The 233,833-nt window shown below is 32.3% G+C and overlaps 1 protein-coding gene across 1 annotated transcript; it reads right to left on the reverse strand.

Annotated features, from left to right (window-relative positions):
• Positions 1 to 109,318: 109,318 nt before the first annotated feature.
• Positions 109,319 to 220,851, reverse strand: LOC129235110 (PDZ and LIM domain protein Zasp-like). Its single transcript, XM_054868798.1, has 15 exons — positions 220,713 to 220,851; positions 175,962 to 176,082; positions 165,346 to 165,428; positions 156,211 to 156,409; positions 145,904 to 145,989; positions 145,671 to 145,788; positions 143,123 to 143,408; positions 139,830 to 139,961; positions 133,261 to 133,504; positions 127,359 to 127,655; positions 123,479 to 123,764; positions 120,750 to 120,936; positions 118,185 to 118,305; positions 115,981 to 116,096; positions 109,319 to 111,044 (listed from the first exon to the last, which is right to left on the reverse strand). The coding sequence occupies exons 2-15, from the start codon at positions 176,066 to 176,068 to the stop codon at positions 110,964 to 110,966; spliced, it is 2,343 nt and encodes a 780-aa protein (XP_054724773.1). The 5' UTR covers positions 176,069 to 176,082; positions 220,713 to 220,851; the 3' UTR covers positions 109,319 to 110,963.
• Positions 220,852 to 233,833: the final 12,982 nt, after the last annotated feature.

The following is a 233,833-nucleotide window of genomic DNA, read 5'->3' on the forward strand; positions in this document are numbered from 1 at the left end:
TATTTACTTTTGGTGTGGTTGATGGGACAACAAAATCTGTATTCACGAATATTCCATGATTACTTCTGAAACCAGGAACTTGACTAACAACATGCTCACGATCCTGGCGCCTTTTCAACAAGAAGTTTGGGTTGTTGTCAAAGGGGTTGTTATTAGGTGACACCGTGATGACCGATGGTTTAGTTGTGATGTTTTCTCTTCTGCTGTCTTTTTTAAATAGATCCTCAGAGTATATCTGTGAAGTTGTTGTTTTCTCTGTTATGGGTAATAAAGTACATGCTTTATCAGTAGATTGTAAAGTACTTTTAACAACTTCAGTCAATGGTTTCAGCTTAGCGGCAGCTGCTGTTGTTTTGGGAAAACTAATGGTGGAAAGCAATGATTTTTCTGTGGTTGGTTGTGAATTTTGTTTTTGCTCAAGAGTAGGAATGGTAAAATGATGTAAACTAGAGTATGAATTAGCGCTGTAAAACCAGTTTAGAGCGGAGTTTTCACGAAACTGTCGTCCACTTTCACTTACTACATGTTCTTTATCCTTCGAGATTTCAACTTTGAACTCGGAGTAAGTTGAGTAATCTCTTTGAGGTTCCAATGTAGGAGACAAAAGTGGGGTAGGTTCTGTGAAAGGTGGAGGAAGCCATCCATCTTCAAAAGGTGGGAGATACCGCAGAATGTCATAAATAGGTGACACCCGTTCCATTTCAAAGCGGTTGATAACATCTTCCTCGTCCAGTTCGCGTTTATTTCTTACTTTTCTGGATATCAAAATATCTTCCAGTTTTGAAGAGGCATTTTCAACCGAGTTGCTATTCTGAATGCAGCAGAAGGAAAGCAAGATGACCACCAAGTTCTGAAAGGTAAAAAATACATTTTAGTACAAGTTAAGAAATTTATTAAAACACACGCACGCAGCAATACTCTCCAATAGCTTTTAACAGGTTCACTTCAAAAATTAATGCACAATTAATGTTCTGCGTTGTTTAAGATTTGCTAAATTTACAAATTATTGCAAAACATTAAAAATTTTAATAAGGTTGGAAAATTCTTATAGTACTTCGCTGTATAGAAAAAATGAAATTAAAATCGTATCATAAAGCTGTAATTAAAACCAGATATATATATTCGTAAAATGGTTCGTGTCTGGGTTGTCCTCCGTCGATTAAAAATAAGGGGCTGCTGACGAACTGGTTTATCCAGTAAAGTGTTGTTGATGGATATTCAGAAATATTCAGAAAATGTGGTTCAAACTGGTAACCTACTTTTATTAAGTTTATTAAAAAGAAATTCATAAGTGGAAATGAAAAAAGAAAATGATGAGGACTCAACGTTTTTAAGACAAAGGACATAAATTGGATCTAAAAATCTTGATACAGAAGTGTAGAAGCACTTGGTGTTGCTTAAACAAAAGTAATCTAACTTATAATTTTGATGCAGTCAGTTACCGGGATGTCAGTCAGTTACCGAGCCGTTCTATTTACTGTAATTTTTTACTGTAGCAATATTTTCCAATTTGAATGCCATAGGCCGAAAGTTTATTCATTGATCTTGGATCCTGATCTGAATTTAATAAAAAAATCCTTTTACTTTTAGAAAAATCCCTTAATGAATTAGTATTACTTTTCACACAGGTTGCATTCATGTCAGTCAATTACCATGTTTTTACCAAATTTTCTAAAATCACCAACGTCTGTTTTGGAAATTCATTTATACCATGAAATTCAGCTTAAAAAGTACAATAAGCGAGGCGAAGATATATTTTTAAAAACTAATAGTTTATGGTTTATGTTTGAAAATACTTATTCTTTTGCTCTGTGAATGTCAGTCAGTTACTCGTGGAATTGCCTTTATAACTTCATATTTGATTGGCAAATGTACCAAATCACAATTAGTTAAGCTTACCCGCTTTAAGCTCCCTGGTAGGGCAAAGCGGGTTTTTTTCAAATGTTTGTAGTTTGATAATAAATAAATATTGGGTTCGAAAAAATACAAAAATCCATTTTTATTTGGAGGTTAAAGAATCCTACTAGAAAATAAAACCGAAATTGTTGCGATAAAAATCTAAATACTACAATTTTTGAGCGTTCTTCGGAAACTTACCCGCTTTGAGCCACCCTCTCCTATATATATATATATATATATATATATATATATATATATATATATATATATATATATATATATATATATATATATATATATATATATATATATATATATATATTCAAAAAATAGTATTTTCTACAGCAAACTTTTTTTTTTTTAAATTGCCGAATAAAAATTAAAGTTAACTGTTAGAAAAAGGTATGCTCAAAATGAAATCAAATTTCATTATTTTATCTTTATCAGTTCTTGACCATTAAGAGTTTAAATGCAAAAAATCGGAAAAACTTGCATCATGGAGAAATACGCGCTTAAAGTTTTAAAGTTGAGTATAATATTAGTTAAATGCATGCAACAAAAACAATTATATCTTTCGTTCTAATTAAGATAGAAACAAGATTCAAACGTATTTTTAAGCAGAAAGAAGCGGAAAAGTTTTTTAAATGATGAAAAAACTTTGCAAAACTGGACGATTTTTGTGTTCCAGACCCTCTTAAAATGATTTTTAATTTTTGCGCTTGATTCTGCTTTTGCGACTAACAGAACTCTAGTTGCCAATTTTACATAAGAGACGAGAAAGCATCAGAAAAAAACAGAAGAAAGTTTTGTGATAGCTAAAAAATACTAGTTTCAAATGTAAGTTACTTTTCAGAAAATGATGCTTAAACGAGTTCAGGTGATGATAATGGTGATTCAGATACCTTTATTTCACAACAATCGTGCAGTTAAATTGCACACTGCCGATAAAGACACGACATAATTTTGCTTAAGAAAGTGGGTCAAAGTAGAGGTGGGATTTATGACATTTCAATACACATTTGGATTTGAACGGAGATACTTTGTCCACGGCAAAAATCTATATAAATAAACAGAGAATATATGTGTGTCTGTATATATGTTTCCTACACAAATCCACAGTTTACATCAGATCTAGACCAAATTTGGCAGGAAGGTACTTGGGCATCCAAAAAGGAACAAGGGATATATATATATATATATATATATATATAATAAAAGTATCTTTAATTTTTTTGAAATTTTTCTTCAAATATTTCCTATTTTTATTGAATTAATATTGTTTAAATCGCCAATTAAAAATTAAAGCTGATATATTTCTGCATAATTTTTTGATAAAAGTTTGAAAATTGGAGAATATTTTGAGTTTTAGCGAATCAAAACAACCTCATTTTCTTTTAAAACAAATTGCATTTAAAATAGAATTAAAAAAAAATGTTTATCGGAGGTTGGCCCAAAACTGGCAGATTTTTGAAGAACGCTCGAAAATTGTAGTTTTTGGATTTTTATCACAAAAATTTCAGTTTTCTTTCCTAGCAGGTTTCTTGAACTTCAAATTTAAATGATTTTTATATTATTTCAAGCCCAATATTTATTTATTATCAAATTTTACAAATATTTGAAAAACCCGCTATGCCCTACCAGGGAGCCCAAGGCGGGTAAATTAAACTAATTGCGATTTGGTACATTTGCTATATGAAGTTATAAATGATTAAAATAATTGACTAGCTACCTGCCATTATAAAAAAGTATACATAAAAAAGCTGTACTTATCCAATTTAAATTTAGCACATTTGTTATGGAACATAAGAAAAAAAAATGATTAAATTAATGGACAAATAAATTGCCATCCTAAAAAAATAACTTTTAAAAGTTATACTTATCCTATTGAAATAGAAAATATAAGTCAGCACACGAGTCAAGAAATTATAAATAAATATATGATTAAATCCTACACCCGCTTTGCCCGAAAGCACGTTTTTTTAATTCAATAATAATAACCTTAAATTAAAAACTGAAACAAACGAAATGACTATAGTAGGTTGTAGGTGGATGGTTTCAGAATAACGTAATATTATTGACAATCAAAAATATAAGCAGTTGTTCGACTAATCGCAAGTTACAAAACTTCATTTTTTTAAGAAATGTATCATTTCTTTTTTTAAATTTTAGCATGGTTACGCCATGCCGCTTCACTACTGCTTCGGTGGGACTGATTAAAACTCGAGGGTGTTCATGTAAACATGACTTACGTATGCATCGCTGCTTACACACCATGGGGGGGGGGACTACGAAAGCCTACCCGCTTTGGGCCACCCTCGCCTATGCTATGAAGATGTTGAATCTGTACAAAAAAATTCTAAACTCTGAACTGTTTAGTAAGTTTTTTTTTCCTTCAAAATATGTCCCGGATCCCCTTAAGAGTCTTGCTTAAACTAATTACGAACATTACCTTCGTTAGCAAATAGAAGATGGCAACAGACAAAAACATTTTAATCATTGCTTTTTTCGATCGTTTGCTAAAAATAAAATCATGTGAAAGGCTTTCTTGAGGCCGTCGTAAACGTAAACATTTTATTGTAGATCATATTTCTCATTGTTGATTACAACTAGCGCAACCGATAAAAAAATCAAGATCCCTAGGATCGATTGCTGCCATAACTTAATCAAATTAATTTCTGTAAAAATTCACTTTTTTTAACAAATTTCATCTAAATTGTAGCATTACATATTCAGAAAAAGCAGTTACAGTAACCAAAAACAACGTTTGATAAGACAGAAAGAGAGACATTTTACAAAAGTGATCAAAATGCGCACCTTAAAATGTGAAAACCTTTCGAAATTCAAAATTTTTCACGAATACAATACTTTTTTCAATATGCGTTAGATATAAAAAGGAAAGAAAAATATGCTATACGTTTAAATAAAAATATTTACATTTCGACAAATTCAATCCTTTTAAATGTACTTCTGTTAGACCTTTGTTACAGTCTTTGAAATAACAAATAAATATATCCAGCTAAAACATTTCATGCGAAAGAAAGCAAAAAACGTGAACGACCTACTAAAGTCTTGTGAAACAACTTATACAAATTATTTGAGTTAAGAGATAATTAAATTTGTTCCGTAAATATTTTTGAAATCAAAAATTTCGAAAATAAGTTTGCTTAATCTCTTCGTTTCTCTCCTATCAATTTTCAGGAAACTGCCCATTCAAAACAAATATTATTTTTGGAAGGTACTTGTTGTGAGACCCTATCCCTAAGTTATAAATCTCAATTTGAAAAATATCTCACTTTTCACAGTAAAAAACTTATTCGAATTTTATATTCAGCCTATTTTAACATGTTGATATATTTCTGACAAACTTATTTCACGTAGCACATTTTTTTAGATTTTTACTTAAAGTTTCTAGGGCTATTTTCGAGCAATCACAAACTTGAATACAAGAGTCGAAAGAAAGAAATGAAATCGTTCTATTCAAAAAGAAATCCTGATATAAGTACTAAACTATTTCTTTTTGAAAAAGCTGCAGATATTATAAATTTGTTTTTGACTAATTTATGAAACTTTAAATTTGACTTAACTATATAAATTAAAAATTATGATGTTATAAAACCAATACTTTACCTATTTTCAATGTAAATTTTCTCATTTAAAAACATGTACAACATTGAAAAAGGTAAATACTAGATGGTTTAGTTATTCTGACAGCATTCAGAAAATAAACTCTTACGACATTTTATTTTGCGAGGTAACTTGTTGAAGGTTACAAATGTGTTTTTATTTTTTAAGAAATGTTTTTAGAGAAGTTATTTTTTCCCATGCTCAGCGGCGTAGCTACTGATTCTGCCGCCCAGGGCAGTTCCTCAATTCCGCCCTTTTGTTGAGAAAAAGTTTACTTTAAACGGTCAAAAGTATTTTAAATAAAACTGAAATGAAATTTAAAACGAAAGGAAACTTATTTTCATCTTCTTCTCATAAATTAAAAACAAATCATGGCTTCATTGAAAATTTCAAAATGCAAGCGAAAAATCTCAGTTTTAGACAATTTTTAGTCATGCAAATTTCTAGTAAATTAGGAAAGGAGGATTTGAGTTTCCTCCGCATTTTATTTTCAAAGTCGAAGTCAGTTTCAATCCTTCTTTTGTGGCGAGGGTCGGCGGATCCTCAAGGGAATTTTCTGAAATTGATGTGTTAAAAGCGCTGTTTTTGGCACGAAGACAGGGGCTTCTTCCCAAAGTATTTTCAAAATTAAAATCAATTTTAGTCTATCCTTGGTGACGCAAAGAGAAAGGGGAAAGTTCACGGGCTCTCTTTGGAAATTTTTCGAGTCCGAAGTTTCAAATACACAACTGTAGGGTATTTTTCGGGGTGTTAAGGAGTGGCCAAATCCCATCAAAAAATGGATGGTCAGATAGCTCCTTCTTGGAGATTTTTTTAAATGACATACTATACACGCTACTTTCGGCAGAAAGCATAACTTGCTTTCTGCCTATTCTTGCTTCAAAATAAGTTATTATTATTATTTTTTTTTTTGCATCAAATGTGTCTTTGAAATAGCTCCGCCCGTGGCTGAGCACCCCCTCCACCCTACCCTAGCTACGTCACTACCCATGCCTTATTTTAGTATTATTGTTTCTTAGTAGAATTATTACTTAAATCTGTTTTGTCCCATCCTTTTTTTTCCCCGCTGGCCACACTGTTAAGACTGCATGGGAAAACCAGAAAAATGAAAGACAATTACAAACCCAAACTAACTGGAATCATTACAACATGCTTTGTTTTTTATTGTTAACTATGGGGCTCTGCCTCCTGCTCGCTGACGCTCACTAACCGAAGAAGATTCCTTCGCAATTTAATTTGATTCGGAAAGATTAAAATAATAAAAAAAATAAAAAGAAATAGATTAAAAACGCATTAGGGCGATTCTCGAAAAAATATCCCGTGCGTAACGCTAAGTTTTTTTAGTAAAGTAACTATTAATTAAATATTTAATTAACTGTTATGCTTTGATAGTTTATTAAAGATTGTATTATTTCCCAACACCATTATTTTTTGAATGCTTTGGTTAGCTGGAAAAAATAAAAAACTTTGCGTTATGCACGGGGCATTTTTTCGAGAATCGCCCATTATGAGCTCTCTTTTTAACAAAAAGCACCCCTTCCCCAGGTTTCAAAATAATTTGTAGCAACTTGCGATAAGGGCTAGAAGGCTCTTGAGCATTGCAAAACTGCAGTTGTGTACGTTTGAAAAGTCGCTTTCATATTCGTGGGCTCTAGTAATATATTTTGCTCTTTAGCTCGGGGCTTGAATTGAATCGAGCCTAAAATTTTGCGTTAAAACCGAAACCCCTTAAATTTGTGAATGAGGAAAAGAAAAACAAACGAATCGAAAAGACATAACTATGGCAACACCAAAGAAAACATCAATAATTTGAATGGAAATGAGATTTTTTGAACTTGATTAAAACTGCTTGTAACCTTTTTTTCTTTGGAGATAGAAGCTAAGTTTTTCGACCATAGGTCGAGTTAGGTCTGGAGTTAAAAAAGCCGCTCTTTCCAGTGGTGTTAAAAAGAAAACTGTGGGACAGTTCAATTTACTTTTTACTGGTAGATTTAATGAAGAGAGTAGTACCTAAATTTAAGATACATAAAAAAGTTTTAGATAAAAACGCAAATAACTTCCGCCGTAATTAATTTACTGCATTGAAACAAAGTGCATATAACGCGGAAAATTCTACCCTTTCCAACAACATATAATATTAATATGTGCAAGTAATTTTTCACAACTATAATAGGCAATAATAGGCAATTTACTCGAAATTTGAGATTAAAAATTAATTCCAAAAAAAAAAAAAAAAACTAAATCCCAAATGCAAACCACCGGAGCTCGAAATAAATTTGTTCAAAATTTCAAGGCTGTAGGTGCTATGGGGTCTCCTGGACGCAGGCCCGCCACAGACTTCCTTTCAAAATTTTTTTGACCTTACTTTTTTTTTAATATAAAGAGATACGAGCTTTCTTCTTTTTTTCTTCTTTTTTAGAATCCAATTTATTTATTTAAAGATGCATAGTTGGTTTCAGATACTTGATTTAAAAGTTATAAGGCAGAAAAATCAAAGAATTAGCCACCTAAACTGAATAGGAGATAGACTAAGTTTGGAAATCAATGTCGGTACACGAAAAAGTAGGTTCGTTTAGTTCTTGATGATCTTTACACTAAACAATAAAAAGGAAATAGAGGTTTCTAATTGGCTTATGTAATGCTGATGTTTAAAATAGTGTATTTTTTCAATAACCTGATAAAACGCAATCAAGTTGAAAAAACAATAGTTGGCACTGTAGATAAGAACGTATGCGTTGGAGTTATAAATGCATCCATTGGGTTTATCTTTTGACACGGTGAAGATAATAACGACACGTTGAAGATTGTAATCGACATGTTCGTGACAAAATTGAACTCTTCAGAGATAATAAATAAAGGATATACAAAATGGCTACGCATAAACTACCCATAGCAAGCTTTAGAGATAACACTGCCAGCATGAAAGAAGATTAAGCAGGCGTTAAGGATTTCCCCAAATTAAGCCTTGTTTTTATTTTGTGTTCAGAAATTTTGGTGAAAAATAATTTTTCTTTTTTTTTTTTTTTTTTTTTTGGTTGTGTACCGTTGTGCTGATTTATTAAATACTAGTGGTCCCCACATGGCTTTGCCCGTAGTAGAAAATTAAAAGATCTTTTGGTTCGCCTGTATATTTACAAATAATGTACGGTGAATTTCTCGCCAATTGGCTTGCTCATGTTACGGTTCCTCGTTATGATAACTTGGTAATTTACTCGTCCATCTTGTGATAATTTTGTTTGGGAAAATGTTCTTAAAATTGGAATAGAAAAATAACAAAATAGAATTTTCGAAAAATCGCTTCGAGGTGCACACCTCTATGCTACAAACTAACTTTGCGACAAATTTCATGAAAATCGGCCGAACGGTCTAGGAGCTATGCGCGTCACAGAAATTCAGACTTTTAGCTTTATTATTAGTAAAGATCACATTTTAATGCCAGTGAATATGATTTAGTCGAATGTAACTTTAAGTAGGGGAAAGTGAAATGGTAAAATATTAACTGTTTCCAGCGCCACATATCTAATAATACTTTAAGTATGTAGCAACACATCTGGTCTATTCCAGTCAACAAAAATTTACCTCTGAAAATCAAACAATATGATAATAAAAGCAATTTTCAAAAATTGATATTCGTATTGTAATATTTTGTTGTAAGTTAAAAAAATATTTTTCGCATTATTAAATGATAAAGTTCTTGCTATTATTGTTTAAAATGTTAATTGAGAACAACTAATTTTCAGTGCAGCATTTATTTGTTTAATATTAAGCGCATTTGCATTGTAAATGCATTGTACAATCGGGCAAGTCCAATCCAGGGAAAAGTGAAATAGTTTCTTTCATTTACTTCTTTAGTCTTTTATCAAATAACTTACGTATTCATTTGGTAACTAGATCATTTACGCTCCTTCATTTGATAGTTCCCTTATTTAATCATGTATTCACTTATTTTCTTATTCATTCACTATTTTATTCACTCATTTTTTTTTTTTCGTTTGTTCTTTTATTTTATTTTCGGTTAGTGATTCATTATTTTATTTACTCACGTATTTGATCAAAAATATCTCTAATGATCGAATAGAAAATATTTTAGTAGAAACATATTTTTATTTTCACTTTGCCTCATGGAATTCCACCTTCTTTTGAAGGGACAAACTTACTGCCAAAAATAAAAAATAATATTTCAATGCAAGTTTATAATAAAATACATTGTTTTTTCTTTGTGAACCACAATTTTCAGATCAAATTTCCAATTTGTTCATTTTGAAAATAGTAAGTTATCTTAGCTAGTTCACTTTGCCCAACATTCCCCTACTTTAGACAAGAATTTACAAAGAGGAAATTTAGCCCCTTATACAAGGATACACAAGAGGGTATTCTATAAAAACGGAAGTTGATTATTTAAGTCACACACCCTCTAATATTTTTCCTTTTAGGTCAAAGCAATTGTAAAATAAGCTTCATATAATTTGAATAACGGCAACCCGTGCCGACTTGCGCCTGAAAGTGTAAACCAGCCCTGTTTACTAGGCCGAATAATTTTTTTTTTAGGAATTCGAAATTTCATTTTGATAAAACGTTGCCCCTGTAGCCCTACATGAACCACAAAAATATTTATCCAAATCAAAATATATTTAGGTGTCTGTCAGAAGGCCTAAAAAAATTATGATTTTCTTCAAAAAACGGATTTTTTCGATTTATCTTTTAAAAAATACATATACATTTCAATAAAATAGCTAGTTAAAAAATCTTTTGCGAACACATTTTCAAATCAAACTTCGCAAATGAATAAATAAATAATGGATTTAAAATGAAAAATTCATCTTAAACTTGAAAAAATCCATATTTTGAGTACTATGTGGAAGAGTTGAATATTGCAAGATAGCAAAAATTGCTATTTAGCGCTAATCACCCGGGTTTACAGTTTATATTTTCTTCTTAAATTACATCTCACATTTTTATATAAATGTATAGAAATTTTTTTTTAAAGAAAATTACAAATTTTAAGCCTGCTGCTGGATACTTAAATGTTTTTTAATTAGGATAAATATTTTTGTGCTACACGTGGGGCTATAAGGACAATGATCTATCAACATGAAATTCCAAAATTCCAAAAAAGAAAAAAAATGATTCGGCGTAGTACACACACTTTCAGGCTCAAGTCGGCACGGGTTGCCGTTATTCAAATTATATGAAACTGTTTTTCACAACTGTTTTGACCCAAAAGGAAAAATATAAGAGGGTGTGCGACTTCGACTTTTGATTTTTTGGGACACCCTAATTTACTACTTTCTGAGGGTGACATCAAATGCAAATGAAACTGATGGGATTTGCAAAACATGGTTATTAGTCGAAGTGAAATTGTGTTACCAATAAATATTACACCGACAGTAAAGATTTGTGAGTGTTCTTTTCATATTTAAATTGCTTCAATGTACTATTTAATGTATAATAACTATTTAGTACCGAACAGTTAAAATTATCATGATGCTTTTTGATAGTGATAAAACGACAGAAAATGCTGTTTCAAATGGTTTAATTTCTGAATTAATTGATTTATAAAAACTCTGACATACTTATATGGTTTATAAAAGTGCTAACAACTCAAAATGTAGCACTGTTGAAAAAGATCATAGCAAAGATTGATGAAAGTTATCAGGACAATTAAGGAGTTTCTTTAGGATTCATCAGCACATTATTGAATAGATTGACTTTGATAGATTGACTTCTGATTGGTGGGAGTTCCATTTGTTAGAATAGGGGTTGCTTTGCGTTGTACTGAAATAAGAAATTTTCCATTTTCAAACCAAACAAAAATGAGCTCATTAGAAGCCATGCATCAAATTACGAGAGCCTCACTATGACGCGTTTTTTAAATTTTAAAGTAAGTAGGCAAACTAAAAGATATTTCTTTGTCCGGTAAGGAACAATGCGTTTTTTCAAGAATTAGGTTCTGGTTAGGGTACTTTAAGCGTTGCAGTGATTTTCAAATGTAATCCACACACTCAAGAAAATTAAATCAACTTTAACAGGAGGGCAGTGATCGAAAATGTAATAGAATCAACTAATGACAAATATAGATAAAAATCACAAAACGCGGTTTTATTTTGAAGAAATCCTGCTGAAGCAGAGAACAATTTTGAGGTTTTTTTTATAAAATAGATTAAATATGGTTGTATTGTTAATTATTATGGTCAGCATAAAATTTAAAAAATGAAAACTTTAGAAAAACATCGTGCGAAACCGCTGCCTCTGCAAACTTTAATTCATATTACTAACAGAAAACAAGCTTTTTTACGAGTTTTAATTGATCTATTTAAGCAGTTTATTGATATAAAAAACTTGTAAATAGAAACAAAGTCACGGAGAAAATATTTTTAAAGTTCAACCCTAGAAGACCACATTCACCCAGCTAGACATTTTTCGTGATCGAATAAAACCATAGTGCTAAAAAATAGTTTTCACTTTTACTCTATGGTTTGATCACCAAAAGTTCGTAGTTTTTTAGTTACGTAAAAAATGGCCCTTTCTAGTCCCGTTTTAGCAAGATGTTTATTGCAAATGGCAATGGGTGAATTTTATTGTAGTTTCTAATGAAATAATAAAAGGTACACTTTCGCATTGGACACTTTTGTATGGCTCTGTGGTTAAATAGTCATCGGGATGTAAAATGCAACAACTGTTAAGCTAGGAACGAACAACTAAGGTAAGTGCACCTCTAGTAGATACTGCACCAGAAAGCGATTAACGTCTTCGAAAAGTAAAGATAATAGAAATTTTCCTCTAGTCCTAGGTAGCACCTAAAAATTACCCTCTTTTATGTTTAGGGGACCGTCGAGCTTGGGAAAATGTCATATTTATCATTTATCTTATTAGACGTTAACCGCTTCTGTTGTGTATCCACTACAGATGCACTTATCTTAAAAAGCGTCAGCGTCTTCTATTTCCTATTTAGTTCGTTAGAACACTTTGGAGTTTAAAAATACCTTACGGCGCACCTAGTACAGTAAAACCTGTCTACGCCGATACTGTTGGGACCTAAAATATTGTTATAGACAGGTTATCGTTATAGACAGTTTGATCACTAATGCTGACATATTGCTGGGACCAAGGAAAATATCGTTTTAGACAGGCTTATTGTTATAGACAGTATTGTTATATACACAGGTTTCACTGTAGTACGGTTTTCTTTTTGCATTGACAATATTCAAAGCGTCATTCATTAAAACTGTGGCAAAATGCAAATGTAGTTAAATCTCTCCAATTACTTCTAACATAAGATAATTGAGTAGTTAAGAAAACGTGTCTCTCATGCATGTAAGCACTCTGAAATTATTCAAAACGAAACTCTTAATAGGGGGCGTAGTTTAGCAAATTACAGTCATCATAAATTTATCTAATATATTCAGCATAAAGGCAAAAAAAAAGTTCCCGTTGTAAAAGTAATTCTCCTGGACTATTATGAGACAACGAAAAATATTTTACTCTATTTATATCAAAAGTAATATTTCAAGTAGTATCTTTCTTTCAGGATTTGTTGTTTTACATTTTTCGATACATTTCTAACATTTCAACACTATGTCTCAAAGAATAGCAAAAAGAGAAAATCTTATGTGTGGATATGAATATATTAAAATACTGACTCACAGAATCAAAAATATGCTATTTAAAGTCTTGTATGAGTTATTCAAAATTCAAAGAAAAAAAATCAGCATATTTGATGAAATATTTAAATTGATATCTAATAAGTTGTGTATTAGCTTTTAAATAAAAAGAAATAACAAAAATTTTAATACCCGGAACTTTGTGTCTTGAACAAGTTGTCTTCTGTAAAATCAGTAAATTTCAGAAGTTTGCATTTAGTTTCTTCGCTTTTGTTACATAAGGGTTAGAATGTTCTTTGAGTAGCATTGTTCTTTTCCGGTTTTTATTTTCACTTTCTAAATTTGTTTTTTCTCAGTTGTTTGAGCATGTTGTTTAACTTTGTTTTGCAAAATATTGCACAAAAAATAAGTACAATTTAAGCTCAATGAACCAAAATGATTTGTAAAATTAGGTATTACGTGCATTCTGTTTTTCTCCCCTTTTCATAGTATAGAATGAGTGATATTTAATTATTCATCGTACTAAAATTAAACCTTCGTATTGAATGTTTCAGCCCTTATTTTTTAAAAATACTCTTTCACATAAAATTTGTCATTTTTTAAACCCTTTCTGGTCGAAATACTAATAATTAAGTAATTTATTGAATTTTAAAAGACTTTAATATGTCTAAAGACAGAAAAAGGAGATTCTTAGCTTTTTCTCGCATATGTTGAGAAAACTTGACATTTTAAAACATACAACGCTTAAAACATCACCGTCGTTTTAAATATCTAAAAAAATATCGAAAAGTCGATCTATTTGGAAGCAAAAGTTCCATCACATCTAAAACTAGAATTTTTACGCTCAGTTAAATGCAAATATTTCTCTGGTGCAATTATTTCGAGCTCTGTGGGGTAAAAAAAATACATAAAATCACAAAACACACTTTTTTTATTCTTACATAAATACTGCTTCAAGATGCACTGCTTCAGCAAATTTACACATGGTACGCTACGTTTCATGCTGCTACGCCTCACAGTTTTCCCATGAAGAGCACCACCATTAAATACTCAAAAAAATGCTACTTTATTACATGTACAGATATTTGGTTTAAAGATTATTTCTAGACTTGTTATCTTCTTATACTTGAAAACGCGGGTGTATATTCGCAGGAAGAATTAGCAATAATTATCTCTTATTAATTGCAAAACAATATGTTGAGTAGATTAACACAAATTGAAGCAATTATTTTTGAAGTAGTAATTTGATGCATTTTATCCTTCATATGAGCTTTACTGTCTTTCATCATTTATTTATTCATTTCGTTTTTATAACTTTAACTATTGAATTAATTTTCAATTTAGCATGGAAACTACGAGATTATTTTCGTGGTTCTACTTATTAATACCTACATTTTGTTTTTGAATTTTACATGATAATGTCGGGGGGTAATGTGGGGCAAAGTGAAATAATAAAAATTTACTTTGCATTTAGCGCCACCTACCTCATAGTATTTTAACTATATAGTAACACACCTAGTATATTTTAGTCAGGAATAAATTACATCTGAAGATCAAAACATACAATAATTCAAACAAATTTCAAAAAATAATACTCGAGTTGTAATATTTTGTTGAAAGTCAAAAAATATTTTCGTTTTTTTTTTTTTTTTTCAAATGATACAATTCTTGTTATTAACATTTTAAATATTAATTGAGACCTACTAGTTCGGTATATTATTTATTTAAATAACATTAAGTTTGTTTCTACTTTAAATGTTTTGTACGACTGGTCGAGTGCATGTGGGGCAAAGTGGATGAGGCAAAGTGAAATAATTCATTTCGTTTACTCATTCAATCCTTTCTTATGTCACTTACGTATTAATTGATTGATTAATTAATTCATATTCCTAATTCAATTAAAAAAAATATTGATTAATTCACTTATTTTCTTTTTTATTCACTTTTGTGTTCGCTTATTTATTTTCTCTCATATAGTAAGTAATTAATTTATTTTATCATTAGTTTGTTGTTTCATTATATGTTTATTTTATCATTCATCCTTTCATTTACTCATTATTTGATGAAAAATATTTTTTTACATTCAAGTAAAAAAAAAAAATCATTAGAAAAATATTTCATTTTTCACTTTGTCCCATGAAAAGAGAAAAGGGTAAAATTTCCACTTTTTCTTTTCTTGAAGCCACAAATTTACTGCCATGTACAAAAAGTAATGATTCGATGCAAGGTTTCTTACAAAATATATTATTCTTTCTTTATGCACTGTAATTTTCGAAAAAAATTTCCAATTTGTTCAGTTTGAAAAAGTTAAGTCATTTTAACTATTTCACTTTGTCCCACGTGCCTCTATTCAGAATGTCTTACAAGGAAAAATCCTGCTGAAACGTTTTATTAACAACTAGTGGTACCCCGCACGACTTTGCCCGTAATAGAAAATTAAAAGGTCTTTTGGTTCGCCTGTACATTTACAAATAATGTATGGTGAATTTTCTTGCCAATTGGCTTGTGCCCATGTTACGGTTCCATGTTATGATAATTTTGTAATTTACTCGTCCGTCTTATGATAATTTTGTTCTTAAAATTGGAATATAAAAAGAACCACATCGAATTTTTGAAAAATCGCTTCGAGGTGCACACCCCTATGATACAAACTAACTTTGTGCCAAATTTCATGAAAATCGGCTGAACGGTCTAAGCGCTATGCGCGTCACAGAGATCCTGACAGACAAAGAGACTTTCAGCTTTATTATTAGTAAAGATAAAGATGTCCAACGAAATAAATGTCGGATTTGGGTCTTCATTCACAAAATCACTTCAACAGCATTCGATACTTGTTTTGATATTTTTATTATTGTTATTTTATTTTTATTTGCCCAAATAACTTCATACATTCCGCCTCTTCAAACATAATAAATATAAAACTCTCCCTTTCATTTTGAAACATGTTGATCATGAATGATTTGCATTTACAGGATAAAAGAATTTTTGTAACTGCGGGGGCTGTCGTCGAAACGCATTGTTGAGCGGAGTGACAAAACATGGGATCACAAGAAAATCGCGGTTCCCACTGATGTGCCAACCGATGTAGGTCAGAAGACTTGAATCCGTTGATGAAAAGAATGATCGTTGGATGATTTAGGAGAGATTTTATCTTCCTCAAAGAGAAACACAATATCTGATTCGACATTGTCCCTTTCTTAAGTAAGTATGATGATATTACGCTTTTTGTCAACAAATATGCGTTCCAAACTAGAAAATGTCTTATTGAGGACGGCCTGTGCGAGGCGTTATAATTCGAAATTGGGTATCGTTTTAAAGCCATATAACATTTACTTATTCTTATTTCTTGATAGTTTTAGAGGAGTGAAGTAGGGGAGATATATATTTTTTTAAATTTAGACAGTTTGAAAATAAAATATTGTTAGCCATTTAAAGTAAGCGTTCCAAACTGTCCCAAGTTACAACATCCTATTGCACTTTGGGACACATCCTGTTGTGCCATGGGGTACTTTTCAACATTCAAGAAACAGCTATATACTTGAAGAAATTTTCCACCAAAAAAAAAAATGTTTTTCATGATAATGAATTAAATTATGAATAATGAATATTGAATCATAAATAATTATTATCTAATATTAAATATGTTTAATAGACTACATGATTAGAACATTTTTGCATGTTCCTAAACATATCTTAGTTTTTAAGAACCATGTATATGTAGCACCTTGGGACATGTCTTAGGTACAATATGTTTGACTGTCCCAAGGCAATCACCACGTTGTTTAAGAAAAACCAAAATGGTGGTCAATCTAGATGAATAAAAATTATTATCTCATAACCAAAATATTTAAAGTACTTTTCATTTATAATAAAATAAAATTCAGTTGATTAATTTCACAAATACAAAGACTGAAAATGGAATAAAAATGAAGAAAATATTTTTTTTGGAGTAATGATTTCTTTTTTCTCTCACAAAATCATCAATCTAACACTTTTGATGCTGATTGTTACTATGACACTTGAAGGTTACTAATAGAGACTACAAAAAAAAAAAAAAAAAAAGGCTGCTAAAAATGGATTCTAAGAAATTAGCAGTGTCCCAAGGTACAACACTTTCCCCTATACCAAAATCATTAAAACCACAAAAGTGATCTACTCCATTAAAAGAAAAAGAAAAGAAAGGAAAAAGAGAAAAAGAAATACAAAATTAATTTTCGGGTTGTGAAACAAAAATGGCAGATTTTTTTTTTTTTTTTACTGTATTGTATTTTTTTTTAAACACTTGCACAACTAATATGTCTGACATTTTGTATTTATAAAATTCGCACCTGTTTTCTGCACGTGTTTCAAGCTGAAATGATTGATTGGTGCCACATTTCCACGGTTTGGACAACAGTTTTCACAACTTCACTGAGGAAACCAATGGCACCTAACTAATATGAGGCAGTGAGAAGCAAAGGGATGTAAGTGGAGTTCTTAAAATTTCCAGTAAAACGCGTTTAAATTTCAGGTCCTTAGAGGGCTTTCAATAAACTTTTTTCTAAATCCTGCTGTATAGCAGCACTACCAGAGAATTAGAACTATCTCTTGTCCTCAAATAGAGAAGAGTTCCTCTTACCATTTGTACTGATTATCTCCAAATTTTTCATTTTGGCACTCACAACCCTGTCCTTTTCACTGCCTCATATTTAGTTAATTTTCTACGTAAGGCATTTTTAATTTTCATGATATGGTATCTAGATTGAAAATGTTCATCATTGTAAGATTTAAAAAAAAACTTTCTTTTAGGTTTCGAACATCAGTGAAATACATAATAAATAAATAAATATTAAACAAAACATAAAAATATTTTATCCTCTCCTTTGTTCTAAGCTGTTTTATAGTAAAAGCTTATTTGGTAGTTAATTTGTTCGCAGTATTTAACTGACTCAAATTGAACACTATTATTAAAACTATACAATCACCCGTCAAAGCATAATGGGTAAAAATTGCTTCGACATAAAACGAACCAAATTGCCTGTTTGGTGATATTGTGATAAACGAAATCTTAACCCTAACTCTAAAACTCCATTAGATAGCGTTCATTGTTGACCACTTTCGTTTCTTCATTCTCCTAAAAAATGACAGTTTTACCAATAAAACGGTCAAGTTAGAGGTATAGAAGTGTATTATATATATATATATATATATATATATATATATATATATATATATATATATATATATATATATATATATATATATATATATATATATATATATATATATATATATATATATATTAGAACCAAGTTACCAAGGTTAGGCGTTAACAAATTATTTCTTAATTCTCATTGCATATTGTCAAGAGTAAGCTGCTTATAGATTTGGCTCTAACCTCATTGTTTTCCCAACTTTATCCTATATATATCTATGTTGTGTCTCTACTTAGCAACCTTAACCTTGGTTCGGCGAAAAATCTCCTAGTCATCGAGGTATCGTAAATTTCACGCCATTTTTTCCCGCCCGATTTCGAATGGCTATTTCAGAATTGCCAGAGGTCATCAATTCTGGCGACTTCAGTATTTCAAGTTTCATACTAAATAAACCGAATGTTTATAATTAATGGCATTAGTTCTTAAACTAAAGAATTCGGGTGGTTTTGTGTATTTTTTACATTTAACTGACAACCAAGACAAATTTATTTCAGTGCATTGTTATGTCAAGAAAAATATTGACACATTTATGCTAAACAAAAAACACAATTTTATGAAATTTATCCCAACATGGGGCAGATAAGAGGTATCGAAACATGTTCTTTTAAATCCATGACGGAAAGCAAAGAATCCAAGAACATTACATAGCTCGGCTTCATGTTTAATCTAGATAAATCCAGTGTGGAAAAAAAACCCCATCAAATGTTTTATTAACATACATTTAATCGTCTGGTTTCGGGATATTCTATTAAAAAAAGCCTGATTTACACCCACTTTCACCCACTTGAGTCTGTTTTGTTATAGAACTTTATGAAGTGATTGATAGCATACGAAGATAAAAGAAAATGAGCACCTTGATTTAAAGATTTAAGTCAAAGAAGTAAGAGAGAGAGATGACGTAGCTACCTGTGCATTTAAGTAACATAATAAGTAGTTACAAGGATTTAAAAGGAAAAATAACTTAGAAAATGTGTTATTATGTCTTTTTCTTCACATTTGTAGTAGAAAAATCGTTTTCTTTGATTTACCTGAACATAAAATATTTTTTAAATGAACTTCTTTCACAACCAATTAATTGGTAAACATTTTACAAAGATAATGCGTTCTAATTTCTGCAAGTTACATACATAAAAAAGATTTATGTACAGGTGCTTCAGCACAAGGTGAGATGCAGCTGTATTATATTTTTTAATGCAATGTTTAAAGGGCAACAATTTTCAACTCTTCATTTTTTTAAGTGTTGCGTGTTAATATTTTAGTTAATATACACTGTAAAAATTTCCGAAACGTTTCTGAGTATTTCCATGTAACGTTTTGGGATTTTAGTGGTTTTTATACTTTTCCTAGAAAAATCAAGAATCATTTTCAAAACGTTTACTGATCTGCTACAAGTCGCACGAATGCAGACTGTTGGGAAACATATTTTAAACTTAGGGGTAGGTTGCCGTCAATGCAACACATAACAGTTTTCGATTTGTTTAGAAAGGAAATCCAACTAAAACTTCACGTTAATTATGGAAACAATTTCCCAATATATTTCTCTTTCAAAAATAATATTCACTTTCATGGTAAATACACACAATAAAGAATGAATACTAAAAACAAATATTTTGGCATGGGGTCCATTCATGGCTACCGGTTGCTATGGGTGGACCATCGAGTTTCTATCGATGGACCATATTCTCAAATTAAAAAATCAATGCGTAACTTACAAATATTTATAACAGGTGATCAATAAACACTATAAATAACAATAAGTTATAGAAAAATAGATTTATTTTGTAAAATGTTTTATTTTCGGATAAGAGGAACATAAAAAAATCCCAGCACTCACACAACGCACAGCTGTTGTCATCACACCCTCGTTCACCACTTGATATTTTCCCAACCTGTGCAACACTGTTCTTAGCTAATATCTTTTCAATCTCTTTTGAACTGTTGAAAATTTTTTAAAATCAATTTTGAAAATTTTCGTTTGGCGCAAGGCTGTACTTGTTCTCTAAACTGTCAGAGAACATTTTTGACCATTTTATTACTGAAACCAGAAGATTGTCTCAAACTACCAGAAACTATAGTATTAACAGACTTTTTATCCTAGTTAAATCTGTGGGACATGTTATTTTTCTCAGCCTCTTGAAAGGCCGATTCCCCCAAACTTTCGGAAGTAATTCCAAAAACTTCTTCTCTAGTTTCAATCATTTTCCTATTTTGGAGGGCTTATCTCCTAAATTTTTAATAAGTGAAAGGTAACAACAAACCGGTTTTTATCTTCCATGCGACTGTTTAAAGTTGCTTTAAGGACTCTATACTGTCGACAGACTTCGTTAAGGTCCATACTACCATTTCTGTAAGCTACTGTAAAACGTTACATGCTCTCACTTGTCCACTGACCATTAATCCACTAGTTTTTGCATCTTTTTGAAACAAAAGAAGTATTTGAAAATGTATTATTATGTTTCAAATTTTTAATCAATTTTATTTAAAAAAATGCCTTGAAATTGTAATAAAGTATAAGAGTTTTCATGAATTACTGAGAATAGTTTTTTTCATTGTCATATTTAATTTTAAACAATTGAGTAATTTTCAAAGGTAATTGAGCTGAAGTTACAGCAATATTTGGAGATTTTCCATGAATGAAACACTTTGTCGGGAGTTTCATTTATGGAAACACCTAGTGGTCCAATGATAGCAACTGCATCATTTTGAAAATTCTAATAGATGTTACAGCTGTGACGAATCATGATGAAAAATTAAGTATGGGGAATAGTACTTGAAAAGGCACTCTTGTTGTCAATGTTCACGTTTAGATGATCAAAGATATTCAAAGCATGTTATAACTAAATGAAAATCTTACTAATTAGTAAGATAATGGTAAAAATCTTTTGTGACCGATTAACAATATGATGAAATAATTTCTGCTGCTTGACGACTCTGCAGTAGACTGTTTTCAGGCAAAGGAAGGTACTAAAACTGGTTACGAGTCTGCACGAACTCTGGTACGGGAAGTATCTTCGCGGTCTAGTCATGGAACCGGTTCATTGACGGCAACCGTCCAATACTACTAATTTAAAGATTAACTGAGTGTATTTACAGTGGCTCCCAAAAGTCTTCGTACACCTACGACTTTCAACGAAACAGGCTCCAATCCATTGGTTAGAATTAATATTTCGGAATGGGTATTTAATTATAAGATCTAGGATCAATTTTTAACAAAACTGCATGAAAAGTTTTTAAAAAATATTAAAACTTATTTTTTTAAAAATCAAAAACCAAAAAGTGCCGGAAACTTCGTACACTTTATAAAATGTCTATATATTATTGAATAATCTAACTTTGGATTAAGTTATTAATTAGTAGAATATCATACAGTATTCATAACACCTTTTAAACGTCTGGGAATATATTTCATTCTTTTTCTTTTTTTTTTTTTTTTTTTTTTTTTTTTTTGCGTAATTTCTGAGTAAGTGCTCAACCACACTTCGAGTCTTACTGTTTCTAGCTCTATTTTCGTTTTAAAGCCCTATTTTCGTAATTTAGCCTCCAGATATCTCTAAATACGTTACATTAAGTTAAAATCTGAAGATTGAAGGGGTATTTTCTAAACTTTAGGACATTTTCGAGGCACTAGACGCAAACCTTGAAAACAGTGTGCTTCTTATCGTTATCTTGATAAAAAACAAAGTTGTTTCTAATAACCAAATTTTCGGCTAAGAGTTCAAAATTAGGTCTTAAAATATTTAAAGGAACAGCATGATTCATTATTCAATGAAAAAATTACAAACTACCAAGTCCTGATGCTGATATGCATCCTCACACTAGAACACCTCCACCAGCCTGATTAACTGATCCAAATAAGTTCTTTTGTTTAAGTTCCTAATTTTTTCTTCTACTTACAGTTATACAACATTTTAACCAAAAATGTTGAATTAATTTTTTATCTGTAAGTAAGACGTGATTCTAAAACGTTTTTTGCTTATTTCTCATTGATTTTTGCGACGAAAAGCGTAAGCTTTCTGTTTTTCGCACGAGCAAGAAAATTTCAGCGGGAAGAGTTTCTGTTTTAATCCAGCTAATCAGAGAACTTGGCGAACAATTTTAGGTGAAAATTAAATGTAAAATGTTTCATTTAACTCAGCAGAAACTTTTACAGCACTCAAATGTGTATTTTTCATAATTTTTTTTAACTTTAAATCTCCGATCACGTTTTGTCAACTTTTCCGGCTAACCTTTTCTCTCTTTGTTTTCGGTCCGATTCCTTCCTTTAAAGCATTTTATCAAGCACTTTACTATACAAAACAAATAAATTAACTAATTTAGAGACATTTCAAACCAATTTACCACTACTGTGGGAAATAAAATTCAAATTTTGAATGGTGTGTTTGCGGGTTTTTTTACGAATACCAGCCATTTTACAGTAATAAGCACAATATTAATCAATAAATAAACAAAAAAATTAAAGCCAAATGACTTATAAGGGTCAGCACAATGCAAAAATATTAATAAAACGGTATATGATAATTTTAATCATGAATTTATTCCAAAATATTTGAGTGTGCGATGACTTTTGTGGCGTGTTATTTCTCAGTCTCTTCGTTTTTCTTACTCATTTCAAAAAGAAGATCCGTCAATATTTTGAAAAAAACCAATGGATTGTATTTAGAATGACATAGGAATGATGTGAAAAAATATCGGACTTCATATTCGAATTCAGTTTCGAGTTATTTTGGTTTTTCCTAAAAAATTTCAAAGTGTACGAACACTTTTGGGAGCCACTGTATAGAGTGTATCGGCTTCGATCTGATTAAGCTCCCATAGCAGAAAATAAGTTTATGGACTGCGCAGCTTTGCAAGAATTGCAGGGGAATAAAAATGCTTGATACTTGCTGGCCATTCCGTCTTAGCTTGGGCCATGTTTGCAATACTGCTTTTAGAACTTTCTGGAAAAATCAGGAAGGTGCCAAGCTATTATATTATGCCTACCTAAGTTATTCTGAAGTTCCAGAGACATTACTGGCTTTTAAACGGGGATTTTTCTGTTTTTTTTTCATAAGGTTCCAGGATAATTTCAGGAAGGTTACTGAATCTTAGCGGAAAATGTACCTGGTTTTTGCAAGATATATTACTGGCAGAAATTGGGCTTATCAGTTACCGATTATTTTCCAGGAACGTTTCTGAATATTTTTTACAATGTAAAAACGTGAAACTTATATAATACTGAACCATTAATTAAGAAAACAAAAAACATTATTAGAAATGAACCCGTTAATTTATATATTTTTCTCTTTCCGGTCTGTCTAATATTTGCAGTTAAAATTGTTCTCTAAGTTCATTTTTGTAAAATTATTACAACAAGCAGTCTGCTCAGAGAACAAAAAATGCTGAACAAGGATTATTTTTGCTTTAAAATAGCTCAACGATTTCTATTACTAACACTACTAAGTACTATTAAGTAACTAAAAAGGAATCATTTGCGCACATGTAAAGTGAGAGCATGATAATATGAAAGACCAATGCTATAAGTTCAAGTCTTTCGAAAAGTAGAACATTTTTTTTAATTTAATGTTTAAAGTGTAATAAAGTAAGTTATTTTTGCTGCACTTGCTAATATGCTGTTTTGTACGATGGCTTGTTAGCTAAATGATTGCAGCTAAATGTCAATGAATTAGCAACTTACGATTGGGGAAATAAGTAAAATAATAAGTTAAGATAAGGGAAAATTAACTGTATAATGCAGTGGTGCTCAATCTAAGGCACACAAAGCTGATTCATGTGGGAATTTTTTTTTTTTTTTTGGTTGAATATAAAGTTGAAAAATATGTTTTGGATACTTCCGAAACTACTGATCATCTTCATTCGGTGTAAAGAACGATTGTTGCAAATTTAAAACCAAAGGGTTTGAAAGTGAAGCAGTAAGTTTCCTCCCTAAGTCTAAGGCAGAACTACATGCGATATACCGATATACCGATCCCATTCAGAGACTGCAGTTTCGTTCTTCTTTGAACTCAACAGTCTGGATTAGTGAATAACCAAGTTGATGCCGATGTCATCTCATTGAAGCTGAGAGTGCTAACAAACTGGTAGATCTGTGTCCAGCTTGGTTATTCCCTATTCCAGACTGATGAGTCCAAACAAGGACAAAACCGCAGTCTCTGGATGGGAAAACGGAGTTTTCGGAACATTGCATGTGGTTGGATATTGTTTGTAAAAGCTATATGGAAACTTTGAATTAAAAAAATAAGCAGGAATGATATCAACTATTCTTGGATTACATGTTTCTTTAGATTTTCGTACATTTTCATGGCATTTAGAATTTGTTAAAAATATTTTTTTCAATTTTCTTCTTGTTCTGGTCCACGATATATATCTTAATATGCGGTTCGGCCTTCAAGTAAAAAACGGTTGGCCACCACTGGTTTAATGTATTAACAACAATTAAGAGCAGTGTCTTCTGAAATAGGACTGATTTTGAGGTAAAAGAGTCGGAGTCAGTAATCGAAGGGTTAAAACTCCTAGAGCTGGAGTCGATTAACTTTCGTTGGAATATTTTGTGGCAAAAGAGTCGGAGCCGCAGGCTCTAAAATTCCCGGACTCAGAGTCAGAGCCGGAGTTGGTCATTTTCCATCCGTTTCCACATCCCTGGTGAAAATCAGGGCAGAGGAGCCAGAGTCGGTTTGATTTTTGGGGTAAAGGAGTCTCTCGGAGTCGGTCTTAAGTCGAAGGTTCAAAATTCCAAAGTCGGAATTGGTCATTTTCCCGCAAAGTCCGAATCTCTTTCAGTGCTGTTAAATTTGGAATAAGACCGATTTTTGAGTAAAAGAGTCAGAGTCCTGAAATTTTAGAGAGTTAGTTGAATTCTCTAAAATTTCAGGAGTTGGAGCTGATTATTTTTCTTCTGACTCCCCAGCCTTGGTAAAAACTACCTAATCGTGAGCAATCAACTCAATGACAAGGTAAAAAAAAAAGAAGTTCTTAAAGTTTTAACATTCAACAGACAGCCGCTCTATTTTCTTTCAAGGTACAATCTTTAAAGAACAATGCATTACTCAATTTTGACTTTATGACCTCTATTATATTTTATCTTTTTGTATCGTGATGAACACAGTTTCTACGTCAAATCTGGCATCATTGTCTTAAAGGTTTTGTCTAAAGGAATGAAGTAAAACTGAACTTCTAAATATTTCTGTCCAAATCAGAATTAATGTAATAATAGTGCTCAAATGCTTCTGGGGCAAAAAAAAGAACATTATATATATATATATATATATATATATATATATATATATATATATATATATATATATATATATATATATATATACTTTTTTAACTAATAAAATTTTATTTTCACTAAAGAAAAAATGCCTTTTTATTTTACAGCTATAATATTTTGTTAACGTGCAAGCTTGAAAATTAATGAATAACTGACATAATTATCATTAAATTTCAAACAAGAAACTTTAATAATTAATTTGTTTTGAGCAAACAGAATAGCATTACCAATTAAGCTGACACAAATTCTGAAACCAAAGAACCCTTTTTATTTTCAAAAAAAAAAAAGAAAAAACAATACTAATAATACAAAGCAGTAAGCTACTTATTTAAAACTATTCGTACCCGCACGGCTTTGCCCGTAATAGAAAAAATAAAAGTCTTTTTGGTTCGCCTAATTAATTTGGTTAAAATTTTGGTTCGCCTGTATATTTACAAATAATGTGTGGTGAATTTTCTCGCCAATTGACTTGTACCCACGTTGCGGTTCCACGTTATGATAATTTCGTAACTCGCCAATTGGCTTGTGCCCATATTACTGTTCCACGTTATGATAATTTCGTAAATTACACGTCCACGTTATGATAATTTCGTAAATTACACGTCCATGTTATGATAATTTTGTTCTTAAAATTGGAATAGAAAAAGAACCACATCAAATTTTTGAAAAATCGCTTCGAGGTGCACATCCACAAGCTACAAACTAACTTTGTGCCAAATTTCATGAAAATCGCCTGAACGTCTAGGCGCTGTGCATTTCACAGAGATCCTGACACGCAGAGAGAGAGAGAGATCCGGACAGAAAAACTTTCAGTTTTATTATTAGTAAAGATTAGCAATAGAATATTTATTCTCGAAGAAGGATATTCAACATTACATTACAGGGAAAAAATAGGGGGAAATACAACGGATGATTAAATTTTGCTGAGTAATTTGTTTAACGACCTGATATTTATTCGAATTGTGTGTTCAAATAACTGCGCTGAGATATAATCTGCTAGAATGAATAGTTGCTTGTTGTATTTGTGATTTAACGGCGATGAAGTATATTCTATTCATACCGTCTTGGATGCATAATTGCATTTGAGGACTCATTGAATGGAACACACTACTCTTATGCCAAATGAAATACAAGATTACATTTGTTCATGGAAAAGATGGTTTTGTAAATAACTTTGAGGAAACGTGATTGAAAGTTGGTAAAAGGATTAATAAAATTACATTAAAAAAACCTGTAAGAATGGCCTAATACATCTTATGAAAGTCCTTCGTAAAGGAGGAATAGAGACATGAAAGAAAATATTACCGAGCCATATCATCCAGTTAAAGTCAAAAAGAAAATAATAAACTCAGGAAGAACTAATATAATTGTAAAAATACAGCTTAAAAAAAGTAAAAAATAAAATATTCAACAGATATTGAAAGTAAAAAATGAAAACAAGGTATTGAAAGGGAGAACTGTCTGTCTGTTGGCAGGTTGGATCTCCCCTCCCCCCTGTCCTCTTATTAACTGTGAGGGAATATTCGTATTAGATTCGAAAAAAAAAGTCCGTTTGTGTGTGTTTAGAAAATCTCAATCAAGGTAGTTCCAGAACAACGACAGTACGCATGCTGTCGTTTCATCGTACATGGACCATTTAATTACTTTGGGTACTGTTCACTGGTAAATCTCGTTTTTTCCAGTCTGGAAATGAAGGCCGTCGACGGATACGACGTCAATCCCAAGAACAGTAGGAAATAGCCCATTTTGTCGGGCGTCGCATCTTTTCTGATAGGCATTATGGTTTGGGGTGGCATAATGGTCACAGGACGCCAATGGTACACATTGAAGGCAGTTTGACTGCGAACCGCTACGTTACACAAGCTGTGGATCCTTTTTTTCTACCTTGTTTTAGACCACACACAGAACGGTACTGCAGCAAGACAATGCCAGCCTGTATGTCTCTAGGCAAATTCGTAACAGAGTGACTGGATTTAACGTCCTTCCCTGACTATAGATGTGAATCCTTTTGAGCATCTGAGCGATCTGTTTGGAAGTGACACGAACCGAGGACCACTGGCACCAACCATTGATGATCTGTGCACTGCGGTGGATGTGGCTTGACTAAGGTTTCCTGAAGAAATCAATGAACTCATTCAAAAAATACCTCGCCAGATTGAGTCTTGTGTAACTGCCTGAGGTAGGCATATTAGGTAATCAATAAATTGGATGATTTTTTAGCCATTTTTGCCTGTTTTTTAATTATTTACATATCCATCTAAACAATATCGATCGACAGCAATTATCCTAACACTACGCATACTTTATTGATGCTGCTGTCAATTTCATTTTTAAGGCGTGTATACGAGTATATGGATAAGTAGAACCATTAGGTATCAGTAAAATTGAAAAAAATTGAATTTTTAACTTTTGCTGAAAGTTTTTGTTTGAAAGACATAAATGTATCTAATTGAATGAAAATTAGAAATGGTAGTTTAATGACATTAAAATCAAGTCCTCTCAATCCCCGAAAATCGTGAAAAAACTTACATTTGTAGAGTTCTCCATGAAGATTTTTATATTAAAGCAATCATTAATAGTTTTCTTCCAGGGAATATAAAAAATAACTGAGAAAAGAAAAAAAAAAAAAAAAACGAGCACGCAGGAGTGGAGTTTTAGCTACGTTTAGCTTTTAGATATTTTATACTTAAATACCTTTTAAACTACCACAAAAATCATTTTTTCCAATGTTACAAAAACTAATGTTGAGCACTTTTTTTTTTCGCTAGGAAAAGAAAATGCTACGAAGAAACTTATATATCCTTAAAGAATTTTATTTTAATTCCTGATCGATTTAGATTAAGAGGACTTGTAAGTAATTTCTAAAGCAATTAAGAAACCTAACGAAATGTGAAGAAATTTTGATGAATAACCTTCAGGCGTAATTGCTCGTCAAAGCACTTAGGTGAAAGACAATTATTATGCGCTCTATTAACACTAACAGTACGTAAAATGGAAAATAATTGAGTTAATAATGACAAAGTTTGACTGTTCCTTGCATTAAAACATTAATTACTCTTTGTTCGTATTTAAGACTGAAGATTTTATGTCTTGTGGCTATGGCTCAAACTAAGAGATTTTGTGGAGGGCAAATTCTGGGAAAAGATTTTTTTTTTTTTTTTGAAGTCATAGCTTCGCAAAAAGCGTGTGGCACGAACATTCCCCTAGATAGACGAGCCGACGCATTAGCTTCAGATCAGCCATTTTGGATCGGAGCACGTGTTTCAGTGGTTGTCTTTTCTGGCAAGTTATCGCACTGGTGATTTTTCACTGTGACCAATTATTAGTGGCAAGTGAATTGTTTGTTAAAAAATTTAGGGTTTTGTCGAATTGGCAATAAATAATACTTTATTTCATAACAAATTCACATGCCGCTAATAATTACTAGCAGTGAAAACACGATAACATACCAGAAAAGACAACCTCTCAAACATGCGCTCCGATCCAAAATGGCTGATCTTAAGTTGATGCGTTGGCTCATCTTGTAGTGGTCTTACTTCCAAGGAAGTTGTCTACCAGCCGAAAAAATTTTTTGCATTCGTATGCTCGAAGTCATCAATTCATATTTTTAATGCATTCTTAGCCAGGAGGAACGTTTAGTTTTATTTGTACATGCATGGAAGTTTTATACTCAATGTACGACACCATAATGACACAACAAGAATGTTGTTACCCAGAATTCGTAAATAATTGAAAAGATATTAAAATTTGAACTCTTCCTGAGTCGCCTAATGTAATCTTGATCTTTATATACATTAGTTGAGCTGAACTGCATCGAATATAAAAGAAGTTGGATAGACCGACCAGAAAATAAGGACTTCCGACAAAAGACAAGCAGCTAAGAATAAAAGAAATACACCCTGTTTTTCAAAAGTTTATATTATTAAAATTGAGTGCGAATATGTTCCAAGCAGGACTTTGACCCGAAACCCAGAGTGGGGGGGGGGGGGCGTTATTTTAGTTGGAAACGAAAACCGGAACTGAAAGTTTAAATTTTTTTAGCTCATTTCGGTTTGATATATATCCAGTCATTTTGTTGCTGTAATTAACTTATCAGTATTTTCTGATTTAATGTCAACCGTATAATTATTATCTATATATACATTGCTACATTTATGACAGAATTATATTTTTAGTGCAAAGAGGAATATTACTTAAAATAAAATTTTTCATTCAAAACTGAACCGAAGATTAAAAACCTATTTTTGGCAGAAAGAAAACGGGGACTGACCGATAGATTTTTTTAATTGAACCGGAACAAAAATAATTAGGGCTTGAAGCCTTGGTTCTAAGGCTCTGAGAGCGTTCGCTCCTGCACCATGAAATGTTCTGCATTCGAAACGAATGCTTTAACTTTGAAAAACATAAATCGTCATTATTTTACAAAACAAAACGATTTCAGTTTGAATGCTATAATTTTCTGAAAAAAACTGACAAAAATGTTGTGATACAAAAGTTTAATTTAAGAGGAGCAAAGAAAAACAAAAGCAAGGTTTTTAAATGTACCTGCTGTGAGTTACCGCTGCTCATTGGCTCAAAAGCCTTAAATGTGTCTTAATTATTGGAAGATTTTTGTGCATCTATCTTCCGAGTTTGCGCTAAGTCTTCTTTAATCTGCCATTGGACAAAAAAAAAAGAGATCTTAATTAATGTCTAATCGCTGATAGGACGTGGTATAATCCACCTCATTATTTATTTGAAGGGATTTATTCTTTTTCAAGGTTCTTCTTTTTTTGTCTATCTTGCTGCTGCTGCGTGTGTGTCTAGTGCCAGATCTTCGGTTTTTCCAAGCCGGGACAGAAAGCTGGGACACCAAGAGTTGCCTCCCGGCTAAAGAGCCCCGGCTTCCTCCCTCCTAGATTACACTGGGTGTGTGCCCCTGTTTTATCTTAAAATATCGCTCAAGGTGCATCATACATCATTTTTCGGAATTTCTTTTACCAATCCTAAATTAAACATTAACTGACGTAATTTTCTTGATTTAAGCTAAGAATCAGTGATTGGCATAATTTACTTTTTGATGGCACAGTCCTTGTGACGTTAATGATAATATTTGGCAGGATTCTTAAACTATCAGTTTAGTTAACTAAATTAATTAAAATGGGATAGGTTAAGGCAGGGCTTTTTAAACTGTGGTCCGCGGACCCCTTGGGGGTCCGCTAAGCCTCAACAGAGGTTCCACCACAAACTTCGTGAAGAATTTTTTTAAACACGTTAACTGATATTCAATTAATGCTATTCTATTTTAAAACCAGAAATTTCCCCTTCGAAGTATAGAACTGTCCTTTGAACACCTTTGAACACTACTTCTTGACATCTCAAGAAATAGTGCTTTGGGATCATAAAGCTACCACACTGCAAATTCAAAGTACCCAGTAGACCCATTAGGTACCCTTTTTTTAACCTGGACGATTTGAAAAGTTATTGAACATTAATGTATTTGTAAAGAAAAAATGCATTTTTGGGCTCAAATTGCAAACTTTGACCGCCTTGCGGAGCATGAAAATTTTATCTGACCAACTTGAAATTTCACATGTAATTGTTTAGTGCTACTGAACAACTTTTCTCATCCTAGACGATTTGAAATTCCGAAGAAAAGTTTTTTTTTTTTTGATCCACCCTACTGTCCATTGCCTGCGGCAATCGACAGTCTCCCTACGATACTGCTGTAAAATTAGCACCATAATCTACTGGTATAATCAAAGGGGTGGTCTATTGGTGTTGAAAAAATGGCCAAAAAACTGTGTTACAAAGAGTTCTAAAAGAGAACACATGTTCCAGTGTTCAAAAAAGTTCACAAATGCATTCCCAAAAGTGTAAAAATGTATGCTGAACCAAATGCGTGTTTTGAAAAGTATTCTCAGAAATATTTTGAAAGTTGTTCCAAAAGGTGCTTTTAAGTGTTCTAAAAGAGTGAACAAGGGTCCAAGTTCAAAAAATGTTCAAAACGTGTTTAAAAAGTGTCCAAGGATTACCCTGCAAAATTAAATACCGAAATTGTCTTAATTCTAAACCTGATATTCGACTACAGTAGTCAAAAATTAAATCCAATACAGGAAAATTTTGCCAGCAAACCAACCTCACTCTTCCCATTAATTCGATGTGTCATTTTAAATTTCCGTTGTTTTGTTACCAATTGATTTCTGTCTGATCAATTTGATTTTTCACTTCATAATTTGTAAATAAAATTAGGCCTAGTAACCACAAACGAAGTCACGCTTTGAGAGGGGAGGAGTTTGTGAAATTCTTTTAGTTTGTGATAAGGGAAAGGAGGGGGTGACAAGAAAAGAGACATCACACATCTTATTATAAAAAAATGCTTATAAAAAAGAACGTGACATGTAAGAGGAGGAGGGGGTAAGGTGAACTATGTCCCTTTGTGACATGGCGGGGGGGGGGGGAGAGTTAATCATGTGGAAAAAAAGTGTGACATCATTTAGGGGCGCCTCCCAAAAGTTCTTTGGGGAGGGGTCCGAACTAAATATTGGTTTTACCAAAAGGGGTCCGTTGGTTACAAAGTTTGGGAAGTCCTGGGTTAAGGGAACGAGAACTCAAATTAACTACGTCTCAAATAACTAATGGTGCCTCCTACTTTTCACTGAAAAGTATTACCCTCCCCCCTCCCCGTTTTTTATTTCAGTTTCAACCTAACCTTTTGCTTTATTTAAGGGTAAATCGAATTAAGAAAATCGTGTCAAGTGCGTTGCGAAAAATCCTCTTATATATAACAGCCAATGATTGAGTAACGCTCCTGACGTCATCAACAATGAAACTTGCACCACGGAATGACAATTTGATATAATGTTTTGGCAATGTTTAACGTACAAGGAAAGGCTTTATCATGAAAAGGCTAAACTGGATCCGGTAACTCAACTGTTTTACTGGCGAGGCTGTAATTTTAGAAGAATGAAAAAACGAAAAAGTGGTCAAAAATGTTTGCTATCTGCTGGAGTTTTAAATTAATCCACAGGAGTTAGGGTTAAAATTTCAACTAACAAAATATCACCAAACAGTCAATTGCTTCGTTAAAATGTAGAAGTAAGTTTCACCCGTCATACCTTGACGGACGATTTTCTAGTAAAGTAAATATGAAGAATATTATAGAGACAACAGTTAATGTTTCTAAGATCAAGCATAAAAAACAAATTTATATTCTTACGGGGAAAAAAGCTGATTTTTGATCATAAAAATTGTCAAACCAGGCTACTTTTAAGATAAATAAATACCTTTGTGCTGAAAAATTAAGTAAGAAATAACAACGTCTAAAAGACGTTATTGTTTCTAAACATTACAGGCTACTTTTGTTCTAGGTTAACAACTTGCCCTAAATAAAGAAAGAAGAGTGAAAAAAAAATGCCAATATAAATGGGCACATCGTAGAATTACATTATGGCTAGCTGTTTCAAGACATTGACTCAAATGAATTCAATCGGAAAAATTAGAAAGAAGAGTAAAAGGGAAACAGAAAAACAGTCTGCGTTTGAAGTTATATAAGAGTTTCTTAATTTAGTAAATAACATGTTAAAGAACGTACTAGTACTTTACTCTGTTAATTAGTTAGGATAAGTTACAGAAGTTCTCAAATATTTTGTGACGATATGTTTTTCTTACCTAACTTCTTGTGTAAGCTAAATTTTTTATTGATTTAAACTAGAAATTTTTAACTTCGATCATCCTGTACTGCCCTCAGCTTATAGAATGTACAAAGTAACTTTTATTTAAAAAAAAATACCAAACGTAAATCCTAAAAATTGAAATTAGTAGTTTAGATACAATATAACGAAGTTCAATTTTTAAACGCATGTTAATCATATAGGTGATGTTGTAACTTCAGCTAAAGCTCTGCTTTGTCCGGACTAAAGCAAGGGAATTTCTTGGATAAAAGCACTCACAAATTAACTTTTAGGTTTCAATTTTGTTATGTTTTTCATATCAGATAAATGCAAATAACTACCTAATTTCGATAATTTTGGACGTAAATGTAAACTGGTATAACGTAGTTGTGCTCTTGTGATGCTTTCGAAGGAAGTCTTTAGCTTACTCGAACAAGAATGCTGTTTAAAGCAAAAAAATGCCCTCTGTATATGGGTTCAAAATATTCAATTTCTAAGCAAGGAGATTGAAATACGTCGTCTGGATGTAACTGCATTGTCTGCAAGAGTGCGTGAAAAACGTCGTCTGGATGTAGCTGCATTGTCTGTAAGAGCGCCTGAAAAACGTTTTCTTCCGGGGAAAAAATAAGAAGAACTGATTAAACTCACTTTGTAGCAGCGAAATGTATTATAACCATATGTTGGAGGAAAGCAACTCAAAGTAATAAATCCAATTTTTTTTTTTTTTTTTTTAAAGCAATGGCTCACTTTGCACTCTTAGTGAAAAAGACACCTGGATAGATCAGTACTATAGGACTCGACCGACGCTTTGGTCGAGTTTCGATGCATCTATCCAATGTATCGGCGCCGATGGTTCAACAATTTAGCCATTGGCGTCGGCATCCTTATTGTTTTCATAAAAAAAATGTTTACTTAAATTTTAGTATGAATTTCTATTTTTAGACACCCCTGAAAGAGTTTTTAAAACTGCTTTCAGGCATCAAACAAGTTAATTATTGCGTTATTTCTTGCGGCTGAATGTTACGTATGTATCTCTCATAAGTAATAACTCAAAAATGGTAAGCTGTAGAAAGTTAAATTTTCGCATGTGGGGTGTGCGTACGTTCCAGTCGTGCACTTCCCTTTTTGTTTTCGATCGGGTGTTCTATAAAGCCAATTTACTCATTTTTTGCGGTTATTAATTAGTGTAGACCGGGGCACATTTACGAGGAATTTTTTCAATGAATTTTTTTATTTTTATGTTTGAACCTAGGAAATTTTATTCTTTGTGGTTACATGAAGCAATTTATGAAGTTAAAATTTGTGTATTCCGTTGTTGCTCAGCTTGTGATTTTAACCATAAAAAAGGTGTTTTTTTGAGTTCAAGTCGGTTGCGCAAAACTTGCCCCGAAGTTAATCCCTAACAATATTATCAATTTATTTCCGCTAGATTTTTTTTTTTTTTTTTCCATCGGCCAACAGCATTGGCCATCTGCCATCGGCAATCGGCCATTTGGAGAAAAACAATCGACCATCGGCCATCGGCCAATAATCGGCACCGGCCCGTCGGCCAAAAAATGCCATCGGTCGAGCCCTACAATACTATCAGTGTCCAACAGTAAAGCACGGAGCCTTCCATGACGATAGCAACGTCTTCTTCTTACAAAACGATGGAATTATGTTTCGAAATGTCTATTAAAACCTGATAAAAGATCACAAAAAACGTTATTCTCGCAAAATTGCTATGTGGCTGCATGTTTCACTAGGAAAATGGTGACAAGAATTCCATATTGGTTTGCAACTAAAAAAACCCCAAATAAGCGGCTTGACCAGGTGAGCTACCTGACCTCAATTCAACTGAAGACCTTTGGAAGACATCGAAAGAAAAGTCGGGACACGGAAGCATGCAGAACTCCTTCGAGATCTTCAATTAGAATGAGGAAAAGTCTCTAACTACACCTATAATTATAGAGCCTTACGAATTCCACGTCCAGACGTTATGCAGAAGCACTCAAAGCAAAAAACTATACAACTATGGCATTCAATATTGATGCATGATGCTACATTAAGATAATTAATTGCAATAAAAGTTAAAAAATATTTTTGATTTCAAATTTTCAAATTTACATTTAGTATTTTTTGAATTAATAATTTCACGAATACTATTATTAGTTGTGCATCTTGTAGGATGACAAATCCTAAAACTTATTAATTTTTATCAATAAGGAACCAATTTTATAGAAAAAGATTTGAGAGAAACGTACATCATTTAAAAACTTTAGGCAGCTGCTGTATATTTTCGTTAATCATTTCTATCCACCTTAATGTCATCTGGATGTGTGATTAGACTACTTAGAACTAGTTAAAATGAGGAATTAGAATTTAAAAACCCTTTGTCTGCTTGTTTTTGTGAGAAAAGGAAGGTTTTGTGCATAATTGTTAAGTACGTTTCTAATTTTATGCCATTTTTTGTAACTAGACTACTTTAAAAAGAATTAATTATTTTATCAAAAAAAGAAATCATTTTTACAACCCTCTAACCCCCTAATTTTGCGGGAAAAGAAATTAATTACACATTCTTGACGAACAACATTAATTGAGCGGTTTTTTTTTTGGAATCTTTGGTTCTTCTAAAAATTAGTTATATTAGCGATTTTAAATAGCTTTTTAAGACTTTCTAATAAAAAAGAAAATGTTTAAACTGTCATTTTCGTTTTCATAATTATATAAACGAAGCTAATAGAATTAATAATTTTGTTCAATGGAGTTATATAGAATCAATATATACTTTTTTGTGTTAAAAATAGTTTACAAAAACTGAGTTTTGAATATATGCTGTAAAAATTATCAGTTTTGTTTTATATTGTTGATATTATGTCGGCATGTTTTAAAGCATTGGAAATACTCCTGTAATTTGCTTAGAAATTTGATTTATACATTTGTTTGTAATTAGCCTTTGTATTCCTGTCCTGAACTTTGTAATTGAATACCTATCAGTAATACAATGTTGTCGTTAGCCCTTGATGTTATGTTTAATTTATTTAAGACTTTACTCAACAACACGTAGGGGAATATGGGCAAAGTGATGTGGGGAAATAATTGCTTTGCCATCTATCTGGTTATTTTTCAATTATGTAGTCGCATGTATCCTATTCTAGTCCGAAAGAATTTATGTCTGAAGATCAAAGCGTATGATAATACAAGGAACTTTAAAAAATTGGTACTCACATTGTAATACTGTATTCTAAATCAAAAATCATTTATGTTACGATAAAATGATAATAATATAAATGATTTTTTTATCTTAATATATAAAAATCTTCCGTGGGGATGTTTGTCACCATAAGGCTTTTAAACGGCTGGACCGATTTTGATCAAATTTTTTGTGTGTATTTAAGTTGTGGCGAGCTTGGTTTCGAAGCGCGATGGATCGAATCGGAAACGTTTTTGTTAGCTAATTAATTAATTTAAATATTGGATGGTTATATCTCCCAAGTGATTATTATTTATTTTATCCTATTGTTGAGCGAGAACTGAAATAAATATTTAACCCGTTGCCAAAGGACAATAAGAAAGCCAGCTCTGCTTTTTGTAATGTAATTTTATAATGTAATATGTCGATTGAGAATAGATAAAACGTAGAGAGAGAGAGTGAATCCTTCATTTCTCTCTCTCTCTCTCTCTTCAAAGCAACGATTTTAGGTCCCATGTTATATTTTAAAGTAAAATAATGGAAGGTTCACGCAAAACGTGTTTTGTTGTCGTAGTTAAACCATGTGACCGGATCGGTGCTTTAGGTTTTCCTAATCAAATGATCAGAAAGTACCGTAACTAGCAACATTTGAACATTTGTTTATCGGCTGAAATCCATCTGAGTTTTGGCACCAATGTCAAGAATACTTTAAGGATTATCTAACTAATCAGCACATAATTAAATGAAAAGATGATGTAATTTAAAGAAGAAACAAATTTTATTTCCGTCCAGATGAATTAAAACAGGTCTTTGGTGGAAAGAATAAATTAGGCAATCTATGAAGTTTTAAAAGTTTTTGTTCAAAAGACCGGACTGCTAATCGGTAGGAGCTGGTTTCGCTCACTGATCGGCTGGATTACAGTAACGTGAAGGCTTAGCGACTTTGGCTATAAACAATAGAGTTGTGTGTTCATCTGTTTACATTTTAAAGCTACTGTTAATGTAATTTATTGTATTTTTTGTTTGTTTGGCGGGTATAACTTTTATTTGTATTTTTTATGTATTCATTGTATTTTTTAAGTATTCTTTTTTTTTTTGTATTTAATGATTCCGTATTTTTTATGTATTAATTATTTTTATTTAGCGAGAATTCATCTTGACGAGGAAAAAAAGGCGCCAAAAACAGGTATTTTGCTCGGCGAGAAAAAAAGTCGCCAAATTTCCGATTTGGGGGGTATATCAAAGTAGTTCCGTTTGACGAAATATTTCAAATTGCAAATAATTGTTTTTCGTTTTTAAAGAGTTTTTAGTCATTTTAGTTGAAGAATGTGTTTGTTTTACATCGGGAGGGATGAGTGATTTTCGCCTTATTCAGAGAACTGTTTTTACCTTTACCATTTTTTTAAACGATATCCTTTCGATTGTTTTAGTCTTTTTCATATGGGGGATGTTGCAGCGGAATTTCCCTTTTGTTCTAGATGGGTAGTTAGTTTTTTACACTTAATATCTGAGGACGCTGTTTATCCTTTGAGTATGGCTGAAGGATCAAACCATCAAGTACGGGAGAAAAGATAGTTAATAAAACAACTGCTCAGTGGGCATTAGATAAATCAAGTTGTAATAAATATACGCACTCTGACACCAAGAAGCTTAAAACATTTTCTTTTTACTTATTTTCTTCAACAAAAACAACACTTGACAAACTTTGACTTGGTTCAAACACTTGATAGTTTATTGAAATTTTTTAACTTTTCAATTTACAAAAATTGAACAGAACAAATTCTCTTGGGTCTTCTAGTTTAAAATAAAGTATTCCAATGTGAGTACCAATTTTTAAAAATTGCTTGTATTATCATACGTTTTGATCTTCAGAGATAAATTATTTCTGAGCAAAATAGGCTACATGCGACTACATAATTAATATTCAGTGCAGCATTTATTGAGTTAATATTAAGCTTATTTTCGCTTTATATGTTTTGTTTATTCAAGTGCATGCTGGGAAAAGTGAAATGATTTATTTCGTGTGCTTATTAAATCACTTATTTATTTATTTATTTATTTATTCGTTTGCATTCCTTCGCTTAATAATTCATTTTTATTCCTTCCCAGATACAACCATTTTAAGAGGGGGCATGCTGAAGAATGCCCTCCTTTTCCCACCCCGATAGACGAACCGACGGTTTTGGGTCCGAAAAATTTCTGAAACTGCTTCGGTGTCAATAAAAAGCACTAAATCGGGCAGGAATAACGCACCTAATAGGGCATAAACGTTACAAATTAATTTCACAAGCAATGGAAAGAAAAGGTATTTCCAATATTTACTTCCAAAAATAATCAATGAATTGAAAAGATTGCTGAAATTGTTTACTTTTTTATTCACAAATTTTTTGAACACAATGTGGACGGATACTATATTGTCGACGATTTTAGAGAGTGAATAATTAACTTACTTATTTAGTCATTCACTTATTTTCTTGATCATTTACAATGCTACCGATTCCCTCTTTTTTTTTTCTTCATGCATAAATGAATTAATTTACTTATTTTTTCTTCATCAGAAAAATATTTTATTTTTCACTTTGCGACATACGAAAAAACAGTAAAATATTTCCACTTTTGTTTGAAGGTGCAAATTTACTGTACAAAAAATAAAGTGTCGATGTAAGTTCAAAACAAATTTACAATTTTTCAATTTTGAAAAAACGTAAGATATCTTTATTATTACATTTTGTGCCACTTTCCTTTACTTCTCGCTGGAGATAAAATTCAAATAAGTAATAACAAAATCTTGTGAATTCAATTTATTCGTCGACTTAACTTCATTGCTTCGTTAAACTTTGCAGCTACTTCATCAAGTTTTAAAATGAGGAACGTCCATATTTCAAAAGTTGTTATTTAACGAAATAAATAATTCATAAAGTGTTCGGTTCCTCGGCAGTGATTTTCGATTTCTGATTCAAAAATAAGCATTAAGCAGTATTGTATTTGCGATTTTTAAGATAATGATCAAATATCCGATATGCTCATTTATTATCTGGATTTCCCTAGTTTTTTACAGTGACGATCAATTTTGTCACATTAATATGGATATTCATAGAGATACTGTATTTTAGAGTGGATTAAATCCAAGAAAGTTCAATTTAGATGTAAAAATCATTTCATAGTACTTTGTCTAGCTGTCAAGTACTAATGTAGGTCGTAAAAAAACTTTTTTTTTCATTACCTACGCTCTACAAAGTTAACACTTGGCTCCAAACTAAGTTAGCTTCTGAATTAAGTTATTAAGACTTTTTTTCATTACATAACTGATTTCATTCAGTTATAATCAATTACCTGTCAGTAGTGTTAAGAATGTGTATTGATATTCTGCTTGTTTAAAATATTAATACTATTTAAAATTTGAGTATGAATAATTTTTCTACTGAACTCAAAAAATCAATGCATTTTAGCATAATCATTTTTTTTCTTTTTGATATTTCTTAAAGTGGTGAGATTCAAGTAGGGTAAAGTAGTCATATTTCAACAACGTGCCTAATTTCGTCCCCCTGAATTTTTCTAGTCTGACACCAGGTGTCACCACCGGTGATATATTTTCTGGTTGAGGTCAAGAACTCTATTTGTTTATGGAACTTTTATGAGTCCAGTCAGTTGCATTGTTGTTTGGAGCCACATATTATGGCTTTCGAAAACTAGAATTGCCGTAATACTATTTTGAAGAGCTCCTTTTAATTTATTAGAATGTGTTTTTTAGTTGTATTTGATACATTTGTTTACGTTATTCTGTAAACTGAATAAGTTGAGCATTTTGCTATGTTAGATTCAATTCACGTAAAGCAGGAAGTCGTCATGTTGGCAAATATGATGTTCCAATTTCCGTTCCCTACCAAGATTGAAGTAAAAGATATTGATACAGAATATCTTATATGCCAAAATAGATTTTATGTAGACAAACATGGATAAATATGTGTACGTATGGGATTGCCCTTAGCGCCTTGGGACTAACACAAAATGTGCTTCGGGGTGAAGAAAAAAAAAAAAAAAAAGCTTGTGACTCTTTGAAAAATCAATACTACATTTCTTTTCCTCAGTGCCAGACTGACGTAAGTCCAAAAATTTCGAATTTCAATTTATTGAAGCATTGTATGTAGAAGCCTCGAGCTATGTAAAGGTAATTCTTTAAAAAAGTCTGTCAATCTTGTACCACAGTTAAAAGTGCGCGTTTCCCACCCTTTGCATGCGCTAGAAACAAGTGTTTCCTTTCTCCTGTAAAATGACCACAATGTGACTTAACGTCCTTCTGGTCTGAGATACAGATTTGTTAATAAAACACTTTTAAAACATGCACAATTTCTGACGTTTTTCACAAATCCCCTTAATCCGATGAATAAATTGAGGCTTGAGCTTTTGTCAGATGTCTTTTCGTCCATAAGCTCATTTCTTTTGCATTGAAAACAGCGTTCCTTGTAACTCCGAAACACGTGTCTGCAGTAATCTGCAATCTGTGCTAGTCGATGTTATCATTTGTTATATAACCACTGGGCCATTCTCACAAAAAGGTGACTTTTACAGTCCCTTAGTAATAAATAATAAAAACTTTAGTATATTCCTTAATATTTTTTTCATGTGTTTTAGTTAAGTTTTGAACTAATTAATTTTATGCATGACAATTAAATAAATTTAATATTTCAGTTTTATTTTTTAATAAATGTTGCTTTAAAATCCCCTCCGTGGACGTCCCTAAGTCTGTGAGACAAAGCAATTTGTAATTGGTCTCAAACTGTTTAAATTGGTTTTAAATATGTTTGATTGTATTAACTAGCTAAGAGTTCTAAGATGTTTTTAAAATATTTTTTTTAAAAAAATAAATTGTATTTATAAAGAAAATGACTCATAAACTTTGTCCTTAAGATTGAAGTCTCCCTCCGTGGACACTTAAAATAACTTAATAAATACATAATAGAGGGCAGCAAAAGTCAAGTCCATATAAGGTAAATGGTAGGATACTTAGCCATTTTGTTTTCTTGTGATCAACTTTAGTTCTCTTGTACACGTGTTGGATTGTTGTGTCTAAATCTGGTTTGGCAAAGTTCTTAGTGTATTCTCCGTGGTCATCATACAAAAGGTAAAATAAAACTGTTTTGTATTTGAAACATCATTTTTAGATAGCAAAAGTAGTATATTTGATAAAAAGAAGCATTCCATTTTTTTTAACTTTAAAATCAAAACTCTGAAAAATTCTAAAGCTTACTTTTGTCTCCTCCATGGATTTCCCCTCCGTGGACGTGGCATGTCCACGGAGGAGATGACGTGGTCCACGGAAGAGACAAAGCCTTAGAAAAAATCATAATAAATTTCAGTTTGCCAAACAAAATATAGGGCAATTTTATTTTGCATTTTTTATAGAAAAGAAATTAAATTCGACTCTTAAAAAAGTTTATTTTGTCAGTTTTTCTGTTAAATGATTTCTGTAATGTTTTTATATGTATACATACACACACACACACACACACACACACACACACACACACACACATATATATATATATATATATATATATATATATATATATATATTATATATATATACAGTAGGCTCTCTGTTTAACGACTTTCAAGGGACCACAAAAAATCGTCTTTAAGTAGAAAGCGTCCTTAAATAGAATGCTTTTAACACTATAGTGGACCATATGGGACCGTGAAAAGCCGTCGTTAAAAAGGGAAAGTCGTTAAATAGAGAGTCGTTAAACAGAGAGCCAACTGTATATATATATATATATATATATATATATATATATATATATTCTTTTAATAGTAGAAACCAAATACATTTCTTTTAATAGTAGAAATGGCAAAACCAAAAAGTAAAAAGAAGTCAGACGTTCAAATCTCAAATCCAAAAGAGGAGGGAACAAAAGAAACTTAGCATGAGACGTGCTAGACAGAAATTAAAAAAAAATCCTCTTATGTTTGAAGAAAGTAAGAAAAAAGACAGAGAACGTTACTACCAAAGAAAGGCTAGTGGAAAAATTAAATGTGTTCAAGAAATGAATGAACGTGAAAAAAGAAAAATAAGAAAACTTTGGAAAGAAAAAGCAAGGAAATATCGTAAACAAAGAAAGTTGGAAGGAACTGAAGAATTAATTATAGATACACCTCCAAGCACCTCTTCTCAATTGGATAATAGTAACAGTGCCAAGGAAAACAAGAATTCTGGAATTTTGAGAGGAAAAAAAAAACAATAAGAAAAAACCGTTATAAATTAAAGAAGAAGATAGAGGAATTAGAAGAGAAAAACAAAAAATTAAATACTAGACTTGAAAAATAGAAAAAAAGATTCAGCAGATCTCAGAAAAGTGAAGAAAATAAAAATGAATCACCACTAGAAAAAGTTAGAAGAGAATTGAATAGTAAAGATAGAAAAAGCAAATCCAATGTGTATAGAAAATTATTGTTTGCTGAAGCTATTGGCAGACAAATACAAACTAACATTAAAAGACAAAAATCTCACAAAGTGAAAAAGACAATGCTACAAGTTTTGTCTGGTAAAATTATGAAAAAGTATCGACTACTCAATAAGGTAAAAAAAATAACCTCAATCAAAATGCTTAGCAATTATGGTAATAAAACTACAAAACTGTGTCAAAAAGAGATTTCACAGAAGAAACACAGCTAAATGTTCAGAAATTTCTAGAATCTGACAAGTCGCAAGTCGCTTGTGCCCAGGGAAAAAAGAAACAATTACAAGAAGAAAAGAAAAAAAAGCGTTATTTAAATGATACTATGTATAATTTGCATAAAATGTTTATGAACGAATGCCCACAACATCAAACTCTTAGTTATCAAACTTTTTGTCGTCTCCGACCTTTTTGGATCTTATTTCCGAAAGTTTCCGATCGGGAGACATGTTTATACAAAGTTCGCGAAAACATAAAGCTTTTAATAGTAAAACTACATAGTCTTGTTATTATAAATGAAAAAAATATATCTCAAGGTCTTAAAGCAACATGTTGTGATCCTTAGAGAGAACTTTAGCCTAAATCGTAAATGTGATGCCTGCAAATTAAAAGAAATTTAAATAAATGACTTTAAAGATGAACCTGTGCTACTTCCAAAATGGGTTAACAAAAAAGTTACGGTACAGATGTGATATACACCCCCCCCCCCCCCCCATTTGGCGACATCCGATTTTTTGCACAAAATTGAAATATTTTTCTCGCCAATGAGGCGATAAATTTTTAAGCATGGCATCCCTGGTGAAACTAACCTGCGGTTGGCAACGCGAAGGCAAACTTGTTCGAACTTGTTTACTTGGGTTCTTTACTTGGTTTTACGCAGGAGAGATACGTGTTGTTTTGTGCAATATACCTTACAGGAATGCTTATTTTGTGTTAGTTTAGATTCAGTAGTTGTGTTTTGAAGTAAAAACATTAGAAAATGCCAGTTTATTCAAACTTGAAGGTTAATTAAAAGTTAACTCCAACGTGGTGTGTATCTGTAACGCGCCATTGTCAGATGATGTTTTGTTTTGGACTGAGTGTGAGGATTTATACCATAAAAAGGTAAGTTCTTTATTTTAGAATTCACATAAAAATTCTCACTTCGGAAATTCTTTGTTTTTTACAAATCCTTGAGGGGTTCTTGTAGCTTTTAACTTTATTTTTACTGTATGTTAATTAATTTTACAAAAATAGTTCGGTTATTTTGTTCTAAAAGTTAATTCTTATCGATGCCACGAATTATTTAGACATTAACGTGCCTCCTTTAGGTACTGAATTTTATGTTAACAATTGAAAGTTCTTTCGGTTGTACTCTTAAAAATGCTGAATTTTATTAATAAATCTGCACAATAATGGTGCATATTTCACACTTAAAACTGTGTCATTATTGTACACTGAACGGAAGGAGCCACCCTTGGGTGTACTGTACATACACATGAATATGCATAATATACATAAATATACATAATTGTGACCATACTCCGACTGTAATGTATATTAACAGTCGGAGGGATAACGGACCGAGCGGAGCGAGGTCCTGGCGAGCCAGAGGTCTCATAGTACTTTCGTAATGAGACCGAGGCAGGGCCGGCGAGCCGAGGTCTCATTACGAAAGTACTATGAGACCGAGGGCTCGTATCCCGGAGAAATGATGAAAAAACAATTAATGCATTAATTTCGACTTGTAATTAATACAATAATTTATTTCATTGTAATTTAATATGTTTACAAAAAACCCCGGCCCTGTACATTTTTGAAGCATATATTCGTGATGTTTTTTGTTGTGCTTTTATGTTGTTTTTATATATATTGTGTTCTGAAGTGCTTTGATCATGTTTTTTTATCTGATTTTTTCCTGTTGGCGCTAAAAAAGCATCGCTAAGAACGATGTATGACATATGTCGTCATACATCGTTTTCTTGGCGACGCTTTCTTGGCGCCAACAGGAAAAAGTCGCCAAGGGTGGGGTATATCACATCAGTTCCAAAGTTACTATGAAGATTAAAGGAGAAACAAAAATTTGCCATAGAACCATGAAAGTGGATATTGAGAGTACAAAAAAAGAATTAGTGAAATTACTTTTTTCTGATATCATCAAATTTTTTGATCATACATCTAACATTGTACACCAATATCAAATGATTTCAGATATAAAAAAAAATTTGAAAAGGAATGAAATCCTAATGCATATTGATTTTTCCAAAAATTACATATGTAAGTTTCACAGAGAAATTCAATCAACCCACTTTGGTGGTTCAAAGCCACAGGTAACTATACATACTTGTGTTGTATATTGTCATAAAGATATTAAAGAAAGTTCTATTTCATATGGAACAATCAGTGCATGTAATAAGCATGATGCATCAGCTGTTACTGCTCATTTACTTTCACTCAAAGATAATTTAAAGTCTCTTATACCTGATTTTAAAAAAATTCATTTTCTCAGTGATGGTCCCAGTGCTCAGTACAAAAACAAAACAATGTTTCAGTTAATAGGTGGATATTTATCCTCTCAGTTTATTGTGGAAGAAATTCACTGACACTATAGTGAAAGCTCTCACGGAAAAGGTGCTCCAGATGGAGTTGAAGCAGCAATAAAGGGAACAGCTGACAATTTAGTTGCCCAGAAAACAGATATCCCAGACTGTGAAACTTTAGTTTCGGTACTTCAAAAAAACTGTAAGAATGTAATAATAAAAAATATTGAAGAAAGTTTTATAAGTGATGTAGATAAACAAATTCCAAAGCATATTTCACCGTTTCCAGGAACAATGAAAATTCATGAACTTGTATTTAAAAAAGACCAAATAAATACGGAAGCAAGATACCTCACCTGTCTAAGTTGGGGTGATCAATGTAAACATTACCATTTGGGATTAATTCATCGAGAAAGGATAAGAAGCAAACCAAAAATCAATGAATATGTTGTTGTACAGCAGGGATGCACAACCTATAACCTGCGGGCCAGAAGCGCCCCCCCCCGCGAAGCTTGTTAAATTGACCTTTGGCAAGTTCTTCAAAAAAAAAAAAGAATTTTTTTTTTGAATTAAAAAAAAATCTTTTGATTTATTAGGTTTTTTTTGCTCATCAATGAAACTAAGAACATACTTTCGATATTTTCTTTTCCAACTAAATTAGGTTGCCCTTTATTGATTTTGTTACAAATGCTAGAATGTTGATTTTTTTTCAATAAAATAGGATATTCATAAACAGCGAGGTCCTGAGTCTTTATTTCAAAAGCCTCCACATTTTAATTTGTTAATTTTAAGTAACAGTCACATAATAGTTCATATAGCTTTAAAACGTATGTTTACTTTAATAACAACCTTTATTGACACTTTCTTACATAAAAAATTTCCTCCGTTGACTATTGTATCCCCTCCGTGGACGAGGTGGGATTTAAAATATTTGAAATATTTTTAAAAATAAAATAGAAACTTAATCACTACTATAGGGACATAATTTATAAACAAACAAAAACATTTATGCAATTGTTATTATTTTTTTACTTAGTTTTGTTAAAAGAATTTTTTTGATCTATTTGTACCTTTTCTGTGAGAATGACCCTTCGGTTTCTTAGAACGTGTGGAAAGGCGGACGAAAATAGATAACGAAAATAGGACAAATAAAAATTTTCAATTCTGGTAAAACAGTATTTTTTAAAACCTTTTTTTTTAACAGGAAAACAAATTGTGTTTCGTGTATTTAAGCTGAGTTGGTGATGTTACATTTTTTTTTTTTTTTTTGGATTAATTGATCGTTACATATGCGCTACGCGGACACTAAAAAGCTTAGGTGGGACGAAATATGGCTACTTTGCCCCAATATTTTTTTAAATTAAATTAGCCAGGATAGTACCTTTTTTCTGTCATCCTTAAACAAACGAGCAATTTTGGGTTAAAAAAATTAAAATTCCAACCCTTTTTATGCCAATGTATGTCTGTTTTTATGACGAAAAAAAAACAAGTAGGGATGGTTAACCTTAATTACCGCTTTAATTTATTTAGTAAGCTTTCATCAATGAGATCTGGTAATGACATGCAAAAAACAGTGTCATAATATTTATGAACTTGGTAATGAGAACCAGAAGCAAGGAAGTGACCGACGACTGCACAGTTTAGCGAAAATCAGACGCTTAATCATGAATTTAGGAAATAAAAGAGTTTTGAACTCACATAAACGCATTACCGTGTTATTAGAACACCACGGCAATAGCTACCACGATAAAAATATTTTTAATGGCAAACGTACCTAGGACTAAATCATAGCAATTTGAAACTAATACTATTATATATGTTTTATATAGTCCCAAAGCTCTTTATAAATGATTCCACACATTTAAATTTATTAAATTCTTTTCTAAAATTATAACTTGGTAGTGACACGTAATAAACACTCTGAATGTAATTGATAAGTAAGATTAATAAAATGATGTACTTTTTGCTGAAATCAAAGCTGATCCGTCCACTTATTAGATCCTGTATCGATTTAGATCGCTGATAGGTAGATATAAACGTAAAAGCGTCATTTAGTCAGAAGTCATGGCAAAGGACAATTACCTCTAGGAACGAATTTTGATGGAAAATAAGGAACATAATTTCTTTTGGTTTTTCATATGCACAGATAAAGTATAGAAATAAAACGAATAAAAGTCAATTGCCGAGTTCGTTTTAAAGCTGTTCAATACTTACTACAAACAAATATTTTAGCAATGAAGTTTGCAGTTTGGGACAAGCCATGGTAATGACTTCAAGAACTTTTTATTTTTTTCACGCCAAAATTTTATTTGCTTTCACACATCACTGCATTGTGCAAAAATAGTGCATAGTGTAGTGAATTAAGGTAATTAGTGGTAAAAATTTTAGACACCGGTGATCTGCTTCGTTTGCAATTTTTAACCAAAAATTGAAAAGTCTAAATTTATCTAGGTAGAATATTTTCATATCATCATTGACTCGATCATTTACTATCTTAAAGCATGCTTGGTATTCGAACAGAAAAATTATCTTGATTCTTTGGTATTAATAATATATACTGATACAGATATTTAAATATTTTAGAGCGCACAATACGATTGCCCATCATAGTATCATCTGTCCATTATAATGTTACCATGTACCAGCATCGATTGTTTAAAATTATTCATGATAAAAACCAAAAACAAATTTATCGTCAATTCGTTTGGCGATCACTGCATCAAATTCAGATGGAACTTTTTAATCAAAATGGTTGTAATGTTGGAAAGCAGCGTTTTAAGAGGTTATAAGTAAATGTAGAATGAATAAAATACATAAATAACTAAGAAAAAACTGTACCTCCTAAAGAAATCTACATTGTTTAATTCAGATGAATGAAGCACTACAATTTGAATTCAATGCTTTTTCAAACATTTTTAAAGCCGTAAATAGTTGATTGCATTCATTTTTTACAACAGTAACAAATTACCTTATTCATTTAGCCTATATAAACAGTCGGATAAAGTAAAATATTTACGTTTCAGTAAGCATTTGTATCAAAAGGGATTGCGGGACTTTTTTTTCCTAATGCAATTTCAAAGCATTTAGACCATTAGTAACAAAGAGCTTCGTAGAATGAATCTGCTAATGAAGCCGTTATTTTAAGCTCGTATAGATCATTTGTGGTTTTTTTATTAACTCGCCTTTTGATTTCTAACTGTAAAAGATCATGCAAACACATACACCCCCCCCCACACACACATGTTAAGAATGTGTCTATGTGTACTTCCATTCTATCTTTCTTTGAAATCTGATGCAAGCATTTTGGCTGTAGTTCGTTTAGTCATTTGAGAGAAACTGTTTGAATCGCCATTTTTAAAAACTTTTTTCAACCTTACAGCTACCACATTCAAATTCCTTTCGTGCACTACTTAAATGCTTTATTCTGAAAAATATAACAAGAAGCAAATCCATTGGTTAAATAAATATGTATAGAGGGCTACTTAAATTACTCGGTATTAGGCGGGTTCTTGAGCTTAAGAATTTCTAAAATAAAAAAATGTGGAATTAGTTTTTATTTTACACTTACGTTTAATAAATTTCACAGAATCAGATTAGTGGAATGGTATACTAGGTAAATGGTTATTTTTTCTTCTGAAACAAAACAAGTTATTTTCTTATTTACTTTAAATGAGAACAAGCCTGCTATTTACTATGGGTTTTAATAATTTCAAAAAAATGTTCAGTGCCAACAATCAATTTAGTAGCAACCCTCCTGAAACTCATTGTAAAAATAAACATTTACAAAGGCTATTAACTGTTTTCCTTTTTTAATTGATAGTACATCCGGCGCCTAATTTGCGTAGGAGTTCACTTGAGCTTAGCTCCCGCAATTCTCTTCAATGTTTTCTGCATTTTCACTCATTAAAGGAACCCAGTTACGTTAATAGAGTCGTAAAGTTATACAATAACGTAGGTAAGAAATCAGTTTCTTTTTTCATACTGCATCCTTTTCAGTCTTCAGTGTAGCACATTGTGATTGCACTAAAGTGCACTAATACGCCAAAACTACCATCTAAAAGTAATGAATAGCCCATTAGTATATGTTCTAAAATTTTGAAGAAGTTGTTTTATGCATTCGTAGATTTAGAACATGCCATAATGTCAAGAGTAAAAAAAAAAAAAAAATATATATATATATATATATATATATATATATATATATATATATATATATATATGTACCGGTTTCATTACTGGGCTTCGAAGATATTTTCTCAGACACGAAATCAGTTTTAGTGTCTTCTTTTGTCTCAAAACAGTCCAATGTAGAATCGCCAAGGAGCTTAAATCAATACATTATATTGTTAAACGTCCAAATGAGATTTCTACTATTCACTTACTATTGATTGACATTTACATTTTGTGTTTACATGCTTTGAATATTACTGAACAACTAAATGGAAACATTGACTTGAGGGAGTGCAATTTCAAGTACAATTTCAAGTTTCATCATGAACCGTCACAACAGTGACAACTTTGAGAACATTCAAAATGACGCAGTTGCTATCAATAAATCGCTAGGAGGTTTTATGATTGAACCAGCTAACAAAGTGTTTCATTTATTGAATCTTACAAATATTATTAAAGTTTCAGTTCAAATATCTTTAGTTATTGATCAATCTTTTTAAATAAGTAGGATAATGATGAAAAAATATTTTTTTAATTAGTTTTGGAAATTTCCCTCAGTTATTATTTTTTAAACTTAAAAACTTGTGTAGTAGGTTCAGTGTTTGTTAAAATAAATTTTTATACAGTTTCAAGTACGTTTGCTATTCAAGAAAAATACAAAAATAAGTGCAAAATGAAGTCAGTGAATAACTGAAAGCATGCAATTTAATGTAGCGAAATCCTTGTTGTCAAGTAAAATCTTTGTGGATCAAAATTTTTGAACTGATGAAACAGGATTCCCATTTGTTCAAAAGAGGTCCGAATAAATTTAGCTAAGAAGAGTAAGTCACATGTTAGAAAATATCAAGTGGTAAGTGAGTTGTGGTGAAAACAGCTGTGTTTTGAGAGTCCTAAGGGTTTTTTATGTTTCCCCTGTGGCAAAAAAAATTAAAAAAAAAAAAAAAAACAATTTTCTCTTTTTGAATAACTTACTGTCATTTGCAGTGTTTGTTCATCTTCTGTAATACTTATTTATATTTTACGGTTTGATTTTCTTATTTGAGAATGTGGTCCATCGATGGAAACTGAATGGTGCATCCATAGTAACTGGTTCCCATGAATGGACCACATGCTAAAATATTTTTTTTAATTTTTATTCTTTATTGAATACAGTTAACACAAAAGCGAATATTTTTATTAACGGAGAAATATATTAAGTAATTATTCCTACACTGTAAAAACGATTCAGAAACGTTCCTGGAAAATAATAGGCAAATTCATGCCCAATTTCCGCAAGTAACATATCTTGCAAAACCCAGGAACGTTTTTTGCTAAAACACAGTAACCTTCCTTAAATTATCCTGGAAGCCTCCTGAAATATCTTCTAAATTTCGAAATCTTCCCTTTTATAGGCAGAATCCCTTTTATAGCCAGTCGTGTCTCTGGAAATTTAAATTAAAGTTAGGAAGGTAAAATATAACAGCTTAGCACCTTCCTGAACTATCAAGGAAGTTCCAAAAGCAGTATTGCAAACGTGGTCAAAGCTAAGCCAGAATTGCAAGTAATTTACTCGCCTGCAGTTATTGCATAACTACGTATTCCATGTACTTATTCGCTCCCTTTGGGAGCTTAATCAGTACGGACGGGCCGTAATCGAGTTGGAGACGATACACTTTATAAATACGCTCAGTTGAAAATTGAACTGGGAGCTAAAAATATTTTTCACAACAGTGAAAATTTGCTTAACTTGTAGCAATTCAGGAAACCTTTTGACAGTGATACTTGATTTTTCCAGGAAGTGGATGAAAACCATTGAATTCCCGAAACGTAACACGGAAATCTCAGTAACGTTTCGGATTTTTTTTTTACAGTGTATCGTAAATATAAAGTTTGAGTCTGAACTACTTTCTAAAAAGGTCCCTATTCACTTTAAATGATAACTTTATGTTTGGTATGTATGTATGCATATATATGTGAAGAAGAACATAAATCTTAAAACTTACCATACTGACAAACATAGCTCAAGTCAGATAATGCTAATAACAGTCCGTTTTCTTTCAAAAACTTAAACATTCCAAAAAACTTTAAATGGCTGAATTCCGTCCATGAGTTAGCACATTGAAACACAATATCCAATCACGCGTGCAATATGTTCGGTCTTCCGCTAAATTCCCACTCCTACTGAATAAACGCTCATCGGTGAATTAAAGCTTCGTTTTACTTTCGTTCGCAGTGTCCTGTTTTGAAAACCGGGGAAAGGGGGAGGGGGAGGACAGATGTTGCTGTCTAACGGGTTCACGAAGAAGAGAAAGTGGTCATGCTCCCTGATGACCCGTATTTCTGTTGGAAACTTATTTGATCTTGAGAGATAATAGGCGTTTGAAGTTTGAGAATCGTAATTTAGGACGGAGATGAAAAGAAGAAGATGAGATTGGATTTGGTGATGGTTTAATCGATTGAAATGACAATCGGAAAATTGAATAAAAGACAAGAATCATAATGAAGTAATGAATAAGTAATAACACATTATGTTATGAAGTACATATTTGTGCCCGAGGGGTAAAAGGTTCTTTTTTTTTCGATTTCGGGATTTACGCACTATCTTACATAAATTTTACTTAATTCAGCACCAAAGTTTGAAGCTTCATGATTTTGATAAAAGTAATGTTCTTTATACGCCCATAAGAAACAATCCAAAAAAGCAAAGATAAAATAAACCAAAAGAAAGCCTTTACAAAAGCTTTAAACTCTTCTCCTGGCTTACTTCCTTTTACATACTAAAGGAAGTATCGTAATCGCGAAAATTTTGTCACTCCAATTTCGGCCTACTGATTTCCATTTTGCTCACACCAGAATGAATGTTCAGTGTTTTACGCCCATGCATGTACATAAGAACGTATGAACAGCCGAAATGTTAATTTTGATGACCCCCGAATTAATTATCACGAGTTTTCTCGTGGCGTCTGTATGTGCATAAATATGTATGTGCGTATGCACGGCACGTGTATTTGATATGTATTTATGTATCTTGCATAGCTCAAATTTGGAGAATTCATTCTTTACGACGGAAAGACGTTTATGATTACGATTTTTACGGGCAGATCTATATCTTACGAAGTGATGATAAATAATTAATTAATATTTGAGGATTAATTCATTCTTCTTTGGAAAAATAATTTGTATATTACAGTAACCTTTACTAATAGTAAAGCTGAAAGTCTGGATGTCTGGATCTCCGTGCACCTACACCGTTTTGCCGATTTTGATGAAATTTGACACAAAATTAATTTGTAGCATAGTTTGCATCACTGTTTGCATCACTAGTTTGTATCACTGCATCTCGAAGCGATTTCTCAAAAACTGGATTTTTTTTCTTCTTCTATTCCAATTTTAAACCCATTTCTCACATCAATTTGAGAAAATGTGGGAGAGATAATATTCACATTTTTAAGTTTTACGTCATTCGAAAGTTTAGAATTTTCTGCTTAAGATGATGTTTGTTTAAAACTTCTGCGATCACTAGCAGAGCTGCACGAATCGTTTAGAGAAAACCAACATCCAAGGCTTATCTTAAGCAAACCAAGCGGTTCTAAAAGATGAATTCAAGAATAAAATCAAAAATAATACATACTAAATGGAAATTATTTTCGAAGCGGAAATTGACTTTTGTATTTTACAATGAGAATATCTTATTCTTTCTTTTATTGTTTCGTTACTTACATTTTTTTTTTCAAGCGTACTTATTTTGGCAAACAATCCTTTTATTTTACTGAAAAGGAGTTAAAACATATTGTTGACATTAAATTGACCTATTTCAACTGTTACGAAAGGCCCTCTGCTTATTTTATCTTAGTTTTTATGAAATTAGGTTCAAAAAATTATAAAAATACAGTAGAACCTCGGTTTTCAATATTTCGTCAGACTAGTGATAAAATTGCCTAAGCGAAAAACGTAAAATCGGGAGCAAATCTCAGCATATTGTTAAAAATTGACAAATTAGGATACCAATGGACTAGTGATTTTAATATTAACTTATAATATTTACTACCTATAAAGGGTGTCCCGTCTTAACCTGCAAGACCTTTATTTTTGCAACTGCTAGTCCTAGATGCATACTTCTAATTGCAAAAATGTTTAAAATCAGCTGAAGAGTTAAGAAATTGAAACCTTGAAGTAAAAATTAAAATGAGTTAAAAAATACAAAATTTAATTTTTATACGGGCCTCAGGTCTCTTAACTTATATTTAGGGGAAAAAAAACTCAATTGAAAAATAATTCCAACACAAAAATTTTGAAATTAGTACGACCAATATTCACTGAGATATAAAACGCAGCGTTTTGTGACTTACACCACTTTACACTCTCCGTCAATAACATCTTTTGGGGGAAAATATAGCGGTTAACAAGTGTTTAAAACTATATGTGTACCAAGAGTGTAGTTTTTCGAATTGTTCGAGGTTTTGCAGTGTGTTTTTGCGTATCAAGGCATTTGCATTTGTTATACCATTCATTTGCATTATATATACCGTAAAGTGGGGCTACTTGGACCCGAAATTTCATAATTTTGCGAATTTTACACTAAATTTTTGGTTAAACCCATAATGTGAACTTATGACCATGTTTTGACCACTTTTCAGACGTTCTGCTATCACTTTAAGCCTTTTTTAAACAACAATTTTGACTCTTTATATTTTTTTTCCTATTTTTAAAAATTGCGTTCAAGTTGCCTTACTTGGGCTACTTGAACCCAGGATTACTTGATCCCACCCAGCATATCCATTACAAAAAGCTGTAAAACAGGTGGTGGTATCAAGAAGGACCAATGATTTTAAAAGAAAACTCAAAACGAGCATTCTAGTGAGCAAACTATTTATATAAATTAATATAAAATCAACGTATAAATAAAAACATATTTTTAGGCAAACATAATTTCTCAAAGAGAAATATAATCTAACTACAGCTAAAACCAATTGAAATGCTCATTATTTAAACATTAGAAAAAAAAATAAAACTCCTCAATTTAATAGTTTGGGAGGATTTATTTTCTCTGATATTATTTAATACCTGCACTTCCTCGCTACTAAATACTACAGGATGCCCAGGCTTGTTTTGTGAACGATTTTTTAACTTCGTTTTTTTGAGTTAAAATACTTAAGTCAAAATGGGCTGATGCCACTCTCTAGAGCATTTCTCCGGAACTGGTTGAAACTTGACAAAATTGTAACGTTTCCTCTTAATAATTCACATTATTTCCTACTTCATGGGGTTCTCTTTTACTTTCGGACTCTTTTCATCCCCAGATCTGTAAAAAAACGGGTATAAATAATAACTATCCTCTTTATTTGAAAGTTTTACAAACCTTACTTAACATAATTTAGTGATGAAGTGTGGTCTGGGGCTTCTTGGCAATCAGCGCACTTTCACTAACTTATATTAGTTGCTGTATTAATTAGATAGCTATAACTTAGAAACACTTATTTTATCAAGAAATATAATGCAAACATAAAACAATATTTACCTTAATGATATCAGATGTTTCAATTAACTTACAGGTGAAAGTTTGCAGACACTAAAAACAACTGTTTAGAAAACTTTCAATCATTACCTCAATCAGAAAAAGGCGGAAATAGCAGAAACCTTATTTCATGCACCGGCCTCTTCCTAGTACTGCTACCTGTCATGGAGAAGGTTTTTTCAGTATATACATTGAATTTTATAGGACCAGGACATATTTAAAAACGTTTTTTCTCATGGGTTCAAGTAGCCCCTGGAGGCTCAAGTAGCCCAATTTACGGTATCTTTTTTTTTTTTTTTTTACTTTGACCATTTTTTTTTTTTCTGAAAGGGCGATAAGTTCCAATCTCGTCTTCTGTATGGTCCCTTAAAACTTTGAACTGAAATATCTCTTAGAGTTTTTGTTGCATAAATGTCAGGCTTTTTGTAACAGCAACAGTTTTCACTGGAAATAATTTCTCTAACTATAAGTTAGATGATCTAGGGCCCGTATAAAAGTTAAATTTTGTATTTTTGACTCATTTTTATTTTTGCATCAAACTTTCAATATATTAGCTCCGCATCTGATTTTGGACATTTTTGCAATTGGAAGTATACACCTAAGACTAACGGTTGCGAAAATAGAGTTCTTGCTGGTTAAAACGGAACACCCTGTACATTTGTTTTCGATTTCACATTCTTTGTTAACTTTTTTTTTTTTTTTCAAATTTGCTTCTTACTCGGCAATTGCAACAAAAATTGTTTCATAGTTTTTATGCATTGACAGTAAAGACATGAAGACGAAGCAGAAAAAAAATCAAGAACGGCTTCAGACATTTATGAAGCAAATTTATCTTGATAAAAAGGTCCAAAGGAAAGTTTGCGAGCAATTTGGAGGTAATATAATTTCTATCTATTTTAATATAACGTAAAAAGCAGATAACGTAAAGCCAGAAATTTTTGACATTAACGTCATGTCAATTCCGCACCAGCAGAAAAGGACGTCGGAAACGGGATAACGTATGAAACGGATAATGTAATATCGAGGCTTCACTATTACAACCTTATTTCTATGGTGTTTTAATTTTGGAAAAATGTCTTATTTTGCGTTTTAAACCAAGGGAAGGAAAACTTCCTTACTAATTTAAAATATTTCTAAGGCTTTTGCAGGTTTCTGTTAAGGTACATTGTAAATTTTCAAATCTGCCAAAAATGTGAAATGATCTTAAAAAAAATAAAAATACTTAACGCATAGTAGACGTTAAATGTAAATATACAGGCCAATAAAATGACCTTTTAAAGATTCTACTACGGGTAAAGCCGTGCGGTTACCGCTAGTTATTTATAAGGTAAAGGCACCAAATAATTCCACGTAGACTAATAAGGCCAAACCCTACCCCCCCTTTTTTCTGTAGAATAGAAAAAAAAAATCGTTTAGGTCCTAATTTTATCGTCATTAGAAAGCCTAATGATGATAAAGCATTGTCCCACAAGCAGTTTATTAACTTCCATTGTTTGTTTTTCAATTAATCACATTTTAGAGCTCTGTAAATTTTATTATATTTTAAAAAATAAAAAATAATATTCATTTCTAAGAAAGAAGACTTACTAGTAGTTTAATCGCAAATTCCAGTACTTACCATGAAAATGACTGCTATACGGGAAACATTTCTAGATTAACTGACAGCTCTTCCTTCTCCCCGTTTTTTGATTTGCAAAGATGACTGACAGATGGAAAAGCTGGATTTTTTAAAATTTTTTGAAATGGAAGTTTTTTTTTTGCTATAAAATAGATATCTTAGAACAGATTCGAAGAAAATTGCATTTATTTCAAAGGTAGAAATACAATTTGTTTGAATAAAGGAAATGATGTCGGAAATGAAAAAATGCTCTATTTTGAATTGGAAATGTCGAAAGCTTTCTTTTATTTGCAATTGTTATTGACTGATTTTTGATTTAACCCCATTTGAAGAACTTTAATAGAGGTGAAGACTAAATGATGAACGAGTATGTAGAGTCTGTTGGCGTAAAAGGAAACATGGGGTGAATGAAATTAAACTCGGTTAACACACTTGTGGTACATTTTTTAAAATAAATGCTTGTTGCGGGAAGAGAACAGATAGAAGACATTGTGAGAGTTTCGCGTGTTTCCAAACAGTTGTATGCGGTCATCATTGTTTGAAGATCACACTTTGGAAAAAGGTTTTCTATTTAAAGTTATGTGCTCTTACATTTTCCTCTTCAGCAACCTGCTGAAAATAGGCAGCGAATGCCAAGTAACTGGCTTCCACAAAGTTCTACTTGTAATGTGGATGGTTGTTTTAACACTTTTATTAAAGAATTTCATTTTCTCAGATATTCCTCGGTGTACAATTTAGGTGTTTCAACTTTCTCCAATGGTGTATTCTGTGGTAAATGGAAACATCCACTTTGTATTCCTCCTACTTTTTGGGAGATTAAATAATGATGTAAATGGTACTTTTGTATGTTTTTAACAAAAATGCAAAGTAAAATCCAATTTTTTGCCTAGTGTTTCCTTCTTAATTGATTTCAGAATTCGTTCGGAAGGTACAGTGTGTTACCTACGGGCAGCAGACTGGGAGTATTATTTTTGCAGAACTTTTTAACATCAAAATGGATTGAGTAGAGTACGATTACCTTCCTACATCAACCAAATGAAGAAACAAAAGGGGTGTTTAGATTTACCTCTAGTGTCTGGGTTAATAGGAAACACTCTCGGGTGAAGGAAAACATGATTTCTTTGCTTAGAAAGTCATAACGTCGAATTTTTCATACCCAATTACTCTCAGAAAGTGTAGTCTTGGATACTAAAAGCCCACAATTTTTTGTTACGATTCACGCAAAACAGAGGGGAAATATCTAGAGTTACAACACTCAAATTCTGTTTCCCATCATCCCAATTGAACTTAAGTTCAACAGTTTCAAGATACAAAAATACAGGTTGTCCAAAAAATCCGTGAAACATTTTTTAAGTTCGTGTAAAATCGACAAATTTTCGTATGAATTGCGGTTTACACAAGAAAACTTCACAGGCTCACAAATTTATTATAACATCGTATTAAAAAAAAAGAAAATATGCGTCACGGGACGCTCGGCAGAAGTGGATTAATTCTTTCATCGGATTAATTTGTTATCATTATTTAATCCTATGAAAGTAACAATTGGCTTATGGTAGCTATAATAAGCAACGAAATTTTTGCATTGTATGTTATCTAAAAATGTTGCAAAGACTGCATCAAGTACAGTTCCGTGACATGTAGTGGCTTCTTCTGACTTATTATTCATTTGTAATTGTATTTTGGATTGTAGAAACGATACTAAATTTTTAGCTCGATCAGAAGCAAAAATTACATTAAAATCTTCGGTGAAAACTAAAGGAAATGTATAATAATCTTCATTAAACTAAAGCAGAACCTTCTTGTGCCTAATTTAAAAGTTGTTTATGAATAAATTGAATAATTCTTGAAATACTTTTGTTTGGAGATACATACAGTATATGTTTAGCAATAATAATTTATTGCTTTGCTTCATTGAGACATTCCACTATACACTATACACTCTAAATGAAAAATATTTTTTATTCTTTTCCCTGTGTCTTCTTTAGCGTTCAGTATTTGAAGAGCGTGTTTGGGTTGATTGTATGTTTCGTTGCGAGTGCTGTTGCGTCTGTTGCTGATGTTGATGCACATCTGCACAACTACTTCTATTCGAATAGCCCTAAAATAATGATTTGTAAATAAATATTGAGCGTTTGAATACGTAAGAGAGAGAGGAAGGTGCTTGCTGGTTAGTTTATTATTATTTTTTTTTAAATGGAACCGACTTTAAAATTGCTCTAAATGAAAAATAATTTTATTCCTTGATCACCATTCAGACTACTTTTAAACGTAAGTTTTGATATCGGTGCAAAAACAATATTAAAATCTCCGGTTAAAACTAAAAGAATTGCATAATAATCTTCATTAACTGAAGCAGAACCTTCTTGTGCATAAGTTTAAAAGTTGTTTATGAATAAATTGAATAATTCTTGAAATACTTTTGTTTGGAGATACATATATGTTGGCAATAATACGTTATTGCTTTGCTTCATTGAAACATTCCACTATACACATTTCAACAATATCGTTTTGTGTAGCCGTATTAAAGCTTCTAGCATTATTAATATGTAATCTAGATCTATGTGGTGTATTACTCAGCACTGTGATTGCATCAATGTCTTCCATTTGTTGTTGTTGCTGTATTCGTTCAAGTAATAATTTTCTATATTTTTCTTTGGCGTTCAGCATGAGATTGTAGTTGGCGTTTATTTATTTAAGCATCATGCTGTTCTTGCTGATGCAGATGAACGGCATTCATTTTATCAGCGTTTTTCTTTTTTTCTGTGTCTTCTTTGGCGTTAAGTATTTGAAGAACGCGATTGGGTTGATTGTATATTTCGTTACGAGTGTTGTTGCGTCTGTTGCTGATGTTGATGCGCATCTGCAACTACTTCTATTTAAATAGCCCAAAAATAATGATTTGTAAATAAATATTGAGCGTTTGAATACGAAAGAGAGAGAAAAAGGTGCTTGCTGGTTAGATTTTTATTAAAAATTTTTTTTTTTTTTTAAATAGAACCGACTTCAAAATTGCTGTAACTGAAAAATAATTTTAATTTTTGATCACCATTCAGACTACTTTCAAACGTAAGTTTTGATATCGGCATAAAAAACAATAGATTAAATGACGCGTCTTTTACAAATATTTCGTTTATCAGAAAAAACCCTCAAACTTACAAAACATTTAAGATTTTAGTCTGTGATGAACAAATTAAATGTTTAGTTATTATTTTTGTTTCCTCGGCCGTCCCCAACCCCTGCGTTGAGGAGTCTGCAGGGATGAAGTTCGTTTTAAATATGTACCCCTTATCACAGTTCAAAACCCTAAATGAAGCGAGCTATTTTTAGTATAACTAATCAAAAAATGTTTTTGTTTTTGAAAATATATTTAAAGATGCTGTTTAAATACTGTTTTCAATATATATTGTTTACAATGTTATTGGTACTATATCGTATTATTAAACTCTCACCTTTCGTTAGCAGATTGCGTTATGTTGCGACAATCATCCATCTTCTATTAGTTTTAATCATTTTTTCTACTATCACTTAACGCTTAAAGTTGACCCAAAGAGTAAAGAAACACAATTTCCCCGAACATGTGCGCTTCTGTCGTATGCGCGAACGAAAGGAATGCCAGACGAGAGTTGCACCGTTACGCGCGTTACGGTCACAAATCGGTTTACCCTCCCATACGAAGTTATCACTTCAAAAAAAAAAAAAAAAAAAAAAAAAGAAAGAAAGAAAGAAAGAAAGAAAAAGAACTAAAAAGAAATTTTTTTTTTTTTAAATAAAAAAAAATTGACTTCAAAAATCAAAGAGGAACTAAAAAGTAAACAATAATGGGTCATACTTACATACGATTTCCTACCCAAACATATAAATAAAATTTCTTTTTCAATTCCATTACAAAAATCAACTAAACTATACACCCAATTATAAAATAAACAAGAATTTTAATTACTATGCGATGAATTATTTTATTTCCTAAGTAATTATATACGGTCTCTTAGTTTTTAATACTCTTTTAATATATTTATTAAAGAATATAAATTTCATCGTCGGAAGGATTGGGGATTTTTGTCTTCACTTCCCCTTGAATTGAATACTAAATATGTTTCAAAACTGAAATATTAAAAAAAACTTTTATGACTAAATTAAGTTATTTATTAGAAAAAAATTTTTATATTGAATTAATTAATTCAACTATTTTCGTAACAAAATACATTAAATTTACTAATTTGCTACATGAGTAATAAATACATTAGTGAGACTATAATTACAATTAACAGGCGGCACCGTGAAAATCAAACATTCCGATGCGTGAGCATTAAATATTGTTCAAGACAAGATTTCTCCGTCGAAAGAATTCACCGTTTACGCCAAAACCACGTGACCATTGACGTATCGCGCAGCTGACGAAAGCTGGTCTACGTAGCCACAAGGTATGAAATTAAGAGTTTCTTAGATTTTTTCGAGACCCCTCATCAGATCCAGACAAAATTAGCATGGGACCATCCGGAAAGCATACCCTTCCAAACAAAAAAATTAATTTTTCAAATCGGTCCAGTATTCTTGGAGTAATAAGAAAACATACATAAAAAGCCGCAGACGAAATCATAACCTCCTTCTTGACGTCAGTTAAAAAGAACAAGAAAAACTTACAAATTGTGTTTAAAAGTGGCACTCTACTCTCTAAAACAAACGTAAAGTGAGGTGTTTAATCATTTTATTAAAGACTAGACATGAGGTGTTTAATCATTTTATTAAAGACAATCGTCCGTCAAGCTATGACGGGGGAAAATTGCTTCTACATTTGAACGAAGCAATTGCCTGTTTAAAGATATTTTGGTACTTGAAATTTTAACCCTAACTTCAATGAATTAACCCTAAATTTCAATAGATGGCGTTCATTGTTGACCCCTTTTTCTTTTCTTCATTCCCTTGAAGTGACACAGGCTTACCAGTTAAACAGTTAAGTTACCGAATCCAGTTCAACCTTGTCACAATAAAGCTTTTCCCTGCATTCAAAACATTACCAAAACATATTGTCAAATTATCATGCCGTAGTGCGTCGTTAAACCTACTTCGGTAATTCCCATTTTCAGATCTTCAAATGGCTAGCAATACTACACAATGAGGTCGTTTCTAAAAATTTAAAAGTATTTTTTTTTTCTGAAAGAGCATGCTTAAAAATATAGGATCTAACAATTTTTTAAATAATTTGTTCAAGTTTAATATTTTTAAAAAATTACTTAAATCGGCGCGCTTTCATTGTTTTCGTTTCTGTCGTGTGACATCACAAATGATGAAATGCAATTCAGTGTTGCCATTCACGAGAAAAAATATTTAAATCGCATCTTTACTCACGTGTATTGGCAACGATATGGTTGATAGCAAGCATAGAGCGCAATATTTAATTCGCTTCTTGATTATCATAACGTGGAAACGTGGTAGAAAGATGTGCCAAATTGCATCATTTGTGTCGTCATCAAGACCACTCCTTGTTTTCAAAATCGGACATTTAAAAAAAATAATTAAAAATAACTGTTGGGAAAATGAAAGTATTTTCTAGGTCCATGTTATTTTGTATACTCATTCTATCAATTTCAGTGACTAAAAGTAGTACTTTTAACAGAAGGAAAAAAACCCATTTGGAACAAATGAGCACTAAAAATTTCGTGAACCGGTTAGGTATTGTGCCGCAAACTGCAAATTCATACGACAATTAGTTGCTTTCTATGAAGTTTTAAAATATATCATGCACTTTTCAGACGCCCTGTTTATATGTAATTAAGCATATGTTTAGATTGGGTGTTAATTTAATAATATTTTGTAAAAAATAATAATATTGAGAAGTTAACATGTATTTAAAATAAAAACTAGCATAGGATAGTAATGTTTTATACGCAAAAAAAGTTTCATTGTTATGAAAATTCTTTTAAATTAAAAAGTGCAGACAATGGACGAAAAGATGCGAGCGAAGAAAACAATGTGTTTGTGTAGCTAAAATTTAGACGTAATTTTTGCTACATGGTAACAAAATGATATTTTTTGTGAATCCTAAAAGAGTAAAACTTAATTAGGAAACTAATTTCTTAAACCATTTATCTGTGTTCAGTTATTTTAACTTGTTTTTAAAGAACATAGGGCTCTAATATTGAAATACTGAGCTGTTAATTGTTAGACGCGTAAATGCCAGCGCCTTAAGCATATTGAGATTAGATTTGAAACAATTTTCCTCTCAAGTAATGAACCATTTTCATAATATCTTTCTACATATTCCCTCTCAGATTCTACTAATTATTCTTGCAGGGAAATGGCTCTCCAGAGCAGTGTAATTTCTTCTCTTCTTGAGCCTTTTATTAACATATTTTAATTGTAATATTTCATTTACTCAAAACGTATTAACTCTGTACCTCGGAGATAGAATAACGTAAAGCTTAATCTGTTTTTTTTTTCAGGTTATTACTGCATTTCATTATAATCCTATTCCGCATTGAGCCATAACATCGTAATTACATATTTAAAATAACTACTTCATTAATATTTATGATTGTCAAAAAAAAAAAAAAAAAAAAAAAAAAAAACACGAGTCCCAACCTTTGTATTTACAAGAAAAACGTTTTGAAGCTCTCGTGAAAAATAGTGATATTGAGGTTTAACATTTGTCTTGGTATTAGGTACATAGTTATCCGCTCACAACAAAAACACTCTTATTAGACTCAACTAGAGATGTAAAATGTCCGGACATTTTGAAGTGGTGGGGAAAAAAACGGTTTTTTACTGGTTTTCTTCGGGAAAAATTAGAAAAAATGGAAAAATTGATTTTCTGTTTCTTGGAACATATAAAGGGTTAAGGAATAAAAAATATATGCAATCCACACATCTTCTTCTTCTGCCTGACAGAAATACACACAAAGGAAAGTTTAATTAGAAAAAAAAAACTTTTTGCTTTATAACCGAGAGTTTTCTTGGTCAAACACCAGAAATAAGCCAAACCGTCGTTCAACCAATAATATTGGGTAAGGTGTGTCTAATCATTACAGTTACATTTTCTAATTTAGATTGCTTTTGAAACTTGAAATAATAATTGTAATTTTTGACTTTCAAACTTAATATTGTTTAAAAGAAAAATAAGTATGTTTTCCTCTCTTTCCTTACAATATAACTTTACTGTCTGAAAATGAAAGCTATTGAGTTTTTATTTTTTCCAATCCAGTCTAAGTCCTAATGAAAACTAAATTGGTTTTTCCTTTTCTTTTCAACAGAAACCCCAAACCAAAACTGCATAATGGTTTCTAAAGCTGAACCAAAACTTAAACTGTAGTTTCAGTTTATTCATGCGGTGCTAAGCTGTATTTTTGAACAAAACTGAGTTATTATAACGAAGTTTTTCTCTATTTCGTATTTTAATTAATGAATGAAATGCTTTAGGGTCATTTTATCAAGAACTATTTTTTTTTTTTTGAAAAAAAAAAAAAAAACATCTGAATCAAATAGCCAAACTTTAAACACAAAATCTCAGCTTGAGCTCAACTGTAGATTCCGCTTTTGTGTCTAGCACGGCAGTAAACAGGGAGCGGCAAAAAAAAAAAAAAAAAAAATAAATAAATAAAAAAACTCAGACAAAGATTGCATCGTCAAATGGAAGTAAAGTAATTTCATTTGAATGAGTGTCTTATTTATTTTTGTCTCTCACTTTATTAGAAAATAATTTACAATATATCTCCTAGTTTATGTACTGTTTTACGGTTTTCTTACAATTTTAAGCAAAAAACCTATTATTTTAAAGTTGTTCGATGTCCGGAAAGCGTACAAAAACGAACAGTGAACGCAGTTAATCTTCACCAGGTCAGTTAATCGGCAGTTAACAGTTAATCGTCAGGTCATCCAAAAGTGAGTTCAATAAAATTCTTGGGTTTTCACGAGAGAAGTCGTTCGTAAGATGGGAATTTGAGCCTGATAACTGCGACTAAGGGCAAAAACAGCTCAAACAAAAGTTTTACGAGTTCCAAAAAGTTTAGACATTCGTATGACTCCAAAGATTCCAGAAATATTTGAGACAGCCCGCAAATCCTCGCTGGAAGATTTATTGTTCAATTCTCTCATAACCCCCAGAACAATAGGATTTGGTCTGTAGACACTCCAAACCTCTTAGAAAACGTTAAACATCGCCAAAATCCAAAGTCAGGCTTTGCCTGTGATAGAATCAGCGCAAGCGACAGAAAATCTCTGTTTTTGTGTGAATGAGGGCCACAAAAGGAATTAAAAAAGTGTATCAGAAGGACATTTTAAAAGCTTTTGTAGACATACTAAGAGCACTTCAGCACAGCAATGTAGACTGGACATTTCAATTTGACTCCACACCAGTTCATACGGCCATAAAGACAAGAGTGGTGCAAGGCGGGTTTTTGACATGATATCGTCTTTAGAGTGGACGCTCTACTCGCTAGAACTCAATCCCATTTGTTACACTGTGTTGCCTGTTTTAGAATCAAAGGTCTACCTTGAACTTCCCAAAAGTTTGGACTCTCTATACCAATTTCTTAAAAGGGAATAGGATTACTAACGGCCTTTGAATGAAAAGCGGAATGAAATTGAATGAAATTTCTATAAGCAGTTGCACCTCTGTATTACTTCAAAAGGCAACCAGTTTGAAATCAATTAATTTATTGATTGCTAAAAGTCTTTTCATATTATTATTTTTTGTGTTTTGCTAATTTGTTTATTTATAATAAAGTTACTTGGAAAATCGCTTGCCCGGGGCCGCACCCTGCACATTTGGTTCGCACAGTCAGCAGAATCATAGTCCTGTGATTAAAGTTATGATTGTTTGTTTTTTGAAGAAAGAAAATAAATTCTTCATATTGTTTTTTTTTTTTTTTTTTTTTTGCAAAAGTATTAAATATTTTTTGATCTATATGCAAATTATGTTATCATACACCAACTTGTATTATCAAAGTTAGACAGTATTTTAACACACAAGGAGGGGGTGGGGAGGAAGAAATTGCATTAGAATTTAAGTATGAGAAATTTCCAAATTCTTCTTGCTGACAATTTCAATTAAAACTTCCTGAAAAGTTGAAAAAATTCATTTTTTCAGTTCTTTCGAAGTGGAAATAAACCTCTTAGGAAAAAAATGTTTTTTTCCCGAAATTTTCCGTTTTTTTTCAACTGTTTTCATCTCTAGACTCAACTCAATTTTTCTTTCTATTAACAAAATAAGGCTTCATGCTTCAAGGCATTGATTAATATTTCATGTTTGCTATAATTAGTTTGCTTTCTAATTAGTAAAAATTCAGTGTTCCTTATTTTATTACATTTTCTTATTAGTCAAGGTATTTACTAAATAATTCCTTGAGGATGTTCTCAAATTTAATTTCCTATTTATATAATACTAGTTTTTTTCAGTTTTAGTTAAGTTTATCATTGTTTGTTATGGGATTCAATGTAGTTTGATAACGAATTGCTTTTTAAAATTATGTACCATATCCGCTTAGCTTTTCATACATAGTTGGTCAATCTTTAACTGATGTATTCCTATGTTAATTAAACATATACCTACGTATTTCTACTGTTTGTACAATATTTTAAGTGCTGTAAAATATTTTATTACTTCGAAATTTAAATATACTACTGTAATCAATTTTCCAAAACTGTCAAAGGTACATTTGAAAGTGAATTACAATAAAAATGTTGTAACAAGAGTTACATTTGTATCCATGTAAACTAATGTTGAAACAAATTTTTATACAGTGGAATCCGCTTAATTGGCCACCGGTTAATCAGACCAGCTGCTAATTCGAACCAATTCGTAAAGAACCAAAACAAATCCCCCTGCTCAAGCCTAATATTATTCGCTTTTGGGACCTAAAATCCCTTTAATTGGACAAAGGATCATGAGATAAAACTGGAAAATAATTAAAAATCTCCCACTTGAAGCGAGTTTCGTGTGGATCAATGAACTAAATTGTTACTGCAATAAAAATAAATAATGGTTCCTTGAAAGTTTCAATTAGCGATATTTACTGGGAAAAAATACTTAACGAAATTCCCATTGCATGGCGGCACTGTTTTGGCAGAGATCAAAATTTCAGTGAATTTTCAAATTTCTTCAGTTTATAGTTAGCACGCTCAATAACACTGTGTGACAAAATTTGACTTTTTTTTCGATAACATTGAGTTGGGCCGTGGTAGTCCGATCGGTAGAGTGTCGGATTCGGGGCCGGAGGGTCCCGAGTTCGAACCTCGATGGTCGAAGATCCACCGTCTTCATTAAAGGGGACTGGGCGACGTTAAATATGCTCGTGGTCTCAATGTCCTCCAAGTGAAACGATACCTCTGGGGGTGATAGCACCAGGTAGCTACTAGCTCCTGGTTTAGTTCTAAATTCTCATTAACTGTTCGATCCGATGATGGTGCTGTCATCTATCGGTATAAAAAATAATGGAGGCAAGGCACTTAGTATGCAGTCCTCGATATAAATACAGTTATAGTCAGTTGTGACTCGGAATCGATATAAACATTGAGTTGAATACCTGTTTCATGTTAATTTGAACCTGCTGAACATAAATTCCTGTAACACGAACCATTTTAAAAATACGACAAATTTAATATCCATAAATGGCTAAAAACTGATATTTTTTAAATTAATTCTAAACATATTTATTTACTTATACTCTGAATTTTAATGCAAATATAGTATTAATATACACTTATACATACATTGATTCGAGAAATAGCCCAGGTTTTAGCATAGAGTAGAAAAGTAAGTCGCGTGTGATTAAAGAAAATGCTGAAAAATTAACTTTTCCTCTTATGATTAATATGCTTCTCTTAAATTAAAAACCAATAGTAGTCTCTCAATTTTTGCATCCCATTTTCATTGGTAACGTTCTTCTTTACGTTTAATATCTAGATAACAGTGCTCACCTTGCTCATCACTCGCCATTGCAAGATTAGGATGGGAAAAAATCGAAGTGAGAATGCAAATGTATCTTCAAGCACTTTCTGCGCAGCATTTGTTTCATTTTTTTACAAGTTTTTCATTTAAAACGGCATTTTTTGTTTTGTGAACTTAATTGCGACTTAAAACCCCTGAATTTCCTCCTTTAGAGACAACCAAGTCGCTAATTCTTTTTGGGTATGATTTTCATCGAGGTCATTGTTCTTGATGAGCTTTCTTATTTGTGGGAAGGGCCGGATTTAGGGGAGGGCAGACGGGGTTACTGCCTCGGGGCCTCCACAACAAAGGTGCCCCCACAATAAAATTTTTACAAAATATCCTAACTTTCACGGGTTGAAAATATCGGATATATACATATATATCAAAATATTCGGATAAATATCAAAGTATCGGATATTTTCAAAAATATAAAATGATCTTTTCGAACCCTGATTAGGGGCCTCCATTCCTTCGTTGCCCCGGGGCCTCCACACTTCCAAATCCGGCCCTGTTTGTGGGTTGACAAAAATGCCTTAATTTTAATTTAACATGACTCGATTTGGGAAAAATACTTTTGAAATATAGAAATCCTTTCCCATTTTTGTCCGTAGCTTTGACAAAAATATTATATGTAAGGGCATTAATCTGTAAGAATTATTTTCTTACGGAATAAGAGGAAAATCAAAAACTAAGTGTTGCTAGTTCAGAAAATTACAGCAATTTTAATTAAAATAAAATATTATAGTAAACAATAACTTTTGCAGATGATATTTTTTACATTATAAATTTATTTTTAGGTTGTTCTATACTTCCAATTATTGAAATAAGTATGTCATTAAATTATTTTTTATCACATTATAAGCAAGGGGTGGGAAAGCGTTATAGAGGCTATAACATTTTAGGCATTGGGGCTAGATGTTTCTCGGAACAACTAGCCCCAAGGAACTGAATGCTCCTATTTATCTGTATCAGCAGTAGAGTAAACAAAAAACACAATATTATAGGTACATATTCATCACCGTAAAATAAAGAGAACGGAGAATGTCGACTCTCACCGGTGATTCACCGAAAATATTTGGTCGTTCTCTTATAGACAGATAAAAAAATGAAATTTTTGAAGATCTAAATATGAATCAAAATATCTTTCTTACTTTAATGTGAAAATATGAAATTTGTAAAATTTGTTGTTCCAGAGCTTGACCACCTTGCGGTGATTTGTGAAAATAGCTAAAGAGGTAAAACAGTTCAATGTTGCTCAGAGAAGGCAGATGTTTCATTAAACAGATCATACCCTACGCAAATGGATCTGACAAGGCTTTACCTGCTTAGCCGTCATTAGCCAGAGACTGTAGCTTCTCTTTTGTGAGTTTAGCCTGGTCAAATTTGTGAAGGACTTTCATTATTGAAGGTGTAAATTAAAAACGCAAGTAGCCTTCCTTTTCGTAATATAGAGAAAGCTAGTTGCAACAGTCGCTGAAAATGGTAATTAGAATATCATGCATGTAAAATAAACTCCCGATTGCCCGCGGAATAGGGTGCCATGGTTACTGCGTAGAAGCGGAATGCCAGGATATTTGTTGATATTGCACACTAGGTAAAAAAAAACAATACTAGAACATACAAGTGTAAAAGAAAATCAAGAGCACTGACATACATTCAAACTCTCGTCACAAGTACCCATGCTAGAGGCAAATGATTAAACTAGTTAACACTAAAAGTGACAACTGTACTATGTAGAAAATGTACGTTAATACGAAAAAAGGAATCGCTCATTACTACAAACGAACACAGAAAATCCTGCAAACAGATCAACCAAATCAAATCAACTTAGGTTACGCCAAAAACGTTTCAAGCAGGAGAATTTAACTGGCTCGGTCACCCGTTTACAAGCATGTTGAGTGTAGATGTAAAAACCGAGTTTCAATTAGTCAGGTTTTGGTGACCGAGGAGAGTTTGATGTCTTTGGGGAAAAAGGGGAAGAAAGAAAATGGAATTTCTAAAAATAGATCTTGCTCGTGTTAAGTTAAAATGAATATTTTTTAAATTCAGTAATTTATAAACACAAAAATAAATAAATAAATAAATCAACAAACAAATCCACAATTATAATATCTGCTTGCGAGTAATCAGGTGTTTGATGCTATCATTTGCACTAACCTCTTTTATGGATCGTCTGCGAAGTATCATATTACATAGTCAAAGATGGTTTTCTGCTATGATTGCAGACTAAACTAGTTATCATAGCTTATTAGTTACAGAAACTGTTAAATATTTTATTTAATTTTACTACATTCTTCTATTCTTACTACAGTTTACTATGTTAATATAATATAATGTTACTGTACTTATTAACTGTGCCATAATATATGTATTTGTACTTAAAAGGTAATCATTAAACCTTTAAATAAAAGATATCAATGCTAAAATGTAAAAAAAGTTTAGTTTGTTTTAAGTTTAAAAAATATATATTTGATTATTTGGACAATATTGCTTATTAGTGTTTAAATAAACACTTGTTTTTAATCAACGTTTATTTTTTTATCACAAATTATACCTAAAACAAATTACTCGTCTCGAAACGATGTTCATCTTGAAATCATCATTGTTAAACATCGTCGTGTTAATATCGGAACAACTTGCCCCTCCCACGGAACAACTAGCTCCAAGAAGGGGCAAGTTGTTCCTTCTTGACTTTCGATACTATAAAATTGAGTATTAAAAAAAAAAAAAAAACTTACAAAATACTACACGAAAAACAATTGTTACATCATAGGGGCATATATTACTATATTTTAATCTCGGAATAATAATTCTAGAACTACATTTTCATAATACATTTTGAGCTTGTTTAAAAAACGGAACTTCTAGCCCCCTCTCCCCTATGCATCTAGGACTAACGATTGCGGAATAGAGGTCTTGCCGTTTAAACGGAAACACCATGCGTACCAAAAATTAAGAAATTATAATTGTAAAAATCATTTTAAATAAATCATTGTTCTGATTTAAAGATGTCTGGCCACTTAGTCAGAAATATAATGCAAAAAGAAAAAAAACATTTTCATAAAGCCATGTAACTTTGTGTGCGGAATAGAATCTCATTTCCTCATTCTTATGGCACAATAATACGAAATTTCTGAAATTTATGATATTGCATAGAATATAACAATGCAGTAGGACAGCTTTAAGCAACTACGAAGCTAGCTTTAAAATAGGGGGTTTCTAAAGTAGTGGAGGATACAATTAGCTTTGTACAGTGCTGCCAATGATAAAATAAAGTGTATTGAACTCATTTTTTAAGCTAATCTGTAGAGTGCAGCAATGGATCTTCTAATTTGTTTATTTTGTCCCCAAATCAAATATATTTAAAACATAAGTTAAACCACATAATTCAGTGTTACTCTAAACGACTGCATACAAAGTAGTACATTTAAACCTTCTGATGGTTCTGTCCTCTGGTCAATACTAATTTTACTTTTTTTTTTAAAGATTTTGTTTGGAAACAGTCATCCATTTCATAGTCCTGCAACGATTCTTCAAAAAAAAAAAAAAAAAAATTTTTGGCCAAATACTTTTTAGAAATAATTTATTCAAAAGTTTATTCTCCAAATATTTTTTTTATAAAATAATGTTTAAAAACTGAAACAATATAATTAAATTGAATAAATTTTATTTTTGATGTACGTATTTCCTTCTAATTGTAACCACTGAGCTCTAGCGATGATATTCTTGCTTCTATTGGAACTCTATGCGGTATCTTCTGAATATGTTCTTGTACGAGGTACCACCTGTACAGATTTTTTTTCCAAAATTGGGGTTTTTTTTAAAAATCTTTAAAGTATTTTTTTCTGAAGAATATGGTGAAAAACATAGGATTTAACATTTTTAAAAAATAATTTGGCAAAGTTTAACATTAAAAAAAATATATTAATCGGTGAGCAGATTCAATTTAATTTTTACGCTTCTACGCATCTCATCACAAATGATAAAATGTCATTCACTGATGCCATTAGCGCTGAGCGCAATATTTTGGCATTAGATAAAGATTAAAATATAAAAGCTCAATGATAGTAATGAATTTTCTGTTTGCTTCGGAAAAGTCTTAATTCAAAATTCCCATTATGATTGCTGTATTTACTGTTTTTTTGGCAATTTTTTTTAAACAATGCATAAACATTCAGCGCTCCAATGGACTATAGTAGCGGCTATAGTAGCACACCAAAGTGCATCCTTGTGACGTCATAAAGACCACGCCTTATTTGCAAAATCGGAAGTTTAAAAAGGGGGGGGGGGATCAATAAAAATTAATGTTGAAAATGTTTTTTCCGGCTCCATTTTTTTTATTAATTATTTATTTAAGTATTTATTTTTTGCTTATTCTATCAATTTCATTGACTAAAAGTAATACTTTTGACTGAAGAAAACATACCCATTGGCATGGGAAATAACAAAGCTTTCAAAAGATAATTACTATGGGAGAACATTTTTCCTTATTTTCGGCAATGTATACTTTATCCTGGAAAACATATTTGTTCGAGAAAATAAAAAGCTCCCCGGGTCATTTGGTTTTATTCGTCTTTTTAGTTTTATATTTTTAGGAAGAAATACCTTATCCTTTACGAAAAAAAAAATTACGTATTTGCAGTCTTGTTATAATTTCGAAAAATAACTATATGTACATATTTTATCTCACAATCCATATTTGTATATTGTCATAACATTCGTCAGTATTAAAGTCACTTAATTTTCTACATTTACAGAACACTGTAATATTCTGCTTTTTAAATCGGATATTGTTCGAGACTTATGGATAAAAGAAACCGTGATAAAATGACTATTCCTGAGAGTACGCTGGCATAACTTACACTGTGGAGATTCTATACAAAGAAAAGAATACAATCCTTTCAAAGTTATTCGCAGAAATAATCCGTTTAAGCTTAAAAGCTATGCTAACTTTTAGTTATTTGAAACCCATTTGTTAATAGTTATGTTATAAAATATTTTCATACTGAGACGTGTTTTTATTCCTTTTGAAACCGACTGGACTTTTATATTTTCTTTTCAGAAGTTATTTTCGTACTTGCAATATCAAAAAGGAAGAAAAAAAAGGGAACAATGGATTACGTTCATTAACGCATAATGAGAGCACCACTTCCACAATACTATATTTATATTATGATGTAGTATTATCAACATTACAATTACACTCGTAAAGATATACAGTAAAACCTGTGTAAGCTGACCACTTGCGGTGCACTACTTCAGTGGTCAACTTAAACAGGTAGTCAACTTATAGAGGTTGATTCATATAATATAGAATAATTCTGTGCGTGAAAATAGCGGTTAACTTAGACAGGTGGTTAACTTACAAGGGTGGTCAACTTTACAGGTTTTACTGTATTTACAAAAATAAAGCCGCCAGTTTTGCAGTTTTCAAGATGTTGATGCAATTTGAACCTTTTTGACGTTATGTGATGTTTATATACGTATAAATCATGGACACCTGCTCATTGTCAACATAAATTTACTTTACTGTAAAACATTGCACGATGGCACATTATAGTAGTTAAAAATAATGCCTCAAAACGTGTACGAAGATGACTTTCCGAACTTTAATATTATAGTTTTAAAAATGAATTCAACGCATATTGAAATAAAACATTTCCTGCGAAGATTTTGAAATTCTGATTCGCTACTTTTTTGTGCGACGGAAGTGACGACAGGTCGCACATGGGCTCTTCTCGCTTTCGTGACACGTGAGCTCCGCTTTTCTCTCCCTAAAATCAGTTTTTGGTCGGCGTTGCCATGACAGCAAGCCATATTGTACGGGACCCATCAACGTGACGAGAAGCTAGATATCTGACGTCTCTGACGTCCGCAGAGTTGGAAGTCGCATTTCATTGGACTCCACGAGACTCGCGCGCTCTCTCTATTGGGTAAGTACTGACATGAGCTTTACTCGCGTTCGCAATGTATGAATGCTGCGCCCTTTTCGGAAAACGTACGTCTGTCCGCTTTACGTGGCGAACGTGATGTGCGGACGATGTTTGAATTACGCTTTGGGCAATCCCCAAGTGCAGCTGTTGATTATCAAAAAACACCCGTTAAACGTGTGTGTACAACCAACGCATTTCGAGTATTGTTTAGTGTTCTCTTTGTTTATTAATCTATCTTCTTCATTAAAACATACATTGTAAAAACGATTCAGGGACCGTGGTAGCCCGATAGGTAGAGTTTCGGATTAGTGGCTGGAGGATCCTGAGTTCGAACCTCGGTGGTCGAAGATCCACCGTCGTAATTAAAGGGGACTGGGCGACGTTAAATATGCTCGTGGTCTCAATGTCCTCCAAGTGAAACGATACCTCTGGGGGTGCTAGCACCAGGTAGCTATTAGCTCCTGGTCTAGTTCTAAATTCTCATTAACTGTTCGATCCGGTGATGGTGCTGCCATCTATCGATATAAAAAATAATGGAGGCAAGGCACTTAGTATGCAGTCCTCGACATAAATACAGTTGTAGTCAGTTGTGACTCGGAATCGAAAAACGATTCAGAAACGTTCCTAGAAAATTAATTGGCAGCTGATGTGCTCAATTGTTGCCAGCAACATATCTTGCAAAAACTAGGAACGTTTTCAGCTAAATGTCAGTAACCTTCCTGAAATTATCCTAGAATATTTCTAAAGAATATGGATATCTTACCGGTTAAAGCCAGTCTGGAGCCTTCAAGGGATATTCGGTAGGTTTAATACAATTGATTAGAATCTTCCAGAGTTACTGCGAAAGCTCCAGAAGCATCAGTGCTACCATGGCCAAAGCACTAAGGCAGATTTACAAGTAAGAACTAAGCATATCTCCCTTGTTTGCAATTCTTGTCTTGAAAAGCTGCAGCTATCTAGAGACTTAACTGCTATCGTTGGGAGCTTAATCAACCTGGATGGGCCGAGTCTGCCTTCGTACAACTTAAAGAAATTCAGGAAACTTTTTTGAAAAAAACTTTATTTTACGAGGAAATCAGTGAAAATCTGTGAAATTCCGCAACGTAAATAATCAGTAACGCTTAGGATTTTTTTTACAGTGCACAATTTTGTTGTGAATATTTCTTAAACGTTATGCCTGGTGCTCTATCGTAGGTTGGTGGGTTCGAAGCCAAGTGCTCTGCCGGTTGAACCACTGAGATTGTCATTCAGATTAGAGTGACAGTATTAGAATGTGTACGGAAACCGTGTTGAGGAAAACTAGTATCTAAAGTTCACACGCGAGTAGTTTGATTGATTTTTGACTCTTTCAGTTTATGAAAGAAGAAGATTACATTCATTCACATTCAAACAAAGTGAAGTAGAAAATTTGGTTCTTAACGGAAAATATTTCCTGATAAACTATCATTTATTTTTAAAAAATCTGTTGCTGAAAGTGCGGTTAACTAAACGTTTCATTAGTTATATATCATTACGGCGTAACAACCAGCAGCTTGAGTAAAGTGCATTTACAAGTTGTACTTAAAACAAGTCTGTATCCAAAGCGCACTTGGAACCAAAAATGGAGGATTGGTTGGTCTGTCCTTTGAAGAGGTTCTAGGGCGAGAAACTGGTTCATCGAGTTCGTCAAATTATTAGCCATCCCCCAATTTAGTGCTCCCCTGTAATTCAAAAGTTTTACTTTTATATTGGGTCTTTATCAACACGCTGAATGTTTTTTTTTTTTTTTTTGTTTTTTTGTTAACTAATAACCAAGAGATTATTTTATATTTCGATGCTCAAGTACAATTTTTTTCGAGTTTTTCTGATGCACTCGAAATATCTAGGAGACAAAATTAACTTAATCTGATTAAGTAAGCAGTAAAAACCCGAAACATGAAACATGTTCAGAATTAAAAATTAACGATTTTATAAAAGTATATATAAGTTTAATTTAACAGGAGTAAGGAAGCGTTAGTTGTGTTGCAATAGCTAATGAAATTTTCAGAAAATCTCATGCCTTATTATTACGAGTATCTCCTTTGTTTCCTTAAAATATACATTGTAAAAACTTAATTAAGTTTTTTACTGCAGCATGGAAAACTCAGTATCGTTTTTAAAAAATTAAATTTTTCATTAATCTAACTCTTGTGAGAGCCTAAGTTACATCTCTTTCCGAGTTTTTTTTTTTTTTTTAATCTAAGAGAAAACTTTGATATTATCATCTTTATACATCATCATATATCATCATATTTCGGTTTTACAACCAAAATGAAATGCTGCAATTTTTGCTTAAAATCATGTGGATCTTTTCGGAACCAAGATTAGCATCCTATTTAGTTTCTTCTAAATTTTTACTTTTGCTTTATTTTTCTACTTCCCCGTATGGCTTGGTTTCGATGAATAACTTTGTTACAGTTGCTACTGGTTCTTTGAATTGTCGGGATTGTGGACAGCCTAGAATATTTCCAACTATTGAGAATTGAAGGATTTCAGGTAGTATATTCCTGCATATTGTGAAATAGATGGTAAGGGAAAAAATGGAAATTGATTGGGGGAAAGATTTATGCTGACATGAAAGTGATTCATGGTTACACAAGCAGTTAGATGCCTGATGCCTTATTTCACAGAAAGGGGATTAATTAAGAATATTGTAAGCAACGATTGCCAAAATAACAGCACTCCGCTATGAGGTGATGGTAGTATATTCTTGCATATTGTGAAATAGATGGTAAGGGAAAAAATGGAAATTGATTGGGGGAAAGATTTATGCTGACATGAAAGTGATTCATGGTTACACAAGCAATTAGATGCCTGATGCCTTATTTCACAGAAAGGGGATTAATTATGAAGTAAGCAACGATTGCCAAAATAACAGCACTCCGCTATGAGGTGATGGTAGTATATTCTAGCATATTGTGAAATAGATGGTAAGGGAAAAAATGGAAATTGATTGGGGGAAAGATTTATGCTGACAAGAAAGTGATTCATGGTTACACAAGCAGTTAGATGCCTGATGCCTTATTTCACAGAAAGGGGATTAATTAAGAATATTGTAAGCAACGATTGCCAAAATAACAGCACTCCGCTATGAGGTGATGTTTTACATACCATCTCAACAGATGTATGTACTGGAGAAAGATGGCAGTAGACTTATTAAAGCACTGAATCGTAGAATAAATAGCAACACGCCCGCCATCTTGGGACAAAACGACGCTTTCTTCCTCTGTCTATGATGTGCGTGTTTTTTTTTTTTTTTTTTTTGTTTTTTTTTCTTGATTGTATATTAACATATACACTGGTGTGCAAAAATTAAGGACGAGACGGTTTTACGGTTAACTTTGTACAAAAGCTTTCCAAATCAACACATTTAATACCGTAAGATCCCCAATACGTAAGGACATGTGTAATGTAAGCAACACTTACTAAAAGAGAAATCAGAGGGATAAAAAGAAGCTTTATTGAAAAAGTAGCATGGAGCGCAATGCGACTGAAGGCCGAAACATCCCTGTGATGGGTGTCCAGCAAGAATCATCCGATCTTTAGTAGGGGATATGATCTCCCACGCTTGCTAGGCAGGTTTCACAGCGTCTGCCCATGCTGAGAATGAGGGTGTCAATGAGTTGTTGAGGCATTGCTGCCCATTCGTCTTGCAGCGCCAATCGAAGCTCCCGAATCGTTACTGGTGGTAAGGTACGAGCTGCCAAGCGTCTGCCTAGAAAATCCCATACATGCTCGATGGGATTGAGATCCGGAGATCGTGCCGGCCAATCCATACGTTCAATATCCTCACTCTCTAAGAGCTGTTCGGCAGCTACTGTGCGATGACATGGTGCATTGTCGTCCATGAAAAGGAACTGCGGACCCATATCGCCTCTAAAAAGACGCACATATGGAAGAAAAATCTCGTAACAATAACGGATCCCGTTGACTAAACCTGCGTCGAAGATGTGAAGGTCTGTACGACTACCAAGCAGGATGCCTCCCCAAATGAGAACACCGCGACCTCCATACCTGTCCCTTTCAATGATGTTCGAGGGATGATTGCGGCTTCCCCGCTCTCTCCAGATGAGTATGCGATGAGAATCGCTACTCAGACTGAATCTGCTCTCATCTGTAAAGAGTACTCGTCCCCATTCATTGTCTCTCCAATGCCGGTGTTCCCGGAACCACAGAGAACGCCTTCTTCGATGGGCAGGCGTTAGAGGTACGCACTGTATAGGGCGTCGTGCAAACAGACCACCACCGTGCAGTCTTCTGGCCACTGTAAAACGCGATATCTTTCGTCCAGTCGCCTGTGTCGTGTGTCTAGCGATTTCTCCCGCTGTCTGCCGCCTGTTTCTTCTGGCCTGTAAGACAATATACCGGTCATCTGCGGGTGTGGTTCCTCGTGGACGACCGCTACTGAATCCCCGGATAGCTGTTCGTGTAGTTTGAAATTGTCTCCAAAGTCCTGAAACGATGCTGTGAGCAGTTCCGAACTCTGCAGCCACACTTGTCACACTGCGGCTTTCCTCCAACTTCCCAATGATTCGACCTCGGGTAAAAGCATCCAGATGTCGTCTAACAGCTTGATTATTTGCCATTTCTCGCTAAGGCAGCAACTCGGTGTGATTTTAACTGCTATACGGCGTGCAATCTCTTTGCCAGAAATACCGATCTTACACCTACAACATGCTTTATACTACTCAGACACTCCCCCATTACGTCTGCCTGCATATCTGCGCATGTGCTACCGTACATCACCTTACTTAATCTCCCGATTGGTCTTTCTGTCCACTCTGCCTCTTCGTTCAGCTGATATGCTAATTTTTCGACTTCGTCCTTAATTTTTGCACACCAGTGTAGTTAATAAGAAACCACAATCAGGAAGTAAAATATGGTACTTCACCATAGCTATGATGAAGTAGCGTGTTTCTCTTCTTGATTGTGGATTAACATATACGTAGTTAATAAGAAATCACAATCAGGAAGTAAAACACGCTATTTTCACCATAGCAAACATAGGAAGATAGCATCGTTTAGCCGAAAGATGCACTGTAAAAAAAAAAATCCGAAACGTTACTAAGTATTTCCGTGTAACGTTTCGGGATTTTTAAGGTTTTTATCCACTTCCTGGAAATATTAAGTTTAATCGTCAAAAAGTTTCCTGAATTGCTACAAGTTGCCCGACTGCTGACTTCTCTCTGACGTAAAAAATAACTTTAGCTCCCAGTTTAAAGATTAACTGAGAGTATTTATAAAATGTATCGGCTTCAGTTCGATTACGGTTCGTCCATGCTGATTAAATTTCCAAAAGGAGCGAATAAGTATGTACTTTGTAGCTTTGCAAGAATTACAAGTGAGAAAAATTCTCGGTTCTTACTTGCAATTCTGACTTAGCTTTGACCATGTTTGCAATACTGCTTATGGAATTGTCTTGATAAATCAGGAAGGTCTCAAGCTGTTGCATTATCCATACCGTAAATAACTCTGAAGTTCCAGAGACACGACTGACTTTAAACGGGAAGATATCTAGATTTTTCAGGAAGGTTACTGAATTTTAGCGGAAAACGTTCCTGGTTTTTGCGAGGTATGTTACTGGCAGAAAATGGACACATCAGCTGCCTATTATTTTCCAGGAACGTTTCTGAATCGTTTTACAGTGTGGCGGAAACGTTGCTTCTTAAGCTACGATCCAGGGTTTTAATCTAACTGAGCATGACTACGAATGGCACAATGATAATTTTTTGTGTTACTTCTTTTTCATGTTTTAGCATTGCGTCAGTGTTCTATGACATTGAGGCTTTTACCTATATGCCATATACTCGCCATTTAAAAATTTAAAAAACTCATATGCCTTATTCGGTGTGTCACGAAAAATGGTCTTTTTGTCCCGAACGTGACGCCTCATATATTTCGTGAAAAATAATACTTTAAAATAAATGAACATTTTTTTTTTCTGTTTAACAAGTTACAAACTTATGTGTGATTTCTTAAGCAAAAAATTTCGTCATTGCCCTTTAAAATTGTTGCTTTCTAATGAAATGTGTGAACCGTCACGTGCGGGGCAACGGGTTGACATTTTCGTGGAAGGGTCCGAAAGAAGGTTTAATGCATCAAAAAGAAATATCGCTAAAACAAAAAAAAAAGAAGTCAAAAATAAATAAAATAATTAAATGAATAGTAAAAAATTAAAAATTCGAAGGTAGAATTTTGAAACAGGGAAAATGTTATGCTACGGCCCTATCGGTCTGTCAGCATAACATTTTTTTTGTTTTTTGAAAAATATGTATTTATTTTTATGAACTTTATACTGTTAATTCTTTTCATTAGCGACATTTTTTCTTTTTTTTTTTCAGAAAATATATAATAGCTGTATTGTTTCAAATGTGCTGCTTCTTTATTTGTTCACTTATTTAAATTTAGGTATCTATTTCTTCAAATGAGCGAAGTATATTTTATTTTTAGGTCATCTTAGAACGTTAAAAGGTATGTTTGACATAATTTGCAGTCTAAGTTAATTTAGAGAATATAGATCAGATACTAAAAAGTCGATACTGGTATATGGGAAAGTAGGACGGAACTTCTTGTTTAATTCAAAATCGAATCATATCTAGAAATGTTGTAGAATGTTGTTCTTTGAATTAACTTCAACAACCGGCTCTTAGTTCAACTACCTTTAAAGATTTCAGCTATTTTTTACATGTATCAAATTCAAAGACTCTTTTTATAATCGTCTTAAAAACTGCAACAAAGTCGAAACAAATGTTGCCAATATTTGCTGTCAATCCAAGTACAAAAGTGAGTGAATTTAAGACAGGTTTTACGAAACTGGGACAAATCGAGAAAGGCAAAAGAAGTAGGAAATCATTCCCACGTGTCTTACAAGCACTTGATGCTCCGAGGAATTGGCGTCTTCCTCCCATTGTTTTCCTCTTCTGTTGCATTCTTACTTAGTTCATTTTTAGCATCATTAGGTGGCAACGCGTCTGGTTTGTTCTTTTGAAAGCCCGATCAGTTTTCTTGGGTAAATATTCGTTTAGGGAGTTGATGCAATGCGCGAAATGGATTTCTTTCTGTAGAAAAGCACTTAAGAAATTGGTGGACTTTTTTAAACCATTTAAATAATAAGTCGTGGTTACAATGAGAAACTTTGTTTCGAGAAATGGAGGATTTTGTTAAAACAAACACTGCAAAAATATCACGACCGCGGAGAGTTTTATTTCAAGAGAGGAATTTGTGTTTAAACAGTGGTACTTTTTCTTTTACCATGCATCATCTTTTATGAAAATTTACTTTTGGAAAAATACCTTTAATAGACATACAACGCAATCAAGGATAAAACCAACGTTTTGTAGCATAAAATTACAGCTTACTGCATATAATTATATATTATATTTTGCTGTAATTTGAAAGTTTGTGCTACAAAACGTTGGTTTTTTCCTTTTAGGGGCCATTCCTTAATTACGTAAGGATGATTTTGGCAGTTTTGACCCCCCTACCTTATGTAAGGGTACGTAAGATTACCCCCCCCCCCTATTCTTATGTAAGACTCCATTTTATTCTTCAAAATAATAAAATAACGAATCTTACATCACTGGAGTCGCTGTTAAAAAAATTTACCAGTCATCCAACATGATGTCAGCCCGGACCGTCAAACCACCACCGCCATAATGGTTGACATTGGAAGACAAATATCGAGTCCCGTTTCAGCTTAAACAACTGTTCTTGTCCTATGTTTACATGGATAGAATCAGGAACCCGCTACCTACCCTCCAATGTCGGCGAAATCGACCATTCTGGCGGTAGTGGTTTGACGGTCTGGGCAGCCATCATGTGGAATGGCCGCGCACCCCTCCATGTCTTTGAGAGAGGCTCTGTGACAATTGCGAGGTATAGGGATGTGGTCTTAGAGCTCTATGCTCACCTCTTGAGGGACACTGTTAGTCCCGAGTTAATTTTAATGGATGTTAACACAAGGCCACAGACAGCTCTTCTGGTCGACAAATTTCTGGAAGGGGAGGATATTCACTCGATGGATTGGCCAAGTAGATCTCTAGACTCCAACCCTATAGAACATGTCTGGGACGCTCATAGCCTGAGAACGGCGTTGTTGAACGAGTGGAAATATTTGCTTAAGGATCCCATGAACTGCTTTATTTCAAGTATGGAGTCACACTGCGAGGCCTACACTGTAACCCCGATTTAGAAACGTTCCTGGAAAATAATGGGCAGCTGATGTGCCCAATTTCTTCCAGTAACATATCTTACAAAAGCCAGGAACTTTTTCCGCTAAAACTCAGTAATCTTTCTAAATATATCGTGGAAACCTCTTGAAATATTCAGAAATCTTCCTGTTTAAAGCCAGTCGTGTCTCTGGAACTAGTATGATCTAATAGGATGAGTCTGGAGTATGATCTGGAGTATAATCTGGAGTATGATCTAATAGCTTGGTACATTCCTGCATTTTCAGGAAAGCTCCAAAAGCAGTATTTTTAATATGGCCAAAACTAAGACAGAATTGCAAGCAAGTATTAAGAATTTTACTCGCCTGCAATTCTAGCAAAGCTACGTAGTCCATTAACTGATTTGGGTCCTTTGGACGCCTTACTAGTCTAGACCAGTCACAGTCGAACTGAAGCCGATACACTTTATAAAGACGCTTAGTTAATCTTTAAACTGGGAGCTAGAAATATTTTTATAGCAGTGAAAAGTCTGAATTCGTGCCACCTCTAACAATTCAAGAAACTTTTTGACGATAATACTTGATTTTTCCAGGAAGTGGGTAAAAACCACTGAAATCCCGGAGCGTTACACGGAAATACTCAGCAACGTTTCGGAACTTTTTACAGTGTATACCTCTGTTAGAGGGGACTAAACCCCCTACTAACCCATTTTTTTGTTCAATTTTGCAACCGCTGTTTCATGCCATCCGACTCTAACGAGTGTTATTTATGACCATTAGTGTGTATTTTAAATTTTGGGGAGCTAATTGTTTTGTGTTGTTTCAATGTATGCACATACCAAATTTCATTAAAATCGGTCCAGTAGTTCTGGAGATAATTGACTAAATCTGAAAATTCAATTAATTTCTTATACCAGTGTATATATACTGCAGAATCGATACACTAAATAGAACTAAGGAGGGCCCAAATCTATGCTTTGTTTAATTTACAAAATCCTTGTCTTATGCCACTACTATTTTATCTCGTCCATTTAACCCTTAACAGGGGATGTGCAGTCTCACAAACCGCTCAAAAGTTTATCCAATCACCCCTATTTCATTTTCAGTCCGATTGAATGGTTTTTCACGAAAGCTTTTTGCTTTGATACCTTGAACATCCCCTTGCTTATGAGTATCTTCAGGCAAGTGCATCTGGTTTAAAATTTCATTGCATTCTTAGAAGCGGTCAGTGAGACTGCACCTGCCTTTCAGTGTTACAATTTTCGGTAGTAGTAAGCATGGCTCTTAACGTTAGAACCCGCGGATATAGGTTCATTTAATCTTATCCGGGTTATGTGGAAGAGCTGCAAAATATTCTAGATGAGGTTAAGAGTTGTTTGAAATGTTCACAAACGTTACGCAATGATGTTCTAGGGACGATGAAGGCTGAATTATTGCTCGAAATACGACACGAAATACTAACAGTTAAAGGGCAGTCAAAAATTTCCCGTAACGTGATATAACCAATTTTCTGGTACTAAAATTTTCTGCATATATTAAAGAAGTAAAATGAATTTATTAATAAATAATAGATTCGTTTAAATTACGAGTAGATAATTGTTTACTACAACATATGATTTTCTCGAAAACTCTAAAGACTAGCAAAATTTCCTCGGAAAAGGTATATTTCGATTAAAAATTCAAAAATACTTTTTCCCCTTGCTAATAAAAGTTCATAGAACATCTGCGGGAAATTAGAGGAATATATCATAATTAAACGATTAAAAAAAAAAAATTGCAAAAAGAGCGGTCTCCAGAGGACCTCACGTTCCCTGTTACGTCCTACGTTTTCACCTACCGTGTTACGGGTTTGAAACAGAACACTAAACAAAGATGAAAAATCACTGCTTCGTCATAAATAAAGGGGAGGTTGGCCCAAATCGGGTAGGTTAACGAAGAACGATCGGAAATTGTAGTTGTTGGCTTTTTATCATAACAATTTTGGTTTTATTTCCTGTCGGGGACCTTGAACTTCAAAATAAAAAGTGATTCTTGCATAATTTCAAACTCAATATTTATTTTTTAATAATTATTACAAACCTTCGAAAAACCCGCTTTGCCCTACCAGAGGGCCTAAAGTGGGTAAGCTAACTAATTGTGATTTGGTATATTTGTCAGTCAAATATAAATTAATAAATAATTAAACCAATGGACTAGTTAACTGCCATTAATAAAAAAAAAACAATAATAAAGTTATACTTATTGAATTTAAACTAAAAATCTGATTCAGCATGTTTGTTAATAAAACATGAAGAAATAATTGATTAATTCAATAGACTAGCTAATTGCCACCATGCAAAATATTTTTTTTTAATTATACTTATCCTATTTAAACAGAAAATCTAAGTCAGTACATTTGTTAACAAAACATACAGAAAGCGAGTATACCCGCTTTGCCTGAAAGCACGTTTTTTATTTCAATAATTACAACCTTTAATTTAAAAAAGAAACAGATGAAATGATTATCGTACTTTGTAGGAGGATGGTATTACGACGGCGGCAGAAAGCGCTAAACTAACTCTTACCGAAAAAGAACTCTTGTAACCAGAGACTTAGCGAACGATAAACAAGCAAAACCAAACTGTGAGCGTCGGACGAAGTGTTATGTGTTATCATGAAAATAAGTTTATTTTGTAAATATATTTGTAGAAAGTAGTACAGAGTTATTTGTGTGTGATCATTATACATGTGCTGTCATGATAGAAGTATTTCTGTTCGTCCATGTAATTCAACACACACTGAATTTAGTTATTCTACTGCGAAGAACACCAGCAAACGAGATTAAATGGGCAACAACTTATTCTTACCTAGTTTCAAATTAGAATTGTATTTACAGATCCTTTAGAAGAAGGTTGTGTTTGCTGAAGATGGTGTCCTTAATTACCGTATATTATTGACAATCTAAAAAATAAGCTTGTCTTCGACTAATCACAAGTTACATATTTTCAGTTTTTTTTTAATATTTTTTTTAATGTATCATTTTCTGTATTTTAAGTCTGGTTACGTTATTCTGCTTCACCGCTGTTTTGCTAGGACTAATTAAAGCTCGGGGGTGTTCGGGTAAACACGATATACGTTTGCATCTCCGCTTACACACCATGCGGTGGCATACAAATGCTTACCCGCTTTGGGCGACATACCCGCTTTGAGCCACCCTCCCCTACATACAAAAAGCGAAATAAAACTCTTGTAAGGTTTATTACCTTATAAAAACAAATGTTTTATCTAATCACAAATGAGACTGTGAGAAGTAAAGGGGTGTAGGTGGACATTTTCAAGCTTTGACTAAAACGTGTTTAAAGATAAAGTTCTAGGAGAGGCTTTCGTAGAATTTTTATTCTAAATTATGCTGCACAGCAAAGCCTACTAGAGTTTTTAGCAAACTTTTAGCTTTCTTGCCCAAAGACAGAGGAGAAATTCCCTTACTATTTGTACTGGTTATCTCCAAATTTTTAATTTTGCCACTTGCATCACTTTGCCTTTCACCGCCTCAAATGATCACTTAATTTATTATAAACTTTTGCAAACGATTTTCAACACTAATTTTAGTAATGTTTTTATTTAGTGGTGTGTGCCTTCAATTTCACACATGATTCAACAGGACTGTTTCAGATCAGTCTTATTTGCTTTGTTTAGAACAAGGTGCTCCTAATGACACTAATTTAAGATAATTTGTTTTTTTTTTTAATATTATTTTTTATTTTGTTTCCAATTAAATCCAAGCATTTAGATGGAATATTTTCATGACAAAAGGTTTTAGTAATTGAACGAATAACGTATTAACGTTTCAATTTTCTTCACTGATTGTAGCACACTCTATTTCAAATTTAAATGAAAATAAAATTAATGAATAACTAACAAGTAAATTAAAATCAATTTTCTCGTAACATTCTTTGTTTGCCATAAGACAGCTATGCTACAATGCTCAAAAAGAGGATGTATAAAACTTGTTAAAAGAGAATATTTTTTTCCTAATAACATTTAATTAGTTTATTGTGCAGCCCAAATATTCTCTTCTCCCATCTTGAATAAGCATTTCATTATGTTTTTGAAACTGAAAAAAAAAATAAATAAATAAATTAATAAATAACTGATTTACAATAGATTTTTATAACAATTTCCATTTTTTTCACAAAGACGAATTGAATTTAAGGTTTGTTTCTTTCAATAAACTAGTTTTAATTTTAAAATAGCTCAAAGTAATAAAAAGAAGTAAATATTCTTTTCTTTTCTTCCGATTTCAAAAGTGTTTTTGTGCTTTATGAATGGTGTTAATAATAAAGCTTAGATTTTTTTTAATTAGTTGCAGCTACACTGCTGTGTGAAAGTGAAGAAAACCTTGCGAAACAGCCACGTATTTGCATACAATGGATAGTACTCGCATATCAATTCGCAATATAGAAACAAAACGTAAAAATGTTTGGAATTAAGTTTTAATTCTTTGAAAATATGAAAAAATCATGAAAAGATGATTTGGGGCAACAATTTTGTCACATTAAACGATAAAAAGGTACCGTTTAGACATGATTCATGCGTTTTAAAAGGGCGCGTGGTCTCCTCGAACAGCTAAGACTGCTGCACACCTGTTTGCCATGGATGCGATAAGGTTATCGATCTGACTTTAGGGAATATTCTTCCACTCCTCACGAAGTGCGATCAAGAGTAGATTAGTCTGTAAACAACACTTGGCTCCAATCATGTTGCTCCCAGTCTCGATGTTCAGCAGCCCATCTTCTTCGGGTAGCACGGTGGCGTGGGGACAACGGAATGCAGACCATTGACCTACGTGCATAGAGCCCTTCCTCATTTAGCCGATTACGTACTGTTTGGTTGGACACCCTTCGTCCTGTTGCCAAGAGCAACTATCTTTGCAGCTGCGTAGCATTCTCTGTTCTGTTTCGTCGGGCTTTTACCAGAATATACCGGTCATCAGTTGCTGTAGTGGCGTGTAGCCGACCTTGCCCTGGTCGACGTCAAACATTTCCTGTTTCTTGAAATCGATTCCACAGTCTTGCAACAACACTTCTGGTGATTCCAACAGCGTCCGCGACACTACGTTGTGTTTGATCGGATTCCAGTCTGCCTATAACACGTCATGTCATGGATTCCGGTAAATCACGTTGTTGAAACATTCTCAAGTAAACTTGTCTGCGCAATTGAAAATCATAGTTACGGCAATAAAATAGACATTTCTGCAACATCCCGATTTCTGCCCTCATCTCCTTTTTCTGGTTTTTGACGTCATGAACACTGATTTGCGTATAAAGTTTTTTTCTTCCGTTTCATGGTAGGCTTTAAATGATAGATGATTCATTTTATGCTTACTTCTTGGTATACATATTTGAGATATTTTGTTAAAACCATGTGCTCCCTTAAATGTTTTGAGCAGCGTATTTATCTTTCACTTCGGAAACTTTGTATGTGCACACTATTTTTAGCAAAGGAAAAATAACGTAAATTAAAACAATAATTTGAAAGCAATTTGTGTTGTGTAACACCATACAATGGTATCGTTTCCAGAATTTTAAAAGTATTCTTTTCTAAAAGATCATTCTTTTTAAACATATGATTTGACTGTAACTTTCTTTTACAAAAAAACGGAAATATTGTATTTGCAAAAAGGTTTTCATTCAAAAATCGGCCTTAATTTCCATTTTGCTCAACTCCGAATGAATGTTGAGCTTTTTTTCGACTCGACGACAAGTGCATATATACCTAAGAACGTATAGACGACCGAAATATCCATTTTGACAATTCCCGAGTTAATTAAACCGCGTTTATATGTGCGTACGTGTGTATGTGAGTATGTATCTCGAATAACTTAAAAACGGTATGTCGTAGAAAGTTGAAGTTTAGTAAGTAGACTCTTAGTGGGGTCTTTTTGTGCATCTTCTCTTTTGGTTGCATTGTGATGTTTCAAAAGGAGTATTTTGCACCTTTTTGGGGGAAATCATTGTTAATTTCAATGCTTACTCAAGTGGTGTTATAATTTTGCTGACACTTAGCAATATATCGCCAGGATTTTGTTCGCCAAGTTTTGTCGCCAATTTCGCAACAAATTTGGTGAGTTTTTTTATATTGTTTTTATCGAGCAACATTTTAATTCGATCAACATTGGCGATATTTAGAGATCAGAGAGTTGATCATTGAATCATTGAAAATGATTCAATGGTTAACTTTGCCAAATTATTATTGTTGCCAATAATAAGGAAATTATTGCTTGGCGTAAAAGGAAGTCATGTGATGCACGCATCAGCTCGTTTTTTTTAAAAATTGTTTGACAAAGTTTAGTAATTTTTTTTTTACAATTATTATTCTCGGTGCGCAGATTCAATTTTATTTCTTACGCTTCTGCACATGACATCACAAGTGATGAAATTCCATTCACTGATACCATTAGCACAGAACGCAATATTTAATTTTCTTCTTTACTCATAAGAAGTGGCAACGATAATGGTTGATAGCAAGCATAGAGCGAAATATTTAACTCACTTCTGAATTATCATAACCTGGAAACGCAATAGAGAACAATCGTAAACATTCAGCGCGCTAGTGGAGTGCACCCCGAAGTACATTACTTGTGACGTTATAAAGACCACGCCTTCTTGAAAAATCGGAGATTTAAAAAAAATAATTGAAAATTAAATGCTGGGAAAATAAAAGTATTTTCTGGGTCTATGCTCTTTTTTTTTGCTCATTCTAGTAACTTCAGTGACTAAAAGTAATATGGGGCCGTGGTAGCCTGATCGGTAAGGCATTGGACTCGGGACCGGAGGGCCTCGGGTTCGATCCTCGCTGGTCGAAGACCCACCGTCGTCATTAATGGGGACTGGGCGACGTTAAATATGCTCGTGGTCTCAATGTCCTCCAAGTGAAACGATACCTCTGGGGGTGCTAGTACTAGGTAGCTATTAGCTCCTGGGCTAGTTCAAAATTCTCACTAACTGTTCGATCCGGTGATGGTGCTGCCATCTATCGGTATATAAAATAATAGAGGCAAGGCACATAGTATGCAGTCCTCGACATAAATACAGTTGAAGTCAGTTGTGACTCTTGAATAGAATAGAATAGAATAGAAAAGTAATATACTTTTGTCTAAGGGAAATAACCTCATTTCATTGAAATTGCTGATTTTTGAACTATTAATTCCCATATAAAGTTATACCAAAACAATATTCTATCTTTAAATTGTTAATTGAAATGAAAACTGGATATCATGTTCCTTGATGCAAGCGCAGGCTTCTGCGCGCCCGTCGTACTCGCAAAACTTAAAGCTTCGCAAAATATATATTTTGAGAATTTAATTCTGTGAAATTTCCAGCTCCCGAAATCGCCGATATCTTTATTTTCGCGAAACTTACAGCTTATGAAAATAAGGCATTTTACAGTAATTAATATTTTTAGTTTTCCTCCATTCTGGCTTTCGTTATTGGAAGTATACGACCTGTTCCACTAAAGCTAAAAGTCATTTAAGTAAGAAATCAATATAATTCCAATTTTTTTTAACGGTATTAATACATTAGATTTTTTTATTTGCAGGGGGAAGAAGAACATGTTTTCGATTATTTATATAAATAATAGGAGTAAAACTCAATCTGAATAAAAATAAATCGATTTCTTGTGCAATTTTACTGAGAAATAACTGTCAAGAAGTAAAAATTGTTGACGAAGAAAAAATATTAGATCAAAATTAAAACACATATGCTTTTTTTTTTTCGTAGATCATTTAAATGTTTGAGACATTTTTTTTAGCCATGTCATTTATTTCGAACTTCTGTTGAAAATTTAACTGCCATGAAATCAGTAATGAAAGGATGGCGCTGCCGCAGTCCCAGGAAAAGGTGTGAAATGTTATTGAGCGACTTTTTTTTCCCAATACTTTATTTTTTATGCCCTAGCATTTGAAAGCAAAGTTTTTTTTTTTTTTGCTTTTTTTTTTTTAACGCGTCTCTTTCCTTAAAGTTATCGTGTCTCTCACAAATGATTTTCTATACTCTTTCCAAAATTTTATACTTACCTAGTTTGTGTTTCGCAACCATATTGACAGAATTCAAACCGTTAAGCTGGAAAGCTAGACAAAAAGGAATCTTTCGTGTAAAAGTTATATTTCTTTTCAAAATTTACAAAAGTTTTTTTTATTCTGTTTTTGGGTGGTTTTGTTTAGTGCTTTTCTTAAAAAGAAGGGGTTAAAAAATAAACTTTTCCGCAGGAAGTGCTTTCAGTTTCTCTTTTGTTATTACATTCCATGATTTATCTTTCCTTGGCTTTTACGTGCAGTTTTTACAAATGTGCTAGATGGGGAAAATACCGGAGCTTCCATGTGTTACACGCGAGATTGCAATTGCTTTTCAACAATGTATAGGGGAGACCGGGTTTAGTTGTTACACTTTTTTTTGATATTTTTTACGCTAAAATATTTCCAGTATTTATATGTGTGAAACTTTAAAATGCATCTAGATTGTTTAACATTCATACCATATTTAAAAAAATGATTAGAAGCCACTACTTCAAAATATTTCAAGTCTTTTCAAAACATGTACATTGTAACAACATACCCCACCATGGGGCATTTTGTTACATTATATGAGGTTAGTTGTTACATGAGATATATATATATATAAGTTATAAAATGAATCTTACACATTTTGTGGTTTATTCTGTTACAATTTTAAAAATTCTTAACCACGTTAAAAATCAAAAACTTTTTTCTTCACAGGTTTACTTCATTAATGACTTATTCTGATAACTATCGTCATCCTAATCATTGTCCACACACACACACACACACACACACACACACACACACACACACACACACACACACACACACACACACACACACACACACACAAATTACAATTTTTACAAGCAAATAATTTATTAAACTTAGCACATCAGTCATGTGCTAATTCGTCACAACTACTACATTGAAGCCATTTAGTTGGTTTTTTGGATTCCGAGTATGGTTTAGCGCAATTTATGCGGAACCAGTCGTCATCATCTTCATCCAAAGGACGTACCTTTTTTACTTTTTTTTTTGGCTTTGTGGCTGTTGATTTCTTCTCTGTTAGAGACAATTTCCTTTTCACAGATTTTTGTTTCCCAGCATCGGCTGGCAAAACATTTTTTACTGGCTCTGACCTATGGTTTCCGCTTGCGGACCGTCTTCGCTTCTGCACTATCTGCAGCTTTGGAGAAAGACCTACATTCAAATAATACATTATTTGTTACTATTATCATTGTTGTTAATTTTATTATTTATTCAACCATGCATATTAACCTTGACAATAAATTAATTCATAGAATGAGCTATCAGAAATATTATTATTGTTTTTATTATTATCGTCATCTAAATACAGTATTTTACATGAATTAAATCATTCAATGAAACAGATCAGGAATACTACTAACCACCATTTTTCATCTTTCTGCTGAATCTATGTATTGTCAGGATTTTTTTTTTTTTAACATTGATCCGCTGCCTTTCGTAATGAACTATCTGCCATTACTTCTTTAACCCCTTCCAAATATGTTTCTTTAGGTGTTTTGCCCCTGTCCGTCTATTTTTATAGCCCTCCTCCATATCAATTTTAAAAAAAACATAAATTAAATTAAAACTTGCATGGGGCAAGTTGTTATTGTAACAACTAACCCCAGCAAAACTGTAACAATTTGCCCCATAAGACGCCACTTCAAATTTTGGCACATATAACTGGTATTATATCTTTGTACAAAACTTTTAAATATGTTACCACTTAACTGAAAAAGTAGGATTTCAAGTGGTATAGAAATTAATCCGTTTTCTGCAATGGCTTCGTCACAATTAGAAAAAAAAAAACAGCGGAAAGAAAAATTACTTCCAGACTCAAAAAAACCGTTTTCCTTTAGCACTCTCCCTGCTACTGACTGCAAACACTCCAGTGATCGTCAGGGTATGCAGATGGGTGAGTGCTATCAGCTAGTGCACGGAAAGTCAGTTTCTACTAGCGGTTATTTTAAAATTCGAATGTAACAACTTACCCCGTGTAACAACTAACCCCGATCTCCCCTTCTATATGAAGTGTAAAGTGCTTGTTTTTAATGCAGGTTGGCTTGAGAATTACTAACCACAGCGGGTTTTAACTATATAGCGGCTATTTACGCATATAAACTTAAGTTGTACGTATAAAGTTGAAATGTTTTCTTTCAAATTTAAATTTAAAACATTTTACTAATTAAATAGCAAAAATTTGAAGTTTATTTACGAAAAATCTAATTATTCACATATACAATATTGGCATTGAATGATGCATAATACTCGGTTCTATGGTTTTAACCTATTAAAGCAATAACACACGCCATAGTTTTTATGTTACCTACATTTTTTTCATCTAGAGTGCGTTGCAAAAACTGGTATAAAAAAACAAAATGTTTTTACACCAACACTTAGCGTTAACATTGTGTTAAAAATTTATTTGTTTACCAAACATTTTTGATCAAGAGTCAAAACATCCAGCAGTGTACCCAGCTAAAAATAATCTTCAGAAAATCTGCAGAAAAAAAAATTTTTGAAGTATTTTTCAAGATTTCTGCACATTTTTAGAAGATAAACAAAATTTGCATTTTGTCTTCAATATAATCTGCAGAAAATCCACACAAAAAAGTTTTCTGTTTAATTTTCTCTTAATATTCTGCAGATTTTTTGAAGATAAAAAAAAAATGTAAATTATCTTCAATTAGCTCTACAGAAAATCTACAAAAAAAAAAAAAAAATATCTTACAGTTTTCTCTAAATAGTTCGCACGTTTGCAGATATTTTATGGTCATTAAAAAGAAATCTGTATTTCAATTTAAATTATTTTTTAAAATTTTTATTACACAGCATAAAAGTTTTTCACAATTTAAAATTGTTTTATATTTTTTTCAGTTTTCAGAAAATTAAACACATTGCTTTGTTTTTCTAATTTAAATCCAGTAATAAATAACTTAAACTTTTCCGCCAAGAACTTTGATTTATATTTTGATAACTTAAATTAAAATGTAAATGTATTTCAAAACTTCTGAAACTTTTACCAAATAAAAAATATCTGTTTATTGTATTAAATTTATTTTAATATACTAAGTGCATGATTTATATCAAATAAAAGTGAAATTACAATGCATCATTTTTTTTTTTTTTTTTGAAAACAAAACGATATTGAATAACGCAAGTTATTACATGGTTTGAAAGGGCTTTCAAAAATGTCAATTTCAAGAAGGATACGGATTTGAACAGAGTTAAATTTGTCTCACTTGGAGAAAAATCAGGAAATTGAAATTAAATATGAACAAATATGACTTGAAATAATGTTCTCGAACGGCATTCCGTCGTTCGAGTACAAACGCACCGAAAGCCAATCGGTGCGTACCGAATGCCTCTTAGCGTACGAGGAGGCCCCGGTCCGTCCCCCACTATGCGGGTGCTATAGGGCTACGAGAGTAGGTGACTGCTCGGCCAGGTGACGCGCATTGTTTTTGCTCCGTCACGGAAACAAATAATAAGGGCAATTTCAAATTTCATCGTTGGAAATCGATGAAAAAAATATTGGATTCATGCCCCGGTTCACAAAAAGGTAAGACACCTTAAAATTCAACAATTATTATTTGATTAAATAATTTTTTATTTGATAAGTGTATAGTAGATTAGGGTTAGTTTGAAATTGTTATGCCTAATCGGAGGTTTTTAATTTTTGAAATTTTTACTTTTTCACCGATTGACTTAAAATTTTGAGCGAACATTTACGTTGTCAATATTTATTAATAAAAAAATTGTGTTACGATGTCTCAATAATAACCAGCCTAATTAATTTAATTACTTTCCACCACGTGGTCGATTTGGGGAAATTTTACGAAATTTTTAATTTTTAGAAATAGTTCTCTTTATTATTTTGCCTTGAAACTTTATACTAATTTTACAATCATAGCGATGTATTTTTGTGACAAATTTGGTTTGATTATTTCAATTTGCATAAGCTCAAAATTAATAAAATTTAAATTTTCATTTCGGAGGAGTAGTTAAAGTTTTAAATATATGTTTTGTTAAACGAACATGAAACACCACTCTGTAGTGAATTTACTCATTTTTATTAAAGAAATATCGAAACTTAAAATTAAAAATGTTTTCGGACTTTTATTGCATTAATTTCATTTGTTATTAGTTTGCTATCTACTTCTTTTGTTTGCTGGGTACATTTTTTGCAGTATATCAACAGATTTTCTGCAGAATAATTAAGTATATTTGAAACATGTTTTTTTTACGAAATCTGCAGAAAATTTAAGGATATTTGGAACATGCTTTCTGCAAAAAATCTACAGATAAAAACTGCAGATTTTCTTTAGAAAGCATGTTCCAAATATGCTTAAATTTTCTGCAGATTTTTAAAAAGATTTTCTGCAGATTTTTTTTAGCTGTGTACGTAGATGTTGCAGCAAAAAACAAAACAATCAAATGATAATTTTAGCTCAAGTTATATGTGTTTGCATGATATACAAAATTGAGAAAACCTTCAACCAAAACGCGTTTAAAGGTGAAAAAGAAAACGCTTGAAAAAGATTGAAAAAGACGTGTCGAAATGTCTTGCTATTTTTTCATTAGTGGGACTTTTTTTAACTATTGATGTCCCTGGTTAACTCAAGATTAAATGCATATTTTCAAATAATTTTTTTTAAAAAATTCAATTTTCATCGATTTTTACAATTAAATATAATTTGGAATGGTATTTAAAGGAAATAACAACGATTAAATTATAAGAATACGTCGTCAGAAGACAGCTGTGTCACAATTGGAATGCCGAATAGATTACTTTTATAAAAATAGTGCAATTTTAGCTAAAAGATAAAAATTTCTAAATGCTTAAAAAGTCTCAAAATTCCTATCATTTAAAATGTTTTTTTTTTTTAATTTAACGATGTAAAAAGAACCCAGTTAACAACTTCGAAAATAACTTCTAAACAGTAACATCAGGATCATTGTATGCAGGGCTGCGCCGTCCCTATGTGCAAGGTCGTGCGACGCACGACGGCGCCAGAGTCAGAAAGGCGCCGAGCTCTACCAATCAAAAATGCTCCAAATAGAGGGGGGGGGGGGCAATTTCCAACCAAAAAGTAAAATTAAACTTTTCATTATATATATAAAAGTAGCGGTGAAATTATACTGCTCATTAAAACAAGCAATTCTCCTTGCTGTCTATCTATAAGGAAAAGTTATTGCCTCGTTGTGTCTATATATGCTATTCAAAAGCGCAATCGTTTACACTGAAAACATATGATGCTAATTAATGCATAAATTAGAATTTTTGTTCATATGTTGAGCCATGAATATTATTTCGGTATGTCTATAATTTCACAAAGTTGAGCATACGGAGCAGCGCAAGAAATTTACTATTCCCCATTTTGGTTCTTGCGGTGAAACGTTATATTATAACTCGTGCAATATGTCTTTTTGTGATTTTTAACTGTTGTTCGTGGTAATTTCACTGCATCATCTTACCATACATTTAACAATACGGTAAGCACATTTACATGTTATTTACTCGTGCGTAAATACATACATTGTAGACAATAATTTAGATTAACATTTTAGTTCCGAAAAATAACGACTTGATCCTAATTGCTCAGTTCTTCCACCCCCTTTTTTTTCAACTATTTGTGTATTAAATTAAAGAAAGAGCTATGGACAATATGTTTGTTTTAGATATTAAATTCAATGCCTTTTTAACGATTTCGTATTTCCTAACCTTTTTGTTCTACCGGAAAATTTTACCAGAATGCTTAACACAATGTTTTTCAAAAATATTTACTATTGAAGGGGGAAAAAACGCCGTCTTTGGAAAACAAAGTGATTTTAATAAGAAAAAAAAATAATAATGTTGGGGTAAAACTTTCATTTCTTTAAAAAACACTTCGAGTTGAAAATTCTCAATAGATTTAGCTAATTGGTCAGCTACTCCCCCCCCCCCCCGTCCTACTTCGCTTCTTTTTTCCTTATATTATTTTTCTTTTTTCTAGCTCACCTGAAAATAAGAACGTTTCCAAAATGCTACTCGTCCGAATCCCCCCTCCCCCCAAAGCATTACGGAGCATCTCAAATTTCGTTTCAAAGTCTTCAATTTCGCGAAAGCTCCTGAATACGAAACACCATCGCTTAAAACTGCATTCGAAAATCACTTAAAATTGCGTTTTTAGAGCTTCAATTTCGAAAGATTGGCGGCTCTAATGTTACCAAATATGGTCAATCACGTTTTTAAGACTTCAATTTCAGAAAATATTCGAGAAAGCGCCTCCGAACCTCCTTCCTTTAATATCATCAAAAATTATGTTTTTCTAACATGACTTACGAAAAATTTAAGCTAGAATAGCCTCTAAACCACTTCTCTCAATATCATAAAATACTGCTTAGGTTTCTAGGACTTTAGGTTTCTAGAGCTCCAGAATTCCCTTCTTGTAGAGATCTTCAAAGTTGTCTATCATTGCGTTTTTGGAAGTTCAATTTCGAAAAATTGGAGGGGAGAAAAAAATTAATTTTTCTATTTATTAAAAAAAAAAAAAAAAAAAAAACGATCGGGTAGAAATCCTAGAATGCCATCCCTTATTCCAACGTCAAAAAATATGGCCTATAATCACGTTTTAAGGCTCCTACTTCTATAATTTTCCTTAGAGCCCCTTGTACCTTTTTTTCCCATAACACCGCCAAAGACCGGCTAAAATTGCGTTTTTCGAACTACAAGTTTCAAAAATTTTTCGGGGAGAACCCCCCGACCCCTCTCATTAAAAGAGATGTTTTAAAATTTGAGCTTCCCTAAAACTATTTTCTAGTTGCGCCACTGCTCCTGTTGCCATGTTTTGAAAGGCTTAAAAGTGTTATTAATTGTTCATCGCTTAGAGATTAGATAGATATTCAAAGTGGCTTTAACTCTGATATTAAAATATTTTCCTCGTCCAAAACGCATTATTAGCACATCAGAGGAGTTGCTGAACACGAAATAATTTCGAGAAATGAAGTAAAAACGTACACCATATTGCGAAATTAACTATTCACTCATCATTTTTTGCATAAATTAAATACCAAACGTATTTTTTTACCATTTCATATTTGTTTACAAAACCTCCCTTCAGATGTTAACTATATTTTCCTCGAACGCCAGAGCATAAAGGCGCTCCAAAGACATCTGCACGACGGCGCCGTTCAGGCTTGGCACGGCCCTGATTGTATGCTGCGCTTAGCTGTGATAATGAATGGGATTCGAGGCTGAATGGGTTACTTTTCAAAAGTTAAGGTTTTACTTCTGAAGCTTGAGAGAAAACCTAAGGGAACGCACATTTCATTTAACAGAGTTCTTTTTCAACCTAAACGTAAAAAGAAAGTCAAGCTTCAGAATTAAGAAAACAAAAACTCCTAACATTTGAAAAACGGAAAAATTAATCCCGTATGTGGAAAAGTCACCTTGGTTGACACACTAATTTCATTAAGCACATTAAAAAAAAAATACTTATTTTTGGCATCAATAGGGGATCAAGTAGGGGATCATTTGGGATTCAAGTAGTAGTCGGAAGGCACAATTAGCAAAAATTTGCTTGAAAAGTAAAATTTCTCTTTCTTTTTAAACCATTTACTAGTTAAATATCATTGAATAATCTTTAAGAAGTCTGAATTTTATAAAAAGTTTTATAAGTCTTTGACTCACTTTGCGGTACTTTTTGCTTTTAAAAATGCATTTTGAATTAATATTGAAGTTCAAATTTACAAAAATACAACTAAGCTTAAAAACATAGCTGGGTTTGAGTGGTATACCAGACACGGTAGTGAATATGACACTTTTCTACCATTCTACACATAGAAATTTTGAAAAACAAAATCTAAAATACAAAACTAAGTTCAGTAATTATTTTTAAAGGATTTTTTTCAGTATATAAATACTTTTTTTTTCTAAAACTACTAGCACGATTTAAAAAACTATCTGATATTTTAAGTTATTTCTTTCTGGAGTGATTTCTATGAAAAACAAACATTTATTTATTTCAAATCATGTACTTTAAATTTGTTTGCAAAAAAAGTACTGCTTCAAAATAATAGGTCAAATCAAAATTCACTCTAAGAAAAACATATTTTCAGGAAAAATTTGGTACGGTAGTATTTAAATTCCTTTTATATTTCTGGTGCTCTACCAGAAATATAAAAAATACACAATAAGTAATTTTAGTTCTTATTTGTAACTATTCAATTCATTTGATTTATAAACTACGTTGTTCAATAAGTTCTCGGACAAAACAAAAACTTTTGATATTAACTTTTGATTACAAATTTGCATATAATGGTTTCCTTTTCTTCCTCATTACTATTCTATTTCTCATTCAAGTCAGTATTCATCATATAAATAAAAATAATTATTTCGTAGAATTTTTCTAAAACAGTGGTCATTCATTGCCATCGGTGATCCACGGAACCCATTAGGTGTGGATGAATGCAACAAATTAAATGCTTCAGTGTGCTTTGAATGCTCATTACGGGTGATTATTTCCGAATTTCAAAACTTTACTGTTGCTAAATATGCACAGTAACAATTAAAAAAAATAAGCGTAAACTGTACCCTATTCATTAACCCCCCCCCCCCATTAATAGTTGCTCTTTTTTCTTTTCTTTTATTCATTTTATTTATTTATTTATTTATTTATTTTTGGAAATGATTACTTATATCAAAACCTTGCCGCTAAAATGCTGCTAGCGTCTTCTGGTATTTTCAATGTCAGCATGTATTTTGTCAGACCTGCTAATTAATAAGTACTTTTTTTGTATTTAAATAATTTAAATTTTTTGGCAATTAAACTTCTTTTCTGATCATATCTTATAAAAGTATGACATCAGCGCTTAGATGACAAACTTTTACAGCATGAACGCGATACTTTATAACGAAATTATCCTCAAGGGGTACAAACCCTTGTATTTAATATCCTACAACACGTAGGTGCAGTAGGGGTTCGTTACAGCACGAGGCTTGTTGGACCGGTCTCAATAATTTTGAAACTATTAAAATTTTGTACTTTAATTTATGACCAATGAATAACGCCTATATTCCTACAAATCCTATATAAGAACATCACACGCTGCAATTTATTGGACGTTATTTTTTTTAGAAACAAAAGTTTATTGCCAGCTTTTCTGTACTTTCATAAGTCAACAACTTTATTTTCTTTACAATGGTTTTCATGAAGAATGGAGCAACGAACTAAACTCCTCTCCAAAAGAAAGTTCTTTTAACTCAGAATTATTTGTAGTTTCTTTATTTTTTATGATAAATTAAAAAATTATGCCCTTTTTTTCAGACAGAAAACCCGGAATACGTTGGTCCACTTTTAGAAAACCCACAAAAAACGAAAACGTTTAGAAGAATTAGAAAAGCAAAATTCCACTGATGGCAACAGTGACCTTAATGACTATCCAAATTGTGCTGATTCTTGAAAAAATGTCAGTGGTTCTGGCATAAAAAGCGCAAAAGTAGAATTTGATCACTTTTATATTTCATTATGTTACATTGATCTTTAAATATTTTGTTTCTTCATGCTTAAAAAAAAAACATAAATTAGTAGCAAGTATTGGATAATATTTAGCATTCAAACCATCACAGAAGTTTTTTTCGTGATGCAGACCAACGTACTCTGGGTTGGGGGAATGTTGGTCAACTTCACAAAGATCTGTTCAGAAATTAACGTAGGAAAAAAAAAGTGAATGAATTGAACAATTTACAAAAAAAAAAAAAAAAAAAAAAACTGGGATGATGAGAAATATTTAAAGGAACTCATAGAGGAACACCAAACAGCTCATTTAATTTTTTGACGAGATAAAAAATGAAAAGTAAAACAGCGGAACAACGTGCCCCGACTCCCCTACATTCTATTAAAAAATTCGGAAGACTCCCCCTTCCACCCGATCGTGAAACAGATTCTATCCTTCCGCCTCCTGTTCCTTCCACTAGTACAATACTGACAACACACGGAGCAAAGGGTTAAATTCATTCTGCAAGCGAAAAATGTTTTGTCAAATATACTTCGCCCATTCATCCAAGTTACCGATCACGTGACTTAAGAAAGACTTGCGTGATACAATCATTTAACTCGGTGAGTTCGCAATGAAAAGGAAACGAAAAAAAAAAAAAAAATCCAGCAATGTTTGATAATTAAAGAAGATTATCCAAGGGTCAACCATTAGCTATTGTTTCTTCTTTTCTCACAGAAGTCAATGCGAGAGGAATCCTCTGACCTATTTTCAAATATGTTGCCCAAACGTCTAATAACGAATTGGATGTTCTAGTGCGCTGGTAATTATGTGGGAAGTAATGCACATAAAATTTTCTTAATTGTTTCATTTTCAAATACCGGGTGAACTTTTCCTCGTTCCGGGTTAAAGATTTGATTTTGATAATCAATATTTGAATTTTATCAGTGTTGTATGATACGGAAGCATTCGCGTTTTGCATGTGAGTTTCACATAGGGTTGAACTTCGTTTACAAGTTGAGTATGGTTTGAGTCTTTTAATCAGTGTAACAAGAAATTTAAGTTGCTCTGAATTGGGATCAGTAGATTATTTTACATTTTTTTTTTAAATAATTAATTAAGAATATTTTTTTAATTGATAGACTGGTTTTTTTGGAGCCACTAGCTTTCAAAAACTGATATTAATAATATGAAAATAAATATTGTGATAAATTTGTGCTTTGAAGTATAAACAAAATTCTATCTATAATGTATCAACATATAGAGGAACATTTTCTGAATAAATGTAGCAAAACCTTTGAAGTTTAAACAAAAATCACAACTGGGATATAAGTCAGGATTTTATTTCTTTGTTTATTACCGATTTGTATTATAATAACTGAGTTTAAAAAAAGCAATAGAGGGGAGGGGCGGCACTTGTCAACCTCGTCTAGGGCGGCAAAACTACTTGAGCCGACCCTGCGAAAGAATGTTTTTGATGAAAAACTGCATACATTAGATGCGTTTGCATTGATTAAACGATGCTGCTGCATTATTTGTTTGTTCATTTATTTTTTACTCATCTATTTCATTAGATGAGAGAGGCATATTTCGTTTTCATAAATCAACTTAAAATGTTAAAAAGGTATATTTGACATAATATGCAATTTTAACTCTTTAAAAGAATATTGATCAGATGTAGTTATGTAGCAAAAAAGGCTCGTTTAGTTCTGGATGAAACTTTTTGTTTTCTTATAAAGCATTTCGAATCAGTGAAAAAAAAAGATCATTCTGATATCTCTGTTGAACTTAAAACATCCGTGTATTGATGTTTTTAATACTAGTTCAGAGTCCTAAAAATTAAAGCCCTGGATCCTTCTCTTAAGTGGCGACACACTTTCATCCATGCAATGCGCGCCGCTTTCGACTGCGATTGGAGGCGGTCAGTCACGTGGGTTCAGTCCGCCATTTTTTGTCGTTGCCTGTGTGATTTCACTGTGCGGAATATTAGATATTTTCTCTTTGCTATTCGTACTTTTCATCAAACGCTATCTTTAATGTGAAGATTCCTTGGTGTAGTGCATTAAGATGTTCTAACAGTTCAAAATTACTATGTCGAAGTACATTGAAAGATTATTTATGTATTTTAAATGTTTTCATCAATACTGCTGCGCAATTTCAGATACTTTATGAAACTCTTGTTGAAATTGTAATATTTTTTACTTTTCATGAAACTGCCTGATGGTTTGTTAATTTTCATGGGATAATAAGGAAATTCACTAAAATCATCATAAATAGTTCCTTCAAATATTGTAAAGCTCAACTATGTAACGGCACCTAATAAATTGCTAGCAGTAGTAAAATATTTGCCCTGTTTTCAAAACTGATTTTTCTGAGTTTAAGATAACAAAACCGCCAAAATTTAAATATACTAGTTATTTTATTTATTTTTAATGTAAATTTTCTATTGTTTAGTTAGTTTCAAAATGTCTCAATAACTGTAGCAAAATTATTTTAAGAACACGTCGTTTTGCTTTTAATTGTGTCATAGCCATGAGTTTCAGTGTGTTGCCAAGTTAATTATTTATCTATTTTGCGCGTAAAAATTAAGATATCAAAGGTATGAAAATATTCATTAAAAAAATTAAGCTTCTTTGAGATTACAGTAACATGTAACTCAAGCAAAGTTATATAATTACGTGAAGATTCTTTCTTTTTTTTTTTTTTTTGCCCGAAAAAAATCTGTTTTCGTTTAATTTTTATTTTGATGTGAAAACTTTTTTAATATATATATATATATATATATATATATATATATATATATATATATATATATATATATATATATATATATATATATATGATTTATCCCAGTATCTGTTAATTTACAAATTCATTATTACTATTTATAACAGTTCGTCACAGATGTAATCTGCACTCTTTTATTTGAATTCCTATTGGTATCAAATATTTCAATTATTATTATGTTTTTTAAATATTGATTTAAAACTGGTTACATTTTATTATCAGTTGATTGAATTTTTAAGAACTAGTAGTATCCTTAAAAATCAGGTTTAAATGAAAGGCATTTTTTAATGTAAAATCGTCACGAGAAACAAGAAAGTGTTGGTAAAAAAAAAAAAAAAAGGAAGAAAGAAAGAAAACTACACACATTAGTAATATAAATGATACTGCTTTGCATGAATAAGTTCAAACTGTTGCCCACAAATAATTTATGCCACAATTAATTTAGCTCACTACTGTTCTACTCAGTAGTGGATTTAAGGGGGGAGGAGGCCCGTGCCCCCCAAAAGGATGAATTTATTTAAATATTTTATTTACAATTTTTTAATTGACTTCTCCATAGCGTTTTTTATATAGTTAATTAAACAGAACACAAAACACACGTAGAGCATATTTTGAATAATAGCATTTTTGTTTGTTAAAGAAGTCATACTGGAGTCCTAGAGTGGCAGAATACATTTATACATTTAACTCGCTGGTTTTGAATTCAAGGGAACGTAATATCGCGATTCGTCCATTAATTTTTCTTTGATGGAATCAATAACTAACATTCTTAAAAAAATGTGCAGGCGTGCCTAAAAGAATTATTTTTGACCCAGGAAGCTATTTGCGAAATAATAGCTCTTTCTTTTTCAGCTTATAAAAAATGCAAAATGAAAGAAACCATATCGTAGTTTCTTGAGAAAACCATGATATTAATGGAGGCGGTATGTAATATGAATATGTTATCTCAACTGTATCATGGCTTCAAGAACAATCAGCAACTGCTTCGAAATCCGCACAGAAATTGTCCTGAATTTTTCAGTAAAACTTATATGTTTATTAGCTATGATTTTCTTAATTAAATAATATTTAATAGTTAAAATACTATAAAATAATATTGAAACCTCAAATGAGGTATGGGTATATCTTTTTATTGAATAACCTTGCCCTCGTGTTATAATCATTACGACATTGTTCCTAAAATTAAAACCGTTATTTGTATAGCATTTCGGTAACATTATTATGGTTTAGTATTGAATTGGCTTGAAACGTTAAAGATGTTTTACGTCCACATTCGAAGTATATTGGTACATAATATGTATGTTCTTAGAAGTGGATCATTAGCTTAAGGGATCCTAAAAAAATTAAAAAAAAGACATTTTAAAATAAAGTAATGAAAACTTTGTTATGAAACACCGTATGTGGCAGGGGGAAGGAGGAAGTGCTATTCAATTTCCCGGGTCCCCTCCGAGAGATTTTTCTGTATCCTCCCCTGGTTCTACTACACCAACTTTCTAATAATAAAACGCATATTTAAAACACTTCAAGTAATTTAACTCAGAAGGTCTATATGGGGAAAAAAGAAATTGCTCTTAAAAATAGTCGAAAATTTCTTCAGAACACCTTTTTACTAATATTCGGTTTAATAATAAAAAAAATATTTTACTAAGGTAAAATTCAACATTTTTGTGTGTATATTATCAGTTACATAAGTTACGATCAAAAATCTGCAAACATTCGTTGATAAAAAGATACTTTTCAATGAGCGAAACTCTGCATTTTTCTACTGTTGAGATAGGGAGAAAGTTGCGGAACGACACAAAATGGCGGACGCTGGAGCGTGTCGCCACTTAAGAGACGGATCGAGGGCTTTACTAAAAATAAGCTAAAAATTGTTATTTTATCCTTAAAATCTCAAAATGGGGCGGCTGACAGATTTGATTTTCAGAATCATCTTTTAAAAACTTCCAATACACTTCCATTTCAATATTCTCAAAAGACTTTCCCCGAAGTGTTCTTTCTGTGACGTCAAAAACAATCTAGTTTCCAAATTAATACGATTTTTTGAAACGAGATGTCTGGTAAAATAAAGTAAACACTGAAAGATTTGACATTAAAGTTCAGGATATTTTTTTTCTTTAATCGCTAGCATTATTTTATAGATTGCTTCGAAAAATTAACTTTATAAAAAATATTTTACCATTAGCGTAACGAAATTTAAAACAAAATATTTCAACTTTAAATCACACTTTCAGGCAACAACAGACACGTACTTTGGGGGTGCTACAAGCATGGGCGTGGACGGGAGGGGGAATAACGGACACCTGTTGGCTTGGGCCTGAGCCTGAAAGTGGCCCGAGATTCGTAAATATAATAAAAAATAAATTTGTAGGGACGTAGGGGTAAACAATGGAGGGGGCTCGTCAAAAAAATGTGTGCGCGCCCCTGACTAAAAGAAACCACTTTTACAATGCATAAGAGGTAAGCTTATGGATGAAAAGACATTCCTTTCTGTCCTTAAGCTCACCTTTTTTTTGTACTGAAAAAGGGCTTACTTTAAACCTCGAAACATGTATCAGCGTTTCTCTGCACGTTTGTGACTTAAAGTTGTAATATCGTTTTATTACTTTTCTGCAAAAGATATTCCTTTACTTCTTAACCAAATGTATTCTATGTTCAAATTTAATTAATTATCTGGTCAAGGTTTTTCTGAAGTGTGTTCTTTCTAATTCAATTATTTTCTAAAAAGTCATAGAGTGGAATTTGGACAAACTGGCAAACAAACACGCGCGACGCACATTTTTAATTTTAATTCACTACTTGAACATTTTTAGTTTGCAATTTTTATGTAACTGCTATTTTATTTAACTTGGATTTTTTTGCGATATTTTTGTAATACATTAAGCTTTTTTTCGTGTTTACTTTTTACGGGAAAGTAAACTGAAATTGAAATAACCAAAATGAAAAGTTTATGTGTCCAGAACTAGAGTTAAAACATGCATAAAATAAAAAAGAAATATTTGATCTCCGATATCATGTTTTAAAACTCTTAGATTGTCGATTGACTTTATCTATTCATTTTTATTGTCTAGATACGTAGTCTATGGTTTAAGTACCAATTTTCTTTTCTTTCTGATGGGGTTATATTAGAGGTACAAACTTTTGCAAATCTAGTGTGATCCCTCAATATAGCCATCATTTTTTCACGTGACACCACTATCGGCGGATGCTTTTACCATGAGAGTTTTGACACTCAGTTTTCCCACCTGACGGAGACACCTGAACTTTCTTTAATGCGAAACTGCATGAGGAATTTAATTTTGTCAAAATCACTAGAAGCCAAACCAGTACTCGAGAGTTCTTTAAAATTCCACAGAATTATACGACATGAACACTGTCAATATTCTGCATCTTGAAAATCCACCGACTGGAGTCATGTTCGAACCTGAGCCATTAAAAGAAAGAGACCAGGGTCTAACAACCAACTCATTCTATAGTATAAGTACCATTAGAGATCAGCAGCCCCAATAGAAGCTACAATATTCAGTACCCAAAAGAAAAACCAGCAACTTTTACTCAATGGACTTTTTTCAATAGTCGTAGTTCGCAAATATGATAGAAACTCGATCAGTTATCTCAGACTAAATACCTGTCAATAAAACGTAAAAAATCCCTAATCCAGTGTCTTCTAAAGTCATATCAATAAAATAAATGAAACATCAAGGAGTGTCTTAACAAAAACAAGCAGGCGCAGAGCATTCTTAGAAAATAATTATTTTAATCACTTAAAGCTGAAATATAAATACTAGAAAACTGAAGTCTCAGAACATTGTGTAACAAATTTGATGTTTATATACCAGAACATACTTGTTTAGAATTGAAAGGATTCTTATTACGGTTCCTGGCGAACGAAAAAGAAAAAGAGCCCATGAAACTATATTATCGCAGAAAATTTTTCTCTTAGTTGTAGCATTTCCTAGTATTTTATCTTCAGAAATACATGTTATTAATAGCAACGAGGTCTTCTGAGAAAATATGCATTAATTTCTATCCACGATTGTATTCCAAGTTCTGCAAAGTACATATTGACTTTTGGAATCAATAAGGCTCAATGTTCATTATTTGAAGTCATTCATGACGTCTTTTTATGGTAAAAAATAAAATGTTTGTATTAAATTGTCTATCACGTTTCATTATGCATAGAAATATGTTAAAACTAATTTAACAGTTCATTTCATGGTATTCGTTACGCTTTTAGTGAAGCTGTAGTAGCTAAATAAGGTGATGTTGGGTTTAAAAATAATTAATTGAAAACTAGATATCGTTTTATGACAAGTGAGAAATGATTTTATGCGAGTGTCAGTTTTTTGATTGCTTTCACATAGAAACCAATTAAAAATGCATCAAAACAGGCTAATTATAGCGTAAAAATTTCGTAAAAAACGAAACCAATTCAATTATAAGTAAAATAATTCAAAAAATATTGGCAATGAAAATTTTAAAGAACACGGTTGGTAATTAATGTCTCGCAGTCTGTGTTAAAAGAAGTGAAGCACCGTTTATACGTTTTTTAAGGGACTGTATGAAAAGAGCGTATAAATGAAAAAAGTATAATAGGTAAAGGTTAATGCGTATTAGACTCTGCAGGGACCAAATTGAAAAAGGTGTAATTGATAAAAACGTATAAAAGAGAAACGTATAAACGGTGCTCCACTATATTTAAAACAATTCGAAGTCCAAGAATATCGAAAACGATAGAAAGAGTGCGAAACAGAGACATGCAGCTGGCTGTCAGAGGATTGATATTGACATAAAGGAAAATATGCTCGAGTTCTAGACAGTCTTCTCTTGTCTTTTCTTTTCCAGAAATAAGACATGATCTTACCAACTGAGTCTCTAGAAAGTTGTGTAGTTGGTGCAATTTTCAGAGTTTCTGAAATGCGATTATTTGTAACTTTGAATGCATTCAATGACCCAATAAATATTGGAAGATGAGTAAGATAAAAAGTTTTTGGGAGCAGGACATGTGTATCGTCCCTAATTGCATTTCATGGAGTGTTTCCAGAGGAATCGAACAATTTTTAGATTCTTTTTAGGACAATTTTTTCTTGCTTATTATTTTTCGATTTGAAGACTTTTTGGTTTAATTTCGAACACTTAAAAAAGTTTAACATTATAATCCACGAATCTTGAGTAGTTCTTAATGTAACTTGAATGGAAAAACTTTATTAGAAAAAGCTTATGACGTACAGTCTGCCTACCGTTGCATTGAATTTGGAAAACGTCAAATTAGGACATATAGTAAAGATATTTTAAAGAGTGGACACATCTATGATAAAAAAAGAGGTGAAATTGAAGCCGGAATAATGGGATGCATCGGTGCAAAAATGGGCGGGGTTACGACAACGTGGGTCGAATCGCAAGAATGGTTATCACCAATCTTGCGGATGAACCAAATAAACTAATTGGCGAATTGGTTTATACATATTAATTCGCGTTTTGATGCAATTTTAAAACCGTGTTTTATAAACTAGCAACAATATATAACATTAAATTAGAGATCTTTTTGAGAACAAAATGTTTCCCAAGATCTAAAGCGAAAACCTAAAGATCGTGGGATAGATACATCAGTGCAACTTCCGGCTTAAATTTCTTCGTATAGCCTGTCCTCGCTATCTTACTTTATCAGTTAGGACGAGTCTATCTGAACGAGGGGGGAAGTGTAAAAATTTGATGCGCTAGGTTCGCTCATTTCAATTTGAATCTAATTAATTTAGAGACTTACACTCATCTGCAAAATCTTAAATCCATGTAAACTAATAGATGCGTCTATTTCCGCCTGTAAACCTTATGTGAACCTTTCCATCTCACCGGTAGTCAGACAGCAGAAGGAACAAATATAAGAACCTCTTTCTTTGACCACTTTAAGAGTATTTGCTTAACGATTAAAACATAAATAAAATTAGTGCCAACAGCAGATATTTGAAACTAAAAAAAAACAAACAAAAATCTTGAATAACAAGTACTTTGTACCACTAAAATGTCGGGAAAGAGTTTCTTACAGTCCAAATACATTATTTATTTTTTTGTTTTCTTGTTTTAAACATTGTCCTTGCTGCTTTTAGCATTCAGCCCCATGTATTGAGCCACGTGCTATTATAAATAGTATAACGGCGAAAGCTGATCAGATTTATAGTTTAAAAGAGGCCAGTGTATCTAATAATATGGACCTAAGTACATAGATATCCCCTATTTTCTGCGAGAAATATTGAAAAATCAAAATTAATATATGCATATATAGCAGAAATAAGAAGTGCTAATACTTGTTTCGAGTTTGATCCGATGTTTTTTCTCCCCATAACTTTGCTTCTCTTGCAATGAAAATGGTACCCTTTGTAGCTCTAAAACATAATCTGCAATTGAGGCAGTGAGAAGCAGAAGGAAGTAAGTGACAGAAGTAAAAATTTAAATATAGCCTGTACGAATGGTAGGAGAATCTCTCTCCTACGTTGTTACAATAGATAGTAGTAACTCTGGTAGGTTCTGCTATGCAGCATGATTAAGAAAAAAATTTCTCTTTCATTTCTACCTAGGATCTAAACTTTAAAAGCATTTTTCTCGTATCTTAAAGAAATACACTTACACCTCTTTGCTTGTCACTGGCACAATGGGGTTGTTTCCTTCAGTCAAAAGTAGTACTTTTAGTCACTGAAACTGATAGAATAAGCAAAAAAAAATAACATGGACCCAGAAAATTCATTCATTTTCCCAACAGTTACTTTTTAATTAATAATTTAAAATGTCCGATTTTTGAAACAAGGCGTGGTCTAGATGACGTCACAAATGATGCCTTTTGGCGCATCTTTGTACTGCGTTTCCACGTTATGATAATTAAGAAGCGAATTAAAATTGCGCTCTACGCTTGATATCAACCATATCGTTGCCAGTACAAGTGAGTAAAGATGAGAATGGCGTGTGTATGGCAACTCAGAATGGCATTTCATCATTTGTGATGTCATCAGCAAGAACTGTAAACAATGAAAGATCACCGATTTAAGTAATTTTTAAAAAATATAAAACTTAAACAAATTATTTAAAAAATGGTTAGATCCTATGTTTTTAAGCACGTTCTTTCAGAAAAAAATACTTTTAAAATATTGGAAACGACCCCATTATAGTTTCTATTTGTGCATTTTGCGTCAGTTTTCATTTTTCAAACACAATATTGTTAATAACTTTAATGCTTTTCAATTATTTTCTTTTACTCGTAGTGTATTGGAAAATACAAACACCATGAGAGAATGATAAAGATTTATTTCTAAAATATGAGGCTCATGCTGCGCTAATTCAAAAATTCATATTTGTTAATTTTTCTTTGCAGTATCAGAAAACATTTTGAAGATTCTCTTTGCTTGATTCTTTATGTTATAAAAGTTTAATTAAACACGTTATTTTTTTAATAATGTACCATTAAGGGAACTACGTGTCGTTTGCTAAACTACCAAATCTCTGATGTCATAGTAAAATATTTACTTTCTATCACTCTATATGTGTTTTGTAAGCGACCTGAAACAAACATCATGTATTAATCTGTACCTATGTTTGCTTCGTAAAGTACGAAATCAAAACTAGGTTAATAGACTTCTGTAAAAGATTTGTATTTGTTTACCATCTATGAAGATATATGACACATAATGGGTTATGAGATCTGGTAGCTTAGGAATTTATATATCTGCAATGTAAAAAGCAAAAGTGAACAAACTAGTAGTTTTCAAAATATTGTGAATAAAGAGAGATGCACAATTTTGAACTTCATGTTTTTAAAGTAACCATACAATATGCGTAGAATCATAGGAATTCTGAAGTATCTTTCAAATTAAACAAATCAGAAAAACATGAAAGCGTAAACTTACAAGACAAAGTACTACTTCTGATTGCGAAAATGTGCGATTGTTTTCCCGCTTATGCAATGAGTAAATTTGAAACACCCATTTCAATCATGAGTTTTCAATATGCAGCAATTGAAATGTAATCAATTAAATACCAGTAAAATCTCTAATAGAATCAAGCTCCAGCACCTGAATGCAGTGCATTTAGTTCGCACTAATGGAATCAATCCCATACATTTCAATCAAAAGTTTTTAATTAGCAGCAATTGAAATTTAATCCATTAAAAAACCTCCGATAGAATCGAACTCAAGCACCTGAATACAGTGCATTCATTCTGCACTAATGAATCAATCCCATACATTTCAATCATGAGTTTTTACTATGCAGCAATTGAAATGTAATCAATTAAGTACTAGTAAAAAAATCTCCATAGAATCGAGCTCAAGCACCTGAATAAATGCATTTAGTCCGCTCTAATGTAATCAATCCCATATAATTTCAATCCACATTTTGCACTTTTGTTTAGAGGTCTGTGAAAGTAAGCTTACAATCATGCGCTTGATTCAAGTACATTCATTTAGCATGAGTTAAATCAAAATCGTGTACTGCAACCAGTGATTTAAGCAACTCAATTTATTTAACTGAATAAACTGTACTTGAGAATGCACTGTACCTGGGGATGCTAAAAATAGCAAATACTGATATGAGTCAATACTTCTTCACTGCGAATTACATATTCGTGGTAACGGATTATACTCAATTTGATTCTGATTGATTCCTATTTATTCGTTTTAAGTGAAATAACCTAAAGGTAGCCATAATAACGGTAGCCTCTTGAAATAGTAAAATCTAGACATTAAATATCGAATTTGTCAAAGTTTGTTCACTTTCGCTTCTTCCCATTTCTCTAACATAGTTTATGTTTTTCACACAAATCATATATTTTGGCAGCACACATTCTTGTTTGTCCCAGAAAACTTTGGCATCATTTCTGGTAACTTCTCATTCTTTCATCTCAATAGTAAGGACATTTAGTTCTCTTCATTTTGATTTATAGCCTGGCATGCTGTTTACAGAACGGTTTTCCACCTTTGGCATAGAAACTTTGTCCTTCTAAGTTCTTGTTGCAAATCTGAAAAAAAAAAAAAAAAAATGTTACTGTTATTGTATTATTACAATATCTCCTTTTTTATTTAGAAATGATGGGAGTTTTTCCATACTGTTTGTTTATTATTAAAAAGGAAGAGTAAAAATCTATAAATAAACTAAAAATATATAACAAAAGCAAATCAGTGCATATTGTTGCATTTAACAGCTTTAAGGTAAATGTGAATAAACTGACGTTTTTTAAACTTCAAACAATCCTCCCCTTGTAAAGTAAGAGAAGAAATTAGGCCAGCAATACGCAACCTACTGCCTTTTGAGTGTATTGGGTATAGTCCTGATTAGTTATTTTTAATTTTCACAAGTACTTTTAATTAGTATAAGTAAATATTGCTGTGGCACAATAGTCGCAATATTAAAGTTAAATGATAAAAACAAACACTTACTGTGGCTTTCATAAGTATGCATTTAAAAATAGAATGATGGATACATAACAATGACGCAAAAGGTTCTCCGGTTCCCATGTCTATGGTTCGACTTAGAGCCGCTATAACGATAGGCCAACGCATCAGCTTAAATTTAGCCATTTTGGATCGGATCTTTCATTGCTGCACTGCTAGGGTTACCACAGCAAAATTTTGGATTTGGCCAAATTTGACGAAAATAATATTTTATTTAATAAACAATTCACGTGCCGCTAATAATTTTTCACAGTGAACAATCACCAAATGCGATAACTCGCCAGAAAAGACAATTACTAAAACACTCTCGCTCCGATCCAAAATGGCTAAATTTAAGCTGATGCGCCGGCTCGTATATATAGAGGCCTTAGTTCGATTCAAGTGGCATTTTGCCCAGCTTCTGAATTTAATGAAGCAGTTCAGAGTAAAAAGGCTCCGGTCTATAGCTTAAAATACATGCAAAACTTAAGCCTTTAAAATTTAAATCTTTCCCACTGCTGCAAAAAATCATGCGTTAACCGTAAAATAATTCATTTCTTGTTAATCGAGAGTTATGTGCTAAAGCCAGGACCTTACAGTAAAACTTGAGCATTTTGCTTTGTGCAGAGTGCAGAATGATATTTTCATTCTAAATCTGCTTTTAGTTGAGAGTTAACCAAAAGCTGCTTTTAGGATCGAGGCTCACCTACGAGTTTCAGGCTTTTTTGAACACGAGTGTTACAAGCACCGAAATGTATACTAATACTGTTTGGCTACGGATTGTATGTAATTTGGCAATCGGGCCAAGTTAAGACGATTCCATCTGAAGGAATCTAGCAAGGGAGAAGGAAAAATAGCAATGGGATTTTGATGCACGCGTTTCGTAATTTCACTAGAGATTTATTTATTGTCTTCATAGAAGTGAAAATGAGTGGAGGAAAAAAAACGCGTTTCTATGGAAACAACAAAAAGAAAATGAAATGTTTTCATTTCGTTCGGAAATTTAAAAGCAAAATCGTAAGCTAAATACTATGTTGTAAACAAAATAAATCAATTAATTTTTCAGTGATAATATGGATCGAATATAGTTTTGATTTAAAAATTATTGCATTGTATAAATTGTCATTTTCAAAACACTGAGTAGAGATAATTAAGAAGCAAACACGCACATCGTATCAGAAAAACTACCATCCCTGAAAGGAATAGACGCGCCCATTTCCGCCTGTAAACCGGATATTTGCCTTTCCATACAATCGATGGTCAGACAACTACTATTAGCGGAACACTTTTCGTACGTCTCCGATTGATAACTTAACTTGTAAAAAGTTGCAGTATAAAAACAAGAAGTTTCATTATACTGTAATACTTTGTCGCAATCATACAATGTCCATAAGTTATTCATGAACATTGTATACATTTGCATAATTCCTTCTTCTTTCTTGCAATTTCTTTTTTATTTTTACCGAATGAAAAACTTTAGCATGAAAAATTTGATAAATCATCAAAAAACGCATTATTCTCACATTACGATCGCGAAATTTAAGTATATACGAGTACATTAGGCAATAATTGGAAAGAAAATAATATGAAAACGTAGCAAATTAACCTCATGTTTATTAAAATGGTAATATAAAAGCCTCTATTGCATGATTTTATTCTAATGAAACGACTTAGAAATACTTTCATTGGTAAATTGCAATACCTCACCTAATATAGACCTGGTTATTTCAATAATAATTATTTGGAAAAGGTATTACGGGAAACAAAAAGTCATACAATTCCTTTTAGTTTACCAGAAAAGTAAAGTTAACTATTCTGATCATATTTTCCTCAAGAGATTCTCCTCCAGGGACTCATTCATTAAAATGCATGCTTTGCTTTTCTGTTCCTTCCTGTAGCTATAGATTTAATTACAACTAGTGCGAACTGCAATTGCATCATAGAAGATGAAATAAAAATTGAGTTTTAGATTTCGGAATCTAGCAGAGACATTTTGTTCATTCACAAATTTGCACAGTGAGCGAGTCAGGCTAGAATTTTAAGCCCTTGTGATGATATTTCTTTTTTCTTTTTTCCTTGTAATTCTTTTTCAGTGTTTCTGCAAGACACTTTTCGTATGACGCTTTGTATGAGGCTTTGGTCTCTTGTCTTGTAATAAAAATAAAGAATAAACAAGTAGCTGAAATATTTAAGTAGTTAACTTGTTTTCAAAAACATTAATTTGAACGGATGGTTGTTCTCAAAACAACAATTACATTTTTTGATTTACATAGTTTGTTTACATTCAAGATATTCTCTTAAAAGTAATGTAAGTGTTCTGCGTATTTTATTAACCAGTTTTCGTTTGAACTATAGTTTTGAAAGTGTTTAATGTCCCCAAAACATAGTGATTTTCCCTTTCTAAAAAAATTGAGTTTTAGAATCATTAGAGCTAATTTAAACCGGAACTATGCTTGATATCGACTTTGAAAATTTTCATTGATGAAAATGTTATCTAGTAGGGGAATATGGGGGAAAATAAAATGGTGAAATATTTTCATTGCTTGCAACCGCACCTATCATAAAACTATTTTATTATTTTCTGAAACATACAGTACATTCCAGTTCAAAAAAAATAACTCTAAATATCAAAGAAAATAATAATGCAAGTAATTTTCAAAGTTTCGTACCCATTTTGTAATATTTTGTGATTTGTTGAAAATTATTTTTGTTATTAAAAATGATAACGCTCTTGGGATATTAATGTTTAAATATTAATTAAGATCTCCCGATGTCCAGTTCCGAACTTATTTCATTAATACAGGGCACATTTTGATTTTAAATGTCTAATGCAAGTTGTCAAGTGAACACGAGGCAAAAGAAAATTATTTATTCACTGACTACTTATTTTGTTAGGAACGGGATCAGTGATATGAAAACGCTGTAATTATTCTGAGTACGCATGTTTTAAATTCTAATGGGGTCGTTTCCAATATTTTAAAAGTATTTTTTTCTGAAAGAACATGCTTAAAAACATAGGGTCTAACCATTTTTAAATATTTTGTTCAAGTATAATATTTTTTAAAAAAATACTTAAATCGGTGATCTTTTACTGTTTACATTTCTTGCCGATGACATCACAAATGATGAACTGCCATTTTGTGTTGCCATTCACAGAGCAAAATATTTAATTCGCATCTTTACTCACGTGTATTGGCAACGATATATTTGATAGCAAGCGTAGAGCGCAATTTTAATTCGCTTCTTGATTATCATAACGTGGAAACGCGGTACAAAGATGCACCAAAAAGCATCATTTGTGACGTCATCAAGACCACGCCTTGTTTCAAAAATTGGACATTTAAAAAAATTAACTAAAAAATAACTGTTGGGAAAGTGAAAGAATTTTCTGGGTCCATGTTGTTTTATTTTATTTTATTTTATTTATTTATTTATTTATTTATTATTTTTTTTTTTGCTTATTCTATCTATTTCAGTGAATAAAAGTACTACTTTTGCCTAAAGGAAACAAACCCATTACATACATTCTGTGAAATAAATTTGAAACAAGATATACAAAATAACAAAATTAAGCTTAATTAAGATGTAAGTTTAGTAATTCGCTCATATCTACCATTGCACTCAATTCCGTTTTTCACTCAGTTTAGAGTTTATATAGCATTTTTCTGCTGATGTCATTCGTAGCAATAGAGTATATTGTTCGCAAAAAAAAAAAAAAAAGAAAAAAAGAATGAATATTTTCTTTTTTTCGAAAACTAATAAAAATTGTACTCAGAACTGTATGAAAGAGCATATAAAAGCAGTTATGAGTGCATTTTAATAGTAATGACATAAAACTAAAAGCATTTCTTAGAAAAAACAAAATGAGGAATTATCTTCGATAAATTGGATTAAATATATTATCTTTTCTGGCATGGGGGGGGGGGGGTCAAATCCAGACTACATTTATGCAGTACATGTGTGTGCGTGTGTGTGTGTGTGAAACAAGATTTCTATACTAAGTAACAATTTTTCAAATCACTCTTGATTTTTTCCCGTTAAGAAATAGCTATATAATTTTAGTTCAATTTAATATATTCATAATTACCGAAAGTTGTTTACAATAAACGCACAGCTAGCACTAATTACTTCTTATACGAAAATTGTTCCGATCGAAATCATTACTGAACTACCCTGTGGTAGTTTAAATAATAACGTAATTTGCACGATATTATTATTAGTAACTGACGCAAGTACGAATATTGTTCTAGAACACACATGCACTAAAAATTAATCACAGAAAAGTGTTTTCCCGATCATTTCCAATTTTGATAGTGCCTTTTTCAAACATTGGTATCCCAGATGCATTTGTTTCTCTTATTTCTTTCCAAACCGCCGAGTTTCGGTGCCATTCCATAAATACACGCAATTCTGTCTCATCGCGGTATATTTCCTTACGATCAACAGTTTTTGGAATGGAATACAGGAAAAGATCTGAAAATGAGTGATATTGTTTTCTGATAGAATGCAAAATAGTGTTCTTACGCTGCACTTGAAGCATTGCGAATGGTAATTGTTGTTCAAAGCTTCGACCCATCTATCACCAGCTTCAATTGGAAAACCACAAGCGATGCATTTTGTTGTAAATAATTCATTCCAGTCTAAAAATGAAACACAACTATTAGAAAATATTAAAAACAAATAGAGGTTTGTAGTGAGAAAGACTTCTCTCTCTCTCTCTCTAAATGCCAAAAATAATCTCTTTCTAATGCGAAAAATACTCAAACGAATTCATTTACTTAGAGTGCATTTTCAATTTTAATTTTCTCTTCCTAAAATAAGATTTTCTTTACCCGAAAAAATTAAGGTTTATTATTGACACTAACCTTCACAAGTAATAAGTTTTGACATTGTACATATTAGTGAACAATTTGTTTAAAAAAATATGTATTCATTTGTATTGTAGTTTTTAAACTAAAACTTTTACTTACGAATACGTGCAATTATATTGAAAATACCTTTGAGGTTTCTAAAAAAAAACAGTTCACAGCCCCAAATATTGAAATGGTTTCAAAAAAGAAAAATTAATTGATAAAATTAAATAATAAAAAAATCAATGTTTTGAAACCTAGTTATCTTGTCACATTTTTTACATAGTTATTTAATGTCAAATTTTTGTTATTTTTTGTATTTTACTGTTAAACTCAGTAATGGAGCAATATCAAAATCTTTCTGTCACTTCTAGCTCTGATACCTTTAGTCATATGAAACATTACTACCATTTCGCTTTTAATGTAATTTTGATGATGTTTCTAATCAGTATTAAAAATGGTAACATTAAGACAAACATAAAATGATTTTATTCACGGCCTTATCCCTTTATCGACTGTTAGTGCTTTTTGGAATAATTTTAGACTTGTGATATCAAAAAGACATTAGGAAAAAAGAATATAATTTAACTTCAAGCTATTTTTACCACACATATATTTCTCTTAACTTAGCAAATCATTTTTTTTTCTTATTTATTAGATCTTCCTCATTTGCAAAACTATAATAGGAATCTTTAAATGTATTAGTCTGGCAAATTCTTATCCTTTGTTTTATACATTGACTTAGGCAGTAGTGGATTTACCATATCGCAAACGCCAATGACCAATGCAAGGGACCCCAGTGACCATAGAGTCCCCGCAGAAGTTGCAAACATGACATGATATTTCTTTAGATAGAGCCGTGATAAAGGAAACCTTAAAATGCATTGTGACGGGCCCCCGAACTTGTAAACCCGTCAACCGTCTTAGAACAAGTTATAATTGAAAGAGTCATTTTAGTATAAAATATTATCACAAGAGGATTGAGACACGTTTTTTCCGACGCATCCGGAAAATTGGATGTCTTTTGCATTGAATTTATTTTGCATTGAAAAAGGCGTTTCCTATAATGCCAAAACACGTGTCTGCAGTAATTTGTAATTTGTGCTATTTGACCTTGTTATTTCTTCTTTTTAAGAGGCACGTTATACATATCTCAACTATAAAGCCCTTCTGATGTACTAAACCTGTTTACTTTTACTGTCTAGAACATCGGGAGATACCTTCAAGAGTATAAAAGATTGGCTTCATTTCTGAGGAACACTTTTTTTAGTCTCTTACTCTTGAAGAACACATGTACTTTGTGGTTTTTGTTTTACAAATTTCTATTTGGTATACCTTATTCTTAATAACGTTATGTTTCAAATGGACACAAGCAACAAGTTTATGTAACACATTTTGGGTATTTTTAAAAATAACATGAGTTTTTAGCATCTAAATAATTTAATTTTGCATTCAAATTCTTCTGGGTAATAATGTACGAAAAACCCTAATCACCTAAATAAAAAAAATGATCAATAACCACAAGTTTTATTTTACTCATTCAAATAAAGCTCAGTAAAGCAGAGGTGGAGTTAGTACTTGTAAATTCATTAATAGATATAGATTTTGGTGACATGTGTGTTTCGTTTCTGTTGGTTTGCTTCGTGTCATGTAATGAAACGCAATCACAGGATATTTTTTTTTGGTGGACACACATTATGTATGTAACTTCAAAGAATTATGAATCTAAGAAGAATACCTTTTTTTACAAAAGAGAAAGAGAGAGAGAGAGAGAGATTGAGAATATAGTATGAATCACACAAGGATGTTTTCTTTCGTAATGATGCCTTTTTGATGTTATGAACTGGTAACAAATGTGTTGAATTAGTATTTTCTTACCTTTTTCACAGTAGGGAAGTCCATCTTCCAAATAGAAAGAGTTATTCCCGAATGGTTTGCTGCAATACGCACATATGAAGCATTGGGGATGCCACTGCTTATCCACAGCATTTAAACAATCCTATTAAAATAATAAATATTGAATATCTTAAACAATGAATTTTTAGACATAATTACTGATGTCTGCTTTGTTTCAACGGGTAAAACTTGAGTTAAATAAATCCGTTATTTCTGGCAAACGGGATATCTGCCATGTCTGCCTTACAAACCAGCGTAATCAAAAACTATTCGCGTCAATATTCCTTTTCTTTTCTTTTATTAAACTAAGATTCCAAGTACAGTTATCTTTTTCGGTCGTAGAAAACCTTACGACCAAATATTTTAAGTACTTAATTTAAAAAACAACGCCAAAAATGTTTTAAAAAATATTTGTTAGTGTAAGATACATTAACTATTTTTCTAATGTTTACGCAACATTGAACATTTCATTATAAAAGTTCAATCTCATATAATATTGTGCTATTTCTCGTACAATGTTAGCATATTCTGTGACGAAGACTTATTTTCTCCCTATCACTAGAATGGCGCTATATCTTCTAATAGAGGAAATTACATTGATGCTATTTCTATAATATAGTTTTCACATTAATAAGTTATTTACCTTCAAAATCATTATCAACTTAAGCTTTTCAGTCGTAGAACACCTTACGACCAAATATTTTAATTACTTAATTTAAAAAGCAACGCCACAAATGTTTTAAAAAATATTCGTTAGTGTAAGATACATTAACTATTTTTCTAATGTTTACGCAATATTGAACATTTCATTATAAAAGTTCAATCTCGTATAATATTGTGCTATTTCTCGTACAATGTTAACATATTCTGTGACGAAGACTTATTTTCTCTCTATCACTAGAATGGCGCTATATCTTCTAATAGAGGAAATTATATTGATGCTATTTATATAATATAGTTTTCAAATTAATAAGTTTTTTACCTTCAAAATCATTATCAACTTAAGCTACGATTGATATTATGAACGTAAGCTGTCTGGAAACCATAAACATCAAGAACTTCTTTCTTATTGTTTTTTTTTTTTTTTTCGATTTATTCTCTCCATTAAGTTTAAAGTTCTATTTACCATTTTAACTAGCAACTTGCTATTTACACACAACCGTTAATATGCATTAAGATAAATTGAGGAAAGTGCTTTTTAAAACCCAAACTGTAACATAAACAGCAGCTAGAAGTTGTGTTTTTGACACAACTTCTAGATAGGGGGTGCGCCCCTTTAGAGAAGGACGCACCCCTTCTAAATATCTCAAAGATCCCTCCCCAAGAGCAAGAGCCCACCTCAAATGAAAAATGCCCCTCAAAACAGATTCCCCCTCCCCCCCCCAAAAAAAAGTTTCATTGGAACAGTCTACCCCATGACCTTTCCTAGGTGAGCACGCATGAGTTAAGAGAAATACTAAGTTTAAGACGCGTTGGAATAAATTTTAAAGCTCTACTATTGCACCAAAAACCCAAAAAAAAAAACTATTATAATGATATTCAAAATGCATAGATCAATGTTTTTCGTGTTGGTCAAAATGGAAAAAGACCGATTTGAATGATACCTTAGATCTTTGAGAAATTGTAAGATTATCAAAATTTATCTTGATAGACAAAACCGCGTTTATGTTTTTTTTTACCCCTTTAAGATCTTATAAGAACTAAAGTGAAAAAAAGTGGGACGTGAGTGTCGGGAAAAGAAATTGGCATTAAATTTCAAATGACGAAGGTGTAATTATTTGTATAAGGCTAACATAAAAATAAAAACTTTAAAAAAATCAACTTATTGTAGTTATAGATATTGTCACTTTTTTTTTTTAAATCCGTATCTTTTTACTCAGTTTTAAAGTTCTGGAAAAAACAAAAGTAAAACTGTTTTAAAAATAATTCAAAGAGAATGTATTTTCTTATTTATTTTGAATTCTAAAAATATTTTTATGGTAACAGATGTATAAACAAGATTTCAAACAGATTAAATAAATAAAATTTCATCAAAAGCAAGACATTTAAGACATAATGAAAATAAAGACATTTTAAACAATAACTAATCAAGCACTTCAAATTTAATTTGTTTAAATGACTTTAAATTCTCTTGAATAATAATTACTTTGCTAAATAAATGTTGTAAATATTTTTAGTCTAGTTGCTTGACTACATGTAGAAACTTATGTATTTCATCACCTTAAAATTTCCTTTCTGGTGGGAATATACGAAGATACTATCACATAGCAGTTCAAATATAATTGTAACAAATATGGAAGAATAACAAAAAGCAAAGAGGCATATAAATAATTTTCTAGAAAACTAAATTTGTTAAATTAAAAAGAAATATTTTCATTCCATTCCTTTGGATGGGCTGGAGTACAAACTCTAAAGAAACTAGTTTTTCACGTATCCTATTTGCAGATACTATTTACTTAAAAATGTATATCATGGTGAACAAAGCCTTTTTACGCTTTAAACTATCCATATTCTTTTGAAATTAATTTCTATTTAAAATAATCATACCCCCTTAATGCGGACATTGCATTTATTGCAAATAGGTGCCAAGTATGCTTCGTAGCAATTTTCACAATACAGTTGTCCTTGCTCCTCTACAAAACCGATGTCAATCAAATTTGTCTTGCAGTGTAAATTGTTGCAGTGGAAATGGTCCGGACACCAAGTTCTGTTTAGTGCAACGATGAAAGGTCCTCTGAGGAAAAAATGTAAAAAAATATTAGTTAAAGAGTATAGTTCATTTTCATAGAAATAATCACATTTTTGTCTCGACTCTTTTAATTCGAAAAGAAAAATAATATAATTTAAGCGTGATATCTTTGAAAACTAAATACCAGTAAAATTAAAAGGTAGCAGGTGTGTGAAAAAATAAAAGTTGACACTTCTCAAAATATTATACAGTAAAATAAACGCTTCAGACCATTTGCCTAATTTTACATTTACTTACAGTATCAATCATAATTATCTTTACTAATAATAAAGCTGAAAGTCTCTCTGTCTGTCAGGATCTCTGTCCGGATCTCTGTCTGTCAGGATCTCTGTCCGGATCTCTGTCTGTCAGGATCTCTGTGACGCGCATAGCGCCTAGACCGTTCGGCCGATTTTCATGAAATTTGGCACAAAGTTAGTTTGTAGCATAAGGGTGTGCACCTCGAAGCGATTTTTTGAAAATTCGATGTGGTTCCTTTTCTATTCCAATTTTAAGAACAAAATTATCATAAGATGGACGAGTAAATTACGAAGTTATCATAACGTGGAACCGTAACATGGGCACAAGCCAATTGGCGAGAAAATTCACCATACTTTATTTGTAATTATACAGGCGAACCAAAATACCTTTTAATTTTTCTATTACGGGCAAAGCCGTGCGGGTACCACTAGTAATCTCATATAAGAGGAAGAAGAAAAGAGTCATTCATACAAATATATGTAAGAAAAGTAAGAAAACAATTAGAATACTCTAGAAGTAAAGCTTGGTGATTTATACTGCAAATAGAGGGATGAAACAACTCTTTTAATCTTATTGTTGATGATTTTATCTAAAACTTTCACTACGAAACTGAATCAGCCTGTTATGCTGACTTCAAAGCAAAAAAAGTGGAAGCAGATTATAAAAAATATTATCTATTTTTTATTCGTATTTTGCGTACTTTTTTTTTAAAATCAATTAACACCTCAATGCAAGTAGGTAAGACAATGGACGCCTATGGTTTTAAAGTATCCCATTCTGAAAAAGATGATTTAATTTCATTTTAGACAGAGGTTCCCAACCTGGGGGTAATTAGCCCCAAAGGAGTAAAATGGAATTTTCCAAGGGGTAAACTAAGTACAAGGATTGAATAATTGTTTGGTTACAAAACAAAATGCGTATCAAATCTATCAACCTAACGAATAATCTATCAAAATTTATATAAAAAACAGACTACAAACTCTCAGCTCGACTTCCAATGTTTGTACATTCGTTAAAACATCAGCTATGAAATAAATTTTGATAGCAAAACAACAGCTGTCTCATTTTGATTTAATAACAAATTACTAAAAATCGGGTATTTTCTTTGCCTGAATGATTAAAATTAAAATATTTTTATTTTTTGTAGTTTAAAGAAAAAAAATTATGCAATAGCAGGGGGGGGGGGAGAGGTATTACTAACATATTACCCAATTTTTGGCTAATAGCCGTATAAAGGTTGGGAATAAAATCAAAAAATGAAGGTACTGTGTGGCTAAAGTTGAAGAGATAATCTTTATAGTTCACGTCAGTTATAACCACGTCAGTGCATTTTGGAGTTTCCCTCTTAAAAAGCATCATTCTAATTTCACGATAAAATCCACCGTGTCCATGGTATGTTAAAAAAAATAGCGTACTTCATAACAAAATGGGAAGATTGGAAAATTGCTTATAGGGATGATTGAATCAAGTCCTGGTGAACTGCAAAATATTATGTTGTATTCATTAAAAAAATTTTAACAACTGCTTTTTGTAAAACGAACTAAAAATATGTTTAGAATTTTTTACCAGCACAGTAACTCTTCCTTTTTTACTTCCTTTTACAAAAATGGAAGTATTGTATTCGCGAAAAAAATTTCACTCAAAAATCAGCCTTAATTTCCATTTTTCTCCCCCCCCCCCCCGCAATGAATGTTGAGTTTTTTTTCCGACCCGACCACACGTGGATATATGCCTAGGAACCTACAGACACTCGAAATATCCATTTTGACGACCACCGAGTTAATTACAATGAATTTTCTCGTGACGTCTTTATGTACGTATGTATGTGCGTATGTGCGTATGTCTGTATGTTCCTCGCATAACTCAAGAACGGAATGTCCTAGAAAGTTGAAATTTGGTACTTAGACTCCTAGTGGGTTCTAGTTGTGCACCTCCGTTTTTGGTTGCATTCGGGTGCTCTAAAGGGGGTCTTCTGCCCCTTTTTAGGGGGAAATCATTGTTAATTTCGATGTGAACTCAAGTGGTGTTATAATTTGGCGGACACTTGACGATATATCGCCAGTCTTTTGGTCGCCAAGTTTTTTCGCCAACTTGGCGACAAATTTGGCGATTTTTTTTTTAAAATCTGGTTTTAATTTGGCCACTGTTGGTGATATTTAGAGAGTAAACTATTGAATTACATTAAAACTGACAATAATGAGAAAATGACATTAAATTGGAGTAAAAGGAAGTCACATGATGCACACATCAGCTCGTTTTTAAATGTATTTCAACATCTCTACGTTACCTTATAGGTTCCCCACAATCGGCACAAATTGGTATACGTCCAGGAGTTAGCTCATTCATTAGCTGACCTCGGCCTTTCTTTGGTGCAGGCTTAGATCCAGCCCCGGTTGGCACACCAGGCTGAGCTGGAGTCGGAGTTGGCTTCAAATCTACAACTGGTGGAAGTACTGGTGCAAAGTTTTGAGCCTGAGGAATAGAAGGCATGCTTGGAGCAGGTGGAGCTTGTTGGACTGGTGGTGCTGGTGGAGCCTGTGGCGCTTGGATTTCTTCTTTCATAAGTTCAGGAGCTGTTTGTTAACGATATAATTAATTTAAATGAAGTATTTACTCGACACAAAACATAATAATATTTTCTTGAATATGAAAAAATAAATAAAATTCTTTGAAAATTGTCTTTATATGGTTTTTATCAGTTTGAAAATAATTTTTATGTTCTATTGCTTTTAGCGAATTAACCAAATCTGTCATGGAATTCTTCTTTTTAAACGTCGTTTTTTCTGAAAGTTAATGGATTTACAATAGCATAAGGTTGTTTTTTTGGTCCGTAAAGAATTGTTTGAAATCAAAGTTACCCCAGGAAATTGAAAAGATTTTATTTGTCGTTTTCGTTTTAGAAATCGGAAGAATGTATTTTTTTTTTATAAACAACACAGTTTTCAGTGCCACTAAAGGATAAAGTCTTTTACCTTTTACAAAACGTTTTCTTTATAACCTAATTCTTAAAAAAAAATTATTAAATGAAAACAAAAAACCTGACTGCGCAAAAACCAAAACTAAAAAGCAAAAAATATAAGCCCAGTAGTTTAGAATTTTATTAAGTATTACTGAATAACTACTCCAATGAAATAGTTTTATAATCGATACAAATGTAAGACAAATCATAAATTCAAAAGCAGAATAGAATGATCAACAGTCGGGCCCATTCCTTTTTGACCAATCAAGGAAACCCGTCAAAGTTCAATGGGCCCCGACTGTTGATCCTTCTATTCTGCTTTTGAATTTATGATTTGTCTTATGTGCGTATCGATTATAAAACTATTTCATTGGAGTAGTTGTTCAGTAAAAATTAATAACATTCTAAACTACTAGGCTTATATATTTTTCTTTTCAGGTTTTTTTTTTTTTTTTTTGGTTTTTACGCAGTCGGATTTTTTGTTTTATTTAATAACTATTTTGTATTTTACCCTTTTTAGTTAATTTTCATAGATTTAGTTATTATAATCATAAGACGGCAAATTTCGAAATCTTGTCATTTTGTTGAGAAAGTGAATATATTGTGAGGATTATTAAGTAACTTGCGGTGGTCTAAACTACTGATTATTAGTCCCTCTAGGGACCTCATTCGGCTTAAAGCAACATATGCTTGACCTTTTGCAAAAATGCGCGAACTTAAGTCAACCACAGCTATATTAGCAGCGCGGAAAAGTCGTCAGGCAAAATCTTTCTCCCAAAACTAAAAACGCCCGTCAAAAGAGTGAGTACAAGTCGCGAACTCAGTCTCCTGAATCACGACAAAACAAATGCAACATGTTAGAGATGAAAATCGAATTAGTAGTAGTACTTAGTAAACAAAAAAATTCAGGCAGTGAAAACGCTACCTGCATTTGTCGCACGCTTTGTAGCACGCAAGTAGCGTGCGACACGACGTTGACGCCATTGACGACATTGACGACGAATCGACAATATGGCGACTGGTTGTTGATATGGTGAATTTTGGTTACTGTCATGACACTCCTAAGTTTAAGACAAATCGATTTACGTAAGATTTATTAAAATCGGTCAAGGTTTTTAGCCTTGCCACATAAGAACAAATATACATACATAGACTCATAAACACATTACCCTCCTTTGTTTCGCGCACGCGCAGTCGGGTAGCAAAAAGTAACTTCGCCTTTTTACAAAAGTAAAGTATCAGTTGGAAAAAAAAAATCCTTGCCAAGACCTTACTCATCAGTGAAATATATTTTTTCACTTTCGAAATGTTTAAATGCCTATGTTCTAATGTTTCGAAGCATTTGAAAATGTTTGAAAGAAAGGAAAAAAAATATTGATTCTCATTGACAGCTTGACCTTCTTAGCTACGATATGTTTTAGCGCATTCATCAGATGTATGTTCTAAAGAATCTTTTTGAACGAGAAATATAATATTATTTATTTGTCTATTTATTTTTAATATCAACTGAAAACATTCTTTTCGCTTATTACTTTGTAAGTCTCTCTCCCCTTGTTTTTACTCACTTAAAGCAAAGTGTGTGTATGTTCATTTGTTTGTAATTTGTCATAGAAATAACTGTACCAATATACTGCGAAAATGTTTTAAGTTATAATCAAAAGTAGATCGAAAAGCGCATAACGTCTAGTTTTGTTTTCGTAAAAGTTATTGTGTTGAAAAGTTATTTTAATTTAAATATTACTCATCGCTATTTGACAAATTTAGAATTTTTACTCCATTTGAAAATAAAAGAGCATTTTTTTACATTTTAAAAGGAAATTTATTTTTAAAGCTTCCTTTAATTTGGGTTAAAACTGCAACTAGTTGGTATTATTTTAAAATTAAAAGCCTCTTAAAACAAACCATGGCTATATTTTAAAGAATGTTACACAAAACACAGAGCTCTCTACCTTTTTGCAAAACAATGCGTGGGAGACAGACCTAAGCGAGAACTTATGCTTTTTTTTTACTACAACTTAGCCGTAGCACAAAGACATTTCTTAGCGTCTCTTAAAGAACAGCATTCATAAAAGACTGATAAATATTTTCAAATTTTCCTCAAATATAATTTAGCATGTTGGTTATCTAAATAGAAAGTAAACTATCCCCTATCCATAAAAAAAATTAAATGCGTTTCTCATATTGCTGTTCAGTATGAATGAACCTTCATGTTTAAAAAATTGAAGCAGAGAAGGTTGAGCAGTTCCCCCTTCCCCCAAAGTTCAACATTGTTTCGCAAAACAGAGATATAATACAAAGAAGTCAGGTTACGACGGCTTGTCCTGTAACTCCATCATAGGAAATTTTCAGCTGGCAATAAAAACAAACGTTAGGTTTATGGCACGTTCAGTAAGTTCGTGGCTTTTAATAAAATGAACTTATCTGCTGGTAGGGAAAAATATTTGGAGTTACTTATTTTTTCTACTGATGCAGCTTAAAATAATCCACAATTTAAAAAAAAAAAAAAAAAAAACTTTTGACAACATGTGGATTATGTGGTTTACGGTGTAAGCCAGTGTTGTCCTACCTTCGACACGCGGGCCATATGTGGCCCTTAAAGCTAATCCAGGTGACCCGTTATTCTGTTCATCATTATGAACCGAAAACTAGTTATGAAAACTTCCATAACAGCCAATCACTTTCGATATTAGGAACGATTGCCGTACGTCTGCAGCTAATTGGTCAGAAATTGGTTTCCAAAGGAAAGATGGAAGCTTCGCATTGATAAAATAAGCATGTAGTAATGATAACAACATTTTTTAAATTATGATTTTAATTCCTTTTACTATGTTATCTAGGAAAAATATCAAATGAATTAAAATTTTATATGTTTTCTGGTTCACAAAATTTACTTTAGTATGAGGAGCGGCCATGTCATCGTTATACAGTACTAAAGCTAAAGAGAACAACAATCTTACTGCCATTATTATTCACGGCTTGATAGCTGATTAGCTTCCCAATTGATTATTATAAACTCATTATGTTTTTTTTATGTTATAACTAATTAACTATATTTCATTTTCGTTTTAACTCTTTGCTAAGTTTTTATTGTTTTTCCTAACTTGTTTCTTTTATAATTTATCATTCTGACAACACAACATTTATCTGTCACGTCACCAAATAACATTATAGTAAGACATGGATAATGTTTGAAAAACAATGGTCATACCTGGAGCAGGGGCATCATCGACTTTAGCTGGCTGGGCAGAGAATGTTGTAGGCACAGATGGAACTGAAAACGCAGAGGGTGGAATAGGAGCTGGAACGGATTCCTCTTGCTGTTGCGGAGCCTGTTCTTGCATTTGTTGATGAGGAACTGGAGGCTGTACTGAATGGAAAGAAGGGGCAGGAGCGGGCGTGGATTGGGTGACAAGAGGGGAATAATTTTGAGCTGGTGGTTGGGAAGCTACTAAGCTGCCGTCCATTTCAAATTGAGCTTTAGGGGGCGGCCATACAAACTTAGTTTCTATCGATAGTTAATTGGTTTAAACATGGAATGTTAAGGGAGGGTAAGAGAAAATATATTAGATTTCTTAATGTTAATGTCATGAACTTTCAGCATTATCAAAGCACTAAGAACAGTTTAGTTTAGCAGTTCATTAGCCCGTCCTATGTGTTATTCCGTAAGACTAGCTTACCAGAGTTTTAAGCAAAGAGTGGGTTCAATAGGAGCGATAGTTTAGGGAAATAAATGACACATAAATTGTTAAAGAAATAGGTTCTCAAAACTAATATATCCATACCAATCAAATTTAGTTACTACAGCAAAACGGAGTAGTTTTACTTGCTGTTCTTTTATAAAAAAAATAATTTATTATCAAGAGAAAGTTTGGGTGCAATGCTAAGACTGCGTCATTGTTAAGGTCAAACTGTTAAAGGGTTGAACGTTCAGCACCGACAGAGTCTACTTTATACGTAAGTGTGTATATGTGTATGTGTGTGTGACAGAAAAAGAGAGGGGGGTTGCTTGTGTGTGTGTGAGAGTAAGGTCAAATTGTTTGTCAGTTTACCGCCGTTGTGTGAGGACACTTATGAGTGTGTGGGTGACAACCCTTATGAGTCTATTTTCGTGTGTGTGTGTGTGTGTGTGTGGGTGGGTGGGTGTGAGGACTCTTATAACATCTCTATCCAGCCCATAAGAAAATTTTGGATAGGTCACTACATTTTTTCCTCTGTAATGCAATCATTACAGAAATTAATTAAACAATAAGGACATTTTAATTGTTTTAACGTACACTGAACTTGATTACTTTAATATTTTGTGTAAAAACAGTCTTAGTCAAGATAATTTAACATATTTAGCTCATTCTTAATTATTATCAAATAACAGTATAACGACTCGTGTTAAATCATTACTTAGTAACGTCTTTTACAATACTCTTCCGTTCTTGAAGTGTTTTAAACTTAATACAATATAAGCTTTTGGGGACAATTAGCATACTTTAAATCTTACATTTAGTGGCAAATTGTCTCGAAACAACATTGGTAGGGTAAGTAAATGTAATTAGACAGACATTGAAATAAGTTACTCAACAGGGATTAAGATATTTTACACATTTAAATTTTTAAACATATAGCTCTTTGTTTCTGGGATATACAGTTTAAATTCTCAAAGCAAGCATGCAATTGGACTTTTAGAACAATCATTTTTCTAGATTACATATATTTGCACACTAGCAAATATAAATTAGCATTCCAAATGAGTTTCAAATTAATGCATCTAATTAAAACCTAAATTTCAATTTTGAAACGAATTGCTAAGCTGTGTTTTAAAGAGAATTGGTATTAGCTTTCAAATAATTACAAATAATATAGATATACTAGCCGCCATTGTGGTTAGATTTGCCGCCTTCGGCACCCGGCTCAAGTACCTGAATTAGCGTTAGATTTTGGTGCATTAGTGCTACATGAAAAAGCATTAGTTAGCGTTATATGATGCGTTTTGTGATGATGCCTTAATTAGCGTTGAACGAGAATGTCTTAGTTATAGCGTTACAAGATGAGGCCTTAGTTATAGCATTGCATGATGATTCCTTAGTTATAGCATTACATGATGCTGCCTTACTTAGCGTTATATGATGTTAATGATGCCTTGGTTATAGCGTTACATGATGGTGCCTTAGTTATAGGGTTATATGATGATGCCTTAATAAGCGTTAGATTATGACGCCATAGTTAACGAGCTTTATGAGCGATGTCTTAGCTATAGCGTTACAGGATAATGCCATAGTTTTAGCGTTACATGATGATGCCAAACTTAGCATTATATAATGGTGCATTACTAAGTGTTCTATGTTAATTCCTAAGTAAACGTTATATGATTGTGCCTTATTTGGCAAGCATTATATGATTATGCCTTAGTTAGCGTTATATGAATATGCTTTATTAGCGTTATATGATGATACTTTAGTTACAGCGCTGCATGATGATGACAAAGTTAGCATTATATAATGGTCCATTAGTTAATGTTATATAGACCATTCCACGAAAAAGTAGGGTCACTTTTTCCTGCATATGATGGTTCATATATTCCATTAAAAAGTAGTTATTGAAAAAAGTAATGACGAAATATTTTGCTTAAGGAATCCCAAATTCGTTTTTAATTTGTTAAGCTATGAAATTTTAATCATTATCCTTTTAAACTATTTTTTTGAATTAACTATATAATACGTTACGTGCGGGACAAACCGTTTTCCGTCGAATGGTGCCTAAGTTAGCGAGTGTTATATGATTATACCTTAGAGTTATATGATGATGCCCGATGATGCCTTCGTTATAGAGCTACATGATAATGACTTAGTTACAGAACTACATGATGATGATTTAGTTATAGCGTTATGTTATGATTCCTTAGTTATAATGTTATATGATGTTGACTAAGTTAGCCTTATATAACAATACTTAGTTGGTGTTAGATGATAAAGCCTTAGTTAGCGTTATATGATGCTGCCTTAGTTATAGCGCTACATGATAATGACTTAGTTACAGCACTACATGATGATGATTTAATTATAGCGTGATATTATGATTCCTTAGTTATAATGTTATATGATGATGGCTAAGTTAGCCTTATATAACAATATTTAGTTGCTGTTACATGATAAAGCCTTAGTTAGCGATATATGATGCTTGCTTAGTTATAGCGTTATATGAGGATGCTTTAGTTAGCGTCATATGATGGTGCCATAGTTAACGAGCGTTACATGTTGATGTCTTAGTTATATCGTTACATGATTATGCCATAGTTATAGCGTTATATGATAATGTCCAAAGTTAGCATTACATAATGGTGTATTTGTTAGTAGCCTTAGTAATCGAGCTACATGAGGATGCCTTAGTTATACAGGTACATAATAATGCTTTAGTTGTAGATTTACATGATGATACTTTAGTTATAGCGTTATACAATGATGCTAAAGTTAGCGTTATAGATTGGTGTCTTAGTTAGTGTTGTATGATAATGCCTTAGCTAGCGTGTAAGATAATTTCAAAACTTGGGTAAAATATTGGTGCCTAAGTCAGAGTTACATGATAATGCTTAACGCATCGTTACATGACTGCGGAAAAAAAACATCAAGCAAAAATGTCATAGTGTGTATCTGTAAAAATATTTACTTTAGTACAAAGTGAGGCGCATTAACCAACTTTATATGAAAACTAGGGTTTCCAACACCGCACCAGTCACAGTTCCGCAGGATTTCGGGATTGTGAGGAATCAATCTCGGAATTCCGCGGGATTGACGTTATTCTTCTAAAAGTTAAATTTTTATGTCAAATAGAGAAAGTTGTCTTTTTTTAGGAAGAACTGCTTTTGCTACATCAGTTTGTCGTCATCTTGAATTCCATACATCAATTGTAGAGTACTACAGAGTCACATCTCAATTAGCAACTATCGTTTGGTACGCAAAAATGTATTTTAAATAGTCCAATATGCATCTTAACAAAGCATCGCTCGTATGGTTTGGGAAACGATTTTTGCGCAAAAAATAATGGGCTTGAAGAAAACGTGCGAAGTGGCTCCACTGCAGTTGGTTTTACTGAGGCTAAATAATTCTGGACATTTTGTTTTTTGCTCATGAACTTCAAATTTCGGACAAAAACGATGTCTGTTTGATTTGTGTATTACTCTATCCAATTTAACTTGCCTTGTGGCTTCATTTACGTTGAACACTGCATCAGTGCATGTGATTCATTACTGCAGAGGGTGAACGCTTGTTGGGTCGCAGTCTCAGTAAAGGTTTTTGAATGATATCGCTAATTTTACCTCTCCCTTTAAAAAGTGTTTCATACAAGTTTCTGTCACCTCTTTAAGAGTCGTACTGAATATATTGCAGATTGCTCAGCTATCTCGTGCAACATAATTTTCAAGGCACCACCTACATTTATATTACTGACTTCACGGTGGCAAAGACATCGACAGGCACTTTCTACAGGTTAGAGAGTATAAATAAAAAAAAGTCTGGTTTTTCATTGCTTTCTGCTTGGGAAAAAAAATATTGTGCACCTTTAGTAAGCTAAAGGTTTCGAGCGAATTCCTTAAGTTTGCAGAAGCATTACAACATTACATTCAGGCTACTCCTCTAAAGCCCGAATGTTTCCTCTAAAGCCACATTTTCTGTGTTTCAATATTTTATGATAGTTATTGAAAATACACATTTTTACACATTTTTGCAATTGCTGAACGTATGAAAACTGAAATCTCGAATGAGAATACCAATTAGTTCTCATAAAAATATACTCCATTTTTATTGTTTACTTGAATGGAGAATCCGTTCAGCATTTTGAGACATAAAATTTTTCTTGCTCTTCTTACAGATATAGAGAAAAGGGATTAAAACTTTAAATGATACTTGAAAACATTTTCGTTTTAAGGACCGCCAAAATTGGGAAACATTTGCGAGGAAAATCTTTGTGGGATTAATGCCGCTAAATATCATGCGGGATTCGAGCTAGAAATGGAGGGATTAGAAACCCTAATGAAAACCTTACTAACGCTATGTGGTGATACACCCCTTATTTTCTTGTGGCTATAGGTGTAAATTAGTGAGTGACACTTTAGTAAAGTTGTGCAATAATGCCTAAGATAGCGTTGCGTTGTATCAGATCCTTTAACGTTGCAAGGAATTTTATAAGCCAGGTCTCTCTAAACATGCCTAAGTTTCAGCCATGCTAAAGTCAACATTACCTTTAAAATATTCATGTATGAGGTTACGTAATAAAGTCTGTTAGCGCCACCTATCAATACTTAAGCAGGAATTAAATGACAATGTTTAAATTTGTATCACAAGAAAGCTAGAGGTGCATGAGAGTGCCTAGAAGTAGGGGAATGTGGGGTAATGTGAAATAGCGGGGCAAAGTGAAATAGTAAAATATTTTTATAGTTTGCAGAGCCACCTATTTAGCAATATTTTAACCACGTTATGATACATATACTTGATTCCAGCTAAAAAATAAATAGCTCTGAAGATTAAGGTATATAAAGTCATTTTCAAAATTTCATACACATGTTTTAATGTTTGTGATGTATCAATAAAGTTTGTTATAATGAAATGACCAAGTTTTTGTAATAAACATTTTAAATATCGCTTGTGATCCACTGCTATCCAGTGTAGTACTTAATTAGTTACTATTAGGCATGTTTTGACTTTAAATGTTCAATACTGCTATTCAAGTGCACGCGAAGCAAAGTGAATAGGGCGAAGTGTTACTTATTCGTTCATTTACTAAAGCACTTGAGTATTCATTCATTAGTTCTAAAGAACAGCTAACATGTCAGATAGTAACCAAAACTTCCCTTTTAAAATGTACGTGACCAAACATAAATGAGTCCACATGACAGTTCAAGCTATTGCTCTCTAAATTGTAGTTAGTGTTACGTCAAAACACTTAGTGCATTTAGACACCGTCAGCATAGCAGGATTAAGAAACAAAGGGCTCATAATAAGTTTTGAACGATGACAAATATAATGTAACATTAAATTCCAGTACATTGTATCTTAAGCTAATCTTTTCGAAAAATAAAAAAAGGAAATGTCACAACTTACGCACAATCTTCAGTTCTATGAACTTACTTGGCTGTCCCGCTACCTGCTTATAATCCACAGGAAAGTTTGAGTGAGACGACTGCGACTGTTGTTGAGATGACTGCAATATGTGCTGTTGAGATGACTGCGACACTTGTTGAGTCATTTGCTGTGTAACTTGCGTTGTCCGTTGTACTATCTGCATTTCTTGAGACACTTGACTACTTTGCGAAAAATCTGTCATAGAGGCAATTGAAGATTCGGATACAGATGAAAACAGAGAAGACCTTGGCTGATGATAAATTATTAAACTTAGAAGAAGAAATATAACATAAATTCATTATTCATTGAATTAAATTTTTAGTCTCACATTATGGTATTTTAGACCACATCATGTTCTCATTGTAAAAAAGTTGTGTAACCTTACTCCGTAAAAACGGTGACAGCTAGCTGCTTTCAGAGCAATGGAGTAACTTAACTGATAAAACTAATGTAACGTTACGCATTACACCAGTTTTATCAGTAAAATTACTCCATTGCTATGGAGGAAGCTAGCCACCGGAGTAAGGTTAGACAAAGTGCAGAATGCTGCCACTGTATTTACGGAGTAAGGTTACACATTTTTTTTTCTTTTCAGTTTTTGAACTCATTATTCATGCATTTGCAGTGATTTTTCTTGCATATCTATGACCAATTCTGGCTGTTAAATATTATTCTGTATTTGATTTTTCATTAAAAAAAAACTAATGCAATCATAAAGTATTGTGCTTAATTACAATAATACCACAGTTGCAGTACTTTAAGAATAAATAAAAAACAGGAGTTGCACATAAAACCTTTGCGAAAGTATTAAAAAATTGTGTCTTAAAAACCTAAACTAATGATGTGTTTTCTTTTATACTGTGCTATTCGTCTAATTCTTGAACATTATTTGAGTACAATTTGCATTTTTGTTTCTGGGTAACAGGCAATTATCCAAATGTTTGTTTTGCAATTCTCTATTCAAATTAGGAAAATGTACTCAGGTTACTTTATATTCATTTACTAACAAGGCTTTAAAGCCTGTTTAGCTATAAATTTGCCCTTTTTTTCAACAGTTAGAAATTCACTTGTTAGGAATACCATACTTCTTTTTAATAATAGTTATTAATTATGACTGCATAATTTAATTAGTTTATCTATACTGTTTTTATTTATTACGTTTTCTCTTGACTGACAGCAGCTGGTATTTTACCGTCTTCAGGTGGTACTTGAAAACTGTTAAGCATTAGTTTCAGTTACGGCACAACAGGGGTTCTTAAGAGTCGCGGTAACCTGGGGTGCCGCACGGAGAGCGGAAGGATGGCTCTAGGTGTCCAATGTCCATGGTCTCAATCTGTGCACATAATAGATATAGACTATGGTGTAATTAAAAAAAATCTAACACATTAAAGGATGCCACGAATCGGAAAAGTTTGGGAACCCATGAAACGGTGTGTGTGTGTGTAATAAATTGATCGCTATTCATATGATTTTTTAAATATATGTGTATTTTTTAAAGGGTACTTTTTTTTTAACTTTCTATGATTTTCGTTTAAAAATCCATGTTTTCCCTGAATGACGGAGTTATCATTAATCTTTCGCATAAACTATTTATCCCCTGATATACCAAAAGTTAGAACAACGCTATTGTTTTATCAAAGATCATACAACAGGCAATTAATTAATTTGCACGACATCCAATGAAGTATATATATGCATTCATTAATTTGTCATGAACTCATAGATGATTTGTGGAGCAAATGCTGAAACAGTTGCTCTAAAGCAAGTAGGTATTTCAACATTTCTATTCGCGTGAGAGTAAATAAGTTTCCATTGTCAATTTAATCTATAGTTGAATCAAACCTAACCCGGCAGTGTCGTAATGCTGTGATTAGGGTCTCTCAGGTTAGATTTGCTCCAACACTAGCATCATTTATCTACTTTAAACAATAAGTTCTCAGATTGCATTTACCTTGTTATAATGATGTTTCTCTAAATTTGTGTATGTATTAAACAGCATTTTAGCATATAAACTGATACTGTTTTAAACACCTGCAAGGTGAAATTAACGTATAATAATCGAACGCATCACTACGTAAGAAATTATAACGAAACTATTGTGCGAAAACAGCTTACTTTTTCCTTACAGTATCTGGTGGCTTATAAGATTTCAGTTTAAATCGTAAAGGACCCGAAGCATCACTTTCGTAAAAAAATATTACGAAACTACTTTTGCGTATACAGTTTACTTCCTTACTACAGTGTCAGATGGCATTTATTCATTTCAAACGGTAAAGGATCCGAAGAATCATTAAGCAAGATATTAATTACGAAACTACTATGTGTATAAAGTTTACTTTTTTCTAACAGTGTCAGGGGGCATAAAATGTTTCCATTCAAAGGGTAAAGGACCCAAAGTATCACTTTGTAAGCTACTGTGCGTATAAAATTTACTTTTTTTCGTAGTGACAGATAGCATATAAAGTTTCATTTCAAATGCTAAAAGACCCGAAGCATTACTTCGTAAGAAATTAATACGAGCGTAAAAAGTTTACTCTTTTCTTGCAATGTCACGTGGCTAAGGTTGGGCGATATACCGATGTACCGTAATATATCGATATATATTCATTACCGCGGTAACGATATTCAGATTTGAATCTGTCTGATATAAAGAACTAATTGAAATAATGACTTAAAAATACATATTTATTCATAATTCTTTCTGCTTAATGATCATACCTGCCCACTCTTTCAGATTTCTCAGAAGTTACGGATTTTCATGTATTTTTCCGTTGTTCTGATTACGAGCAATATTTTCAAGAATTTTCGTGCTTTTCAGTATTAAAAAAAAAAAAAAAAAAAAATGCAGCACCGCGCCGAGTTGAAACCTTGAAACCAGGGTTGTCGTAAGAGAATTCACATGTTGCATTCAGAAATTCAGATAGAATTCAAGAGACAGAATTCGTTCGATTGAATGAATAACTCCGCATATCTGAGATCTTCCGACATTGTAGGTTAGTTACGGAGTTCGAGAAGTAAAGCTGTTTGCATGTCTTTCGATTACGACGATTGCGAGTTTGCTTTCAAGGAAATACCGATTGCGTTTTCTTTCGAAATGGTATCGAAACTAGCGGAGTTATATCTTTGTTATTCAAAATACGATAGTTTATTTTATATGACATATTAAGCATAGGTTGCGGAATTAGAGCAGCATACATTAGGATTTCCGGTTTTGTGGAAAACATCGATTCTCGTAGAAAACCGAAAATGAACTTGCATTTCAGAACTTGTATAGTTTTTGCAAATTATGTAAGGAAAAAAAATAATAATAATGTGCAGTTAATTTAAATATGGATGTTGCCCCGTCCCCTCAAAAGTTTACACGACACCCCCCCCCCTAAACATGCGATTCATCGATCTCTTTCATAAAGACTTGAAAATTTTCAAGCACCATTTGTAAAAATTTCATCAATTTGATCTGTGCTTTGACCCCCTCACCACATGAGCGGGGGGAGGGTCGCTGTAGCGAATATTCTTAGAAAAAATTACTGGAGTATTACTTATCAAGATGTCCAAGGGCTTTTATCAGTTGCAGATCCTGATATGCATAGATATAGGTCAACGTCCCCCCCCCCCTTCAAAAAAAGAGGACTCCCACAACTTTAACGACAAATGATGCAAAATTTTCGTGGTTTAAGAAAAAATGCAAAAAATAGTGTTCTTTAAATTTTGACCTCCCAAAAAATATTTGGAAAATTTGGAGACAAGATTCCAACGTTGAGATTCCTTTTTCTTTTTCAAAATTGTTTTTTAATGATGCTTAACGTTCCTCACTATTAGGTGTTACGAACGTATGATATTCGTGCATGCTCGTATTTTATCATTCGGCAAATTGAGAATTGTTTTCATCTATAAATCAACGATTTAAATAATTTCCGCTGTGTTATTACGTACACTCACTTTACGTTTCTTACCCCACCTCATTGCTCGATGGTATTTCACTTGAAAATTGTTACTGAATCACATTCCAAAAAGTCCAAAGATTTTGCTTTTAAAAACTGCTCATTTGAAAAATTTGTCACTTTTTAAAAACTTTTTGAAGACTTCTATTTGTTCATCAGTTTTTAACTAAGCATGTTTTCTTCATTTAAAATCATTTTTTCGCTCGTCACTCATTTTCATTTGCCGCCTAAACTTAATACAATTAATAGAAAAGTTATTAAATGATAATAATAATGTGGAAGGGAAAATATACGTCAATCACTGAAGAAACCAAAATTGAATAAACTTTACTATGGCACTAAATATCTTAGTCACTTAGTCAAACTCAAATCTTGTTGCAGCTTCTAATCAAATGCAATGGCACTTGCTTTTCTTCAATCGACACCGCTCTTCGTCTTCACACTTATTGTTTTGCGTTATTCTAATTACCATGCTTGAAAAATGTTTAATTTTCACAACATGAGTAAAAGTAAACATTATTTAATTACGAAAAAAGGATGTCACTATGGAAAATGAAAGAATGCTAGTAGTTCTCTTCAAGAGTAATAATGTAAAAAAAAAGTACCTAGCAAAGTTTGCCACCCCTGAAAATTTCGCCACCCTAGGCAGGTACCTTATTTTGCCTATTTGGAAACTGGGCCCTGCCTCCTCCCCTATCGTTAAATATCGTCTAAAACTTCCTTGTTAGAGCTTCATTTTCAAGAATTTTCAAAGGCAGAGCCTCAGAGTTCATATTTATCAAACGTATGAGACAGAAAAATTCATAAAAGTCCCTGAACGTCTTTTCTTCCTAACATCATCAGTTGTCGTGCAAACTGTAATTTTAGAACTATAATTTCGAACATTTCCCGAATGAGGACTTTCGTGAATGTTATACTTACGACTGTAGGTTCATATTGTTAATTCTTTTTCTCCGCTTATAACGTAATTCTTCCAATTTGACTGCGCGTATGCTAATAATGAACCCCGCCCCTCTCCAAGCAGAGATCTGGACTGTCCTCCCCCTCTCTCTCCCTTACTGTACAGTGTACATAAGTTTGATAAATACGTTTTGTTGTAGCTGACAAATGCTCTTCCCCCATTTTTTCTTTTTTTTTGATATTTTGATATTTTGACGTCCTTGTTAAGAGATAATGCTTTCATTTGCTAAAATGAAAGTTGGAAACACGAAGACTATATCAGAGTTTTATGGCCTCAGCTTCTCCGGATACCAAATCATGCTTTCGCATCACCAGAGATCTTGTAAACTGCAATTTTAGAACTGCAATTTCGAACATTTTTTGAGGTAGGATCCTCGCAAATACGACTGTAGATTGATATTGTTAACTCTCTTTCTCCGCTTATATAACGCAATTCCCTTAATTTGATTGCTCATATGCTAGTAATGACACCCCCTCCTCCCCATGCCCGCCCGCAACCGAAATCTGGCCTCTCACTCTCTCTTGCTATACATGTGTTTGAAAAAAAAATAAGCAGCGGTGCTAACACCATCCCCCTATTTTTTTGATCTCGCGACAGCCTTGTTTAAAGAAAATGACTTCGTTCACTTCAATGAAAGTTAGAGACACTAAAACTATGTAAGATTTTTGTGACCTGAGCTTCTCCGGAAAGGACACATGGGGGGGGGGGGAGTCGCAAGTTGTTAAGTTGGTAAAAAAGAGGTCGCGGCGTGAAAAAGGTTGGGAACCACTGTATGATAGAGATTAAAATCTTTATAAAAAACTTCCCAAAAAATTGCAATGGCATTGTCTGCCTCATGGTCCCCTACCTTCCCCTACAAGGGGCCCCCTGCTTTTGGTATTACTAATCGCATAAATTGCTAAAATATTTACCTTCCAAGATGTTCGAGGGCTTTTCGCTATTGTAGATGTTAATAAACAAATGATATAGCTATAATTGCTCCCCCCCCAAGTAGGATGGCACCTTCAAATTTATCGCACTTTTCCCAAAACAGGACCTTCTATTGAAGAGAATGAACACCTTTTAAAATAACTTCTTTGATAATTTCAATGTTATATTCAGCATCATGCCCCCCCCCCAATGGGCACGCCTCTTTTAGCTATTATCATTCGAATAAATCTATGGAATATTTACTTATCAAGATGTCCGAGGATGTTTTTCTGTTGCAGATATTATTATGCAGATAATGTAACAGGCGTTCCCACCCTTCAATTTTAGTCTGCCCCTCTTTTCCCCCAAGAATTGCGACCCACTAATAAAAAGACTTAAATTCTTCTACAACAATTTCTCCTAAAGTTTCTGCGTTATAATCTGCCTCTCATGACCCACTCCTCGTACCCCTGCACAAGAGGGCCGATGGCTTTTTTCTAATGCAGATATTTATGTAATAGGTATTGCATTTATATGCCTTCCCACCGCCTCCCTCCCATAAAATATTGAATTTATCGACCTAAATATACCGATATATCGAAAATATCGATCTTTGGAGAGCGATATATCGCGGTATTAAAATTCTGATATCGCCCAGCCCTATTCATGGCATATAAGATCAGTTCAAATGGTAAAGGACCCGAAGCATCGCGTAAGAAATTATAACGAAATTACTATGCGTATAAAGTTTACGTTTTTCTTACAGTGTCAGGTGGCATGTAAGGTTTCATTTCAAATGGCAAAGGACCCGAAGCATATGCAAGAGGAGCAGAAGAAGTAGACCCCGGAGTAGGGCTAGAAGGGGCAACTACTTTATGGAATTCTCCAGAAATCCTCTGAAAAGAAAAAAGAAAAGAAAAATTGTTATTTACTGTAGGTATCAACAAAACTTAAAGACACGGTAAATGATAAAGCTTACACTATTAAAGCACAGAAACTGCAAAAATACTGATTTCATTTGTTACAGGGTTGAAAGGAGCCCTGCGTACAGGGACGTAGTCAGGGGATATGTATTTTTCTTCTACGAAACTTAGAAATTTTCCTGTTTTGAACATAAAAAAAAACTAAAACTAACTATATTTTCCCAATAATATTAACAATGAGTACCCTCCAAAAGCTTTACTGCCTACGTGAAGCTTACTGCATGTGGTGAAAAGGAGCAGTAGAGAAAGTTTCGTTGAACACGAAAAAAGTTTGAGCCTTGGATTATAAGTATAGCTGTTCCCGCAAAAGATTACTTGGCTCCTTTCTTAGCTGCTATTTCTTAGTAGAGTCTCAAAAACTATCCTGCATTGAAGAATCGTTCGTTGTAATTATTGCTTCAGAGTCTTGGAGTAGAATGCTATAAAATTCCGGAATGTCGAAATTGGAGATGGCAATTTTCCCTCCGAGTTTGCTGCTTTTCAAGGTCGGTGGAGGTCTGAGTCGGACTGATTTTGAGAAGAACGAGTCGTTGGGGGGAGGGGGCGTTGGTGGTTTTAAAATTCCAGGACTGGGATTCATTCCCTTCGATTGAGCAGCACTGCTTGCAAACCACGAAGAGAGTTTAAATAATATGTTTCACTTTTTGTGCTGTTGTGTAACAACATTGGTGTTATCATACATTTGCTCTTTGCAAAGGTAAACTTTTCTAATGAGATGGGAAAAAAATCAATTTTTTGGTAATATAATAATTGAAGTATGTATAATTGTTATGGGCCCTATTTACACAAAACATATACATATATACATATTGATCGATAAGTGCTAAGCGTATTATTACTGTAAAACAGTTTTGTCATTTATTTACTATTCTCAAAAACATTAATAGTGGAATCAACTAACAAATATGAGCTATGGAAGAATAAAATGCATCTTTTTAGCGTTGGTTTTAATAAATATCGTGCTTGAAGAAGCATTAAGCAATGTAATTCTTCTTGTTTAAAAATAGCAATTAATTAAACGTATTCTAAGGGAAATCGATTTACGCAGGCGAAAATGATTGCTTTTCTGTCTGATAGCCTGTGAAAAATCTTAATTCCACGCATAATTAGCGAAGAAAACGTCAAGAAAAAATGCGAAAAATATTACCAAGTAAGATAATTAGTTAATACTTAAATTTCCCCCATGAATATAAAAATGACAATGCAGCTAAAATAGCACTCTATAAATCTGTATAAAAAGAAAGGAGAAGCGAATTTGGCGTTGCGCAGATTATCTGTTTCATAGCATTTAAACACTGTATTAAAGATGCATTGTACATTTATATCTGTTTAACATGGATAATTGTATCTTAAACTTTCGCCTCTAACAGCGGTAGAAACAAAGTTGAAATTACTAAGAAACGGTACTAAAATTAATCATGACAAAGAATGAGGAAGAAGTGAGCGTAAAGTATCAAGTAATATCATAAATACTTTGTGTGATATGGTTCGTAGATTTTAAAAAGTAACTAGCAGTACTCTCACGGCATGCCCGTGCTAAGAATTTGAAGGAAGTCTGTTGAATAAAAAAAATCTACGATCCCTTCCATCCCTTCTAAGGTGAAATGATTATTTTTCTTCAATTAAAATGCGTACATATTTCAAAAACCTATAAATCCTCTTTGAAATTTAAAACTATTCGCCAAAACACATAAAAAGATTAACATTATTAACTTTAAAACTCAAAATAATCCTTCAACTGTGTAGTTCATCGCTTGACACGCCAAGCAACCACGCTACCGTAACCCTGCCCTTTATCGAGTAAAATAGGTTTTCTTTTGCAATTGGAATAATATGACAAATGAAATTATTTACTTAGATTAGTAACTTTAACTATAAGAAAAAAAAAGCAAACATTGTAGAAATAAGGAAAACAAAACTCAATAGAAAAATCCTACATAATCAATTTATGTACCTGAATACCGAAAAAAAAAACGCATTTAAAAATCAGTTTGCTGACCACAACAGTCCCACAATAGCGTAGCTATCGACACTGTCGGCCTGCGCAATCTCGAGTTAACTTACCCCACCATCTTTTCGGAATTCATAGAACTAAACAATAAATTAAACATGTAATTAACAATTACAACTATTTCGGGAACGCGGTCGAAAGGGATAAAAAGTATCATATGTCCGTCTCCGGGGTCTAAGCTAACTCTCCAACAATTTTCAGTTAAATCGGTTCAGCTGTTCTTGAGTTATAAATAGTGTAACTAACACGAGTTTCTTTTATATATATAGATCAGATGGCCGAGAATTAAGATTCGAATCTTTTTTTTTCTGCCTTTAACTATATTTTGCAGCAAAGAATTATATACTTGCAGAAACAATAGCATTCGCTTCACTGATTCTAAAGAAAATTGATCTAGTTAAACAAGATGGAGGGGAAAATAAGGGCAAAATTAACGGTCGGAACCTGTCACAATGCAATTAAATGAAAGCAATGGCGATTAAAAAATCCGTCGATCACCACATCAAAAAGTAAATTAATGACCTATAAATATACAAAAGACTATAAGCAACTGGTAAAATATTTTCGACCAAAATCAAGAACCAGTCTTTATGATTTAATTTGCAAAAAATATAACTTCCTCTATCTGAACACTCTAATGTGAACATCCCAATAATCTGAACACATTTCGATGGTCCGGCGAATACATATGCATTATCCAGTCTCCCTCTAAAATGAACACCTCCATAATCTGAACACTTTTATTCGGTCCTTTGAGTGTTCAAAACAGAGAGAGTTCACTGTATTTCTTTCATTAATTTATGTGTTAATGTCTATAAACTTAAAGAAATTTAAAAAAGGTATCATCTTTTACTTTGAGTTTAAAAAAAAAAACGGCCACTGTTTTTAAAAAATGGCTTTTTATGGAATTATAACTACTGAACACTGGCAACAAAAATATTTCCATTCTTTTCTCCCTTACATTACATCTATTCCAATCTCTGGGCCCGCTGATTAGTTTTGACATTTCTGCTATTCCCTTTTTCATGACAGTTTTCAGAGTGCATTAAAATCTTTTACTCACTTTAAAAGGTTGAGGTGAAATACTCCTGAAAGCCAGACCACCGGATGAACTCGGGGTAAGGGGAAGGTTGGCCAGATTTTGTCCGAATGGGGTTGGCACTGTTTGTGGTACGTTGGACGGTGGTAAAGAAGGGACTGTGGGTGGTTGTGGCGTCAACGATGGGGCACTTGATGGAGTAAATGATGGAGCAACTGGTGGAGCGACGGCTGGTTTTGGAGCAGCAGCTACTTTTGGAGCAACAGCTGGAGGTGCTTGCGTGGATTTGGGAAGTGGTGGTGGTACATATCTACAAAAGAAAAAAAAATGGTAAAGCTTAGTAGTCTTGTTACATGAAGATAGTATGCAATGCATTGTTTTTGTTAAGAATCAATTCGTACTAGCATTCTTAAACTAGCAATGTTAAAAATTTTATAATTATTAGCCTTAATAAATCGTTGCCATTTTTTCTTGAATCCGCTTCAGAAATGCGTGTTCTTCTTGTTACTTATAATAGATGATGAAACTTACTACACCATATCCACAAAGTCAAAAATTTCCAAAAAGTCCAGAAATAAATTCGGGAATTTTTGAATTTCAAGAATGGCTAAATTTGAGCACTTGAGTATGTAATTGGGAGAGGTATGATCGTCCCTGCACCCACGACAGAATGGAAACTGCCCCCTTCCCTCAATGTTGGAAAGTAAGGGATTTGATATAGCCCCTCAAAGAGCATGAGAGAACCGTCTGGCGTCTGCTACGGATGTTGAGCTGGTGGGACCTTCAAAGTCTTTAACTAAAATACCCTAAATCATCAGGTGGAACCTACCTGCCAAATAGCATTCAACTTCATCTTTTGATCGATTAGATTTTCTGAAAAAGTTAAGCTACTGTTATTGTGCGAAGTCTAGAGGCAGTCTTGACGAGGTAATCGGCTCTCTCATTTCCGATAAAACCAACATACGAGAGATACCATTGAAAGCATATAACATGTCTATCAGAAAGCCGAACCACAAGATCTTGGATATTCAGGCTTGTTTAATCCCCAAAAGTTGAACATCGAGAATGGTGCTGTATAGAGGCACAACTGACCGTTAAAACTCAAATGTCCTCGAAGTCAAAATCAGTGGCCGTGTCTATAAAATGTAATAGATAATTATAAAATGTATACTTAGCTATTAGTTCGGAACTAAAACAGAACAGCCGTCAGTACTTCTAAATTTTAGATAAATTGTGCTATCAGCTATCTCAATATGCACACAACTTCCAGAATAACCGTCTCAGCATAACGCATGTTCATAAGAAAAATGAATCAGGGTTTAATATGCATGGGAGCTGGAGCTCACAGGAGCTGAGCTCTAGCAAGTTTTCTCAATTTGACGCAAACTTTAACATTTTGTACAAAATTCAGCCTATTTACGTGCAAAAATATAAGCTGGGGACTATACAGCTCATGCACGTCTTTTGTTAGAAATTAAGCTATGAATTTAAATATTAGTTGTCTTACATACATTTTTTGCCTTATAATTGTGGTGACCAGAATTTCCCCCCCTCAAAGTGGAATGCTTTAGAATTTTAGGCAAGAGTATGCTTAATATTAAAAAAATAATAAAATAAAACTAAACAATATTTTAACGGTTTCGATTATGACAGAAAACAGAAATGAACAGTTTAAAAAGAAGAAGTTTTAAAAAGATACAATAATACACTAAGTCAACCACTATCAATAATTAAACCCAATTGGAGAACTTTGACTCTTAGTGTTTTCTATTTCCATCTCTCCGATTAGGGCTGTCGCTGATGAAAAGTTTTGAAAATAGCCAAGACACTACTTAAATTTAAACTAAAGACTACTGACGTGGGAGAACTGCACCACCTTTTAAAAATTTTTTAAACTTCAATTGCATAACCACACTTGAATATTTATAACACAATCTCCGTATTTTTTCTCAAAAAAATTTTTAAGATGAAGTAATGATTGCTGTTTTGGGGTTCTTTTAATTTTCAAAGCGTGCTCTATGTATAAAAAAAGGGAAAAAATGACTAATATTTGCTAAATATGGTAACCATTTTCTACACACTGGTCTACTATACGCGTGGTTATCCTTAATTTGCTCGATTAAGGAGATAATGGGCTTTCAGATAAGTAAAAATTGGTCAAACAAACGGTTTTTCATTTATTATATTTCTAACAACTAGGCCTTTAGCTGAACCGTTAAAAAAATGAATCGGTGGAAAATGGCGAAGTTATGACTTTTTGTGGGTCACGTCCCTTTGTTTACTAAAAAATGCGTACGAAAATGCATGTAAAATAGATGTGTAAAAAATGCATGTAATGTTGAGACATGAAAGAGCATGACGCACATAATAAAGCTGATAAATCATATCCCGTTAAAGAGTTAAGAGTCGGAAATTCGTGGTTGAGATGCCATTCGTGGTTGAGACGGGCATTCGATGTAAATTTGAGATTAATTTGTTATAAAAATTTGAGTAATTTCTTTATCTAAGTGATTTTTTTTTTAATTTAACTAAGACCACAAGTTGCTCTTAAGGGAAGGAAAAGTGGACTTACGATGAAGCTGCGGGTGCAGCTGGTGCAGCTGGTACTCCAGTAGCACTCCCTGCTATTACTCGTGCTGCCAGCCTGGCGTGCATTTCACAGTAGAGCTTGTTATTTATATTGTGAAAACCTAAATTTCAAAATGTTTTCATGAAAAATATTGCTGTGAAAATATAAAGTACATTACGATACCTCAAAAATCGAAAACAGATCGCTTGGTAATAGGTTTGATAACTAATACATACCTATGTTTTTCAAGGATGCACCACATGTACTGCATTTGAAACACTCTTCGTGAAGGGTTCTGTCACTCAAACTAACAAATTGGCCACTAAATAGAAGTAAATAAATCTGCTTTATGGAAATGAACTTTTTTACATAAAAAAAGCTAGAATAAACGCATTTGAAACTCATCTTGATTGTGCTAACAGTCAGATTCTGACAAAAACCTTAAAATCTTAGGATGCATAAGAAATGTTTTATCGCCTGCCAAATTATTTCTCTCAGTCTACGAGAAATTTTTGCTCGATTTGCTTAAGAACTAGTCACCGCGGTTTTTTTTTTTTTTTTTTTTCGTCGCTCGGGATTTGTTGTACCCTGCTATAGCACATATTTTAATTACTCTTCTTACATCAAATGAATATTTTGGCCCCTTTAAGCAATGTAGATACTTCTTCCCTGTCGTTTTCGACTAGGTATGTGGACGAAATCACATCTGATTCATCAATACCACATTCGTCACCACTGAATCCAGGGCTCTCGCAAATCAAGCCCTAATGTGTGAACCCTTCAGAACTGACCTGAAAACTAACGCGTGTGAGAATTTTCCTCACACCTCTTATTTTTCTCAAAAAAAAAAAAAAATGTTAGTAAATGAAATATTACCGGAAATATGGGAATGTGGGGCAAAGTAAAATGGTTTTAAAGACAGCTTTTTCAGAATGAACAAATTGGAAATTTATTTTGAAAATTACAGTACATAAAGAAAAAATATTCTATTTTATAATAAAACTCAATATGAAACAGTATTTTTTATTTTTGGCAGTAAATTTTCTCCTTCAAAAAAAAAAAAAAAGGAAAATTTTCACTTTTTTTTCATAAGACAAAGTGAAAAATGAAATATTTTTCGAATGAAATATTTTCTACTCAATTATAGAAACTATTTTTGTTCAAATAAATCAAGAAATAAAAGGTCTAATCAGTAAATGAAAGGATACTGAAACAACAAACTGAAAATTAAATTAGTTAATAAATTAATGTATGAAGAAAAATAAATGAACAAGTATAAGAGTGAATGAAAAAGAAAATAAGTGAATGAATGAATAAATATCAGTGGATTACTAAATGGAGGAATGTAAATGAATGAATTAATAACTGATCAGGTAAGTGATTTAGGAAATGAATGAGCGAGTGAACAAAATAAACTATTTCACTTTGCCCCCTATGTACTTGACTGATTGTAGAAAATATTTAAAACACAATAAGCTTAATATTAACTAAATAAATATTTCACAGATTATTAGAAGATCTCAATTAATATTTAAATGTTATACCTTTATCAGAACTTTATCATTTTATATAAATAAAAATATTTTTTGAATTGCAACAAAATACTTCAATATGAATATCAATTTTTAAAAATCGCTTGTATTATCATATGCTTTAATCTTCGGTGGTATTTTTTTACTGCTTTAATCGAAATGTGTAACTATATATTTAAAATATTACCAAATAGGTGGCGATAGAAGCAGAGTAATTATTTCACCATTTCTCTTTGTCCTGCTATTTCACTTTGCCCCACATTCTCCTACTTTTAATTATCCAAAACATCACGTGTTATGCAGAATAAAAACACTTTCTGAAACAAATAAAATATTTGGTGAAGCAAAATCTGATAGAACGTCATAAGTCCCAACGCACTTCTAAAGAAGCCAAAATACAGTGATTTTTTTTTAATGAGTTTAAGTCAGTTTTTCCAGAAATTAATTAAACTTCCCTTGTGAAGTCGGTTTATTTTCAGAAGTTCATTCAATTTCCCTTGTTTAGTTACTGTACAATAGTTCCTTACTGAGTACGTAGAATAAGCAAAAAAAAAAATCCCCTTATCTTTTGTAAACAACGAGATTAATTTTTTCTAAATTTAATTTAAAATGTAATCACACATTGTAGCGTGATGTACTGTATTTATTGTTATGTACATACATATTGAATAACCACCTTATTTGATTACAATATAACTTCGATTTAACGACACCCGATTTAACAATTTCCTTAGTTTAATGATACATTTCACTGGTCCGAATTTGACTGCATTGAATGTATAACCCTTTCGTTTTAACGATTTCTTTGATTTAACGATAACTTTTTCCAGTCCCTTGACAATCGTTAAATCAGGGTTATACTGTAAATGGCATACTATTTTCCTAATTTAGGCACACGTCAGTGTGACAAGCAAGTTCGGAAATCAGGTATTTCCAGGATTTTCTTCTTAGTGTGAGTATTTTGCATACGACGCATTTTTTTGGGGGGCGGGAGGGGGGTAACAGATAAACTATTTCACGAATTTTCCTCCTACAAACCCAGATCCTATTTCCATCTATTCCTTCGTAAATAACGAAATACAGCGCAGAGATTTGAAAAAAATCTATTAAGCTCTTTTTGCGCACTTACCTTCTCTATAAAATAAAAATTTTAACTAGACTTTCAAGTCCCGTCAATACATAAAGGGCTTTATACATAAATATTTCTTGCACTTAATTTTAAACTATCACGCACTTAATTTTTGATAAGAATAATTTAGTAGTTTAATAATGCAGGTCATGATAAATCAAAATCAGAAAATTTACCTTTTAACAAACGAAATGTTTACTCCCAGTTTCGCTGGCATTTAAAATTTCATTTCCTCTTAAATGTATGAAAAGGTATGATTGAAACTAAAAAACATGGGAGAAAGGAATTTCGTGTTGGTGAAACTGGGAGGATACCAAAAAAAAAAAAAAACGATCCCAAAAATATCCCGATAAACCAAACATTATTTTGTAAAAAAAACTACAAAAACAACCTTTCTACTTTTTTAAAAATTTAAGAAAATTTTTAAGCTTTGCTTAATCTGAAATTTTGTAAACATCAAGTTAAAACTCATTTTTTATGCAATGTTAAACTCAAAGGAAACAATCCGAAGCATTTGGGCAATTCTCCCAAAAAACTCGTCTTTAAAAAGTTTTTATATGCAATCTAACATAATTTTTTCTTAGAGAAAACTCGAATTTCTGTCTTAGAAACGAAAAATATTTCTTGCGAAGAAATTGATGCAGCGTAAATATTTTCATACCTGTTCTATATTTAAAGCATAAAACTCTGTGTTCCTCGTTTGCTGAAAAGTGTTGCAAATAGTTTTCTATTTTGCTCGCTGAAATATCATTAAAGTAAATATTTTGTAGCGTTAAATAACATGAAGCCCAAAATAAAATTCATATTTAAAATCTTAAACAAAAGCCTGTGCTGTATTAAACAAAGCGTTTCTTTAAATCATTTATATTAGAGACATACATTTCATTTGGAGTACTAGATATTTTTCAGTTGTGATGAAACATTTTGAAATAACATGACCCAATTTTACAATTGAAACTGATGCCGCCATTACATTGTAAATTGGGAAGGATGTGGTCCATCGTGCCTTTTAAAGGGAGAAAAGTTACACTAGGTATGGAATCTGTGGAATCATCAAATTTTCCTTTTTTTTTTCCTGTTAATGAATTAATTTTGAAATTAATCTCAGGTTTAAGAACTGCGAGAAAAACATAAAGATGTGAATTGTTCATGTTAAAAAAATAAGCAATTTAGGATGTTGGAGAAACTTAATTTTATAAGAGATAAAAAATAGAATTTGAAAAATAGTAGCGTATTGCGCCGCAGTTTAATCTCAATATGTAGGGGAGGGTGGCCCAAAGCGGGTAGGCATTCGTATGCCGCAGCATGTTGATGTGCATGCCGAGATGCATACCGAATTCCCCGGAGGTTCAATCAGTCCCTGAGAAGCAGCGATAAAGCGGAATGGCGCAACCAGGCTTAAAAGTAAAAAAAAAAAAAAATAAAGGTTTGTAACTTGTTATTAGTCTAAGACCAGCGTGTTTTTTTAGTGTCAATAATATTACGTTGTTTTGACACCATCCACCAATCAATTACGATGATCTTTTTTTTTTAATTTAAGGTTATAATTATTTCAAGAAAAAACGTGTTTTTGGGTGAAGCAGGAAGGGCGAACCGGGTATGCCCGATTTCATTAAATTTTTTTGGCAAATGTACTAATTTAGATTTTCTATTTAAACAGGATAAGTATACGTTTAAAACGTTAATTTTATGATGTCAATTCGGTAGTCTATTGATTTGTTAAATTATTTCTTTATGTTTTATAAACAAATGTGCTGACTTATACCCATCCAAATGAAATTGAAAATCTAACTTTTTTATTGAAAAAACTTTTTAATAGCGCAGTTGACTCTAGTCAGTTAATTCAATCATGCATTACCTTATATTTTACTGTCAAATGTACCAAATCACAATTAGTTGAGCTTACCTGCTTTAGGCTCCGTGGTTGGGAAAAGCGGGTTTTTCAAGTGTTTGTTATGTTTGACAATAAATAAAAATTGGATTTGAAAAAATGCAAGAATTTTTATTTTAAAGTTTACGACCCCTTTTAAGAGTGTGTCAACCGAAATTGTTGCGATAAAAAGCCAAAAACTATCATTTTCGGTCGTTCTTTGTTAACCTACCCGCTTTGGGCAACCATCACCTACATTTTTTTCTAGCGAAATTGCTGTTATGTTGAAGGATAGGACGATTCAGGGCTAGTTTTTCAAACCGATTCTTTAAGGCTTCAATGTATTAACGCTTCGATGCGCTGCTTCTTTTATGCGTAAAAGTAGACGAAAAAAGAACTTTTTGAAATGGTATCACTCACATTGAACTGTTGAATAAATTCAATCATTCAAGCAGCTGACTGCAATTTAAAATGCATATTTATGATTCTCTAAAGACATAACAATATTATGTCCGAGGAGCTTAACAGAAAGATTGCTTGACCTAGAATTGTTTTTATTGAAAAAAAAAATTAACAGTTAGAAATAAGTTTTCGATGTTATTTCATTTTTATTAAAACAAAAACTCATTTATTTTATCCAACAAAATGTTTTGAATAACCAGAAAGTCACACTTTTGGCGTGTCCCAATCCGTTTCTCAAATGAACTTAAAATAAGTTTAAAATTGTAAATCAACATTACACAAATTTAATTTGTAGTACTGAATTACGCACACTTAAAGGTGTAAAACAATATCTGTCAAATACATTGAGGTATTTAAATAATCAAGGTACACCCGAACCCATTTTGGTGCGGTCTTTTTTGTGCATTATTATTTATTTATTTACTTATTTTTTCTGGGATCTTGGTAAATTTCACACAAATTGGGACAATTGACTAACCTATCTTTAAAAGGAGTGCTTAATAGTGTAATTTTGAGCGATTTTTTTAATACTATTTTTTATGCGGTCCCTATCTGCCGTACAAAAACAGGTTTGGGTGTACATCATTTTAAAGTTTATCCCCTCTTTTCATGTCATTCTCCTTACCTAGGAATGAGTTCAATTATTATAGATTAAAAAAATGGAATTTTTAAACTGCTGTACTACAACACTATTTATTATTACCATTTTTTAGAATTCCTCGATTATTTTGTTAATATGATTTGTCTGCCGTTCTTACTAAAATTTTGAAGTTCAAAAATGGGCATGTAGCATTTTTGCTGTCCTTCTCCTGGACAACATTTTTGTTTTGAATAAAATAAAAAAATATATATACTCATAGTGTGTAGTTGGATTATTTATAACGTACTGGTAATAACTTTAGTAGAATAGAAAGTATTTCCAATAAATTAGTTAGAAAATGAGATTATGATTTTTAAGAAAAAGTTGAATTTGGCAAACCATAAATAAAAAATGTAGCAATAGAAAAATTATATTTATTTAATCTTTTTTCTTTTCTTTTCTTCCCGTTCAGAAGAATTTTTCTAAACAAAAAATTTTTGTTAGTCATACAATATACATATTTTTAATTTTAATGTTGCTCTTATAATTAAATGAACTTGTATAAATATTTGACTTAGATAAATTAGAGCACAACTTTATAGAATTTGGTCAACTCTTTTCTAAATTAGAGCATTTGAAAAACCAAACAATACCTCCTAATGTGGAACTTATTATGAGTTTTTTGGTCAAGAATTCTAGTACAGCAATTGAAAAATAATTATTTTGTTAAAATAACTGTCCGCGCGCGTTATTCGAAGTATAAGCTATCCAGAGTGAATAATATGGATAAACCTATACAAGATATGTTCGCTATTTCGGAGTGTCCTTTAAGGTAGGTTTTCATAGATTTCGTTGTGTCATGCAATAACATACTTTTTGATCTAAAATACAATTATTTCTTTATTACTACAGGGTCATTCCATAGTGACTAACGTAAAATTCGCAGCAGATTTTCAAACTCTTTTTACTTACACCGGGAGTAAAAATAAATGTGTTTTGGTTTAATATGCAGATTTAAAATGTACAAGGTGACTATTTTACATTTCTACCAAGAATTTGAAGCAAAATAAGTGCTGGCAGGTGTTTTTCACCAAAAAAGGCATCGTGACTAACGTAAAATTTTTGCAACCCTGAGAAACAATGCTTATGTTACGAGGCAAATTTTTCTGAAACTTACGCAGGCATTTAAAATTGGCCGATATATTTGTAAGAGTCAAACAATCTATTTTTTTAAATGTACTACAGATTTATTACAGATGAAGCTTTTTTGGCCCTTAATGGTACTTTTGCGAAAAACTGTGTGTGACTAACGTAACGTGACTAACGTAACCATCGAATAACAAGCAATGAATGCATATAAAAAACCTTTTGTAATTAATCTCTTGCTCTTATATTACTTTTACACTTTTTAGGAAACTTTTTTGGGTTGCATTATGGTTCTTTTTTAAACTTTTTTTCTATATTTGTGTAAGAAATTGAATGGAAGGATTCAGTTCAGTTAACTCAATTTGAATGTGCAAAAAAATAAACAAATAAAAAAAACTGCTTTTACAAACTTAATAACATCATTTTGGGGGGTAATTAAATCGTAAATATCTCTCTTTTAAAAAATTAACCTTATGCAAGTTGATAGTTTCATCGAATTCTTGTATTCTGCAGATATACTAGTTATCGACATAAGAAACTCCTAGAACTTTTCAATGGCATAATTATGGCATATTAATTTTAAGAGTTTACTGAATCATCGAACGAATAGTGTTGTGCATCCTTTTGAATTAAAATGTAATATTGAAAAAAAAAAAAAATTTCGAACGTTTTTGCAGAATGCATTTTAATTCCAGATATCACCGCAAATGCTTGAATTTCTAAATGATCATTCTTGCATTTTCTGAAATATATGGCAGCAGCGCTTATTGTCACTGTATCATGTAACATCTTTAAATGTTTTCCAACGAGCAGCCAATACTTCATTTTAATAGGTGGAAATGTATTTTCTAAAAAATAGAGACGTTCTCCTTTGTTAAGACTGTATTTCTATTACCTTAATTTTTAAGCTTGGATTCTTGTGTTGATTGCACATTCAGCAAAGTACTCATTTTGCTTTACTCAGATTTTTTTTAAATAATTCTTTAAATTAGAAGTATCTTTTTAAAGAATTTTAAAAAGTATTTTTCTAAGTAAACAGAAGATCTACAATGTAATATTACTGATATTTTTCACCCATTAAATTTTTAATCAATATAGAATGCCTACATATTCAAAACTGTTAATGAAAATGTACATTAAATTAAATAATATTTAAATATTAGCAGTCATTTTTAAAATGTTACGTTAGTCACATGCAAACTGTTACGTTAGTCACAGCTCAAATGTTACATTAGTCACACTAATTATTTTATATCTACTAACACTAAAATAAATATTTTGCACTTTTTAAGTAGATATGACACTGATGTAAGAAAATAAAAAGTGCTGTTTTGTTCAATCATCTAGTTTTGTTTTTAAGCAGAAAATAGTACATTTTCGTGACTAACGTAACGTAAATATTTTCAGTGAAATAACCAAACTAATTAAAATACTTATCTTATAATGTATGCAAAAAGAACAGTCAATTTTTTGGGTCAACATCTAATAATTTAGAATAAACATAGTTCTTTTAAAAATTTGTAAAATTTTTTACATTACACAAGAAAACGTAGACGCATGTTTTTTGCACATGCTAAGCCTTTTCTACAACCTCGCACGTTTAGAGCCAGAAGAAAAACACCGAAGGAAATGTTTGCAAACTGTTACTGGATTTATATACTAGAAAGTATGTTGAATGAAATGATAGGTCACAATTAAGGCTTTGTGGGAAAATATTTCTGGGGTTGAGGTTGACATTTCTATGGAATGACCCTACAGTAAAACTTTTGTTAACCTTTGATGAACGAACGTTTTTTACGTTGTACTAATAATTAATTTTATCCAAACTCTAAGTGTTGTATTCTATCCATTATCCACAATGAACTATTCATGAAATAGAAAATATAAATTATTCTTCAGAAGGCTGGAAAAGGAACTTCTGATAACTAGAACTATCGATTTTTCGAAGGTTTTAGCCGGTCCTATGGGACTTCGCGTTATCGAGAGTTGACTGCGTTTCCCGTACTTTACGTTTTCCTGTATTTTACGTTTTTTCAACCCAGTTCCTTGAGAAACGTGAAATCGGGGTATCAATGTATCTTTAATTTTTTCCTTTCATAAAATTCGAGGTTTTTTTTTTTTTTTCTTTTCTATTCTTCATTTTAGAGCTACAGAAGCAACATACATTTTTTCAGGTCAAAACAAAGTAAATTGGAGTTATGTATCAAGAGTTTTTTTTTCTTTACATTATTAATGATTTTAATCAAGTTTTTACAAAAAAAAAATACACAAAAACATTGCTATTTTTATAAAAGATTTGATTAAACAAAATGGCATCAACGATTGCCAAAATTAATTCGATTGCTCAAAGTTGTGAAAAATGAGTCTTATAATGCCAAAATTAAAGTTGCAGAGAACATACTACAAACGAGAGATTAACTTCTCAAACTTTTTTTCCACTATTTGTGCAAAATAGTTTATCTCTAATTCCTACATTCATTTGTGCTTAGTTCATTGATGCGTGTCTGCAGATTCAAAGGTGTTTATCAGTGGCGACAGCATACAACTAATATCTATAGAAGTGCTTCTTAGAAAGCATTTTTCTTTCTACAACGGCAGTCAGATCACATACGAAAACTATTTACCATGTTAAAATTGTAAAGCTGTCAAATATTTGAGAAAAAGGGCTAAGTTATGTCATTCAAATGGATATTTATGGGCATGAATGGGTTTCTATTCAGAATTGTTAAAGCCGCTAACATCTGATGTTTTGAAAAGGGGGAAAACATTGCATGAAAAGCTTTGATTTTAAATTCAAATATTTTTTGAAGTTGAAGAATGCCGGAAAAAAGTTTACAAGCTGTCATTGTTAAATAAGATTTAGACATAATAAAAAAATATAAATACGAATCGAGATTTCTGAAACAAAAATTTCAAATAAGTTGAAAACAAGTGAATATCGAGTGAAAATTCACTTTTCTTTTTTTGAATTTGAATCTATCTAGATCGAGATATTCACAAACATACCTGGTAATAATCATTATTTGATTATCATTTGATGCATTTTACTATTATTTTATTTCTTCTTTTTGATTATTTTAACAAAGAGTTGATTCCGTAACAGTCATCCACCGAAAAAACCAAAAAAATAGTTGATAATAGAATTTAGTTCTCGTATCTACTAGTATGAATCAAAGTTTCTGAAATGAAATGGAATGAAAGATTCAAATAAAATGAAAACAAACGATTTAGCGAGAAAGTTCGCTTTTTCTTTCTTTCTTTTTTTTTTTTTTAACTTGAAAGTTACCTAGATTGAGTTCTTAACAGACATAGCTAGTAATTTTCATCATTGATTATGATTTGATACGTTTTATTATTATTTTATTTTTTTCCTTTTGATTGTTGATGCTGTTATAGTCACTCACCAACAAAATGGTATTCACGAGAAACAATCCCTTTGCAGACAGGGACACCCCTAACATAAAGTTTTGGGAGGGCCGAAATTTTCAATTTGCCGAACAGAACTCCTAATTTCGACGAATGATGAAAATTTGGCCGAAAAGAACTTCAAATTTTGACGAATGATGATAATTTAGCCAATCAAAACGCCAAATTTGAACAAATGATGATATTTTGGTCGATTAGAACTCCAAATTTTGACGAATGATGATAATTTTGCAGAATATAAAGAATTTTTGTAAGGTCACGTTGGCTTCCTGTGACCTCCCATCAGGGAACCCCTGTTTGCAGCAGCTTCAATGACCAAATAAACGTTTTCGGAAAACGTTTTGAAAATAGTTACAATAAGGTAAACTTAATGGAATGCATTGGTTTAATAGACTTACATAATCATTCTTCCACAATCCGAGCAAGGTCCATGGGTAGGTCCATCCGTTTGTGGTGGAGGAGCTGGCTTAGGTGGTGCGAAGGGCACAGAGTGGTTCACAGCTGGTGGCGTCTTCGGTTTTGCTGGAACTGTGGGTGGTATTTTCGATGGCTTGAAGATCGGAGACGTAGTGCCAGCACCAGGAATGGGTGACTTTACTGAAATAGAGACAAATATTTTCATCAAAATGCAATGAATCGTAATGCAGAGAAAATCTCTTCGGGAAAATTAAAATATTTAAACTTATTGTGATAAAGTTGAAAAATAGTTTTGCCGTGGGCAGGTAAACAGGAGTATCAACAGAAATGCGTTTTCGAGATGTTCGGAAAAACCATTTTTGGTTTCAATACTAACAATAGGGTAATATTGGAATTAGAAGTTTCTTTCGCACTGTTTTTTTTTTTTTTTTTTTGAGTGAGGAAATTAAATAAGCAGGTTTGTACAATAAAGGTAACGTACAAAAGATGACGAAAATACAAAAAGTAAGTAAATAAATAAATATATAAATAAATAAAAAATGCAGTTAGTGCCCTTTACCTGCCCACGGTAGAGTTCCTGTTAAGTTGAATCTTCCAAAACGTATAACCATTCATTTCGATTGATCTCATTTAAAGTAACTGTATAGTAACTGCAAACTCACGGTATTGGTTTGAACCCATCAGTACAACAAGAGCTACAAAGATTTTCGCTTGTCAGCCTATTTCTTTCAGGCCATCATTGCACTTGATTGCTGTCAAACAGAATGGATGTAAAACCAACTATATTTGTTTTATTTATATGAACGATTGATACCTCCCGTACGTGCCATTTATAGCTTAAACGAGTAAATATCACCATTGGTTGTAAAAAAACGAGCTTATGTGTGCATCACATGACTTTCTTTTACTCCAATTTAATGTCATTACCCAATTATTGGTATTTTTAATGCGATTCAATAGTTCACTCTCTAAATATCACCAACAGTGGACAAATTGAAACAAGATTTAAAAAAAAAAAAATCGCCAAATTTGTCGCTAAGTTGGTGACAAAACTAGCGATATATCGCCAAGTGTCCGCCAAATTATAACACCACTTGAGTTTACGTCGTAATTAACAATGATTTCCCCCGAAAAAGGAGCAAAAGATCCTTTTAGAAACACCCGAATGCATCCAAAAGGGGAGGTGCAAAACTAGACCCCACTAGGAGTCTACGTACCAAATTTCAACTTTCTAGAATATACCGTTCTTGAGTTATGTGACATACATACGCACATACGCACATAAGTACATACAGACGTCACGAGAAAACTCGTCGTAATTAACTCGGGAATCGTCAAAATGGATATTTCGCGTGTCTATACGTTCTTACACACTTATCCACGTGTGGTCGAGTCGAAAAAAAAAAAAATCAACACTCATTCGGGGATGAGTAAAATGGAAATTAAGATCGATTTTTGAGTGAAATTTTTTTCGCGAATACAATACTTCCTTTTTTGTAAAAGGAAGTAAAGAGAAAAGCCAAGGGGGAAAAAAGCATTTTATAATGGGGGCAAAATGTCACAGCAATGGACTGTGAAACACTTTGGAAACATAATAAGAAGAATGCGTTACTTATACGTCAGAGAGAAATAATGATAACAATAATAGTAATAATAATAATAACAATAATAATAATAAATACAATAATAATTATTATTATTATTAGTATTATTATTATTATTATTATTATTATTATTATTGTACTGATTTCAGACATATGGTATGTCTGAATTTCTGAAATACTTAAAGCCTTGTAGTGTTCTATAGAATGTTTTAGACTACCTATCTCATTTTGTTTAACAAAATTATTTCTTATTTGTAATAAAAAATAATCTTTTCAACAAATTAATGTACCCTCCACGTCTTTTGAGACAAGAATAAGAACTATTGTAGAAGGTGTTAAGAAGGAACTAACATTGACTTACTATTAGACTAAAAAAGAAAAATCATTGCAAACACAAATCTTTTTGCACGGAAATGAAGATTATCTTTGTTTGTGAAACAACAATAAAAATTAACAGTTTGTTACTTTCTTTTTCTTACTTTCAAAAAGATGTTTCAATTACCAAGCTTTTTTTAGTGTTTTTTTTTCTTTTTTCTGAGCCAGATTTCTAAAGTTTATTTTTTCTTGAGTCTTGTTTTCTTACGAACATTAACGGGAGTAATTGCAAATCCTCTTACGTATGGTTGAAATCAGCGATATTTTTAATGCCTCTAACAAACGTATTTCACTCGTTAAAACTGGGAAATAAGCCTCAAAAATTAAATAAAGCGCATTTTCGCTCTTATATTGTAAAGTTTAGCATGGCAGAAAATTAAGCGAAAAGGGGTATTGGAACTTTCAAGATGTTACATTTGACTGTTTAGCGTATGTTTGTTTCAATAAACGAGCTGATGTGTGCATCAAATGACTTCCTTTTACTCCAATTTAATGTTATTTTCCCATTATTGGCAATTTTAATGTGTTTCAATAGTTTACTCTCTAAATATCACCACCAGTGGCCAAAATGAAACCAGATTTTTAAAAAAAAATCGCCAAATTTGTCGCCAAGTTGGCGACAAAACTTGGCGACAAAAAAACTGGCGATGTATCGCCAAGTGTCCGACAAATTATAACAACACTTGAGTTAACATCGAAATTAACAATGATTTCCCCCCAAAAAAGGGCAAAAGACCCCCTTAGAGACAACCGAATGCAACCACAACTAGACCAAACTAGGAGTCTACGTACCAAATTTCAACTTTCTAGGACGTACCGTTCTTGAGTTATGCGACATACATACGCACATCCTCACATACGCACATCCGCATATACGCATATACGCACATACATACATACGTACTTACAGACGTCACGAGAAAACTCGTTGTAACTAACTCTGGAATCGTTAAAATTGATATTTCGCGTGTCTATACGTTCTTAAGCACTTATCCACGTGTGGTCGAGTCGAAAAAAAAAAAACTCAACATTCATTCGGGTGTGAGCAAAATGGAAATTAAGGTCAATTTTTGAGTGAAATTTTTTTCGCGAATAAAATACTTCCTTTTTTGTAAAAGGAAGTAAAAAACATGAACACTAAATGTTAAACACTTTTCCCTTTTATCTTAAGAAATTTAGTTGTTTCAAGGCATTGATCACTATTAGAGTTACTTTGGGTGCATTTAGTTCTTCAAAAATGAACTTCACTCTTTAAAAAGATGTCAAGGTACATTTTCACACCTCAGTCGTTATATCTCTATAGTTAAAATCAACACGTATTAATAAGGGTTTTCATTACTCTTATGCAGCTAAATTTCACTACATGGCAATTCTGATGCATAGAATAAAACTACTCATTCGCAATTCAAGAGCTCAAAGGCGTAATCATTCAATAAACTGCTGATGACAAACCAACTGTTACATCTCTAGACATTGCATTAAAAATTGCACTTATAACTACAAGTACCTTGATATAAAATGACGCAGTAAGAATAAAGCGCCGTTATTTTCTTTCACATAAAAGGGTTCTGAAAGCTATATCTCGCCCTTCACTCATAGTTCTTCGTTTAATTGGTTATTAATGCACCAGTTTGACGAAAGGAATATTCGTTATATTCCTTCCTACTAGCTAGAAGGCACAGGATTTTTATACAGTCTTGCACTTATTAATAAAATGTATTAAAGAGAAACTATTTAAGACCTTTTATGATTTTTTTTAATTTTATTTTGGTCCTTTTCTCATCAAATTGTTACTTCCTTTTACAAAAAAGGAAGTATTATATTCGCAAAAAAGCTTTCACTCAAAAATCGACCTTAATTTCTATTTTGCACATCCCCGAATGAATGTTGAGTTTTTTTTTTTTTTTTCGACTCGACCACACGTGGATAAGTGCCTAAGAACGTATAGACACGCGAAATATCCATTTTGACGATTCCCGATTTAGTTACAACGAGTTTTCTCGTGACGTCTGTATGTATGTATGTATGTATGTGTGTATGTGCGTATGTACGTATGTATGTCACATAACTCAAGAATGGTATGTCCAAGAAAGTTGAAATTTGGTACGTAGACTACTAGTGGGGTCTAGTTGTGCACCTCCTTTTTTGGTTGCATTCGGGTGCTTTTAAGTGAGTCTTTTGCGCCTTTTTTGGGGGAAAATCATAGTTAATTTCGATGTAAACTCAAGTGGTGTTACAACTTCGCGGACACTTGGCGATATATCGCCAGTCTTTTGGTTGCCAAGTTTTGTTGCCAACTTGGCGACAAATTTGGCGATTTTTTTTTAAAATCTGGTTTCAATTCGGCCACTGTTGGTGATATTTAGAGAGTTAACTACTGAATCGCATTAAAATTACCAACAATGGGATAGTGACATTAAATTGGATTAAAAGAAACTCATGTGAGGCACACATCAGCTCGTTTTTTCCCATTGATACAGTGGCGCTAACATCACTCTAACTCTCATGGGTTAAAAGCTCTCAGGGGTACGGCGAGAGGGGTTTTAAACATCAACCTTCCATAATCTTTGGTTTGAACAGTACATATTTCTAATCCAAATATGACGGTTTGTATCCACTTAAGAACTGTTAAGATTAAACTTCACCCCCCAGGAGGTAAATTCTGGCTGCGTTAGTACCGGTTGAAAATCGTTTAAATCTTCTCAGGACTACGGAAGGTACACACGTAGACAGGGGCGGATACTGACTATCATTTTAGAAACGGGGGTGGGGGGCACACTGAAAAATTGAGGGTTCTGGGGACGAAGCATTTCTAAACTAACTAGGGTGTAAACAGAACCACCAAACCGGTCAGGATTACTCCTGGTGTCACCTAGTAGGGCATAAACGAATTAATTTCATTGACGATGAAAGGCAGTAGTACATGAAATATTTACTTTTAGATATAACTAAAGAGTTGAAAATATTACTACAATCGTTCACTTTTTATTTCTAAAGCATTAGAACACAGTGTGAATGGATGATACTGTCAACGATTTAGACGAAGGGGGGGGGGGTATGACTCCCATAACCCTCCCCTTGTATCCATACATGCACGTAGAAGTGTATTAACTTTGTGAAAAACCGTTTTGAGATAAGAATTTAAAAAAAGAAAATGCATGTTTAAATCAGAGGTAGTTTTTAAAATGAATTTTCTGTATCAGTGTCAGACTATAAGCTTCCTGAAAATGTAGCCGCGAATTATTTTAACTGCTTAGAACGAAAAAGTAGTCTGTTCATATAGAAACTAAACCAATAATATTTTAACCAGTGAAGAAGAATCGGAAAGTTATTTTCCCCATACCCAAAGAACAATCGTAACGCAAAACAATTGCGGAAGCAAACATCACATGACAATGCACAAAGGCGGAAGAAGCTCGATAGCATCAGATTGCCATCAGTTATCAAGAGAGAAAAGTCAAAGAATCCGTATAAAAAAGTGTATTTGTGTCGCAGACGAAAAAAAATCAGCTTGGCAGAGGATAAAATGTTCTTAATTTTTATTGACGCAATTTCCCATCATTCATATTTTTTAACATCATGTTTTATGCATATTTTAGACTTTGAATTCCATATTATCTCATTTTGTCACATTTTCTCATGGTTTAAAAATTATTTTATGTTTAAATGGGGTGGTTTCCATCAGTCAAAAGTACTACTTTTAGTCATTGACATTGATAGAATGAGCAAAAAAAAAAAAAAAAAAATAGTAATAATAACATGGACCTAGAAAAAACTTTCATTTTCCCAACAGTTATTTTTAATTAGTTTTTTAAAGTGCCCGATTTTTCAAACAAGGCATGGTCTTGATGACGACACATATGACGCTCTTTGGCGCATCTTTCTATCGCGTTTCCACTTCATGATAATCAACAAGCGAATTAAAATTGCGCTCTTCGCTTGCAAGCAATCATATCGTTGCCAATGCACGTGAAGAAAGATGCGAAATAAATATTTTGCACTGTGAATGGCAACACGGAATAGCATTTCATCATTTGTGATGTCATAGGCAGAAGCCGTGAACAATGAAAGCACTCTGATTTAAGTATTATTTTAAAAATATTAAAAATAAGCAAATGGGGTCGCCTCCAAAATTTTAAAATTTTGGAAACGACCCCATAAGGGTGAAATTTAATCTTAACAAACCCAAATTTAAGCCTTGATCTAACTTATCAACCTGTTTCCTTTTATTTTTAGCACTTCTCAGATAGTTTTTGGAGAATTATGGGATAAAATTATCAAAACATATATGCAAACTCATTTTAATCAGAAGTTGTGCGCAAGCAATAGAAAGATGAAGAAAAACCTCCTCCCATGAAAACCTAAATCAGAACTGTTAGAAGAAATAAATATACAAAAATTACTTTTAAAATTAAAACCATTTCAAAAGGTTAAACTTCGATAATGAATATGTTAGATGAAATTAAATCAAAGAAAAGTATACTAGTTTTTTTTTTTTTTTTTTTAATTTTCAATCTAGAATCGATCTTTCCTAAATCTTTGTATCGAGCACTGCAACAAAACACAAATTAAAATTGCATACCGTTTCGAAAACTATCGATTTCATTTTGATAGAGTAAGTTTTAACGGGAATGAAGACTAAAATCATTTTGTGTTGCATCATGCAGAATAAATGATCGTTCAACTTCAAAGGCTGTCTTTAGTTAGAATTACAAAGCATTTTGAATTATCTGAAAACAGAAATTTGGCAATTATAGCAAGTGTCAGAGCAAACGCATTCAATGTGTATTTTGATTTGTTAGCTTAATATTGCTTGCGAAAGTCGCAAGTCGACATTTTAAAATTAATTACAATGGCTTACGAATAAAGTACTGCCAATGATTCTGCTAGATTTCGAAAGAAATTTGAAGTTTCTTTGCTCATTCTTTCATTACTAAATAAGTTCTTTTGACCTTTGTTGTCTAAAAGCAACACATTTCTTTCTCTTTAGTATTTTTACTTTGTTTTTCAGCAACGTTTTACCTGAACTCTTAAAAGCTATTATGCTCACCATTTCAGAATGTTTACAATGCTTACTCAAGCGCATAATGTCACATTTCCTTTGTAAAAATTTCAGAAACAGGGAGGGCGTGGTAGTTATAAGATGCTGACGGTATGACAAGTCACATACAGTACTATCGCATAAGATATATTTAATGAAAAAAGTGCGCCAAAAAAGGTCACCCAATTGTGGCCTAATTTGTCCCTCATTTATAATTCAATTCACTTGAACGTTTGCCCCTTTATCAGATGACTCAAACAAAAAAAAATATAATAATAATAATTTCAAGTTAAAATTTAAGTTTCAATGATGTTTTTCATCAGTTTTAACAAGTAATGTCGGTTTGGCTTTATTAGGAACATGGGTCACCAATAGGGCTATTTCTGGGAAACGTTTTGACAGAGTTGAAGGGGAAAATGCCGAGAGTACTTTCAACCTATTCCAAAACTGAAAAAGAAGAAGACTTACTTTTATAAGCAAATACTGCATTTAATTAAGCAGCTCATTTATAAATGAGTTCCATTCTTCGTTCATTAGCAGCAAAATATTCTATTACGGAATCGAAAAACGTGTCGGGTGAGTTGCTTCAAAAAGAGTATATTCTAGGGCTGTATTTCTAATAATAATTGGTAAAACATGAATAACAATGGGAGGGGGAAGCCTATGTGACGCTGACTCAGACATTGAAATTTTTAGAGCAGGTGCTTTAAAAGCCTTTATTCTTATTCAGAAGGTACGCCTGCGCCACCGCTTATGGAAGGTAGGAAACCCATCTAAAGTAATTGCATAAAAGATCAACATTCTACAATAGAGATACCTCGACCATCTTTGAATAATAAATGCTACAGCTACCGAGAGCCACCGCCTATTACCATTGTCAAGACAAAAACATTCGTCATCAAAATGATAACAGCAAGCTGAAGCACGATTAGAAAAGACCAAATATTTTTTTTATAAAAAAAGTAGTAGGAAGAACTTACAACAAATCTTTTTTTGAAAACTTCATCTTTTATGAAAATGTTGTTTAAAATTATTCAAAATACAAGAAATAAATAAATTAATAAATAATAAATAAATAAATAAAATAAAATATAATGTAAAAAAGCCTAGAAGACAGACGATTTTTTTCAAGAAAGCATTCAAAAAAGGCCAAATTACTCGAATTTGGCTCATAACAAGCCAATTTGGCAACCCTGCTTCCTCATGAGGGGAACTACTTGCTTGGTTTCGAATCCGAAGAAGCGCCAACAGCGGTCTCTTATGATTGGATAAAAGCGACGGCGTCATTGTGTTGTCATGGCAACACCCCTTCATTTCTTGCCGTGCATGGGCTGAAGCGTGGATTTCGCTTTCCTTACCTGGGAATACGTTTTCTCGGGAAATTGCCATTAGAGCTACACTAGATGTTTTTTTAAACTTATTTTCAGTGAAAGAAAAAAGAAAATAATAATAATAATTCATACTTCCTGTGAATGATGAGTATACAGATGAGAAATGAAAATTTATTTTTGGAGTGGTTTGCTTGGTTTGTTTTGGTTTTCTTGGGCGGACCGCACGTCGCTGTATACTAGTAAAACTACAATGAATCATTAAGAAAAATCACTTTTGTAAAATCAAGTTTGATAGTTTTGACATCACTCTTCCGTATTTAATTTTACTACACTGGTGATTAAAAACTGTTTGTTGATAGCGCTTTATTAAAAGTTAGGCTTTCTGATGGCGATGTACCGCGATCTAGCGAAATTTTATTACACTACATAAAAAAACGGGGGGGACGGCCTTATTGTTCCACGTGGCCTTATTTAGGTTACTCACCTTACAATAACTAATTTCTTCATGATGGATATTTTAAAAGAATACATTAATGAACCCTTTAAAAATAAGAAGATTTTTTTTCCTTGTATGTTTTCTGTAACTACCATTTTCCTTTCGATTAAAAGCCTCGCTACAGGCAGTTTAAACATTTCTATCACTGATTTTGTAAGTAATTGGCTTTGATTGTTACATCACATGAATCAGAGGAAAGTTAAAAACAACTATTTTATTATCATATGGTTTCAGAGAAACTTTGGGAATGAACATTACTTTTACTTTACCTTTACTTTGTTCCTGCTCTTGTACAAGCTTGTAAACTTCAGACATAGTGTTGATCGGTTTCTCCGGCCTCATAAAGTTTATGCTACAAAAAAAATATCATATAAATTTTTTAAATAACGGGTTTCGTACAAAAACCTGGACAAACTTTTGAAACAAAAAACAATTGTTAAAACAATTATTTTTATGGCATGTTATTTTTAACAATTTAACTTATATATAATTTGAATTGATTCTGGTTGAATTGATTCGAAAGATTTCGGGAAGGACACCTCGTCCTCATACTTCACGTCTTGATTCGAACAATTTTTCATTCGATTTTCAGCAGTTCAAAAACACTTAATATAAGAGCCTGCTGAGAAATTTAATGCAAATATAGATCCCTAACATAAAAACGAATTTGCTTCAAACCAACTTTGTTGCGAAAAGCTCTTTATGTAGAGCACGTATATGTTTTTTATAATTATTGTTCGGCCTTTTAAGGGTACTTTTGGAACAATTCAAAAATTAATTGAATAATATTACGCCTGCGGGATACTTTCAAACCTTTTTCTCAGAAGCCAACAACATTAAAACTTACTGTTTAGTACCTAAAGATTGAAAAATTGCAAATTGTGAATAGCTTCTCTTTTTTTTTTTCGCTTGTATAATTAATAGGAAAAAAGTTCTTAATAAAAATTGAAACACCCTCTCTCGTAAACTTAACATGAGATAAATATGACTGAATAAAAATGAAATGAATTCAAAGAGAAAAAAAATATTGTGAAATAGTACTGTTACTTTGCTTATTTATTTTTTACGCATATTTTTCATAACTTTTTTTAAATGGGAGCCATATTCCGTTTTTGAAAGCAGCTTTAACTTTTCGAAAGGTATATTTGAATTAATTTGCTGTCTTACTAATTAAGAGAATGCTGATTAGATGCTAGAAAAGTTGGTAGGGGAAAGGGGGGCTCATATGAACACGGGGCACATGTGAACATGGTGTGTTTTAGTAAGTTCGCTTCAAACAAAAAGTATGGAAAAATTCTCAAATAAGGACAGTATCAGTTGTACTTATTGGACAAACATTTCGAGGAATGAGCCGTTTTTATGTGTCTGTGCTGGCAACTTCTTTGTTTTAGCAGGTGTTGAAAAAAAAATTTCACTGCTTTCTGCACGTGAAAACATTTTCAAAACTAATTGCAATGCTAAACATAAGTATTACGAACCATTTTATGAACATTCAAGTAAATTTATGACGATGTTTATTTCTTTTTTATTAAATTAAAAATTCTTTATTTTTGGGAGTTAGCTCTAAAGTAGACGATGAGGCACTTGTGAACACAACATCTAGGGGCAGAAGTGAATAGTTCTCATAACCGCTATCAGTAACATTATTATTAAGATATTGTAAGTGTTAAAAAACGTTTAATATTTATAATTATTACTTTCCTATAATTAGTTTCTAAATTCATTGTCAATTGTTATTGATAATGTTAAGTATTTATTTATTTATGTTTATTATTATTTTAATAAATTAATTAATTAATTTGATTTTTAATTTAGTCATTAATTTAGTGTCATATAATACTTACAGGAAATAAAAAGACAAACTATTTTCATTTAATTAAAAACAGAAAATCAAAATAAATTTATGAAGCTATGAATTTCAATTTATGAAGCTTAAAACCAGAACATATATAGAATAATCCGTACATGATAAAACGTTCTTTGTATTATGCAGCCGTATTAGTTTTTTCTAGTTCATTCAGTGATCCGAACAGGCGACGAGGCTTTAGAATTTGACAGTGAGCAGTTGTATATTCGGAAAAAAATATTTTCTTAGTAGAACAGTTACTGTACAATTGACACTAGCGCAGTATAGGTTACAAACCTTTCAACGTATTTGTTACTTAGGTATATGTTTCATACTGAAGAATTTTCCTTTTAAATGTTATGCTTCTCCTGCATTTTTTACCCGTGCTCATATGTGCCCCAAGCCTGTTCACATGTTCCCCTCTATAGAGCCACAAGAAAACAACTAAAGACGTTCCTTAAAAATACCATATAGTATAGAAATATTTTTTAAAATATCCCCCCCCCCCCAAAAAAAAAAAAATCCGTGACACAAAGAATAGATTATTCAATCATAGGGACACTTTGCGCTGAAAAATTGATAATATTTTTATGAAAAATAAAGAACTGAAAAAAAATATTCACATGTGTCGCCTTTTATCCCATACGGGAAGGTAGGCTCGTTTCTGGATGGAATACTTAGCTTAAAAATGTGAGAAGCAAATGCGATTACCCAATTTTTTTCAACCATTGGTTATTGCAAGCCATCTTTCTTGAAGTACTTATGCATGCACGCTGCATTTTATAAAACCTTTTGTTTTTATACTAAATTTCCTTTTTATTTACTTATAAATTTTGTTTGAATGAATAAACAGCACAAAAAGAAAATTATTTACAGAAAAAGGTTGCGATTTTGTTATTAGTAGTTACATATTTTGTAGTTAACGCGGTGCTATATTAAGCACATTTTCAAGACGTGATGCTACTAATTAACTTTATAATACCATTATTATACGCAAAATGTAAATTTTTTTTTACTGATAATCTTCTTCAACTTCATTTTTGTTCCATTGCTCTATTTTTTAATATCCGCATCTTTTGAAAAACACACAATACATTTTTTAATTCTCATTACGTTCCCTTTTTCAAGAAAATGAGTCTTAATTATGTATGATTCATTAAACAAGATGAATATAATTTTTCAACAAAAACCTCATTTCATAAATCAAGAGTTTCTTTTTTTATTCACAGCAGGTACAGAGCAGCATAGAAAAGCAGTTAATTATTAGAATAAATCTGAATTCCCCCTTGCACTTTATTACTGGTAAGAAAAGGTTTCAAGAAACGCGAAAATTTTCGCGAATTTTTCAAATCCCTTTTTAATTAAATTCTTTTCAGTGTTTAAATTGATAATTAAAGTTTGAACAAGATGAATTAAATTTACATCATCTTATATTTTTTTATATCTCAAAAACATACTTCATAATACCTGATTTTTTTATGAAAATAAAACTAATAAAATCAATTAAAAAAAAATTGTGCGCATTAATTTCGTAATATATTCTTCTTATTTTTGAAATACATCAAATGAGAATGCTATCACTCATCAGCTTCTATACCACTGTTTTGTAGAAGATGAAGTTATTTCTCATTTACTGGTTTAATACTTTCTGGATAATATTTAATTAAAATATTCAAAGGATTAGTGTTATGTAAAAGTAATAAAATCATACTGAATTCATTTCTTGCGTAATTCTCTTTGTTTTACCAGTATTTAATTCAAGTAACTATCGAACATAGAAGAATTTCACGCATTTATCTGATTAGATATAATATCCCCAACTCAATTTCTATCTTTCCTTCATGAATTCAACCTATATTAAACTTTCAAAACGTGGGCTGTGAAAATTTCCCCGAGTGAAATATGTATATTTATAGCAAGAGTCGTTTGTCAACCATCTGGCATCCTGATTGTTAAATTAGCCAGTCAGCGCTGAATTAAAAGCCAGCTCCTCTCTAATAAGCAATCTCATTATCTGCAATTCCCTATCAATTTGCCATGATTCCGCACGCACAGAGTGAAGCGCTAATAGTTGAAGACAGTAACTATCAGATTAATTAATCAGATTCATATTAAGTGGAACCGATTGTATAAATTTGTACCTAATCTCAAAACAGATACGTCATATCATGCGCTTGAATTTTACAAAATGCTAACAGAATAGTTGTTCACTTTTCACTTATCCTTAAAAACTGATTTCCAATTAATGAAAGAGACACATCGTCCAACCTTCAACATTTTGCCTCATTTGACGTTCTTTTGCCTTTCTTCACTCTATACGCAAAAATCGAATGCCATAGTGTCACATTTAGAGAAGTACTACTTTCATCTAGCTCTGCCCTGATGTGTTCTAAAATCAAAAGTACTCTTGAAATATGATTGTTTAATGAAAATGTGTTCTAAAACATAACTTTCAGCAAGCCCGTCATTTAGGGGGTCAGGGTGGCAATTGACCCTCTTCCCCCCTGGCTTTAATAAATCAATGTATTTCCATGTATGTGAGCGTGTTTCTGCTCTGTTTCGATACTATTTGCATGGAGTATCTACCCTTTGAAAAAAAACCTGGTCAATTTTGAAATGACGTCATTTTGCTTTCAATGCACCTTTTTACTCCTAACAGCTACTGTAGTGCATTGTATGCTCTGCTCTAGTTTTAATGTAACAAATATAACCTGGTCCATGAAAAAAGTATTCTACCAGCAGCATGACATAAAGCAAGGGTGTCACTACACTAAAACAATTACATTAAAACACAACTACTAAAACACAACTAAAACACAACTACACTAAAACAGTTAACTACTCAAATGGTTAAGTTTTATCCTTAGAAACACAAATAACTAGTAAAATAAATATGAATTTTTGTCTCTTGAACTATTTTATAACAAGAGACAGTAGTAAACCTTTACTGATTTCATAATCTTGCAGTGGTTTTATGACATTTATTATAGTCAGGGGGCTACGGGGGGAGAAACTGCATTTTGTGATAAAATTATGAAACTTGGCATGTTTGTAGACATTGTATATACAAATATTTTATAATTGGGAGGCACTCCAAAATCCCCCCAACCCCCCCCCCCCGGCGGCCATTTATAGTCCAAAACCAAAAATGGCTATTTTTTTTTTAAATTTTACTATAATTTTTTAAATCATTGGTTGCATCACTCCATAGAAGTTAATTATACTTTTTACCGTTTGAAGCTCCATTAAACGTCTAATTTCAGAAATAACTTCACAAAACGTGTTTTTTTTTTTTTTTTTTTTTTTTACGATATCTTTATATTGTAAATCCTCTGACGTGAATTCCCCCCCCCCTCATAACATAATTACTGGTTTCTGAATTTAAAGATACATTTAATTAGGGTTATATCAAAGTAGGGTTCCAATTATCCGAACTCTAATTGCCCGAACTGTCCAATTATCCGGCTATGATGTACCTCGTTTTTTATTACTGGCAACGCATATTCGGAACTATTTCCAAAGGGTATAAGAGAATAAGGACTTGAAGGAAAATGGGGTAAATTAATGGCAAGGCAACATAATTCTAATAGAAAGAAATTTAAAGTTTGAATTTTAAATTCATTCTTCTTATTTATTCTTTTTAGTAACTATTATTACTATTGTTTCTGTTGTTAATTCTCCGTTTATTGATTGATAATTAGTAAGTTTTTACTCATTTTATGAAAAAAAAACCATGCCTAAAGTGTATAATAAACTGTTTCTAACTACTTCTTACAAAAAGATTCACATCGATGCAATGTTGACATTTTTGTCAGAGAAGTTTTTACAACTTAAAAATCCGAGAAAGAATGCACCATCCCAATGTTCAAATTTTGGAGCACCGTATTAAAGCTGGAGCTTTAAATGTTAATGTTTATTGGTCACAGCTTTCAACTAATTTTAATATCTTTACTGAAACTTTGAAGGAGTTGATTCTGTGTTTTTTCCTATTCTATCGCTACACTAAACGATATACATATACTTTTTAGTAACTATTCTCGAAGGTTACCAGTTTTCATTAAAGATACTTCTTTAACCCACAAACCTTCGAAACGTACACAAAGCCTTCGAAGAAGGAATGTTTGTTGTAAAAAAGACAATGAACCTGTTTTCTGTAATTGGATTGGACTATGCTTACAAGCAAAACAATGCGGTGGTGAAGGAGACGGGAGTATAATTTGCGTATATATATCACAGATCCAACTGTGTTAAGAAGATGGATGTTGGCTGGTCTTGAAGTTATCGATTTAGCTACACAATTTGAAAAAGTTACCTCGACTCATTTAAAGAAACGCTATGCATGAGCAATGAAGTAATGTTAAGTTTCCAAAGTCTGTTTTCAAGATAGGTCTTGAAGAGTCAAGCCTTGAAAAGAAATAGCTGAACATGAAAATCCATTTTAGAAACTGCGAAGGAATTGTTCTCATTAGAGACGAATATAGCAGTAGACGAAGAATATGTGGAGCAAATCATGAAGATTGGACAAGTTGAAGGGGAAAAAGTTATAACAAATTCATACAGAAAAGAATTGTGGCTCAAAAGTCATTTCATATTCACGAGTTGAGAAAAAAAAACTTTTAAACGCTGATATACATTTTGATGCACTTGTCTATGATGAATCTTTCATCGTTCATACAAAACGACATAGGACCGAAAATGTTTTGGTGGTGTATCTGAAGTCTATTCAGGATATAGATGCAAGACATATAAGAGGAATAGGAGAAAGATATCATTTTGAAGAAAATGGTTTGCTTCCTGAGAACTGGATCAGTTTCTTTCGGAATGCAGATAAGAAGACAGAACTGTTTTTCATGATTGCACTGCCTATACCATCTTGTTTTGCTTTTAATGATTCGACGGTGATTTTCATTGAACACTACCACATCTAGCTCGATCAAATTGCGAGGAAGCTGATTGCAGGATCTTAGTACATGTTTTGGATGCTGCAGAAAGAGGATACAGAAGCATATGCGTAAGAACTGTTGGTCATCCCTGTCATTTTAGGCATATCATACTTCCATGAGCGGTACAAAAAGGGGATACAGAAGAGGGGGCTTAAATTTGTAGCTGGAAAACACTTTCGACTTATCCTAGTCCAAGATTTTGCTCACAAATTCGGTCAGCAAAATGCAGTTGCTCAAAAAGGGTTCCACACATTCTCAGGATGTAACACGACCTCTTTTTTTGCTGGTCGGGGAATAGTGACGATGTGGAAAAGATGGAATGACTATCCTGATGTTATTGGTGCATTTCTATACTTATCCCAGCCTCAAAAAAAAAAGCATATCTGATTAAAAATTTCAAATATCTTAGCGAGTCTTTGCTACTCATATTCATGTAACTTCCGTCTGTAAACGAAGCTAGAAAACGTTTTTCCACCAGCAAACACAGATCAATGATTAACTTACAAGTGTAAAAAACAACTGGTCTGAAATAACTTGTGGGTGCTTCAAAAAAGGATTTATCTGCACATTGATGTGTAAATACTGCAATGGAAAATGCTATGTGTCTTTGTAAATTGCTTCTAAATTCAAAAGTTTAAAATTACCTTCTATATAATCATTGTACGTAGCACTTACTCAGATTTGTTGTAGTTTTAGTTGTAATTTTAGTTGTAGTTTTTGTAATAGTGAGTTATATTTCAATAAATAACAATTTTATTAATTGTAACAATATTGTTAGCTTTATTAACGTAACACAAAACTTCTTATTGCAGTAATTAATAATTTATTCCTCTTACATCGTTTAAAACATAGAAAAAACGCTTCAAATCGCCTAATGAGAAAAAAAAACTTGAAATTTATTTTAAAGCTTTTAATAATAAATTTTGGAGTTCTATGAACAAAATATCCGTGCCCCCCCCCCTTCATTTTTCTAGTGCAAATATGACTTATAAAACTGCAGAATGTGAGTAAAACTTCCAAAAAGTTGCATTGTCTTTTTTTTTTGCCGATAGTGAAAATTAATTTTGTTTTAACTCATCAAGGTATTGTATTTATTCTTAAACAACAATTCAAATGTTTGTTTAAAGTTTTGAAAAAAATGCTAGCTTTGTTTATGATTTTTTATTTCTAGTTTTATTCTTGGTTTTGTAATCAGTTGATCAGTGAATTTTAAAACATGCGTTCGGATTTTCTAATGTTTCGGATTTCTTGGGTTCGGATTATTAGGTTCTATTGTAAATGAATTGATTTTCTATAACATAGTGCTTTAAAATACATTAAAAAAAAAAACATTTCTCAAAAAACCCCTCCAGAAATGTTAAAGACTTTAGTTAGCTACAGTTTTGTTTAAAAAAACAAATTTTTTGAAATTATTATTAAATTTAGAAGGTTTAGAGATATTTTGATGGCTTTTTATGCTTTAGTAAGCAAATTAGAACTCACAAAAGAAGATACAGTGAATATTTTTCTAAAAATAAAAAATAAAAATTGTTTTGGATTTTCGACCAAAAATGACAGCCAGGGGGTTTGGGGGGGGGGATTTTCAAATGTCTCCCCTACCACAAAAGTTTGTAAGGACATTATCTACATGCATACCAAGTTTCATGATTTTATCACAAAATGCAGTTTCCGGCTATATTTTTTACCATAGCCCCTCTACTATTGACCTTTCGTTCCTTCAAGCTCTACCATTGCATGCAGTACGAAAAAGAAACAAACAAAGATGACTCATGACATTGGCTTTTCCAACTTCTTCATTACATTTTCTACATCTTACAACTGTGAACAACGATTCCCCATAATGATGAATTTAAAAACAAAATCAAGATATCGTTTGACACTGGAAAATTACACTGTTTTGTGTTTTACGAAGCTCATTCCAGACATTAAAAAATTGATTAGTTCCAAACAAGCTCATGTATCCCACTACCTAATAGAACACAAAAACCAACTTGTCTGTGTAATATTAATACTTTATGTGTTCTCTCTTTTTTTTAAAAGAAAAACACAGCAATAAATAAAATTTCTTCTAACTTCCATATCTCGAGACCCCCTTAGTCGTCATGACCTGCAGTTTGTGAACTCTTGACACAAAGGAAAAGCTTTGGCTTCCAAGTTTTTGTGTTTGGACCCGAATCGGTGGATTTTTCAACTGCATGAAATCGTCAGTTTCCATGCCGTTTGATTACGCCAGCGACATGTTGAAGATTCCTTAACTATCTATTTGGCTTTGACTTTGTTCCCAGTTCTTGAGGAATGCCCTTGCCAAATGGTGAGGAACCAATAAGCAGCACCATTAGAAATTACAAGAATAAATTCTTAAGTAACTCCTTTTTCACTGTGAATTTTTTGAGACAGATCCTTGTTAAGTTTTATTCTCAAGCTACAAATGATAAACTATTCGAAAGTGAGTTCTTTCATTCTGCTTATTAATATCCAATCTCTTCACGCTGCTTTATAAACCAGCAACAGCACTAAAATATTTAGTTTACTTTTCCGTAGCATTCTTTAACATTTCGCCATATTAACTCAACGCAACCTCTAAAACTGCCCAGATTGGGGCCATGAAACTGCGACATAATGACAAAGAAAATGAGTTTACGCACATATGTAGTAAAACTTTCATGACATCGCGACGTATTGCACCTGAGCCCTGCATTTGCATTTTTAACGCCATTTCTGAGAACGTATAAAGAACTCAGTAAAGTTTGTAATCGCGTTTTCACCCGCGGGGTGAGGCTGTCTTATAAAAGAGCGGATAAATCATTTTATTCTATTTTTAAGTAGCAACATTGAACCCAAAAGAGGACAACATTTCTCATTACACAGATGAGTTCTTAATTGCTTCGTTGTAGTTGCTTATGTTAAGTATAGTATTTTATTTATATATGTCACTCACTGTGGTTTCAACATAGCGTTTATGGATTAAAAATGTGTATACGTTGATAATGTTTAAAATAGAAAAGCTCGATTTCATAACTTTGCTGAAAAATCCTCTTTTTGTCATGTTAATGTTAATGATGTTTAAAAATATGACCTTAGAAATATGAGATAAAAAAACAATTTTCTGTAATAATCATGTAGCCTTGGCACAACAATGCCATTATTCACCATCCTTCCCACAATGAAAGGTTTTTTTTTGTGCGTGTGTGTGTTTCGGGAAATCTTCTCCACGACAATTTCTTCTCGTATTCCATTTTATGAAATCAAACAAGAGTTTAACCAATTTGTAAGTAACTGAATAAACTTTGCTTTGGCGAGTTTACTTTACCCCATTATAAAAGCGGATATAATTGGCGAATTCGTCCACGAGTTAACTTTTTCAAAAAAAAAAATAATAATAACAATAAAGAAAGAAAAAAATTTTTTTAAAAATAATAAAAATTCTATGCATGATTTTTTTTTCTTTTCGTATTTCATAGTTTTAAGGTAACTTCTATACAGTTAAAAAGTATTTGATGCGATTTAATTCAAACCTTTTCATTTTTTGAATTTTTAAAAGCAATTTTTAAAAAAATCTCATGGAAAATTACTGTATTTCAATATTATTTGCGTTAGAGTGGGGAATTTCATTGGGGAAAATTGTTTGTACTTTTTTTATGTTATTATTTAACCCGGTAGAATATTGAGGGAAGTGTTTGACGCAATTTTTTTCTTAATTTTTATGCTTACTTACATATAAAAAGTGAGTTTGATTTTAAAACATTTTATTGTAATAGAGTTAGAATTCCCTCTCCCCCCCTCGACCTTTTTTAATTTTTTTGAGAGTTATAAACAAAAATTAAAGGCTACAGATTACAAATTAAAAAAAAAAAAAAAACCGAGTTTTTAAATATTTCTTTCTTGTCAAACGGCTCGATATCCTTTTTTAAGTATTTACAAATTTTAACAAATTACTTAATTTTTTTAGAAAAGCACAAAATTACAATATATTAAGTCAATATATTTTTAAATTTTTTTTAGAAATTATCTTTTAAATTCGCATTTTAACAATCTTATTGTTGGATTTCTAATTGAAAGGATTTTTAACAGAGTTTGAGAAATAAAATTAACCTACCCCATTACTCCCGGTGCTATTGTTTCGATGTGAGGAGTTAGAGTTTGAGAAATGACGTTCATGGAAAACGTCTCCATCATTTTCGTTTCACTCGCAAGTGAAGCCATGCTCTCTCAGTATCCTATAAAGAAATTCGCAAAATTAAAAACACATTCAAACTAAATTGAATCAACATAAAAGTAAATAATGATAAAATTTATAATTACACTAGCAGTACCCGCACAACGATGCCCGTGCTGAGAATTTAAAGGAATTCCGTTGAATAAAAAAAATACATCTAGTCCACAAACACTGTTGGATCTAAAGGGAATTTCCTGCTGATCGCCGGTGGGAGGTCACTTGCCATCGATTGCGCAATACAGGCCTGATATATAAAGAGTGTTTTTTTTAGAGGTATAGAACTTTAAGTCAGGAACACTGTTTGATCTGTGGGCCATTTTGCTAGTTGTCACTTGTTTTGTGTTTGGTTTGCATCATGAATAGACAACAGGACGGTGCAACATGCCACACAGCGCGTGTCACAATTGATTTATTGAAAGAAACTTTCGGTGAACGAATAATTTCGCTTAATTGACCCGTGAATTGGCCTGCGAGATCATGCGATTTAACTACGCTGGACTATTTTTTTGTATGGCTGTCTGAAGTCTCAGGTCTACACCGATAACCCACAAACGATTGACGCCTTGGACAAGAACATTCGCCACATATCACTCACATACGGCCCCCATTGCTGCAAAAAGTGATAGAAAATTGGACTTCCCGATTAGACGTTCTCCAAGCCAGCCGAAGTGACCATATACCAGAAATCACATTTAAATAACAATGGCAAAGAAACACCTTTAGAATAAAGCTAAATTCATGGCGATTTATATCATTTAACGGCGTTTTATTTGAACCCATAGACAGACCAAGAGGCCCTCAAAAATGCATTCCGCCGTGCCTCCAAACCTGCAAATCAACTATTGCACTCCGCTATAGAGCCTTCAGGGGGCCTCCAAATTGTTGTGGGCCTTTTAGTTAGTCGGGCCCTGGGCATGACCAGGATTTGGTTTCGGAGGGGCCCTGGTTCTTTCCTCAAAGAGACTATCACATTAACTATTTGTCAATAAATCGCGAGTTAAATAGACTTGATTGTAGTATCAATAGTATAGATCATGCTTATTATTGATGACAGGTAATTATTATTAACTATTGTAAAATACCAATACACTGCTAATTGGGATTCAAAAAGGGATAAATAACCTCAGAATTCAAGCATGAGTTTTATAATTAAAATATTGTTTGTATTAGGAGGAGAAATATTGGTTTATTTTACCTGCAATAGTGTTAAGGATTCCCTTAAATTCACACAGAAACAGTTTTAAAACCTTGAAAAGCAAAATGTCTCTTATTTTTCAAAATTTTAAAAAAGTTATTTGGCAATTGAACGAAAATATCAACCTGAGCAAAAAGTTTCAATATTAACAAAACTATAAGTATTGTATATCATTTAAAAGTTTGAAATATATATTTTTAAGATGCATCAAACTAATAATTTTTCGTGTTGAAAATAAGCCGTAACAGATAATTATATCTTTTTTTGAGGTTTTTGGGGAAAATTTGACATGTAGTAATCATTAAGTTTAATTTTTTTCTAAGACAAATTCTAACTAAAAGGAAAGATGGTTAGTGTATTTTGTTGTACTAATAATACAGTTTTATACTGGAAGCTTATATCAATAAATATCTTTATAGTGTTTCTTTCAGAAATAATCTTAAAATCAGTTTATAAATGTCAGTCAGTTATCATAAAAAATCTACTTTTTCCCCTCAACATGAAAATTATTGGTGGAAATTTTCCAAAATTCATATTGTCTGCCTACATCAGAAGTATTTAAACGCTGAATACGTAGCATTGGAAGTTTACACCCGGAACACCAAAATTTCCTTGGTAACTGGCTGACACATTTGATACGGTAACTGACTGACATGCTGTTTAACTTTAAAATGGCTGCAGTGTATTTAATTTAATACTCCTGAAAACAGAATTATTTTACTTTTAGCCTTTTAAGTGATATCAAATAACCCAACTCTCTTACTTTTTAAGAACGAGAACATATTTTATTGATTTTATTCATTGTTCATTCTTATATAATTTAGTAATGCTTGAGCCTAAATTTCAAAAATAATCGCCTAATATTCGAAAAATAAAACAATTCAAAACAAAAGAGGAAAGCATTTTACATTCAGTACAGCTAAATGACAAATTTACAAAATCACAACTTTCACAAGGAGGAATAAAGTTTAAAATAATGATAAATGACTGCTGGTAAAGAACATTTCTATAGACATTCCTTGTGATCTACAATATTTTGTAGAAAGAATGATAGATGGTAACAGGGGAAAGGCTAAGGTAAAATTCTTGATAAAATGACTTGTTCAACCATATGAGTGGCTAAGATGATGCATGGCCCCACTGAATACTTAAAGGCCGTGGCAATCGCTGAAACTCATGGCAACAAAGAGGGCGCCACTGGCTACCCCTGTTTTTGTTTCCACTTGGCGTGATTGTGAGCGTTGGCGCTTTGGCTTCTGTTAATTACGTGATTTCTCGACTTATTATCGGGCGTACGTCATTTGACGAAAATTTTAATTTCAAAAGAAGAAGGAATGAAGAGAAAAAGTGCTGAATAAATATTGTATTACAATTGTGAAGAGCATTTCTTATTTTTATTTTAATATCAGATCAAAAATTACGCGTAATAAAAAATTTAAACTAAACACAGAAAACATGTGATTTTTTTTAAATATTAATGCGTAATTCTTAATTATTTTTTCAAACACTTTTTTTTTTGAAAGCTTTGCAAATAATTTTCAAATTTTTTATTGAAAATCCCCTGGGGTTTCCTTTTTGGATACAACAGTTCTAAGATTGATGATATATGGCAGGCAGCTCTCATTTGTAATTTTACATGCTCATTTACATGCGAATTTTTTCTGCTCAATAAATTACATCGAAAAAAAAAATTGAATTTTGACATCTTGAATTCAAATTATGTTTTTCGCAATCACGAGTGTGTGTATGTAGGCGAGTGTGTGTGTGTGTGGGATATGTGTGTTTATGTGTAGGGGGTATGTGTATGTGTGTAGGGGTATGTGTATGTGTGTGTAGGCATGTGTGTTTGTGTCGGTGTGCTGGTATAAGTGTGTGGGTAGTTGTGTGTATGAATGTGTGTGTGGGGGAGTATGTGTATGTGTGTGTAGGCATATATATATATATATATATATATATATATATATATATATATATATATATATATATATATATATATATATATATATATATATATATATATATATATATATACACACACAATCCTCTTTTTATGCGGTGAATAGGGACCACATAAAAAATCGTGTAAAAAAATGCTTGAAACTTCACCAGTAGCTTTAAAAAGTTTTCGCAACTGAGTTAAAAAATATTTTTCTATGCGGTGGATAGGGAGTGCATAAAAAAAGTCTCACGTAGAAAATACCCAAAATGTTATATTCAAACGAAATCAAAGTAAACCAAGCGATGATAATTTTGCCGACTCCCGAAAAATTGCCCGAATTAAGAAATTTTTGGGAAGTCACAGTGACTTCCCATCGGATGCCCATGTCGACCCTTGATGATACTACCACGCACTTGTTTGATAAATAATTTTCGCTCGTTTTATAAATAATTTTTATAAACTACCGCACAAAACCAGGTTTGGGTGTACACACACACATCGGAAGGCGCACAAACCGGATAGCGTTCACTTTAGCTCAGGTTCTATCCCCACCCCCAGGCTCCCACCTTACCTATAGCCTCCCAGGTGCTACTACTTCAATATATTTTTCAATTGTTATAAAGTTTTCACGCAGTAAATAATCTTTATGATAAAGGTCGGATTCGGCCATAAAATATTTATCTTATTTACGGCCTCGTATAACCTATTCTAGAAAATTAACAGTCACATTATGACAGGTGCAAATTTCTTGGTCATTTCCATTTCATTCCATTTGTAGAAACAAGAAACCCAACGAGTAGGATCCTATCGCAATTCATCATCGTGAATAACTTAATTCGAACTCAAACAGCCAAAGTTCAAATTATTATTATTTTTTAAAATTTATTTTTAACATTTAACAAATGCATGCAATAGGGAAAGAAACTCCTCAAATATCTACACATGAATTTGTGAAACTTATTTTTTTATAAAAATGGGGAACAGATTATTTTACAAAATATCAACACTGTTGATATTTTGTAAAATCCTAGCAGGGGAGAGTTCCGCACAAAATTTATTTTGTCTTTGCAAAAGCAAAACAATGATATGAATTTTTTTTACTTGCCATTTTTAAGATATTTTTAAACATACATTCGATTTGCGATAACTCGAATGTAAAAAGACTGACGGAAAACTTCGACTTATCAAAAGTTTGACTTAACGCTAGTTTTGGTTTTTGATATTTTAATATTAAAAACCATCGAATACTTTAATTAATATGTACATATAACTGACAAAATTACAGATCTTAAGTTTTTTAGCTTAATATGCACAGTTTAAACAAATATATTGATAGAAAAAAAATCAAAAGCATGCTGGAACCACTTGAATAGAGCTGATTCTACTTCAGGAAAGGTGCACATCTTCATTCGTTTCAAATTCGGATTGCAAGTGAAGGTGAAATAATTATTCTCCCATAGTCACTTCTTTCTTTTTTTTTTTTTTTCGTTCTTTCGAAATAAATTTCGAGTAATCTTGGAAAAAACTTCGAGTTGAAGGAAGTTAACTTCGAGTTATTTAGAATAATTAGAATGGAATTAAAGAAAAAAAAGTCAGGACTTGATAAAAACTTCGAGTTATAGTAATATTTGAGTTATCGGACTTCGAGTTATTGCAAATCGACTGCATTTTTAAGAAAATTAAAATATTTAGTGATGTAAAATCCTGTAAACATTGAATTCTAGTCATAAAAAAAAAACTATTTTCTACACTTGAAGCATGAATGAGAAAGGAGCTTTGAACTAGAAACTTTGCAAGAAATTTGATCGCCAAGTTTGGCGAAAATTAGGATATGAATTTTCTGTTGGAAAAATAAAATACACACACAGTAGACCGTCAAGAATCCGCAGGAGTCTAAGATCTGCTTACAAATTTTTGTAATCTTGTACTAATTGCATAGCATTAGGAGCAGCTCTAAATATCTAGCATTTCTTAAAATAAAAAGTGGGGGGGGGGGTAATTTTCCAGGTACGTAGCGCTGCATTTTTTAAGCTGGCGATTAGTTTCAATTTTATTTATTGTCAGGGACTATTTCAAGTTACATATAAAGTACTTATTTGGCGATACCACAAACAATTTGGTCTTTTTAAAGACTTAGGCGAAGCAAGCCTAGAAACAAGATCAAAAAGTCCATTAAATTAAAAATATTCCTCTGAATAATTATGTTTCTCCACTAAGCGTAAAATAATCCAACAAATGAAACACAAACTATAAATGAGCATGTAAAATTAAATTAAAAGAAATTGCCAAACCAACTTTAGATGCTCCATTTACGCATTAAATAATCAGCTGAATAACATTACTGATTCGATTCGAATTGGTTGATTCGGTATATTTCTGAGTATCTTGCGAAATATTGATTTTTGTTTTCTGTTTCATTTATTAATTAAAATAAACAAGCTTTGAAACTTGTCTTTGATTGGTTGATGCAACCGTGGCTTGTGGCGCCTCCTTGCGGTCAGAATGGGCAAATATGAAGTTTTGAGGTTTTTCCATCTAGTGTGGCCATGTTCAAGTGCAGGTATAGTTGCCCTGGTTTAACACAGGAAAGTCAAAAATTGTCAAGGTCTGGTAAGCGCCAGCGCATTCAGTGGGGCCATGGATGATGTAGAGGAAATAGAAATAGTTTACTTTTTATAGCTCAATATTACAAGGATGTGATCTATCTTCATATAAATAATAACCGATGATCGAGTAACCCGCGTGTTTCAACAATGAAACACGCGACACGGCATGATAATTTGATAATATGTTTTGGCAATGTTTAACATCCGGGGAAAGGCTTTATCGTGACAAGAATGAACTCGATCTGGTAACTTAAAACTGTGTAATTCAGGGGAATGAAGAAACAAAAAAATGGTCAACAATGAACGCTATTTACTGGAATTTAGGGTTCATCCGCTGGAGTTAGGGTTACAATTTCAACCATCAAAATATCACCAAACAGGCAATGGCTTTGTTCAAATGTAGAAGCAATTTTCACCCGTCATACCTTGACGGGCGACTTTCTAACTTTTGAGTATTGAAGAAAAAGAAAAGATTTTCAAATCCTCTAACAATTAAAAAAAATTTATAAGTGGAAAAGAGGTTATCAATAGAAAAAAAATGAAATCGTATTTTAATTGCTTTTCTTTTGCGCAGAGTTTTATTTACAAATTTTAAGGCTGTTAGACATTCGGTCAAACACATTTATAGATGCTACAAAAAAATGCAATCGAAGGTGAAAACTTCTATCTCAATTGGAAAAACTTTCGTACGCGTTTTAAATTGAAAATCCTCCACTCAATTTAATAACGTGTTTTATTTTGTAACCGTGGTTACGTCTTTTAGCACTTTCGTTTGTTTCTTCTTTTTTCTTTAAATTCCTTAAAAGAACGGATACATCGGATAGTGATTTTCCCGGATGCTGGATTTCGGATAGCTAGTGTCTCCTTGCAACCGGATTCGGATATCCGGCTCAGCAGTTGCTTTCAGTTGCCTTTCATGGTCAGTTTTTTTAATGTAGTGCGGCTTTAAAGCAATAAATCTAACTTGTTTCACACATTTCTTTAACAGCTATTAGATAAATTTTAAGATAATTCATACACTGTAAAAAAAATCTGTAAAATTTACGGAAAAAAACTGTCAGCCAGGACGCCAGTTTTTAAATTTTTTTAAAATTTCTTTTAACATCCAAATCAACTGAGCATATCAAAACAAAAGCCAGAGAATTTTTCTGCGCTAAATAATTTTTGTAAGCAGTAAGAACAGTATTTACTTCTTCATTCACTAAAGGACTTCTACAACACTGCTTTAACTTATTTTTTCATATTGAAAAATGATTCTGATACCCAAGACATTTAGTGACTTCCGAAGTTTTTTAATGTATACAGCGATACTTTAAGGAAGAGAAGAAAGGAATTCCATTCTTTTCTTGGAGTGTAATGAGCAAGAAAAATCCTTTAGCATTGTTCTCTGTGTAACCTTGGATCCCTTCCACTGCAGATCTATTTATACGTAAGACCCCAGCCTATTTACTGACTTGAATTTTAGCCCATCCGGAAGAACATGAAATTAAAATGTCATTTCACCCAACGTTTAACAGGAATGAAAATACTGCATTACTTCTACCTCTTACTCAAATACAAATGGCGAACTTAAGATATTGAAAGTTACTGGAATAAATGACGGTGTTTCACCAGTTTTGATCAGACAGTCAGATCAACGTACAATGAATTTACCCTGAATTTCCTCAAGGGCTGTCTGCAAATGATGTCGTGCATTGGAAGAAGGGGGGGGGGGGGGGGTCTTGAATTTGTATTGGATAAGAAGTGGGAAAATAGCTCGACATCTGACAAAGAAGGGGGGGGTCGAGAAATTGTGACAGTTTGTGACAAGGGGAAGGAAGGGGGTAACAAGGAGTGTGACATCTCATATTTTTATAGGAATTTGTTTATAAAACACAACGTGACATGTGACAAAGGAGTAGGAGGATTAAAAAGGAGTATGACACTTTGTGACAACGAGGGGAAGGGGGGAAATGAAGAAAAGTGTGGCTTAATTTATGGACAGCCCCTTCCCCACAGCATTAATTTTACAGGTATCAGTTGTTGAAATATGTTTTTAAAAGACACCATACATGAAAATACAAAATACTTATATTTATCTGTAAAATGTACCATTTCTATTTCTATACTAATATTATTTTACTTCGTTGCTTATACATAATTTAAGTAGAGCAGTCACCAAAAAAAAAAAGTACTTTCAAAAGTATATTAAAAAAATGGCATGTGTATTAGCAATAATAAATAGCAGTAATTATTTCTTTAATATTAGGTAAGCATCTCTGTATTTTCTCACAGCATCCCTTATCCACAATTTTTACGAATAACGGTTAATATAATTCGGAGATTTAAGACATTTCGTATTAACAGAGTTCAACTATAAAATTGGTACTAATTTATGTGGGAGGAAGAAGAAAATTCTTGGGAAGTAAGCGTTGTAGATTAGTAGCATATCACCATGAAAAAACCGAAATATAGCTATTTAGTTAAATTCAAAACATCAGCAGTTAGTCCATGTTTAGTACAAAAGTAGTAACTAATTTGTGACAAAATTTGTGCAACGACCTTAAATGTAACAATTAATTTCAAACGAAAGGAGTGCGGTTTAATATGAGAAAAAAAATTTAATTAAAAAACCTGTAAATTACTCAAAAAAGATTTTCTTTTTTCATTAACTTCTGAATGCTGTCCTCCAAAAAAAAAAATCTCATTTCAGGGTTATAAAGTTCCTAAAAAGCGCATCTAGAAAGTAGCACTTTCAAAACTAATACTCGCTCAAACGTGCAAAAGTTTAATTAAGAAAATAATTAAACTTTACTTTATCTATTATTTCATTAAGGCTTATACTGTCGGTAGAATCCAAATTACATTACATTAAGTAAATATACATAGCGGAATAAAATGGAAAGATAAATGGAAAAACACATACGGGATTTACTAATTATTCTTTATCAAAATGCTATGCTCTTGGTTAAGCATTTTTATGAAATATAACTAACGTACACTATGCAAATTAACTAATTGTTCATGTGTATTGAATAAAAGAAAACCACTCTGAGAAAACGCGTGTTTAAAGTAATTCAAACGAAAGGAGACATGTCCGCTTGTTTATTGTTTGATTAAGTAGTACATGCAGAAAGGTTCTAAACGTTAATTTCATTGTTAAATACGATCTCTTTGCGATATTAGATAAAGATTTCGCAAACACTAACACCCTTACTCGTACATATGCAGACATATATCTAGGAAAGGGGCTCCTCCCCGCCCCCTTTTTGTTTCCAAGGTGCGAAAACAGTACTTGAAATTATTGCCGGAGTGAATTCAATTTTGGCTGAGTGAAATACACGGAGAGTGAACAATGAATACCATAATACACTGTAATAACAATTCCGAACCGTTAAAGGAAAATATTGGGCAGCTAATGTGCCTAATTTCTGTCAGTAATCTATCTGACAAAAAACAGAAAGTTCCTCGCTTGAAGTCAATAACCCTCCTGACCTGAAATTAACATTTTATCTTTCTGAAGCATTCAGAAACCTTCCCATTGAAAGGCAGTCATGTTTCTAGAATAAAAAGGAACTTTTCAGAAAAACTTGTACATGTTTATAGTAATAACTTAAGTAAATGTGACCGAAGATAATGTAGAATCACAAGCAAATTTCGAACAATTAATTTGCCTGGTAGTTGTTGCAAAGCTATGATATCCAGAAACAGCACTCGCTCTTAGTTAGAGCTCAGGCAATCTGGAAAGGCCGTAATTGAACTGAAGGTGAGACACCTTATGAATAAGCTGAGTATTTTCATACTGGTAGCTAAGAAAAAAAAATCACAAGTGTGAAAAGTCTGTAGTTATAAAAGTTATAGAGATTTAAGAAACGTTTATACAAATATACTTGCTTTTCACAGGACGCTGGTAGAAACGCGTGATATCCCAGATTGTTGCCCAGAAATGCTCTGAGGGGTTTGATATTTTTTCTTTGTATTATAGTAAACCCGGAGGCAGATTTTTGTCTGTAGGCTGAGACGCAGATTAAAAAAATGAAAAAATTTCTTCAAGGTAAAGTAGCATTTGACTAGTCCCCCGTCACACTTATAATAAATTATCACCAAGGAATATCTGAAAATATAATGCTGAAGTTTAAAACTACGAGTGAAACATAGGCTAAAAAAGATTCAAAATCATATGGAGTTTTGAAGCGCAGGTAGCCACTGGAGAAAATGCTATTGATTTCTCAACCACAGTGGACTCCTTTAAAATATTTTAGAATGCTTTTCTGTATTAACTTTTTGTTTATGTTCCACTCTAAACTGTGTTTTTCTACTTTAAATTCTACAGATTCAGGCAGAAAGCGAAACACTACTTTCCTGTTCAAAAATAGTCCTTAGAACTGGTCAAGAATCAGTGACGAGCGTCGCAGTTATCATGTTGTTTCTTATTCCAGGCTAGTAACCACATCCATATGAAACTGGTTTTCTGAGGATTAAATGGAAAACGCCACACGCGTGTTTCGGTGTTATAAGTAACATCTTTTTCAATGCAAAGAAGTGTGAGCTTTTGGATGGATGACTTTTTATCCAAAAGTTCACACTTCCTTGCATTTGAAAAGGTTTTTTTTTACTAAATCTTACGTTCAACACCTTTTAGCTGTGCAAAAAGTAAACACAATGACTTAAAAACTTGATCTATTTCTTTGAAACTATTGAAAAGTAAACTACAAAGGACTGGAGTCACTCTTGCGAAAATAACACAAAACATGTCTGACACTTGGAATTTTTTAAGTCAATTTTAGTATGTGATACCAACTAAACATAATGGAAAAGGGCACATGTTAACCCTTTTTTTCATTCCTTAATTTCTAAGAAAATATTATTAATTTCTCACAGCAAAAGTGACCCCACAATTGAATAGTCTTTTCCTTGTGCCCTAAAAAATTTTTCAGATTAAAAAAAAAATTATGTACTTAATGAAATTTTTAAAAATTGTCTTCAACTGCTAACATGCGCCCCTATAGGAGGACACATGTGAACAAGGTTGGGACACATATGAACTGGATTGAGGAAAGCAGGACGAGCATTATATTTCAAACAAAGACTCTTTAATATGAAACAATACTAAGTACATTGAAGGGTTTGTAACTTGTGACCTATACTGTGTTAGTTTAAATTGTACTGTAACTGTCAGTAAGAAAATATTTTTTTCGAATTATATAACTATGTTCACTGTCAAATTTTAAAGTTTTGTAGCATGTTCTAATCACTAAACTGACAATAAAAAACTTATAAGACTAAACAATACAAAGAATATTTTATTATGCAAAGTTTTTTTTTTTTTGTTATATAGTGCGCTTAAATTTCATGCAGAATATGATAATGAAATTTAGCATTATTCTAAACTTCAGTTTTTAGTTAAAGGAAAATATTTTCGCTTTTTTTTTCCCATGTAAATATTATATATAACTCAATTTTTGGTCAACTATTTAGTAACAAAAGAATTTAAAAAATAAAAAACAATAAAATAAATCGGTAAATAATTCATAAAAACGTAAAAATAATTAACAATAAATATACAAACTGATTGTACCAAAATAATAATTATAAATCTTTACACCTTTCTTTAACACTTATAATAAGCCCACACTAATATTTATATTACGGAGAGAATATGGGGAATTGACTGTTCACATATACTCCCTACATGTTATGTTGTTCACAAGTGCCCTGTCATCTACTTAGAATTAATTTTCAAAAATAAAGAATTTTTAATTTAATTATAAAATTTTTACACTGTCATAAATTTGCTTGAATGTTTATGTAATGGTTTTCAATCATTGAGTTTAGCTTATTAGTTAGTTTAAAATGTGTTTTCACATGAAGAAGACAGTGATAAAACTACATTAAACACAGTGGCTGTCACAACAGGAACACAAAGTGGCTCTTTGCTCTAAAAGTTTGGCCAAGAAGTAGGACTGATCCTTCCATTACTTAAGAATTTTTTATGAGTTCTGCTTGACGTTATCCTACTAAAACATACCATGTAACCATGTGCCCCTCTTTCCCCTATGTTTCTATTTATCCTCCGTTTATTTGTGTCATCAAGTATCAAATATTTTAACAACTGTGCTACATATTGAGTGTTAGTGGCGGCGTTCCTTGCACGAGTGTCACGCGGGCGGTAAATTTGTGGTGTCACTCACCCCCCCCCCTCCTCCCTGCCCACTCCCCTCAAAAAAAAAAATATTGTTGTGTGTATACAAGTCCATGCAGTTTCCAGCAAGTTCTTTTTATGAATGCGGTGTAACGAAAGTTTACATTAAAATGCCAGAATAAATTACGAAAACATTTTTTGCAAAATTCAACCAAGACGCATACTAAACCGCCTCTTCTTGGAAGCAATGATCATCATTTTTGTTCAAATTTGGTACATTAAACATAATACAAGATATAGTTTGGAAATTTTTTTCAGACTCGATGTATTTATATTCTTCATAAACTTTTAAACATATTTTGGACGTCACCTGAAGCCGACTGCCCCCTCTACCCCCCCCCCCCCCCCCCGCTAGTGACCCTACTGACATAGCATGCTGATAAAAAACTAATTTCAATGAAATGAATCTCAAACAATAGTTCTAAAGCTAATTTTTGGTTGTCAATTTCAGCAAAGGTTTTTTATATCATAAATATAACATAGCGTACATTCAATAGCTCAAATTAACACTATCAGAAAAAAACTCCAAGAATCATCTTAATTCTTTCCTGCAGAGTTCTAAGAGACTAAAAAAGAAGCCACACCAGTTTTACTACCTATTTTTCTTTTAAATATTACCTAACCAAAGCAATAATTTATTTTCGAAATGGCCGTAAAAGAGTAAATAATATGAACCATAGAAAATATTGCAAAATAAATGAAAAAACAATTTTGGAGGATTTTTTTAAATCTCCGGTTATGTTGTCAAACTTATTTTTTTATGAAAAATACAATTTAATATGCTATTTCATATTGTTGTTGCATTTCAGCAAAAACACTTTTGATCAATTTTAACTCCTAGTGGTTTGGGCACGTGGGGAGGCGTCGAGTCTCAATATTCACTCGCTGGGACACGTGATATTCTCATTCTTTTTCCAAAGCAAAATATTTTTGAACTCTTAATCAATTCCTTATGTACAAACAATTGATACTTAATTATGCCTAGGGAATCAACAAAAAAATTAATTTGTGGTAATTAATAAAATTGATTTAGGGGACATGCGACTATTAATCTCAAAAATTTAAGGATTTTTGAAAAAACATATATATTATTATCTAGTCTTTCCTGAACAAAGTAAAGCAAACCGCTTTAAAACGTTTTTGTAATTAAGAAAACTATGATAGAAAACATATCTAAATTTAAGTAATTCAGCGTTAAAAAAAACTAAAAGCCGTATTTCTCCAAATGTGTTTGTTTCATATTACGCGCATTATAACTTAAGAACTAATAAATACTTTTGCATAATATTTTTACTAAACATGCACATGTATAATGCCTCGATCTACAAAATTAACCACAATTTGTGTACAATTTCTTACCTGAAAAATGTGTAGGCTATAAAAAATGAAATTTTGACCATTTTCTAACACTTAAGTTTAAATTACTATATAAAATAGAAATTGCACTTAAATGTAAAAAATGTGGTTCAGTTTACTAAACTAACAGCTCGGATTATTTAGACAATTAAAGTAGTCTGTCAGGACTAATATTTTTTCTTGCGCGCAAGGTGAATAACTAAATTCCTCATACTTATTACTCATTAAAATAAACGCTTACGAATGTTTGAGCTTAAAAAAATCCGTGCAATAAACGAAAGAACATGTTTTTTTTCTAGAAAAGAAAAATGAGTATTTTAAATGTATTCTTTTAGCGTTATAGTGTATAAAATCGACGGTAAAAAATACGAAGTGTCGGACATCAGGAGCGTAGCAGGGTTGGGGGTGGGGGAGGGGTAACCCTGTAGAATTTTTGCTTTTAACAGTTTCCAATCAAATAATGCGGTCATTTGAAACATAAAAAGACTGGTATGACCATTTTCAAAGATATATGAAAAGAGTTAAAAGGAAACATTTAAATGGTATTAGAACAAAAATTTGACCATTAGGATTTTTCTAAAACTATTTGAAAATTGACCATTTTTACCTGTTTTTTAAACTTTGCTGCCAGTACGCGATGTGAAGACTTTTTTTTTTTAAATTCTTTTCCTCATGTTTAGGATGTTCATATGCATTTTTTTTTTTTTACTATTAGAAGTTGCTTCTCAAAAATATCCCTTTTTTCAGCCCACCCTAATGGCCAACCCATCGAAGATTAATTATCGCACACCAAAACAACTCTAAGTCAAAAGAAATATATTATGTTTCTATTTAATTCAATTAAAATATGTGAGAAAGTATTTTTCATTTTGTTTGACTTTTAGTATAAGAGAAGCAAAAAAGGAAGAAACAAAAAGAATGAGAGAGAGAGAGAGTAATAGAGAAACGTCTGGTGGTTCCGCTTTCCGTATTTCTTCTTCCTCTTAAGTTGAGATTTAAGCATCAAAATGATTTGAAAAGAGGAACTGTTCTTGAAATGATATTCGAAACAATTTTCCTCTTATTTCTATCAAGAAATAAATTATAAGGAGTAGAGTTTCTTCCCTTGCGTTCATCTTCAAACCAAACACAGAATTCCTATTCAGCCTCGTTGCTCTCAGCAGGGATTGAAACTCTTATTTCAAAGTTTATCTCAACGAGATTGAAGTTTTTGTATCTTTTCCCCGTCTCATTTTATTCATATTCTATAATAAACAGATCCGTTCGTAATCTCAGAAGTTTTATAACTCAAGATGTAACGGGTTGTAATAACTTGATCGAATTAATTCCAAAGTAAAACAAGATTAAAGATTAAGCTAATGAATGCAGAAAATAAACAGCATTTTTAAAAACTGAAAGCGTTTAACTAATGGAGAAGCGTGGGCAAAGTCATTTAGGGTAACTTTGAGCCATGTCGTTTAATTTTTTGCCACTTCAATTTCTTAACTACTGCTTAATTGATTTTGGTTTATTTATTAACCAATATAATGATTTCGGTTAAGTCATTCAGGGTAATTTAAGCCATGTTGGTTGAATTTACGCCACTTAAAATTGCTTAGCAAATGATTTAATAATTATTGCTTAGGTTATTAACCAGTATAGGAGTTCGGTAAAGTCATTTAGGGTAACTTTGAGCCATGTCGTTTAAATTTGTGCCATTTCAATATGCTTAATTGATTTTCGTTAAGTTATTAACCAAATTAGGAGTTTTTCCGTAAAGTCATTCAGGGTAACTTTGAGCCATGTTGGTTGATTTTGCGCCACTAAAAATTGCTTAACAATTTCTTTTATAACTATTGCTTAGGTTATTAAACGGTATAGGAGTTTCGGCAAAGTCTTTCAGAGTAACTTTGAGCCATGTCAGTTAATTTTGTGCCACTTCAACTTGCTTAATTATTGCTTAGTTGATTTTGGTTAAGTTATTAACCAATATAGAAGTTTCGGTAAAGTCATTCAAGGTAACTTTGAGCCATGGCGGTTAATTTTGTGTCACTTAAAACTACTTAAGTTATTTACTAATATAGAAGAATTATTTTGTGCGATGTTGGTTAATTTTGAGCCACTTCAAGTTGCATAATTATTGCTTTTATTCTTGCTTAGTTAATTAGAGCTTAAGTTATTAATTAACATAGAAGTTTTAGTAAAGTCATTAGGATAACTAATTGGAGCTGGTGGGGGGTTCAAATCCCGGGAGGAATATCGAGTGGTTCGAGGACGCCCCCCTATTCCTATCAAGAATTTTACTCGCCGGCAATTCCTGTAAAATTACGTAGTCCATCGACTTATTTGCGCCCTTCGGGAGCCTAATCAGTCCGGATGGGCTGTAATCGAACTGAAGCTGATACTCTTTATAAATACGCTCAGTTAATCTTTAAACTGAGAGCTAAAAATATTTTTCACAACAGTGAGAAGTCAACATTCGTGAGACTTGTAGGAATTCAGGAACCGTTTTTACAATTATACTTGATTTTTCCAAGAAGTGGATAAAAACCGTTGAAATCCTGAAACGTTACACGGAAATACTCAGTAACGTTTCGGAATTTATTTACAGTGCATAGTGAATATTTAAATAATTTTGCACTGATGTATTCAAATAACATCACTATCACGCCTGAGGATAGAATGCACCTGAGTTATATATGAAATCGCAAGGGGAAAAAAAACTAGATTTTATTCTGTGTCTATTATATTTGTAAATCTATAGAAGCAGACTTGTGACCGTAAATGAAAACACAGTAATCGTCTTTTTTATTAGTTTTGTAATGGGGGGTTTTCCTTCAGTCAAAAGTACATCTTTTAGTCACTGAAATTGTTAGAATAAGCAACAAAAATAACACGGAGCCAGAAAAAACCGACATTTTCCCAACAGTTATCTTTTATTTATTTATTTTAATGTCCGAATTCAGAAATAAAGCGTGATCTTCACAAGTGATTTACTTTGTCATGCTATTTCATTCCGGCGCTAAATGTTTACGCTTTGCTGTCAACCGCGCTGCCTGGTTATGATAATTTTACACTTTGCGCTAATGGCATCAATGAATGGCATTTCATCACTTGTGATGTCATGTGCAGAAGCTTAAAAAATCAATTTTATCTGCGCACCGATTAAAATAAATGTTAAAAAGTATTAAACTTTGTCAAATTATTTTAAAAAATGGTTAAATCCTATGTTTTTAAGCATACTCTTTCCGAAAAAAAATACTTTTAAATTTCGGAAGCAACCACATTAAAGATTAAAATGATATTTTTCCACTTCTACAATGTTTCTTTTATGATGATGAATTTGCTTTGTTGTTTTCATTTTTGAAGTATTATTTCATTAGTTAACGCTAAATACTTATTCAATACTTTATTTTTCTTGACCGCACATTAGGTTATGATACGAGAATGAGACTTTTGAGCCTGAGCCCTCCCCTTGAAAAATTCCTGTGTGCACCACCCACTTTAGCTATCACTTTTTTTCACCCAAGTCTTCATATTTAGAACAAAATGATTAATATCAAGAAATCTTTAACTGATTCATGCTTTTAGTGTGTTGTGTGAATCCAAAAAAGAAGTATTCTTACTCAAAAAGTTTACATTATTTATAGATTCTAAAGAGAAAAGGTGCCTGAAATGAAAATCGAATGATGATCATTTGAAACTTTTCTATTTCCCCTTAATTCTCAGCACAAGATGATAAGTGTTTATTTTTATGCTACTGTTTTTTGGGTATTTGCTTCAGAATGATTACATAACTTATCACTGTACAACTTAATAATTGTGAAATAATAATTGCTTAAGTCTTGTTAAGCACATGTACGTAAATCGTGAACATGAATTCCATACCGTAATTGCAAAACTTGTTATTAAAGATCTGCACTTCTAGAACAAATAACTTCAACGAAGACTCTTTTACGTAAACCTAATTAATGTTGCATTTGATTTAAATATTTTGTCAAGTTTTGAAATTTCAAAATGGCAACTCCATGTAAATTTTTCTTCTAAATAACAACTGATAACCTAAAGCTGATGGATTATTTCCAAAGCAAATGAAGTCATCAATATCTCTGTCGTAACCCTACCGAACAAGTAGCATATTATTACTTAGTTAAAATACAGTTTTTTCACAAAACTAGTTATATACTCATCACAGAAGTTATTACTACATTTAATGCTTAGTCATAATAAGGCGATATGCCCTGAGAAAATGCCATATTGGGCTGCCTTCCCATAAAAATAAAAACAACAAAGGAAGGAAAGCGTTAAAGTAATAGAAACAAACAAAAGCAATATCGCCAACACGAAAAAAAAGTTTTAAAAAAGTAATTATTCAGTAAAAATTTCAAAGTAGGCAAATGATATTATAGTCTAGAAGTGAGATAGAACATTGTTCGTCCGAAAAAAAAATCGCAAGTAATTCCCTCTCATCCCCCCTCTCCCATCTACCCAACCGCCATCGCCATATCTCTGAAATAAATACTTTGACAAGGAATTATTCCATTCAAACGTTGCATTTTTTAAATCGAAAATATTCATCGGGAAGTAAAACGCTTTATTATTTGAGCGCTCAAATTTTTGTTCGATTGAGAAAAAAAAAAGAACATACGCATATCTAGGTAAATTAAATTATGAATCCTGATTCAATCCTGCGTTTGGACAAACTTATATAATTGAAAACCGTTAGCACAAAACATGTTCAAAACAACTTTTTTTTCCTTTTAATACTATTTTCAACGGTTCCAAAAATTACTTTACTGAATCAGCCGTGAAATTTGAATCAATAAAATTTCAATCATTTTCAGCAAAAAAAAAAAAAAAAAAATCAATAAAACGAAAAACTAGTTTGCACAAAAAGACTAAAAATATTTTTAGTCATTTTGTTCCATGAAATAAAAAAGTTAAGAGCAAGAACAAATTCTAAGTGGACTGGAAAAACTTTATTATCTGAAAAATCGACCGGATTCAACTTGAGCTTTCGATTTTCGTGATAGAGAAAAACGGTCACAACAATTTTGTTTTCAAAATGGTAAATAAAGTAAAAATCTTTTTTTTTATTCTTTACTTTCATTATTACAGTTTCTTTCGCAGTTAAAAGGTTCATCTCTTCCGTTTAAAATATAAAAAAATATGATATAAATGCCCACGATTTTAATATGCACCGCTTTTGAATCAAAATTCATCATATGATGAGCTTTACCTTTTATTTTACTCATTTTGCAATAAAATTTTGTATTGCAGGTATTTTCTTTGTGCTTCGGTTATATTTATGTTACTTTTCTCAATTAAAATAAACTACATAATAGGTGCTGCAGTCCCTTATTTATGGCGGCTGAAAGAGATGAAACAAAAAAGTCTAGTATGTTAAAATCTATTTTTAAGCATAGTGAATGACAGTATTTTTCTTCATGTTTACAGGGTTTTTTTTTGTTTTTATTCTTTTGATATTGCTTTTACCAGTGGCATAACTAGAATGGGTGACACCTGGGGTAGTGATTAGGGGTATCACCCCCCCCCCCCACCTCCAAAATAAACGCAAAAGGAAAAAAATGTAAACATGAAGTTCATGCAATTTTTAGAAACAACTGTATTTGTGTTGCAACGAAATTTTTCGTGGGCTAATGTGCAAAAAACAAATACAAGTGGGGTTCCGGGAGATTTCCCCTGGAAAATTTTCAAATTTGTAGTTTTACAAATGCATTTTAGCTTGATATTTTTTAAAAACTTGCACTTCCACCCCAGATGGGCGAAACCCGGGGGGGGGGGGGTCACCCCTCCCCGTAATGACGCTTCTGCTTTTCAACAGAAACCGTCAAAAGCATGCGTTATACCCCAAAGGAGGAACAGAATGTTTTACCGCTTTGGCTAGTATCTTAAATTACCGTAAGGTGGCGCATTCAAACTCTAGAACAGAGAATATTTATGGATATCTTTTTTTTTATTTTTTTAAACAGGGAGCTCAGGAATTAAAGATTAAAAACCAAGCCCTGTAACACGACAGCCCGTGAGGGCCAAGGCCTACTGTGCCCAACTCAGTTTTCCTGACCAGTGGCTCTGGGGTGAAAGGTAGATGTTCCGGTAAAATGGTCAGCCTAACGCGGAACCCCAGTGCTTGGTTCTCTAGTACCAAACTTTATCGACTCACTTTATCGACTCACTGAAGAGATGAATGTCTGATGAATTAAAGATTAGTGCTTAATAAAAAATAGTTACCTTTATACTTTGAATTTACTAAAAATATGTTGTCTGTTAAATTGAGAGTACACATTTCTCTTAATAAATACCTTTGTTTTCTTTCCCCATTTTTAACTAAAATTTTGCTCTTATAGTGTTATGCCTGCAAGTTCTACGGGGAAGCAGGGATGCACTGGTGTCCGAAAAGCACTAAAATACCACTCCGGTACTCTGCCGTGCTAAGCACAGATGTGGTATCTGCAGTAGAGCTCAAAATGAGAAATCGACGATTAAAGTTTTACAACTCATTTCTTTGTTTTATGACTTAATTAAATGCTCAACTTGCTGTAGTTGTTTCGTAAATAACTTATCTAAAAACCGTAAGAGAGTATTTTTGTAAAAATCTTAATTTAAAATTAATAAATGTAGTTACGACAAATTTTCTTTTCAAAACCTTTTCATATACTAAGCTATTTTCACCGTAAGTGACAATTACTAGGCATTTTTAGGGGTATCTGCACAGATACGACAAAAATAGCTTAGTAAAACGTGCTCAAGGTATCATTAAATAATACTGAAAACATCTGCATTCTTTGGACTTAGCTGTTTCGGTTTATTTTGTTAATACAAATCTAACAGAATCTAACTTCTGAAAGATACCATTTTCAAAACTCCAGACAGTTAAAACTGTAATCCATAACAATTTTCTGTTTTTTTATATTAAAAGAATGTGTTTTTATAATGTTTTATTTTCCAGATTCATTTTTCCCGAACCTGAAGCTAATTTTGACAGCAGACGATACTTAAATAAAAATATTACTGGCCTTAGAATGAAATGCGTTTTTTTTTTTTTTTTTTTTTTTTTTTTTTTTTTTTGCATGAAAGAATTTGATATGAATATTTTACATGCATTTCATTTTTAGAAATTACATTTTAAATAACATTGGAATAGAAAAAGCTGAATATTTACTTTAACAATTATGCAAAGTTGTATTAGTTTTTATTATCAACCTGTATCAACTATTCAACGGTAAACTAATTTTTATTTCTGTGTTACAATAAACTGCTACATTATTAAATATGCTGCTTTACTAAGGTATAAAAGTCGTATCTACAAAAAATACTAAGGAAAAAAGTGGTAACTGCGCAGATACCACTTTAAAGGCTTAGTATTTGTCACTTACGTTCAAATTGCCTTAACAAACTCCGCAAACTGTGCAGTTACGACTTTTTTCTTAAAGCTTTTTTTAATATTTCTCGTTCACAAATCGCCAAAAAACTTGACATTTAGGTAAATTAAGCTACTAACGACCACCTGGTGACAATAACTCAATTTTGATAAAATGTGCAGATACCACATCTGTGCTTAGCACGGCAGTACTGAGTTTTTATGAAAAAAATGTTTTCTTCCGCAATAAACTCGTTTTATTCAAATTTTTGTTCGGTTATTTTGACACTGAGCAATCTGAATTTATTTTATTTCTTTGTATGCCTTTTGAATGGCAATACTACGAGTAATATAGCATTGAGACTAACATATTTCTAGCTGGAGTAGACTCCCAATTATCAGCTGAATTGGGTGGTACAAGTTTCGCAGATAATAAAAACTGCGGATAAACCACCAAAAGGCAAAAATGAGGGTCAAATAATGTAAAACTTGTCCTTCCTCAAAAACTTAGCTATATTGATGAAAAATACTTTTTTAAACATGAAAATATATATAGTACATTACAAACGTTTTGTCTTTTTGTACAACAGAAATTACTATCAATAACCCCTTAACGATCGGATAATTTTCAAGAAAACGGTCATAGAAGTGTCTATTTTTTTATTTAAGAAAATGATATAAAAATAAGTGTATGAACAACATGTGCATTCAATTTTGCATTTTCAGTATTTTTTAGATTGAAATTTTGAAAAAATTTAAAATTTTATGAAAAGTCAACAAGCAAGCCCAAGCAAGCAGCGAAAAATTAAGAAATACGTCTTTTAACATTAAAAAATAATTTTATTAATCTTTTGTGTAATATAAGTAAAGATAAGAACATTTTTCTTGTGTGGTAAGTTTGAGATACAGAGGCCAAAGTTACAATCTGGTAAGTTAGTACCAAATTTCCTTTCTTCATCTCTGCAATTACATTTAAAATGAACTGGTTGCTGCCATCTAGTGTATAAAGAGAGAAATAAAATGTATTGAGGGCAAATTAAATGAATTGGCTTTAATAGTTTTGTCGCGTTAATATTGTACACCACAGCAAGGCAGTATCACGGGAAAGAGAAATGGAGGTCGAAACCCCAGCACAGCGTTTTCACGGGAGTGAGCGGGAAGGGGTTAAATAAAGAACAAGTGTATGAACTATGAAGGAAGAACCATAAATAAATAAATAAATAGAGCAAAAACAGCTGAGTTTAAATTTACAGTTTAAACTCAGTTGTTTACAAAAAATATATATATATATATTCGTATTTCCTTTCTTCTACGAAATAACATGTTCCTGACTGTCAATTTACTCGCGGATTATCCCTCACACGGATGATCCGATCACGGACAATCGGGATTTTACTGTACACGGAAATACAGTGGACTTTTGATAGGGGGGAAACTGTCAGTTTACGGAATGAGACTCTAAATTTTATCGAATGGTAAAATAAGAGCATGCGCACATATCATTGATTGTTGAGAAGTGTTATATCTCTCTTTTAGTTTCGTTAGGCGATTAAATATCTCGCCACTTTTATGGCAAACCTTAGTTTAAATTAAAAGAATCTCAGTTCAGGTTCAGAGTGCTTTAGGATTTTAGATTGATTGATGTGGATTTACGAAGGGAGCCGCTGACCCTAAAATACCAGCATGAACCATTCCTATGGTTATAATTCTATTTGTTTTATGTTAATAAATGTTAGTTTTGTTTCATTGATAGTTGTAGTGTTGTTACTTGTCTAACATTATGACCAAATGAACAGACTTACGAACAATTTTAAACCTGCAAAATTTGGAGCTGCTGCAAAACCCTTAGCATCATTAAATAAAAAGCATTTTCAGTATTGCAATACTGTCTCTTAGTTTTCAATCGTTAGACAAAATTCTTCGAATAAGAAAAACTTTTGAGAGGCCACAGTGATTATCTGTACCTTCAATTAGGCCTTACATGCAAGGGATTGTAATCTCAAAATGTGAAATAAATCCAGTTCATTTCTTAACAAGCATAAGTTGAAACAGCTAAAATAACCACAAACTATTAAGGATTCCTCAAAGTTTTGCACTAAAAATTATAAAAGTAACGAATGACGCAACATAATTTTTTAATATTCAGTGGCACAATTCGAATAAGTTTTGAGAGTTGCTTTTAGCTTATTAGTTTCATTTTGAAATCATAATATCTTCAAATACAGATTGCATTGTTACATTCACTGCTTTTTAATATTCAGAAATGGAAATAAAAGATTTCAGAAAAATATTTCCGTTAATAAGATTTTTTTGTATTAGTTGTTTCAAAAGAAATCTTCAAACTAATGTATTTTACATAATGAAAAGGAATAAATTTTCCATCGAAACAATCTTTTGGGCTTTTTTCTAAGAATTTCTTTTAAACCTTTGTTAAAAACTTTTGCCGTTGTTTAAGGGATTAAAGGAAAAAATGTCGTGTATTTCAACACGATGGAGCAAAGCAACTGAAATTTGCGCGTAAAAAGTCTTGATGACTTTAGAAATAATAAACAGGTTAGAGTTAATTTGTTGTCTACAATAATTATGTAGTTTTTTTTTTTAATGTATGTGATTGCATTGGCAGTACAACAACTGTCAGAACATAATTAAAATATTATGAAACAATAGATATTTTCTGATTGTGTGATTGCATTGACAGTACAACACCTGTAGGAATATAATTAAAATATTATGAAATCATAGATATTTTGTGTTTTATAATGTTTACCAAAAGGTCAAAGAACAAAATATATATACACTGAAGAGTCAAAACATTATGACCACCCCTAACTTTTTCAAAGAACTCGTCTGGATGACGTGGAGACCCCATAATGAGGTGGGATTGGTATATAACTGGGGCTGGAGAAGGTAAGGCTTCATTCAATTACTTTCTTTTGCAAGTTATGGGACAGATTGTGATGGCCCGAAGACTCGAAACGAGTATCGCAGAAACTGCAATGCTAGTAGGTTGTTCATGATCTGTCATTGTTAGTACTTATGCAAAGTGGAAAAAAGACGGTGAAATGAACAGTAGGCGTAAAAGTGTTGGACGGCCACGCGTCATCAAAGATAAGAGACGTCGGAGACTAGGCCGCTTGGTAAAGCAAAATAGCAGGCAGACATTTGATCAACTAACAGCTCAATACAATGCATGTGCGAGTAGACGTGTTTCCAAACACACATCACACAGTTCAGCGGACACTGTTGGACATGGGACTGCGCAGCAGACGTACCACTCGTGTGCTTCTATTGACCAATCGTCATTGCCAACTACGCCTACAGTCATCACCGTTGCAAAACATGACTCCTCTAGTAGTCCGAAGGAAAAACAGTAGGCTTAGATACCACATTTGCTTGTTATCTAGGCTTCCTGTTCCGCGACGAAGATTGCACCCCCATAATACTACACCCCTGTAGTATCCGGGGTCGGAGAAACCGATTTGGCGTTGAAATCCCTGCCAATTGCAATGTTTTGCTCTTCGTGTTCACTTTGCCTTTGTTTACAGGCTGAGAGAGTTCTGAATAAAAATAGTTATGAATAGAGCCATCGCGGATTAATATAATAATTACACTGAATCATGAAGGTGCTGTGCTGTAAACTGAATGAAACTATGAAAATAGTCCAAAAAGGTTCCTTTTTTTTTACTCCCAAAAGAAGAGGAATTAAGAACGCGATGACTGCAAGCAATCAGTCGGGAAAATTTCAAAATCACTTCTAACTCACGAGTAAGTTTTTTTTTTTAATTATTATTATCCATTTATTGTTCCTTCTATTTTTTAATAAATTCGGCTTCTCTAGCATATCAGTGCCTCCAACTCCATTATTCACTATGTTTCATTTTTCAGTATTTATTAATTAATTTTACTTTGTAAACTGCTCACATAGTGTAGATAATTTATTAAGAAGTGTATATATTCTGTTAATTAGGAGGTTTGGTGAAATTTGGCATAAATATTTTTTAACTGTATATGTTAACTTGCGTAAAAATATTTTCCTTGTTTTGCAATAAAATAATCTAAGTAACTAAAATTTTATTCATTCCAAAACTTATGCACAAGTATAATACTTAATATCATTTAAGTTATTTACAAGTTAAGGCTGTTTATCCTTCTGAAAAAACTTGTGCATATTTTAAAAACTATACTAATGATATTTTCCTAAACATTTATTTTATTTTGTTTCAGACTGTGAATCACTCGTAAATTTATTATTAAATAATGTGATGATGGAATGAAATATTTCAGAAATTATCCATTTTTGTTTATAAAGATTTAGTATATATATTTAAAAAAAAATATTGTCACTTATATTTAACTTTATTTCAGCTGATAATTTTTAAGCTTTAGTTGTAATTTAAAAGCTAGCAAGAAAGTAATCTCAGCTTTGATTCGGTCCTAATTTAATTTTGAAAAATAAAACTCTTATTAATTTTTTCATCTTCAGTTTATTTTATCAAGTTAATTCAATTTGGAAATTTTAAGAACTTGCTTCTTCTAAAGTTTTTTTTCCTCAATTGTTTATTTCCATTTTGTTCTTGGCATTGTTTACTGAAAAATTAGTCTTTTATCGTTTTCATGCAATTATTCTTTTGAATATATCTAAAGATAATTTAATAATTTCAGAAAAATCATCAAACTATATCGAAATTAAAAATTTTAAACTTTGCGCTGATCTTTAAGGGTTTAGAATTCAGAGCATGAATCTTTTCAATTTCATGGAAATTTTTACTGTGCTTGAATTTTTACTACTTGAAAGAAATATTTATTTCTCTTGAATTTGTTTTTTCAAGTGTTTGAGGGTGCTGGTTGGAAAATAGATGTTTTTGAAGAAAAATCAAAATATTGCGTATGATTTTTTTGTGAAATTGCAAAGTTGCGGTTTTGTGGTTTGCCACATTTCGTTTAATAAAATTCACCAGACAATTTCCAATGAAAAAGTCTATAAATTGCATCAAAAGCAACCTCTATTTTTGTTTCTTAAAAATATCATTCCGCATTTGTTTTAAATTTGAATAAACCTTTCATATCATTGATTCTCTGTTTTATTTAAAATTTTGATGTCATTGATTCTTGAAATTTAAATCTCGAGAAAAGGAAATGTTATCGCAAACTAATTTATTAAGTTCCATAAAATTGCAAAAAATAAACCCATGTTCACAATTTAATGCTAAAATTTACTAAAAATTATATCTGATTTTAAGTAGCAAAGCATAATAATGCAGAAAAGATTGCTCAATCAATCGAAGTCTAGGTTATGGTTTGTGATAAGAACCTAGTTTATAAAATCTGAGTTTTTTGATTGTATCAAGACAAAAAAGACTTGCAAACTACAAAAATATTACATGATTCGAAGACAAAAAACGAAAGATCGCATAAGCAACTAACGAAAGTAGCCGCGAGTGCTTACATGTTAAACTACTACGCATCGGGTAGGAGAAAGCGTGTAGTGGCTTTCTCTATTCAGGAGGTACTGCCTGGGCTCGAAAACACCGAGACTGGTTCTTGGATGACTGGAAGAGAGTAGTCTGGTCCGACGAATCGCGATTTCTTGTTCATCACGTGGATGGTCGTGTCAGGGTTCGCCGCGGGCAGTTCACTTATCGGCAGTCCGTCCCGTCCATCCCGTTTTTTGACGTGACGGACTGCCGACGAAAGCAGAGCAGCGTTCACATACGGTCGCCGCACATCAATCACGTGACTGAATTCCCCCGCCAGAGAGAAGAGCGCGCTGCTTGGCGGAAACCAATGAAATGCCGTTCTACTTTTGACGGCCGTCAGATATCAAGGTTCTTCTGATCGAAACCGGTCCCGTCCAAGATGGCTTGCTGTCACGGCAACCAGCAAAGAAAACCTGTTTCGGGAGGAAAGAAACGTGATGGACGGAACGGACTGCCGATATGTGAACAGGGTGAACCGTTGCTCCCGTCTTGTACCGTTGGTCGTAAACAGGCTGGTGGTGACGGTATAATGATTTGGGGGACTTTTTTCTGGCAGGCTCTGGTACCCTTAGTTGTGGTAGAACATCCCATGAAGACTGTGGATTATCTGAACATCGTTGCAGATCAGGTGCACCCGTACATGGCGTCGGTCTTCCCTACTGGAAATGGCATCTTCCAGCAGGACAATGCTCCATGTCACAAGGCTAAAATTGTGCTGGAGTGGTTCCAGCAGCATGATAAAGAATTCCAATCATTGCCCTGGCTACCAATTTCACCGGATTTATATCCTATAGGGGGGGGGAGGATTTCATTTGGGATTTCATGGAAAGGCAGCTCAGAGATGAAACACCACCATGTCAAGATATCTCAACTTTGCGTGACCGCTGTATTAACATTTGGTACAATAATCTATCTCCAGACGTCTACCAAGAGCATGTGACATCCATGCCAAGGCGAGTCGCAGCTGTTTTGCAGGCCAAAGGTGGCACAACGTGTTATTGACTGGACGGTCATAATGTTTTGGCTCATCAGTGTATATATCAAAAATATCTTTTTGGTTTAAATTGACGTAGCTAAATTAAATCTTCCAAAAAAAAAAAGAAAAAAAAACATTCTGCAAAGCCACTGGATGACTTTTTTGGAGCACCTTAATGTTAATCATAATAAAAATTTTGAATCAAGGCTTCTCTGAAGCAAGCATGAAATTAGCAAGCATAAATCCTAGAGAGGAACAAGGATTACATTTTAGTGCCAACTGCTTAAAGTTTTAGACACATATATAGGTTTTTTCCCTTTTAGTACCGAGCATTTATATGAAAAAATCTGGTGAAGTTTCGTGAGGGTAAAATTATTCTATTTCTGACATACATTTACACTAAAAAGAATAAAATAACAGATTTTTTAAAAAAATACCAAGTACTTTTCATAATGCACTTAAAAGGACAAAATAACTTTTCTGGGTCAGAAAGGACACTTTAAGCATGCCTGTAGTTTTCGAAAATTCCAAGAAAATACACCACAAACGAAGAAAAGTGTGGTTCTAGTCATTTCAAACCAAACTTTCCCATGAGAAAATTATGCATGTTTCAACACTCAAAAATATGACTGAAAGCTAGATAATGATAAGAAGTTCTCTTCATGACTTGATCAACACTTTTCTTCGTTTGTGTTGTCATTTTCTTGGAATTTTCGAAAACTACCGGAATTCTTAAATTGTCCTTTCTGACCCAGAAAAGTTATGTTGTCCTTTTGAGTGCATTATGAAAAGTGCTTGATATTTTTTAAAAAATTCTGTTATTGTCTAAATGTGATTTAGCTTGTCTGATATCTTTGGGAGGAATGATACGTGTACAAAACTTACAAACGTTTCTCTACTCCACAAAGTGAAAGAAAGACCGTCATCACTTGTTCTCAGGACTTAGGACTCATGATTAACCCTCAGTTGACTACGCTAGAAAGGTAGAAGTCAATTGAAATTTTGTGAAACATAAAAATATTGCTCGCTGTATCTGGGGTTTGCTCGTTAAAAGCAGGTTATTCTCCTGTAGACTTTACGCTACCAACCAACCATTTCTGAGTTCCTCGATAAATCCAAGTTCTCGCTAAATCCGGAGTTGTTAAAGGCGAGTCAGACTGTATTACTTTTAGATTATTACCCTTTTCTTTTGGTACGATTTTAAGAAAACTTTAATTTTTCAGACGCGAATTCAAGTTCTTTCTTTCTTTCTTATTTTTCTTGCTTTTTCCTTCTCCCAGTTCGTTAAGCGTAAATACTTGTTGATACGTCAAGAAGTATACATGTGAAACAGTTTTCTGGGCATGGCTTCAAAAGCTAATTTCAGGAACTACTAGCACAAAAACTAAGTTCTTTCAAAATTAAATTATTTTCAGAAACTTTCACCGCTCTTTTCTGAATCAAGTAGAAAGGAAAGGAGTGCAGATAATGAAAATAGTTAACACTCTTTCATTATCTGCATCCGGACAAAAATGCATCCTGAGAAACTAATTTCAGTTCGGGAAACAAATTCTCACCGTGTTTCTGGTTTGTTAGTTCAGAACTAAATAAAGATCAAGGTTAGAATGAAAAATGTTTTGTTCTCCTATCGATTGTGTTTATAATTTTAGCTGATTTTTTGCATAGTAAAATATTTAGCCTAAGGTTAAAACTTTGTTCAAACTTCGTATTGAATGCTTTAAAGTTCATAAGGAATTTACGCATGAATTCCATGGTAAATGAGTTTGTATTCTGAAATAGAACATAGTAATTGGTTTTTTTAAAACTAAAAGTTGGAGCGTGTTCGTGAAATCGAAGTATGCAAATCGTTTGTTTCGCGTTGACAAATTATATTTAACGACAAAGTATGCCATGTTTCTGTGCCAATTTATGCATTACGAAGTTGCTAAATTTTTAAAACAAAGAAAAATAATGGAAGATATATGTATATTGAAACAAATATGATTTATTCAACATAATGCAGTTTATTTAAGATATACATATAGATACAAATTAAAATTTGTATCAAAGATAAAGTTTTGGTAAGCTGTCTACTTTTGACTCAAATTTAAATTTTTAGTAAAAAAGTAATGGTTTTAAAAGTAAAAGAATTTCAAAGAAGTTTTTAATGTAGCTGAAATGAGAAGGAATTTCGAGAAAATTTTCCCTTTAATAGATTTGACGGCCATCTTGACCACCATCTTAAAGATCTCGAACGCACAAAAAATAGAAATTTTTTTTTGCTATTTAGATGATAGCAATAGTCGGTTAAAAAATTCTGCATGATAAAAGATAAAACATTAATTAAAATTTCCTGCATAATAGAAAAAGAAAACATTTTTTTACCACACGCTGACGTATAAATATTACCGAACCTAACTATTTTTAAAAAGTCAATATATATATATATCTTTGTCTATGTTTTACGCCGCGATGAATTTGAACCAAAAGAACTACTAGTAAAACGAGATGAAATGACCGAAAGAAGCTTTAATAGCTAAGGGCATACAAAAACTACTTTTTGCGGCGTGTAAGGTTTTTTATCCAAAAAGATGAATAACTTTTCACCATCCTTGAAGTTTTTTACTGAAGGTTAATTTTTTTATTTTAACTAATTAAGGCTAAATTTCCAACACATTGATCATTTGCTCATGGTTATTTTTTCAGAAGTTCTTCAATGAAAATGCAGAACAGAAGGCGGTGATTGATTTTTTAATTAGTCCACACATCACTATCATTGCTAACATTTTAGTTGGAATATGAGTACAATTCTAGATTTAACAAAATTTTCCACATTTAACTCATTACATACTTCGTTTTTTCCTAAAAAAATAAGAACGGACGCAAGTTTTGACACAAATTTTCATTCTGTAAAAAAAAAAAAAATCATTTGTAATGAATATTTATGCTGATTTTTGACCCCAACGCAACAAGGAAAGGTGTAATAATTTGAAGTGTCAACGGTTACGTTCGCATAATGCTACCAGTCGACCGGTGGCTAATCGATGAGTAACCACAGCGTTCTAAACTAGTTAACTGGTTGTTTCCGAAGCTTCAAATAGCTTCACTGGTTGATCCCACGGTCGACCGCAATTTAAGCTGTTTGATTGGTTGATTGAACCACGTGACACTTTTGACCAATATTAAGTATTTTTAACATGCGGGTTTCGGAAGTAACCGCGTATCAGCCGAAAGCAGCCGAAAGTATCAGCCGAAAGCAGATAAAGCATCGGTTGGTGAACAAGCAGTTGATAACCGCTGATGTCATTAGCTGTCATGTAATCAACAAGTATCTACCGCACGTCCTGAACGGATGAACCAAATTTGACAATTCCTTCTTTTTTTTCTTTTCTTTGGAAAGGAGATTTTATTGAGAGTGATATTAGCTAGATCTCGTCTTCCTTCGACTTGAATTACTGAAAATATTACATAAACCTCGAAAATTAGCGTTTTCTGTGATTTTAGCAGTGGAAACAAACTTGCACGTTTAAATTACTATCGAAGCTACTTTCTATGGGTCTGGTAGAATTTATTTGGAAAATCTAAGTTGTACAGAACTGGAATTATAACCTTTTTCAGCAGCTTTTATATACAATTTGAGCTTTCACTCACGCGATTGGTAACGATGTCACTGTTGGTTGACACAAAAAAAGAGCTCAATGATTTAAAATTTTTATCTGCACCTGCTTCATAGTAATTGCTAAAAAATAAAATACTTGTGACGGATTTTTTTGCGAGCCTTCGAAAAGGATTTTCAATTTTCCCTCTTGATTTTGTTTTTTATACCAGCAAATTTTCCTAAACTGCGGTCGCGGAAAAGATAGGCGAGATGATGAGTAGAGAAACAAAAATACGCTATTTGGCGATTTCAATCACGTGTTTGGAGTTTCACGCCACCTTTTCCGTGAACTGAGTATAGCTGTGATTATCTTTCATTTTCCTTGATTACCATGTCTCTCTAGAAAAAGTCTATGTATTAAAAGTTTACGTGCGTTCTCACCCGAAAAGTTCATCTTAATATGAGGTCGGCAATCTGAGTCTTTTTTTTTTAATTTTTAATTTAATATTAGTACTTGTTCTGCTTGCTTTATGTATGACTATCTGCGTCGCCCAGCTTTGCACGGTCTACCTGGAACAGAAAAAGCCTCAAAACAAAAGCCTGAATTTTATTCGTTCATATTCGGGAAAAAAATGGCAACAGATCTTTCTTCTCAGTGATTTTTTTTACGCTACAATCTATATATATCAAAATGAATGTTTGTCTGTATGTCATCCATGAACTCAAAAACTACCCGGCAGATTTGGCTGAAACTTTCACCGTTTGTTATTTTTGGTACTGGGAAAGTTTATAGACCAGTTCGAAAAAAATCCGATCGCTAGTTCCTTTTTTATTCCAATTTAAGTCACAATCCATTGGATAAATACGAATAAAATTATCGGCTGCAGAAATTAATTCGCGTGAAAGATCTCATTGTTAAGAAGTTAGCTGTTGCCATTTTTCTTGAGTTTGAACAAATAAATTATTTATTTATTGTTTTATGGCTTTTCATGCAACGGGGGGATTTAAAACTTTTTTTATTTGATATTTTTAGCGATTGTTTGATCTTGCAAACTGCGTGAGTACAAAATTTGAGTATAGTCACGGCTTCACTTGATACCTGAACCGATTATTATGAAAATCTTAATATATAAAAATCTTCTTTGCGGACTTTTGTCACCATAAGGCTTTTAAACGGCTGAACCCATTTTGATCAAATTTTTTGTGTGTAATTAAGTTGTGACAAGCATGGTTTCGAAGCACGATGGATCTAATCGGAAACGTATTAATTAATTAATTAATTAATTTAAACATTGGATGATTATATCTCCCAAATGATTACTATTTATTTTAACCTATTATTGAGCGAGAACTGAAATAAATATTTAACTCGTTGCAAAAGGACAATAAGAAAGCCAGCTCTGCTTTTTGTAATGAAATTTCCTACTGTGATATGTCAATTGAGAATAAATAAAACGTAGAGAGAGAAGCCTTCTTTTCTTGAAAACAACGACTTTAGTTCCCGTGATATATTTTAAAGTAAAGTACTGGAAGGTTCACGCAAAACGTGTGCTCTGTCGTCGTCGTTGAACAATGTGACCGGATCAGTGCTTTAAATTTTCCTAATCAAAGAAAAAGTACCATACTTAGCAACATTTGTTTCTCAGCTGAAATCCATCTGAGTTTTGGCACCAATGTCAAGAATACTTTAAGGATTATCTTACTAATCAGTACATTGCTAAAGGAAACTAGTATGTTGTGGCCATCACGAAACTTTCTTCTATATTTTTCTTTTTTTTTCTGATCCCTCCCCATGCTTGACGAGGAAGCAATATTCCCAACAAAAACAAAATTACACATGCAAAAACTTGACTACCATCCCAATGTCTGAATTATTGCAAAAGCAAAGCAAAGAGCGAAAATTGAAAGTTATTTTAAAAGAATTGCTTGAATTAATTACAAATATTTTATTTGTTAACAAACATAAGATGGCAACAGTTAAAAATTTTAAATCATTGAGATAATATTTACGATCATTTCCATTCAATTAAAATCACGAGAAATACGCAGACGACAATCTATTACGATTTATCTTTCTTATTGTCGCATTAATAAAGCTATTTTTATTCAAAAAAAAAATCAACACTTCTTGGAGCGATTGGCGTCAAAATTGAACCAAAGCCTGTTTACATATGGATTCACATATATTCCAAATTTCAACCAGAACGTAGCATTACTTCTTGAGATAGGGCACTCACAATGGAAAAAAAAGAACGGGCGATTGCGCTACCCCCCTTTTTAGCTGTTGACACCAAAATAAAATCAGCTCTTATACCCACTAAGGACTACTTGCCGATAAATTTTTCTTTCATTCTGTTCATTATTTCTTGAGATGCAGCAGTCACAATTGACGACAAAAAACGTTCTATAGCTCAACCCCCGTTTGAGTTATTGACACCAAAATTGAATCAGCACCTGTTCCTGTTAATGGCAACATATGGACAGAATTTTGTCTGATTCCGCCAGTTAGTTCCTGAGGAATAGCAAGCACGCGTAACTCAAAAAACGTCCCATTGCTCCATCCCCCTTGGAGGAATTTGCACCAAAAACCAATGGGCACAAGTTCACATAGGGGCACATATGTGTACCAAATTTCGTTCGATTTCATGCGGTAGTTTTTGCTGTAGAGCGGCCACAAAAAACTGGTCACACACAGACGTGACACACACACATACATACATACACACACACAGACAGACAGACATTTTCCAAAAATAGTCGAAATGGACTCAGCACACCTCAAAACGTTCGAATCCGTCAAAATTCGAAATTCGAAAATTTGCACGAATCCAATACTTTCTTCTATGTATTAGATATAGAAGAAAGTAAAAATGATGGAATTTAAAAGACGAAACAAATTTTATTTTCGTCCAGATAAATTACAACAGGGTAGTTCTGTACACAAAAGATCAGTGCAGTGGAAAATCTTTATCTTTGGTGGAAAGAACAAATTAGGCAATATATGAAGTTTAAAAAGTTTTCCATCAAAAGATCGGACTGCTAATTGGTCGGAGTTGGCTTCGCTCACTGATCCGCTGGATTACAGTAACGTGGTGGCTTGGCGACTTTGGCTATAAACAAGAGAGTTGCGTGATCATTTGTTTACATTTTAAAGCTACTATTAATGTAATTTATTGTATTTTTTTGTTTATTTGGCGAAATGTTTCCAATTGCAAGGAATTACTTTTCGTTTTCAGAGAGTTTTCAGTCATTTTAGTAGAAGAATGTGTTTATTTTACATTGGGAGGGGGAATGAGTGATTTTCGCTTATTCAGAGAACTGTTTTGTTTTTTATCAGTTTTTAAACGATATTCTTTCAATTGTTTTATTTATTTTTTCATATGGGGAATGTTGCAGCGGGATTTCCCATTTGATCTAGATGGATAGTTAGTTTTTTACACTTTATATCTGAGCACGCTTTTTATCCTTTGAGTATGGCTGAAGGAACATACCATCAAGTACAGGAGAAAAAATAGTTAATAAAACAACTGCTCAGTGGGCATTAGATAAATCAAGTTGTAATAAATATACGCATTCTGACACGAAGCATCTTAAAAAATTTTCTTTTTACTTATTTTTTTCAACAAAACGGTTCAAACACTCGATGGTATATTGAATTTTTTTAACTTTTTAACTTACAAAGTTTGAACAGAACAACGTCTGTCGGGTCCTCTAGTTGCTATATATATATATATATATGTATTTTTCCACGGAGAAGGTGCATAATATGCTCACTGAAGCCACTCGCCACCAGGTGGCACTGCAGAGTAGCAACTTCTGCCCCGTTCAACCGATTGTCATGAAAATCAGTATAATGATGTTTTTTTTTGTTGGCGTAGCAACGCGCGTCGGGTACAGCTAGTCTTTAATAAAAGCATTCTTCAAAAATGAACGTGATCAAAATTGAATTTCTAATTGGAGGCTTGCCTACATTTTAGCATGAACTAGTTAAAAACGGTTATAATTCATGTACTAATTACCTTGGAACATTGGAACAAATTTTATCTGGTGCAAAAAAAAAAAAAAAAAAAAAAAAAAATCGGGGGTTTCTATGGATAACTAACTCTGCTTTTTGCGAGCATTTTTTTGCCCTCATATTATGGATAAACGACATTTTCGTCTCCTAAAATTAAAATTCGAGCGATTTGGTTCTATTGATTTGATTCTAAAGATTTGAAACTTTGCAAACATGGTAATTCAACATATTACTGTGATATAGACCTCGAAAAGTTAATGTGCATGCAATATGTGGTTGTGAAAAAATTATAAATTGAAATTTAAGGAGCGAAAAGCACGATTTTCGGGTGAAATTTTCAAACATTTACCCATAAAAACTGTTTTTAGTTAATAATTTCCAAATTTATTCCAGGATCCTATCACTCTCTAGTATCTAAGAGATAGACACAAAAAGTTTTAAAAATTATGAATAACTGAATGCACTGGAAGTGTTAAGGAAATAGTAGTTTTTTGCTAAAAATATGGCTTTTTTATTAAAAAAATCCCATCGAATTTTTTTCAACAAATAAGAAGTCAAAATGCGTTATTTATGTCATATTTAATAATCGTATAAAAGTTTAGAAAGGTGCACTGAATATTGAAGAAAAAAATATTTAAGGTGTTCGCCTACCTTAATTTAGTGTTCTTTCTTATATCCTAATTTATGTCTTGTTTTTGTTTTGTTGACGTTTTTTATCTTACTCTAAGTATTTCTCAATTATTCCTTTCGGCTCATCACTCAAAATTTAAAACTTCGTTTATGTGTTTATTTTGACTAATTTTTCAAAATTCCTGAAGTTTTATGTCATTTGCTCTATAATACAAATTCGTGGTAATCGTTCCGGATAACCTTGGTTCGTGGTAACCTTGGATACTGCTCCCCCTCCCTACTTTGCAAAACTGTCTGTTACTAATTTTCGTCAATGAGATATTGTCGCCAAACACTAAGACATTTTCGCTGACCATAAAATGACGCTATACATTTTCATCCGAAGTGTTTCCGAAATAAGTAGTAAAACTTGGCAAGTGTTTGAAATTGTGCACAAAGACAAATTAATGGAAGTTTTTGTGCTGTTAATCGATTTGACAGGGATACTTCGATAATTGAGAATTTGGTGCGGTCGTCTCATTTTTGGCTTAAATAATTTTATTTTGGTAACCCTGCTGATTTATAGTAACCCTATGTGAATAGATGTTTCCGATCTCTTTGTTTTAATTTGCAAAGAAAAAAAAACTCTCGAGCAGGTGCTGCAGCCAAAAATTGACGGCAGTGAAAAAAGATCGCCAGATTCCCAATTATCGAAATATCCCCGATTGGCCTTATTTAGTTAGCGGAATATTTTACATTTTAACAAAAAAGTTTTAAAGATTCTTTTAATGGCGATATTTTGGTTACATGGTGAAAGCCGAAAAACATTATTATGCAGTCATTGGCTGCAAAAAACAGCGCCAGTTGAAAAAATTGCCTTACTTTATAATTGAATTGTTATAATTAATTATTACTATGTTCTTATTTCTATGAAATTAATATATATATTTAGTACCTGATTTCCAATTGTCTGTTTGGTAGAATTATGGTAACCGGGTCGCGGCGATAAATATTTCATTCTGACAGCCCACTACCTTACCTTGGCGAGGGAGCAATTTTGGTAACCCTACACCAAAGCTGATTTGCTAATCGTTTGGCCAATCAACCATTTCAGAATTCACCTTTACAAAATTGTAATTTATTTGAAAGATTTTGTTTAAAAGATTTATTTCCCATTTCTTTTTTTTTTTTTTTTTTTTTTCTAAAAATTGGCAACATACTGTGCTTTTTCAATTTTTAGGTCTTCTAAACATTTTATGAAATTTTACATCACGAAATGTTTGTCACTTTTAACTTTTTTAAGTTTTGGAATTAAAAATTAGTTATTCGGGCAGTTCTCAAAAGGTAGGAACAAAAAAGTTAACTTTGAGCAATTTCAAAAATTTTCAAATTTCACATCAATTTTGCTTTTATTCTACAGCATTCATACCTAGAACACAATATATGAACATGAAAAGACAGCAGGTATTTGTAAAAATTGTTAATTAGCAAATCAAATCAGCAGTCTGTAGGTAACGGATTTTGGACATTGTTGTCCTGTAGGTAACGGATTTTGGACATTGTTGTCCTGTAGGTAACGGATTTTGGACATCATCATAATGTAAGTTTCACCATTTTTGACAATTGTTATTTTGATTTTTAACTTTTCCAATGAAAATTTTTTACTACTTTTTGAATTTTGAAATTTAATAATAAAGAGGATATTAATGAAGTACTTGAATGGCTATACATACTGCTCTTTACATATAAAGTTTTGGAATGATTTTGAAGAAGTTGATGAAAGGCAAAAAAAAGCATCATGGAAATAACTATACAAACTCGTAGCTTCTTTTATTAAATAACATTTGTATTTCTCTGGATTATTAACTTTCATTTCTGCAGATATTTTCCAAACTTAGAATGTACTTCTACCAGAAGCTCACTTTTTGTTCTACTTCTAGGAGACATAATCTCGTGTGAGCATTAAACTTTGCAATAAATCCTTTTGCAAATAGGTATTAGAAATCAATAATGACTTCAAAAAGCATATAAATACAACACAAATTTCATAAAAGAACTTAATTAAATTGTTTAAAGCACTTTTTCAAAACATGTTGTTAATTCAAAAGGCTTACTCTCTCTCAAATCTCAAGATAGAAAAAAAATTACCAACTGATATTTGTTTACAAATCAACTGCAGACGATTTTTTATAACTCTAAAAAATTAAAAATAAAAAAATTGCAAGCGCAGGTGATAAAGTCGCCAAAACTGGTGCAGCTGACGATAAACTACACTTGTCAAACTGGAATTCCCCTCTGGTAACCTTTAGCTTATCGTATACTGTGTTGTCGCTAATGGAGGTTTGATTGGCGATTTTCGCGCAAAATGGCTTTCGTTACGAACATAACCAGCCATGTTTCTACTGTAATTTATGTATTGTTCAATGTGTAACGTATTAATTATGCAAAATACCAATGAATTAAATAAGATAACATTATAATAACCTTTTTTATTGAGGTTAGAAGACAGTGGATCATCAAAAATTATGAATAAACGGACAGAATTATCGGCGTCAAGATCGTAACGCCATTTGGACATCTCACATGTATGTTTAAAAAAAATCATTTTTCTTCTAAGATACTACATAAAAGCTTGTGAAAACACTTTTAAACAATTAAAAATGGATTCTGAGAATCGATAAATACCTTTAAAACGAAAACATCATATACTTAGTTCTCAAATAATAGCATTGTAAAGATCGTAACTTTTGGACATACATCAAATTTCAAACTTACGTTTTTTTAAAATCGTTTACAAAGTAAATAATCTATCTTTACTTTTGTTATTTGTGTAAAATATTAACAAAAAGTTATTCAGTGTAAGATTCATACCTTTAATTTTTTTCTTTTCTTTTTTTTTTTTGAAACGTATGGAAATAATTAAAAAAAATTTTTTTTTAATGCTACATTTGCTCAGTTAACGTTTTAGTATGTCCAAAATTGTGCCTTTTAGCAAAGAAAATATTTTTTTTAAGGGCATTTGAAGAGCATTTTTTCCATAATTTATGTCAATTCTTGTCTCTATACAGTATTATAATTTAACTCAAAAATTTTTGAGTTAATTAAAATGAAAGTTATTTGGTGTTGAAGCTTCAAAGTTGAGGTCTGTGTTTGCTCCCACCTTTTGAGAACTGCCCATTCATACCTTTTGGATACTTTTTTTTAATGTGTCCGCCGTAAGTTATTTCCTTCATGTTTTATTGTTCTATCTTCAACTTGAGATTTATTTATTATCGTAATTTATTTAATATTAATTATTTATAATTCAGTAAGTTTGTTAGAATTTCAATTTTAGTTATGATAATGTTTTTTGAATGGATCCTTTGATGTGATTTAACTTATTTAGTAGATCGTTTTAAGTCTTAATTAAACAATAGGTATTTTTAATGGTTTTTCTCAGTCCTGTTCTATCCAAATTTTACAGTTGTTAAATTTTGGTAGAAATTTATGTTTCATTTCAATGTTCAATAGGAAATTAAACATGTTGATAAAAAGTGTAACACAATACACATCATGAACCTTTTCGTTCACATACATCATGATACTTTTTTTTTTCCTAAACTTCCGTTTCCAATTTTTTTTTATTTAAAAAATGTATCAAATTAAAGGAAAAAATTAGTTTAATATTACTGCAATGAGAACGTAAAGAGCGTTATCGGCAAATTTTTATTTTAAAATCGTTAAATTTTTTTTTTCTCATTTTTGTCATGCGTTGTACTTTAGCTTTCTTGTACAAGCTTGCTTATTCGCAACTCCAACAAACTATAGGGGGCACTGCAGCCACCGTCTAATGGCGGATGAAAAAAGGTAAAACAAACGCACGCCGTAGCGTAGAAAATGCTAATAAGCCTAGTAATTTTTGCTTGTATGCATGACTTTTTTGTTTTATTCTTTTTAAATCAATTTTCAAAGTCTTTTGGGTATTCTGGCCCATGTAAAAAGAAATGAGAATTCAAAAGCATTACCAAACATTAGAAATTAATACAAATTTCGTAGTTGTAAGCAGCCGTTTAAACGATGTTGAATTCGAAATTTATCAATTTTTGATGAAACTACATTTTTATTGTAGCCATATGAACACTATAAATATTTCCAATATCTGAATTTTGATTTAATCCTGTCATGCAACATCAATAAAATTCTCACGCATACATGGCAGTAGTTTTCTTTTTAATTGATCTTCCATTATTTCTTTAAACTTATCGAATTCTGTTATCTTTCTACCATTTTAATCCACCATGATAAAAAATAAAAATAGTTTACAACTGACATGCAAAATCTCGCCAGGTGTTCTTTGCTTGCACAATACTAAAACTATAACCCTAAACTATAATCGCACTATTTTGGCGATGAAAATTCTCAGCGTTAAACATTTTTCATTCCGTTCTACGATAATATATTCAGGAAAATATTTTGCATACTATTCTTCTTTTGAGCTTAAGATTAAAAAGTATACATATTCTTACAAATTCACACAAAACAATTAAAAAAAAAAAAAAAAAAAAAACCTGGTATCAAGTTATCCTCTTCCAAAAAAAAAAAAAAATGCTTCGAATAGACTTGCAAATGCGAATTTTGTTAATCCAGAGTTTTCTTGTGTTTAGGATTTTACGCCATTTACGACAGTCAACTCACTTTTTAGAGGGAAATAATAAAGACTAACATTATTTTGAGGAGCTCGAGAATACCATGAAGGGACAAAACACTTTCTATTGCTGAAAGCAATCCAAGACACATCGAATGCGATAATAAATACTCGTAACAAACTGCCTATGTTTACGTCAACAGACACACGTGGAACGCAATGTTTTAGTTTTATCGGCAGTTATGTAAATCACCGCAAGGCAGCGTATTCGCAACTCCAGCGCTCCAGCTACCTTGCGGTGATTTACAAAACTGCCGGAAAAACTAAACCATTGCCACATTGCGTTCCACGTAAGTCTGTTGACTTAAACATGGGCAGTTTGTTCTGAGTATTTATTAACACAATCGATGTGTCTTGGATTGCTTTCAGCAACAGAAAGTGTTCGAGCTCCTCAAAATAATGTTAATTTTCATTATTTCCCTCTAAAAAGTGATTTGATTGAGAAATGGTGAAAGCGCGTTAACACCAGAAAACTCTGGATTAACAAACTTGGATAACGTTATACCAGGTAAAAATTTTATTGTTTTGTGTGAATTTGTAAGAATATGGGTTTTTTTTAAATCTTAAATTAATTTAACAAACCATATTTTACAGCAGCATTTAGTTGGAATAGACAGTATGCAAAATTTTTTCGTGAATATTCGCAACTCCAGCGCTCGAATACGCTACCTTGCAGTGATTTATAAAACTGCCGCGAAAACTAAAACATTGCCACGTTGCGTTCCATGTGTGTCTGTTGACGTAAACGCAGTCAGTTTGTTCTGAGTATTTATTAACGTAATCGATGTGTCTTAGTTCGATTTCTGTAGCTTTCAGCTACAGAAATTGTTTTGTTCCTTAGTAGTATTCTCGAGCTTCTCAGAATAATGTTAGCTTTCCTTATTTTCTTCTAAAATGTGAGTTGATGAGAAATGGTTAAAGCGAAAACTCTGGATTAACAAACTTGGATAACGTTATACAAGGTAAAAAATTTTATTGTTTTGTATGAATTTGTAATCATATGGGGTTTTTTTTAATCTTAAATTAATTTAACTAACCATATTTTACAGCAGCATTCAGTTGGAATGGACGGTATGCAAAATATTTTCTTGAATATATTATCGTAGAACAAAATGAAAAATGTTTAACCGAGAAAGAATTTACTTTATTCCTTTTATTATCAGTTGAAAGGTTTCGCCAAATTTGTTTAGGGTAATAGTTTCGGTATTGTGCGACCAAAGTAACCTTGGCGAGATTTCGCGTTTTTAGTTAAACCATTTTTAATTTTTATCATGAGTGGAATAAAATGGTAGTAAGATTAAAGAATTCGATAAGTAAAAAGAAATAATGGTCAATCAACTGAAAAGAAAACTACTACCATATATCCGTGAGAATTTTGTTGATGATTTGCATAACATGACATAATTAAATCGTAACTCAGAAATTAGAAACATCGAAACAGAAAAATTTTAAATTAACCGATTCGGGAATTTGAGAGAAATAACTCAGCTGCAAATGCAAAACAATAAGCGCTAGCCAAGCAAGGCAAAGAAGTATCCTCTTCTGTTGATAATAATTCGTAATGTCATATAATTAAATTATCTAGCATTAATTGTTATTCTTGTCAGGCCACAATTATTATTTAGTTTTATCAAGAATCGATAAATATCGAATTCAACATCGTGGAAATGGCTGCTTAGAACTACGAACTACGTAGTTTGCATTAATGTTTGACGTTTAGTAATGCTTCTTGAATGCTCATTTCTTTCTACGTGGGCCAAAATATCCTCAGGACTTAAAATATTGATTTAAAAAAGGATAAAACAAAAAAATCATACATACATACGAACAAAAATCACAACACATTTAGCATTTTCTTCGTTACCACGTGCGTTTGTTTTAGTTTTTTCGTCCGCCATTAGACAGTGACTGCAGTGCCCCCTATAGTTCGTTGGAGTTGCAAATTAATATTGCTGTTGTAAGGTAACGAATTTTTGCAACAATGGGTTTTATATTTAATTATTTAATGGGAAAAATACATGAAATTTACTGTTTTCTATCATAACTTTTTTAAATTATTTTTTTAGGAATAAATTATAGCCTATGCTGCTTCCCGATAATGTAGCTATCTATGGTGAAAAAATGGTTAAAATTGGTCCAGTAACTTTTAAGATAACCCCGGACATCCTTACATACAGAAGTAGAAATTTGTGTATATAGATATACTCCTTTAATGTTGTTGATGAAAACTTTTAACGTAAGCATGAAGGTGAAACCAAATGCAAACGGAAGGTGATATCTAAAATTTACAAATATTTGTCACTGTCACCAAATTGTGAGCCAAAATATAGATGCCAAGTCCAGTTTCAGTATGGAAATATTTGGCAAGATTCACTCAGAGCCATGTGCAAATGTAAAGAATTCAATCAAAAGTGTGAGAAAAACTACAATCCTCATGATTTAGCAGCGCCACAGAGATATTTTACTGTTCACAGAAATAACTTTAACCGATTTTAAATGCAAAAATTTCTGAGTTGTACTAAAACAAATTAAGGAATATTTACATTTAAATTGTAATTCACATCAATATAATTGGTTTTTTAATAATATTATTACATATTCTTTGTAATGGCTCATTAAAAGTTTGCTAGTCCTAGAATTTAAATAAAGTCATATGAATTACTCAGATCAACTGAAAAAGAGATAGTACACACATTATTTGAACTTTTTATGCATAATTTTATTATTTAAATTTATTATAAGCAATTTAAAAAGTTCTATAGGATGGAAATGGCTCATACGGTAGTTAGATCATATTACTTTCAACTTCATCTTCTGGAACAGTTTTGTTCTTCAATTGAGTATTGAAGGAGATATTGTAAATAAATAGGATTTTCTGCTGCCTAAACTTGACTGATAAAAGTTTAAATCAACTCGCTATCATTGCACACTTGACACGTATCCAACAACGGGCAGATAATTTATCTGACGGAAGTGCGTGGTGTTTTCAGTTTGAATTCTTTCTTAGATCGAGTTCTGATTTGCAGCAATTTTTTTTTCCACACTCAGCAGAGAATAGCAAGCTTTCCACTATTTCATGCTTTCTTTAAAGACACACAGATACCAAAAACTTCCATCATCAACACCAGGGTCTGTAAATATTCTTGCTGTGCTTGCAAATTCCTCAAGACAGGTTTTGTTTCACTGAATGCTAGAAGCTGGAAGAGATATTTTTGAAACAACAGCTAACTTCATTTCAGCAGTTGAACTGTAGCCTAAAAGCGGAAAAGTAATGTTTTTTTTTTTGAAAAATACCGGAGTTTCCATTGGTTCATTTGCAGTTGGAAAAATATTGTCTTGAAACACTTGTGCTGCATTCTATTTTATACTTCAACTACTGGTAAAAATTGGAGGGACTATACCCAGTTAAATACTGAAGTCTATCAGGGAGTTCCTAAAATCATCTCTCCCATAGTCAAAAAATATACCAACATCTAACGGCTGTAAAGCATATTTTGTTTCCTTTTCGTGTGACCCCGCTTGTTTCTCAGAAAAAAAAAGAAAGAAAGAAAAGGGGAAAAAAGGTAAAATTTCTGTGAAATTCACAAACAGCTAAGCCTAATATTATGATCCTCCCTCTCCACGAGGGGCGTTTTGATGGTTGGTAACGAAAGGTCACTGTGACCTCCCAAAAATTTCTTTATTCGGAAAATTTTGTCTGACGATTCGGCGAAACTATCATCAGTTTAGCCAAATTTAGAGCTCCATTCTGCAATTTGAGAATTTTCACCCTCCCAAAAGTTCAAGATCAGGGTGCCCCAGCTCTCCATTTTACTTAAACTGCTGTAAAAAAAATCAAGGCTACAGTCGAAACCAACTTGTCTAGATATAATTAAAAATAATGTTGCTTGTTTTTTGCTGACTTTTTTTTTAGGCTACTGCTCTGTTTACCACAAATGAAACTACGCTTATCAAAAGAAAGCAATCTAGAAATATAAAAGATCACTAGTAACTTTATTTTGTTTCTCAGCTTTTAATGGAATCTATTTCTGTTGCTTATTAACCAAACACAAGGTTGACTGATTACAGTGTTTCTCAAAAAATGCTTCTACTAATCAATGATACCCTTGCATGGCAATAATTCTTTGATTGCTCGAACAGCCAAGAATAATTTATCGAACCAAAAATGTCGAGGAAAATTAATAATTATGTGACTTTGCTGGAAATATTTCTATCAGTGTAATATTGCTCAATTGGTTGAGCTCTAAGCACAACATTCATTGAAAAATCTGTGGATCAAATAAAAGACTTTTTTATTCACACCTGCACAGATTTTTTTTTTTTTTTTCAGAAACAAATCGATCAAACGGAATACAGCAATGAAGCAATAAATCAAAAAAACGAGTACGTACCTCAAAGCAGTATCTTTCCCAAAGATCAGCGGATAAACCCAAAGTACCAGAAATCACAACACAAAGCAAATATTATTATTATCATTATTATTATTTCTAACACTGTAATTTGCTCCATTCGCCGACTTCAAAACATGACATCGGCTGGAAAAGCTGTTGATCGAATAATGTTCACTTTATTCAAATGGAGAGATTTTGTTTTTTCAGGTAACAGTCAATCAAACGGACAACAACGAAACATGAAAATAAGAAAACCAGTACATACCTCAAAACGGTCTCTCTCCCAAAATATCAATAATCTCTATTATCTCGCACTCCCCAAATCTCTTAACCAGCGGAGAAACCCGAAGCACCAGAAATCACAACTCAAAGCAACTGAAAAGGCACAAGGTCACGTGGTCACGGGATCTATTCCTTTGGCATTGTGAGAATCCGATTGTCAGAGGAACGGAGAGAAACAAAAAGATCAAGAGGGAGAAAACTGTTTGTGATGAGTCAAAACTTGGCAGCATTTTCTGCTGCCACCTGCAGCTTTACATTTTTTGCTCCTGTTTTATTTCAGACAAGTTAGCTTGCATTTGGGATGTAGTTATAAGCCTTGTTTAATATCATTTTTTTCTATAGATAAATAGAAACCAATAACTTTGTAAATTTATTCCGCTAAACGAAATTTCAGTTTTGTTAAATCGTCGACTAAATTAATTAGGGCAATCGTCGGCCTTTAATGAGGGCTATAGAGTCGGGAGTCGAAAGCTTTAAAATTCCATAAGTCTGAGTCGGAATCCGAACTGGTCATTTGGCTTCCCATCCCGCAACGCTGCCAGAGCTGCGGAGTCAGAGTCGGAGTACGACTGATTTTGAGGTAAAAAATTCGGAGTCGGAAACAAAGGTTTTTGAATTCCAGGAGTCAGAGTTGGAGTTGGATTGACTCATTTTCCCTAAAACTCCGATAGCTTCGTATTTAATAACCATTCAAAAATGTTAGCGAAGCTTAATTGCATCAATTGATTGGGAAGCTTTTCTCCCAAGTTCAAAAGAAGAATCAAGGTTTTTCAAAAACAATTAACATTGTTTTTTCAATACATTTTCCATTAACACTTTATGCACTAATATTCTTGGAACAAAAATTAATGTCAGGGTGTTTCAAAAAGAATGACCCGAATTGAATTGCGTATTTTATGAAAACTATTGAAAATAGTCACTTTAGATTAATTTTATATTACATGGATAATAATCAAAATTTTTTACATACAAAATTGCTCAAGATTCCTGCTGGAAATAAAACCGAAACTGTTGCGACAAAAATCTACAATTTTCGAGCGTTCGTCTAAAACCTACCCGCTTTGGGCCACCTTCCCCTAGATATTTAAATGCTGTACTCCTGAGAAGTCTAAACTTGTAAATTTGTAAATATTTTAGTTTTCTAAAACTGTCCCATTCCTCCCAAGTCTTCCCTACATCGGAAGGAATAAAATAATATCTAGAAAGATTTAACTTTTATTTTAAACGGAACATCATTTATTCCTTTAAGCAATTAATTTACAAAATTCTGATCAATTTTTCGAAATACCCCTCAGCTTTTGTTTCAGCACAAAGTTCCTATTTAACACTTATTAAGTTTTGTTAGAGGTAAATTTTTGCTCAAAAGTTTTTAAACGCAAAGACTAAAGGTACGGCTATTTTAAAGTATAATTATAATAAAGTAAAATTTAATTCAAGTCCTAATATAAAGTTTTCCGAGGAAAAATGCAAGAATCTGTATTTTATGAATTCTCAGAACAATTTAGAATTTCAGTCGAAATAATTGGCAAATAAAATAAATGAATCATTATTAAAAGGTATCTGGTGTCTTATAACCAATTCTAACAGGCTTATTTACTTTGAACTTCGTATTGTATATAAATTCTATTGCGATGTATAAGTATACAGAATTCATTAAGCTTACAAAATTGTATTACTTCATCTTTGAATTCAATGTAATTGAAATGGGAGATTTAATATAGAAATTCAGAAGCTTTAAATAAATATCCTCAGCTAGCTTTCGTGTCTCTCTTTTCTTTCTTTAAATTTTATTAGGAATGAACTATTTTTCATTTGTATTAGCCGCTTGCATTTTCTTATTTATATTTTTTTGCAAAATTCAAAAATGTGTTGCTTAAGGATTTAAATTTTCTTTAATTAACTACCAAAACTGTTTCCTAATTTTGCTAATTGCACATTTAAAGTGATTCGTAAAGTTAAGGTAATTTCCGTTATCTTTATTTTATATTAATTTAAGCATGTTTTCTTAGAGTACGATAAAAGGATTTTAAGAAATTTTTATTCCGTTAGTAGGATATAGGCGTTTTTTTTTTTTTTTTTTTTTTTCATTTTCTTCGCTTGAGTATTTTCCTATTGTTCGTTATTTCATTTATGATCAATTGCATTTCTTAATTGAAAAAATGCTACAACTTGTTGAGATCCCCTATTCAAAGTGGTAACATTTTTCATTTTCTTTTTAAAACCTTTTTTTTTTTTCTGGTTCCATTTTATATCATTTTTTCCATTATTTTATTGTTACAGCAATTTATTATTTTAAACTCAATTGCAAGTTCTACAGTTGCAATTTAAAGAAGCAGAAAAATTGTCTTCTTTCATAACTGCGACCAAAAAAATGCGTCTTAGTTTCAATAACGTTTTTCTAATTTTAATGACTAAGGAATGACACTTCTAAAATGTAATTTTCATGCAGTATTTTATCTTTCAAAAACTACTGATTTTAAAATAAATGACATCACTTTCATATCCATTTTATGCTTTTTTTTCCTCAGAACATTAAATTAGAAAACCTGGTTAAACAAACTGATGTGTGCACACATGACTTCCTTTTACTCCAATTCAATGTCATTTTCTCATTATTGGCAGTTTTACTGTGATTCAATAGTTTACTTTCTAAATATCACCAACAGTGGCCAAATTGAAACCAGATTAAAAAAATTAAAAGAAAATCGCCAAATTTGTCACCAAGTTGGCGACCAAAAGACTGGCGATATATCGCCAAGTGTCTGCCAAATTATAGCACCACTTGAGTTTACATCGAAATTAACAATGATTTACCCCCAAAAAGGGGCAAAAGACTCCCTTTGGAGCATCTGAATGCAACCAAAAAGGGAGGTGCACAGTTAGACCCCACTAGGAGTCTACATACCGAATTTCAACTTTCTAGGACTTACCGTTCTTGAGTTATGCGACATACATACGCACATAAGCACATCTGCTTATACGCATATACGCACATACATACATACGTACGTACGGACGTCACGAGAGAAGTCGTTGTAATTAACTCGGGAAATGTCAAAATGGATATTTCGGGTGTCTGTACTTTCCTAGGCATATATCCACGTGTGGTCGAGTTGAAAAATAAACTGAACATTTATTCGGGGTTGAGCAAAATGGAAATTAAGGCCGATTTTTGGGTGAAATTTTTTTCGCGAATACAAAAGGAAGTTTAAAAATATATATATATATATTTAATGTATATATATATAAATGTGTATATATATATATATATATATTTCCTGCAAAAACAGATATTTTATTGTGGTTCAATAAAAGTTGCAGGTTAAAAGAAATCTAAAATACAGGATGTCCAAAAAGTCCTAGACACACTTTTAAAATTCATAGAGAAAGAACAAATCGTCATCGGAACATGCGGTTTGCGCCATAATACTTCACAGATTAAAGACATTTTCATGACATCAAAAATAAATAAATAACTGAAACAAAAAGATAAAAGTGTAATTATTGCTAATCGCAATATCGTTACACTAAGAAAAACAAACATCATGAGAGGTATTTTCAGTAAGTTACCGCCCTACACCCAGGGCTAAGGTAGAAATACATGAAATACACCGCCAACTCAGTCATTCCAGCCGAGGACTGCAGTTTCAAGCTTATTATCACTCATCAGCCCGGCATAGGAAGTGACTGAGCTGGAGGTGGAAAACCTCTTAACGAAGACAAGAGTGCCAAACAAACTGCAGAACTCGGCTGGAATGACTGGGCTGGCGGTGTATTTCATGTTTCATGAGAAGTGTTTAATAATTTTATAAAACCGAAAGTAATACCTTTCATTACCGGAGTTCAATAGGTGCACTATATGTTGATCAGAACACTGCTTGGAAAGGTACTGCTTTCTATTTAATAACATGATGAAACATTGCACGTGACGTTTGATTTTCTTACCGTGACCATTAAGCGATTACCTAGTATAATTACACTATTTTTTTCTTTTTTTATATATTTTTTAATGATTTCATAAAAAAAAATCTAGAACCTCTAAAGTATTATGGCTCCAACCTTGTACATTCCTACAACAATGGGGATGTTTCCTTCAGTCAAAAGTACTACTTTTAGTCACTGATATTGATTTAAAAAAAAAAAAACTACACACACACACACACACACACACACGCACGCACACACACATGGACCCAGAAAACATTTTTGTTTTTCGATCATTTCTTTTTTCATTAATTTTTTAAAATGTCTTATTTTTAAACTGAAATATTTCATTGTGTGACGTCACATATGGTGAAAGCCATCTTGAACCGGAGCGCGTGGTTTTCTTTTCTGGCAAGATATTGTCTTTTAATGAACTTTTTCACTGCGAGCGATTTATTAACCGAACGAGAATTGTTAGTTATATTAAATATTCATTTAGCAAAGTTTGGCAGCTTCCTGAAACTTTATTATGGTAACCCTAGCGATTTGCTCACTTGTGACGTCAGTAGCGAAAACGAAAACAACGGCTGAATGTCGTTTAAAAATATTTTTTAAGAGCAAAAAAAATAGACAAAATCAGGAAAAAAAAAAAATTACCCAATTTTTTTGATTATGTTCTTTTAGAAAAATAATAATTTTGAAAAACGATAAAAAGAACCCAATTTGTTGCTTTTCTATACGTATTTTTTTTTAAAGACGCGTCAAGGTTTTTTCGGACATCCTGTATTGTCAACTCGTATTCCAGATGTGTTATGCAATTTAAAAAAAAAAAGTTTTGTTAGATTATTTACTATAACACTTTATTTTCATTCTTAGGTATCTCTTAATTGGTAAAATGTAGTCAATAAATGTCTTGAATTTGAGTTTTCTTTTTTAGAACTCTCTGAACCCCCTAGAAATACCACAGGATCCCTGAGTTCTACGGAAATAGGGTTGTAGACGCAAAAAAAGATCGTATTAGAGGGGGGAGGGAATATTTTTCCTCCCGATTTTTTTTTTTTTTTTCAAAACATTTTTTGTAAAAGAATGAGTTTATGTAAAATGTTAATACATGTTATACACATGATAGCGGACAATCATGGTCCATGTATTTGAGAGAAGAAATTATATTAGTGCCATAAAATTCAAAAAGAACCTAAACAAAGAGATAAACAACGTAATTTGAAGTCGTGATTTTTATTTATTTAATACATAATTTTAAACAAATTATAAAAAATTAAAAAGGTTTTAAAAATTAGAGTGGTTTTTTGAAATTGTACTTCCGAATGATGTGCAACTCTCTTTGATTGTTCAAAGAATAGGTTGGTATTTTCAATTCCATAATCAGGATAATCGACACACCATAGATTCTTCATATTTATAGAACTTCAACATTAGAACAAAATAAATTTTTAATTCATTTTTCTCTTTTCATGAGCCTCTTAGCCATTTCTCACAGCAAATAATAGAACTTCTGGCAATTATAATTTTACAATCTGCGTAAATATTTTGAATTTAAAGAGCCTACTCTGTATATTTTTCCATGCAAAGTAGGGACCATCCTGAAATTTGGGACGAATGTCACTCAAAACAAAACCCTATTTGAAGACCACTGAACTAAACCGATAATAATTCTCCAGTCCTTTTCTAATTTATGCGTGCATTAAACGTTTTTCTCTCTGAGAATCCTTAGGAGGCAAGTCTATTTAAAGCTAATGAATTTGTGTGGGGAATGAATTTGGAACGTCAGTTCCTGCTTGCTCTGCATCTTCTAAACTTGCTTCTTTGCTTATTTCCAAGTAGTAAATAAAACATGCATACGTCCTTTTTGAAAACTGTATTAATCTTTTTTCAACGCGTACTGCATAGCTAATTTTGTAGGATTCATATTAAAAGAATTTTATGAGTTGGATGCATTCTTGAGCTCGTTTAACTCGTTAACACTTTGTTTATTTACATAAATTTGAGATATTGTTTAGTTTTACCCATTAAGATTGGCTTTTTATGTATGTACCAAAGAATGTCAATGTGTGCATCATTAGTTCTTTTCTGAGTAGTGGGAGCTAGTCAGGTTACTGTTATAGCCTTTACTCCCACCTACTCAATCAGGGATTTTCAAATAGAGAGGGTGAATTATACTGCTGTTTGCAATATTATTTCTGTTATTTTATCTGTGAAATGCCTTTTTTGTAAAAAAATATTACCCTGATTGAAATAAAATGAATTGAATTGAATTGAATTAGGAACAGTTAACATAAATTTGATTGAAAATAAAAGCAAAACTGGGAAAAAGTAATAAACTGGAAAACAAAACTTTTTAAAGTTTTTGTTCTACAATCAGGCCAGGATTAAGGTCTGAACACATGGGACAAGGGCTCAGGGAATCAAAAATCAGGAGGCACCAAAGCAATAACTCTTTTTTTTTAAATCGAGTTGTCATTAAAGCCTTTTTTTTTTTTAATTTCTCTATAAAATGTTGATCTATTTGACAAATTCCGAAGTCACTCCAGGCTTAGCACTATTATTACATTAAAAAGCTATGTGTTTTTTTTTTTTTTTTTTTGCATATTTACTTCTAATTGAAATGAGGAAAAAATTGACAACATCTTAAGGTGTGATACATATTTATTACACATATCACTTCAACTTATATGTATTTTTGCTACTTATGTTATAAAATATATTGTAATGTAAGACATCACCAAATTTAGCTTGCAATAACACAAAGGAATCAAAATACACCAGCTACATAATACAAGCGGCAAAGGAGGAGTTTGCACATTAATTTTATGCTCAGGGTCATCAAAAGCCATCGTTGGTCATTGAATGTAATAACCTAAAGCATGGTGAACTTAACAATTTTTTTCTAGAAAAAATCATTTTAGTTTCCTCAGTGAATTTCTAGTACAGAAAGTCAATGTCAATAGTAATTTCAGTCATTGAGCAGTTGAGGTTAAAATCAGAAGTTAGCAACTCAATGAGTAAATATGTTAAAAGTAGAACATGTTTTATTCAGAATATGAGGAATGCATATGCTGAGGAGGTAAAAAAAAAAATTGGGATATAAATATTAATTTTGCAGTCAGAATCCAACTAACACTGAATCCACTAAACAGTGAGCGAGGAAATAACAAGAGCATTAAAGAGGTAAAAACTACTGTTATACTGTCTGACCACGGATTGTATGGAAAGACAAACATCCGTTTTACAGCCGGAAATGAACGAATCCATTGTTTTTTAGTGATGCCAGCTTTTGCAGAAGCAGAGTCTCATTCAAATAAACGGAATACGCGCATCAAATTTTTACTTTTCCCCCTCATTCAGATAGATCCGTCTTATTTGGACGTTTGAAAATTCCATACAATCCGTGGTTGGACAGTAATTGCCTTATAAAAATGTAAAGTTAAATTTATTGACACGAACTTCGGTTCTCTCAAAAATAACACTTAAGAAATTGAATAAATGGCTAAACAAATGAATCACCATAGTTTTTGTAACACTCCACACTCCCGTGCAACTAATTAGCAGGAGTTAAACTAGTTCTTTATACAATGATTTACCTCTATATGTCTGGATGAGAAAAATTAAATAAACCTGTAGTTACCCTAATTTTCTCTATATTTAGTAATATATCTCAGCATAAAAAGATATAGTCGGATTGGTTAATATTAGGAATTGCAATACCGGTATACCAAATACCGGTATTACGAGAAATTTTGCAATTTTGTAATACCGGTATTTGTTGAGGAAAATACCGGTATTTTCGGTATTAGCTGAAAATAATAAATAGTTTTGATTCAAGAATTTTCAATTTAACTTATTAAATATCTACTTATATTTTAAATGTGCATTTATTTCCATGATACAGAACCGAAATCAATCTATTGATGTAAAAACTTAGCTTCAAAAGCATGAACTAATAGAATGTTATTAAACAAAAGTATTATGTGCACCATGTATTTATTTTTCAATTTCCCTGATCGCTCATTTTCCTTTCTGAAAAGTTAATTTCGAGTGTAATTTTGAATCCCCCCTCCCCGCTTTGTCCGATGAACAATTTATTCAAACTATCAATTGCAGGAATGCTTTATGATTTTTTTTCACTAATATTTGTCTCAACTGTACTAAAATTTGACAAAAAATGTTTCTTGTTAGCATTACAAATGGCAATTTGTTTGCACCAGTTTTGGTTTTTTGTGCCGTCTCGCTATTTAGCTTCATACTTGTTAAGATAATACTTAGAAATTATATATTTAATTGAAAATTGAATAGAGGAAAAGAATAAATATGTTCCACGAATTCAAAGATATTTTCAGATACAGTGGCTCCCAAAAGTATTCGTACACTTTGAATTTTTTTTTAGTAAAACCAAAATAACGCGAAACTGAATTCGAATATGAAGTCCAATATTTTTTCACATCGTTCCTATGTCATTCTAAATTCAACCCTGTACTTCTTTCAAAATATTGACGGATCTTCTTTTTGAAATGTGTCAAAAAACGAAGATACTGAGAAATAACACGCCACAAAAGTTATCGTACACTCAAATATTTTCGAATAAATTCATGATTAAAATTATCATATGTCGTTTTTTTTAATTTTTTCTTGCATTGTGTTGACCCTTAAAAGTCATTTGGCTTTAATTTTTTGTTTATTTATTCCTTAATGTTATTCTTATTACTTTAAAATGGCTGGTATTCGTAAAACACAACAAATACCATTCGAAATTTGAATTTTTTCCTCACAGTAGCGGTAAATTGGTTTGAAATGTCTCTAAATTAGTTAATTTATTCCATTCTATGGTAAAGTGCTTGATAAAATGCTTTAAAGAAAATAATCGGACCGAAAACAAGGTAAGAAAAGGTCAACCGGCAAAGTTGAAAAAGCGTGGTTGGAGATTTAAAGTTAAAAAAATTATGAAAAATTTACATTTGAGAGCTGTAAAAGTTTCTGCAGAGTTAAATGAAAAATTTTAAATTTAATTTCCACCTAAAACTGTTCGCCAAGTTTTCTGATTAGCTGGATTAAATGTGACCTCTTCCAGCAGAAATTTTCTTGGTCGTGCGAGAAACAGAAAGCTTACGCTTTTCGTCGTAAAATCAATGATAAATAAGTTTAAAACGTTTTGGAGTTACGTCTTGCTTACAGCTAAAAATGAATTCAATATTTTTGGTAAAATTGTTGTATAATTGTAAACAGAAGAAAAAATTAGGAACTTAATCTTAAGAACTTAGTTGGATCAGCTAAGCAGGACGGTGGAGGTGTTCTTGTGTGAGGGTGCATATCAGCATCAGGACTTGGTAGTTTGGAATTTTTTGATGAAATAATGAATCATGCTGTTCATTTAAATATTTTAAAAACCAATTTTAAACTCTCAGCCAAAAAATTTGTTATCGGAAACAACTTTGGTTTTTATCAAGATAACGATAAGAAGCACACGGTTTTCAACATTTGCGTCTAGTGCCTCGAAAATTGTCCTAAAGTTTAAAAAATGCTCCCGTAATCTCCAGATTTGAACTTAATGTAACATATTTAGAGATATCTGGAGGCTAGATTACGAAAATACAGCTTTGAAACGAAAATAGATTCAGATAGTAAGACTCGAAGTATGGTTGAACACTTACTCTGAAATTACGCAAAAAAAAGGATGAAATATATTCCCAGACGTTTAAAAGGTGTTGTTGATATTGCATTATATTCTAATAAATAATAAATTAATAAAACGTTAGATTATTCAATAATATATGTAAAATTTGTAAAGTGTACGAAGACATTTGTGAGATAAAATTTCCGGCAATTTTTGGTTTTTGATTTTTAAAAAATTAAGTTTTAATATTTTTAAAACATTTTTCATGTAGTTTTGTTAAAACTTGATCATAGATCGTATAATTAAATACCTATTTTTAAATATTAATTCTAACCAATAAATAGGGGCCTATTTCATTGAAAGTAGTAAGTGTGCGAACACTTTTAGGAGCCACTATATTTACATAATTATGATTGCAAAGAATTTTGAAAAGAGAGCTAAAACGAATAAGAAAAACCAACAAGATCAAATTAGTCAAGTTTAACGTAAATTTCAAACCAAAGGACAAATAAAAAGTAAACACAAACCCCTCCTGTTCAAGAGAAAATGATTTTAATTTTGGAAAAGTATCTTCAATCAGGAAAGGAATTTCAACTGACTTTTCGCACCATACGAAAGAAGCACACACACACAAAAGGGTTTATCCAAAAATGACATGCAACAGACAGAATTTTTTTGAAGATAAAATACTTTTAGGCAATTAAATTAGAGGAGGTGTATCACGCATTGTTAACAGTACCACCGATCTGCGTGAATTCAGAAAGAGTAGTTTCAACTGTTTTTTACTAGTATTGATTTTTTATTATGACACATTTGTCCCTTCATTTTATATTCGTTTACAATACTTTTTCATGATAATACAATTTTTGTACAAAATTATGAAATGTGGCAAACGAAACAATATGTTTTCAAGCAATTTTTGAGGAATTTTAAACGCCGGTATTAAATTTTTGGTCCGGTATTGCAATCCCTAGTTAATATCAAACCGAGCGGATCGAGTATTCTCTCTGGAGGGTAAAGATATTCCAACTATTCTGTTCAATGGTGATATTCTCAGGATTTAAGTGACAGACAGATTGATTCCTTGATTTGATAAATAAAGATCCCCTCAAATCTAGCCCCGGCGTTAGTCTATTCTCTAGCCACGTCTTCTCTAGCCAAGGTGTTAAACTATTGTACTCTAGTTCTCTCTCTAGAATCAAAAAGGAAATGTGCGAATTTTTGATCCAGAAAGTTAAATCTGGAATTTTAAAAAAATGCAAAATGAATTAAATAGCTTACGATTTGGGAAGGAGGAGGAATAGCACAGTTAATTAAAATTTTGAACTTGTAATTAGTATTTTTTGAATTTTTCCTTCTATAAATAAATTGATTTACATTTGAAAGAATGCTTTAAAACAATTTTTCCTTCTTACCTCAAAGTAAGTTAGGGGATTGCTGTAATGCGACCCCGCCTAAACTCTGCGTCTGTGCTTACTTGCCTAGTGAAATTGTGTTTAAAAACTTTTCATTTCATAGCTTTGTTGCTAAGATCGTGTGTAGAGTTTTGAAGTCTAGGTAAGTTAACGTTCAGATCAAAACTGATTGATTTTCAGTCTTCTTAAACAATCATAACAAACTTTCTAATGGCTAAGCGAACATATTTTATGTTATGTATATATCTTTATAGTTATATAATAAAAATTTCTCTTTCGTAGTTTTAATAGGCATCAAACAACATAAAAATAAAACTTTACTTGAATTTGTCGATAACACATAAAAATGTATACATGCATTGCATTTAGATCGGAATTTTAAAAAAAAGTGAAATTTAATTTGAAAATATTTGCATTTGACTCATTGAAGTTATCTTGGCTAATGCGAGATATAAACATGCATAATTTCAATTTCATTTAAAATAAGGACAAGCTCATCTCCGAAACATATATCCTTTTCTTTTATGTGACATTTAAAGGAAAAATTCTCTTTCATCTGAAAAAATCTTTGTATACTGCATTCAGAAACCTTTTAAACATTGCAAAAGTCAACTGTTGAATATGGAACATATATACTAGAACAAAAAATTCTAGAATTTATTCGCCGACATTTATTTTGCGCCCAAACGCATCCAGCAAGAAAACTAACGGATAGTTATCCCGCAGGGTAAGTTTGGGACTTCTGCTCGGTTCTCTTTTATCCCTGCTGAAAGGGAGATGTATACTTTTTTTTAACTTCTAGCCGAAGGAAAAAAAAAGCTGCGGAAGCAGTTGGAGAGTAAAGCTAAATCACAAGTTAACGCCAGAATGTGTTTTGTTGCTTACTAGTCAGTTTTTTTGGAAGGATCATAAAACTCTTTTCCATTGAATCGTATTTTTACATTGGCATACATTCCGGACTTTTATGGAAAGTCGTGATTTTTCTTTTTTTTTTTTTTTTTTTTTTGAGCAATCACGATTGCTTATTGATTTTATTTGACTGTTTTTGGCGTTCCTATGATTTTATTTTCCCGCCAGCACCCTCTGCAGCATCACCGTCGACCGGCTCCTCACGATGCTGCTTCTTTAGCGAAAGCCGTCTCGTGGTTGCGTCCATATCCAACACACACACGCGTATATACACACACCTACACACACACACATATATATGTATATACACCTACACACACAAACACATACACACACACGCATACATACATACATACACCTACACATACACACACCCACAGATGCCCCCCCCACACACACACAAACACACATACACACAACTACCCTTACGCTCATGCCTGGACACAAACACACATGCCTACATGCACACACACACTCGTGATTGCGAAAAACATAATTTGAATTCAAGATGTCAAAATTCAAATTAATTTTCTTTTTTATTTATTTATTTTTTTAAAATCATGTCGGTAGTGTTTCTGAGTGTTTTTAACTGAAATGATGTCGTCATTTTGACACTTTATTGCACTAGTAGGCTTTTGTTTTTCTCATTCACTAATTAAATTGTGGATTTTTTTTTTTTTTTTTTGGCTTTCGTGTTTCACTTACCTTTACTTCTATTTAGAAAACTGTCGTTGTTGTTGTACGGATGTAGATTTTTAGAGCTTTTGCTTCAAACTTCCAATGAAAACGATGATTTCAACAATGAGCGTTGATGCACTACATCAAAATGAAATTATTGCTGTGCATTAAAATAACTTACGGTAACCCAAGAAACAATGGAAATTTAAGACAAATGAATACAAAACTGAAAACTGCTAAAGCTTATTAAAATTCAAACGAAATTTTACTTCTGTTAACATTAATTCTTAAAGTTGAATTGTTTCATTCAGTTCGAGGATTTATTATGCATTGTTTCTTGCACACATTTATTTTATTGAACGATTTTTCAAAATAAATATATTGCTTAGAGTATATATTAACAAGCAGGTTCAGTCGTGATAAATACAAAGGAACATACAAATTTCTTGCTTTTGCTTTGAGACTTTTTCTGTAAAAGAGGGATTAAAAATTTTCCCTATTGATTGCTTTTTCACGATTTATTGATTTTTTGCGAAAAATAAGGCTTTTAGT

Source organism: Uloborus diversus, chromosome 2 (assembly GCF_026930045.1).
Source record: "Uloborus diversus isolate 005 chromosome 2, Udiv.v.3.1, whole genome shotgun sequence".
Classification (NCBI taxonomy): Eukaryota; Metazoa; Arthropoda; class Arachnida; order Araneae; family Uloboridae; genus Uloborus; species Uloborus diversus.

Bases quoted from the DNA above. Each gene is read 5' to 3' on its own strand.
- LOC129235110 (XM_054868798.1), bottom strand. From the start codon at position 176,068: ATGGCTTCACTTGCGAGTGAAACGAAAATGATGGAGACGTTTTCCATG. The intron at 165,429-175,961 runs GTAGGTTAATTT...TTTTTTTTGTAG, and splicing joins ATAGCACCGGGAGTAATGGG to CATAAACTTTATGAGGCCGG. The intron at 118,306-120,749 runs GTATGATTATTT...TTATTTTAATAG, and splicing joins GCAATGTCCGCATTAAGGGG to GATTGTTTAAATGCTGTGGA.